Source organism: Panthera leo, chromosome D2 (assembly GCF_018350215.1).
Source record: "Panthera leo isolate Ple1 chromosome D2, P.leo_Ple1_pat1.1, whole genome shotgun sequence".
NCBI classification, from domain to species: Eukaryota; Metazoa; Chordata; class Mammalia; order Carnivora; family Felidae; genus Panthera; species Panthera leo.
In genome coordinates, this window is record NC_056689.1 from 69,973,459 (window position 1) to 70,230,032 (window position 256,574).

Consider the following 256,574-nt stretch of genomic DNA (forward strand, 5'->3'; position numbering starts at 1 on the left):
CCCTCCCCCGTTCATGCTCTGTCTCTCTCTGTCTCAAAAATAAATAAAACGTTAAAAAAAAAATTAAAAAAAAAAAAAAAGAAACCGCCTGGTAATCCAAAGCCACACTTGCTGACATTCTTCTTTCCCCCGTGTCTCTGTGATATGGCCCACGCGTGCACAGTCGCTTCTCCCCCCCATCTCTCTCCACCCCAAACTCATCCCCCAAGCCCTCCTTCTAACCCATCCTGCCTCACCCTCCCTTTCCAGAGCGACTCTCTTCTCTGGCTCTGTAAACCGAGCCAGAATTTCTGCCGTCCCTGCCTCCACGTTTCCTGTTACGGCTCATCGGCCCAAGGGATGCCTTGGTCATCAACCCAGAAAGTCCTCGTGAACGAAAACAGTGTTCTCAGGGGTGGCCTTGGGGCAGTGCCTGGGACTATACATGAATTATTATTACAAACAAATTGATTTTCAGCTCCACTCCTTAAGAGTCAAGTGACCTTGAGTAAATTCTTTTTTTTTTTTTTTAAGTTTATTTATTTATTTTTGAGAGAGAGAAAGCATTGAGTCGGGGAGGGCCGAGAGAGAGGGAGAGAGAGAGATTCCCAGGCAGGCTCCACACGGTCAGCGCGGAGCCCGAGGCAGGACTCGAACCCACGAACCGTGAGCTCATGACTCGAGCGGAAGTCGCACGCTTAACCGATTGAGCCGCACAGGAGCCCCCTTGAGCAAATTCTTTACAGCCTTTAGCCTCAATTTCCTCCCCTGTAAGATGGGGTCGATGGAACCTCACTGGCTTCCCATCGGAAGGGGATGAGGTGGAGTGTGTGGGAGAGCAGTTAGCGCACAGCGGGCAGAGAGCAAGGTTGTTCTCGCCCTTTCTGAACTTGACTCTTTTGCTCTACGGGAGGAGAATCAGGGTGGGGATCCAGCCGCAACAGCACAAAGGAGGGTAAACTGAGGCCCCAGCAATGAGCAGCACCCCGCCTTGCTGCCAGCTACTCCAGAGCTCACTCCTGAGTTTCCTGGTCAACTTTCAAGTGACCTTGAAGGAAGAACCGCTTTTCCGCATGCCTCCAGCTGCGCGTTTCCACCACAGGGGAAACATGCCCACCCTTTGTCCCCCAGGGTGGGTTGTGAAGGTTAATGAATTGCTATTTGTGAAGTGCTTTGAGATCCGTGGATGAAAGGCCCTATGAAGTCAAAAGCATTCGGATGATGATTAAATTGCCTTGCCTGAGGTCAGACAGCGCAGGACTAGGGGAGCCGGAAAGGGAAGACACATTCCCTTTCTTCCGTTCCCTTGCTAGAACAACTAAGACCGTCACCTGTTCTTGTGACGATGGGCCTGTCCCTCTGCGGGTGGATGTCCTCGGGCCTTCTCATCCTGGCTCCTTTATTCCCAGCACCCTGGTTAGGGCCAGATTCAGACTCCTCACCCACCGCGCTCATCGGAATGCTGAACAGCTCCCAGCTCTTGGGGAGAGCTGGCTTGCAGGGTTTTTAAAAGCCTGGGGAAGCTGTTGTGTGAGGGAAGAAGATTCACACTTGACCCCGAGACCCTTCTCGAGAAAGCAAGGACGGTCTTGCCTCTGCCGACTGGGCACCCAAACTAAGGAAGTCCGATGCCCTGGCTGAATTTGGGGGGGGAGGGTGTTGGACACCCCCAGAATCTCCTGCGCCCCGCTTTCTTGTCTCTTTCTTTTCCTTTTCCATTCAACCAACCTCGCCGTGGCAGAATTTGTTTTACAAACATGCCTCCACACCTTTGTCTTTTCCTGCCCCCACGTAGGCGGTTGTAGAGACACCTCATTGCAATTCAGACACCTGTCACTTTCGGATGTCAACGTGTCTGTTGCCACACTGATTAGTTAAGATGAAGAAAAAAAAAATACGGTGCCGTATAAATAAAAAATTAGAGACTGTCACGTTGTGTAAAAAGGGCCCACCTTCCAAGCCCAGATCTCGGCCAGGCAACATTCCTTCCGATTCCCGGGTATCCCAGCGAAGGGGAATGCTTATAATGTCTTGTTTTTAGTGATTAAGTGGTTAATGATTTAATGAACTAAAAAAAAAATCTCATTTGTTGCTTCCCTTGGACTTGGAAAAAACCTCAAAGAGCTGATTTTCTGTGTACCTCAGTCCAATATTGCTACCTGCTGGGATACGAACACAGTCTCTAAATAAATTGCTAGTGGCCTTAGGCGGGTGGAAGGGTTTCCCTTTGATCCTGCTAGAGCAGATGAAGTCAAATGTTCAATCAATCAATCACATTCATAACTTGCAGCTACAATCGGGCTGACAAGAGCCTATTATTTATTTTTTAAATCATATATTTCATTATTGCAAAACACACAGGCTCTCACGAGGGGGAAGAGACTAAATTATTGATAAGCCATATAGATGACGGAGTTTGTTGTTTCTGACATGCTTGTCGCTAACTATTGTCAGGAAGAATTTACTAAGATGCAGAGCCAGGAAAGTTGGCCAGAAATGTATGTCGTGCCAAAGCGGAGATGGGAAGAGGAAACTCTAATGGCCTCTCTCTCTTATTGAATTCTTGTAGGTAAAAGGCAGCTGAAGGCAGAACAGGTTTCTATTGTAAAGCAAGACTTGAAAAGCCCCCAGTTTGATTGCTACAGAGCAGGAGATTTGGTTCTCAAAATAGCCATGCGTCTGGGAAATGAATTTTTGCTGGTGTCTGTGCATTCCTGGAAATAACAATCGTAACTCTCCAGAATTCCCACATGGACCAGGGCCAGGCATATTTATTCAGTATTGTGTGTCAGGGGCTGGGGGGTGGGAGGCGATGCATGAACGCAGCCTAAAGTGGAAGGCAGTGAGGAGGCTCGCTCTGGACTCTAACAGTGGGAGAAAAGGGGGCGCTCTCCCCGTACCTCCCCCCTCCTACCCCCTGAGCTGCCAGGGTGCCCTCACTGGAGGCGGCCTCCTTACGGATGTGCAAGTGAAGTTCTCCAATGGACTTAGGAGGCAGAAGATCAGTCAGGAAAATGCTGACCTCTCATTTCTGCATGTGCCTTTCTTTTCTGTTTCCTGGGACACTAGCCGAGAAGGCCACGGCTAACCGTGAGCCCTGATGATGCTTACAGTCACCATTGACCGCCTTGTCTGAATGCTGAGGGGTAGGACAGGAAGATTGTTCAGCATCGTCACCTGGCTGTCACCTCCACATTAAAGAGGACGCTCCTGGATTTGCTGGGAAAAAGAGCACCCTGGACTGAGGGAAGGGAAGATGTTTTATTAAGGGAACGTAAATGTTCACTCATACGGATCAAATTCTATTAGAACAAATACTATTATGTTTGAACAAAAACAGCTGTGGAACTAAAGACCTTCTCATACCCACTTCCCGCCCCCGCCCCCGCCCACTTTTGATTCTCCCTGGATCCCAAGTACAATGTAAGTAAAATGCAAGCTCCTTTGGAGGTCCAGTTGAGATTTGACTCCTACTCCTGAATTATTTGCTAATTCCAAGATGATCCCCCAGGGGTTGGGATGGGGGAGAGAGTGCTATGGGTGTGCCCTAGAATCAAAGTTTTCTCAAGGCAGAAGGGCCCTTCCAGATCAATCTGCCCACTACCTCCATACCTCCTCTCTTTATTTCACAGACGAGAAAACAGGGTCAGAAGCTGGAATCAGACAGCCGGCTGGTGGCAGATGGGGAACAAGATCCTGGCCTCCAACCCCTCTTCCCTAAGGTAACCCAAGGAACTATTAACAGAACTGAAGTCAGAAAAGAGGTGTCTCAGCTGCCGGTCGAGTGTTTGACCTACTTATTACATGATGCTGCTTTCTGGTGTAACATTCCAATCTGGGTTTGCTTGGTTTTCAGACCAGAAATTCCATTTAGAACCCAAACCACCAGAAAGCTCACCTAATCGCACATGGTTTCACAATGCTGACCCCAGACAAGAAACAGACAAGGTTATATAGGAATAGGATTTGGAAGTAACTTTTGGACCCATTGGAAGATGCTGCATCAACCTTCCAGGAGCCGGGAGCCCTTCCTGCTTGGATGGCCACTTCCTTCGTGTGTCACTCTTGGCTGACATGTCCCCTCTCTGGGGCACAGGTTTTTGTCCATGATGTAAGGAGTTGTCTATGTGTGCTGCAAGTCAATGCCTGGCTCCAAAATTCCACATAAAATCCTCTCCAGTGACATTTTCCTTTTATTGTTTGAACATTTTGTAGGCTAAGTTAGCACACGTGGAAACTGAGCCAACCAAGGAAATTAACGCACCAGAAGGAGCCATACCTTCTCATCTTCGTGGCACAGGGAAAACAACTCTTCACTGGGAAAATGAGGAAACCTGCTGGTTAGTCCTGGCTTTGTTGCACTTAGGTGAGTCTTGGAACCCAGTGCATCCCCGTTTTCTCATCTGTAAAATGGGAATCTTTTATTCCTTTCCTGTCCACTCGGCTGGGACAGATTGCTATGCAGATCTGAATCCATCACATAAGTGAGAAGAGGGAAAAAAGAAGCTTCCAGTGTACCAGAGCAGTAAAGCAGTAGCATCTCTTGGTGGTGGGAATTGACTACAGACGAGAGAGCTGGCTGCAACTATGAGATTACATTTTTAATTACCTTCAGATGCTGACCTATATAAATAAGCATGTTTCACTTCTTTGGGAGGGAACAGGAGAAAGGGATAGGGCGGGACTCATTAACTTCCTGGCAATGCTTTTTTGCCGCAGTTTTCAAGGAAAATCTTCAGGAGGAGGAAAGCCAGCTGCCTTTCTACAGTGGGAAAGAGATGGCCGAAGAGACTGTCCCTTCTCTCGTTGCCATCGTTTTCTGTTTTCTGGGCTACGAGGTGCATTTGTGCGCTAACGGCACACTGGCAGCTCCCCTCTGACAACGTTCTTGAACACTCCAGTCATTTCCTCTGTGTGGCTTTTTTCCCTTTTAAAGTCCGTGTGCCGCACTCTTTGGTGAGAGTTGCTACCTCAAGAAGGCCTGGAGTACCCAAATGGGGTTGGGTTGCAGGATGCCAGACAGATGGCTTTTTTCCCTGGCAAGATAAGACTATATTAAGTATGGTTTTGTGACTAGTCTGTCTCCCAGCGCTGGTCCCCTTGGGAGCCTCCCGCCCGATTGGTCAGTTGTATGATTACAATGGGCACTAATTATACCCAGAAGCCAAGGAACATAACTTACAAAGCCCTTGGTGATAAGGGTCTGGATAAACACAATGAGATAAAAACGACTTCATCCTTGCAAAAGGACAAAGGAATTACTTCTTGAAAAAATGGGCGAGGTAGGAAAACATTTAAACAGAGAATACAAAACAGAAATGCTTCCAGCTTTTTATTTTCGTTTATTTAGGGGAGCACAGGCAAATTGGGGTTAACCCTGTGTGGACCACAGGAGAGTCAGCAAAGCACAGCCATCGACTCATCCCGCCTGGATCCTGGGAACGCTGGGATTTCACCGTGAGTCCTCCGTGAAGGGGATCCTCAAGGGTGAAAGCCAAATGTGTACACTTAAGACCCCAAAGATGTGCACGTAAGCCAAGGAACAGCCCCAAACCACACCCCGATACAAACGCCCTTTAGTCTACCTCTTTTTCTTCCAAATGACTCAGCAGCAGCCGTGCCCCAGACTATGACCTCGATTTCTGCCTGTGACTTTTCCTCTAAGATTGGTCAGCCAAGAGGGTTCAACGGAGTCAGGATGGCTGTATAATCACATGCACGAGAAGCAGCTTGTGCACACAGCGGCCACGAAGGCCACACAAACCCTGGAAGGAACTTCCTGGAAAGAGGCTGGTGGAGAACTGGAGGAAGGCACACAGATAGAGAAGAATCACTTATTTCCTCAGGCTGGCTGGCCCTGGTAGCTGGTGCATACGACTAGACTTTTCACTTATTTCCTCCCTAAGGACTGGCTTGCTTCCCCATGATTTCAGAGTGACTGGGGAACCAGGAGGAGCTGTGATAGCCAACCGGCTGCACTGTTCTTTCCCTTTAGAGCCTCTAGCCACACGGGTCAGGACACATCCAGCCCTAGTCTAGAATAATAGACACTTATCACACCCAGATCCTGGGTGGATTTCACGCCCTGGGGGCAGATGGTTTTGTGGCCGACAAACTTATTTGGTTTGATCGAGCCAGGGAGTCTGGAGCCCACGTTCCATGTTCTTAGACTTGTCCACAAGGCCCCGTGTGGTCTGACCCCTGCTACTTCCGCTGGCCTCATCTCCTACCATTCTCCCGCTTGTTCACCCTGATCCAACCACGTGGCCTTCTTGCTGTTCTTGAAACGGGCCTCACCCTTGCCCTAAGACCTTCCCACTTGGCCTTGCCTCTGCTGCGGCAGTCTCCCCCTAGATATCTTCATGGCTCCTGCTCACTTCCGTCAGGTCTGTGCTCAAAGACGCCTTCCTGGTCAGGCCATTCCTGAACCATCTGCATAAAATAACAACAACCTCCCCGCCCCGGGCCTCACTCCATTCCCCTGGGAGAGTTTTCTATGAAGTATTTACCACCATGTGACGAGTTGTATTCACCTATTTGTTTATTGCCTCTCTTCCTCACTAAATGAAGCTTCCTGAGCAATGGGACTTGGCTTCATTCATGCTGCAATCCCAGAACTTAGCACAGCTTGATAGGGCTATGGAATAGCTGGTAGAACATTATTTCTGTGTGTGTCTGTGAGGGTGTTTCTGGAAGAGATTGGCATTTGGATCAGTAGACTAAGAAGATGGCCCTCCCCAGTGTAGGTGGACACCACCCAATGCAGCCAAAAAGGCAAAGGAAGCATGAATTTGCTGTCTCTGCTTGAGCTGTGGCATCTGTCCTCTCCTGCCCTCTGACATTGGCATTCCTGGTTCTCCAGCTTTGGGACTCAGACAGTACCCACGCCATCAGCCCCCGATTCCCAGGCCTTCAGACTTGCACTGAATTATACCGCTAGCCGTTTGTTTTTCAAGCCTGCAGACGGCAGACCGTGGGACTTCGTGGTCTCCATAATCATATGAGTCAGTTCTCGTCATAAAGCTCCCCGTATACACCATATATATCTTATTGGCTCTGTTGTCCCACAGAGCCCTGACTGATACAATAAGTGTGTCACGTGTGGAACCTCACTCAAGCCTTGTATTACTCACGAGAGAACAGATGCGGTGATATTAAACTACCCAAGACCACACAGATGGTGAGTGGGGAGCTAGACTCAGACCCAGGCGGTTTGCCTCTGAGTTGGCATTCTGAACCACTGGGCTCCAGAAGCTGCTCTCTGAGTTCTTGATCAAAAGCATAATTTCCAGCTTCCAGCTCCTCACCAGCTACCAAAGCCCAGCCGAGCACGTGAAGGATGCATGGTCCCTTTATTCTTCCACATCCCCCATGCTCTGTGTCTGGATAAAGGACACATCTCGAGCATTAGAGAAACATGGGTCTTGACCCTTCGTGATTAGTTTACTGAACTGCACACGGAGGGCGTTACACGATATGGCTGTGCAACGGCCCTCCTTATCCACAGTTTTCACTCTCCGTAGTTTCAGTTACCCACAGTCAACCGAGGTCTGGAAGCGGGTGATTGCCTTGTGACGTATGGTCAGAAGGTCAGTAGTAGCTTAACGCTACGTCACATGCCTACGCCATTCACCCCACTTCATCTCATCACGTAGGCCTTTTACCGTCTCACGTCATCGTAAGAGGAAAGGTGACTCCCGTCCCATAAGGCATTTTGAGAAAGAGAGAAATCATATTCCCATGACTTTGACTAGAGTTTATTGTAACTGTCCTATTTTGTTCTTGGTTATGTGGTTAATCACTCACTGTAACTAATTTATAAATTGAACTTTATTTCAGGTATGCACCTATAGGAAAAAACACAGTATGTATAGGGTTCATTATCACATGCAGTTTCAGGCGCTCACTGAGGGTCTTGGGAGGCATCTCCCGCAGATAAGGGAGGATTACTGTGCTGCTTTGTCATTTGTTCCAGTAAAAATGTCATGAGGGGCATTGATCTTGATATAAGTGACCTGTGAGCACTCCGTGAGGATTCATGGGGGAAGATTCTCAGGTCTAGTATCTAAGCAACAAATAGGCGTTGTGTCGAGTAACTGGTGGTCTTTCCCACTCCACATCGCCTCCTAGGAACGTAGAGACAAATATCTGGTCCCACCTCTAGCAAATGGAGAGATTTTCCCGGCCCCAAATTTGTGAGTTAGCCTCCCTCACTCGGCACAAGATGACTCTTCTAGTCTTGGTTTCCTTTCCCTTTTCTTCAGCTGTTTTTAACTGGTCTTGCCCTATTCTATGTCAGCGAGTGTGGGTGTGTGTGTGTGTGTGTACACATTTGTGTAGTTTGTGTGTTTCTTCAGCTTAGGAAACAAATACGGTCACAGTGCCTGCAATTTTCCAGCTCATTGCATAAGCACCATCTGCCCTCTGTTAGCAGAATGTCTGTCGTGAAGGCTCCCCCAGCCTCCCACCCATGTTGGTCTTTAACTGAAGTCTTTAAATGAAGAAGTGAAAGTTTCAGTCCTGCCTCCAATTTCCGCATTCACAGAGAGAAATAACTGAGCCGTGTGCTGGCTTGTTGATGTAGCCACGTGGTGTCTTGGTCCTTTGCAATCCATTCCTGTGTTCGAGATCCTTGCCGTGGTCCTGGGCACTCCACCATGGAGCTCTCGTTTGCCCTTTCAATTCACCGTCGTGGAAGCCATTTATTCTTGAAACACATCAGCCAGGGTGCCAGGCGTACCTCCCATGCTGGGCCACCTGCCGACCCTCCAACAAAACTCCTGGGCTCTTGGGATGTATTTCTTGCCATTAGTCCAGGCAAAACCTCCCTTTTATGCTCTCCATGGTTCTTCTAGAGAATCCTAGAAGATTCTTACTACAGGGCTTCAGCCAGAGTCATCCTATCAGATTTCTTTAACTTTTAATCCAAGAAGCAGTGTTTAGGGTCCTAATCCCAGTAGGTCCTGAGCTTTCATTTTTTTATTATTTTTTTAAAAAAATTTTAATGTGTATTTATTTTTGAGAGAGAGAGACAGAATGTGAGCAGGGGAGGGGCAGAAAGAGAGGGAGACACAGAATCCAAAGCAGGTTCCAGGCTCCGAGCTGTCAGTATAGAGCCCGACGCAGGGCTCAAACTCACAAACGGTGAGATCATGACCTGAGCCGAAGTCAGACGCCCAACCGACTGAGCCACCCAGGCGCCCTGGGTCCTGAGCTTTTAATGCAAATGAGTCCACACCCTCCCCAGGGCTGGGCATCCCCCAGGGCCCTTGCTGCCCTCCCAGGTCAGTGTCCAGCTTACCTACTCTCTATTTTGTTTATCTCTGCTCTGCTCTACACTTTATCATTTCCTCTCTTCTGCTTGCTCTGGATTTAGTTTTCTCTTTTTCTGGTTTCTTAAGGTGAAAGGTTATATCATTGATTTGAAATCTTTCTTCTTTTTATACCCACGTATTTACAACTGTAAATTTCTCTCTGAGTACTGTTCTCGCTGCCTTTCATGAATTTCAGTATGTCATACGTTTATTTTCATTCATGTCCGAGTATTTTCCAATTCCCAAATCCTACCGGTTGTTATTTCTTCTTTGACCCATTGGTTATTTAAACGTGTATTGTTTAATTTCCACACGTTTGTGGATTTTTCAGATTTCCCTCTGGTATCAATTTCTAATTTTATTCATTGTGGCCAAGGAACGCATGACTTCAAACTTTTTAAACTTAAGGACATTTGTTCTGTGGTTGAACATAGAGCCTACCTTGGAGAATATTCCATGTGCGCTTGAGAAGCATGACTATTTCCGGTTGCAGGGGGAATGTTCTACTGATGCCTGTTTAGTCTAGTTGGTTCACAAAGTTCTATTTCCTTGCCGTTCTTCTGTCTAGTTTCTCTGTTATTCAATTCAAGTTATTAAAGTGTCCAACAATTATCGTTCAACTATTTTCACCTTCTATTGTGCCAGTTTTGGCTTCATACATCTCGGGAGATTGGCCGTTGTGTGTGTATATGTTTCTAATTGTCATATACATCATTTTCATGGTTTCCTTTGTTTTTTTTTTGTACACGGTTCCTTTGATCTCTTTGAGCATATTTAAAAGTGTGGATAGGAAGTCTTGGTCTAGTATGTCTAACATCTCGGAATTCTCAGGAATAGTTTCTACGAATCACTTCTTTTCCTGTGCGTGGACCACACTCTTTTGTCTCTGTGCATTCTCCACAGTTTTGTTGTTGTTGTTGTTGTCGTTGAAAACCGGACATTTTGGATATTATAACGTACCAATTCTAGAAATTAGATTTTATCCTTCCTGGGGTGTATCGATGCAAAATGTTATAGTTGTGGTTTCTTTAATGATTTTTCTGAGCTACCTTTGTAAAGCCTGTATTCTTTGTCATTTGTGATCACTTAAGACTCTCTTCCATTTGTCTGGGGATCAGGTAGAGATTGGATTCAGGCTTCTTTAGATGTCTGCAACAATGACATTAACAAAGACCCCCATGCCTGCAGGTGGGTTTTCTGTGTACATGGGGGCACATCCTCCAGGCTCAGCCAAGCAGCTGATGAGTCCGCTTGAGCCTTTACTTCTCTCTTGGGCAGCACCTGAATGTCAGCCAGCAGTGGGAGCGTAGGGCCTCCCCAGCTCTCCCCTGAGCGTGCAGACAGCCCTGGGCGTGCATTGCCCTTCAAGATCCCCAAGAACATGTCAGAGCATTTCAGAGCCCTTGTTTTCCAAAGCATCTCATTCCCCAGCCTTTCCTCCCCAAGTTTTTGGCTGGTCTACTGTTGTTTGTGCCGACTGTTATCCACTGCCCAGGCCGCAGGGACTGATACATTGGTCTTTAAGTGTTCTTGACAAATGCCCGGTGGACAGCCATCTCTGCACTGGGAGAGTTCTGAGTTCAGCAAGGTGAAGGCGGGCCCTTTGAAAGGTTCCAGGGGCCACCGGACGGGTCAAAACAACCAACCACAATTCTTTGAGAAAAAGATCTATTTTTCTCTCTCAAGGTGCTGGTGCCTATACTGGTGATAGGGACCATTGCCTTCAAGGACACTGCTGAGTTGGGGAGTAGGGGCTGGGGCCAGGGGAAGTTAGACACGCCACACAGCTCTCTTACTGAGGTTTCATTGTTTTTGTTGGTATTTTTGTTTGCTTTTGGTTTTTTTTTTTTGAGAGGGGGGTTCCAAATTTTTATTAAGTGTCTCCCCTGTTGCTATATGCTTTGGGTTAGTTTCCAGAATTCCAAAAGAGTTGATTCTGAGTTTTTTGCCAGGTACTTATTGCTTTTGTGGAGGGATAAGCTTTTGGAGTTTTCGGCTCTGCCATTTGCACCGATGTCTGTCTTGTACTTTGTAAGCGCCGACACTGGGCTAGGCAGTGGGGATGCCGAAATGCTTAAAACTGGCTTCTGACCTCTGGGAGTTCACAGTGCAGCAGGGGAGCAAGATTCTAGTACATGAAGTAATGAAGGTTGGTCCAAAATAACAGCTGCTCAAGGACAATATTCCTACTCCCAGGGAAGGTCATGGAGGACAGAATTCTCTAGGGAGACAATGGTGTTCGTCCCAAGTTGTTACTAATAGTTTCCCAGGCATCTCCTTGCCACCTCCCTTAGGCTTCTAAAAGCTACGCTCAGAAGTGGAAGCTGCCGCTCTATCCCTTTTGGTACTTGTTTAGAACAAGGGCAGTCCTCTCCTACCCAACTCAGAACTGACCTTTTCGAAGCTTCTCTCTTTACATTAGCTATTAATGGCAACCTGAGAACCTGGGACTTGGAGAGCATTGATTAGGCCTGGGCTGACTTGACCTCGTTTGGAAATAGATGGCCATCAGATGAATAAACACGCCGTTAGAGGCTCTGGTTAACTTGGAATGGCGATAGGCCATGACAGCATCCAAAGGACTGTCTCTCAGTGGCCAGTTGAGCTGTGCTGTCTTCCAGGCAATACTTTGTCAGCCCCAAATGCATCTATTTCATCAAAAATATTTTGTGTTATAGACCAGAGAGTTTGGTAGAGACAAAATTCAGAATAAGTCAAGGTCCTTGGTCCTAAGGAAATTACAATCCTTAGAATGAACAGAAACTCTCTTTTCTGGGACTACACAATACCAAAATGCACCATGGAGAGTGCTAGTCAACTATTTGGACACACCCTTCCCTCCCTTGGCTCCTTCCTTTTCACTTTTTTTTCTCCTGCTTTTCCCTCCCTTCTTCCCTTCCTCTCTCCCACCTTTCCTTCCTTCCTTCCTCCCTTCCTTCCTTCCTTCCTTCCTTCCTTCTTCCTTGCCTCCCACAGATATAAGGTGTGCTCACCACTGCCTACCAGTTAAGAATGAACCACTAATAAAAATAGACTTGGTTTCTGCCTTCATGGAATTCACAGTCTGGTAATTGAGTCAGAGTAAAAAGTCAACCACAAACAACTAATTACCACTGATTCCAGGAACAATAGAGGCTTGTGACCTAATCTCGGGGGTCATGAATTGTATCCCCAAAGAAAGGATATCTAATGGGAGATAAAGAGGAGAAAGGAGGAATGATCCAGGAGACGTAAGCGAATTATTCAGGAGGAATGACTAGGAGATGTGCAAAGGCCCTGAGACGGGAGGAAATCTGAGAATGGGGAATGGAAAACAGGCCAGTGTGCTGGGCATGAAGGGGGAGGAGAGGCAATGGTACCAGATGGAAAAGGGGTAGAGCAGGAGCCAGGTCATCCGGGGTCTTGAGAGACTGAATTGGACCTTATCCTAAAAGCAATGGAAGCTGTCATCATTATAAAACCACTGTGTGTTGGGGGGGGGGCGGGGGGGCGTGTCTACACTTGTACTCTAAGACTCTGAGACTCAGGTGTCTCCTCAGCCAGGATAATTTAAGTGTATATGTTTCCCTTGTAACTGATGTCAGTCTGATCCCGCACCCTCACCACAGAGAAATAAAAACCTCAGACTTGACATGGCCAATATCTCAGTTGCTTGCCGTTTAAAATGATCTAAGATGAACTCTTTGGAATATTTGGTCTTGTCTTTTCAGAATGTGATCTCAATTCATTCTGGAGTTTCCTCTTCTTCAGCCCTCCTCCCTGGGACTAAGTGTTCGCTGTTGTAATTGTCTGTGTGTGGTGGGGGGCTTCTGCCCCATCCTGGCATTGTGGGAGACGCAGACCTATGGGCATCTCCCCCTCTGCCACCCCTGGGTCCTCACCAAGCTCTCCAGAGATGTGTCCCATCCCATGGTCCCTGGTGGCTGGTACCTGTAAGTGAGGCTGGGCTTCCCATTCCTATACAGCCCACAACGGCCCCCCCACCAAAGTGGGGAGTACTCAGTAGCTAGTACCCAGTCGCCTCCTTCTCCTCCCTTTCCTTGGTTGTGTGACCATGTGGTAAGTGAACCTCTTCAGAATTCATGGCAACTGTCAGACAATTGTCCGTGCGTTCTAATCCAGTAGCTGGAACACGTTATTCTGAGACACGCCATTCTCTCCCCCGTGCTGGGGTCCCCATTTGGTCCTAGTTTGCCAAGGACTTTCCCAGTTTCCAAACTGAAAGTGCTATGCCGGGGAAACCCTTTAGTCTCAGGCAGGTGGAGTCGACTGGTCATCCTACACCTGGTCCTCCTCATGGCCGGTGGCCGGAGGTCAGGCAATCAAGGTCAAGAGCACAGAGATGAACCCACCTCGACTAGATAAGGAAGCACAGTTGCCCAACCCCAAGAGAGCCACGGGCTTTAATGTGGGGGTTCGTTCCACCTCGTGGAAATACAAAACAACCTCCTTGCTTGTATGTTTGCCAAGAAAGAAGTTATTCACTGCAGAAATGGATTTGATAAAAATAAATAAATAGAACACACGCTTTAAAGTGTAAGGATTAAGTAGCTAAGTCTTATGCTGAAGTCAGAAGGGAAACAAGAATCTTAGGTCATGTATCTAAGTTTACACAAACACCATCTAACTCTTATTTATTTGGTTAACACTTTGGAGCAGGGGAAAAAAAGTCAAATGTTATAGTTTCAGCATCAAAAACATATGTAAAGCAGCTCTTACTCTCCTGCGCAGTTGATGGAAACCGCCCCTTTGGAAGGGGCGCGGAAGAATGCCTTTGTGTTGCTGAGTTTTTATGTTCTTGACTTACCAGATCAAGGACAGATGTGAATGTATTTTTCGACTTCATAACCAACAGGGAGTATTGCAACTTAAAGCAGCTGGGGGAGAAAGCTGTGTATAATACAACGGTTCTTTCTGGAAACGGACTTATTTCAATGGAAAAACTGGGAGGCATCGGGGTGGACACTTTGACTCTCTGGGAGAAATATGGGGGTGCACGGGGAGATCCTGGTGCTTCTCTGGTGTTATGGGAAGTCCCTTTTGTTACCTCAGGGGAAAGAGCCCTCTTCCAAAGAATGCCCAGCTGTCTTTTCTGTCTGAGGCCCCAACCTGGCCACAGTGCCATTTGGGGGCGGGGCCTGGGTGGGGGTTTACTTACCAGGTGCCGAATCCTGTGCTAAGTGCTTTCCATGTGTTATCTCATTGGATTTTCAGAATCATCTTTTGTATGGTGGGTCCTCAGGCTCTTATCCCAAAATGCATGGGGCCTGATGTGTTTAACAATTAAGACTTTCTCCCCAGATTTTAGTAAAGAAAAAAATAAGGGCATAGACCGTGTAATACATAACACCCCTCTGTAGGTCTGCGTGGGCACCCCTTGATCAAACACATTTGTGTTTTCACATTTGGTGGGATAAATCAAAGTTTTAAATTGCTTCACACGAATTCTGGTCAGACGTCGCCACTAAATGAGTTTTAGTGCTAAATGTTTGGGGAAAAGGGAAAAGCTTTGTGTTTTCGGAGCTTTTTGGATTTCAGAAGGACAGAAAGGAGATTTGAACCTGTCCTACAATGCCCATGTAACAGATAAGGAAGCTGAGGTCAAACATGTTCGTTGTCTGTACCTCATTCTCTTTTAATTTAATTTAATTTTTATTTTTTTAAAGTTTATTTATTTATTCTGAGAGAGACAGAGAGAGGGCAAGTGGGGAAGGGGAAGTGAGTGAGGGGGACAGGGGATCCAAAGCAGGCTCTGTGCTGACAGCAGAGAGTCTGATGTGGCGCTTGAACCCATGAACCATGGGATCATGACCCAAGCCGAAGTCAGACGCTTCACCGAGACCCCCCATTGTCTTCTAATTTTAAACATTTGTCAATTAACTCCATGTCTTTTGGGTCAGTGCTCAGTCTTTTTAGCATTTGAGTTCAGCTGGTTCTGGCTGGGCCTCCTTCCTGAGCTCAAGGCTGACTGAGGGGACTGAGTTTCTAGGGCCCCATTGGGTTCCTCAACCGCAGGGTGACTTGGCATCCCCCCCCCCTTTATTTAAATGATTTTTACAAAAATAAGATATCCAAGGACTCCCCTACCATGGCTTGGGAGTTCTAGAACATTCCATGTGGCTCTAGAACATTCCATGTCTCTTGAGCAGGCAATGTTTCCAGGGCCGCAGGAAAAGGTCTCTGTCCATCCACACACAAGGACGTTGGCTCACTATGTAATAACCATGAGCCAGAGTTGGTTCTAGGGAGAAAGAAATCAAAGGTGCTGGCAGAGCGGGCAGGCATTTTCCTGAGGGTGAGGTGCACACAGGTACACACAACAATGAAGTGTTTGTGGGCGAGGCCCAGGCCAACTCTACCAGCAAAGAGCCGATGGCCAGACCATGCGCCGGGTCCTCTCAACTGTGTGAGTGAGTGAGTGAGGGTGGGTGTCTCTCTGAGCAGGGTCCAAGCCAGTCCCCTTCTCAAAGGCAGAAGCATCCTTGATGATTTCCCTCCCTCCCTCCTTGATGAAGGCCCTCTTCCCCCTCCCTACTTCTGGCCAAGGGAAAGCAAGGGGTCCAAGCTGGAGAGGCCAAAGCTGTGAGGAAGTATGTGATGGGCTGGGGGAGTGGCCGCCCCCATCCCTGCCGGTGACACTGTTCCACCGGCTGATGGACAACTAACGAGTTCTGCATAAATCACAATTAGGAGGGTTTGGAGACAGCAAACTGACTTCTGCCTCTCCAGGCAGATTGTGAATGTCTTTCAAGGGGGTGAAAGGGCCTTGCTCTTTATTCAGAGAGCCAGCCATCAAGAGTTGGGGATGGAACAGAACAGTGGGTCCCACTGTGGCAGATAGAAAAGTTCTGGCTGAGTGTAGAATTCTGCTGTGTGCTTGGCTCCCCTGCTGACCCAGCTAATGTTCTCACTTTCAAAGAACAGGTGGGAGTCTGACACGCTCTCTGAAAAAAGAGAGAGGGAGAAAGAAAGAAATCTTCCCTGAGGACTTTAAGAGTGACTTTTCTTCTTCTCTATTTCCGAAGGGACTTGGCCCACATTCTTGCCCTGGGAGAAATTGCTCCCAAGAGCTGAGGGAGTGGAAAGAGAAGGACTCCTTAGACCCCCGGCCTCAGTTATCTTCATCTGTGAAATGTGAATAATGGCGACACCTACTGGAAATACTGCTGTGAGGAGTTCTTGTAAGGGCAAATGCCTGGAGTGTGGCAGGCACTCGGTAAATTAGTTACTATGTTAGTAGTAGTAGTGTTGCTATGGTGGTGCCGGTGATGGTGATGATGGTGGTGATGGTGATGTTGATGATGGGGATTTGGGTCAGAGTCCCCTCTTCTGGCCTTGGGTGCAGCCCCGACGCTGCAGGTGATGCGACCCTTTGTCCCACCTAGTCCTGCCTACTCTGGGGCTCCCCTTGAAAATGAGCAGCTCTGGGATGAACTGGGCTTACACAGGCAATGACGTCCCCTCCCCAGCATCCCCTGGGGTCAGCTCCTCCTTCATCCACTTCAGGCCCGCTTGGCTCCCGGCTTCCTTGGCTAAGGGACAGTGCCAGAGGAGACAACAGTGGCAGTCTCCCCCAACGGTTCCTGGGTGCTGTTTTCTCACTGACGTTTCTCGTGCTAGGGAAAGGAGGACGCCCAACTACTCAAGTGGGCTCCCTGGGCAGGTTTGGCTGTGGCCCATGCCCAGGTGCTCCTGACATCCTGACATGCCCAGTCACTACTCCCCAATACCCAGTCATGCTAGACCCGGTCATGCTTGCCTCTGATACCTCTCCCCATAAGCCTGGGAGGAAGGGCCTCCGATGCCCATTCCACAGATGAAGAAATAGAAGCCCAGAGAGGTTGAGTATCAGGCCCGAGCTCACATAGCCAAGATGTGGACATGGCCTGGATTCAAGCTCAGGGCTGCCCTCCACGACCTGGTGTTCTCCTGGCCCTGCCTTATACCCAGAGGCTCAGATCAACTGCCAGGGAAGCTGTGGTTTGCCACAGAATCCAGGCAAGGCCTAAAACAGGAGCAAAGGAATATGGGCCATTTTGAAAAAAGAGCCCAAGGAAAAGGGACTGGAAATCCAGCTGCTAGGGGACTGACTGCAGCCTGTTTTCCAGAGATGAGATCTGAGCCCTCAGCCCACCTCCGGCCTGATGCAGGAGGGGTGGGGTAGAAGCACCATCCAAGTTCCCATCCAGCCTTGCGTGGCCCTTTGGGCTGGCTCCGGGGGAAGATCTTGCTGGAAACTTTGCTGGGAGACTCCCATGAATATGCTCAGGAAGGATATAATCACAGGAACTTTCCAGAAAACACGGGTTCCCACCATTACCCTCGAACCACAGCCTGGAGCTCCACTCTTGTGGGGGGCTATAAACCTGACCAAAAAGACAGGAGAATTTCGAGAATCTTTACCTGCAGGTAGTCATCAAATCCAGCCCCTGGCAACAGTAGAAAACTGTGCTCCCACTCCAATGACTTCTGCAGCTGCCATTCTCCTGTTTCCTTTGCCTGGGATGTCCTCTAGCCAGCCTCCTCTATCTGGTGAACTCCCAGACCTTCTCCAAGACCCAGCTCCAATGGCACCCCTTCTGAGAGGCCAGCCTGGACCCTTCCAGGAACATGGTGAGTGCTTCCTCTGAGAACACAGACTGGAGTTGTCAGTTTACTCATCCGTCATCCTCAGTAGCAGCACTGTGCTTGGGATACAGTAGGTGCTCAATAAATGCAGGCGGAGCCGATACATTCATGAATAACAGCCCATTCAACTTAGTTTACGCTGGAACTTGCGGAGAAAGGCCAGCCCGTTGTGGCACATCTCATCTGCAGGTTGATGGTAGTGGCCTTAAAAAAAGAAACAACCACTTCCAAGGCCTCCGCTTGCTTCTGAGACCTGGGTGGAGGCTGGGAGATTCGGCCCTGGTAGCCTTGTCTTTACTTCCCTCTTGTGGCCAAAAGTTACTGCTGCATCTGGAAAAGCCAGGGTTTTTTTTGAGGCTGGGGAGAGGGAGGTATTTTTGCCTCCTGGAGTTTTTTTAGGGTCCCCGAGTCACTCTGATCCAGCCCCAAATTTCCCGGATGCACCTGTGACCCTCCCTCCAGCGCCTTGAAAATGTGTTACAATCCATGACAGAGAGATAACCAGCAGGGTCTGACCGGCCTCCAAATGAGCATCTAAGAGGCTCCAAGGGTCCATCAGCTCTGGCTTAAGACTGTTGGGTGCGTGGGTGTGGAAGGGAAGGATATGACAAAGTATGTGATAGATACCTGCCCTCAGACACCTAACAGTCTATTTGCGACACCTTTGCAGGAAGTGCAGGATGACACCATATGACCATAATAGAGAATCATAACATTGTCTGCCAGCCTAACAGCCACGCTGTGGAATCGGGCAGCCTCGCATGTACATCCCGGTCCCACCACTTGCTGCCTAGGTGACCTTGAACAAGTTACTTCATCACTCTGAATGTTTCCTCACCTGCAAAATGGACCCACTAAGAGCTCCTCCTTCGCGGAGTCACGGTCACTAAGCGAGATGACATGTGTCAAGACCTCAGCATGGGGCCCGGCGTGGAGTGATTCCCCTAAGTGTTAGCCGTTTTGGTTATAAGTAAGGTTTTTAATTGTCCAGTGCAGATAGAGAACGGGGGGAGGGGGGGCGCGTAATAAAGAACGGGATAAACACGTTCCTAATCATGACCTTCCTAAAGGCAGATCCCGGTTTTCTTCTTCTTAGAGCTCACTGCAATATGATATTTATTAACATGATAGTTCATCATGGGCAAGATGACCCACAGGGCTACCTCGTTTTCAGGCTACTTGCAAGGGGTAGGCTATCAGTTGGCTCTAGCCAGAGTCAACTTGTTTCAATTTCTCCCTCCTCCACCCGCGGCAGACATCACTAATCGATCACGTCTCCCTCCCACACCCACGGGCAACATCACTAATCAATGACTTCTCCCTCGTAAACCCACGGAAGACATCCCTCCTATGACACGGCAGACATGACTAATCCATCATAGCCCTCTGCCACACAGAGCAAGCCTATAATCTCAGATTTCTCAGTATAGAGCTCTGGGCAGTTACAACAATTAAGCAGAGTGGGAAAATGGCATACAATCTAGTTAACCTTTTCGGGTCTTGACACATGGATAGTTAAAGATGTAGAGAGGAAGGGGGCGGACACCTTAGCCAGAGGGAGTGAGGTAAGCTGAAATGTGAGTGAGAAGGCGGCTCTTCCAGGAAAAGGAAGTAAGTTAGAGAGAGGCTGCTTTATGGGTCCCCTTGGCTCTGGGCTGACTTGTAGCAGCGGGCAAAGGGAATCACTGAAGGTCGTTGGGCAGGTGTTATTTGGGGGGCAAGATCCGTCTGGCTGCTAGTGCCAGATGGTCCGTAAAGGGGCCTGAGCCCCGAAGACGGGTGAGGAGGGCTGGAACTCAGCACGAGGTGCGGAGGGAGATAAAGGCCAGGCATGCTGGACGGGAAGCTGTGGTGAGCTTGGTGACTCCGGGCACATTAGGAATAGAAGGAAGTTGTGCCATCAAAGCTGCTTTCCTGGCCCTGAGCTCTACAGGCTGGGAGAATAATGGCACCTCCAGCAGGAAGGGGGGCTGGGGCCCAGAGAAGAGGATGTGCTTTGTTTCAGGCATTGGAGGTGCCTTTGGGACATCCAGCGGCGATTTCCTGTGGGCAGCTGGAAAGGGGAGGTTGGAACCAGGGCTGGAGCAGCAGATATTAGAGAGGAAGAGAGGAAAAGGTTAATGCTTTACAGGACCAGCCTCTCTTTTACTCAAAGCAGTTTGGGTAGGAAAAGAGAGTGTGCATTCAGGAAAAAGATGAACTGGGTGAAGGTCATGGCTTAATTAAGAGGCATTCGCTGCAATCCGGTTTTCCAAAAGATACTGCATATCTGGGTCAAGTGTCCTTTTCACAATATCACCTAAATTAGTAGGAAAAAAATGTTTTTTGGTAATAGGGAACAGTAAGTCTCATGCTCAGGACCCCTAATGTCCCTACTGCTAAGAAAGAAAGTGTATATTTAACTGAAATACCCAAGCAATCAGAAGAGAGGTCAGAGAGACAATTCCTTTATTAGGGAAACTCCATTTCCTAATGCGTGATAAAGTCACTTGATCTCAAAGGTCAAACAGACCTGGATTTGGACCTCAGCTCCACACTTCCTAGCTGTGTGACCTTGGACAAGATACTTAACCTCTCTGAACCTTGGTTCCCTCCTTCATAAAATGGAGCTAATAGAGTACCTAGTTCACAAAGCTGTGGTAGTAATCAAATGAAATGATGTATATAAAGGTTTAGTCCAGGACTCGACAAGTAATAAGCATTGAATGTTTGAGAGCTGTCCTTTTATCTTACCGTCTTTTTTTTAGGAACAGATTTTAAACAACCAGTGCATCTTTTCATGCCTGATAGGAATCCTGGGAAGTCCTCTGAGGGAGACAGAGAAACCCTACACTGATAATGCACCGGCCAAGCACATTTCTTTTGTGTAGGTCCGTCACATCACCCAGTAAGAGACAAAGTGGAAGAGGCTTCCGGAATTCTCCGGGAGATGAACAGCCTACTGGCCACCTTTCGTGGGCTTGTGGGCTTGTGGCCCAGGTTGGGGCTAGAGGCCTCCGCTGTCTGCAATCCTGTGTCCTTCCCCCTTTCCACCAGTGTTTCCATGACACAGGAGTTCCAAAGGTAATCACATGGACGTGTGTTAAAGCCCCCTTGACTCATCAATGAGGATGCCCTACCAACCCAAAGGAGATGACCTTGAGCCAAGGCCAGTGAGCAGAAACAGGGCCCCTACTTGATCCCCGGCCTGTCCTTGAGGGAGACTTTGGAGAGTTCCTACCACCGATGGCCAGCAACGAATTAACAATCTAGAAGGTTCTGGGAGGTTCTGGTTCATAGGTGGAAGTTTGGGCCAGAAAGACAATTTGTTGTAGGAGGATTAAACTCGGAGCATAATAGCAGTACCTAACATTTGCTGAGTAATTACTGAGGGCCAGGAACTGTTTTAAGTGTGCACCAACTCATTCCCTCTTCACCATGACCCGTGAGGGAATTTTACACATAGATCACTGAGGCCCGGGTATGTTAGCAAACGAACATCCACACTAAGTGGCAGACGAAAGGTTTGAACCCGGGAAGTCTGCCTTACAGAGCCCGTACTGTGACCACTGTGCTACCGCTGTGTCCCAGGGCTGGGGTCCACACCTGAGGGACGGGAAGGGCCACAGCATGAAGCCTGGCCTGAGGAAAGACTTTGCGGCAAAGGCTGTTTACCCGGGCCCGAGCCCACCTCAGTGGAATGTTCTGCCTGGTGCCAGGCGCCCAGATAAAGAGCCTTTTTGTCAGATGTTCCCGGGGATGAGTCACCCTCAGGAAGCTGCTGGATTCTTCTAAGGGCCCCTGTTCTTTTATCTCCTTGTTCCTTTCCTGGGGATAAATAGGACACTGCGAGAATTTCTTTAATTCCTATATTTACTCATAGGTTCTTCTCATCCCCAAACAGTGTTTAATAGGAGAGGTAAAAAGTTCCCTGCTGCACCATCCTCCCCCTCCGGGCACCGGAGGTGCTGGAGACACGGCCCCGGGACCTAACTGAGCGGCTGTCCCGGTCGGAAGCGTCACCCAGGGGCCCGACTGCTGTCCCCGCCTCTGCGTCCGCTCTAACGACGCTGCTGAAAAGGGCGAGGGCGGGAGCAGAGCAACAGAAAGCAGGAGATGCTCCCATGATCCCAGCTTCAGGGGAAGGAGCTAAGGGGTTCATTCCCGGCCGGGGGACACCCGGCGAAACGTACTCTTAGGACATCCTCCCGTGGCCACGGACACGAAGGCGTGGTGGGGGATGCTAGGACCTTAGGGCAAACCTCGGGCAGAAATGGTAGAGGACAGACGTGTGCAAATGTACCTCCGATCACAGGGCCCTCGGAGAGTAAGGCCACAGCGACTTCATGCCGTCCTATCCCTGGGGCCACACAGAGTCCAACTCAGACACAGGAAGGCCGTGGCACGGACGACTGCAGCCCGCTCAGTTCACGATCCACTCATTCGTTCGACACGGGTTCACCTCACGGAGCACTTGCTCCGTCCAGGAGTCTCGCTGCAAGGTAGGGACGCAGAGCCAAACCGACAGAGTCGCCCAGAAGCCTGCTGTCTGGGGGGGGGGGGGGGGGGGGGAGCAGACCTCAGGGTGCAGCCCCGAATATCCAGAAGTCCAGACATCCGAGAGGTCCTTCCCTGTTGGCACGACGGGGAAGACAGAGAGTGGTGAGGGGACCCCCACGTGGGCCTTGGGGGGAGGGAAGCGACAGCGGAGGTCCCTCGGCCTCCCCACGCAGCAAGCTGCCCGCCGGTTCTGAGCTCTGAGCCCCGCCAGGCACCGCCCCCCCCACCCCGCCCCCGCCCCTCCGCTCATCCTCAGGAGGTTCTGCTGCAGATGCGCCTGGTGGGACTGGCCCAGGTCGAAGGTGCAAAGCCATCCCTTCCCCCCTCCCCCGCTCCCACCCCCCCCCCCCCCCCCCAGCCCAACCGAACAGCCCCGGCCACAGGACGAGAGCGGACAGGGGGCACCTGGGCGCCTCCGCCTGGAGGGACAGCAGAACGTCGCATGTGACAAAGCCGGCAGGGCCCTCCGCGTAGCACCTGGCGCCCCGCAGCCCACAACGAATGTTAGCTATTTGTGTAATAGCATTAGGCGCGGTTTTTACCACCCTCCGATTCTCAGACATTTGGAGTGACGTTAGCGTCCAAAGATCTGGATTAGAGTCACGGCTGTCACCTCCTCACCATTCGTCATGTCCATCGGCGTCTTGCGCCTCTCTCTCCTCGTGGTGCGTGAAGGAAAATCTGCTCTACTGTGTTGTGGGGATCAAATGAGACAACAGTGGGAAAGAGTTTTGTGAGTCAAGTCCAGTGTGGGTTGAGACGACCATGAACCGAGGGCACTCCGGGCTTCTGTCCCGTGTCTGCGGTGAACCCTCCGTGCCACCCAGAACCTCCTCCCCTCCTCTGAGGCCTTCCGGCCCCTCTTGGGAATGAAGGGTTTCCACCTGATGCCACGTTTGACTTCTCCCCCATCTCCAGTGAGACTGTAAGTCTCTTGAGGACCAGACCCGTGTTCATATACAACTAAGAGCAGCCATTCACCACATTTAGGACATGCCAAGCATTTTGCAGACCTCATATCATGTTCTTCTCCCCAGATCCCTGCAAGGAAGGGACTGCTGTTATCCCCATTGTCTAGATGAGGAAACTGAGGCTTGAAGAGTTAAACACTTTGCCCAGGATCCAACAGCCAATGTCCGACTTTTTTTTTTTTTTTTTTTTTTTTTTTACTAGAACCCACGGCACAGGTCCAAACCTAGATCGGTCTGACCCCAAGCCAAGCAGTGAGCCCCATACAATGTCAGGCCCAGGTGGGCACCCGGCACACTTATTTTGCTTGGTTACTTTTGATTTTTATTTTATCCCCACCCCACACCTATAAGAAAGGACACCAGGCGAGAATTCACTAATCGTCGCTCACAGTCCTCTTTAACCTTATGTGGGCCCTGAGTAATTCACACCGATAACCAGTACGGGCACCGCCTCTGTCCCAATGTAAGCAGCAGGTTTCTGAGCACCTGTGATGGCCAGGTCCTTCTGGAGAAGCTGGGACTATGGTAAGTGACCGAGAAGACAACGTTCCTGTCCTCAAGGGGCGTGTGTTCTGGGGAGGACAATGGGCAACAGATACAGAATGGCCAACAGTGAATAGAGCCATGGGGAGACTAAGTCCCCATAGGATAAGAAGAAGGATAAGTATAAATAAGGAATAACAGAGCATGACGGAAGTTGGGTACTCTTCAAGCTGAATAGCTGGGGGGAAGGTGTCTCCACGTGACATTTGAGTGGAGACCTGAAAAGATGAGGAAAGGAGCCATGCGGAGACTCGGGCGGGAGCGGTTCGAAGGGCACCCCAGGCAGAGTGACCAGCAGGCATCCCAACCCCAACAAGGGGCATGCTGGCGGCACATAGAGAAGAGCAAGCTGCTCGAGAGGCTGGCGTGGGGCCGGCAAGGGGAAGCAAGGTCAGGTGAGGCCGAACCAGTGGACCGTGAAGGAGCCTGGGGGTGCTTGGTTGACTGCGAATGAGACCAGAAGCCACTGGGGCCTGTGGTAGGCTAACAGAGAAACGAAATCATTCTTGGTCTTCCCAGTGGTTCTCAACCGAGGACGATTTTGCCCCACCCTGGGGACATCTGGCCAAGTCCAGGGACATGTGCGGTCATCACCAATGGTGCGTGGTGGGGAGCCGTGTGCTGCTGGCATCTAGCGGGTAGAGACCGGTGATAACGTTAAACACCCCCAGGCGCACAGGACAGCCTCCCTCCCCACCGGCAAAGAAGTCTCTGACCTAAAATGTCAACGGTGCCAAGGCTGAGGAAGGTAGGTACAGACCCCAGCATGGGCAGTGTGCTCTTAGGAGGATGACAGGGGCTCACAGATGCCATAGCCAAGTCCCTGGAGCCCCGGATGCCCCCATAGCAAACATCTCAGCACTACTGTTGGTATTTCCTTCTCCGCTCCAAGAACCACTTAATTGGGACACATTCCAGGACACTTCCTGCTCCTTGGCGCCTGCTGTGTGTCTAACCTCGGGATGATGAATCTTCTGTGCTCGGGGCCATCCGTATGTGTACGCAGCCCTGACGTTTTGTGTGCGTCCTACATCCTGAAGTGTAATTTATTAGGCCTAATCCCTGTCTGGGGTAATGGTAAGTCCTCCCTGTAGAAATGCCGGGGAAGAGGATATTCCCCATTATTATTTCATTAGGACACCACTGGGTATTCCAGGAGTCCCCGAGTAGATATCGTGTGCTCCTCGGATGATTTAGACAAGACAGCCGGGGGCCTCGCTCCTCCCAGACCTCAGCACAAATATGCACAGATTTCCATTCGTGCCTCTTAGGCTCCCTTCTTAGTACCACGTTCCTTCTTTTCACGTCATGCCTGTTTTGTTCTTCTGCACCGGGAGGAAACACAAACATTTTGAAGAAAGCGTCGGGCGTTTACTGCTTTCTCCACAATGTGAGTAGTACATCCGAAAGTTGAATGTCGGCAGCCAAGATTTCTAACCTCAAAACTTGGGCCTCCAGTTTCCCTCTGCCATCAGCACTGATGGAGGCTGCTAAGGCAAGTTAGCGTTTCATAAGTTGTCTTTCCTCCCTTGGCCCAGCCTGTCTAAAGATACAGAGTGAGGGGAGAGACTCCTAGCCTCTACTTCCCTCAAGGATACTCAGCATTCTGCCCTTAACTCCCACCCTGCTTCTCATGTTCAGGGTCAGCTCTAACATACCCTGGGTGGTAGGTTTTAAGGTCGCTGGATTCTCATTCCCTAAGTCACGAAGGTAAATTGTTCTTTGCGGGTTCATTTCCACTCAGAGATACCTTCTTCGGGGTCCTTCTCATTCCCGTCCTCTTGCGTGGAGTCTCCAGTCGATTTGAGTTGGGATGGAGTCACGGGGCTCCTGAGATCTTCGGGTAAGTCCTTTCCCGGCTCTGAGCCTCGGTCTCTTCATCTGGCAAGGGGGGGATCACGGCACTTATTTCTTTGTGTTGTGGTCAGCAGAAAGTGAAACAATGCATATCAAAGCAGTTTGCAAACAGCAAGGGGGCAACTTGAATGTTATGATTCTATTCTAATACAGCAGCCCCCTTATTCACAGGGGATAAGGTTTAAGGCCCCCAGTGGATGCCTGAGCCACAGATAATACATACATACATACATACCTATGATGAAATTTATCATAAACTAGGCACAGTAAGTGATGAAAGCCATTGGTAATAAAATAGAATTATAACAGTATGCTGTAATAGACGTTATGTGAACGTGGTCTCCTCTCTTTCTCTCTCGAAATACCGTGTCGCCTGTCCTCACCCTTCTTCTCACGATGATGTGAGATGATAAAGTGCCTACAGGATGAGACTCCGTGAAGTGAATGGCCCAGGCACCGCGATGTAGCGGGAGGCTACTCTCGACCTTCTAATGATCCGTCAGGAGGAGGATCCTTCCCTGCTGGACCAGCGTTGACCACAGGTGACAAACCGCAGAAAAGTGAACCGCCAGACAAGGGGAGACTATTCATGCCATTTTGCTGTAACTGATGGAATGAGAAGCGTTGGGTGATGGGAAAGGAACAGCTTCTCCTCTCGGGGTATGGTCAGAGTGCCCAGGGTTTGGTCTGTGCCGGGGTGAGTCTGTCATACCAGTCGTTACCATTGTAGCTGAGTGGGTAAAGGGAGAAAGAAGGGGGCTGCATTGGGCAGGTTCAAGTTTCCACATTTGAACATCCTCATGGCCAGCCTTCCTGCGGGAGGAAAACAGCTGATAATATAGGACAACAAGAGGACCCTCTTCTTCCCCCTTTCACTTGACGTCCAGCAATGCGGTCACGGAGGAAAGTTCACACAGTAAGTTTTGAAGTCATTTCTGTCTGGCTCATCAATAGTTGCCTTATAAGAACTATTCCGTGCCTAAGAAGCATTGTAAGCCTTTTTAAGCTCCAAAGATTAGGGCGAAGCAGGGAGGGTGTTGGGAGGAAGACAGATAAACAACAGACTGGAGAGCATTCTCCATGCAGAGAAGTGGATTCTGTACTTTGGTTGGCTTAATCCCCAAACTGAAAGCAGCCCTGAGCATCGTTCTGAGAAAGGAGAGCCCAGATAAGAGAAAGCCCCTCCGCAAAGCCCCCGTATTGAGCTGTTTGTGGAAACGAGGATTGTGTCCTTCCCTGCAGCCAAAGGACAGAAAGACAAGCCCACGGAGGGCAAATAGAGGGTGAGAGTTTCCTTGGGACAGCCCAGGGAAGCAGGAGACGGAGGGGCCCAGGAGCAGTGGCCGCATGGATGATGCTCACGTGATCTGTCAAACCACCAACCCATCTTTCCTTCTCAGCCTGGGGATCACCAACTGCCCGTTTTCACACCACTGACAGCACGAGTGTGGGGCTCTTCAAAGACTGCGGGGCAGGACAGGCCAGCTTTGCTCCCAGTCCACTTGCAAAGGACCTTAACACGCACACGAGAAAGCTGACCCCTTTCTGGTGACAAACCTGGTTTCCAAGTCTAAGACCGCAGCCTTGTTCGGCAGAGGTAGGCGTTGGTTCCAAAGGAGGCCAAGTCTAGGCCTGAAGGCTGAAGACTGCCATCAGAGAGGCTAATGGGACATGGGATCTGAAGGTGAGTCCCAACACAATCAACATGGCCTACCTGGAGTTGGTGGGTCATCCAAGAGAGCTGAGAGCCTCCAAGAGGACTGGGCTCCTTTGGAGGTGCTGGGGACTTAAAATAAGTCATATGAGCTTGTAATCATACCTATGAAGACTGAACTACAAGATCTGTAGGTAGGACCCCGCAAGCCCCAGCCGGCAGGGGCGGGGATGTGACAAACCCAGCACAAAGCAAGACCCTGCAGAGTGGAGCTGGCAGGGAGAGGGCCTTCAAGGGCCATGGGAGTGGCTGGCCCAGTTGTGTTAAAAATCAAGAAAGAAGAGGAAGAGAGTAATAGAAGGGCGTGAGATGGCTCCTGGCTGAAAGAAAAATGGCAGTTTTCCTGTGTGCTTCTGTCGAAGGCTGTGAAGAAAGCCAGGAGATTTCAGACCAATCCAGGAGCCCAGCAGGGACACCAGGAAAGGGGGGTGAGGTCTGCAGGTCTTGGTGGGTCCGCAGGAAAGTGACAACTGGATGCGCCACTTCAAAGGCCACATGGGGAAGCTGACCCCCAAGAGGCTGCCAGCTCCCTGTCCTCATTCCTCCAGGCTCTGTGAACACAAGGAGGGACACCCCTCCAGAAAAGGATGTGGGAACCTCAGGGGCATGTCAGCCTTCAAGTGCTTACTGACTCAGTTCAGGGTCACTTGGGCTTCTAACTATCTTTCTCCACCCACAGTCCCATGGTGAGGAAGGGTGTTGGGTCTGCATGCCTTTCCAGGACCTGAGATGTTCCGGGGAGCACAGCATATGGGCAGGATGGGGAGAACCTGCTAGAAGATGCATCGGTCCATGCAGCTTGCCTGGGGAATCTGGAGAGAGGTACAATGATGGACAGTTACACAGTCTTACCTTGTTTCCCAGGTCCTATGTGGCACCCCTCACATTCCTTTTCCCTGCTGCAATTTTTCCTGTCTTCACCTTTGGGGGGAAAAATAAAATGAAGGAATATTTTAGGAAATATAAAATATTTTATTTTTAAAATTATTTTAAATGTTTTATTTATTTTTGAGACAGGGAGAAACAGAGCGTGAGCAGGGGAGGGGCAGAGAGAGAGCGAGACACAGAATCCGAAGCAGGCTCCAGGCTCTGAACTGTCAGCACAGAGCCCGACGCGGGGCTCGAACTCACAAACCGCAAGATCATGACCTGAGCTGAAGTCGGACGCTCAACCGACTGAGCCACCCAGGCGCCCCGGAAATATAAAATATTTTAAAGCATTTATCAACACCGCTGAAATGCACACTAAAATTTTTTTCAATTATATCAAAGTCATATGCACTCATGATTTTTAAAAATAATAGCATTCAGTGGTGTTTAACGAAAAACAACCCCCCTCTGTCAAGCCCAGAGGCACCTTCTTAATTTTTAAAATGCCTCTATTTTTATTTCTTCTGGTGATTTCCTCCACGTCTCCAAATATTCTGCTTCTACTACACTTCTTGCTTTGTGGCGCCTTTTGTCTCTCAACCATCTACTTGGGTAGATGAGGATTTAGGTCTCTCAAGCTCACCCACCTCTCATTCTCCCTTCTTCCTAATAGAACTAAAGCACGGACTGACTTCCTCTGTTGGTCACCTCTGTCTACATAATGTATGCATCTGTGTGACTTTACGATATATGCTATTCACATACACACACGTTTACGGATGTGTGGACTGTCGTGTCTTTCTTTCCTGCGTTACGTCATTTCTGTTACCGTGGAGTCATCTACACAATCTCAAAATAGTTGAAAAACCTTGGATGGGTGGAATCAAGCACACACAGTTTCATTGCTGTCCCGTAGATAAGCAAAAAGGAGAGAATGAAATAGATGAAGAGCTGGCGTCTCCAGCCCTGGCCCAGACAAAGCAAAGTGATCAAGGTTCACCGTGATTTTGCCCACGTGCACATCTGCCAGGGGGCAGTCAAAGGCCAAGAGAAAGACCGGAAGCAGAAAACCCTAGAAGCAAATCAGCACAGGCTGTTTCTTCTTGCCTGCAGGGCCCCCTACCCCCCACAATCTTCCCTCTCCACCGGTCAGCTCCTGGTTTTTTCTTACCCACTCCAGGAGCAGTCACCCCCAGGAATAGTCACACTCGGAAAGATTTACCCCGAGGAACAGTAACTCCCAGGAACAGTCACCCCCAGGAACAGTCACTCCCAGGAACAGTCACCCTCAGAAACATTTACCTCCAGGAACAGTCACTCCCAGGAACAGTCACCCCCAGGAACAGTCACTCCCAGGAACAGTTACCCCCAGGAACAGTCACCCTCAGAAACATTTACCTCCAGGAACAGTTACTGCAAGGAACAGTAACTCCCAGGAACAGTCACCCCCAGGAACAGTCACCCCCAGGAACAGTCACCCCCAGGAACATTTACCTCCAGGAACAGTTACCGCAAGGAACAGTCACTCCCAGGAACAGTCACCCCCAGGAACAGTCACCCCCAGGAACAGTCACCCTCAGAAACATTTACCTCCAGGAACAGTTACCACAAGGAACAGTCACCCCCGGGAACAGTCACCCCCAGGAACAGTCACTCCCAGGAACAGTCACCCCCAGGAACAGTCACCCTCAGAAACATTTACCTCCAGGAACAGTCACCCTCAGAAACATTTACCTCCAGGAACAGTTACCGCAAGGAACAGTAACTCCCAGGAACAGTCACCCCCAGGAACAGTCACCCCCAGGAACAGTCACCCCCAGGAACATTTACCTCCAGGAACAGTTACCACAAGGAACAGTCACTCCCAAGAACAGTCACCCCCAGGAACAGTCACTCCCAGGAACAGTCACCCCCAGGAACAGTCACCCTCAGAAACATTTACCTCCAGGAACAGTCACCCCCAGGAACAGTCACTCCCAGGAACAGTCACCCCCAGGGACAGTCACCCCCAGGAACAGTCACCCTCAGAAACATTTACCTCCAGGAACAGTTACCGCAAGGAACAGTAACTCCCAGGAACAGTCACCCCCAGGAACAGTCACTCCCAGGAACAGTCACCCCCAGGAACAGTCACCCTCAGAAACATTTACCTCCAGGAACAGTTACCACAAGGAACAGTCACTCCCAGGAACAGTCACTCCCAAGAACAGTCACCCCCAGGAACAGTCACCCCCAGGAACAGTCACCCTCAGAAACATTTACCTCCAGGAACAGTCACCCCCAGGAACAGTCACCCCCAGGAACAGTCACCCCCAGGAACAGTCACTCCCAGGAACAGTCACCCCCAGGGACAGTCACCCCCAGGAACAGTCACCCTCAGAAACATTTACCTCCAGGAACAGTTACCGCAAAGAACAGTAACTCCCAGGAACAGTCACCCCCAGGAACAGTCACCCCCAGGAACAGTCACCCCCAGGAACATTTACCTCCAGGAACAGTTACCACAAGGAACAGTCACTCCCAGGAACAGTCACCCCCAGGAACAGTCACTCCCAGGAACAGTCACCCCCAGGAACAGTCACCCTCAGAAACATTTACCTCCAGGAACAGTTACCACAAGGAACAGTCACTCCCAGGAACAGTCACTCCCAGGAACAGTCACCCTCAGAAACATTTACCTCCAGGAACAGTTACCGCAAGGACCAGTAACTCCCAGGAATAGTCACCCCCAGGAACAGTCACTCCCAGGAGCAGTCACCCCCAGGAACAGTCACCCCCAGGAACAGTCACCCTCAGAAACATTTACCCCCAGGAACAATGACCACTCCTCTTGCAGTGGTTCCCACCTCTGTTCCTGCTTCCTGTCCTTCTTCAGCCGCTCATGGATTCATCAGATATTCACTGAACAACAAGCCTGTGCTTAGACGCTGAGAACACACGCATGTACAGGACAGAAAAGGTCCCTGAACTCTGAGAAAGGGCTTGAGTGGCCTTTGGAAGGGACAGCCAACAAATAAATGAACTACATATTGTGGAAATTCCCTAAAGGATGTCAAGATAGAAAATAATAGACCTTCCCTTCTCGGAAAAGAAATGCCACTAGGCATTTAAACTGAGACCACAGAAGACAGAGGAGCCAGGCATGCAAAGAGAGGCCTGAAGGAAGGCTCAAAAAAAGGAAAGTGAATGTGCAAAGGCCCTGTGGCAGTGATGGGGAACAGGGTGTCTTTAAGGCACTGAGAGGAGGCTCTTCAGGTGTAGCTTGGCAGGCAAGGAGGAGAATGGTCCAAAGTGAGGTTGCCAGAAGGCAAGGGCCAGACTTCTCAGGCCTGGTTGACCAAGTAAGGAATTTGGATATTAGTCTAAGTACAGTAGAAAGGCACTCAAAGATTTTAGCAGGAAAGAGACATGATTCCATTTTTGTGCTTTAACATGTCCTTTCTGGAGAATGGGCTGGAAACATGGGGGTTCCTCTGTCCTAGGTAGAGTCACTGACACCCCATCTTTCTTGGGGAAAGGGGTCCATCTTCTTTCCGGATGGTATCATTTGTGGCCACCAAGTGGTTCAGGGATCTGGGAGAAAGGAACGTGTTTAACAGAAAAGCCGTTGAAACCAAAGTGCCTGCTTGGCCACGTTTAACATCACAAACAACAAAAGGTGCAGAGGCCGAGAGTGTCGTCACCCTGGGGAGTGGAGTCCGGCTGGGGAGAGAAACAGCAGAGTGATGGCATTCTTCTCGGGATTTCAGACCGGGAACCTGAAGACTGGAATTACAGCCACATGCATTTCAGTCCTCTATTAACATTTTTTTTTTTTTTTATCACCTGAACTCTTTCCCGGTCTCCCTGGCTCCACAGCAGGGGTCCCCATGTGATTTCTGCAGAGATCCACCCCCACTTTCAGGGACTGGGTTTGAGGCCCAGCCCTTCCACTTTCAAAGCCTTTCCCCTGGTCATCAGAGAGTGTCTGGTTGGGGCTGGGCTCTGTGAAATCCTGACTCTCTCTTCTCACCCCGCCCCCTCTCTCTTCCTCTCCCTTCCCTCCACCCCTCTACTTTTTCCTGTCCTTTATACTGAGTTATCTGTTCAGAGCAAAGCCATCTCCCGGAACTGCGTGGATGGGATCTTGCCTCCCATCAAAGCCAAAGAACCTTTCTCGGGCTAGTGGTGTCCATCAAACCTTGAACTGCTACAGCATTTTGAGGCCATGCTTCCCTCCTTGGAGCTTGTAGGGGGAAGAGTCCCTTGCGAGGGCCCAGCGTGGGCTGTATCAGCCCGAGGGGCCTGGTGGGTCAGGGGCAGCTGATTACAGCGAGGCTGGAAGGCACTTGTCTTGGTGAGCAAGGGCTCTAGGGCCTGACCGCCTTGGTTACACATTCTGGTTACATTTCTGATTAGTAGTTGGATGGATGGCAGGCTGATTAACCTCTCCCAGTCATTTCTCAGCTGCTAAAGGCCACCCACATTCTTGGCACATGGCCCTCTTCCCTTATGCTCAAAGTCTGGTCTCTCTCACACTTGGAATCTCTCCTTCTTTTTCTTCTGTCTCCTCCTTTGACCCAGCCAGGAGAAGTTCTCTGCTTTTAAGGACTCATTTCTTTAAGAAATTGGGCCCACCCAGATAACCCGAGATGATCTTTCAATTTCAAGGTCCATGCCCTTACTCACATCTGCAAAGTCCCTTTTGCCATATTAATGGGTTCCAGGTTCCAGGGAATTTGGGCTTGGGTATCTTTGGGGGCCGCTATTCTATTCTATTCTATTCTATTCTATTCTTTTCACATTCCCTTAGAAACCCAGTTCAAGTTTTACATCTTCTAAAAAGTCCTGTTTGAGGGGCGCCTGGGTGGCTCAGTCGGTTAGACGTCTGACTTTGGCTCAGGTCATGATCTCGCAATCCGTGGGTTCAAGCCCTGCATCAGGCTTTCTGCTGTCAAGCACAAAGCCCGCTCGGGATCCTCTCTTTCTCTGCCCCTCCCCCATCGCGTGCCCTCACTCTCTTTCTCTCCCTCAAAAATAAATAACCATGGAGAAATAAATAAATTAGTTAAAAGTCCTGTTCAATCACTTCTAAGCTACCGAGCTGTGCAACATTGAGCAAGTCATTCGATCTCTCTGTCTCTCTTCTCCATCGGGTACAGTTGTGTGTAGGTGAGCACTTAACAGCTAGATCTCTGGGGTGGGGAGCCCCATGCTGCAGCATTTGCCAATTTCTGTAATATAAATATTGCCACGTGGTGGATTTCAAGCTACCAAACGTAGACTAGGAGAAGAGATATTGCCATCACGAACAGTACGGGCCAGTTCCAGCACTGTGAGAGCGAAAGCAAGGAATTGTACCTCCATGTAAACCAAGGAATTGACTAGTCGATCCAAATACGTATCACTGGCGAATCCGTGATTCTTTAAAATCTTGGAAACTTCTGACGGCTCTCTGTGTGTGTCCCTCTGGGGCGGGTGCCATCTCCGGTGTAGATGCTGGAAAGATACCTCTGGGAAGAACATCTCAAAGAACCGATTTCACGAGAAAGGCTGGAAGAAAGTCTATCTAGAAAGGGATCTGAAGACCTCTGCGGTCTGCTGGCCTCAATGCGATCACAAAGTCCCAAATCCAATCACAAAATGTGCTTGGCTTTAAGAAAATACAGATTTTTTTTTTCTAGAAATGCATTCAGATGTATAACGGTTTTATTGTGATTTCCTTGGGTACACATGAGCAAGGGGAGGAGTCAAATGAAGAGTGCCAGCCTCATAAAAGAACCATTAAGATGTTACAGGGGTACCTGGATGGGTCAGTCGGTTGGGCATCTGACTTCAGCTCAGGTCATGATCTCGCGGTTCGTGAGTTCAAGCCCTGCGTCAGGCTCTGTGCTGATGGCTCAGAGCCTGGAGCCTGCTTCCGATTCTGTGTCTCCCTTTCTCTCTGCCCCTCCCCCCACTCATGCTCTGTCTCTCTCTCTCTCTCTCTCAAAAATAAATAAACATTAAAAAAAATTTTTTTTGGAAGATTGTTCTCATATCTCTCATTAGAGTTCTTTTTTTTTTAATATGAAATTTATTGTCAGACTGGTTTCCATACAATACCCCGTGCTCATCCCAACAGGTGCCATCCTCAATACCCATCACCCACCCACCCCTCCCTCCCACCCCCCACCAACCCTCAGTTTGTTCTCAGTTTTTAAGAGTCTCTTATGTTTTGGCTCCCTCCCTCTCTAACTCTTTTTTTTTTTTTTTTTTTTTTTTTTTTTTATCACCTCACACCAGTCAGAGTGGCTAAAATGAACAAATCAGGCGACTATAGATGCTGGCGAGGATGTGGAGAAACAGGAACCCTCTTGCACTGTTGGTGGGAATGCAAACTGGTGCAGCCGCTCTGGAAAACAGTGTGGAGGTTCCTCAAAAAATTAAAAATAGATCTACCCTATGACCCAGCAATAGCACCGCTACGAATTTACCCAAGGGATACAGGAGTACTGATGCATAGGGGCACTTGTACCCCAATGTTTATAGCAGCACTCTCAACAATAGCCAAATGATGGAAAGAGCCCAAATGTCCATCAACTGATGAATGGATAAAGAAGCTGTGGTTCATATACGCAATGGAATACTACGTGGCAATGAGAAAGAATGAAATACAGCCTTTTGTAGCAACGTAGATGGAACTGGAGAATGTCATGCTAAGTGAAATAAGCCATACAGAGAAAGACAGATACCATATGTTTTCACTCTTATGTGGATCCTGAGAAACTTAACAGAAGACCGTGGGGGAGGAGAAGGAAAAAAAATTTTTTTAATAAAAAAAATGTAAAAAGAACCCTTAGAGTGTTCTATAAAGTACATTAATACTCTTGCCTTACAATATGTGCATTTCTCTGATCCAAACCCTGAACGCCCTAACTCCACCATTCCTACGTGTGGACACCAACGCACAAGATAGGCTCACAGCAAAGGTCTTCATGGGAGCCCGTGGGAGGGGTCAGCTGAAGCCAGAAGTGGCAGGAACACGAGTCTTGACAGGGAAGGGCGCCTGTTTCTGAAAGAAGCAATTCCCGTGAGCCCCCTGACAAACGCTCCCTTATGTATTTGCTGCTAGGGCCGCTTCTATCTCCTTGGCTGCAAGGATAGAGGTCAAGGATAACATCTGAGTAGGCTCAGACTAGATTTGGGGACCTATGGTCTCCAGAGGGCGCCACTGCTTGTGTCTAGGCCTGCCCTCATCCCTCTTCTCCTTCCTTCCCCCCTTCTTCGATGCCTGCGATCTCCCACACTCCCAAGGTGACACATAGACATCCATTTCATTCGGCAATTAGTGAGCACCTATCGTGCGTCATGTGCTGAATGCCCAGAGGTAAGAGAATCACAGTCTCAGCCCCAAAGTGTCCCCACCAGGTGTGACACATCAAGGTATTAAGGTCGTAAATGCACACAATGCCACAGGAGTCTTCAGGGTAGATAGAAGACTCCAACTTCTAGAGGGAGAAAAAGGTCACCAAGAATTCGAGCTGAGTCTTGAAAGAGAAAAGGATGGAGTTCTCCAAAAGCCAGAGGTGGGAGAAGATGTTTCTGGCCCGGGGAACCAGAAGTGGAGGTAAATGAAGGCATCAGGCAGGCACGTGACTGGAGCTTTGGGTGAGTGTTGAGGATGGAGGTCAGGAGAGGTGGGAACAAAGCCGGGGAGGGGCACATAAAGTGTCCAGGGGCCAGAGCTTCTATGTCAAGCTAATCAATCTGGACTTTGTCCTGTAGGCAATGAGGCACCTCTGATGAGTTTTAAGCAGATCAGTGACACAACCAGATTGACATTTTAGGAGACGGCTTGTCTGGCACGGTCGAGGTGGGGTTTCAGGGTAGGGCTTAGAAGCCGGAGGTTACCGCGAAGGTCCAGGTGGCGATGCTGGGGACACGGGCCACACTGTGGTGGTGCTGCTGCCACAGAGGCTGAGAGGGCAGACAAGAAAGACATCTGGAAGGCAAACACTCAGACGGACACCTCACCTGCCTCCTTTGCACCCCCCCCCCTGCCTGGGGCTGGGGGAGGGGCTGCGGGGAGCTTGGACGCGGGAGAAGCACACGCCCCAGACCCCGGCAGGTCAGAGGAGAGAAAGTGGACTCTGGCGAAAGGAGGTTCTTCGAGACAAAAATCACCTGTCTCCAGGCCAACTGATAAGCTCGGACGGTACAGTTGCAGAAGTGGCTGTGGGGTGCAAGGCACAGTGACAGCACCCAGATCAATACTCCACAGTTCCGGGAAGAGGGGAGACGAGCGGGGGCGAGGGAAGAACCGAGTCTCATATCTGGGAGGTCATTGTGATTATGAAGCATTCCAGCCCTCCGTCACCACGTTGGCAAAATTGGCAGAATGAACTACATTCTACGGTGGAAAAAAACTGAAGCTCCGGAAAAGTTGCTGATTTGCCCGGAGGGACCACGTTGACGCCAGAGGGCGCTAGAGCTGGACCCCACTTAGCTTCTGGCCACAGGGTCCAGGCTTCCTCTTCTCAAATTCTACCGCTCCTGTCGTCTGTTCCACGCGATCTAACACTTGGCCAGTTTCTGTGTCACAGGGCAGTAGTGACGGCTTAACATCTGAGGTCTGTGCTACGCGGCAGGAGCTGTTCTAAACACTTTCTGTGCTGTGAACTGATCTAAGCCAAGCTGTCCATCCCACAGCTGTCAGGCTTTGGGGGAAACAAAAGGAATTTCTGCTAATTAGAGGGGGATGGGAGCTACATGGCTTCCCCTCCCAACCGGCTACCTGGTGGCATTATCATGAAAGCGGTTCTGCCACATGTAACAAAGAGGCATAAAATCACCCACGTGTGGGTCCTTATGAGTCGCAACTCCGCTTCTGCCGGCACTCTGACACCACTTTGCAGGGAAGAGTCACTTTGCAATTGTGGGTCAGCTGGCCTTTGGGTTGGACCAGGAATCAGAGGCAAGACCAAAAGGATATCTAGACCTAGAAGTTTTCTGTGTAGGGTTGGGCAGCCGGCTTCACCAGATTCTTTTATTTTGTGTATGCCAGGCCACGAAGCCTGCTCGGTCATTCGGTCTACCTGCTATCTTAAATGTTGCTCATTTCACCCACAAAATTTATTTTTTTTAACCTCCGTTATACTAATTTAATAGGGCCCTTGGTGCAGCTTTGGCTAGTAATATTTGAAGCCCCTACCGTAGATAGTCCCAGAGGGCGGGTCATTTAGCAAATGCTTGTAGAGCATTCACTACATCCTGAAACGATATCAAGCATTTTGAACTTTACCCAGCACAACCCCCTTAATGGTAATAGCAACCCCATGAGGTACCTGTTACTACTGCCCTCATGTCCCGAATGAGGAAACTGAGTCATAGAGAAATTAAGGGATGCTTCCCCAGGTGGGGAGCGAGGGCCTTGAAAGTAGAGACTGTGGGTGTGATCCGTCCTCCAATCTCCACCCTCGGAAAGACAAGAAATTCGTGTTGGTGGCAGATAATAATTACCAATGTGGCAACTGGTTTTCCTGAATGGGGGGAGGTTGGAGTGTGTGGGTAGGTGGAGTGGCAGCTGAGTTATCCTGCAATGACCAATGGGACCCACGTGGCACCTGTCATTCTTCTAATATGCCTTCCTCCGATGTCTATGCATCCGGTACGGCTCAGAGTTGGCCTCAGCGAGCACCTGGTTTTATAGCTACCCATTTGCCTAGTTGGCTTTCCTTTGGCAGAGATAGACGTCCCTGTGCACGTACGAATGCCATAGTAAATGCACTTAATGGGTTCTTCCAAAACAAATGAAAGAATACACGATCAGGGGAGATAAATCACACGCTTCTGTGTGTGCATGCATGTGTGTTGTTTCCATGTCTAACGCCTTCCCATATATCATCACAGATAATTTACCCCCAAATTATTTAAGATAGGCTCGGGGAGATGAAGAAATTTGCTTCATTGGGGCATCTGGGTGGCTCAGTCAGTTAATCATTTGACTTCGGCTCAGGTCATGATCTCGCGGTCCGTGAGTTTGAGCCCCGCGTCGGGCTCTGTGCTGACAGCTCGGAGCCTGGAGCCTGCTTTGGATTCTGCGTCTCCCTCTCTCTCTGTCCCTCCCCTGCTCGCTCTCTCTCTCTCTCTCAAAAAAAAAACACAAATAAACATTAAAAAAAATTTTTTTTTTAATTTGCTCAAGATCACACGGCAAACAAATAGCTTGGCCACTAGCTCTGATGCCAACCCAGGCTCTTGCCAGCACAACACAGGGCTAGCAAGCAAATGCACTTAGGAAAGATGTCAATGTCAGGCCCTGTCTAGAAGTACATTTAAGAGGGGTGGGCGCTGAGAGGTCTGCCTCCCGCAAGAGGAAAAAGGCTTTTGGAAATAGCACGCTGTACTCAGAAAGGCGACGAGTCTAGACAGAAAGGGACACCCAAATCTCCAGACCCCACCTCTCTTTCAGGTTTTCTATACGCTGGAGTGGGGGTGGAGGGCTTCCCAACATGCAAAACGTATGCAAGAATTTCATTCAAAAATGTTTAATAAATCAAAGCCGCACTTAGAACAAGAAGCATCACATCGCCCAGGTGATAGCTCTTTGTGAGGCTGAAGATCCAAGGGACAGACTTGTGTTTCTGCAGAACTGATTGATGGGATGGGAGAGATCGGGGAGGGAAAAAAAAAAAAAAAAAACCACCCCACTCTCTGCCATAGACAACCACCGAACAGAGGAAATTTAAAATATGAGAGGGAAGATTGAAGCCCCACGGAAAGATTAAAGAAAGGAAAGAACTACAAATGGGCAGATCAATTATTGTGTGAAGATCCGGAGGTGTTTAATTCATATCGGGCTGCGCGTTGCACTTCGAAGTCACACAGCTGTGCGGCACGGATGGTTCTTGTCTCTTTACAAACTTCGCGGATCACAGGAGCCACAGCCACCAACGGCCAAAGAGCAGGATTCATTTTGGCAAGAGACAGCCAGCAAGTGTGTCAGGGGAATTCTCCATCCTGTTTACCCACTGCAGCCTGTGCTCATCAGACCGCAAGGTTTTTTGGGTTTTGTTTTTCAAATCGAAATTGACCGGAATTGACCCCCCGGGGGGGGGGGGTTGGGGAAACCCTTTATTTTTCCTATAAAACTGACTTAAGTGTCATGAAAATCATGCCAAATGATCAGGGTTTTCCTTTATCTTTGGCCAGCGGGGAACTCAGCTATAAATAAGCTCGGTTTATTAACAGTGCAGGATTTATGATTTCCATAATAGCAGTCTGGTTTGCTGCTTGATATTGACTGCTCCAATTAAACATCTGTAATTGCCCCCACGGACCTGATTCAGCCTGGCCACGAATGTGGCTCCAGCCATCTTGAATTAGACCAAGGATGGACTGGGGATGCTTGTCCAAAACTTGACTGAACCATTCAGGTTTCCTGAGCCGGATTTTCCAGCTAAGCAAATTCCAGCTAATAGTCGGGGTGGGTGCTGTGGTGCACCACCAGATCCCTCTCCACAGATGGGGCCCTCTTTCCCTCAGCTGCCTGGTACTGGCTGCTGAAGGCTCTCCGCTGAGTTCGTCTCAGAGAATTTCCCTTCACCAGAGTTGCCTTGACCACACTCACACTCCTTCCATGGGGATAGCCCACATCCAGTGACGGGATGATCCCAGTACAAAGGCCTACCCCATGGCTCATGGCAGGACGACACCGAGGGCCAGCCCAGCTCTAGAACTTTCCGTGAGATGGGCCTCTGTTGTGACTGCGTTGCAACCCAGCCTCTTCCTCTACCTGTCCCGCTCCCCTCACTCCCCTAGGAGTAGTGATCCTAAAAGCACTCCCCAATAAACTTCCTGCCCACAGATCCCAACATCTCCGTATGGGTTTCCCAGGAAACCCAGCCTCAAACAATAGTGGCTGATGCTGGAGGACAGGGTTTCCTTACTACCCACTGGGCACATTGCTACCCCCAACAATATATAATAGTCAGTATGAAGACAACGTGGAAATTGACCTGGCAAAACTACATCCCAAGACCCCGGGCATCCACGCAGTAGAGTGGGAGGAGCTTCAAACCAGGCTCTGTCTCAAGCTGGGTGACCTTGGGCGATGTATTGAACCTCTCTGAGCGTGGTTTTCTTTGACGATAAAATGGGTCAAATCACCTCATGGGGCAGTAATAAAGACTATATGAGCTTAGGAGTGTAAAAGCACCCGGAACACAGAAGCTGCTCCGTAAATGTTGGTTTGCTTTCATAAACACAGCAGGGTGGTGGACGCCCTAGTATCTCCTAGGTAGGAAAAAGGGGGTGAGCAGTACCCACGAGTTTACGGTGGACGTGAACATACCGGGGAGACTTGGTGCAGCACGGGGAAAGGTACCCCGGCCCCCTGCCAAGTTAACAAGGCAGCTCCCCAGCTCCCTTTCCCCCAAAGGAGGGTTCCCCCCCCCCGGAAGTTAATGGATCAGGCAGGGGCCTCGGGGAATGACGGGAAGCAACAGGAGCACTTCCCTGCAAGATGTCTTCTCTTCTCTGGTTAGGGAAGGGTTTACGAATTAAAAAAAATTTTTTTTAAGTTTATTGATTTATTTTTAAGTTTATTGAGAGAGACAGAGACAATGCAAGCGGGGGAAGGGCAGAGAGAGAGAGAGAGAGAGAGAGAGAATCCCAAGCAGGCTCCACACTGCCAGCACAGAGCCAGACGTGGGGCTCGAACTCACTAAACCGGGAGATCATGACCTGAGCCGAAACCAAGTCAGATGCTCAACTGACTGAGCCACCCAGGCGCCCTGGGAAGCCTTTCTGAATTTAATGGAAGCCCAGCCACGTGAATCTGAGTGAGGCTCATCATGAGAATGTAACTTCATGAGGCTGGCACCTGACCCATCTTCTTTGTCCCACACAGCACAGGCATGCTGTAGGCGCCCAATAAATACCTGCGGAATGAATGAATGAGCAATCGTCCTTAGTCCCCATGCCCCACAGAGTTCTTATGATTCTGGAGCAGGGGGCACACTTTCTGAGGGCAGTGGTGTCACATCAGCCCAGGCCCCTCCGCTGGCTTCCGACGTGTCTCCATAGGGGCCCCTTCGAGTTGTGCAATGCTCTGGCTGTATCCCGTCACTTTCTCCGGGATCGGTTTTGTAAATCGTGTTTTATTGGAACACAGCCCCGCTCACTGGCATAAACATTCTCTGCGGCTGCTTCGGTGACACGGCGGCAGGACCCAGCAGTCACGACAGAAATGCACGGTCAGAAAAAAACTAACATATCCGTTATCTGGTCCTTTCGGGAAAAGGTTGCTGACCCCTGTCCGAGAAGGAACACGTGAGATAAAGGTCCCCTCCGTGAAGGGGTTCATTCCTTCCCTGGGCTGGAGACTAGACTCACTGAACACGGGGCCCTTTCATCTCAGAGGGTCTGGGGGGCTCAGCAAGTTTCATCCCACAAAAAGACGTTAGTGATATCGAAGCCAGCGTGCTCTGCAAATCTACTCTATGGGGGCCACTGAGTTAAGTAAGCACCTTCCCTCTGTGCTCTCATGTGCACCTCTCAGTAATGCCATGAAGTGGCAACTATATTTTCCCTACTTTACAGATGAGGAAACTGAGGCCCGGAGAGCGTAAATGACTGGCTCAAAGCCCCACAGCGGGGATATGTGGGCAGAGTGGGGGCTCTCCCAGGTCTGTTTTGAGTCCCAGCTGCTGTTCACAGGTACTCCTCTAGGCTGCCGCCCGCCCCCCATACTACACCCCCCCCCACCCCATGCTGAAGGCCCAGCGGGAAGAAGAAGACTGTTGTTACATAAATACAAATAAACACAGAACAGGTTGGTTCAGACCCGCTGGTTGCTGTATAAAAACAATCCCTAACCAGTACATCAAAGAGTGGGTCTCTGGCAAGGTCACCGCGAAGAAGTCTTTTCTTAGGGTGGCGGAATCAGCCCACGGAGAACCAGAGTCCCAAGGCACCCCCCCCCCCAAGGCAGGATAGGGGCTCTCTCCAGTGGGATGGAACCCAACTCTTGAGAAAACGCCACCCAGAACTCGGACAGAATAGATTGACCCGATCGCATCAGACACCCACACAGGAATGAGGGCTAAAGGCTCTGTGTTTGAATTTAAAAACAAAAAAACAAAAAACCCAGAGATCCCAGGGAGGTCCGTTCCAACTCCCCAGATACAGACATATTACACGATAAGCTAACCCTTTTGTCTTCCTCAATTCAAAGGACTACACATTTTTTTAGAGAATTCTCTCCTTTAGGGCCATGTGCCGAAATGTATTCAATTCCACACTGTTGTGATAACAGAGCCTTGGGGAAATAGACAATATGTGGGAGGCCTGCAGTGATTACACGGGGAGCAAAATTGCTCAATTTTTGCTTGAGATAAAGGGGAGACTACACGTCAGGGAAATTAATCCGTATTAAAAAGATGAACCACAAGCGTGCTGAGGTCACTTCCTGTTGACCCAGGAAGAGAAGCTTCTGGTTTTCTGAGACTCCACAAGATCAGAGGGTCACGAGTTCACACAAGGCTGTGGAGGGGAAAAGAGACACCTGCATCACTGCACTGATTCGGTGATTTGACTTGCCTAAAAATGTCTATTTCTACTTATAACCGACTGTGCAGGTGCCGTGAGGTCTGCAGTTTAAACGTGGAAAACAGCAGACCCCCCAGTGCTCTGCCTCTTTGGTTCTTGCTCTGTGGTCAGAGAACCATCAGCAGTGGCCTCAGCGCCACACGGGTGACCCACCCAGCAAACATCCCCCACCCGCAAGGATTTCTGGTCCGTCACCTTGTTTTATTCTTTTTCACACTTATCACTAACCAAAAATTGACTTAGGCAACGTGTGCCCCTTGAGAGCGAAGTTCTCTCTGCCTGTCCCGTCCCTGCTTTGCCAATGCCTGGCTCACGGCAGATCACTGGTGCATGTTCGATGGATATTAATGTAGTCTTCGTGAACAAGTTGAAGGGTGTTTGAAATTTCACAAATACTTTAGTTTCTCACATCGAGCTGGTTATGCTATTGGAGGTGTCCTGATTATAAAGTATCCAACTGTCACTTTAGGGGCCCCTAGGTGGCTCAGCCAGACAAGCGACTGACTTCAGCTCGGGTCGTGATCTCGCGGTTCGTGGGTTCGTGCCCCGTGTCGGGATGCAGCTGTGCTGACAGCTTGGAGCCTGGAGCCTACTTCGGGTTCTGTGTCTCCCTCTCTCTCTCTCTCTCTCTGCCCCTCCCCTGCTCATGCTCTGTCTGTCTCTCTGTCTTTCAAAAGTAAATAAACATTAAAAAAATATAAATAAATGAGTAAGTGAGTAAATAAATAAATAAATAAATAAATAAAGGATCCCACTGTCACTTTACTAAAGCGGTTATTCATCTAAGATATACGAACATCTACCATGGGCCAGGCAAGTGCCAGGTATCTATCTATGCCAGGAATCCAATGGCCAGCAAAAGAGAACGCCTGTCTTAGGAGCTTTCGGTCTGGTGGGAACAGTGGGCAACAAAGGTCCGTGAAATAGTAATACAGGCCCGCAGTCATGACCCTGGTTAGCGCTATAAAGGAAAAACATACGGAGGCCTTCTGAAGAAGTCATGTCTGTGCTGAGACCAGAAAGATGCATTGACTGGGTGAGTTAACCAAGCAAACTTGCTCAAGAGCGATGAGGGTTGGAGTTAAGAACAGAGTCAGGGTGGGAGTGAAGATTAGGGGAACACTGGGATGGGTTCAGAGAACTTTCCAGAAAAAGGGACTGGTGTGTACATGTGTCATAGAGGTCAGGTGGATATTGACCAGGAGCGAGTTGATGGCTGCCTGAAATGGAGAGAAAATAAGTGGAGAAAAGAAGACAAATTTGGAGTTATTTAGGAGGTAAAAACGATAGGACTCGGTTTGTCCTTCAAGGACGTCTGGTGGTTGAGGCATTGACTTTGGCCTTATCCGGGGCTGGTACCCATGGGGCCCTTCACGGCTGGCAACCTGTCTCCCAAAGGTGGAAGCAGCCACTGAGCGGTCCTGCGTGTGCCAAATAGGTTACGGCATATGGGTGAGCAGGAGCCCCGAGCGAGCGCCCGCCTCAGCTGGCGGCAAGGTTTCAGAACCCGGATGCCGGCCCCGGGCAGGAGGATTCCCAGAGCCCTCACATAGATTACTGTGGGCAGTCAGGTGATTACAAGAGCTCAAGATGATGCTTATTAAAGAAATCAATAAGCGTGTTCCTGAGAACCCATGCTTGAGAGGTAACGTTGCTTTATGGAACCTTACCTGGAACCAGGGTAGCTAAATACAGAACACAGGGAGGACTGGCCCCGGATATGAGCATCACGGTTTCTTCACCCTCTTGATCAAAGAAAGACTCCAAGGAAAAGAGGAAAAAAAAATAATTAAAAAGCAGAAAACCTGATGTAATGAGATTTAAAAGAAAACTTTTGAAGCCAACAAGCAACCATGGGCAATGCTTCAAAGGGCCCAGGATCAATGTTTGTCAATAGCAGTTTTGCATCCTTTATCTTTCATGAATAGAGAGTGTGATGTTGTTAGGAGCCCGTCCATGCCTTAATTCTGTTTAGAGATTTGATGAATCAGAACTCCGTTAACATTCTGTCTGAATCAGCGACGGCAAAGGCCTGTAGCGGAAGCCTTACCCGACCGGGGCTTTTATCCCGTGCGTGGGACGGTAGTTAACTATCAGCCCTTCCGCATCGAACACTCGGCAGCCCCCCGGGGGTGCACCCAGGGGCTGGGGCTCTTTAACCCTGCCACTTCCTTTGGATACTTTCTCCCCAGAAAAGAAACCACCCCATGACTCAGCCCAGCTCCAAAGTGGCCATTTGTTTAATCAAGATAGTTGGTTTGCAAAACATTAAACAGTATTCGATGCCTAGTTAATAATTGGCATCCTTTGTTCTTGAGTCCTTGGGGACATGTTCCCCCCGTAAAGGCATAGACAGCAAAAGAAATTGTGTGTCGAGCAAAACAAGAGGGCTTCAACTGCACATATGCTCGCCAGAATGTGTCATCTCCATATTATGCTGGTAACAGCTCTGGTGGGAAAGGCAGCCATCGGGGTAAGTGTCCTTTTCAAATGTCCGTAGTTGAGAGGCTGAGGTTATGAGGCGGACCCGGGTTCGACCCAGGTTCAAGCACCTGGGCCGGGAGTGACTAGAAACTTGGGTTGTAAAAGGCACGTGTTGTCAATCTGAATACATCCTGATTGTAAGAGTCAATGCAGGCCTGTAATGTTAGTTGCTGTCGAGAAGCCAAGTCCATGAACCCACGTAACTGACTCGAGCCCTCGGAGCAGAGTCTCCGTGAGCACCTTGCCACTAAGGGGACCGGGGCGAGCAAATCTGCCAAGACGAGGGGCTCGGAGAACCCTTTGGCATGGATCTCCGAGAACCCTTCGAGAAGCCATTAAAAGCTACAGACTCTCTTTGCACGTGTGGACAGAGGTCCAGTTTTCTGGCCATCCGAGGCAACAGTAGGGGAGGAACCCCTGTGATTCGGCTCGAGAGGGGAATCCTGTCCGTTGCGTATGATTCTGGTTTTACTTAGGTGGATGAGTTTTGGAGAGGTGCTTCGTGGGTAGCATTTTTCTCCCTTGTCCCTAGCAGATGGGACAAGGAGGGTCAGCAGGGGCCCAAGGGAGGTGGTGGCGAGCAGGGAGAGGAAATGCCATCCGCGGGTCTTACGTGGGGACTGTGGGCATTTGGAAGCAGATGGGCGGTGGAGATGTCGGCCCCTGCTGTGTGCCTTTGTAGTTCCAGAGTGCCAGCTGGATCTCTGTGGGCACAGGAGAGGGGCCATCAACACAAACAGAGCCTCCTGGGGTTCCCTACCAGATGTGGTTTGAGGCATGATCATGGGTTTTGGAGCCAGCGCTTTGACTCACAGCTTTGCCACATTCTAGCTGTGGAATATTGGGCAAAACATAATCACGCTGAGCCTCAGTTTCCCCTACTGCAAACCAAGTGACAGATAATCTGTCACAGATTTGGGGAGGGCCACGGCTGATTGGATGAAGCAATGCATTGGCTGTCAATAAATGTTAGCTCTTTCCCCTTTAAATTTCCAGAATGAATACGACATCTCTATAAGGGGAGGCTGGGTGGCTCAGTCGGTTAAGTGTCTGACTTCAGCTCCGGTCGTGATCTCACAGCCTGTGAGTTCAAGCCCCGCATTGGGCCCTGTGCTGACGGCTCAGAGCCTGGAGCCTGCTTCAGATTCTGTGTCTCTCTCTTTCTGCCCCACCCCCATTTGCTCTCGTTCTCTCCCTCTCTCTCTCTCTCCAAAATAAATAAACATAAAAAAAATTAAATCAGAGAATGCACCCCTTTGGGGGGGCAGGTAGAGAAGAATCAAGGGATGACAACAGAAAGAGCAGTCATAACCCCTTTATCTTATTAAATACCTTTGCATTTTATTTCCCATTCTATTCCATAGAGCTTTCCCTGTAGGCAGCAGATTAAATTTCAGATTTTCTCATTAGATGCTTCAAAACCAAGAGCTTCTCCTCCCCTTTCGGTAAACTTTCCTCAGACACCTTCCTTCGGCCCATATTAAGCTGTCAAGTGACTCACCTCTGAGAGAATTTTCTTTCACCAGTGATGACTGGTATATGTGTGCTGTGGCTGCAGTTACAAATTTTCAGGCCCCTACATCATTTGATTGCTTGGTGGATGTCTGGGGACAAGACCCAGCAGAAATACCATAGGTCTAGAGGAAGAGGTGGAAATTATCAGAGGCCCACAAGGGGCCCAGAGAAAGTACCAGTCGGAAAGAATTAGATCCTAAAGTTTGCAGGCAAGGAGAGAGTTGATGCAGTCTGTTTGAAGTTCACACAACGGTAATGGTCCCAAAAACTCCCTTTGGTGCAAGCCCCAGTGAATTTTTAGGGTTAGCAATGAAATTATAAGTCAATAATGGATAAAAGAGAAAATATGAGAGATAGCCTTCGGGCAATGAGCTTAGTCAGTTCCAAAGAGAGGATTCAGGGCTTTGGAATGTTTTCTTACCCCAGATGTGTGCCAGACAGGTGGTCGGGAAGGCGGCTTGCGTTCCACGGGCCAGTCCACAGACATCCAGGGGAAAGTGGCCAACTCGCTCAGATGCTTTGGAGAGTGCAGGGGCATCATCGAGGGGAGGGAGCCACACAGCCAGATGGGCTGGGCAGTCTCTTCCACCCCACGTAGCTAAAAATAATCACCAACTGTTATCATTTAATGAGAAATCCTGTGGGCCAGGTTCTTTCTTTACAGTGGATCGGTTCGTCTCTGGGAGGACCCTAAGAAGTAGGTAGTGTCATTGTTCCCATTTTACAGGTGGGAAGATGGACAGCTTGGCCTCTAGTCAAGCCGAGCTCTACCCTACAGGCTGCTGTCCACTGTCTGGATGAGGTCTTTCGCCTGGACTCTGGCTGAAGATGAGATTTCTTCCATCCACAGAGCTTCAGGGACATGGTCCTCTGTGTAGGGGCAGGAAGCTCTTAGTCCAGGGGTTTGTTTGCTGGTTGGGGTGCAGCGATCTCCATGTGCCCCTGGAACTTTAAAGAAAAGTGGTCACAGGATCTACAATCACTATCCATTGGAAGGATGTGTGGACACTCTCCCATGAATTTAGGTCATGCAGCAAACCCTATAATGAGTTCTCCATGGGCTCATCTCTAACTTAGATTTTTATTCAGATATCCGTGATCCAAAGAGGTATTGGACAAATGTTATTGTCATGGACACCAGAAATTCATTCGAAGTGCCTTCCTGGCCTGAGCTAGAGTTGGTTTTCCTGAATGAACACCTGTCTCCAGCACAGCCTTGTACTGTTGCCCCTGTGCTATGGATGAGAAACGCACCCAGAGATGTTCAACTAACTTCCCAGCCAGGACCGAGGCTCAGATCTGTCCCACTCCTTGCCTGTTACAGGAGACCCACTCAACTGTATCAAGGATGTGCACCGTGCCCAGGGCTCAAAAATCGCTTCTTGCTGTGGTTCTTGACCACTGGGCTCAGCCATAATGGAATTTGACCTTCTCCAGGGTCAGAAGCCAGAGGACAAGGCTTGGCAGGCCATTCCTAGAGAGGACAGAAGACAATGGCTTTTCTCTCCCCAGCAATGCACCTTATAATTAAAACACATGTTTGCTCCCATGTCTAGACTCCTTAAACCCTCGAATTTAAACTCAACAACTCTAGAACTCTCGTATCCTCCCAGGTAGAGCACCACAGAAAGTTTTGAAGGGACCCGAATCTGCAAACTGGCAACTTGGGGGTCCATTCTGCTCACAGACTGAGTTTTCTTTAGGGGGTAGAAGGTCAGCCGAAGAGTATTTTAATTTTCTTTCAATTGTTTGGCAACATTTGCAAATCAGAACACTTCACATAGAAGCACAAATCCCCAGCTTTTCTTGAAAACCAGACATTTTATTTTTTTTTATTTTTTATTATTATTTTTTACGTTTTTATTATTTTTATTTTTTTGAGACAGAGAGAGAGACAGAGTGTGAGCCGGAGGGGCAGAGAGAGAGGGAGACACAGAATCCGAAGCAAGATCCAGGCTCAGAGCTGTGAGCACGGAGCCTGTAAGCGGGGCTCGAACCCATGAACCATGAGATCATGACCTGAGCCGAAGTCGGACGCTGAACTGACTGAGCCACCCAGGCACTCCCAAACCAGACATTTTAGTAACATGGGGCTCACGTACCTGCTTGGCACCAACCAGATGAAGGGCTACCATTCCCAGTTTCAGAAGAAACTTGAGCGCCCCCCCCCCCCCCCCCCCTGCCGAATCCATAGGCCCTACCACTCTCTACCATTGATACTCTTTTGCTGGATGGATTTACATTATCGGCCAGGTTCTAAGTTGGAGAGAGAGACAGAGACAGCCCGGCTTGTCTGTTATTATGCAGAAACACTATGGATGTTGAAGGATTGGAGCCTGTTTTGGATGGTCAAGTAACTGGGTTCAGCGTCTGATTAATTTCAGCGTTCACATCTGCAGAGCCCCCGGGACCGAACTAGGCCTTTGATGGGAAAGTAAGAGCCACCCCTTTCTAAGCCTCAAGGTTCCAGAATATCCAAGTCTCCTTCAGGCCCAGGAAGGACATCACTCCCTCTTGCTGGAACCACAGAGTCTTAAGGAAAAGAGAGGGACTGAAGTTCACTGGGACTTCTTACAGATTTTTTTTACACAAAACTGATCCAAAGCACAATTCCAACTCATTAGCTTTGGCGGTATATGCTGGTATTTAGGGAAATCAGGTCGCGGGAAATCACATGTGTATATAGGCACAGATATATTTATATTTTAAATTCATTAAGGTTCCCTAAATGCAAAAGGAATTCTGCTGTCACAGAGAAACAGCATGGCAGAATATTCGGCAGCCGGGATTTTAAATAAAACATGCTTTTTCTTCATAATTAATATAACAAGGTTTTCTGGCTTAGGACTTGGCAAAGATCCCAGGAAAAATAAGGGGGTGGACTGGTGTGACCCGACAAACAAGTTCCATGAAGAGTTTATGCTTAGCGAGCTCTCCTTACTCTTGCCCATGATTTGCGAGGGGGGAAAAAAAAGAAAAGAAAAGCAAAGAAAAACTCAAACTCTCTGACAACAGTAGCTAATAATCATAATCATAGCACAACCATTTATTAAGTCTCTATCATATGTCAGATACTGTGTGCCTAATGTTTATTACTTCATTCCCAAGTGCCCAATGGCTTGGGCACCCATATCATTCTTATTTGACAAATAAGAAACTAAGCTACAGAAAAGCTAAGGAATCTGTCCAAGATGGCCACCCCCGAAGGCTACAGAATGGGGATTCAAACCCAGGTCTGCCCTAAAGCCCAAACCGGTTTCTTAATGTGTTTGTTAAACAGAGTTACCTTTTCTCTAGCTCAACAGATTTGTTTTTAAAGGAAATTGTCACGACTATATTGGGGAAAAAAAAAAATCAAAGAAAATGACGTCACTGAATTCTAACTGGCTACACTTGCCACCCAAATGCTCAGAGCCTGAAGCCTGCTTTCTCCTTGTTGGAAGGGGAGGCTAGCAAGAGGTAGAGAGGATAGAGACTTACCAGCAGCACCCAGTTCTCCTTTGTGATGGGTTTGGAAGGGTTTATGGTGAAATTGGGAAGGGAGTGACCGTCTTACGCTGTGCCTGATGTCAGGTCATGCCCTGGGGAGCACCAGCTGAATCGGCTTGGGGACCACCGGTTCCGCACCAAAGGAAGCACGGAAGTGAAGGCAGCTTCAGGATCATGCCCACGTGGCAGAGGCCTCAGACCCATCTCGCTCTTTTGTCTTGTTTGTTCATTTGCCTTTCCAAAGGCCTTCCACTTGCACTATAGCCAGAAAGGCGTGTGTTCCTGCACCCAGAAAGGCGTGTGTTTATCCCTCATCCTCAATCCTCCCCAATTCTTTGCAAAAGCTGCACTCCCCACGAGCAGCCATATGCCCTGGAATAAAACATGAGGGTACGGACATTTTTACTTTTACAATCGGGGAAGCTGAGGCACAGAGCGACTCAACAACTTGTGCAAAGAGGAGAGATCAGCCCAGGGTCTCCCTTGGCCAGGAGCTTCATGCCTAAGGCAGGTATAATCAAAGCGAGCCTGAGGGCAAAGTCACCTGGGTACTGGTTCAGAATTCATGTTCTGGGCCCACTCCAGGCCCATGGACGCACGATATCTGTGTATAGGGCCCAGGAACCTGAATTTGTTTATTATTTATTTATTTACTATTAGCGAGAGAGCGTGCCAGGGAGGGTCGGAGAGAGAGGGAGAGAGCAATTCCAAGCAGGTTCCGCGCTGCCAGCGTAGAGCCCTATGTGGGGCTCAATCCATGAACCGTGAGATTGGGACCTGAGCAAGTGACCAAGACTCGGACACCTAACTGACTGAGCCACCCAGGCGCCTCAGGAAACTGAATTTTTACCAAGTTCTCCAGAAATGAATGGCAAATGCCATGGACGTCGTCTACTCTGCCCCATCCCATCTCTGCTTGTCACGTGAAGCTACATTCCAGCCCTCAGTCACCTGGGCAGAGGCCTGAATGGGCTCTAAAGCTCTGAGCGTTAAAGTAGAAAAGTAGAAAGGCTACTCAGGGGATTGACAGAGCAAGGAGATCTGGCCTCGAGTCCCTCCCTTGCCCCAGTCAGTTCATGTCCTTACAGGAACACTCCATCCCCCTGGGCCTTACCCCTCTGTACATGAAGAGTCCAGACCCGCTCCTCTCCACAATGCACCCTTGCTCGTCACTATGGTCCTGCTTCACCCAGGCTCCCGAGAAGGAAGCCACCCACACAGACCGCGGGCCAATGCTTTCTTCTTTGCCTGCCATATTTGCCCCGCTGAAGCCTTCCCTCCTTGCCCTGAGGTTCAGATTAAAGCAAAGCCACAGCGAACCCTGCCCATCCTGAGACAGCCCTGTGTGGTGTACGTGCAAAAGCAAGAAAGGCAAGATTCCTTGCGACTAGAAAAGGACTGAATGGCACCACTCTATACCTGTCAGGATGGCCAGAATGTTCTTAAATGGAAAGCAACCAGTGTTGATGAGGATGTGAAAGAATTGGAACGCTCATGCACTGTTGGTGGGAATATAAAATGGTGCGGCCACTATGGAGCACAGGATGGTGCTTCCTCAGAAAGTTAAACATAGAACTACCCTAAGACCCAGAAAATTCCACTCCTAGGTATAACCCAGAAAAATGGAAAGCAGGGACTGGAACAGATATTTATACACCCATGTGCATGGCAACTTATTCACAATAGCCAAAAGATGTAAACAACCCAAGCGTCCCTCAACAGATGAATGGATAAACAAAATGGATAGACAATGGAAATCTACTCAGACTGAAAAGGAATGAAAGTTTGGTATATGCTACCACATGGATGAACCTTGAGAACGTTATGCCTAGTGAAATAAATCCAGCCACAGAAGGATAAATATTGTGATTCCACACATATGAAGTACCTAGAATAGGCAAATTCAGAGCCAGAAAATAGAACACAGGTTACTCGGGTACCGATCAGGGGAGGGCGGGGAGTGAGGAGAAAGTTATTATCTAATGGCTACACACTTTCTGTTGGGGATGATGAAAACGTTTCGGGTAAAGATAGTGTGGGATGGTTACACAACAATGTTCGTGTAACTAATGCCAGTGAATGGTACACTTGCAAATGGTTAAAATTAAAAATATTGTATTGCGTGGATTTTATCACAGTTTTTGGGGGGAAAGGACTACGTGGCTTTGCACAACTATGAATTTCATCATAGTTTGTCTGCAGCCAGAGCCGCAGTGGGGGGATGGTATGGGGCAATACTTGGGTTGGTGACGGGAACACGGACAACCTCTGTCCTCTGTCGCCACCACATCTCACCCTGACCTTGAGCTCTTTGTCCAACAGTGAGGACTGGCCTGCTGAACGCTGCACTCTTGTCTTTGGCCCACCCTTTTAGGCCAGTGACTTCAGCTTCACTTGGTCACGGGGCAGAGTTATCTCCCACCCAACTGCCCTTGGGAATAACTCGGCTTCTCCGTGTTGATCCACAACCAGCTCATGGTAGAACATCCAAGGAGGAAGGGATGGAGGGATTAGAGTCCCAATCTTTCTTTATTTTGAGAGAGACGGAGTGCGCGTGCGAGTGGGTGGGTGGGGGGGGCAGAGAAAGAGGGAGAGAGAGAGAGAAAATCTGCAGCAGCCTCCACATCGTCAGCGCGGAGCTCAACACAGGGTGGGGGCTCCATCCCACAAACCTTGAGATCATGACCTGAGCCGACATCAAGAGTTGGACACTTCACCGGCTGAGCCACCCAGGTGGCCTTAGAGTCCCAATTTTCTGTTGTTGGTTGGTTCATGCTAAGCCAAGCTTCTGGCCCCAGAGGACAGGTCTTGCACCACATCTCCCCTCTTCTGCGTCCCAATCCTCTGAGACCAGTTTCCACCAGCTAATTCCTGGGATTCGCCAACTCAGACTGTTAGCCTCTGCCTTCTTGTTTTCCACAAGATTTAGAATTCTGAAAGGCAGAGGAAGAACCTGAGCTGCAATAATCTAGATTAAAGATGAAATCTCGAGAAAGCTTAAACTCGATTAAAGAGAGGACAAAATGGATTAGACTCCCATGCTCTTCACCCCCGGGGAGATTACGCTGTAAATCAGTAAGACTCAGAGACAATAGCCTTCTCTCTGCCCTCCCTGTCTTTCCCCCTAACAAACCTTAGCCTAGAAGACACTAGAAGATACTAGAAGCTGCTATTTTATCCCTGTTGAGACAAGGAACAGAAGCGGCAAAAGAAGCAGGCAGCGGCTTGCACACCCCCCTGATCTGAGTGGAGATGTTTGTTGAGATGCGTTGGCTACCGTGGCCTGGCCGAGGCTCGAGCTGACTTTTGTACCTTCCACAGCTGTCGCTGGTGCCTAGCAGTCCTCTCTCTGTCCTACCAGGCCTGGACAGGCCTTTCATAAAGCTTTCCAAGGACAGAGGTCTGATTTCACAACCCGCCTCTTGTAGAATTCGGTAGCACTTCTGTTTCTTTCTCCTCCAGTCTTCCGTTAAAGCGTATGATTGCCACGCTCTCCTCAGCCCGCATAGCGACGGAGGTCAAGGGCAAGGGCTCCGGTGGAAGACTGGCTCCATTCTATCCTGGCTGCAGCAATTTACTAGCTGAGTTACTGTGGGCAACTTCACCTCTGGGAACCGGTTTGCTCACCTCTAAAATAGACACAGTGATAGTACCTCCGTGATCAAGCATCGTGTGCCGCCAACGAGACAGAATGCATGTAAAATATCGAGCACAGTCCTTGGCGCACTGTCAGCTCTTGATGTATGCCGACTGAGATCACGGTTGTCTCCTCCTCCCCCCCCCCCGCCCCCTTCTTATTCTTTTGCTTTCGTGGTCTTCCTCCTTGCGTTTGCAAGTCCCAGGAGTAGGATTGGATCATTTTAAGTGTCACCGTGGAAAGACTGGACGCCAGAATGGGATGAAACATTGTGCCTCCGCATTCCCCCACCCCCATCACTCAGGTTAGTTTCAGGATCCAGACCTATGGCATAAATAACTGGCTACTGGCCTGGCCTCTCCCATATGGTCCCCCAGCTACCCAGCCTGTGTTTGGGCTGCGGGTCTCCACATTTCGCTGCAGCCTATCTCTGCAGGCGGACCCAGTGGCTCACAAAATGAGTGGGCCTGCTCTGGATCCCTGACTCGCAGCCCAGGCTGCATCGCTGGGCGGCAGCTGCTTCAGATTCGCCGAGAGCCAGCGGGATCTGCAGGGCCCCCAGGCCCCAGAAAGGTCCAGCGTTGTTTTTGTTTGGTTTCTCCCGAGAGCGAGGGCTCAGCTCCTGGGAAGGGCACGTCTGCCACCTGCTGGCTGTGGGCAGCGCAGCACTTGGCTGGCCCTCCCGCTCCGGCTCAGAGCTCAGATTCGGGGTTCTGGCCCAGGTCCAGGCGTCAGAGGGCCTTGGCCACGCTGGGCCCTGAGGAACCATGTTCCTTGAAGTCCTCTCTCCTGTCCTGCCCACTTCTCGAAGGCTGAGCGTGGCCAGGCACGGTCCACACTGTTCAGTGCAAATGGGAGAATTCAGGGGCTACCTCCTCTGGGCTGGGGGAGCATGGGGAGAGGGGCAGGCCCTGCCCTCCGGACGAGCTCCGTGGAGGGAAGGTGATGCAGGGCGAAGGACCGGATCGACGCAGAGTTGCCAGGAGGGGTCACATTTGCACTCGGGGCCGTCTCACGGCCCTCCCTTGGTTACCGCCCTGGTGCTCAAGCCTGGAGGAGTCACCTTCGGATTCTACCCCGTTCAAGTCCCGAGGCCCAGGAACACCCTTAAGACCTGAACCCGCCCTTTCTCCGTCAGGCTCCCCACTATCAACCCCCTTCCCAAACAAGATACCCCGCCCCCGCCCCATGTCATTCTTTGCAGAAACCAGGCCGGATGACCCTGAGGCAATTAAGCAGGCGTGGGCCCCGTCCAGACAGCAAATGGCCACTCTTCCTCTCTGCATGCCTTCCCCTCCCCAGCGGTGTATGTCACAATTTGCCAAACCTACAGAAGAGTGGGAAGAATAAGGCGCACAATAAGATTCTCTAACATCAGTCTACACTCCAGTTTCCCGATTGCCCCAACAATGTCCTTTACGGCTTCTTTTTTCTTTTTTTAAATCCAGGACCTCTCATGGCCTTGGGTTGTCACGTCTCTTTACTCTCACTTAGTAAAGAACAGCCTTCCCACCTTCTTTGTCTTTCACGGCACTGCCATTTTTGCAGGGCCTCGGCTAGTTGTTCTGTTGAACGGCCACAACCTGCGCCTGTCGTGCTTCTCGTGAGTAGACTCGGGAGAAGCATTTTTGTCAAGAATTCCACTGTGGATACTGCGCCCTCAGTACCTCAAGTCAGGATGCATTCTTTTTTTTTAACCTGCCTCTTTTTTTTTTAAGTTTATTTATTTTGAGAGCGCACGCGCACACATGCGTGAGTCGGGGAGGGGCAGAGAGAGAGAGAGAGAGAGAGAGAATCTTCATCAGGCTCCACGCTCAGCGCAAAGCCCGATGTGGGGCTCTATCTCACAAACCATGAGACCGTGATCTCAGCCAAAATCAAGAGTCGGACGCTTCGCCGGCTGAGCCACCCAGGTGCGCCTTACCTGTCCTTTCCGATGTATCATCTGCCTAGTTCCCAAAACGGTTAAGGAGGCCTACAGTCAAACAGAAAATTAAAACCTCTGCTGAGGGGAGAGGAGGAAAATATACCACACTCCCCAGGTTGATGCGAGTGCCGGGAAAATGATCACGTTGACCAGTGCCTTCTGGTGGCCAAGACCCAAAGGGGAGAACTGTGCGGGTGACAGAGCCCTCCTTTTCTAAATCCGAGGTCGGCAAGCTTCGCCTGGAAAGGGCCAGATAGGAAATATCTGGAGCTGTATGGTCTCTATCACGACGACTTTGCGGTTGTGGCACAAAAGCAGTCGAAGACAACACTTAAAAACAGGCATGGCTGTGTTCCAACGAGACTCTCTATTTGCCGTTGAGCGTCCCACTCTTGGTTTCGGCTCAGGTCATTACCTCTCGGTTTCATGAGACCGAGCCCCGTGCCCGGAGCTTGCTTGGGATCCTCTCTCTCTCTCCCTCTCTCTCTGCCCCTCCCCCACTCACACTGTCTCCATCTCTCTCAAACAAATAAACTTAAAAAAAATTGTATTTATAAAACGACACTTCTGGGTTTGGCCCCAAGGGCCTTAGTTTGCTTACCCTCGACTTAAATAAAAGAATATATTTCCAGCTCTTAAATGAATAAAACTTTCTTTTTCCGACAAGTACTGTGCTCTAAAAGGAATTGTTCATAAGACTGTTTATTTATTCAACAAAACCTTTTTCGGGACTGTCATGTGCCTACTCTCAGTATGGGGTAATACATCAGTGATGAAACAGACGAGATCTTTGCCTTTCTGGAGGGCAGAGTCAATGTAAGAAATAGATAACATGCAAATAGACAAGAGCGACATGGCACAACAGGAACTATGGAGGAAATGAATGGATATAATGACAAAACAGTGTGTGGGGGGCGTGTCACACCCACGGCGAGCTGGGGAAGGCCTCCTGGAGAAAATGACATTTAAGCTAAGACCTAGCAATGGTCACGGGAGAGAGCCTTCCACATAGAAGTAAGAGCAGGTGCAAAGGCCCTGAGGTGGGAGGACCTTGGCCGGTGCCAGTTTGAACCCGGGTGTGGCTGGGGATTAGTACTGGGCGGTGGAAGGGAAGGGTATGGCCGGAGGATTATAGGTTGTGGCAGGTGCTTGTGTTTTCTTCCAAGAACTATGGGAAGGCACTGGAGAGTTTTAAGCATCTGTCCATCCCCCGCCCAAGGAGCTGTCACCCAAGGCTCCCCCAGACTGGAGTGTGAATCCGAATCGGATCACGGCTGTGTGACCTGTAAGCCTCAATATTCTCATCTGTACATGGGCTAATAGAAGCCTCCTCGTAGGGCCGTTATAGGAATGAAATGCAGCAACGCACAATCAGGCGGAGAGGAGAGGCTCCGTACGTGTTCATCACGGTCAGGGACATGGTTGTCAATACCTGGGCAGCCAGGCCACAGCCCGAGACCGGGTAGGCACAAGCACCGAGTCCCTACCAAGGAGAATCCTCAACGGGCACGGGAAGAAGGGGAGGAGGGGGCGTCTTCAAAGAGGTCCCGCCCCCTCCCTCTAACCCGTCCCAGCTACAGCCATCCGAAGGCACCCAGGACTCCTGATCCTGACATATGACCCTGGGAGAAGCTCCTCTCAGCTGGCAGGAGCTCGGGGAGGCACCCAGCCAGCCAGCAGACTCAACCTTGCTCAGCCCTGTGTTGGTTTTCTGTTTTCGTTTTTGCTTTTTTGCAGTTCTCCTTGATGTCTTTACTCGTAGACCCGGACCCAGGTGAGTGTGTGGATCGTCCAGGGGCTCCCCACAAGCTACAGGCTGCTCTGGGATGGAGGAGAGGGGACCCACGCGTGTAAGTGTTGGCACAACCTCGGCGTTCAAAGGGTTCCGAAGCGCCACGGACCCCTTCAAGAATCTTCCCAGAAAGATGCTCTCTTGGGTGTTTGTCCCTCCGCGCACATGCACACGCACACGCACAATGCTTTGCTAAATTTCGAGCTGCCCACGGATGCCCCCGATGCCCTGTCTCAGGCCCCCAAGGGAAAAACTGCTGATACAGTTAAGTCCCTTCATTTTACAGAAGAGGAAACTGAGGCGCAGGGAGGGATGCCAGAGGTTACACAGCCCATTAGTGGCTGAGATGAGATGAAAAGGCCAACGCAAAGTGAGGGTGGCATGGGGCAATTATTGGCTCCAGGCAGGCCAACCTGGACTCACTCACTTCACCCCGTGGGTGGGGAGCCAGGCCCCGTGTGCTGGGCCACGCAGGCAGCCCTCAGGTTGAGCCCCCCCTGTGGCGGCCTCCCACAAGCACCCCCCCCCCCCCATTGCCCCTCTGCCTGGTTTGTTTCCCCAGACCCTTTCACGACGGCTCTCTCACAGACTCTCTCTGTCACCTTGTCTCTGTCCTGTCCCCTCTGCCTGGTACCCTCAGCTGTGCCCCAGCTGAGCAGAGCTGTTCTTTCCTGCCATCATCCAACCTCGGTCTCTTGACTCTGGGCCCAAGTCTCCCTTCCAGGAACCAAGGCACAACTCCAGCAGGGCAGAGGCCTGCACTGGCAGTGGCTTGTGTTGGTCACCCACAGGGGAACGAGAGCCAGGCAGACAGCACATGGAGATGGCAAAGTTTAGTCACATCTAAACTTTGGGCCAGGGGCATATTTGGAGGCAAGTTGGAGACAACTGGGGCAAATTCCGCATTATGGTCAATACTCTCCAGCGGCAAAGCACTGGGTGGGCAGACAGACTTGTGCTGGCTCAGGGCAAGGGATGTCTGACCTTTGTCTACCCCACATGCTCACGGAAGGTTTGTGAAATTGAACACGGTGTGTGGGTTTTGAGAGGGTCCGTGCCTTTCCTCAAAGCAAAGGAGAGTGTTCTATTCAACAGGGTAGAATTCCGTTCCTTGGAGGAATCATGCGTCAGAGGGCTCCCCCAGCTGGCCACACCAGTATCTTCATGTGGAGTTCAACGGGGGGGTCCAAAGCTAAGAGGTGGGAAGAGCTGTCCCCTCCCCTGGCCTTCAGCACACAACTCTCAGGCCCCATTGGAGGGGCCATCTAGACATTTGGTCTAGATGTTGGAGCTCCAGAACGGTGGGGTCACGCAGTGGACGAACAGCTTGGAAAACTCAAGAGACCTCGCTCTCTTCAAGTAAATGAAAAGCAGACCCCCCGCTAGTCCGTGAGGTCAACTTTCTGAGAATTAAGAGACGTGTTTACCTCAAGACGCTGGGCTGCCATCTTCCAGAAAACTGCAAAAAGACACCTACAATCACCATGAGTTTGTGGCACCTTGCTACTGTGCCATGAACAACCTGAACAGCTGTAGCCAGTGGCCCCGCTAAACACAGACGCCCGAAAAGGGAAGAGGTCCGTGCTCTGTGTTCTTAAGGCTTCCAGCTTTCAGGAGATAGATCAGAAGCTGGAGGATCAGATTTGGTCTGCAAACAGGAAGAACTTCCTGTCCATCCGAGTTGTCCAAAAACATGCATGTGCTGTTGGGCTCTTGGGAGGTGGCCAGTTCTCCATCACTGGTGGCATTTCAACACGAGCTGAAAAGCCACTTTAGTAGCGAGTGGAGAGTGTTGGATTTAACCTTCTGAAATTCCTGGCCCTATAAGAACTGTGCCAGTAGCTTCTGCCAGTCTGGTGAGCCGATGACAGGACCCCGGAGCCTGCCATCCCTGGGCTCCTAAGTCCGTCTCGAGGTGTCGGGTCAACCTCTGGCCGTGCATCTGGGTGAGACGCGGTAGCTGGGCCTTTCTGCAAAGAGCAGGTTAGGTTTTAATCAAGCCCCTGTTAGTATCTGATTTAATTTCACATGGGGGTTGTGCTTTGATGGAACTTGTCAGCTCCCAGCTGGCTTTGGAAAGCAGCGTGGCCAAGGAAACACCACGCGCACGTCCACGGGCAAGCCGCTTCTGTAGTTGGTTTTGCTGGAGACGGTGCGCGGTGAGGGTTTTGCTGGAGCAGAAGGTGCCCAGGCCACAGTCCCCAATGGGTGGCCGAGGAGGTGGTCATCAAACAGCACAGACTCCGCTCATCTCCCCAAAGCAGGTGCCGTGACAGCCAGCGGGCCTGCGGAAATGCCTCTTCAAAGCTGGCTTGTTTCTGCCCAGCAACACGAGCTGAGCCCATCCATCAGCTGTCCTGCCGCCTGCCAGGGAGGGTCTCTGCTGGGCTTGCCCTGTCAGCTGGATTGGAAGCGTCGAATGCAGGCCAACAGGGCTGGGGTTTGGGGGAGGCCCTCAGAGGAGCTGTCTGTGCCACAGTGATGGATGACGCCAACAGGGACGGCATTCCAGAGATTTTTATTCCGTTCCGCACATCTGGCAAGCTCCTTAACTAGAGCAGCTGCAGAGCCCATCTCACAAACTCGGAGCTCTTTCCGAGAGACCCCGGCTACAGAGAACAGTAATCCCGGACCGGGGACTTGGAACATGGGCTAAAAGAGATTTCTCAATGTGTGTTGCTTCCTGGAAGCGAAAACCCGTGGAGTTTCATGAAACACAAACCCACAAGGGGCTCCTGGGCAGGTGGAAAAACAAACCAGACTTGGACTTGGGTTGACCTGGGCCCTGATAACACCACTTCCTTTTTTTTTTCCCCTCTTCTGTGTAATAGGAATAGTAATAACTATGCCATGGGGTTTCTCTCGGTTTAAATAAGATTATGTGCAACCACACTTATTTAGTAGAGTGTCCAGAACATAGAAAATAGGCAGTAACCAATCACTGGGATGATTTGAGTTAGCTCAGGATACTTTCATCATCCTTCCTGATAAATTCTAGAAGCAGACTCCGATAAATAGAGAAATGCACGAGGATTTCTTTTTACACCTAATACAAAATGCTTCTCACAGCTGCTCCCACCTTCGCCCAAAGCCTTCTCCTTTTCTACAGCCTAGAGAAAGCCTCCAATAATCTGTATCTGAACCTGGAGTGTTTTCCAATAATCCAGCAATGGAACCCAATTTCATGTCAGGCTGTAATCCCTCTGTATGCAGGAAAGCACTTGGACAAGTTTCTAGACTCCTACGGAGCTCATCAGGCATTTTCTTCACCAAATACGTCGGACCCAAATCTCACGTAGTTTCTCTCCCACACTTCCCGTTTACTCGGTTCCAAACAGATACCAACTTTGCTAGCCGAGCTGTGTGCCTGCCGTGTGCAGGCCAGTCAGAATGAAGGGAGGCCCAAACACAGAGGGAAGAACTCACTTGTCACATACATACATTAACTGCATAGAGGGCTCTGTGCTGGGCACTGAGGGGTAGAAAGAGGAACAGACACGGTCGTTGCTTTTAAGACACCAACACTCTAGTTAGGGGACACAATCAGATAGACAAAGTTAAATAAGGACCATAAGAGAGAGGTGCCATCTGAGATGCAGCCCGGAAACCTAAGACTCTACAGCCTTCTAGGCCACTGAGGAATGCTGTAGTACCTAAAGTTCTTATCCCACTAGCAACCCAGTTATCAATCAAGGCCCATGTGTTTATTTGTTATTACTGCATACTATGCTACCCTAAACTGAGTGGCTTCAACCGTTAATCACGTATTAATTCTTATTCTTAATAGAATAATGTCTTAATTCTTTGGGTTGGCAATTTAGACTGGGTTCAGCTGGACCGTTCTTCCGGTCTGGACCAGGCTCAGCTGATGTTGGCTGGGCCTCCTTACCTGTCTGCAGTCGGCTGGTAGATTGGCTGGGCTCTCATATGTCTGAGGCCTTTGAGGCCTTGACGGGAACTGCTGGGCCTCCTGTTGCCCCACAGGTTCTCTTATCCTCCATAGAATAGGCCCGACCCGTTCACATGGCAGTCACAAGGGTGTGAGAGACAGGCAGAGAGAGAGAGAGAGAGAGAGAGAGAGAGAGAGAGAGGGAGAGGAAGTGCAGAAGACTTCTTGAGACCCAGCTTGGAGCTAGCACGCTGTCCTTCTACCACATGCTATTGGTCAAAGCAAGTCCCAAGGCCTGTCCAGACCCAAGGGGCAGGGAAATCAAGTCCATCTTTTGGTAGGAGGAGCTGTAAAGTCACACTGCAAAAGATGTGGCTACCGGCAAGGGTGGAGACTTGGGGCCATTTTTCCCCATCCAATTGGCTCATACAATGCTAAAATGTCAATGTGGACCTTGAAGACTTGACCTAGGCCTGGCCACATCCAGCTCCCCTGACTTTCCACTACCCTTTCATTTCCTTTCTTGGCTGGATTTCTTCCCCCACCCACCCTATTCTGGAAGTTCCTGTGAGTGGAGGCCACTCTTCATTATTCCCAAAGCCTCCTCGAACCCGGCATAATAGTAGGCCCATCGTAGGGGCACAACACACTTTTCTTTAACGTTTTTTTTGGTTTTGTTTTTGTTTTTTCTGAGAGACAGAGACAGAGCGCTAGTTGGGGAGGGGCAGAGAGAGAGGGATACACAGAATCGGAAGCAAGTTCCAGACTCTGAGCTGTCAGCACAGAGCCCGACGCGGGGCTCGCACCCACGAACTGTGAGATCGTGACCTGAGCCGAAGTCAGACGCCCAACTGACTGAGCCACCCAGGCGCCCCAACACACTTTTCTTATGTAGACAGTGGGATTAAGTGCCAACAGAATAGAAAAGACAACATCAACTTTAGGTTTGGAGGTGGAGAAACCCTGCCGGGTGATGCTTCTATAAAGCATTCTGAAAGCGTGTTGCAGCCGCCCCAAATGTAAAGGATCTCGGTGCCTTTCCTTGCACAGTACTTCTATTGGATGGCTTCTGGTGACCTGGGGCCACTGGACCTCTACTGCTTCTATCCACCTCAACCAAGGGCCCCAGGCCCTGGGGAGTAGCAGGGACTTTTTGCCTCGTTTAGCAGAAGTATGACTCCAAGCCTACGTGTTTTATCCCCTCTTTAACTTCACCGAGGGATGAGCACAGCTTGTTAATAAGGCCAGATTCCAGTAAAAATTCTCAAGCAGACATTACAGCCATCCCCCACCACCTAGAAAAGTCACACGGTTCCATTTACGTAAAAAGCTTCCCCGTTTCCAAATATCTGCAAAGGGAATGAGTCTTAATGGCGTAGCTGAGATTAGCCCGTCCGACCTTCAACCTGTCGGAGGGCTGGGAGAAATCACAGGAGCGCTCTGAAGGCACTTATCTATAAACGCCTGTTTGGAAAAACAAAAACAAATTCTCTAAGGAAAAAAGAAATAAATAAATGATGTAATCATCTCATTACCCACCCATTGTCTCTCCCAAATGTCAGTTTGAAATCTTTCATGTCAAACTCAGAAAAACGGTTTTCTCCCCCTCACTTTCTCACTCTCATTCTCTGCTTTATCATGCTAGATGGAAAGAAACTTTATTTGCTCTGGGAAGACAATGGCCTTATCTTCAACCTAGATCCTCATCCCTGGAAAGGTGGCCTCCTCTGGGAGCATTTCCAGAGCGGGGAAAAGCAGCTCGGGAGAAATAATGAGCAAGCAAGGGGAGGCTTGACTTGACACTGTGATAAATGAGGTGAAACTTTGGCAAGGAACCAGAGTTGGCGTATTCAAAAAGGAAATAAAAAGATAGTTCCATTTTAATGGGAAATATAAAACAGCCATTGTGCGAAAGTCGATTTTTCAAAAGCCAAAGAGATAAAGACTATAAGGGAACGACGGAGAGAGACTGAGATAATGTGGTTGATAATCAGCCTTAGGTAAAGTGCCATGCTCCAGCCATCAGCTGGCTCTGCGGGAGTGCCTTTTCAAGTCGCCCATCTGCATTTGCTTCCGCCTCATTATCATATGCATCTCTGGGCAGCTTCCTTAGAGCTTCAACCTGCCGCCTTGCCATATTCCTGCCAGCTGGAGAGAGCAGAGTCAACCCAACTTTCTTCAAATCCCAAGCTTCTCTCCACGAGCCACAGGAGCTACCAGCATCTTCCAAGGCCCCAGACAGCAAGGAGCCTGAGTCCAGCCTTACACACGCTTGCTCTTCCCAACGGACTGGCCCGGTGTGAGGTTTACACCTGTGGACAATGTCATATACAACCCTGCCTTTCACTGGGCAAAACCCATGAATCTTCTCAAGGTTGTCCTTGGGCGAATCCTAATTAGCAGGCTGGGTATGCAATGGGGATGGTTGGATCCCTTTCCCAAGGGGAAGGGGGAATTAGCTGAGGCCGTGTAAGAGGTCAATTGAAGCAGCTAAGCCAGTGCAGTTTAGAGGTTCTATGGGGATAAACCGCCTTGGTTCACATCCTGCCATTTATCTAACTATGCGACTCGGGGCCAGTAACCACCTCTTCCAGCCTCAGGTTTCTCAACTGAAAGTAGAGATAGTAATATGCCTCCCAGGTTATTATGAGGATGAAGTGAAATGGTTCACATAAAATGCTTATTACAGGGCCTAATCCTAGTAGAGGCTCAACAAATACTAGCTGTTAGGATGATTCTATAGGTACAAGTTGGGAGTAGTTTGATGCCGTGACCGAGAGCAAAGTGACGAGTTTCTTTGACTTCATAGGCGAAGGTGACCGACTAACAAAGGCCCAGGAAGAAAGCTTATTCACAGAAGTGCACAGCAAGGCACTCAGGTGCCACTGGCTCTGACCCTGGGCACGTCTTTTACAGGACCTTGGAGACCTTCAAGATCCTAACCATCTTCCTGCTGTTTACAGATAAGCAAACGGAGGCACCAAGAATATAAGTAGCTTGTCCCAGGTCACAGTGAAAAGCAAGAACTTGACTTCTCCCCATTTCCAGTCAGGGCCTCTGGACCCTGCCAGATGCCAACACTGCCTTGCGGGGTCCTAACACACCCCAGATGAAAACTCACAATGCCTAAGCCCTCTGTCCGCCCCATCAGTAGAGGAGCCGGAAAGGCCCATGAGTCCTCCTTCAGGACTTAGAAATCTGTAGGTCTAATGATTAGGGTTTTTGGTTTTTTCTTCTGTCCTCTTCCCACTTCTGTAGACTGGACCCCTGACTACTATGAGAGTAGCTACGAGTATTACAACCATGAAGAGAACAGCAGTGATACTCTTGCCTACCAGGAGAATCCCGACTGGTACTACACAGAGGACGGTAGGTGCCAAAGCTGTTCGGGGGACCCTCCTGGGAGAAGGGCAGCGCACTTAAATTAGGGTCTGTGTGTGACTGTATATGCAAGCATCTCTCTCCTCCTCTCCGACCGGCATCATAAAATGGGTACCAGATAAATGACTCAGGCTGGCGTTTTTTTCCAGCTAGAGTCATGCACTAGGAGGACTGGGGAGGTTCCTAGAGACTATCTGTCCCACTCTCAAATGACAGATGAAGCAAGTGAAGCCAGGAGTGGAGTAACCTTAGCCAAGGTCATACAGCGAGTTAGCTCATCTTCACCAGGTCTCCCAAGACTGTGAGTCAAAGTCATGCTCAAAATCACTTCCCGGCTTTGATTACAGGTAGGTCCTAATTATGCCGAAGAGGCTGGCATCAGCATTAGGCACCAGATTGCAGCATTCACAGATTTAAGGTTGAGATTTCTGTTCCACTTGTGCCGTGTTTTTCTCTCTCTTTATACTCTTCAGAAGCTTTGTATGGTTGTTGGTGTGTGCGTGCCTGTGTGTGTGTGGACTCACACACGTGCCTCTACGTTTGTTTTTGTGTTTATGGCTTCTTAACCCAAGCAATGGGACAGAAGGGAAAACGAGAAGCTGGGCCCAAGAAAAAACCATGTGACTAAGCCAGGAGAAGAAATGGAAAGCACTCAGCAGCTGGAATAAAAACTGTGTAACTGTGCGAAGTGGCCTGGAAGGCAGGGCCAAGATACAGGGCATCAGGGGAACATCAGAAGGGACCATCAAAACAAGAGCTGGGCCCAGGGATCCTAGTTCCTGAACCAAAGAACAATGTGTGTGAACAGAAGGATAAAGAATTCCCCAAGGGAAGATCCATTCAGACAACCATGAAAAGCCAAAGGCACAGATGAAATATGACAAAATCTAACTGAACAAGTAGTTGAAGAAAGATGAAGGCCACTGGGTCATTTCCTCCTCGCCGCCAATTCTTCTGTCACCCTCTTGCCTTTGGTCTTCTTTCCTGATGTTCAGAAAGCTTGTGTTTCATTAGGGGTGGGTTTTCTTTCCCCACTCCTGACCTCCACCCCTGGGCACTGGGAGTAGGGGAGGTCTTCAGGCTTGTGAAATGCCTTCAGCATCAGAGGCAGACCCCGTGGCACTCCCAGCGAGACTGGGAGGAGAAAAACACTGATGGTGGAAAAGGGGAGTTTCTCAATGAGAAACTCAATGAGATTCCTTCTCGCCGGTCCTCTTACTAACCCGAATCCCTCTCTCTGGTCGTGTGACTGCAGTCTTCCTTGCTCTTTAAGGGCAGCCCATGTTTCCCCCTGTCCCCGGTCCCTGGCTGTGAATGTGCTCTCTCAGGCGGGGCAGGAGGCTGCAATCTGATGAGAAAGTCGGGGGCTTCTCACCTGCCGTTCGCTGCACGTTGACTTCTGCTCACGTATCCTAGATCCGTGCCTGGACAACCCCTGCAAACACAATGGGGAGTGCCTTGTCAGTGGGGACAACTTCACGTGCAGCTGTCCAGCCCCTTTCTCTGGACACAGGTGTCAGAATGGTAAGTGCAGTTTTACTGGATTCACTCTTCCTTCTGAGTTGAACAAGAGGCTGCTCCTCCTCCACGTCTAGGGGGTAGAGAAGGGCTGAATGATTTCATGGAAAGGATCATAGCTGTACATATCGGATCATCCGTAATGGACTCCTCAGCATGGTAATAAGCAGCATCGCACTGAATCCTCACCCATGCATATTGGCTAGGACTAGGATAACCACCGTACAGATGGGAACACTGAGGCTAAGAGGAGATAAGAGCTGGACCCTGACTGAGATGTATTCTAAACTCAGGACTTGTTGTTGCTTAGACTGTTCATATTAACTACAACAGAGCAATTCTGCTCTCAAATGAGACAGCAGGAAGAATCTGAAGGCATGGAAGGCTCAACCCATCTAGAGGAAGGGAGCCCAGAGATACAAGGGATTTGCTCATGGTCACACAGCTAGTTAGGAGAAAAGAAGAAATCGGAGCCCTGGTGCCTGGCTCCCATCCCCATGTTCTTTCTTCCTACCATCCTCACTTACGGAGACTCTGGTAAAAACTCTTTCTGCCTTTAGTGACCTCTTATGGGCATAACCTGAAGCTCTGTGGTAAGATATTGAGAATAGAACTCTTACGGGCTAACTGCACCCCTAGAGAGAACCTGAATTCTGTTCCATCTGGCAACCATCTAACTGGGGTGAGGGGAGCCATGAGGATCTTTTAAATTTTTTTTTTTCAACATTTTTTATTTATTTTTGGGACAGAGAGAGACAGAGCATGAACGGGGGAGGGGCAGAGAGAGAGGGAGACACAGAATCGGAAACAGGCTCCAGGCTCCGAGCCATCAGCCCAGAGCCTGACGCGGGGCTCGAACTCACGGACCGCGAGATCGTGACCTGGCTGAAGTCGGACGCTTAACCGACTGCGCCACCCAGGCGCCCCCATGAGGATCTTTATCTAGAGACATGGTTGTCCTCTTTCCTCTGTGCCCTCTTCATTCCTTCCTTCCATTTTCAATACTACAGGTTTTTTGATCAATGTTTCAGGATGGTTGGGGTATCAGGCATAAACATGGTATCTGGCTTCGTCCCTCAACTGCCCAAAAGAATGACAAAATTGTAAATGGAACACAAAATCAACTCGAAAGTGGAGAAATTAAAATTGCAGCTCTATTTGTTTGTTGAAGGTGTAAAAATTATCAACGTGTTTTTTTTTTTTTAATAAAGATAGAATAATAAAGAACATGAGCCTTGGAAGGAACTGGGGTGCAATCATCCATGATCTAAGGATTTATTTAAAAACAAACATTTTGTCCAGGATGTTTCAGGACCACAGACAAGGGCATGCTATCAGTCACCCCTCACCAGCACCCCCAAATGTTGTACTGTACAGGTACTCCAGTAAGTAAGATGTGCCCCCAAATCATGTCCCCTGCTTCTCTATGGATCTCCTACAGTGCAAAACACGTGCAAAAACAAACCGTGTGGCCGGGGCGAATGTCTCATTACCCAGAGTCCTCCCTACTACCGCTGCGCCTGCAAACACCCTTACAATGGCTCAGACTGCTCCACAGGTAAGTGCTGGAGGCCCCCTTCTAGGCGAGGTTTTCTCTATCTGGCTTGTGCCTGCGATGTCTGCAACTCATTGCATGGAAGTCCCAATACCTCTGATGTTTCAGTAGCATCCAAGATGATGCTTTTAACTAGGACATTTTTTAAAATGCACCACCCCGGACACCTGGGTGGCTCAGTCAGTTAAGCACCTGACTCTGGATTTTGGCTCAGATCATGATCTCACGGTTCGGTTCATGAGATCAAGCCCAGCATCGGGCTCCTGTGCTGACAGTGCAGAGCCTGCTTGGGATTCTCTCTCTCCCTCTCCCTCTGCCCCTCCCCTGCGCTGCCCTTCTAAACAAACAAACAAACAAACAAACTTTAAAATGCACCATCCCTGGACCACTTGCATGGCTCAGTGGGTTAAGCATCCAACTTTGACTCAGGTCATGATCTCATGGGCTGTGAGTTTGAGCCCTGAGTTGGGCTCTGTGCTGACAGCTCAGAGCCTGGAATGGAGCCTGCCTGGGATTCTCTCTCTTCCTCTCTCTCGGCCCCTGCCACGCTCGTGCTCTGTCTCTCTCTCTCTCTCTCTCTTAAAATAAATAAGCATTGAAAAATGAAATTTAAAATGCACCCTCCCTAAAGAGTCTGGTGGGAATTAACTAACCCATCCAAAAAGAATCATTTTGAAACTCACTTCCTCCAGGAAGGTGGTCTATTCCTGGAATGGGCCACATAGGGATTAAATCTGTATTTAGTCACTGCTATGAGTCAGGCATTGTCCCAAGAGATTTACATTTTTTCTTAGATTCTTCCCAAAATACCACAAGTCAGAGCTTCATAGATGAAGGGGCTGAAGTTCAGAGAAGTTAACTAACTCGCTCATAGTCACACAGCTATTAAGGGCAGAGCGAAGTTTCAACCTAGCTCAGACGGGCCCCAGATTCCCGCTCAGTCCATGCCTCCTATTCCTAACTGAGTGACCCGTCTACTTACATACTCTTTTTGGCATGGCCTCCATCGTATTGCCTCATCCATGTTTGTTTTATGTCCTTAAGGTTCGTGTCTGCCTTTACTAGAGTGTCAGTGGGTCTGTCTTTCTCCTTTGGTAACCCATATTTTGTGAAAGGATGGGCACCAGAAGAGTGCCACCGGTATCTCCTCGTCATCTCAGATGTAGCTGCAACTCCTTCTGAAGAGCCTTCCTGGCCCCACTTCCTGTATTCACAGCGGTTCCTGCGTGCCGGCCGAATCCCTGCCAAAATGGTGGCATCTGCTCCCGGCATAAGCGGAGAACCAAGTTCGTCTGTACCTGCCCCGAACAGTTCAAGGGGAAATTCTGTGAAATAGGTATGGGTCTCTACCACCACTTCGTCAGAAACTCAGGGCCACAGTGAGGGCCCTGGAATTCTCTTCCGTTTGGGTTTTGTTCCAGAATGGGAGTCATGTCAAGATGTCCAAACTCTACTACTGCCCCAGCCTTCCAACCTCAGGGCATAGAGTGTGCCTGGCTTTTAAACAAAGTCATAAACGGGGATAGAGTGCGGGTGAATTAAGCGCACCTGGGCATCCTTGAGCCTCAACCTACAGGTTGCCACCAGTACTTGTGTGAGAACTACGTTCCAACTCCCCACAACCACTATATTTCATGTTTTAAGCTGGGCTGAATGTGGAATATGCAAGCCACTTTCTTTCTGGAATTCATGGTGGACTCTCAAGGTGATCAGTATTCGGGTCCAATCCTTTCCCCACTTGATACACCTGCCAAGTCCTGGAGCACCATGTCTGTTGCTGTCCGTTCTCACGCCCCTGCCTGCTCTCTCCAAGGTCCTGACGACTGCTATGTTGGTGACGGCTACTCTTACCGAGGGAAAGTGAGTAAGACAGTCAACCAGCACTCCTGCCTTTACTGGAACTCCCACCTCCTCTTGCACGAGAATTACAACATGTTTATGGAAGATGCTGATACCCATGGGATCGGGGAGCACAACTTCTGCAGGTAAAATTCACCTTCTTCCCCATGATCGGTCTTGGGCGCTTATCAGGATAATGGTTTGTCCCTTTCCCCTGCTCTTAGTGTTCCTGGGCCAGCTTAGAAATTTGGGGATGGAACACTGAAACTCATCAGGTTTCCTTCTAGGAAGATTTCCTACTCAGGATAGGCGAGGTTGTGCTGTCGTAACAAACACCTCCCAAATCCCAGTGGCTTGAATACCTCAGAGTTTATTCTTCACTGCTGCTGCCTTTGTCATGTGGGCTGGGGAATAAGGGTGAGATTATTAGCTCCACAAAGTTACTCAGATGTCTAGGAAAGGCAAGGAGAGGCTCAAAAATGGAGCATGAGGTTTTTACTACTTCAACCTAGAAGTGACACATCATCTCCGCGACACTTAATTCGTTGGCCAGAAATAGTCACGTAATCCTACATAACTTCATGGGGGAAATGTAGAGAATAAAAGGGAATGTCCAATGGGCATTACAGTCTCTGCCACAAGGATATTCAGGTTTTTCCAAGTAAGGATAATGCCATTTCTATCCCTGGTGATGATTGGTTACCTTCTTCCCTTTCTGCTGCCCCCAGACTGCTCTGTTGGCTTCCTCCACTGCTCTAACCAAGGCCAAGGACACACATAATCTGTGTATAAGGAGCAGGAATTTTTTTTGTATGACTTTAAATTGGTTCTATTAAGCCAGAGGATTTCCCTTGTACAAAACACAAGTTACCTCCCACCACCACTCACTTTGAGCTGTTCCCCTCGTGGAGGCGTCTTCAGACAGATGTCCATGGCAGCCTTCAGACAATTCCCACATATGCAATTTGGAGGTTTGGGCAGTGGAGCCCTACACTCACCATGTTTCTGTGGCTCTCACTTTCCTGACAAAGGGCAATCTTCAACAGGGATCTCATTTCTTTTCGTACAAACAATTTGATATGTCCCATGGATCTGGCACAGGGCTTATTAACTATTTCTTGGTCATTGGGATTTTCCTCTGGAAGTTAAGGTTTTGCCCCAAAACACTTATATGCCAGCATCTGTTAACCTGTTGGAGGAATGGAATGAAATGTGGTCCCAGAGGGAGCAAGGAACCTGGTACTCGCTTACCCAAAGGACTTTTAATGAGGGTCAGTGGGTTTGCCAAGCCTTGACGGTGGGCTACTTTCTGTTCTCATTTTAGAAACCCAGATGGAGATGAAAAGCCCTGGTGTTTCATTAAAATAAACAATGCAAAGGTGAAATGGGAGTACTGTGACATCCCAGCTTGCTCAACCCTAGGTAAGACCGTGGCTGTCCAGAAGCCCCAGTCATGGTGAGATTGCCGATCCCTAGATGGATTTTCCTGGCACCCCATCTCTTCCATCCCCATCCTTCCACCACACCTGCTTTTCCCATTGCCATCCCAGTGGAAACCCAGATGCCCAATCCTTTGCTCCCCTTCCAGGATGCCTAGCAAGCCCAGATACCTCTGTAAACTGAGACCAGTGATCCAACCATAAACTCCTGTCCTAACTCCCAGTCAGTGCACTCAGCAAGTTTGTGGATCACTTGCTATGTGTCAGGCACTATGTCAGGCCTTCAGTTTACAGTGGTGAGCAAACATTGGCTGAGACTCCATAAATAACCATTCAGGACGCAACATGGACAGAGTTCCAGCCTCACAATCCTCCTGCCAGGCTTCTCTGGACTACCGCTCTACACACGTCTGGAATGTTTCACTCTCCCACCCTGATCAATGGGATTACCTCTCTGGATAGTTTCAATTCTGTGCCTTTTCTCTCATGGTCAGCTCTGTCTAGAATACCCCATCCTCCCTCTGATCTTGTCCATATCCAACATTCTTTAGAAATCAACTCAACTAACCCTGCCTCTGGGAAATCCTCCATGACCCTACCAAGTGAAGTGTTATCTCTGCCTCCTCTCAAACCCCATGGAATGGAAAGGGCACCACCCACACAACACTTACTGCTCTCTCCTTTGTATGACAGTTATTTGTGCAATTGTCTTATGTCCCTCACTCTATTTCATCTGGATATCTCCCCTTACACATCAAGAAAGCCCCCAAAATACATGCGTACATTATGAATAGCTAAGTACATACCCAGTGATGGATTTATATATTTACACACACGTTTTTGTCTCCATATCAAAATAAGAAGCAACATCTTCATTGTTAATTCTATCGACTTGCTTTATATCCATCAATGTATTCAACACATATTAATTGCGCACCTACTGTGTGCCCACTTTGTATGCGTCAGTATAGTCTTTTAGCTCTGGAACTTGCTAAGCTGCTGGACTTGGAGTCATACCTCTGACAAGTTCCTTCTGAGGCCTTGGAGAGAAAGGGAGTAGCGTGATTTGTCTTTCTTGCATTGCATTGTCTTTCAGACATTGCTGACCCAGAGGGAAGCCCCACAGAGCCTCTGACCAAGCTTCCAGGGTTTGACTCATGTGGGAAGACTGAGATGGGGAAGGTCAAGAGGATCTACGGAGGATTCAAGAGCACGGCGGGCAAGCACCCATGGCAGGCATCCCTGCAGACCTCATTGCCATTGACTGTCTCCATGCCCCAGGGCCACTTCTGTGGGGGCTCACTGATCCACCCCTGCTGGGTGCTTACTGCTGCCCACTGCACTGAGTAGGTGCCTGCTGAAAGCAGAGGCCAGGGTGACTCGAATCTCTGGGGGTGTTCTCTCCTTCCCATCTGAGCAGCATCTTGGTGATTCTGGCAGGGTCAGAGAGTCAAATCTAGCTCTAAGGGCAAAAGAGTGGCTCCGTAAAACCGGATGGAAAAGAACTACCACAGGCATTGCACGTGTTATGACAGTTAATCCTCAAAACTATCTACTGAGGGAAGATAGGGGTTTTTACTCTGATTAATTGTGGTATACCCAATGCCGAGTACAGGGCTTCATACAGAGCAAATGCTTAGTAAATATCTGTGCAGTGAAAAAGTTGATTACTATTCCCATTTCATAAACAAAACCCTGGGTCTTGGAAAAGTTTGGCTCCTTGCCGGAAGTCATGTGGGAAGTGAATAGGTAAGTGGGATATGAACCCGGATTTACCCGTTTCCTTAACCTTTCCAGCCTGGCCTTGAATAGAAAAATGCCATCTGATGCCATTCCCATGAACCTCCTGGTGTCTTCAGCCACGACTCCTGTGTGGCTTAGAGAAACCGGTACCTACTGAGGAGCCTGAATTATCACCGCTTCCCCTGAGTTCCCCAAGTTCATGGTCAGGCCTGGTCCCACATAGCCCAGGTTTTGGTGGTGACCTTGAAGGTCTTCCAATCCACCCTGGCATTAAACAGTTTCTTCTGGGATTCCAGGAGATGTTCCTCAAACATGCAAACATTAGCCTGTACAAGGAATAGTTGTTCAAGAAGTCAATTGGCTGCTCTTTAGCAACTCCTAGGGGCAATGGAAGGTCTCCCAGGAAATATGAGATATATGTTTCCGCTTACATTTGTAGACCGGTCCATTAATAAAGCAGCTTCCTCACATTTTCTTATTTGGGCCCACAGCAGAGTTCCGTGAGCAAGATGACAGTCACAGATGATGCCAAGGCTGCAGAAGGTCGGGCCATCCGTCCAGGGTCACACAGCTCACTAGGAGCAGAGTCTTGGCTTCAGTCTCTTACCATCTCACCTTCCTTTGCAGCATAAAAACCAAACATCTGAAAGTGGTGTTAGGGGACCAGGACCTGAAGAAGACAGAATTCCATGAGCAGAGATTCGGGGTGGAGAAGATTTTCAAGTACAGCCACTATAATGAAAGAGACGAGATTCCCCACAATGATATTGGCAAGTGTCTTCTATGGTGGATCTCCCATGGGTCTTGTCCTGGGCGGATTTCACTACTGATGGAAAGCTGAGGTTTGGTTCTAGAAGATGTTCTTATCTTTTTGGTCCCTCACAGACTCCATAAGGAAGAGAATTTATTCCAGAGCCTTTTAGTCCTAAAGGTCTGTGTTAGTGTTATGATAAATGAGGGGAAGAGAAACTAGCAACACTGTGTTGTGGAAAGAGCTCAGCCTTGAATCCCAACTCTCTCATTTACTAGCTGACTTCACCTCCCCAAGCCTCAGCTCTCCTTCTGTAAAATGGGTACACTTGTATACAACGCTCAGCTTCCTATGTGTTAAATGACAAGACGTGCATGTGTCCCCGTGTACATCAGGCACCTGGGAGGTACTCAGGTGTGGAGGCGATAATGTTAAGCTACTGGCTGTTCAGTGGGTACGTTCTCCATTCCTGGGACCTGTCACTCTCTCTCCTTCCTCACTATCTTTTTCTTTCCCCCTCTTGAAGCCCATTCTTTTAAAAAATGGATGAGAAATGATTTCAAACTCAACTGTTATTTTTTGATATTACTCTCATCCCAAAGTGCTACTCCTCCCCTGGTGGAAGTTAAAAGAACTCAATGACTGAGGAGGAAGTCATTAGTTTCTCGGGCATTGGGAGTGGGGCTTTGCCACGCCTCCCTTCCGATTGAGTTGAAGCTAGTGCTCCTTTGGCAGAGAGGACCCCATCGTTCATTTCCTCTTTTTCTCCTTACCTAGCTTTGCTCAAGCTAAAGCCGGTGGATGGTCACTGTGCTCTGGAATCCAAATATGTGAAGACTGTATGTTTGCCCGATGGTGCCTTCCCCTCTGGGACTGAGTGCCACATCTCTGGCTGGGGTGTGACAGAAACAGGTGAGTCTGGCCACGCATTCTCCTGAGACTCAGGTAAGTTGCATCAACCAGAGAAGCAAGGGTCAAACTCAACTGCCCTCCTGAACTTGACATCATGTTCCATTGAAAATGTATTACCAAAAAAAAAAAAGCATTACCAAAAATAAGACATTGCCTCATCACTAAAGCTTTAGTTAAATCTCATCAGTCTTTTTATCAATGCTAGCTTCTGATGGGATCCTTGATGTCCATCAAGCATTGATACTGTATCCATGGAGATCTTTCTCCTTCCTTCCCTAGGCAGATTGGAAAGAGGATAGATCGTAAAGAAGATGGGTTTGGCATCAGACAGACCTGTGTTGGGTTCTTGGCTTTGTCACTTGGACAGCTGGGTTTTAGTTTCTCCATAACCACGCTCACCTCCTAGGTTTGGAATCATGATAATAGGAGCTGATAGAATTCTATGGAGATATTCACTAAGTCAGGCCCTGGAGGGCAGGGTCCACTCTTGTTCATCGGTCTCTCCCATAGTGCCTTGCTCAGGGCTCACCACATCGTAGGCGTTCTATAAATGTTTTTAACTCAAGCTATTGATTGGCTTCTAGGATGTGGTCTTTTTTAAAAAAGTAACCACAGGATTAATTTCCTCATGTACCGACAAGATTATATTCTCTAACATATGAAATTCCGAAGTGTATTTCAAGTCTTTCTCAAATACTCAAAATAGATTTCTCTTCCCTCCAAATCTTGTCCTTAATGATGGAAAGCAAGAAACACTTTAAATAGACCTGTATTCGTGAAGAAAAGGTAGTGTAATACACAAATTTGTCAGAAGGCTTTTGGGAATGAAGGCTTCTGGTTAATCAGATCTGGGGGTAGCCAGAGACTGATCTTTGTAGGGATCTTCATTGTCCTGCACCTAAACCTTTCGATATCACTGTGATGACCAGAGAAGACCGAGCAGAACAGAGGATCCTCGGAAAAGAAATGTCTACTCTGGGAAGTGGGTCATCTAGAGGAGCAACCGGGCACTTGGTCCATCATTACGAATCTACTGTGTACCAGCCCTCTGCTAGGAAGTTTTAAAAAATGGCTTAAGCCACTATCCCTGCCCTTCTGATCTGATGGTCTAGCTGGGCAGACAGAAGAGGGAATAAATGATTCTGCTGCATTGCGATAAGCAAAGCAATGAGGGTCTATAAAACCACAGTGAAGGCTGGAGGCAAAGGTCCCCATCCTTAAAACATGAAGCTCTTCTGCCCATCTCCCGGAAAAACCTTCCTTTCTGAGTTCAGAGCTGTGGCCCTCTTTTTATCAGTGCTAGCTTCTGGTGGGGCAGGTGTCACCCGGGTCCCCACAGTGGCAATCTCTTTTCTCTGTCCCACAGGGGAAGGGTCCCGCCAGCTCCTGGATGCCAAGGTCAAGCTGATTGCCAGTACTTTGTGCAACTCCCACCGACTCTATGACCACATGATCGACAACAGCATGATTTGTGCAGGAAACCTTCAGAAGCCTGGAAAAGACTCCTGCCAGGTCAGAGACTCCAAATGGCACTTGGGGAGGGACACGTGGGCCGGGAACATACACCGGGCACAGAGGCCAGACCAAGAGCCCAGGGCTGGGAGGCAGTTTCAGAGGTCCACCCGCCATAAAGCTAAGGCACAGGCAGGCACACCTGTCCTCTGGCAAGTCGGAATCCACATCCATCCAGGATGATTGAGCATAGTAACCGGCAGGCGTGACACTGGTGAAGGAGATGTCATCGTCTTCATTTTACAGATGCGTAGAGAAACGGTCTGGGCCTACAGCACCTGGGTGGTGAGCGGGCAGAGCAGGAATTTGCTTTGCTGTGTTTAAATGTGAAAATGGTGCTTCTGGCCTCAGAACGGGGCAGCATGTCTGAAAATCCCAATACAGAACTATCCAAAAGACCAGTGGCTAGAAGGAGAAAGATGACAGGCCCAGAGAACTCATGATAATATTAACTAATTATTAGGCTTTGTGTGTGTGAGAGAGAGAGAGAGAGAAAAAGAGAGAGAGAGAGAGAGAGAGACATAGAGAAGGGGAGGGGGATTTAGGCCTAGCAAACTAAGTGGCTGAGTGGCTTCTCTGTAGCAACAGCCAACCTAGGGCCTGCCCGACACTCCCCAGGGGTCACATCTCACAGGAGACGTCCTTCCTAGACTCCGAGGCACAGCCAAATTTAGAATTTTCTGCCTTTCTCCTCCCAAAGGCCCCGCCCCCTAAGACCATCACATTGGGGAATTAGGCTTCAACATATGAATTTGGGCAGGGGCGGGGGGGACACAAACATTCAGTTCATTACACCGAAATAATTCCCCGGTCTCGGGTGCCTAGTCTATAATATGGAAATCACATCTACATAAAATCCGAAGATGTGGCTAAGATCCGAAGAGCTTTAGCCACTGAAGATCCTATCGGTTGCCGTGTGTTAAGTGGAGACATGCGTTGAGAGCTATGTTTTCTCTCCATGCTCCTCCTGCTAATTTAATTGGGGGCTCAGTATGAGCCAGGCACCGTTCCAGGTGCTTTACAAACATTTATCCGTTCAAGAGCCAGGGCAGGTGGGGGATGGTCGGTTGCTCTCCCCAAGTTTGCAATGTGAGAAACTGAGGCCCAGTTGGCTGTCCAAAGCCTGGTCTGGAACCCAGAAGATCTAACCCCGCAGACCATGTCGAACATGTGGGCCATGCTATTTCTAAGCCCTGTCCTCCCCACCCTGTGCGTGGCCCCTTCGGGTCCCTTCAAGGGCTCTGGCTAAACAGGGCACTGCTCCCTACCGAGGCCCCTGCAGGAATGAGAAGTTGAGGGCCCCTGAGAATTCACTGTGTGACTATGGGTCATGAGTAAGAGCATGGACATGGGGGTGTGACCAAGGCACGTGGCCCAGCCCTGTGGCTCATCTGCCAACCCCTCATGAACTCAGGGACACGTGTTGGCGTTCACATCTCTCCCTTCAGAACTCTGGGTCATATAAGGCATAGGAGGGTCCCTGCCAGCACTCTCCAGGGAAACCCACCGGGGTGACCGCACCCCCTGGCATCTCCTCATGGAAGGTGGGGGTGTCTCTGAAAGTGCTCTGATTCACAAAGCTGAACTCGCGTGTCTTTTCCCTTAGGGTGACTCGGGAGGCCCTCTGACCTGTGAGAAGAATGGCACCTACTATGTCTATGGGATAGTGAGCTGGGGCCTGGAATGTGGGAAGAAGCCAGGAGTCTACACCCTGGTGACCAAATTCCTAAATTGGATCAAAGCCACCATCCAAAGGGAGACTAGTTTCTAAGGTGTCTTCTTAACCTGAGAGCCCATTCTCCTTAGCACCCAGACAAGGCACACCCTCATGGGCAGCACGGACACCCTGGGCGTCCCTGGGAGGCCATACAGCCAAGAGTCTGCGCCCTACACAGAGACAACGGCCGCCCAGCCTGGCGCATCCTGGACCAAGATATGCCAGAAGCAACACAACCTGTATTTTGTTTGCTTCCCTTCAAACGATGGTACCTTCTAGAAAACCACAGACTGCCTTTACCTCGGACATTTGCAAATGTGGGATTAAAGAATGACCAGAGCCACTGGAAGTCACCTTTACGTCTTTATTCCTCATGGCAGACACCCAAAGTACACAGCAGAACGGGTCCCCCCCTTCCAGGATGACCCGGAGGACCGAAAATACGACATTCTCCGTAGCTTTCTAAGAGTCGTTAAGTGAAGCGGCTCAGGGAATGGGCTGGTGTGTCATGCTTTTTGTTTTTTGGGTTTTTTTTGGCTTGCTGGAACAGAAGCATGTCTCTGGTGGGCACGATTCCTCCCCAGCCGCTCTCCCAAGAATCCTGGGTGGATGCCGCGTGCTCACAAGGGCAGACCCCTCCTCCTTTTGACGTGCAGAATCTCCATGGCGTCTGGGTTCACGTCCCCCCTCTGATTATCCGCGGGCTCCGCAGCCTCTGGTCCCCCCTGCAGGAATCAAACATACCTCCCTGAGTCCGAACGAAGCTTCCGCCCCGCTCCCACACGCGAGCTGCCTAAGATGCCCCCGGAGCATTTAAAACGTTCTCCCTCCCCTGCCCTTCCCCTCCTCCACCCTCCCCAAGAAAAACGATCCTCGAGGCAAGAAGGAGAGCGAAGCAAAGCCAATCTCTCATTTAGACGTGGTGTCTTTCTTCTGAACAAAGCAGGGTTCAAAACCCGGACTGTTGCAGCCAGCGAGTCCCTGACCCTTTCTGCAAATGTAACGAGCAAGCAGTCAGCACAGCCTGGGCTTCCGTGGCCCGGGATTGATGTAGCCCCGGTAGGTTTGTCTCCGCAGAACTAATGGCTGTGACTTCAGAGAAAACCCTGCAGGAAGTTTAACCCGGGTGTCATCCGCCTGGTCATCTCAGACCCATGAAATTAGGCGCCTTGCTCGAGCTGCATTTCACACTTCTTTAGAGCCGGCTGACCTTTGGCCAAAAATAAAGTTTGAAAAGAAACAACGAGTTTGCCTTTCCCCACGGCCGTGCCAGCCAGGGTGGGTCTGGAGCTTGCTACTCACGTCAGCCCCCCGGAGACCCAGGCCCCTCGCCTTGGCCAGTTCTGCCGCGCGCCGGGCCATCTCCACTTTGTAGGAGCCGGGAGGGGTCCAGCCGATACCTCTGGTCAGGTTCAAGTCTGATTTGTACTTGACCTTTCGGGGGAAGGAGGGAAGCAAGAGGAATAGGTCAGCAGGGTTTGGGGGTGATCTGGCCACAGAGTGGAGAATTCCACATGTGGAATGAGAGGCCGAGGCACAGGAGGAAGGGTCTCGGCCGGGCGGCGGGGGGGGGGGGGGTGGGGGGGGGTGGGGGTGGGGTGGGTTGCATCTCACATCGCTTTGCAGCTGGTGGGCCTTCTGTGCGTGCTTCAGGCCCAGCTGCTCGGGGTCGCAGGTGGGCTGGGGCAGGGGCTGCCTGTAGCACACGTCGCTGGCCAGCTGCTGGCTCCTCCTGGCCTGGAGGAGGCCGGGCTGGTCTGGGCGGCTGTGGAACTGAGACCGACTCTTGGCGAAGTCCTTCTTGTACTCGTTGTCACTCTGGAGTTTGCCGACGTTGAGGAAATGCCTCATCCTTGGGTCGTCCTGGACGCTGCGGTACCCAATCTGCTGGCCCCGGTCTCTCAGGAAGGCCTCTTTATACCGGAACTGCAGGTCAGAGGAGCAGAGGGGGGTCGTGGGTGCTGCCTCCCCTCCCCCGCCAGCCCACCAGGGTCTCAGCAGGAAGTTCAAGGATGGGGGAAGGGCGCAGCTTCGGATTCAGGTACACCTGGGATCTATCTCCCCCGCTGCTACCTTCTAGCTCTGTGGCCTCGGGCCAGTGACTGAGTCCCTCTGAGCCTCAGTTTCCCCACCTGATAAAATGGGAGAATGAACCTCCGCCCCACGGGACACTGACGGGATTCAATGAGCTGGGGGCTAAGCTTCGCGTCTGGCACAGGTTCACGCCCACCGAGTGGCGGCTCTGGGTGTTATTGCCGCCGTAATGAACCCAACAGGAAGAGAAACGCGCCCACTCTGTCAGCAGCCACTCTTCCCTTGATTCTTTCCAGTTTGCAGGGACCCGGGCCTCTCAAACCATCTATAGTGAAGGGTCAGTTTCATTTCGTCTTGCTTTTTATTTATTTCTTTTTAATTTTTTTTTAACGTTTATTTATTTTTGAGATAGAGAGAGACAGAGCATGAACAGGGGAGGGTCAGAGAGAGAGGGAGACACAGAATCCGAAACAGGCTCCAGGCTCTGAGCCGTCAGCACAGAGCCCGACGCGGGGCTCGAACTCACAGACCGTGAGATCATGACCTGAGCCGAAGTCGGACGCTTAACCGACTGAGCCACCCAGGCGCCCCTCGTCTTGCTTTTTAAATTGCCAATCCGTCAAGGTCCCAGATGTGGTTCTACCGCACCTGCAGTGGGGTGCCTTGTGCGTGTGACGACACCCAATGCGGCCCCTGCCCTGCTCAAGATAAGTCCACCGGGCACATGCTTGGCTGTCACCATAGCTAGTTGCTGCAAATGTTTCTAAATGCTTGCCCTTGGTTTCTGTACTTATTGTGGGCAGAGACAAGCTGTTCATGATCAATGATGCCTTCCTCTTCCATAACAATGGCTGCCATGTTTTGAACACCTGTTATTTGCATGACACTCTAAACTATTTTGTTTTCACTCCTACAACAGTCCTAGGAGAGAAAAATTATACCCCTTGCTCATAGATGTAGAAATCTGCCTCCACAGAATGTGAGCAACTTGCCCAACACCACGCAGCTGAGTCCTAAATGACTGAGCCCGGACTTTAACTCGGACAAGTCGAGGTGGAAAGCTCCATCTCTTTCTACCCTGTCACGCTGCACTTCAGCTAAAAGTGCTTTTATGTGGATCAACACATCAATCACATGTTGATTGACCTCTCGGTACACACACAAATTTTAAGAGTGCCTCTCCTGAGAGTGTCTGGGTGGCTCAGTCTGCTAAGTGTCCGACTTTAGCTCAGGTCATGATCTCGTGGTTTGTGGGTTCGAGCCCTGCGTCGGGCTCTGTGCTGACAGCTAGAGCCTGCTTCAGATTCTATGTCTCCCCCTCTCTCTGTACCTCCCTCTTTTGCACGCTGTCTCTCTCTCTCTCTCTCTCTCAAAAACAAACATTAAAAAAATAGTGTCTCTCTTGGGGCGCCTGGGTGCTCAGTCAGTTAAGCGACTGACTCTTGACATCTGCTCTGTGACAGTGCACAGCCTGCTTGGGATTCTCTCTCTCCCTTTCTCTCTGCCCCTCCCATGTGCCTCTCTCTCTCTCAAAATAAATAAACTTAAAAAGTTAAAAAATAATAAGAGTGTCGCTCTTAAGAGAGAGAAAGTGGGGAAACGACCCTCCCCAACTTAAAACTTCTAGCTAAGATTCTGGGAGATAAGACCTATTTTTAATTTCATTGGAAATATTTGTTCAGTTTTGGTTCCTGGTGGTTTTCGTTTTAACAGAACTGGGAAAACCAGTCAAAACTCTCAGTGACAGAGGGAGACAGAGCCTGAGGTCTTACGTCACTGGCGATCTCTCTGGATGCCCGGGCAGTCTGGAATGGAATGGCGTCCAGCCTGAAGTCATAGCCGACAGCCCGCGTCTGTTCCCAAGAGTTTCTGTAGGCTTTCTAGATGGCGAGAACAAAGAAGCGAACGAGCAGGGAGTGAGAACTCCGTATCTGGCATGTTGTCAGTTCTGAGCAGGAACAGTTCCTAAACACACACCCTCGCCCTTGCAGGGGCCCAAGGACAGAGCCACAGCCCCGCATCCACCCCAAGGACCTCCCCAGCTCTGAGCCTGGTGGGACTGGCCACGAAGGGCCGCAGCTCTAAGCCCCTGGCTTGCTCATCAGGCCCTGCCCTGGCGGGTGTGGGCTCAGCGAGTCCGGCTCATTCGCTACATCCCGTTGGTACGAGGGGCCCCTGCCCCACTCCTTCCTGTGTTTGCATTCGCTTTCAGTGCCTCAGGTTTGCAGCTTCCAAACAACAGAACTCAAAGTTCGAGAACTCTGTGTCTTCAGATACGCGGAAAGTACTATTCCTTAGGTCCCGGCACCCATGGGTTTGTTAGCTCCAAAGACTTCCCGGGGGCCCCTCGGCAGCTCCCAAAGCCACGTCACCCCATCGCGATGAAGCGGGCTGTGTCCCACATGCACCCCATGAGGACGCACCGAGGGAAGAGCCTTCACCTGCGTTAAATTGATTGCCAAGAACCTGACCGAGTTCCTGACCCATGTTATTTCACATCTTCCTCTTTCATTTTTCCCCTTTTGAAGCTGTTCTCACACACCCTCCAGGAGTCTGTAATCACACCCTCTTAGTCCTCAGGTAGACCCACATAACCGATAGAGCATCAAAATCTCCCATGCCTTCATGTAGCTAATAATTTTTTTTTTTCAAGATAAGGGAATGGCTCAATGAAAGGAACCATCTGGAGATCCCAGTGGAGGGCTGTCCTTTATTCAGCCACAGAGAAGGGAGACAGCAGGCGAGGCACATCAGCAGCAGACGACAAAGTGACAGCCCCAGACCGTGTCTGTGGCTCACTCTTTCCAAGAGCCCCAGCGGGTCAGAAGGCCCTTTAAGAACCTTACTTTTGTCACTTGGAAATAGAGGTCAAGCCTGAGGCTCTGTTCTACAGGGGATTGAGGAGATTAAGCAAAGCGGGGATGGCAGATAAAAAGCAAAGTGCCTCACACGGCCGCACAGCTGGGCCCGGAACCAGAGGGGCCCATGGAGGCTGAGCCAGGCATGGCCGGGCTCCGCGCTTTTAGGTACCGCCATCCATCACCTTCACCTTCATCACGGCCTCCACCTCCAACACCCAACGCTGCCAACCACGAGCCAAATACCTACTGCGTTCAAGGGCCTAGAAATACAGAGCCCATAACCATTGGGGCAATCACCTAATCGATGGGTCACAGACAGGGCCCAAAGGATTCCATTTCCCGGGTCGCCACTGAGTTTAGCAGGCGTGAGTGAGGGATACGTACAAGGGGGGGAGCGTTCAGATAACGACAGACCCACCGTCGCCTTTAGCATTATGCTCCCTAATATGGCGGCCCAGCACACAGAGTCCCAACTCTTAGCGTCGTCCCCTGGGAAGGTGATGGTTGGCGCCTTCCTAAAAGAGGGCCTCCACACCAGATCTGGGCTGGGTAGGGACACCGAGCTTTACTCCGCCTCAAACTCCCACGTCACCCCACGGTGGTGTCGGATGCGCCCCCGCTTCCGGGTCTCTGCAGCCGAGGGCCAACGAGCCAGTGTGGCCCAAATTGGGGTTCTCCCCAAGACGCCTGCTCCCTTTCTCCTGCCCCCCTTCTCCCTGTATACTATTTGCTTGATTGTCATCACTTCCTCCCTGAGTTTTTTTATTCTGTTGAGGTTTCTGCCTTGCCACTGGGAGCCTTTACATTCCGTAGGCGCTTTGATTTGGAACCCTGGGCGTTTCTCTTCTTTATCACAGTGGGCACAGTTTTGTCCTCATCCTCACACATTAGAGTCATTTGATTTTTAGTTATTTCGGCTGCCTTACACATCTCAATGGCTTTCTTTGCCCAGGAAGGTCACTTTCCCTCCACATCTTCCTCACAGAGCACTTGATCCAATTGTGTGCATTCTACACGCCCCCGAAGAAGTGCTCTTTCAAAAGAGGTTCATGAGTTCTCCATATCCGCATGCCCCGGCGGCTAATTTCAGCTCTGGGACTCTACAGACTGGCGTCCCTTGTGAGCCAGAAGATGCGCCGTCACCGGCCCGGGGCGGCCGTCCTCCTTAAGCTGGCCCCCAAACGGACCGGCAGTCTTATCCCAGTTTTTCGGGGCAATGGGCCTCCAATAGCTCGTCAAATGGAGGCCTGGCCTTCTCCCATCCTTGAAGCATTAATGCGATGGCTGTTCTGTCCGAGCTCTGCTGAGGGGGAGGTCCCGCTTCCCCAGATGGAGGTCAGCCCACCAGAGCTGCCGTTCTAAAATTATCGCTCGCACATCCCTCAAAAGCATCAAATGGTCATAATAACTCATATTTACAAAGCCCCGTCGCATTCACCGCGTGGGATCCCACAGGGCTTTACAAACGCAACAAACTAATACACACGCTAACTAGAAGGCGCCTCTCGCCAACCCCTGCGAGGCGGCCACCTCTGGGGTGCACGGTAGCAGCTGTTGATCTGCGCGGAGCCCCAGGACACAATGGCCGGGCCAGGGAGGGAAGAATGGCCGGACTCTGGGAGGCCCCGCGCTGCCCCAGGCCGACACACTCAGCCTGTGTTATTCTGATCTGACGGCGTCTTTTGATTCTGCCGCCTGGCTACCTGTTATCCCAGGATCACAGCTCTGCTGGCCGAGCGGCTGCCTATTCTATTACAACCGGGGGCCTCCGACCCCTGCTAACAACAAGCCTGGGTTTAGGAAACAGCATCTTGGTTATGCACGCAAAGGGCACACATCTAAGGGACGCGGAAGTGTTGAAGGCCACCGCCTCACGCACAAAGGAGACTGTGTTTGTGCCCGATGGGCGGCAACCGCAGCGTCTTTCCAAACTGTGCGGTGAGAAAGTGCCACGGCGTCTCCAAAGTCACCCTGCTCCGAAGGGCCGAGGACACGTGTCCGGGAAAGAGACAGAGCAAGCGTCTGCCCCTGCCAGGGCCAGGAGAGCGCACGACTGAGGTCTTTGCGGTCGTGCCCGGAACCAGAATTTCCGAGCTGGGAGGAACCACAGGCATCGGTTCGCCCGGCTCCAACCCATTTTCCAGTTGAGGAAACTGAGGCCCGGCGAGGAAGGTGGCTCTGAGTCGCACACGTGGTCTGTCTCACTCTCGGTCCCGTGTTCTTCCCGTCCCAGGTCCTCCCTCCTGGGACTTTTTCTTCCCCAACAAGTAACGTCCAGCTCGGGTATGGACACATTTACAAACACACTTACACACCACATGAACGGCTGCTTCACTTACGTCACTCAGGCACTGCGCGTTGAGGCGGGCCCTGGTGAAATCGGGGTGGTCGGGGATCGGGGTGTATCTGTGCAGGGACTCTGCGTCGCCCGCCCTGTACAGGCGCTGTGGGCAAGACAGGCTCACGGTAAGTGCAGAACTGCACCGGCCGAAGTGACAGGCGGAGAACAGGCGGACCCCCTTCCTGCCCCTCCCACCGAGTGCCCACCATCGTGGGGGCAGAACCCAGCCCAGCACGTGGAGGGCCTCCCGCCAGAACCCAGAACCCACCGGCTGACCATAGGGGCCTGTGTGTCCAGAGTCAGGTGGGACCGGCTGGTTTTAAATAGACCCTGTTTAAAATACTCATCAAGATCTGCTCCAAATGGGCCCCAAACAAATACCCTGGTTGGCTACGCCCGTGTGTTTTACAACAGTATAAGGTGTGTGGGTATTTTGAGAATCTTTGCAACTGAGCATTGTTCAAGGTTTCTACTTGTAACGAGATGCCTTAATGCCCTTGCTGTTTGACGTGAATAATAATAAAAAGACACAAAGGCTAACAAGTCTTTTTTTTTTTTTTTTTTTTTTTTTACCATGAAATGCCTTAAGATGTTTCCAGAAAATTAAAGTTTTCATAGTCTACCTGGGTCCCAGGAAGACACAATTTTAAAACTCGAGCTCTCTCTTAGTTCCTATTTTTAGAGCACTGATCTAAGAGTTGCAAATAATTTTAGGAAGGGATTGAGCCTCATCTACTTTTAGAGAGGAAAATACAGTATTCTGATCCTTTTCCAAATTCAGCTTGGACTTCGCAAACACGAATGTTTCGGTACAACATTTAGACTCTGTGTGATGAGGGGTCAGCTTTCTCTGTGCAAAATCAAATCCCTTGACAATTTCAGACAGAAAATATTTAACTTCCTATACTCCGAAATAAATACAGGGGAGAAGAAATGAGGTTAAATCATACGGAGTAAAAGCAGAAAGAAGCTTTTAACATGGCTGTTCTTTTTTTCTAACTGGGTTACGTTCAGCCTTTAATTCCATTACCATCTATCAATAATTGAGACGAATCTCTCTAATGTTGACGAAAAGATCACCAATAATACTTAGTATTGTTATGATTGCGAACACGCCATAATAGGGGACACTTATTGAGGACTCACTATGTTCCAGACACTTGCTAAAAGTGTCACATACATTTATTTATTTAACCCTCAGTTAGTTCATTTCATCTTATGAAACGGTGCTCTCAGTGCCGTCCTTTCCAATAAGGGAGCGGAGGTTAGAAGAGAGAAGTAACTGGCCCTCGACCACCCAGGCAGTAGACAGAAGGTCTGCGCTCACAGCTGTCCCAAGCCCATCCTCTGAAGCACTGAGTACCGGGCGGCACACTACCCACTAGGGGGCACCTAGGACGAGTGGTGGAAGATGCCCACCTCGTTGCAATGCAGGTAGCTGTTCTTGGCGTGAACCAGGTCTGGGGAGTCAACCACCGTGGTGAACTTGATACTGTCTGGTTTCTTACGGTATTTAGTCTGTAAGAAAAAGGCACAGGTTCCCATAAAACCGGTGAACAGCATGCATTTTTCAGCATGCAGCTTCACTGCACCACCTGCTCAGTACCAAATGGGCCAATGACACGACTGGAAAACAAGTCTCTCTTCTTGGCGGGTAGCTCACAGGGGTATACAAGAGGTCCAAGCGGCCCCTGTGATAAGGAACATTTTACCACTATTTACTCTCTCTCTCTCTCTCTCTCTCTCTTTCTCTCTCGAAAGCTGCACAATAGCCTGGCTCATCACAATAAAGGAATTCAGTAGAGGGGAGAATTCAGCATCAGCAGGGTCCCAGTAAGGTCTGTTACTAAGAAATGGAAGAAGGCAGTGCCACCCTCAAGGGGACGCCAGGGCAAGAATCTCCAGGCCACCAGTACGGTGGGGAGTTGGGTTAAGGTAACCATTCCCCACGCAATGTGTAACACCTTCTGAAATCAGATAAGCCCCAGACACTGGGCACTCTGAGTAAACTCAGGAGGTGGATGGCAAGTTCTGTGCCCCCATGAAAACAACGGGCCAGCTTAGCTCATGACTACCGAAAATGCCTACTGAGAACCTTCTAGCACATCATCTGTCTCTCACTGCCCATTGGGAACATGCCTTTAACTCCCCAGCAAGTGAATTCATGTGGAGGGAGATCTTGTTCAGTCTTGCCACTGGGTTGCAAAAGGCCAAGAAAAACACTGGGCATCCAGTGGCCACGGGGCCCTCTTGGGATCTCCACCCTGTAAGCAGGTTCCCTCTGCAGCAGAAAGTGAATGCTATAGGTTGCACGTACGATAGGGTCGGGTTAGTGGTACCTCGCTGATGAGTTCTCCAGCCTTCTTTGCACTCTCTAGCTGTGGGGAACTCAGCGTCAACCATCCCGTCCCCTTCATGCCCATCAGGTCGGACTTGTAGCGAAACTGCGGGAAGAAAATCATTGGCTTTTACCAAGAGAGTGTCTAAGACTGTCGGGGCATTCCCAGATCCTTGATTTGTAATAATGCTTCATCATGACGTGTCAACATCTTCATTCGGAGTGTGTCTGCACATCGTTAAGTCCAACCACGTGAGTTCGTGCACTCTGCCAGGAATTAAATAATGGATCGTGCCTAAGATACAAGAAGACCCCACCTGTGAACTGGCAGGGTTAGAAGCCAAGGTAATGGATGCAAATGATCGCTTGAAGGAAGAGTGGAGATCTACACCCAAGCCCAGGCATCTGCCTGGGTTATTTTGTTTCCTTCTGGCAGTGAGGTGACTGCCTGCCTGCCTGCCTACATACAACAGTTTTGCCCACCTCCAGGTGATGAAAGGGCTTTGAGCTCTGGGTCAAACCTGCCGTGACGCAGAGCAAATCACTTTACCAAATGTGACTCAGTTTCTCTCTGTGACAGCTGAAGGTGGTAACGACCCTTCTGTGCTCATGAGAACGCCTGAGGGTCCTCAGGAGCAAAAGCTGCTCTAGGTGTTGGATCTGTTTTTGTCTCGTGGTGGTTTGGGGGGCCGGGGGGGGGGGCAGGAGGGCGCGGGGACAATTACAGCAGGACCCTAAGAAGGGCACAAGCTTAGATACAACCGGCCTACAGTATGGGAGCCAATTTAATCTTTTTGTGCCTACGTTTCCCTCCCCCTGCCACCGTTCCCCAGGATTTGCTCATAAGGTCAAAACGGGCTGGGCTTTATCACCCTTTTTTTCATTTTAAGGACTCAGAAGATTAGAACTACAGCAGCATCCCTGGGACAAAATTGTAAGTGCTGCTGTAGGACAATGAGTCTGATCAGGAGTCTCCTAAAACATTAGGTCTTAGTACCATCCCTCCACCTGCCCACCATTATCTAGGATGAGACAGTCACATGAACGCTTTTCTTCTTCTCTTTATGGAAATTAGGCATTTTTTAAAGGTGGAAAAAGACCCTCTAAGGAAATCTAAAATTTGGATCTAAACGAAGTTGATAGCGTTTCTCTAATTTAGATACAAGCTCTGCTGTAACGCAAAATATCACTCCAGAAACCAGCCTCTCGGCCTTTTTAGTTCCTTTTCATTTCAGGATTCACAGCGTCCCTCACAGCTGGTCTCAAAGAGGGTCCGTTTCTGATCTACTGTCTGCTGGTTAATGCCCCCGTGCAAATTCCACTCTGCTTTCTAACTGGTGAAGGGAGGCATCACTCAGGTTCAGGAGCAGGCTTCAAAACCCCATGTCAGTAAGATTGCTTTTTATACCACGATCTTTCGGTCTACACCGGCAAAGCTTTTGCCTTCCACTCTGATAAAGAACAGAGAAAATTGGATAAATTTCTAAGTTAGAGAGAATAATCCGACAGGACCTCTTCACAGCCGGGTCTCGCTCCTTTCATACGCAAGATGAAGTGGGGAACACTCTTTCAACTTGCCTTTTGTTGAGCTGAACAGTACAATCGCAGGTAAGTCAGAAAGCAAGATGCAGGTTCCCCAAAGATCTGACTGCGCCTCAGACTCTCTTATAAATGGATCGTCTATTGATATCTCAGCTCCCAGCCCAGGTTGGACTATTCACGCAGACCCTAAAAACAACACGCCTGCCCCAGACTTCACGATGAAAGAGGGGGAGAGAGAGGGGAGTTGAGAAGAATCAGCTACCTACCCAAAGATGGTTTTAAAGAAGGATTCTAAGATAATAAGAGAGCCTCGCACGCTGCCCAACTGCATCTGGCTTCCCCAAATGGCAGTCTTGCTGTTTTCCCTTGCCTGGAAGCCACCTTCGGGTTCGTACGTGGGGTTTCCCGGCACCCCCATTTTGCAGCACCGGCTGCAACTGGGTCCCGAATTTCCAACGATGTAAACAACTGCACCCAGGAGGCGGCCAGTGGGAAGGTGTATTTGTCATATTAATGGGACCCTTCATAATCACTCTCTTGCACAGGGTGTGGTTTGCTTTAGACTCATTATTTCATGCATTGTTCATGGCATCCTTCAAAGGAGGGATTCTTATGCCCATGCGCAGAACAATTTCGGTGTTCGACTGACTGCTCAGATTCTCAGAAGAGCCACCGGCGGCTGTCCACTCGGTGTACCACGCAGGCGGTCATTAAAGGAACCCTTAGGAGTCAGAGCACCTGGGGTCCTAATCCAGCCACGCGGGGGAGCCAAAGAGCACTGAACTAGGAGTCTGGACACAAGAGCCCTGCTCTGCTTCTTGCTGTAGGGTCTGGAGCAAGCCATTCCCCTGCCAGCCTGTGACCCAGGGCAAGTTATTTAAGATTACAGGTGCCTTAGCTGCCACATCTGTAAAAACAAGAGGAATAGCAGTATGCACCTAGATACTAAATGAGATAGTTGGTGCAAACCATGTAAACAAATGCCTGGTCCGGAATAAACGTTCCAAACATTGTAGCTAATGTTATTGTTGTTTCTGATGGAGAAACTGAGGCTCACGGAGCTTACAGAGTCTACCTGAGGTCATGCAGCCGTAAAGGGTGGGGTCAGGGCTGTCCCCTTGACAGTCCCTGAAGGTGCTCTCCAGGACTCCCTGCAGCCCCCGCACAAGATCATGGCCATTCACTGTAGAGCACTGCCTGGGCACAGCATGTATCTCATACACGTCCCGAGGCAAGCATGGCTTGAGCAACTGTGGCCTGAGACCTTCGACCTGGGGGAGAGCACCTCTTGGCTCCCTCTGGCCCGACCCACAGCTTTCTTTCTGGCCAGGGTAGGAGAGGGCAGGAGAAGCAGCCGGAGGCTGGGGGCTACTGTTCCTCCCCCAGACCGAGCCGAACTGAGTCAACACACACGGAGCCTTTGTTTCTTTTTCTATACAACATAACTACATGAAACTAGATTTTCAATAACGACCACAAGAAAACTGAAGCCTCAGAACCAGCTCAACATTACGAGGTGCCCTCTGTCCTCTTGCACTCTACCCGCCCCCCACCAAATGAACAAACTTGAAGTTTAAAAAGCAATGCATGAAACATCATTCGGTGATTTAAAAAAATTAAGCCATAGCTTCTCAGCATTCCAAATTTTAATACATATCCTATTTCATAAAGTGTGTAAGAATGCCAGCTATCATCTCTTGGAAAGTCCTTTGCTTTTTAGATTGTTTTTCCTACATTTTTTAGCATTAAAATATCCTTTCTTTTCAGAAAAAAAAACTGTGATATAAATGGTAGCTTGAAATAATGTTTAGGGTTTTTTTTCTTACTTAGTAAAGTAAAAATCTGAGGGCAATCTGGGTGGCTTAGTCGGTTAAGCATCCAACTCTTGATTTCAGCTCAGGTCATGATCTCAGGGTTTGTGAGATAGAGTCCCAGATTGGGCTCTGTGCTGACAGCACGGAGACTGCTTGAAATTCACTCACTCTCTCTCTTTCTCTGCCCCTCCCCCTCTTAAAATAAGTAAATAAACGTGAAATAAAAATCTGACATTATACTGATGCCACCCTCTTAAAAACATCTATCCGTGAACCCTGAGATCTGAGGTCACTGGTCAAACCTCTTCGCTTCTCTGTTGGAGGGACAGACGCCTAGAAAGCAAAGTGAAAGTTCCAGGACACAGAGTCAGTGGGTGACAAAGTGGGGCTTCCCACGAGTGTCTTGGGGCTCCCGGCTCGGCTCCCCTCACCTCTCCCGGGTGGTCTCTGTATCTGCCCTGGAGATTCCCCCCCAGGAATAGACCATTGACAAGATGGTCATGCCATGCACCATTCTTGGAGATGGCAGGACGGCCATCTAGCAGGTGGAAGGCCTTCCTAATGGAACTTGGGCTGGCCCCTTAGTAACTACATCCCCTGTGTGGAGCCCGATGACCTCCCCCTGCCCCACACTCGACCTGACTGGGATAACTACCATTCCAGTGAACTGCGATGAATAATTAGGTGGCCAGTGTATCATGACATCACGGAGTCCGAATTCATCACCAATTATGTGTTTATAATATTCTGTCTGTGCCGTGTAACTAAACTCAAGAGTGGTCGTTGCCCTAAAGGTAACCAGAATCGAGACCTTGGTGTAGAGAACAATCAAAACAGCTAACACTTCCTGGCACGTTTCTATGCACCGGGCACCATGCGAGGTTTCATATAGGCCAGTCCTAAACTGAGAACTGGGTTCTCAACTGGGGGCAGTTTTGCCCCCCACGTACACCTGGCGATATTTCAAGACATTCTGACTGTCACACCGGGGGGAGGGCAGTGCCATGGCATCTAGTGGGTAGAGGCCACCATGCACCAGACGGGCCCCACCATGGAGAATCACCCAGCCCAGAACATCTGAGGTGCTGGAGTTGAGAAAGCCTGGTACGAGAGCTCCTTCCTCCGAGGGCTGAGGGAGACAACACGTACAAGTTCACGTGGTTCAGTGCCTGCCACACAGCACGTGCACCCCAGTGCTGACCACGCCCACATTATCATCGTTACCTTGTCCCAGCGGGAGACACTGAGTCCTGGAAGGAGGAGGGAACTGATGTCAGCATGTATGGGAGGGGCTGGTGCCCTGGCCTGGGTGAGGACCTCTCTTTTCTGGGTCTCAGTGTCCACACCTGGGTTGTAGGAAGCCTGACTCCCCTGCAAGGAGCTCCCTCCTCGAGAGCAAGATGGGTGAGATGGTGGGTTCTGGGGTCAGTCCTGCCCGGGCATCTCCCAGTGACCTCATCTGGGTAAGAGGAGTCATGACTGTCCCCACCTCGCAGCATGTGGCAACAGGGACACTCAGGCAGGCAGGCAGACAGCGTCAGCTGTGGCTGGATCACTGTTTGCCAGGCATGAGCTTCCCCCCCACTGCATACCGTCCAGCCCCTACTCTCTCTCGGACCCCCGCTCCAGACCACATCCTCCTCACTCGCCCACTTCCTTTGTGCTGGCCTCAAATAGGCTGGGGCTCCTCCCGCTCAGGGCCTTGGCCTTTGGACTTGCTATTCTGTTGGCTGGAGTGGTATCTCCTTCCCTCAACTTTGGTCTTTGCTCAAATGTTGCCTTTTCAGTGCCCTGGCCCCGCCCTCCGTTTTAATTTGCACACACACAGGTCCACCCACCTACCCCCCCTTCCCTGCTCTGTGTGTCTCCACCACGTGTGTCCACCCGACGTACCACGTGTCCTACTTATCACAGTCCTTCTCCCTCCCAGATCATGGAAGCCCCGGGAAAGTAGCAGTTTTTGACTTTTCTATTGACCGTGGTAATTCCCAGGGCCTGGAATGGTGTAGTAAGTACTCAAGAAACAGTTATCAAACAGCCGAATGATTCCAACCTAGATGGCCCGACACAGACCCAGCAAGTTTTAGCTTTGGCGGGGGGAGTGGGGGGGACCAAAAGGCAAAGGAAGAAGCAGAGATTTACATCCAGCCTCAGCGGGGGGAGGAAGGTCAGGGGCTGGCGTGCAGCCCGAAGGTCCCCTACCTCACTCTGCAGGGCGTGAGCTCTCTTGGCCCAGGACATCTTCAGGTCCTCAGGCAGCGCCGTGAACTCGTGGCACCATGTCCTGTAGTCGCGATCGCTGGCTAGGGCCTGGGCCTTCCTGGCGTGGACCAGGTGCACCATGTCCATGGGCAGGTGACACTGGGCTCGGCTGCCCGCCGCCCCCCGCCTGTACTGAAGCTCGCTCTGCAGCTGGCCCACCCGCCAGCAGTGCCGGAGCCGGGGGTCCTCGCTCACGCTCCGGGTCCCGATCAGCCTACCTCGCTCCTTCACAAAGTCATGTCGGTAGAGAAACTGGAAGGGGAGACTGCAGTCAGGGGCCGGCCTTCGGCCTGCTTAAATCCCACCTGCATGGTTTCACTGCCGACCCTAGAAAACTCACCCACTCTTCCACTAGGAGGTGATGATTATAAGAAAAACCTCAGTGAGGGTGGCATGAGAGCATGCTTCCTCCCTGGGGGATGAACAATTAAAACAGCGCTCCATTCTTCCTACCTAATTAAAACCATATCCTCAGGACCAAAGGAAGGGCCCCACTCCCCTTATGTGTGTCCTGTGGCCAAAAGGAATTTATCAAAAAAGGTAAAAGAAAAACTTGTGCTTTAACCGTTTGTACTTTGGCAAAACATTAAACCCAAAAGACAGGATCCATTTATTTGAAGTCCACGCTTTCTGTGATTTGTTTGTGGGAAAGAGAAAGTCACCTTCATGTCCCAAAGCTATGGACGCTATCAACAGAGTGGCTGAAACACAGCTGGCAAATCCTAACGCCAACGTGTGAAACTACAGAGAGCCAAGAGGGAGATGCGTTACGGTCGTATTACAATTTCTCTTACGAGTTCTCTGTCGAATTCTGGGCGCAGTTAGAAAGCAGGCAGCTCACGCGTTACAGGGGGGACCGCTGGCGAGACCCCGCCATTAGAAACAAATCCTAATCGCTTTCCTGCTGGAGACCTTTGCCTGAGTTTAGCTTCGGATTAACAGAGCCTTTCTTTCCCTCCCTCCGTCAAAGAGTCTCATTCCTAACTAATATATTCTGCAGGTGACATCCTGTCTCACACGGTGATAGATTTGCTTTAATTCAGGAAAATCAGCTGTAGACATTGTTTTACAAGAAGTTAACAGAAATTAGGCAAAATGGAAGGTCATATCATTCAACTCACATCACTGGCTATATCTCCAGAGACGCGAGCAGCCTGGAAGGGAAGAGCGTCTATCGTCAGCTTGTAGCCTTGAGCACGGAGATTACGCCAAGACTCCTTGTATTTGGCCTACAGTAGGAACACATGTAGATCTTCTTTAAAAAAAAAAAAAGAAAATTACACGAACCAACGAACAAAGGCTACCCCTTTCATTTGTAGTATGGCGTTCGAGAATCGATTTCTGACCAGCAAAAGCTCTCTCTTTTGCAAAGACAATCTCATTAGCATTCACACTGGCGTGCTCTCTGACGCATATGTACGTGCCACACTTGAGGAAAAATGCATTTACCATGAGCATCTAAAAGACGTTTTTTAAGTTTCTGGGAGAACCAGAAGGGCCACTGTTAGAGCCCATCACGGCCACAGACAGACGTGGCTTTGGAGCACGTCTGCACCTCAGCTTACGTCAAGAAAGGCTTACGTCACTCAGATTGGCCGCGTTTGCTTTCGCTCGGGCGAACTCAGGCAGACCCAGGGTCATTGTGTACCGGTGCCTCTCCTCGTCCCCGGCTGCTTTATAGAGGCGCTGGGTAGAAAAAGAACGAAGAAAAAGCAAGGAGATAACGCTCAGTGCTTCTGCAACGCTGCAGGTCCCTCGCTGGCAAGCGGGAAATAGGTTTGCAGAAATAGGTTTGCGGAAGGCCACTCGCTGTGTCACAGATACACCTTCAGCCCTGGGGAAGATCTTTCTTTCAATAAAGTCAGTTCTTTCATGAGTCAAATTGAGTGACATAAAAGGAGTATGTAAGACATTACAAGTTGCTTCTGACGGGGTTCGGGACAGGTCACCCCAAAATACGGCACCTTGGCGTACTGAATGCTTTAAGCTGAAGGAATCTGGGAAACAGCAGGTGCCAGAAGAACTCTTTCTTCTCCCCTCTCCTGAAGCAGGTCAGAAGACCCTCCTGTGAGAGATGCCCTCCCCACACCCAGAGGCGATGAGCGTCCTTATCTCTGAAGACGGAGGGCTGCAGAGAGGAATCTGAGCGAACAGACCGAGCTAAGTGTGCCCCTGTTCTTAGCTCATCACGTTTTGCCGTGACTCTCCACTCTTCATCGAACCTCGTACTGAAACGCTCAGGTCTAACCCGTTTCTTCTGTCTTCATTTCCTTATGAAGGCTCCCCGTACCATGTAAAACTTGAGTTAAATAAACTAGTATGCTTTTCTTTTGTTAATCTGCCTTTTGTTACAGAAGCCGCACTGAGACCCTATGTTGGGTAAAAGAAAAGGTAATTTTTCCTCCTTACGCTTTGCCCAATAATAGGCCGAGGAAAGAAAACCGCATTTAGGAACACTATCAAAGCTCTTCTCATTGTAAACTTTTCCCTTGAGGATATAGTGTACAGACGATAAATACCAAGATCCAGGGGGATTTGGGAGAAGCCCTGGTTGGCGGAAGGGGGGCTCCCAAACTCTGGTCTGCATCCTTTCCTAAAGCCCCAGCTCCTTCCGTGAGCAAACTCCCACCAAGGCCGCCCTGCATGGCCTCCGCCAGTTATGAAAACACCTATTCTTGTGATCAGAAATGGCTCTGTGACTGGTGAGTTCTCTGAGGCCAGAGGTCATCACAAGAGGCAGTGTTACCCCATAGCATCCAGCTCACGCAGCAGGCAGGAAAGCCTGGACAGGAATTTAAAATTGAGAACGGTCGCTACCCAAGCTCTTGGGGACATTCTTATCCTACGCTGCTGTCTCTTACTTTTTGACTTGGGGGAGAGTGGACCCTAATTGTATAAATAGCCAAATCTCAACTGGCTTCTAAAAGAGTCAGGAAGAAAATCTGAAAAACTCAGGACGATGCCAAATTTAATTCTCTGCCAAGCTCAATTTCTGTTTCAAACTTGCAAGACAGCCACCAAGAAGTAGAACCAAAGGGGCTGGAACACTGATTTTATGTAATAAGATTCCTTCCCCTGAGTGCCGCTCTGGTAGAGATATTTAAATAAAGTGAGCAAACAGCAAGTAAGGGAGGAGGCAGAAATTCCAGAGGTCCGACCAACAGCATTCTACGTAACCGGCCTTGCATCAGCACCCCTGAATAACCACACATCCTTCCGAGAATAATCATCAGAATGACCACGGACGTGCGGTTAGCCATTATGTTCCTAGACAGAACAGATGAACGACGGACCAGTACTCTCAAACTTTAATGTGCCAAGGAAACACGTGAGGACCCCGTTAAAGGACCATGTGCATTCAGTGGGTCAGGGGTGGGGCCCAAGGTTCAGCACTTCTAACAAGCCCCCCAGGATATCCTGCTGGTCCGTGATTGCCCTTGAGGGGCAAGACTAGAGTCTGAACCAGATTTCCAACTAGGCCTTCCTTCCCTCTGGAAAATGTTTACATTCCATATGTGACGTTCTTTTCTTTCCAAACCCCCATGCAAACACGCATGCTTTTTCCCGGCCCCGACCCCACAAATACACGTTATTTTTAACAAGCTAGCAGTTTTTAAAAAGGCCATTCCAAAGCCATCCGATTTTACCTCATTGGTAATCTGGTTGCTGAGTTTTGCATGAAGGAGGCTGGGGGTGTCTGTCACAGCTGTGTACTTGAATGACTGGGGATGCTGACGGTATTTACTCTGAGGGAAGAAGACGACTTGTTAGGCATCAAACCAAAAGCAGACGAAGCTCTCTAAGCACTGGTTATAAAATCTCACTTTGCAAAGGCTGCTAGTCTGTTCCCCGGAATCCAGTCCGACACCTGCTCTCGTGACCTCGGAGCTCAGAGGGAGGAAGACGCAGAGGAGGACAGGACGGACTGAATCAGATGCTTACCCACAGGAAGAGGAGAGGACATCTAGCCCTTTGCCATGAATGGGAACGTGACTATTGAAATTTGCAGTTTGCTCCCGACCTTTGTTCACTGGAGACCCAGAGCCCCTCGGCTCTGGGAATGTCCCAGAAAGAACTGTGCAGCTTTAAAAAAAAAAAAAAAATACCGATTGCCTGCACCCCACCCCGGGAGACCAGGATTCATTAAACTGTCAGTGGGCCCAGGCATCTGTATTTTTTTTTCAAGCTCCAAAGACAATTCTGATGCCCCACCAGGTTCAGAAACCACTCTCTTTTGAGATTTCACTGGAAAAGTAAAGCGCAAAGTTCAATCTGAACTCCCACGGTGAGGCCAGCTCCGTTTTCTCAGAGCTCCTAATCAATGTGTGAGCCCACCTGATACTTCCAGTGCCCTCCGTTATGCCCTCCTGTCCTTGCATCTACAGTGAGTGGACGTCCCAGAGCCCTTGCAGGTGTAAGTAAGATTCCTCAGAAGCTCAAAGGGCTTAGAATTCTAGACTTCTGTATTTTTACCATGAAATTATCACCAAGCTTCTAACAACCATTTCCCAGCCACCAGAGAAGCATAGTTGCTTGGACTATTAGCGCTAATCCTCATAAAAACTAAACGAGAGGGGTAGGAGTACCCCCATTTAACCGATTACAAAGGTGAGACTCAGAGAGGGCAGGTGACAGGCTGGAGGTCACACAGCAAATGAGCACTGGCCTAGGATTTCAGTCTCCATCTGTTGGTCTCCAAAGCCGGCCTTTTTGTCATTGTACCACAGGGCCACTCTTCAAAGGGACCCTAGGGAAGCAGATCTTACGAGTCAGTGAATAATTCTTATGTGTTCATAAGGGACTGGCTTGATATGTGCAAAGCTGTCTTAAATGACATCCAGTCTAAATGGAGGATCTCATAACAGAACAGAGGCCCCAGAAGAGGTTATGTGGGGAACGGCCACGGTTAACAGTTAACCTCTAACTGGCTTCAGCAGGAAGAAGTAAGCTGAATGCTTATTTGTCCCGTGGAAATAAGACGGATACCCCTCAGCCCTCCAGGGTCCCCGGTCACCTCACTGATGAGTTCAGATGCCTTCTTTCTCCCTTCGATCTCTAACGTGCCTGGAATGACACAGGGAACGCCTCGCATGAAGTTCAGGTCTGACCGGTACAAATTCTAGAAGAGACAACACAAGGAATCAGAAAAGCCAAACTCACAGAACAAGGAAGCAAGGAGAAGCCGGAGGACCCACGAGAGGATAACGTCGTAATTAGAACTCACGGCCAAGCCAGTGTCTCCAGACAGAGCATCCTCAACAAACACACGGTGCCTCCCAGTAAGTGTTTGTGGGGGAAACAAAAATGTAGGTCAAAAGAAAAACGATTCTGCTGTCACCTGTCTCCGTAGCTTTGGAGGGAGGTGAGGCAGGTTTTTATCTTCATGGGGGCTATCAAGACATAAACGCTGGAGTGGATTGTGCTTGGAAAGTCAGTTGTCTTGGGGCAAATGTGGAAATGACGGTTTAATAGGCCTTCTAAAACAAAACCCAGCAGCAGAGGGTGGCGTTAATTAATCATGGGTTAAGAAAGAACTAATAAATGAATCCAGAATCATCTGGCACAGGCCTGTCTGTGTGGGTAGGGGCGAGTGTGTGTACCTGAGTGATCCGGGCTGACAGTTTAAAGGGTCCCCAAATTCGCTCCCCTGCAGCCACCCAGGTGCCCCCCCTCCCCCGCCCCCGGCCGTTGCTGCCTTCCAAGTGCTGTCACAGCGAGAGGCAAGGGCAGGCGAGGGCTCCGCTCAAGTGACACACAGGCCCTGAGCTGAGCGTGGCAGCTCCATGGTTGCAGCTGCTCTGGGGTTCCTGACAGTTTCTGGCAGCCGGTAAACACCGTACACGGGCGGAAAACCCGAACAGACGACAGATACCCAGATCTGAGTGTCCCTTTGCTTCCAGGCACTGTCGAACCAGGATGCAGGTTTTGTGCGGTGTTTTGCTTTCCAACCCCAGCCCGTTACTTGCAAAGCCCATAGCACAGAAACCTAGAAAGGTAGGCAAGAAGGGGAGTGCCAAACAGGACGCTGCCGCCTGTGGAGGGGAGACATCCGGGATCTCTTTGGGGGTGAGGAAATCCTCGGTGCTCCCCAATACTCCCAGGCCACCTGCTTCCGGAAACAGGTGGCTCGAGCTTGACACGCACGTGGGAGGCCCGTGAAGGTCTCCACCACTCGTCGCGGGGACCCAGGAAGGACTGCTGGGGCCCGGATGCCCTGCCCTCCCCCACACACTCGCCTCTGCCTGAAGTGGGTCCGCTCTGACCCCAGCCTCTCCTAACGGAGCATGGCCTCCCTCAGAAAACGGGCAGCCTGGGAATTTACGAAGCACGAAGAAGAGCCCCCCCCCCCCCCCCCGCCCCGGTCAGACCTGAGGCCAAAGGCAGTGCCGGTAGCAAATCTTCAACATGCAAAACATGTGAGCGGAGGGCATCCTGGTCAGACGCCATCTAAGTTCACGTGTCAGCCCCCCTTTCTCACTGACAGTTGTGGGGTCTCGGGCAAGCTCTCTCTTTAACTTCTTCGAGCCTCCCTGTCATTTCTAAAATGGGGTAAAGACTACCGATACGGGGTTATTTCGAGGGTCAAATGAGATCATGTGTGAAAACGTCATGTTTGGAACCAGTGGATGTTTCCCGTTGCCATTAGATCTGTGCAACTGTGCTGGGCAGGAGCACGGGGCAGCGTTTCCCAAGAAGACCCCGGTTTGGGATTTCTCACCTCCGGAAACCCCCGCGGCACCAACGGGAGCTTGGAGTCACTGCCTCCTGGTCAAATCTGAGAGGACAGAGCCCTGAGAGAGAGGCCAGGCCCCCTTACCTCGCTCTGCAACTTGTGGGCTCTCTTGGCACAGCTGAGCCTCAGGTCTTCGGCCAAGGAAGTGTACTGGGGGAGCGGGTGTCTGTAGTCCTGGTCGCTGGCCAGGCTCTGAGCCTTCCTGGCATGCACCAGGGTCACCATGTCCAATGGCAGATGGAAGTGTGCCTTGAAGAGTTCAAAGCCTTTCTTGTAATTCACCTAGAGGGGCAGACAGATCAACAGCCGCTATTTCAAAGCCACCATTTGCACAGGGACCACCAGGGACAGCGAGTGCAGTGAGGGTCTCCCAGGAGAGCCCCGGAGACGTTCTGGCGGGACCGCTGCTCCTTTCTTGTAGGGACTGGCTTAATTAGCAGGATTCATGACACTCACCACCCTCAGCTCCTGGAGGTCACTGACTTAGATGATGAAGGCCCACGGCTCCCCCAGTTGGGGCAATACAGAAGTGCAGGAGACCTACATCACATCACGTCAGCGATTCCCTTGCTGGGTCTTTAGATCTTCCCATTTGCCAGAGGCAAGAAGGTACGTGGCTAACCTGTGAGGGCACGGGGCCCGCCAGAGTTTCTCCCCCTCCCCCTGTCAGGTTCAGACTTTAGACACCGGGGACTCCCTTCTCGGGCTTAGCCGATGAGCAGCTTCTTCAAAGCATCAGACGACATCCTAAGAAGTCTGGGGGCAGGGGCGCCTGGGTGCTGAGCGGGTTGAGCATCTTACTCTTGATTTCGGCTCGGGTCATGATCTCACTGATCGTGAGTTCAGGCCCCGTGCTGGGCTCTCCGCTGACTGTGCAGAGCCTGCTTGGAACTCTCTCTCTCTCTCTCTCTCTCTCCCTTTCTCTCTGCTCCTCCTCTTCTCGCTCTCTCAAAATAAATAAACTTGAAAAATGTAATTAAAAAAAAAAGAAATCTGGGGGCCAACAGCAGTGGGTAGACGCTTGGAAAGCCAGTTCTGAGGGATGGGTATTCCCAAGAGGCACGCTGAGGGAGGAGAGGACAGACCACAAGCTCCACGGCAGTCCTCAGAGAAGCTGCCGGAAGGTCTGCGAAGCTCACTCTGGGCTTTCTCAGGAGTCAGATGCGTAACTTCCACCTCCGCCATCTTTCCCAGAGCCCCGGCCACCCCTCCCTTACCTCCTGCTCCCATCTAGCACCCTCCCCTGACCCCTAGCATAAAGGCCAGGACAATTCATGTGCAACCCCACATTCTTCGGTCAGCACTCCAGCCCAGAAAGGGGTGGGGGTTGGGGGGGAAGAATGTTAGAAATGGGGAAACTGAGGCGGAGAACATGTGAAGCTGTGGACAGAGCCTGAGATGGAGGGCTGGCACCATATTCACTTTCTAGCTGATCTTAGACAAGGGACTGAGGCGCTCAGAGTCTAGGTCTTATCAGTAAACCGGGATGGATAAGACGATAATGTTCCTCAAGAGAGTTCGTCCAATGGTTAAGGGAGACCCGGGGTGTAAAGGTGCTTCGTCCTTCGTAACACAGGGGATATACGTCAGCGTCTAGCCCCACCGTTTGCCAGCGCACATATGTACAAGGGGACACTGCGTACACACTCGTGCCAGCATCCAGAGGGTCGAAACCACGGGCTGCAAACTCAGACGTTTCCAGGCACCCAGACGATAGCACCAGTGAGTAAGGCGGGCAGTGAGGGAAAAGGAGGCGGCCGCCTGACCAGGAGAGCATAGGTCCCTTCTAAACGGAGCTCTCGGTCGTCAACGTCAACTGTGGCCTTGAGGAATCCAGGGCCAGCTTCTGGCTGGAAGTCTACGACCTTTATGCAAAATGTTCCACTTTTAAAGGTTTGCGACTAATTCACTCTGCAGACCAAACAAAACAGCTCTGTCGTCCAAACCTAGCCCACAGGCCCCCGTTCGTGGCCACTGATCACATCACAGAATGGCCCAAGGGAGCTCAGGGGTCGTCTGGCTCAAACTGTCACTTGACGCAGGAAGAAGCTCAAGCCCAGAGGAGCCAAGGGACCCAACAAAGGCACACAGCTAGTTAGGACAGAGCCAACAGCCACAACCGGAAGGACAAACGACACACGCTGGCCGTGCACCATTAGGTGAGGGCCCCCCAGTCCCGCTGCATTTTTTTCTCCTACTTACTTCGCTCTGCAGCGAGTTCGCATACACTGAATGTGCAAGGCTGATATCGTCTTCCAAGCTCCGGGAGCCAAGCATCTGCCCTTTCATTTTCTCAAATGCCTCTTTGTATTTGTACTAAAGGGAAAGAGAGCGGGAGAGAGTAACAGCTCGGGGACAAGGGACACGGAATGGGAGAGGTGGGTATTGGGCGAAAATGTTTTGTTCTTTTGACAGTGACTGGGTGAGTTAAAAGAAAACGCGCGGGAGTCGTCAAAAGGCCTATTCTTTCATATGCAAGACTCCCAATGACTAAAGGGCTGGATATGAACTGGCAGGACATGTTAGCACTTGGGCGGCCCGCGCTGGAAGAAGGTGGGTGCATTGTTAACAGTCTCTGCACGCGGACTTGCTTTAGGAAAGCGCCTGGTGGAGGGTGCATTTCATCTGCCCGGGGTCCAGAGTTACAGTCCGGCATTTGGCTTTGTACCCCGGCTAGGGGATTTTTTTTTGTTGTATGGTATGTTCTCTCTCACTGGTCGTTACCAGATTGCCCTAACACAGTCAGTTGGGAAAGCAGAGGACAGTATCCACAGGCAAAAGAAGGCAGGGGCTGGGGGCAAAAGGAGTAAAAATCGGTTAGGATTAAACATTGACACGGTAATGGAGGTGGATGCTCACGTCACTTATGATTTCGCCGGAAGCCTTTGCTGCCTGAAATGGAATGGCATCCAGTCTCAATTTATATCCACCGTCTCGAAGTTTGCTCCAGGATTCCTTGTAACGTGTCTGTTGGGAACATGTGGACAAATAAAGACCTTCGTGTGATCTGGTGGTTCTGAGATGCTCATTACCAAGATGGGCATCGGCTTTGTTATGGGTTTTCTCCGCCAGCGCCCGGTTGGAGTTAGAAATCACTGCGTCTTAGCAAAAACCGAGAAAGAGTTGGAGCCTGCCTCACGCCCACCCACGGGAGGGAGAGTCTTTTGGGGGCGACTCGTTAGAGTCAGACAGACCCAGATTTCTCTGAGCAGCAAGCCGAGTGGAAGAAGGAGGCATAAGGCTGAGCGTGCACAGATCTTGACGTAAGATAAGGAGAACACAACTGTCTCTGTCGAAGAACAGGAAAGGGGGGGGTTGCTGATCAAGGTCACGGGAGGGAAGGGTCTCTCCTCGCCATAGCCGTTGGCTGCCCTCACCTATATTCTGACGCTCCCGCATTTCACCCCCTCAGTACCAACGCCTTTTGTAGTAAGGCGGTTTTCCTAGTCTCATTCTTGCAAATGAGCTTGACTCCTCTGTAGGACGGCCTACCTAGCCCGCAGAACTCAGCAGCGCAAATGAAAGCATGGGGCCCCTTGGTCACAAATATTACAAATTTCAAGATGGTGACAGCACAGCATTCAAGTAAGCTCCAGGCCCTTCTGAGTACGGGATGCTTCTGAGCACAGGCTGCCGGGCACTGCCCAGGTCCCCGGATCCCCCGGAATGAAAGCCAGTGCCCCATCCGCCAGCCTCACCTCACTGATATTCATGGCATTCAGCTTGGCCAGGAGGACTTCAGGGAGGTCGGCTGTCTGAGTGTAATGGTGCTTTATGTTTTCTCCTTGTTCCTTATATAACCTCTGTGGAGGAAGAGAGGTTTTGCATTAAACCCAGGAGGTTCTTCCACACAGCCATCAGCCAAGTTACACTCCGGGAGACAAGGGACAGCTGCCACCTCCCCACAGGGACAGGATCTTGGGTGCCCTGCCTCCACCTGGATCCCACAGCCAGCACGGTGACACGGGCTTCGTGCCCTCCTGAGTCCTACGTCCCAGCTCAGAACACGACAGGCTGAAACCTGCCTCTGCGTTAACACTCTACTTGTAGCATAAACCCGACACGGTGTCAGATGGGAAAATGAGGTCTAGTTAACACCTAATAATTTTGTTATTAACCATAAAGCGTGGGAGGGCATTAAAATTCAGAAGCATGAAAGAGGGCTCTTCCACAGGGGACGTCTGGACCTACTTCGATCCCCACTCCCTTCCTCCGTCTCGAGGATTCTTGTGCTAATAAATGTCTACCAGGTGGGTCTGGGGTGTCTTTCATGCGGAACTCTGATTTGGGCTTATGACATCCTCATAAGGATGCCTTATAAGGCTCATGCCATCCTTCGTGATGACACACGAAGTTGGCATCGGCCACCAGAGAAAGTTTCTAAGCCGGGCTTTTCCATCCCAAATCTTAGTAGCTGTGTCCAAAGTTTCTACGTATCACAGCACTGCCCCCTAGAGTTGGTTAGGGTAAGGAAGAAGCCCGGGTTGTTTTTCTTCATACAGAAGTTCTTGTTTGACCATCTGTGTTTTTCAGAATTTAATTTGTTTCTGATGGGCTGCTTGTCAAGAAATTATAAATTCCTAAACCCGTAAGTTTGTAAATCATCCCAAAACTTATTCTGATAGGCACTCAGGACATTTCCAAATGCCTGTTAAATAAGGCACAATCAGAATAAAATATTCAATTGGGAAGCATGAGAGATAATTTTGAAACTCCTCTTCACCAAGGGTTGCACATTTTCCTCACGGCAAGTCGAATGGTTTGAAGATATTTATAAGGCGTGTCTGCCCCACTTTACAAAGATCTGCGGGCCTCTCTCAGCAGAATCAGCCAAATGGGGTTAACCCATGTCCTAAAGTGAGTTTTTATGGGACCTCATCATTCAATTTGGTCTCCAACGAACGCCATGCAGTGAGGACAAAAGGCCAGGTCTCAGTTTCACGTTAAAAAGGGAAGACGGGAAGTGAGTTCACCGTTAGTCTCGTGCCCGCAAGACCCAAATCATTTCCAAAGTCTTTGGGGGAATTCAGAGAGCAAGAATTCCTGTCCTCGGGTCCCAAGGAGGACTAGGGGGGGCTGAGTCTTCCAGATGCCAAGAATTTTCACTCCCAAAGTTCCAGTTCTGGAAACAACACCTTAAAACAAAAAGGAGAGGGGAAAAGCACCCCCCCCACACACACACACACAAATCTTGAAGATATGCAAATGGGAAGACAGGAGAGCATGAGGGCAGTGGGGTGACAGAGCCCCACTTGGCATCAGAAGAGCGGTAACACCCCATTTGCATCCTAATGAGGAAGCACCCCCGCTAAGGTGCTCCTTGGCAAAGGACAAGGAGTTCCTTCATCCTTCGAACAACAGAAAGAGCAAGGCAAGGAACCCTCAGCTTCAATCGCAGTGTTGAAAGAAGAGCCCACTCTTAGAGTTCATAATGTATATATATTATCACTTACATCCACGGCTTGGGTATAACTAATTCTGGCCTGGACCATCTCCGGAGTGTCTTTAATACTGGTAAACTTCAAAGCATCTGGAGGCTGACGGTACTTCTTCTGTTGAGCAGAAAAAGATCAAAGCTGTGAATTTTGTGCCGCTCTTTCATGCCATTTGAAAGGGAAAATCATAGGTTGCTTGAGATTAGAGTGAATTTGTGAACATAATTATTATTCGGCTTCCTCCGTCTTTATATCCTAGGTGCCTTCAGGTTAATATTTGTTTCAATTTAAGAATAACCTCATGTCAATTAACATTAAAGTATTTCTAGCTGGTGCAAAGAAAACATCGCGAAATTGGGTTATACCGGTAAAATACCGGGGGATGTACGCCTAGGAAAGGGTTCTTTTTGTGGGTTTCAAATGCTGCGTTGTTTACATCTCTTAGTTTGGGTCTCCCAAGCAAGAAGGTGGTTACATTTATCAATTGAAGCTTCCCGCTTTCCTTCCACGAAAGGACTTGGCGGAGATTATCACAGTCAAAACCCTCACATTTAACAGTCAGGGATCACAACTATTCAATCACTTTAGAACTTGGTTCAGTTAACACGAGCAAGGATTCTTTAGAATGTTACGATAACAAGAAGAAGGGTGCTATGGTTGAAAGGAAGGAGCTCACATTTTGAAAGACACTGGAAACAAACAAACAAACAAACACAGAATCACAAAGAATTCCAATGCTGGCAAAGACCTAGATACCCAATTCTGATTCTAAAAGTCATGCTTAAATTAATTCCGGGTTTGTTTGTTTGTTTGTTTTTAATCCAAATACATTTCCAGGAGACTAGGACAGTCGCACTCTTAACGGACTTATGAAGTGTATCGTTCCTCAAATCAAAGACCTATTTTATGAACACTTCCTCATTTATCAGGGTCAGTTTTTGTAGCCTGGGTTGATTAAGGAAGACAGGGTTCGGTATCCAGCCATCTCTGTTGGGTCACTCTGCTAAAGTTTTATCAGAACACAGCCATGCTCGTTCACGTACACGGTGGTCTATGGTTGTGTTCACACAGAGGTGGCAGGGCCGAGGAGCCACAACGGGAACTGTGTGGCCCACAAAGCTGAAGACACTCCCTATCTGGTCCTTTCCAAGAAAAGGTCTGCCGACTCCTGCTTTAAGAGACAGGCGTGTATGCATCTGTGGTTTTCTCGGCAGTGTGTGGCATTCGGGCTGAAAATTAAGAGGTCAGCCAATTTGACACTGAACTGGAAGTGTGGGAAACAGAAGTGAGGTGATTAGGGAGAACGGCTGAAAGATTTTCTTGCCTTACTGAAGTTTGAGGACTGGCATGCAGCATAGAAGATAAGCCAATTTGTTGAGTAAGTCTGCAAAATGAGGTGGAAAATTAAGCCCACTGTGGGATAAACAGTTCCAGAAAGCTCCCTTGGATGCCAGACTTAGATGCATGAAAGAATCATCTTGAAGTCTAAATTGTGTGTATGATTTATTTTTCACATCCTTTTATGAGTGGGCCCAACGAGAGCTTAGGAGCATGAGTCTTCCAACCTAGATGTTTGCTGCGGCAAGTTTCTCAAAATCATCCTTTGAGGAAGGTCTTTCCTCAGTCAGGATGAACTACTTAGGCAGTGAAGTGTCCACTGAGCCTTGAACGTTGACTAAGATTTCCTAAAAAATTAGGCCCATCAGAGTGAACCCGCTTTTGGAACCAGCTCTGTGACATGTCAGGCTAACCAGAACATTCTCCCATGGGAAAGATATCAACGCTGGGCAGGTGTGTTTGAAAAACCAACTTAGGTGTCTTTCTGTCCTACCTACACATTCAGTAAGAAAGTGTTCTCAAAACAAAGTCCCAGGAGGCTCATTACAAAGACTACCATCCTCTGTGGCTGCAGCCGTGGTGATCCCCTCCCCACCCAGGAAAATCCAGAAAGACTGGGTTACTCTGGAGGCAACTAGAAAAATTCTCAGTTGCCTTCTGAGCAAGTTCCTCCCCAAACAGACATGAACAGAGGTGGGATTTGGGTTGTTCGAGGACGGGCAGCCTCCGTGTGAGCACGAGGCAATGACAACTCCCTGGTGTGTCTAGTCCAGTGGCTCTCCACCTTCCGGCAGCATCTGGAGACACTGAGGGTCATCATACCTGGGCAGAGGGTGCTACTGGCATCTAGTGGGTGGAGGCCAGGGGTGCAGCCAGACACCCCACGTGACTCAGGACAGCCCCCACAACAGAGAGCTTTCGGAATGCCAATAGTTCTGAGAGGGAGAAACCCTGATCAGATCTTTAAAAGACCTGTTTAATGAAACTCTCCCCAAAATGTGAGCAGACAGATCTTTTTAGCACGCTGTAATGCCTTAGGGTCCAGCTAGGGTGGCTGCAGGTGGACCAGCGTGAGATTTAAGTAGAAGTGAGACCCCTCAACAGGAGAGACCCGGGTCACGTGCTCCACACCACGTGAATATTCAAAAACTGTTTACACTGTGGCGGGAAGAGAGAGAGAGAGAGAGAGAGAGAGAGAGAGAAAACGGGCATCAAGTCCCGAAAGAGCTTTCTGGGTGCAATAAATGTTATCTTTTCATCATCTCTCCCTTGTTGCTTCATTAAAAAGGTAAGCTGGTGGGTAGCAATTGAGCTCTTTTTGATTGTCATTATTATTCATAATATCATTTGTCACCCACTTTGTTTTTGCCGGGGCTCTACGGGCCCCTACTGGTGTGTGTTTGGTATGTAGTTTCCCTCTAATTACCAGCCCTAGTCTGGGCTTCCGGGCCTTTCATGTAGCTTTGCCTTTTTCTTCGCCTTTTGAGTGGAAATTATTTTAATTTTATACAGCAATGCCACACGCCTAGTGCAGCCGGCCCTGTTGCACGCTGTCAGGAAATCTCACCTCGCTAATGAGTTCTCCTGCCTTCTTCGCCTGCTCCACATTTAATGACCCGGTGGCGACCCAGCCCGTGCCTTTCATCCACTTCACATCTGCCCTGTATTGGTTCTGATAAAGGAGAAAGAAGAAAAAGGCAGGCCATTGTTGGCGCGCAGACATTTAAAGGGCTGTTAACGGCTCCCAGATGTCGCCTTGGTGCTGGCTGAGTCAAATTAGATGCCACTTTTGTCTTATCCATTTCTGCACAGTCACAGGCAGGGCTCCAGAATGTCAATTAATTTCCCCTCTAATTGGAGCCTCCCGCTGCCGGTGGCGTTAGGCCCCACCCACGGGCGCCCGGGGGTTCAGCGGGAGGGGTCGGATCAACCTTGTCCCTCATTAGGGACGCGTGTCTACCTCGGGAAGAGGAGTGTCCTCATTGTCTGCTTTCCCCGTTTCCTTGTTGGAAATGACAAGCAGGGGAGAAGAAAATGAGAACTCACAACAGAACCCGGGTGGGGAGCTATTTGAGGGAATTTCACAAGACAGCCCAGGCCTCCCACGGTGCCGATTCCTTCCTATGCGCCTCGGTGCGGGGCAGGGGGCACATCTCATTTCTTTGCTCGCCCGTGCATGGAAGGAGTCGTTTTAATGGAAAGCCATTTAAATGGACGCTTCTCTAAAACTCGCGCATCACCTGTATCCCCCGAAACCGCTCTGCCGGGAAGGGTGTGTCTGTACCGCCCTCCCCACCGCCCGGCCCCCAGCGTGCAGGCAGCTGACCTGCCTTCTCAGCGCACAAGAGCCACCTGAAGGAGGAGGGGAGCCAGGTGGGGCACCCAGGAGAAAGGGGAGGGAGCGCTCAGGTTAGCGTGTGCCACTCTTCCCGCAAAGGGCACTGCCAGGGTTGGAAGGAGGGTGGGAGACCTCTCCCAGAACAGGCCGCGGTTGTGGAGGTCACCAACATGTCTCCCCCCCCGCCCCCCGCAGTAAAACGAAAGAGGGAAAACAGACATAGAGCAAATGCCCCGGAGGAAAAAAGTCGCTGGGTGGTGGTATAGTATCTGAAGCGGGCAGAGCTCAAATAAAGGTTAAACCACTAGGAAAGCTGAGCTGTGTCCGCCCTGGGATCCAGAAGCAGGTATGTCAGGGGATACACTACCATCTCGGGGGCGGTGGCGGGGGGGGGGGTGCTGGGGAAAACCATCGCGGCAACGCTAGCACACGCACGCGTGCACACGGAGCTTACGTCGCTCTGTAACCCGTACGCCTTCTTGGCCCATTCCACCCTCATGTCTGTGGGCAAAGCGGTAAAGTGATGAGATGCTGTCTTGTAGCCTATGTCTGTGGCTAGATGCTGAGCCTTGCGGGCGTGCACGAGGTGGACCATGTCCAGGGAGACGTGGCACTGGGACCTGGTGTCCTCGAACCCCTTCTTGTACTCCAGGTCGCTCTGCAGCTTGGACATTTGCAGCGAGTGACTCATTTGTGAATCCCCCTGGGCATCCTTCGCCCCGATCAGCTTCCCTCTGGACCTTTCATAACCTTCCTTGTACTTCACCTAAACAGGAAGGAGAGAGAGGGGCATGTTAGCATCTCCTAAAGGCATTGTTAACTTTCAAACTGAGGGTTTGAAAGTCCAAACAAAGCCAAACAACAGAATCTTACTAGAATTAGAATCTTCCTATCATTGAACAGTGAAATAAAAGATTACTCATTATTTCCCTTTTCACCTCAGCTGCCAGGAAGCTCAGAGCTAAACTGAATGCTCAGCTATGCAACAGTCTATTCCCAGGTTCCTGGTGACATTCCATCTCTTGTCTGTATTCCTCCACCTCAATTTTTCTGGATTTATTTTTAAGTGGCCCGTTGTTTCCTTTCTGGGAATAGTGAAAACGTTATAAACAAAAAGTAGTCATGGAATGAAAATGACACAGAATAGCCCAAACACAGCTGCTGTTTGAGAAAGGGGCTCATATTCGCTTGGAAAAAGACCGACAGTAATGCGGATCAGAAGGAAAAAACAGATACAGAACTGCCTTAAAAACTGTAACAGGATAATATTATCAGGAGACCTGGGCTCTCCTCTCACCTGCACCAACAACAACCGTATTAATACCTGCCACCATTTATTGAACACTCACTGTGAGCCAGGCCTGGTACAAACCCAAGCCCCTCAAAGTGCATCTGTAGACCAGTGCTGGTTCATGAACTCTCACCAGGAACAAGATAAGGACCTTATGCCAGAATGACATCACCAAGTTACTGTTTAGCTCAGCTGATATCTACATATATTTATATAGGAGAATATATTTATGTGCACGCATTTCTTCTGGAAGCAAGACTGTCTTGATGACATTAGCAGACTTTGTCTTCCACTCTGGCCTCGGCTTCTGATCTCACATCAGACTCCCGACAGATGGCAGTGGACTATGAACCGCTCGATACACGTCAGTTTGTTTCATTTCCTCGTAAACATTTTGCAACTGCCGATTTACCAATGAGTTAACTGAGATTTTGCAAGGTCAAACCACCTTCCCAGAATCACAATGCTCGGTCACTGGCAGGCCACGACATCCTTAGATAGTCCTGGAATGTCTCTGAGCCTCAGTTTATCTGTCACATAAGCCATTTAGCTTACTACTCGTGCTGCTGCCACTGATAATGCCTCCGCCTACTGAAAGCCAACGTGTGGCAAGCAGTGTGCTCTCGGCTCGTACAGGATTATCTCATTGTGAAGCAGTCGTATTTATCCCCACTTCGCCGATGGGACCCTGAGGCTCAGACCCTTTCTGACTCTCCTAGATGGAAAACGGCAGGATTCGTGGCGCCCTGTACAAGCTGAGCACCTACTCACCTCGCTGGCCAGGTCCCTGTTGGCTTTGGCTGCCAGGAAGGCCAAGGAGTCAAGACGTAGCTCAAACCCTTTCGCCTTCTGGTTTTCCCAGCTGCTCTTATACAGTTTCTGAGGAGGTAGGGGAGAAAAGAGATCATCCTCCTGCGGGAAGCCTTCCCTAGAGTCTGTAATGCTCTCTCCAGGAGGCAAACACGACTGCGTCCTTCCACAGAAACCTGGTAACCTGAACACCACCAGACCTCCTTGTTCCTGCCTCAAGGCCTCCTAACACACAGGGCTTCAGTCAAAAGAAGCTGAATTTGAACTCCAGAGGCCTTGAAAACTACTAGGAGTCTTCACGGGGGTCTCAAAGACATGCCCGAGGTGGAATAACATTGCAAAACGCCCGGCAACATTTCTGGAAGGTTCCCCACCCCTGCGCACGCAGCCCGCTCAGCCCAGCAGGTGCCACAGCTGCGTATCTTTGTCTCCCTGCCTCCAGCCTCTAGTCCACCTGGGGCTTGTCCTTGCTCCTCCCATGTCCCTTCCTGCCCCCACCTGTGGGTTTCAAGGTCTCTCTTCTGAAGGCTCCCTCTCTGTGTGTGTGAATCAATTTAGCCCCTGTTGCTCCTTCTAGTTTTCCCCTCTACCTAGGACTCAGATCAGGACTCCAAAGACCTGGGAGCTGAGGGGGAGAGCTGAGGAAGGCCCCTGCTGAAAGACAGGGAGGAGAAGGATGGGGCCACGCATGCTTTGTGTCTGAGAGCCATCTGGGTAATGGCTACCTTCGGCACACTCCTCCTCCTCCCAGGGCTTTCCGTATATTAGCTCACTGAAGCCTCGTGACAACCCGATGAGACGGGAACTAGTATTACCCTTCTTTTGCCAATGGGACAACTGAGTGCAAAGAATTAGCCCAGGGTCTCACACCTAGTAAGTGATAGACCCAAGGACCGAACAAACCCAAGCAGTTTGGAGCTAACGCCTTCAAGTGCTGCTTCCTTCCTTCTAGCAATGCTCTAATGCTGTTCGAGCCGCGACCCTGGAAGAACCACTACCTCCTACCCTGTTATATAGTCAGTGGGTCAAATCTCCCGCCAACTCGTTCCTAGGGAAAGTGGTCCTTCCCTCCCCCTACAACTGGCCAGGAACGAGGTCTGCTGGATGAGCTGTTTACAACGACCGGATGTGTGGAACCCCAGGTGACAGAGCACAGTGGCCAAGTGCCTACGCGGGAAAGCAGAGTTTACAGCCGCCCCCGCCCCCTCTGGCCATACCTCACTGAGATTGGCAGCGTTGGCTCGGGCCTGTAAGAAGAGAGGCTCGTCTTTGCTGATGCTGTACTGATGGACGGACTGCTCGTTTCCTGCCTTGTAGGCCACCTGTCAGGAGAGAGCACTGGGTCAGGAGCAGGTGGCAGGGTGGGGTGGGTGGCACGGCATCGCGGGTGCGCCTTCAGATCTGCTTGGCATTTCTGCGACCTGCACGGGGGGGTCCGTTACAAAACCCGCCAGACCAGACGCTGGCCAGCAGACGACAGCAAATGGGGCTTAAGGCAGGAGGGGTGAAGGCAGAGGGTGAGGCAGTGAGGAGCTTCAAGAAGAGTGTGGTCAGGGGACCAACCCGACCACACTGCCAAGGTCCCTGTCTTCACATGTCACCCTTGAGAAGGCACTGAGCTTCCCAAGCTGTTCCCATCTATGCTGTCCACGGCCACAGAAAATAACCCGCTGCAGGGCTCAGGTGGGCCCAGGCTCCCCGAATGAGAAAAATAAGAAGCATTCTCTGCTCCCCTGCACGTCCCCCTGCCCCCATCGCCAGTCCCAATGCATTCCCAGGCAGTGACACCTGGAAAGCGAGCAGTGACCAAAAAGACAGCACAAGTGAACACCTGCTCCATGAAAAACGTACCCCTCTGTTCTTTCTCTCTCCCCTTCCCTCCCACCCCCCCACTTGAGCTTCCAAAAGGCGGCTTTCTGATGCCCCTGAGCTCTGTCGGTAGCGTCCTTTCCGGCACGTGTCCCTGGACCTTTATGAAGGACGACTAGGACGGTCCTGGCCACCCTGCCGCAGCTCCAACACGTGCTTGGTGTACGTGCACAGGAAGTGCTCAACACTGACGTGCGAACAACATACACGGTGTTTTACTCCGATGCCGCCCGTCTTGGGGCGCATGTTCCCCGCCCCCCCAAAGAGAATTCTCTCCCGGCTGCAGAATGACAGAGCCTGTGATGAGAGGTAGGAGGCGGGGGAAGAAAGAAGAAGAAAGCGAGACGGGGCAATACTGAGAGCTGAAATGAGTAGCATCAGTCGGCATCTGTCCTCACAACCAGCAGAGAAGGGAAGTGGGGTAAGGCAGAGAGAGCTGGGGTCCGGTGCCCGGAGACAGCCTGCAGGCTCCGGGAGAGCCAGGCCCCGCCTGTCTAAAGGAGAGGCTCGCTGGTGCCCGGATCGTGTCCGGGCAGCACCTGCTGTGGTCTCAGAGACGCCCGGCCCGTGACACGGCAGCATGGCGGAGAAAGGGCAGCTTGGGACTCACTCCGCTCTGCAGCTCCTGGCTCTTCCTGGCGTGTGCCATCTGGGAGCTGTCGGTCACACTGGTGAACTTGAGCTCGTCCGCCCTCTGCCTGTAGTTTTTCTGTTTCCAAAGAAAAGGGACAGCGTAGCATTAGGGGTTGGCTGTCCCCACCACCACACTCGTGCTTACGTCCACACGCACACTTTCAGTGACCCGTGCATCTTCTTGGGGGGAGGGGGACCGTCACGGCTGGGCCGGCAGCTTAATCGGGACCACACAGGCCTGAGGCAGCCCGCTCTGGTGAGCCTCTTTTAGTTCCCACCCTTGAGTGAGAGCTTGAGCCTCTCCCTCAGGAAACCCTATGTTTCACCTTATGCCCTGGGATGCACCCATTTTATAAATCGAGATCTGACACAGGAAAAGTGACGTGGAGGGAACTTGGCTTTACAACCAGGAAGATGGAGGCCAGGTCTCGCCTCTGCCCCTTTCCAGCTTCATGACCTTGGGCACCTGTCTTGGTCACCCGAGCTGCTCTTGCTACGGCGGCACAAAAAATAGAAGCTGTCTCACTCTGGGGTGGGGCAGAGGCTTCAATGCCATGCTTTCCGCGAGCGGAGTCCGTGGACACAGCAACGGTTCACATCAGCCGTCACCGTTAGGCATGGTGCCATCATGGCTATCCAAGGATCCCCTATGCCATAGGGAACGGGGATGCCGGGAGCCACAGGCGGGAGGCTGGCGGTCGGGTGGGATCCGGCCTCCCAGTTCCTTCATGTCCCAGATCGCCGAGGTCTCGTCCTCACTGTGTCCCCGCCTCACACCCACAAAGTAACTGGCAAGATTTCAAATGTGCTAATTCTGTCTCCCCACAGGGACTTCTTGTCCCTCCCGGAGGTTAGTTCCTCTGGCTTTTCCACCGGAGGAGGTGCCAAAGCGGACGGGAAGGGCGGCCGCTGGGGGTGGCTTCACTGAAGCAAAAGCCTCGTGTGGCGGGGAGCGCAGAGGTGAGCACCACACCAGTTCTGTCAGCAAGAGGGTCACGGGCACCACCTGAACCCAGAGTCGGGTCTGGAATATTGGAGACTCCAAATCTCCTGCCTTTAGGAAAAAAAAATTCTCCAAAGAGACTTGTAATTTTCCTCTCTAGTTCCAGTGTGTTGAATGGGAAAACTCCTTCACCACATAATTGAAGGAAGTCGCATTTCCCTCCCATGGTTGGAAATTCCTGATTATTCCAGGCTCTGCATGGGTCAGATCATAAGAAATTACTGAGGAGCCAAGAATCCACCCTGGACAGGGCACAACAGAAACATGAAACAGGCGAAGAGAATAGTGTTTTCCCGGCCCTTGAGGAGCTTAATAATTCGTAGGCCGAGGAAGTGAGACAGAGATGGAAATTCCTAGGGCTGGAGGTCAGCTGGTTGGGTCTCCTCACTACGCCTTTATCCAAGGCAAATGGGGCTTGGGTTTTCTCCACTGGGGAGTTCAGCACGCCTGAACTGAGTCATAGGAACCCTGAAGCGTTATTCCCATTTGTCTACCTTCTTTATTTCTATATCCTAACCTTAAGCGTGTCTGTGTCTGAGAGAAGGATGAGCAGTGGAAAAATAAGAGTCATTTACAAAACGTGCTTCGGGGATGCAATACCACCTAATGGTCAGGAGCTGGGGCATCGGGCCGAACACACTGGGACAGAGCCCAGCTCTGCTCCTCCCTCGAAACTCTCAGTCCCTCTTCCCTCACTAAAATGATCTTCACCGGGGAGTAATAGTGTCTCCTCACACAGGGCCGCCGTGAGCAACGAATGAGCAGTCTGCATGCAACGTCCTCAAAGTGGTCAATCAATGACAGCAACGGCTGCGGGACTGTGCAGCTGTTATCACTATTATTACCATTTGCAAAAGATATGCCGACTCAGCCTTCCTGGTCCTGACACAAGAATTCCCTTTGAGGATCCCAAACAGAGCTCCTGAAATAGTCACACTTCCAAATGAGATGCCCTTCAAAAGTCTTCCTCTGCCGGCTGCCAAAGCCCACTTTGCCTGGTGGAGAGAGAGCCGCAGGGACTCTCAAACACTCCCTGTTCTACACGACAGAAAGGGTCGGAAGGCTCGCGTGACTTGACCGGAGTCTGCAGTGAGTCGAAGGCACAGCACCGGGAAGAGTGCTGACCTCCAAACAGCAGACCCTCTGATTCAGGAGGCAGCACGCACGCCTCATGTGACAAACACATTTTCCCACGTGCTAATCGACTGCGTATTACAACCCTTCTGGATTATTCTTTGGCTGCCACTGCTCCTCTACGTAAACCGCTAAGGCTTCTCACGAACACCTCCCAGGATGGGGGAGGGTGTGCGGAACATTCATCAGGGTGCCCTGCAGGTGCGAAACGGAGAGGTCCTCCTCTGAGTCCCCCTCAAAACAAGCCGGGGGGCTGCGGAGGGGGCATCAGGGGAAAAGACGGTGTTCGGCGAGTCGCGGGCTGAGAACCACTAGGAGCCCGGGGGCCCGAGCTCAGGTTACCTCGCTGATCAGCTGTCCCGCTTTCTTGGCCTGCTCCAAATTGAGGCTCCCCTCCGTCAGCCACCCGACTCCTTTCATCCACGCCAGGTCGGCCTTGTACTGCAGCTGCAAGAGAAAACCCAAGCTGTAATCAGACGCGTGGGTGCAAAGAAGATGGGAGAGTTCGGAAAACCCTTGCTCTTGCATTTGTAGAACTGCCCTCGGCTCTTTCATAGTCGGGCTGGACTCTCCTTGCGGGTGAGGCCACTGGCTCACTTTGTAACCAGCAGAGCATCTCCCGCCTTAGTGCTCAAACACCACAACCGCACCAAAAAGAGGGCTTTTCACACAGTTTTGACCGAACATCGTGTCTCCCAACCTGCTAAATTTCCAAGATTTACTTGCCATTTTCAACGCTCGCCTCCTCCTTGCTCAGCGCCGTGATCAACACATCTGGCCTTCTACACCAGCTCTGAGCCCCAGTCCTCCGCCCTCTTCCCTCTGCTGTCTCGACTGTATCTAGGGCTCAACCTCCCCACCCGCCTTCCCTGCGGCCGACGCATCTCAGAAGTTCTTCCTAGTCCTCGGGGTCACAGAACAGACTCACGCACAGGTTCCAAATCGCTCTCAAGACGTGCCTGTGCCCAACCGCGAGAGGGGCAGGAAGAGAACCGGCATTGAGTGAGGGCTCACCTCGCTCTGGAGCCCGTAGGCTTTCTTGGCCCACTGAGTCTTCATGTCCTCAGGCAGCACAGTGTATTCATGCAGTTTTTTCCTGTAGTCTAGGTCACTGGCCAGAGCTTGGGCCTTCTTAGCATGCTTGATGTGTACCATGTCCATGGGTAGGTGGAAGCGGGTCTTACTCTCTTCAAAGCCTTTCTTGTATTCGACCTTGAATGTACCGACAAGACCCATTACTTGAGGTCGGCCTTTGCAGAAGTGGTTCAAAACACAGAAAAGCAGCCCGGGCTTTCATGAGGAAACGACAATGTCACCCATCTGTCAGAAAGGTGGGACCCAATTTCTGGCTCGGGAAGGCGGTGCTGCTAAGGAGCTGAGGCCCCGTGCTGCTCTGGCTCTGGCAGGAATGCCTCTCACCAATATGAAATCTTTCTCCCTGGCTTCTCCAGGAGGAGAATGCTCGATGTACGGTTTCTGCGGAACCTTTACGAGGCAGAGTAACAGAGCTTGGGCTGCAGAGCCAGACAAGTCTTAGGTCAGACCTGGTCCACCCTTTGCCAAGTGGATGACCTCTGGGGCTCATGTTCCTCAGGGAACTATCGCGATAAGCAAGCAAGACAGCAGCTGAAACCTGCTAAGTGCAGGGACTGGCAGAGAGCAACCACTTGACAAACGTTCCCAATGAGGATGGCAATGACAGTGGTGATGTCGGTGATGACAGTGGTGACAGGGGTGATGGTGGTGTGGTGGTGAGGAAAGGCGGCATGCCACAGCAGAGTCAGTATGGTTCCAGTAAGTCAGACTTCTAGGATCCGATCTCTACCTTTACCACTGACCACTACACAAGTTTGGGCGAGACACCATCCTTTTGGCCCCAACTCCTCCCGCTGAAAATAAGAAGTATAATTCTGTTCTCTGTCTAACCTGCAGCCAAATTCTCAGTGTCTCTGTATATTTCACGATAACGCACTTCACAGGACGTGTTCTGTAGGCACATCCAAAATGGCGACCCAGATGCCAACGCTCTCATTCTGTTTAAGCCATGGCTCCTTAATGACTCACCAGGGAATTATATCTGGCTGTGCCATGCAGCCTGCACCAACTTGGAGCAGCCGCTGTAAAGCAGAAACTCAGTGCTCGTGTGTCCTTTTGGCCTCCTCGGCTTTGGCAGGGAAGGCCTGATCTGAAACCGAGTAGGTCCCTCGTAGCAGAACCCCCCCTCCCCAAAGGATTTCGGCAAGTGACGTTTACCAAGGTTCATCTCCAGCCACCAAAGTCATTTACCAGCAGGGTCATTTCGATTGGTTGGAGTTTAGGCGACTCAGTTATCTGCTAAACATTCTGAGTATCAAGTGTGTCGTAGCCACAGGATTCATCCAGGACATGGTCACAACAGACAGGGCGCTTGGTGTCTAACTCTCCCCGTAAGAATTAAGCTCCGCTGGGGAGGAACCTGTTATGTGTTGTCCATTCTGATAGCCCAGGTGTCTTACACGGGATCTTGCCCACAGTAGCTGCTTGGTAAACATCTGTGGGATGAATAACTGTGGCCGGACACCTTTGTACCTTGAGCAGTAGAAAGAGATCACTGTTGGGGGCCCCACCTCTCATCTATTTTATTTTAATTTTTTTAATGGAGAGAGAGAGACACAGACCATGAGCAGGGGAAGGGGAAGGGGCAGAGAGAGAGGGAGACACAGAATCTGAACCAGGCTCCAGGCTCTGAGCTCTCAGCACAGAGCCCAACGTGGGGTTGGAACCCATGAGCCATGAGATCATGACCTGAGCTGAAGTCGGACGCTTAACTGACTGTGCCACCCAGGTGCCCCTATTTTAAAAGAACAGTATGCTTTGGCTAAATAAAGAAAGCAAACAAACTTCTCACACCAACAGGGAAAGAAATTGTAGATGGAAGTCAATAAAAAGGTAGCAGTGAAGTAGGTCCTGGAAGGACTCTTAAAGCAGCACAAGCCCGAGAAAGTGTGGAGGACCGAAAAGAGTTTACCTCACTGCTCATCTTGGCAACCTGCAGAGAGTGCAGAAGCCTGGAGTCCGTAGTGCCCATGACTTTGCCTTTTGATTTTTCATATTCTTCCTTATATTTAATCTTGAGAGAAAGAAAAAGGTTTACTGTGAGGGGAAAGGAAACTCTGCCATCGAAGGGGCTCTGGTATTCACAGGGCAAGGGAAAGAGTTCTGAAAACAACCTCCCCATCTTTCGCGAACCCAGAAGATGATTAAAGAGGCGTGATGTTTACAACGTTAGCGGTCATTATTTTTTTTTCTGCAGGACCACTGACATTTTATCGGAACCATTTCTTATGCATTTCTGAGTTAATGAGAGAAAAACCTACATTGCTCGCAAGCTCTCCGGAGGCTTTGGCGGCCAGCAGAGACATAGCATCCAGTTTTAGCTCAAATCCTTTCCCCTTGGCCTTGTCCCAGCCTTCTCTGTACTTAACCTGACGAACAGAAACACAGGTGAATAGGAGTCCCGATCCATCTTCCTGCCAAAGGTTACAAAGACGTTTAAAACAACGACGACAACCACAAAGATGGTTTCTCCATCTGTTTGCAGACCAGAATCTTGCCTATGATGGTCAAAACGGTAACAGAAATTATTAACACGGTTTGTTGATTCCTGAGCTGTGGGGCCGTGCAGGGCAGCGGGGATGGGACGGGACAAACAGAAGAGCCATGTGTCCATCCTTGCTCTGTTGTTTCCTGATCGTGAGACCTTGGGAAAGGCACATTAGCTCTTTCAGCCTTACTCTGCCATTTGAAAAAAAAAAAAAAAAAATCTCCTATTATCTGTCTCAGGGCTGTTGTGGGGATAAACTGGATATAGAACATGAAAACAGATCCCAAGCTGGTAAAGATGGAAGGTATTGATATTACCATGGTAACAACACCTTCAGTTTATTGGTCCTTCCTAAGTGCCTTCTACTCATCAACTGTACATACTTTGCATTAGGCCTATGAGGCTCGGAGACATCTATGACCTCGCACAGGTCACACAGCTTAAAAATCGCAGTGCCAGCATCTGACCTGGGGGATTCTCATGCCAAAGCCCATGCCACTGTGTCCCTGCAATAAATGCGTCCTTGGGGGGTGATGATAATTGAATAATTCCATTTTTGGTTGCCTGTCTCAGTGTGCTGCACAGAGCAGGCATTCAATAAACGTTAGTTCCTTTTTTTCTTCTCCTGCCCCCATCTAGAACGAGAAGCCTAATCACAGCCCCCTTGTGACTCCAGGAAAAATCTAGCGACTGAGATTGATCTCAAAACTCGAATTTCCGCCACACAGCGAAGCACCGGTGGGAAGTCACCAGGACGAGGATGACGATGATGGTGATGGCGTGTGTGTGTGTGTGTGTCTGAGAACATGCTGTGCACATGCTCAGATCATGAGAATTACATTTCTACGATCAGTTTATCCCCCGTGAACTGCCACAGTCCATGAGACAGCAAAATTCAAAACAATAATGTGATGGGCGTCTCTGATGAACGTCTCTCCCCAAACACAACAGCCCCTGCTTGTAGGGACTGGTGCCCTCACCTTCACATAGGTTACGCACCCCCTACCACGTTCTCACCTCCACTGCTTGCTCACCTCACTAAATAGTTCAGCATTGGTTCTGGCCTTCACCAGCTGAGGTATGTCCTGTGGCAGTGTGTAATTCAACTTGTTTTTCTCATAGTCAGCGCGGTAATTCACCTGTTGGATTTAAAATCAACCCACAGGGTAAATGCAAGGTTTTTATACAGACAGGAGGTGAATTTCGGAGGCAAGCCTCTCTTTTTCACTTTCCCCTTAGACCCAATAGCCGACAAGGAGTTTTTGGAAAATTTGACAAGGAAGCCTGTGAGTTTATGAGTGTTTGAAATCAGCTGATTAAAGAGGTCAAGTGACAAGTAAAACAACTCAAGGGCACACTCTGAGTTGTGAGTGTATAAAATATCTCCCTGTGGTTATTTCACCAACTCTCCTTTGAAGCACTATGGATACAGAACTTTTTTTTTTCTTTTTTTTAATGTGCTACACTGCTGAACATCTCACTATAGGCAGAGTAGATACTCAGGGAGTAAGTCTCAACGGCTGCGCACATTGAAAAAAAAGGCCATCTTAAGTCACACACAAAAAAGGGCCGACCAGACATTAGGTGATTGCCAGTGGAAAAATAGAGCATCATCTGAAAAGCATCCTTGGCCCCAAATTGAGCCTGAGCCTGATCCAACCTATAAATCTAGCTACTATTTTATGGGACATTTGGAGGCCAGAGGAACACATGAAGTCCACATAGGGATCCAGTAAGCAAAGTGCAGACTGTGGGAAACGTAACAGGAAAAACAGTCCAGTTTCTTCAATAAACAACTTGCAAGAAAGAAAAGAGAAAAACAGGAAAACTTAAAGATGAAAAGAATCTTAAAGAGCTATCAGCCATTCACAAGCACGGACCTCATTTGGATCCCGTTCCAAACGAACCGTAAGACAAAATGATAACTTTATGAGATCATTGGAACATTGAATGCTAATAGGACACTGGTGGTATTAAGAATTACTATTAGTTTTTTTGGGATGATATACTAAAATTGTATAAATATGTCTACAAATGTTTTATCATTTAGAGATTTACTCTAAAGTATTGATAGGTTAAATTATCCAATCTTTGGTCTTTTTCTTTAAAATAACACAAAATGGGGAAGTGGATGGGCATATAGATGAAGCATGACTGGCCACGAGTTGGTAGTGGTTGAAGCCGAGTGATGGATACACGGGGAGTCATTACATTACCCTTTCTACACTTAAATATATTTGGAATTTTCCATAATAAAAAGTTTACATTGAGGGGAGGTCATTTCATGTTTGTCACAAGACATATGTCACCATGAATGAAAGCCAAATCCTTGGGAGCCAGATATCCAGGGGCCACAAAGCAATTGTGAGTCCCCCCACTAGGCAAGGACAGGTTACTTACATGACTCAGTTGCTGGGCATTGATTTTGGCTTGGACAATTTGAGGGGTGTTGGTCACAGAGCTGTATTTCAATTTGTCGATGCTTTGCCTATAGTTGACCTGGTTAAAACAAACAAACAAAAAACACTTTTCTCTAAGATTTGCTTATTAGTTCCCTGCCCCTAAGCTCAGCAGAGCTGTGATCCTCTGATTACTACAAAAAGGATCAAAGATTCCAATTGGAAACCAACAGACTCTCCAACCCCACTGACAAGAAAACCCCAACACATGGTAGAATTGAGTGACTTTAACAGGAGCACAGTGAGCCAGGGAGCACAGGAAAAGGTGCTCATCTACGTTATTACTGTTATGAATCAGAGAAATGCATATGAAAACTGCAATTAGACACCCCTCCGCTTTTGCCTGAAGAGTGAACATTTAAGCCACTGACTCTACCAAGGGCTGGCAAGGATGTAGAGCTGCAGAAACGCTCACAACACAGCTGGTGGAAGTGCGGGTTGGCAAAGCTACTTTGGGACCAGTATGGCGCCTTGGCATACACACCCATACCTTAGGTCTCAACAGTTCTATTCTTACATGCATTCCCAATGGAAACACACGCACAAGGTCACTTTGTAATAATTCAAGCTGCCTATCTATGCTTAATGTACTTTTCTATATATGCTTTATGCTTCAAAAGAAAAGGGGTCTTTTTAAAAAGGGAACGAAAAATGCAAGAGGGACAAAAAGTCCAACTGATGCCATAGGCACGTCGAGGTGGGAGGCGAGGGCGCATCAGTAGCTCTGGGCGAGGATGGTCTTCGCGTGGCTTCACCCTGTACGCCAGCCCCTGCCTGGCCCTCACTTCCGTCCCGTCGGTGTCCCTGAGAAAATGGCCGAAAGCTTCGCACGTTCGTGAAAGAAGAAGGGTGGGCCAGTTCAGAAGAGAAGGAGGTAAGATAAACCTCCAGCACGGCCTAGTGCACTGACTTCCAGGTTTCCCATCATTTCAAGACACGGGGGGCTCGTGGGTTTTCTCTTTGGAAAGTACAATTTGCCCTTCAGAGACTCAAGGATTATTAGCCATTTTCCCATGAGAAGACATTCATTCAATTGTCTTCTTTTCCTCCAAACATCCACTAAGAGATGGATGATCTTCCTCCTAAGATCCACTGTAGACAGAATGCGAATTGAGCAGAGAGGTATAGGAACATGTCTGAGGCCTGGCGGCAGGTGACGAGGGAGGGGGTGGCGGTGAGCTGCGCGAGGGCCCAGAGCCCCGCACAGGCGGAAGGGGAGCCGGGATGCAGGCTAGCGAAGACGAAGAGGCTGAAGGTGGGGGATGGCCTGTTCCACGGTCTAACCAAGGCCAGCCCTCAATCCAGGGAAAGGAGGGAAAACTTAACGCACCCCTAACCTATTCCTGACCTTCTTCCCTGCGGCCTGCGTGGTCCCCTGACGCTCATTCATTTGCTCATTCATGCATTCCTTCAGCAAACAGCCACAGAAGGCTACTCTGCACGGAGCGAGCAGACTTGCACAGTCCGCGCAGATATCTCAGCTGGGCCCTTGCTCCTGGGACCCCACACTGACCCGGTGGCTTGTGACACCCGAGCCCCTCTGCCTATAGGCTCCTGGCTAGGCCCTCCCGTCAGCGACACCCCGGTTTTGCTCATAGCAACCAGATCACTGAATACCCCACGCCCAGTCTTCATGCCTCTGTCGTATCGCCTGAAGCCCAGGACCCCGCCCGGTCTCCCACACAGTGCGGCCGCATCCTTCGGCCTAGGTCACGCCTAAGAACGTCACACCCCTTTGCTGGGTCCCCACTGTCTACTGGCACCTCTGCCCAGACCTCCACCTACCGCCTCTGGCCATACTCCTCTGGCCGCTGGCCCTGCCCTCCACAAGGGGCACCACTGCCCTGTCCTCCCACCAGCGGTCTGTCTAGAGTCTGACACCTCTCATTCTATCTGCCGGCTGCTACTTCCTGTTGCTGCCTGCATAGGTGACAGCTCACCTCAGGGAGACTTTGTAGCCCAGAGGTCACAAAGTCTGTGACAGCCAGACAGACCACTAGCTGGGTACAGGTGAAGGGCTAGTAGGGGCTAAGGGTTTGGCCTCATTGTTGGGGAAGCATTCAGGAGTGGGGGGGACTGTGGCAAAGGCCCGCAGCTGCTGCTCAGCTCTGGGAACATTACGGTGCAACAGTGCGGGGCCCAGAATGATCAGATCTTCCAGTTATTCCAAAGAAACCCGAAATCTATTTTATTGTGTCAAGCCTTGCCATTTTTAAATGCTGACGAATAGTTCAACATTTTTATAGCCCAGTGACTCAAGTGAAATAGACCTAAGGGCCATTGTCTCCCGTGTCTCCTCCTTGTACTCACTCCATTCTTGCCTGTCCCACCACGGGCTAACGACAATCGTGGCTTAAGAATGGTACTTCCTGGGGCGCCTGGGTGGCTCAGTCGGTTAAGCCGCCGACTTCGGCTCAGGTCATGATCTCGCGGTCCGTGAGTTCGAGCCCCGTGTCGGGCTCTGTGCTGACAGCTCAGAGCCTGGAGCCTGTTTCAGATTCTGTGTCTCCCTCTCTCTCTGCCCCTCCCCTGTTCATGCTCTGTCTCTCTCTGTCTCAAAAATAAATAAACGTTAAAAAAAAAAAATTAAAAAAAAAAAAAAAAAGAATGGTACTTCCTGTGCCTAGCACCACTTCCGGTGCTTCACACACAAGAATGCATTTAATCCAACCACCCTGCGGGCAGAAGCTCTTATTATCCCCACCTTACAATGCAAAAACTGAGTGCCAGAGAACTAATTTGCCCAAGGTCACCCAGCTAATGTCAGCCAAAGTGGCTCCCACTGTAAACCTGGCTTGCCAAAGCGAGGGTGCTTGGAGCGATTACTTTTTTTTTTTTCTTTACAGATGAATCAGGGATCCCCCATAGCCAGAGCTACCATTGTTTAGACAGGCAAATATGTTCTGGGTATGAACAAATGACTTACAAATTAACTCCTAGAACAGGATCTAGGAAAAACTGAGCTTTCCCGACACTGAGCCACGGGGTATTTTGTTGGATTTGGAGATAAAGCACGGCATCGCTTTGTGCTTTTTGGTTAGTGGTCCAGGGAGAGAAGTTTTTGCACACTGTGAGTTGCGGATATGGGGTATATAGGAAAAGTAGGAAATATAAAGTCATTTCAATGTCAACCATTAATGAGATTAGAGTGCAGTTGCTTCCTGGTGCATTAACTCAGAGGGGAAATTATCATCTCATAATAAAGAGTCTATTAGAGTTCAGAATTATGCATGATAAAATGTCACGAAAACTGTATTTTTTTTAAAAGGCATATTCCTTCCCAATAATTCTGCATTAGTATGTTGCAGAGCACAACTACTCTCCTCTGCGGGACATAATTAACAGTCTCCAAGATTAATCACATCTCTGCAACATCACAGATGCTTGGCCATTGCTTCAATCTACTTTCTGAAGGAGCTCTTTGCTGAGGATGGAATCTCATTTTAATGCTATTAGTGTTGATAAAATCCATCTGAAGGGAATGCTCTCTAATTAAAGACGCACGCTTGTTTATTTCATTTCATAGCTATTTGACCACGTTTAGAGCCACCAGACAGAGGGACCATAAATGCTCTTGTAATGGATTCCCCCCAACTTCCTTCCCCAAACTTCCTTCTCCCAACACTTCCTGTATGTAAATCCCTACATTCTGGGGTGGTAAATTCAAATTCACATGGGAGCCAGGAAGGGAAGCTAAAGGAGAATAAGATAACCCAGAGCAGCTGCCCCTCAGTCCCAGCCAGTTGCTATCATGCAGGAGCTAGGGTGGCCATTCCCAGCATTTTTAGATTTTTCCAGAAGAGATGAAAATATGAATTTTTACATGAACTCCCCAAATCTCTATATGTTGGTCCAATTACTTTTTCAACTCTGTGTGGTCAAACTAAACGTTTCTGTAACCTGGATCTGGCTCTTGGGCTTCTAGTTCAGAATCTCCCTCTGCTTCTAAATAGTATTTCGAATCCAGTCTGGTTTGATTCTCCTATCAGACTCGTGCAGCTGACCAGGCTGTATTTCAGGTGCGTGGTTTGATTCCACAGCCTTCCACAGACAAATGTAATAGCAAGTCCTGTTATAATGGGAGTACAAAGTTGTAGGAATCTCTCTCCACTTGACTGTGCTCTTAGGCATGACTGATGGAGTTCTACGGGCTGAGCCGACACTCGCATTTTAATGAGGTGCTCTTGGTCCTCAAGTTTCCCAGGTAATGCATGCAGGCAAAATAGAAAGGAAGTAGCTTAGGTAGTCAAGTGTAACCTTGGGTTTCATGAAGGTGATGTGAGAAAGTCAACCCAACCAAACTTCCTGGGAAAAGAAGGAGCAAAGCTTAGGCCCTTTATATTCCTTGACTTCCCATTCTTTGCTTTACTACACATTTGAAAAGCTTATTTCATTCACTAAACTATCCTTTGCCGGTGATTGTCCTTTGCTGTCCCGTAAGCCGTGCGTTCAACACTGGAGATGCCCAGCTGAACCCGACAAGGCTCCCACTCCGAGCAAAAGGGAGAGCGACCCGAAGACCTATTTACTGAGAGCAACACCCAAGTCAGCTACTGAGGTCATGCTGATCCCAAGGGAATGTAAAGGAAAGTAGCACTGGGCATTGAGTAAATATATGTTGAATTATTTATTAAATTATTGACTGGTTGGAGATAACCATCACTGGCCAATAACTATGATATGAACTCAGTTCTAAACCACCTTAACTACTTTTTAAGATAGCAGATGACTTTAATCTTTTTCTTTGTACTTTTCTGTATTTCCTAAATTTCCTGTAATAAGCATATGCAGTAAAATTCTTACACTTAGAAAACAATAAATTTAATGAATTATACTTATTTCATTGGGACAAGTCAAACTGTACCTAAATAAAATCACCACTATAGTAATTAAAAAATATATATACTTTCCCAAGTGCTCCTGAGAGAAAATTGAGTCAACATTACCACTTCCTCTCAACTTTTAGCTATTTTATTTTACTTCCTGCAGTCCTTCAACGTACCATACTCCAAAACTTTAAATCAGGAAAAAAAGAAGCTCCTCATGTCTAAAGAATGATTGCTTTCAATGTGCCCAACAGCAGACATATTCCACCAAATTCTACAAGGAGATACTGAAGAGCAGGTTATTTTCAAGATGGAACCAGAGTTGTCCCCACCTTACATAGAAAATCTAAGAGTTTCCAAACATGCATACGTGGGCTTCCTAGTGGGAAAGTTCCCCTTCTTTTTTTTTTAAATTTTTTTTTTCAACGTTTATTTTATTTTTGGGACAGAGAGAGACAGAGCATGAACGGGGGAGGGACAGAGAGAGAGGGAGACACAGAATCGGAAACAGGCTCCAGGCTCCGAGCCATCAGCCCAGAGCCCGACGCGGGGCTCGAACTCACGGACCGTGAGATCGTGACCTGGCTGAAGTCGGACGCTTAACCGACTGCGCCACCCAGGCGCCCCGAAAGTTCCCCTTCTTAATCCCTTCCATCTGTTACGAACTGTTATATCTTCTCTCTTTCCATCTCGCTACCTAAGAATCACTCCACAGGAGGAAGGGACAAGCAATAAAGCAGAAGGTGCTACCAGAGGAGAACTTACATCTTTCAAGGGAACCAGTCTCACTGTGGTTTGATAGGAAGGAGTAAGAGTGGCTGGGTAGTTGTAGTCCACAACATCGTGTTTATAATCAGCCTTGTAGGCAATCTGAAACACAAAGAAAAAGAAAGAAAGAAAGAAATTAGTCCCCACTTTCTTTTGACCTTGTTTGAATGACACAGGAAACTTCTAAAAAGTAACAAGAAATAAAATTAATTCAGTTTCACCACCTCCAAGGAAAATTCAATTATGTTCGCACTTTGCCTTTAATTCATTTGAATTCTTAATTAATCCAAAATTAGTGAACTTCCATCTGTAGCACATTTTTATTTTATCTTTCTTATTAATTATGGAACCCCTTACAAAGGGAAGCAGTGGCACATGGGTATATGATGAAAGAGCTTCTTGGCTAAACCCCCAGAAAATAAATGAAAAGTCAAGATTTAAAAATTTTTTTTTTCTATAGGTCAAATTTGACATTCTCAAGCAGAGGAAATTTGACCTTTGTATTTTTTAATAATGAAATCAGTTTCTTTTAAGTGCCCTGTACCTCCAAGATTTACAACCTGACATTTGCAACCCTGTCAACCCAATTGACAAAGCCAAGGAGAGATTAACAGATTACACGCAATGGGATCCCATCTATTTCGTTATCCCACCACCTTGACCGGCACTTGCCCACAGGAGGTCTTCAATGAACACTACCATTGAATAAATGAATGAACCAACCAACCCACTAACCAACTCCAAACAAGCCACAAACACTATGGAAATTTGAGGCATTTCAAATAAGAATTATGCTCAGCCATTTTTCTCTCTCTCTCAGAAACGGAATGTTTTTCTCACACTAGATCCATGATAACACATTTGAGAACTCTTTAAGCCAGAGAAAGCTGAGACCAATAAATTGAAGCTTTTGCAAATTGTCAACCTAGCTTTGGTTGTATCGGTTAATGTTTACACAATAGAACACTGACTTTTACAAAGGGAAGTCGAAAAAGAATTGGCTGAAATCTTCACGTTTCACCTCCCTCCACCCCAACAGGTCCCCAGACCTACAGGCCCTTCAAACTAGGACTCACATTGCTTGCCAGGCTTCCAACCTTCATAGCATGGAGGGTCCGTCTGTCCATACCAACTCCTTCATAGTGGCCCCTCATGTGGTTCTGGTAGTTTTCTTTATATTTATTCTACACGGAAACACAAAACTTTCAAGAAAAGCATTCTCCTCCCAACCTGTTGAAGATAAACTACTACTCATCTTAATGCACTAAATTGTTAATATAAATGATTACATAGAACCTACCGAAGTAGTCAGTGCCTTGCTGAGTAAAAAAGACAAACCTTTTTGTAACAAAGCAACTTACACTTCAAGCAAGCACAAGAGGCTGGAGTGAGGCCAGAACACGGGCACACAACCAAACATAGGATCTGGGTGAGCACAGGCAGTACACAACAGACCCAGTTTTCTTGGAACATTTCTAATTGTAAATATACCAGATTCTTCCCCCTGTGAAAACCTACCCTGAGCGTGTGGCGCTCCCCAACGGACAGGCGCTGATTATGCAGGCGCTCGGGGCTCATATAAATCACTGCAGGCTATTACCTCCGTTTCTAATTATATGAAGAATATAACCTGAGCTTTGCCAAATTCTGTGATTTTTACACCATAAATGGGTTACGACTAAAACCATGGGAAGTAATGACGTCATGTCCCAAATGCAGCTTACCAAATGAAGAGAAAACCAAAACGGGATACCAAGAAGTCATAGACAGGACCACTTTGGGTGGCTTCTAACGAAGCTACGTTAAAATAATCTACCCTGGGAGGCCATAGAGTTTCTAGGCAGTGATCCTTTTTTTTTTTAATGTTTACTTATTTTTGAGAGACAGAGAGAGGCAGAGCGTGAGTGAGGGAGGAGCGGAGAGAGAGGGAGACACAGAATCCGAAGCAGGCTCCGGGCTCTGAGCTGTCAGCACACAGCCCGACGCGGGGCTCGAACTCACAGACCGCGAGATCATGACCTGAGCCGAAGTTGGACTCAACTGACTGAGCCACCCAGGCGCCCTATAGGCAGTGAAATTCTTTAGACAAATCTATTACTATGTCTGAGACACGATCCTACTCGGCTCATCTTCACAAACACTCCGTGACGAGGAGGGACTTAGTATCATCCCCATTTTATAGGTGGACAAAGTGGCTCAGAGAGCTTAAACAAGTGGCCCAAAGTCGAACACTTGGCTAATCATGGAGCCAGGACTGTCAGCTCCGAATCTGGTGCTCTTAACCCCTACATTTAGGCAATAAATTCCTCCCTGAACCTTACAAATTCCCTCAGGATTTTAAATTCTACTATTATGTGCAGCTAAGCAGAAATAAAATCACATCTAGTATGGGTCCTTGATGTGCTCAACGAAACGTCCCCAGAACTTTGGGAATTTCCAGATTTGCAAATGCCACTCTAGCATGTCTCTGCTCATCTGTAAAATGAGGAAAGAACATCTGGGTCCCCGGGTTAAAGGAGATTGGGTACTAAGAAGCACGAGGTCACATTGAGAGGCGATGTTACATGCTCAGCCAGCCTCCCTCCCCAGCATTCACCACCAGGAGCCAGATACCGCTACACAAGAAGAACACAAGAGGATGGGTGCTACCATGAGGACTCAAGGTCATGTGTGCGGCGGGGGGCGTGACAGAATTTAACACTACATGGACTACTGCCTGCAGGCAACCTTCATCAAAACTCTTAGGTATTCGTGCCTAAGAGGCCATGCTTCCGGGACAAACAGATATGTTCACACAGACTGTCTCTTAAGAGACCTAGAAACTAGCTCATCAACAAAGCCCCAAACCAACGCTGAGGTGTTAAAAACTCACATCACTGGTGAATTTTGAGATCTTGCTCACGTTCCTGAATTGAGGCGTCTCACAGTAGTTGATACTGTGACCTTTACTACTTTCCAGGTCCTTCTTATATTCCACCTTGGAAACCAAAACACCAGATGCACAGTAAAACCAAGCCCGAAGTCACTCTTGAAAAATGTCACCAGGACTTTACCAGGATATTTTTAGAAAACTTTCAACCCAGCATTTAAAAAGACCAGGCATAGGATACTGTAAGTTAGCAGTACATGTTTTCCTTTCAAATAATAAATAGGTAAATCAACAATTTGGTTCTGAAAATTAAAGATATACACATACAGTCCCTTTCAAGAGAAACTACGGTAAGATTTCATAGAGCCCAAGAAGTGGCGAAACAGGTTTGAGAAATCAGGACAGTGGTCACTCTTGGGGGAAAGTGTCTGTGGGATTGGGAGGGATATGTCTGAGTCATGTCCTGTTTCTTGATCTGGATGCTAGGCGCACAGATGTGTCCACTTGTGGAAATCCTTTCCCTTATGTACTCATGACCTATACACTTCTCCGTATGTACACTTCAATAAAACGTAGGCCCAAGAGTTGCTTTACAAAGCAGTATAATAACTGAGACCACTAACAGACGCATCGAGTGCCTTCTAATTTTAAGTGGGTTGGCTAGTTGAGCTCCCCTGGGTAGCTGGATGCAAGATGTGAGGCTACAGTCATGAAACAGACTCCAAGTCATCCTAGGTAATCGGAGGAGGCGGCTGCAGACTGATTACCACGAATAGAGCACGACTGGTTTGTCTTACGGGATAAACATAACAGCGAAAAGAAACCGAAGGTTCTCTTGTGACACCTCACCAAGCAAATATATATAATTTGTTATCCTATCTTATAAAACATATGGTGGAAACATGCTTGTTAAAGTATGCAAGATGCGGGGCGCCTGGGTGGCGCAGTCGGTTAAGCGTCCGACTTCGGCTCAGGTCATGAGCTCGCGGTCCGTGAGTTCGAGCCCCGCGTCGGGCTCTGTGCTGACCGCTCAGAGCCTGGAGCCTGTTTCGGATTCTGTGTCTCCCTCTCTCTCTGACCCTCCCGCATTCATGCTCTGTCTCTCTCTGTCTCTCTCTGTCTCAAAAATAAACGTTAGAAAAAAATTAAAAAAAAAATTTTTTAAATAAAGTATGCAAGATGCATTATAATGCTCACAATCTGATATAAAGTGAAAAAAGTACACCAGACTGTAAATATAGTTGAATTCTAATCTATAAATGTCTTCATATTCATAAACTAGGTTATAGTATCTTCACCCAGACAAAGGCCAAAATGTTAACAGTGTTTTTCCTGGGTGGTAAAATGGTACTTTCAGAGGTCTGGTTCCAATTCTGTTCCTGAAAGTCTCTCTAAACCAGAATAAGACACTCTACTTTTCCAGACCTACGACAAAGTGAGGACCTAACAATTTCAAAGGTTCCATCTAGATCCACTGTTCCGTGAATCGAGAGCAAGTTCCGGCAACTACTGGATTCTGTTCTTGTGGTGTGAAAGCAGTCATCGACAACGTGTAACCAAACATGAGGTGGTGGTGTTCCAATAAAACTTTATCTACAAAACCGGGCGATGGGTCAGATCTGGCACTCGGGTTGTAGTTCGCTGACCTCTGGCCTGGAGCATCAAAACCATCGCGAACATTTGTTTAAAGAGCAGATTCCAAGACCTAGGCACCCATCTATGACTCCAAAATACGTGAGTGTCCTGCTAAGATGAGGAAAATGTCACTCTCGGGGATTCTGAGCAGCCCAAGGTTAGAGGACCGCAGAGTAAGTAACAGTTCGGGGTTAAGGACGGACCTTTTGAGGTTAGAGAAGAAAAATATTTTAGGATATTTGAATATCTATTTCTCGGTTGCGGATAACTGATTAAGGGATTACTTTTAACAGCTCTCATTCTTCCCTGTCGCAAGAGATTGCTAACTCAAATGCCTTTAGGATCCAGAGAGGAAATGCCAGTGAGAGGCTGCTGTGAAAGAAAGGACTGGAGGGCGTGATGAGGATTTGGGAGCTCCAGGGGTTATTTCCTTGCCAGAGTCCCAGCAATTCAAAAACTCTGAAATACCAGGCAGCCCAAACAACACACGGCGCCTGGCAGCCAGTCCAGCCTCCAAGGTAACGGGAATTCATACGACACACACAGCTTCTGGGAAAGCTGGCTACAATTATAAGAGGATAAGAGACATGCAAAGCTGCAAACACTTTCTCATGTTCGATGTCCACTCTTCGACAATGACATATCGTGATAAAGGTTGGCTAGGGCAGTATCCTGCACCTAAAAATCTACTGCCTGAAATGTCTGACAGTCTACAGCCCTATGGGAATCCGAGAAGAAACTTTTGAACCCTTGGAGACACTTAATTTTAAGTTCAGGTTGTTTGATTCTGGGCTCTCTTGTGAGTTGCTTTTTACGGCGCATTCGTTCCATGGGAACTGGTAACGACGTATAGCGCATAAGCCACAGTCCGTGGCATTTTTCACTCTGGGGTCGCCCCAGTGTCCACTGTCCCCCATACGCACCTCGCTCACAAGCTTGTTCACGCTCTGTGCCCGCTTGAGAACCAAGTTGTCTTGAGCTGGGAGGGAGTGATAATGTGCAGGCCCTTTCATCTTGTTGAAGTCCTGCCTGTATTTTATCTGAAAGAAACACGCAAGGAAGGAATTGTTGTTTTCATGCTTCAGGAGAGAAGTGACTCCAAAATGACCTCACATTTAACGTCAACATTTACTTAATAGAACTTTCTGAAGGGAAAATTAAAAAATCACAGGGACTTTTTTCTCCATGAAATCCATAAACTACTCGGTTCCTTTTGTATTAAAATTTTTACTGGCCCCTTTCACACTTGGTGCCCTTTATGCTTAATTCTGCATGAAGAGACACCTTGAAACAATTGTACCAAAAGGTATCATTCCAAACCCAGCCTGCCCATGGTTTCAACATATTTTCTCACTTAACCTGCTAATGAGGGGCGAAATGAGTAATGTGTTTTACTTATCCTCTTGAGGCAAGAGTGCACCTTCCTTGGCAAATGGGTATTTATCCTCTTGAGGCAAGAGTGCACCTTCCTGGGCAAATGGGTATAATAACGGAACAGGACAGAGTAAAGGAGTAGGGCAAGCGGGGTGTGAAAATCATGGCTGGCTTCTAACTATATATAGACCAAGCTCAAGTTGTTGTGTTAGATCTATGTGTGCACGTCCCTCTACCGAGTTTAATTATAGCCTATCTTTCAAGGACCGCCAGCTGGCCAACGTTCTGCAAATAAAAATCATTTTATCAACTGGGTTATACCCAGTTTGATAATCATATGGCTTATTTTAATCAGCTCTTCCCCTAAAGCGCTAGGTTTCTAGATGGGCCATTCAGCGAAGGCTCTTCTAGCCCCGCTGATCTGGCTAGCCCAGCATCTGCACCTGCTTCGGCTGACCTAAAGGGAGTTCCACAGTTTGTGTCAGTCTCCTTTGAAGCAGATAACTGTGACCGAAGAGTCTGAACAAAAGAAGCAGATGTCAGAAATTTGGAGAGAAACTGAGGGCTAACATTTTACTCTGGCTCAGCTCTAAGAAATTGACCTGTGGGTCTTCCCGATGAGGTACTTACATCACTAGCGAGTTCGTTGGCTTTCTTGGCGTTCTGATAAGCTGGGGTGATCATGGCGGGGAAGCTGCCTTTTCCTCTGTGCTCCTCATATTCCTCCAAGTAACCCTGCTGGGCCAATCGAAAACTTCCATCAGCGATGCTCCCCTCCCTGGATGGCGGTGGGGGGGACTAGCAATGATACCTCCTAGAGCCTGTTGCCGTAGAGGTCCACCCACACTGGTCCCTCCAGGGCCCAGCAATACCATGTGGTGGCTAAGGTGGTGGACTTGGTGGTCAGGTCTACTTACTGGTCCCTGGCACACAGCACGAAATACATGGTAACTATTATCATTATCACCTTCATCACTTCCACCAGATAAACGCGGACATTCTACAAATCTCCATGAGTACATGGAGTACTCGTGTCCTATCTGACACCTGGGAGGTCCCTCTGTCTTCCAGTAATCTCAGATGCTGCCTTTCTTGGGCCCGTTAACAGATCTCTGCAGAGAAACTCATTAACATGCAAGATCCCATTTCCCCAGCAATGTATGTTAATTTGCCAAGAAGAGCATTATATCACTATTTGAATTTTTGTATTTGGGGTGAAAGGCTCTAAATGGGACTAAAGGTATATTCCAGACTATTATAATCTGGGCCTGTTTCTTCCTTCCTCTTCCCTACACCATGCGCCGACTCCTACGAAAGCAAACCTCCCCCATGGAACCATCATGACGTTCACTGGCATAAACCTTTCCTGGCAGTGGGATATACTTCAAGACCCTGTCAGACGCCACCCTCTCTCTCGGGAGCTCCTCCCTCATTCCCAGTCCTGCCCCAGGCAGAATCAGCTGCTTCTTCATCTGTGTTCCCGCAAATGTGAAACTACCTCACGTGCCCCCTGGGGCTCCTGACTCCCTTGTACCAGGGTCAGAGTCTGGCACGCACACTTTCCTAAAATTTTTTAATGTTTATTTTTGAGAGAGAGAGACAGAGACAGAGCATGAGTGGGGGAGGGGCAGAGAGAGAGGGGGACACAGAATCCGAAGCAGGCTCCAGGCTCCGAGCTGTCCGCACAGAGCCCGACGTGGGGCTCGAACCCACGAACGGTGAGATCATGACCTGAGCCCAAGTCGGACGCTCAACCGACGGAACCACCCAGGCGCCCCATGGCACACACATTTTCTTAAATAAGAAAGCTGGGTCAAATGAGAAAATCCAGGCTTCCTTTTTATCCAATAGTGACAACTGTTCGGTCCGAGTGCTCTTTTATGTTTGGATGCCAGAATGTTTGGGGCCAAATGCAATAAGTAAAAAAAGTTAAGCTTAAAAAAAAAAGAAGAAGAAAGGCTCTCGAATTCTTTGGTAATCCCCTCTTCCCCATTCTGCTCTATGGTGTAGGTTTGGTTTGCAGCTTTAGTTTAACTTCTCTGCTTATGTGTATCTATGTCGGGGGTGTAAATCTTTTAGTGAGGTACTCAATCCTACTGGGGAATTGACTGGTTACAAACAATACGTTGATGATATGATACAGTCCATTAACCTAAAAAAACAGTTACTCGTTGAAAAGAAGAATGAATTGTATGGCATTTTAGGCACTACGGATATTTATAGTTTATCTGACTGTCCGCTTCTCTCTCACTCCCTCCTACTCATGCCTGGCGGGTCCCGCTATATCACACAAGGAAATGCCACCCAAGACTGATCCTCTCAACAGTTGCTGGCGGTGCTATTAAACGACACCCACTTTGATTCTTAGATTTGTTATGACCGTGACCAGAAACTTCAGCCAAGAAAATAACTATGACACTATGAGGTTACATCTCATCGATGTGCATAGATACGTCTAGACACGCTCATGTACTGGCAGATAGCTCTGTCCAAATTTAGAGCAAAATATTTTTTGCCAAATATAGGAACCAAATATTTCTTAAAAGTGATTTTTTAAAGTTGTCTTGAGCCTTCTATAAAATATACTTAAAACATGAAACCAAGAAAGACATAATTTCATTGGGTTTAAAGCACGGAGACCATTTAATTAACTTATGGAATTTAATAAAAGGGACTTTTTAATTCAAAACTAAACATTTGCAAAGGGGTCACAGTCTATTTTCACACACATCCCAAGTCTTCCGTGAGTGTCTCCCCAATATGAAGAGATGTTTTATTTTTCTAAAGAGAAATAAGTTGTTTCCTTTCATAAATGATGTATGTCGAATAAATCACGTATGTTGTAGAGTCTAGCCACTGACCAAAAATTCAAACAACATTCCAATTAATTTTTAAAAAATCAACTAAGCCCACTGAATGGCATCTTCCAGAACATACATGGCCGTCCAATACCCTTTACTTACAATGGTGAAAAAATAATGTTCCCTTTCTCTCCTACACCTGTTTAGCACCAGAAAATACAGAGGGACATACAAATAAAAATAAGCTTCTAATTATCATCTCAACCTACCCCTATACCCCATCAATAAGTAGTTCATGTGAGAAGTGAAACTAGGGAAAAGATACACATCCTCTGGCATATTGCTTTATCCAGTAACCTCAATAAGACATGTACTTTCTAAGAAATGAGTCCTGCTATTCAGTGAAGTGCCCAATAGTTTTTGAGACGTGTATTTGGATCCCTTTCACACTTCTACAGGGATGAGTTAAAATTAGCCAGTCTTAGGCCTTGGGACCATTCTTCAATAAATAGGTGAGAATGCTTTACTCTTGCCAAATCAACCATATTGGTATAGGTTCTTTATTTTAAAAAAGAAAAGGAAAAGCATTGAGAAACTGTTTTTCCTTCGTGGATCAGGTTGAGCCCTGTGTCATTATTTGTGGTTGCTGTCTGGCTGGGAAAATCCACCTCTCATAAATAGGGCAACATAAACCACAGCCCAACCCCGGATTAAACGGTCATCGGTGTGTCGCAGGCTAGTGGGCTGCTGACCGGAGAACTGACCGTCAGAAAGCAAGTGATGTATCACATACCTGGCCATACTGGTCCATACATTCCCTTGACGATGCACCTGCAGCTCCGGCAGCTGGACTAGCCACTCCCTTCATTTCTCTTTGATATTGTTGATGGTATCTCACCTAAACGAAGGCAAAGGACAAACCTGGTGAATTTAACCTTCTGTGCACAGAAGCCAGGGGAGTAAAACCAAGTGTTTTGTGGAATGTTTTTTTTTTTTTTCCTGCTTGGGTCCAGGGAGTGTGTCTTAGACATAAAAGTGCCAGATCATCGTCTTGGTAAAACGGCTTCAGAGTTCTGAAGGAGAGCTACTTCCTGGACCACGGTGCACGCAAAAGCAGACAGGAAGTTGTACTCGCCAGGTCCAGGTAACTTCCCGCTTCCTCCCCTAACATGAAAACACTGCCACGGACACTCACATCACTCGCCAGCTCATTGGCTCTCTTGGCTATCTGATAAGCAGGGGTGATCATAGCAGGAAAACTGCCTTTCCCTCTCTGCTGTTCATAGTCTTCTGTGTATCTCACCTGGCAAATGAAAAAAAAAAAAAGAAAATGAATCTCATGCCACAGTCCCAGTATCTAGCATGCAATCTGATGAGGGGTTGCATAACTCCCTCCATGTCTCCCTATGGCATCATCACTGGCTTACAGCTTGATGGACCACACGCGTCTTATTTGCCTTCTTTTTTCCCCAAACCCAGCACAATGCCTGGTGCGCGGAGACATTCAATACAGAATTCAACACCTACTTATGAAGCACCTACTGTGGGCCAGGTGGTGGGGGTGGGCGGAGCAGTAAGGCTTCTGCCCTCAAGGAGCCACCAGTCGAGTTTGGGAGACAAAAGAGGCTTCTCCACCAAAGGCAAGTGGGAACCACTCATTAAGCTGAACATGGATTTGTGCTTAAACTTCCCACTCAGAAGAAGACTAAGTTCTTGGTCTTGTTATGCTAAGGAGCAACTGGGCTGTGAAAAGGCAATCGGTAGAAATTCTTTAGAAGTTTACGTTCTATAATTTGCAGGGACAAGGGCAGAATTTTTTCAGATTAATCACATACACCTGATTTGTTACTGATACTATCTAAGTTTTCTCTCTGAGAAAGAGTTTTCACAAGGTCTGTGCTAGCTGACCTATCTGACTTGACCATCCTTGACCTCAGAAAGTTCTTCCTGGCTCCCACATGGGACTGAGAGGCCTCCTACATACTTCCTCCCTCCACCTCCAAGGAAGGAAGGAATAGAGACTCTTAAAGGAGAATCACAGGGTCTTGGCCTCCATCATTTCTTACATCGCTTTGAAGCTGTCCCCCTGCCTTGGCCCGTAGCAACTCAGGGGTATCCGCCACCGTGGAGAATGTGGAGATACGTTCATCATGCCCTCTCTTGTATTCCACCTGATGAAGAGACAGCAGAGAGTCAAGGTCATACCCACCAGTCTTTGTGAGGACCTTTCCTTGCAGCTGTCCTGAAGCTATTCCATCGGGCTACACTCGACACAAGCCCAGGGCAAGTTTTTAGGGCTTGCTTTATAAGCTCCTCTTTAAAAAGCACCAATGCTCACGTGTCAAGTCCAAGAGAGTGCCAGGAACTAAACATTAACAAATACTAACTCACTTCCTCTCCATAACAATCACATGAGGCAGGGCTACTATTTTCCCCATTTTACAAATGAGCAGCCGAGGAACAGAGAGGCTTAGTAATTTTCTCATGGTCACACAGCTAGTAAGTGAGACAGCCAGGATTCAAATCCTAGCATTCTGGCTCCAAAAATCTGACCTCTTAGCCAACAAGCTTTGCTCTTCTTCAGGCGGATCTGCCATCCACTTCATAAAAATCAGTATCTGAAACGCTAAAGCGACCTCGAGAAATTGTTCGGTCCAGTCTTTGGGTAGGCAACCTGGTGTATTCTCCATTTGGCCAATGTGGCCCAATCCAGGCACAGAAGACAACGGGCAAGGAAAAGATGAGGACACAGCTGTCTCCATAATACCACACTAATGACACCTACTGTCCATAAGCACTCTCTTGGTGGTTTTTACCCGAATCCCAGAGGCTCACTGGTGACAAAGATTAGCATAACCTATGGTGAACCAGCACTAGGGCACTCACTTGGCTGGCCAGCTGGTTGGCTTTCTTGGCTCTTTGATAGGCAGGTGTGATCATGGCTGGGAAACTCCCCTTGCCCCTCTGTTGCTCATAGTCTTCTGTATATTCCTGCTGGTCAGAACCAATGTCAGCACGAGATTCAGAATGATACGAGGTGAGAACAAGTAAAACTGCCACGGAAAGCACCATCAGAACCAATGCTGCTGGATTTATGAGGTAGTTGAAAAACACTTCGATCACCTGCGGTAAACCTGATGATGTCATTCCGTTGGCGATTTGAGTAACAGTCAACACCGAAGAAATCATGTTTCCCAGGTCAAGGGGCTTCCGCTTCAATGCTTACATCGAATTCTATGGAACCTGGTACAACCCAAGGGGACCCAAAGAGAACACAACCCCTTTGACCCAATGGCTGGTATGCTAATGCAGCGGTTAATGTGCGGGAGACTCTTCCGTAACTTGTCCACGAGAATTAGTTCCATGGCATCGAGAACAAAACGTTAGTTTTCCCTTCTAACTTTTTGAGTACTTCCGATGATTAGCCTTCCTAATGACACCGGGCACCACAGCATTTGTGTTTCTGTTTTCTTTCTATCTGCTGAAGGCTGAGTCACCAAAGACTAATGATAGTGTCCAAAGTGGTTTCTTCAAAGGTAAGTGCCCTGGGTGTGTGGAGGGGCTAGAAGTGTGCAAATCATTAAGGACTTGCATAATCTGGGCCAACGTTGCCTTTTCTACATGAAAATCTACTGAAATCTCTCTTACAGTGTTGGGGGGCGGGGCAGAAGTCCAAAACGGGTGATCAGGGCTGGTCCGTCCTGAAGGCTTTAGAGGAGACTCCATTTCTTTACCTTTTCCAGCTTCTAGAGGCCACTGGCACCCTTCATGTGTGGCGCCACATGGCTTTGACCTCTGCTTCTGTTATCACCTCACCTTGTCTCTGATTCTGACCCTTTTGCCTCCCTCCTTATAGGGACCCTTGTGGTTACACTGGGTCCACCCCTAATCATCTAGGGTAATCTTCCTATCTCAAGATCTTTAGCTTAGTCACATCTGCAAAGTCCCCTTGGCCATATAAGGTTAACAGATACACAGTTCCAGGGATTGGCACATGGTAACCTCTGGGGGAGGGGTCGGTAGTCTGTCTACCACAATCTTAAGATAAAGAAATGATCAAACTAATTGCAAGAGTAATGTCTAGGGCCCTTACCTCACCAAGAGACTTTCGGGCCTCAACCATTCTTACGATTTCAGGATCTGGCAGAGCTCCTGGGCACCAACCACTCCCTTCCCCATATCCGGTCCAGTAGCCTCTCTATAAAGGAAACACACAAATGCATAAGCACACACCCTACACATTGGTTGGTGAGAGCTACCCCATCCTCCCAGCATGCTCACATACGCTGTTAACATAAGAGAAATTCTCTAAAGGCTATAAATTCCTATTGGCATATGGTGGGTCTCAGCTAACAAAAATGTTCACTTTTTTCACCTAGAAAATAACCTAATATCCTAAAAAGTTGAACTTTCTGAGATTCATTTATATCATAGAAGGGTTCTAAATATAACTTAATATTTCTTTGCTCATCTTTGTACCCGGATTGAGCAGTGGGGAGTCGCTATGGAGGGGCAACGTGAGATTAACTAGCATTATTCAGACACACTGCAAAAACCTACTACCTGTCATGTGCCTGATCTCGGGATAAGCAGTTAACATTGGGAACAGAAAAGCAAAAAAAAAAGAAAAAAGGGAAGACAGTTCTTTATGTAAGACATCTGTGGCCTATCTAGGGAGATAAAACCAACATACAAAATAGGTAGTGATTAGAAAATGTTTGTGTGCTTAAATGTACCGTATTGGTGATAAACACAAGGTTTTAAGAAGCGGCCTACATGAGATGGGCCCCACTCTTGGCAGGAAGATGGAATCTGAGCTGAACCTTCAAGGCTGAGGCCAGTTAACAGGGGCAAAGAGAGGAAGACGGACAACCATTCTAGAAGGTTGGGATTTTCATCAGTTTTGTTCACTGATGAACAGCCTGGAACTGTTCTAACAGCCTAGAACAGTGCCTGGCACATAATTGACTCAGTAAGTGTTTGTTGAATACATTCCCAGGGTGGAGACTACCAGGAACAAAAGCATGAAGGCAATGACAGGCTTCGTATGAAAGACCATGAGGAGGTGAATCTGATTGGAATTGTGGGGAAGAAATGGGGAACCAAGTGGGCTGGACATGGGGCAAACCGGAGATCTGGAGAGACAGAAGTTCAATTTATAAAGGAGAAAGCCAAAAAATGGTTAAATAATTCATTAAAGATCCCTCAATAAGTGGCAGTAGTCATATCCAAATGGAAGTACTAAGAAATGAATTACATGTTTGTAAATGAGTAAAGTCTGAAAGAATACCCACAAGACTGCAAACAACAGGTACGTCTACGGAGGGACTGACTGGCGATGGTGAACAAGGGGTTAACTTTGTACGTTGGATTTTTTTTTTTTTTGCAACAAGGAAAATGCAAGTATCACATGTATAATTAAAAGTAAATGGCTGAGGGGCACCTGGGTGGCTGAGTCGTTCGAGCGTTCCACCTCAGCTCAGGTCATGATCTTGCAGTTCGTGAGTTCGAGCCCTGAGTTGGGTTCTGCGCTGACCATTCAGAGCCTGGAGCCTGCTTCGGATTCTGTGTCTCCCTCTCTCTCTCTGCCCCTCCCATGCTCATGCTCATGCTCATGCTCTGTCTCTCTCTCTCTCTCTCTCTCAAAAATAAATAAACATTAAAAATTGTTTTTAAAAGTAAATTGATGAGGAATTTTGAAAGAAGACTCTCCATAGAGAGTGAGCATAAACTCTCAGGTGGTAGGAAGGGTAAGTTAGGGCTACCCAAGAAGCGATGTGTGACCAATGTCACTCGACAGGAGATGATGTGGATCAGAGCAGGGAGAGTGAAATGCAGGGAAAGGGTGGAGCTGAGTGGCGTATCAGAGGGAGAAAGGGCAGCCGTGGTTTCCAGCCTGGGTGGTTGTTCCCAGGGACAGAAACACGGTGGTTGGAAGCAACAAACTGACTAGTGAGTTTGGACTGGGAGCAGATGTGGTAGACATGACCCCATGGCCTGTTGATGGATGTCCTCTGTAGACAGCTGCGATCACAAACTGGGTGAACGAAAGCCTAATCAATTCCTCTAGAAGTAAAAATAAAGGTGCATCTCAGGGCGCCTGGGTGGCCCCGTGAGTTAAGTGTCCGACTCTTGATTTCCACTCAGAACATGATCTCCCAGTTCGTGGGATCAGGCCCCACGTTGGGCTCCATGCTGACCGTGCGGAGCCTGCCTGGGATTCTCTCTCTCCCTCTCTCTCTGCCCCTCCCCAGCGCGTGCACACACGTACATGCTCTCTCTCAAAATTAAATAAACATTCAAAAAAAATAATAATGCATCTCATTCGCAGAGCGTGCCATTCTTTTCCCTTCTTCCAGACCCCTTCATACCTCTTCTCTCACCTCGTTCACCAGGGGTTGCCTGTTAGCTGCATCTGCCCCATCCCTGGATTTCATGTCCCAGTGAAAAACCGATTTAAACCGTTCGCTATCATCCTGGTCGTCCACCTGCACAATGAAGACGTTGTCAGTAACGCGGTGATGTTTTCATCAGAGAAGAGAAGGAAAATAAGAAATCTGGAGTTAAGTCGGAGGGATTTCTCTAAATCTCGCCCACAAAGCATCGTAAGTGGATGGCAACATGCACTGTATCACTGTGACTTCACCTGTGCCACCAGCCAGGTGGCTTGTGCACAGCACCTGTCGTGTGCAAAGCCCTATTTAGCAGTGCAATTAAAAAGACCGAAAGTCCCTATGAACGTCTCACACAACACCAAGTATGCAGGTTAGAGTAACGTCAGAAACGCTAGACACGAGACTAGTGGCTCTTAACTTCAGTCTGTGCAACAGTCACCCGGGGAGCTTGTTAAAACGTTGGCTCCCCAGATTCGTGTACACGTTCTCCTACGCTTTATCGTTTTACCTTTGTTATCTTGATCTTGACCTATAATACACCTGAAGTTAATTTTTGTGTATGGGTATGAAGTAGGGACCCAGGTTCATTTTTTTTCCACACAAATATCCAAATAATCCCATGGCCTTTTATTAAAAGATCGTCCTCGGGGCACCTGCGTGGCTCAGTCGGTTAGGCGTCAGGCTCTTGATCTCGGCTCCGGTCATGATCTCATAGTTCGTGAGGTCAAGCCCCAAATTGGGCCCTGCAGCTGACAGTGCGGAGCCTTCTTGGGATCCTCTCTGTGCCCCTCCCTGGCTCTCGCGTGTGTGCCCTCCGTCTCTCAAAATAAACTTTAAAAAAGAAAAAAAAGGTTGTCCTTGCTACACCGACTTCCAATGGTAGGTTCGTTATAAATTCAAGTGACCACATATGTGCAGCCCTATTTCTGGACCTTGGATTGTATTCCGCTAGTCTGTCTCTTCTTATGCCAATACTACACCAAGTTGATTACAACTACTTTTGTAGTAAGTCTTGAAATCTCGTGGCTGAAGTTCTTCGATTTTGTTCTTCAGGATTTCTTGGCTATTCTAGAACCTTTGTGCGTTCAGGTCAATTTTAGAATCCTTTCGTCAAAAAAAATCCTTTTTTTCTACAAAAACCACCAGGATTTCGACTGGGATTGCACCGAACGTGTAGATCACCTTGGGCAGAACCGACGTCTCAACAGTATCTTCACAGCCTCGGGAGGGGCAAAGATTTCTTACAGAGAACCTAAACGGGACTAACCATAAAAGGAAAACTCGAAAGGTCTTAGGTCCAAACCCAGATATCGTAATTTATGACGTCTAAAGGGGGCCCAGAGATCTGCAATTTTAACAAGCTGAAGTGTAAATCGTTAATTTTGCAGATGAAGAAAGAAACGGAAAAGAAAGAAATGACCTTACTAAAATCATCCAATGGGTAATCAGAGCCAGGTTTAGAAGGTGGGAATTCTATTTCCATATTAAGAGCACTTTCTTTCATGGACTTTCTAGGCTTGCTACTGCCTAGTGCAGCTCCAATACGTGTATCTGTAAATATATAAATTGAGAGCATTTTCCCTGTTTCTTCCCTGGATTTTGAGAAACTACCACAAACATCCCGTGAATGTAAGGCAGGGGTTCCACACGGCAGCGCTACCGGTATCTGGGGCCAGGTATCTCTTTTTTGTGGGGACTGCCTTGTGCATTGCAGGATGGTTAGTGGCATACCTGCTCCTTACCCATCGGATGCCAACAGTGCCCTTCTCTGACAGTTTTGACACTCTAAACGGTCCACAGACATCACAAATGTCCCCCGAGGGGTAAAACTGCCCTCCTTGAGAGCCACTGACATAAGGAATCAGAATCATGTGACCAAGATAGACAGAAAGCCTTATCTGCCGTCCTCCACCCACAGGACAAATCCATCACCGGGGAGTGCCTGCTTCTCTGGAGACTTTTCATGAGATTCCAGATCATTCTAAGGAAGTAGGAAGAGGAAAAAGGCCATAGGTGTCACCAGTGAGGTAAGGAAGCATTAAGAGCTAAAGTCTACTCTCTGAATAAAAGAGAATCTAGATGTTTTATTCTCCTAAAAATCCCATTCACGCCTGCCAAACAGGAAATGGTGTCTCAAACGTTTATTTATTTATTTTTAAAAGGGAGGCATTTAGGAAGCACAAAAATGTCAACCTGCTCCAAATGCCTACTCAAAATCTTTACTTTCCTCCTTCATCACCATCACCCCAGCACCCCTTTTGTTCTTTTTTTTCTTTTAGCACATGTACAACGAATTTGGTTTTTATTCAGCGGGCAAAGTCTCTCGGAGATGCAAGAGGGTAAGAAAGTAATCCATCCCACTTCCCAAGGTGGCTATTAGATCCGGGGCCCAGAAGGGACACTGCTGTCCCTCTGAAATTTTCGCTGGTGGGGAAGCCGGAGAAAGTGACCTCAACAGGCAATTACTGGGCATAACACACATACACACACACATGCACACGCGCATGTGCACATATGCACGCACACACACACACACCACGCACACGCAGATATACAGAGACGTACACATGCACACACACACACCGCTCACACATACACATAGGCACACACATACACGCACACGCACATACGTGTACACACGCATCACATACACACGTGTGTATGCCCGTGCACGATTCACACATACATACACACGTACATACACTCCCCACACGCACACATACATCTTTATACACAGACACACATATTCGCACAGATGTAAACGAACGCGCACACACAGGCATCCTGGGAAGTTCACAGACGTCCTGCCTGTGCCTGGAAACCGAACCAGCGATAATCTCCCTTCAGATCCGTCCTGTCACACACAGTTAAAACAAAATGAATCCACCTCCGCCTCAAAGAAAGGTAATACCGTGTGACCTGTGGTAGGATTGTAAGGCAGGGACGTGCCAGTTAAGAGCCAGCGCCGTGTGGAAAAATAAAGATATCACGGTTCTTTCTGTAGACAGTGCAATACGTACAAAGAGCACTCTGATGTGCAACCACTTCTCCTTGCATTTAGTCTGCCGCACTCTGGCTATACCACTTCAGAAACGTCTGGACGTTTGTAAACATAAACAAGTCCCTTCTTCCTTCCGGACAGTTTGCTCCCCTCTAGGTACGCAACGCTAGGCCAATGGAGCTGTTTAAGATACGGGTTCTAAAGTCAGACAGACCTGGATTTGTACCCACTCAACTAGCTGGGTAAAACCGCCCAAGTCACTCAACCTCTCTGAGCCTCAGCCTCCCCGGCTGCAAGATGATAATATTACAGGGGATTCTTGTGAAAAAAACAAAACAAACAAAAAAGGTAAGACGGATAAAGAGCCTAGAAGAATGTGTGGCACTGTTTCAGCAGGAGCAACACTCCGTATTTACTGTAGTTTTGTGGAGCTGCCCTTAGCCATGAAGAGATGAAAACAAGATCCTCCGAGAATTAACCCTCTCGGCCACCTAGGATTGCTTGCGAATTCTTCGAGATCAGGCATGTGTGAGCCACTCTGCACCTCAGGTTCCTCAGCAGAAGGGGATGATGATCGTACTTACTTTGTCAGATTGTGGCGTGTACTAAATGAATTAAATGACTGTGGAGTAAATGTTATCTAAGCCTGCTAAGAAATAAGCTCACAATCAGTGCAAAGCATTTAGTGAAATAAGCCACGTGGCAGTGGGCATCGGGGAGGTTCCATCTAACACAGGTCTTCCTGCGGAGAAGGGGAGCCTGCCCAGGCAGGAGAGGCAGTATGAGGTGAGGGGACATGCGGAGGGCAGATCACAGACAGTCTTCCCCGTCATGTGCAAGTTTCTAATTTTAGAAAGTTGCCAGCTCCATCCCGCAGAGCAACTTCTGTGGGGCAGGGGGAAAGAAGTTAAATGAGTCATCGTCTTAATAAACGCGAGGGTCCGGTCAATAGCCGGCTCTCTGACAAAACCCCATTGTTGGTTTCTCAAAAGAGGTTGGCTTATCAACACGGCTTGTCTATGCATGTCTATGCAAACATGGCTTCCAAATCAAAGCCTCTTTGACCTGCTGCTGTCCCAAGGGGAAAGAGAGGCTGCTAGTAATTGTTAAGAACTACTGAATCTAGAAAGATTTAAGAGTGTGGAGTTAGAAGTTTACTGTTTTCTTTTTTTTCTTTAAATTTTTTTCTTTTTATTAATTTATGTATCCACTTATTTTGAGAAAGAGAGAGCGAGAGAGCATGAGTGGGGGAAGGGCAGAGAGAGAGAGAGAGAGAGAGAGAGAGAGAGAGAGGATCCCAAGAAAGCTCCGCAATGTCAGTGCAGATCCCAACACTGGGCTCGATATGACGAATGGTGAGATCATGACCTGAGCCAAAATCAAGAGTCTGATGCTCAACTGACTGAGTCACCCAGGCGCCCCTAATTTTCTATACCAAAATAATCAGGGGAAAAAATAAGGAAAGGCTCTTATAATATTTTCCAACTCTATAAACTTCATTTTACATATTAGGCACCTAGTGCGTACAGGGCCTATCAGGTAAACCACCATCAGAGTGAACAGACTGGCAGACAGAGAAAGATTACAAATACCTTGGATATTCAAGCTAGATTATCTTGGGTATTGGCCCCTATAGTGTGTAAGGCAAATAGCAACACTCGTTACTTAAATGCGCTTTGCACACGTAAGTGAAGAAAATGAGCAGGTTCAATGTCGACACAGACACTTAAAAACCTGAGTTAATTAAAAAAGTTTCTTTAAAGGCTATTTTGAAATTCAAAATTAAGTAACTTACCCCATGGATGGCTTCTGGAGTCTTCCTCATATTTAGATTTAATGGAGTATGATAGACACTTGTGAAAGTGTTGTTCTTGGGGTTATGGCTAGAAAAAAATATATATAAACCAGAATCAGAAATGTATTTTATCCAAGATGATTGAGTGACTATTCTTAAAGGTAGTCGTTTTTTACATTCATAAATATACAACTTAATAATGAAGTTCACGATTTTCCAAGCAAGGCCTTAAAGAAAGAAAAATTAAATCAAATAAATTCAATATATAGAACGTACAAAAATTTCAACTAGAAAATGACCACTTAAAAATTTTCTGAAAAAAAACCAGAAATGGATTCTGGAATTATTTCAAAGAAAAAAATTAAAGCTTTATAGGTATATCTGTGGTAATTACACTGTTCTGCACAGTATTTAATAATTCGATATGTGGTTACAGTGGATAGATTTACCATTTTACTGTAAGAAATTTGAAATTTTCAACTTTCTGTCCTTTGCATAAAATCCTGCCTTAGGGCTCGTCAATGATTCTATGTAAATGAAAACCTTGGGGAAGATGATTTTTGGATTTAACTCTGGACTGTGTGATTTGAAGCTCTGGTTGGCTCCTCGTTAAAAAATAAACAAAACCCAAGAGGTGGTGGGGCAGGGCATCAAACACTTACGCGTGACAGTACGGCTTTTTCTGGTGACTCACAAAGTTATTAACCGATAGCATCATCTTGCAAACCTCACAGTGAAAACACGCTTTATGCCATATCTAGAAATTGTACAGAAAAGATTTAGCAGAAATACCTTTTTTTTCCCCAGACTCAGGATTCTTGTACATTTCCAGGTAAAAACTCATCTTTAGAGATAATATGGTGATAAGCACACATGTACACATACACACAAATACAACGTTACATAAATGAATAACCTTTTCAAGGCAACACAGAAGACAGATAGAAATGGGTAGAACTGAAGAAAGGTGAGAAATACATTTTTTGGATGGTTCAAAAACAACCACACATCCATACGTGAGAAGATAAATTTCCCGTATTGGTAAATTTATCTCCGCAGGCCAAAACATGTCTACTGACCTGATCTAGACAACTGATCTTCTCAGCAGGATAAACTCCATACCCACACCTAGAACAAGCTTGCACATTCATCGTGATGTCCGAAGAGAGCAGACAAAAAGAGGCAACAGGCAAGAAATCCAAGGAACAGTCCCAGGCTAGCTGTTCAAGTCTCCCAAAATCCCGACCACCGTCAAAACCTTGTGGACACCTTGCTCATTCAAAATCCCACTTCCACTTTCCTTTGCTGACCTTCTAATTTGAAGTCAGCAGCTGGATGGTTTTTAAAGCTGCCACTTACTCAAGGGGCTATTTTGGCGACTGGCTTAGCACGCATGCGTCTGGGAAATGAGCTGGAGGTATTTCTAGCTGACGTGCTTCTCTAAATAGAAAAATGAACTCACAACAGCATCATGTTTATGTGGGTGACCAAATCCTCGTGTGTGATTAGGCAGCATGTAGTAGTTTAACACTAACTGTGATCATAACCCAAGAAAAGAATACAAAGAGATAGGCCACACACTCATCCAATGATCAAATTAGAAAAGCTTGCTCTATGAGGCCTGTGACTAAAGCAGAGAGGCCAGTTCCCAAAAATATAAGAAACAAAACAGGATTGATTCACTCCATGGGAGGGGTAAACACCGTATCTGAATTTTAGCTTTATCTATTAAAAATGTTTATAATAGGGCGCCTGGCTGGCTCAGTCAGTGAGGTCCGACTTTGGCTCAAGTCACGATTTCACGATTCTTGGGTTCTAGCCCCGCGTTGGGCCCTCTGCTGACAGCTCAGAGCCTGAAGCCTGCTTCGGATTCTGTGTCTCCTTCTCTCTGCCCCTCCCTCACTTGTGCGCGCTCTCTCAACCTCTCTCTCTCTCTCTAAAATAAACTTTTAAAAAAAAAATTTTTTTTTTTTTAACGTTTATTTATTTTTGAGACAGAGAGAGACAGAGCATGAGCAGGGGAGGGTCAGAGAGAGAGGGAGACACAGACTGTGAAGCAGGCTCCAGGCTCTGAGCTGTCAGCACAGAGCCCGACGCGGGGCTCGAACTCACGGACCATGAGATCATGACCTGAGCCAAAGTTGGCCGCTCAACCGACTGAGCCACCCAGGCGCCCCCAAAAATAAACTTTTTTTAAAAATCTAAAAAAATAAAAATAAAAAAGATGTTCACAACTGTGAGGCTGAAACCTGATTAGGATAAGAACACACTAGACCTCTCAGTGTTTTGGTCTCTGTACGTTATCCTAGATCGTTCCAAGAAGGTCTGTTTATTCTCTTCCTTCCCAGGCCTGAAGTGGGGCAGCTTAAAGACGAACCCTCTCTTCCTGGCTTCATGAAGCCCCTCTGTCACCTTCAGTGTCTACCTCCATGTCACCTTAAAACAGACCTTCTAGAAACAGCTTCCAAAAGATGGCACCTCACCTGTTTCCACCCCTCACCTGACCACTTTCTATGGCCCTTACCCTGCTTTATGTGCTTCATTGAAGTTAACCACCACTGGACATCTTGAATATCAGAATCTCTGCATTTTAAAATTTTCTGTCTCCGGGGCACCCGAGTGGCTCAGTGGGTTGAGCATCCGACTTCGGCTCAGGTCATGATCTCACGGTTCCTGAGTTCTAGCCCCACATCGGGCTCGCAGCTGTCAGCACAGAGCCCGCTTCGGATCCTCTGCCCGCCCCCCTCCCCCGGCCCCTCCCCCGCTCACACTCTCTCTTTCAAAAATAAAGAAAACGTTTTGAAAATAAATAAATAATAAAACAGAATAAAATAAAAGTATCTGTGTCCTCCATCAAAATACAAGTTCCTTCAAAACAGGATCCCTGGTTCTTGTCATTTCTTTCCCTAGTGCCTGGAACAAGGCCTGACACAGAAAAGATGTTCAGTTAAGTACTGAGCTGGGAAGGGGGAGTAGGTTGCAAAGCAAGTGGGGAAAAAGCAGAAAGCAGCATTCACACGACACGAAGGAGGGGCTGCAGTCCGGGGTTCCCACAGATAGATAGCGGGGCCCAAGGCTGCTCTCTCAGCAGGAAGGGGACCCCGAGCAGGGACCCCAGGCTCCGGAAGGCTCCCACGCTGAAAGTTGGTGCAGGACTTGAAGTGTTCCCAGAACGTTCTGCTCTTTAACAGGCTTCTCAAGCTTTTCCTGGGCAGCTGGGTGCGAGCCCCAGTAATCACTGAGAAAGGACTCTGCCGCAACCCAGAGGGATGAGGAATTACAGTCAGATTCCACGTAAGTTAAAAGCCACTTACCACTTCTCTAAGGGGTGACCTAGCCGCTGCGGTTTGAGGTCGCCCTTGTGAAAACAACAATTAACAGAATGAAGACGTTGAATTGGATTTGTACCTTCACCTCTGCTTCTAAAAGGCACTTATTAGGGATCGGAAGTCACGAGGAGAAACAAGCCCAGTGAACTAGAATTGGACACCTTAAGGAACTCGGGTGACCGCTCACTGCTGGAGGGAGATCCACAGGCTCCCATCTGCTTGACAGGCACTGTGGGCGGTCGCTCCTTTGTCCATCCCACCCTGCTCACTTCCGGTAGAGCCCTCCCCCCACCTTGCCACAGTGACTACCTAAGCCACCCATCCAAGCCGTAGCCAAGGAGCACACGACACTCGTGTGGCCTTCGGGATTCGTTCAGACGTGTCTCAGCCCGGGTTCCCCGCAAAACAGAACATGAGGCAAAGGCTTATGTCCAAGGACTTTATTTAGAAATGTAGTGCCAGGGAGAAGAAAAGAGGCGGGAAATGGTGGTGCAGTTGGGGAGGGGGTCAATATGAAGGTTCACTCTCAAAGGAGCCACTGCCTGATATGAGGTGCACCGGACAGCTCGATCGCCCTCTTCCAAGAGGCTACATAAACAACTTCTAATCAGGAACATCTGCTACAGGAAGGAAGGGGGAAGAATATACCTCTTGGTCCTTGTCTCCCATTGGTGGGAGTCCCACTGGGTGTTAACGTCCCTACGCGTCCCTGCTGTGTATATGCCCGTGGCGTCCCCAGCATCTTATGCTTCAACGGCGACAGGGGAAAAGAGCAAAGACAACAGAAGGCCAAAGACACTGTTGGTCATGCCCCCACGAAGATGGCCAGAGCCCACACAGAGCTACTTGCCAGTGCTGAGGCTGGACCGACCCAAGCAGGCAGAGGTCCTGAGACAGGTGAGGCTGCGTGGATCTAAAGCGGCTCCTGGGGCGCCTGGGCGGCTCAGCTGGTTGAACGTCTGACTTCAGCTCAGGCCATGATTTCACCGTTCATGAGTTCGAGCCCTGAATCCAGCTCTCTGCTGTTGGTACCAACCAGCTTTGGATCCTCTGTCTCCCTCTCTCTCTCTCTGCCTTTCCCCTCCTCTCAAAAATAAACACTAAATAAATAAGTAAATAAATAAATAAAGTGGCTCCTGAGAGGTGTCCGATACGCCGTCCAATCAGCAAAGAGTCCGAGACTTGGGCTTGGTTGTGGTGAGCCAGGGCCAGGCCATGGAGAATCTTCTGGGTCCTCGATTTGGATGCTTTTGCCAACACTGCCCCACGTTTCTTTGGCTTTTTTTTTTTTTTTGAAGTCCTGACTCATAGGGACATTGTGATCAGTGAAAAACTCCACATTTCGTTCCAAACGAATCGCTATCATGTTCAGTCTGTGGATAACTGACTTTCTTTATGAACTTAAACAGAGCACTTGTTTATCTCTTCAATTTCGTCCTGTTGATGGAAGCCCCGTTGCTTCAGCAGGTCAAGATCTTTTTGTACCTTGGTTCTGTCATCCAGAAGATGAGGTCATTCTTCCTAGCTCGGAGTCATTTCCAGTGCCCCCCCCAGGGCCACGGACGTGAGACGGTTTTGAAGTCACAGGGAGATGACAAATTCAGAGGGAGGAGAAAGCTCCCGACCCTTCGTTCTGTCCCTGTCACTTTGCTTAGACTGGAATTGTCCCTCCCTCGCTGGGGGGTGCATGTCTACCTTAGTTTACGTTCTCCCAAAAGCAGATCTTGAGGGGAGGACTTGGTAGTTCATTTGGGGAGTGGTTCCACGAGGCAGGAGTGAGGGTGGGAGTGAGCCACAGAAAGAAGAGCCAATGAAGTCAAATACGTGATTCTGAGCTAATTACCACAGCGCACGGCCTATAGCCTGTAAAGTAACGTGACGTAACATAACAACGTAACAAGCCGCTACCCCTGCTCTGAGCTGAGACAGACAGTCCCCCACCTTCTCCTCACCCCGGGGGGCTGAGATCCAAATCTTGTTGAAGAGAGTGTGGCCGTGACTCACTAGATGACAGAGAAGTCACTGTCAATGCCGTGCCGGTAGAACTTGCTAGACATCTGGCCCCTAGAACTTCCTGGAAATCGACTCTCTAGGTTCATAGGGAGGTATCTCAAAACCATGTGAGGGAGTACCAGGGTTGTAGGATGCTGCCGGCTGGTAGGCAGAGCAGTAGCTGGGCACCAGGGAAGTTGGGTGCGCCACAGAAACCCGAGAAGCCTCTGTAAGAGCCTGATTTTCCAGGAGCACACCAGAGACACTGGTTTTCCTCTTGTAATCTCTGTCCAGCACCCCCTACAGGCAAAGCATAACATGGCAGGGGGAGGGAAGCAAGGAAAACTACATAAAGGGCCCAGGTCAATTTTTACGGAACAGACAAAAAGGATGGATGCGGAGCTCAGAGACAATTAACTGATAATAGGTTCGACACGAATTCCCCCTTTCAGGGAATTCTGCCTAAGCCCAGAGTTTCCCACTCTTCCCCTCCACCACCCCCCGTTGAAGGAGGCTGCCGGTGCCTCAACCAGAGTTTGGGTTTGGGCTTGTGCCTCTTAAGACATTTCTGGGCATTTCTGTTAAACAAGGGATATCCTTCAATGGAGTCCTGTACAAAGTCATAGCCTGGCCTGAGCTGTGCTGTGAAGAATTGGAGAAACATCGCTGGTGGCATCCTTTGGGGGTCCTGTGCTCGGCAGGATGAGGGGGGGATTAAGGAGCTCGCCGGGGCAAGAGGAGAGGGCCAGAGGGAAGGGCCGAAGGGACCAGTCCAGGAGCACCCAGGAGTCTAGCCCTGGGGAAACCATTTGAGTAATGGAGTTTGGGGACTTTTCTGGAAGGAGGAGGAAGACTTCCATGCCAATCATATGAGTATGGAAAGGAAGCAGAAGACAATGGCATGGGCCAAGGCTGGAGAGACACAAGAAATACAGTTAGAACGTCACTTGGATCTAAAGTCTCAGTAAAACTATTGTAGAGGGAAAAGTTCAAAATTATTTCTTCTCTTCCATATCTCCATCATTTTACTTGTTAATACTGGGAAAATCCAGCCTCAGAGCAATATCTTTGGGGTTCCCCATGCCAGCCCACACTAAAGAACTGAAAAAAGAAAGTTTTCCTTCAAACCATCTTTCTTAGCCAGCAATGAATTCCTACGTGCAATACAAATATACATTTGCATGATATAACTTACGGTAGAGACTTCTTGAGGATGGAAAATTCATTATTTTTCTAGGCAACCTGATCCTGGTTCTGCCGCTAGGAAGGGTGTGCAAAACTCCTCTGAGCCTCAGATTCTTTATCTATAAAATGAGCAGAGGGAGGAGTAGTTAAGGTCCCTTCCAAATCTAACATTGTGTTTCACTCTATCTCCTGAATAACCTGCAAAAAACTTAAATTTATAAATTAAATTAGAAAGCAACCAATTTTCCTTACTGGTAGTTTTCATTTCTCAAAGGATTCACAACCGAATTCCTTTAAAAAAGCAAATTATCTTAGTGCCTATAAGGACTTAGTTTATCCCCAACATTTTAGAAACATGGCTGTTATATAAACTGCCTTAGCCTGTTCGGGCTGCTGTAACAACATACTACAGACTGAATAGCTTATAAACAGCAGAACTTATTTCACCCGGTCCTGGAGGCTAGAAGTCCAAGATCACGGTGCCGGCATGATGGGGTTCTCCCGAGACCCCCTCTTTGGGGATGCAGTCTGCAACTTCCGTCTGTGTCCTCACCGGGTGGAAGGGACTAGAAAGCTCTGTCAGGCCTTTTTTTTTATAAGGGCACTAATCCCACTCACCAGGGTTCCACCCTCAAGACTTATGCACTTCCCAAAATCATACCCAACTTCTAATACCATCACGCTGAGCATCGAGCTCCAACATTCGACCATGGGGGCCGTGGGCACAAATTTCCAGCCTATATAACACAGCCATATTGGAAACAGTGTGACTGTTTAAAACATTCGGGAATTCGGGATTTTTGCAGCAGTTAGTAAATTACAGCCATGCCCTGACACTTACCTGGAGCCAGTCCTTCCTAGACCAAGAAAGCGTCCTTACCTGGTGAGATTCTAGAGACGGTTACTTGAGTCTCGGGCCCAGGGTAAAGCCAGCAAACAAAACGACAAGATGTGGTTCTTGCCTGATCTCACGCCACGACGGTTTCCTTTCACTCAAGGTGGTTGAAAGTTCTTCAAAAGCAATTATTTCTGGCACAGGTAGAAGTGTAACTTCTCATACATGCACACCTCAGTGTGACCCGTTAATTAGTCGCTTCCCTGAGCGGGCTTGGAGACAGAGGCACAGGAGGCGCCGGCTGGAGGCCCAAGGGTGAAGAGGCCAGCGTGTGTGTTGCGCGTGTGCATCCGCGCACGTGTGCGGGGCGCAGGGGCAGGAGTGAGGTGGGATCCGGGAGAGCGCACGGTCCCTCCCACGTTCGACTAAGTCACGGCCACATCCCCGGTGGCTGACACTTGGGGGCGCTCAGTAAATCGAGCAGGACAGATTCTGGCACTAACTTCAGACCAGTTCTCCGAGTTAGGAGACGGAGCTCATCCACGACGACGGAGCGGAGTTCGGGTCCTACCGCCCCCCGCGCGAACCGAGACGCCCCAGCGAGTGGAAGCCCATCGGCGACCCCAGGGCTGGTCCCAGGAGCCCCGCCCCGGAGAAGGTAGCTCCAGCTGCTGCGGGCGCCCGGCACCCAATCCCCGGGGTGGGCACGCCACCAGCACGGACTGGGGTCGGGGGGGCCCGGCTGGGGAAGAGCCCTCTGGCTGTGGGAACCGGGTCCCCTAACCGGTGCGGAGACCCGAAGGGAGGTGCAGACGGGGGACAGCAGCGGCAGGAGGGGAGAACCCCTGGCGAGCGCCCGACCCTCGAGCGCCGCTAAGTCCGCCGGGCGCGCTCTTCAGGGTGTGCGGCTGCCGTTCCGCGCGCGCCCCGTTGGCCGAGCGCGCTCCCGGGTCCCTTGGAGCGCTCCCGGGGACTGTGAGCGCGGCGTCGGGATCGCAGAGCTGCCTGCGAACTTTATCCGGCAAGTTCTAGGGGTGCGCGGGCAACTTTGCACGGGCGCCTTTCCCCCGGGCGGTGAACGCGGACAGCGTGCGGACCCGGCCACCAGTTTTGCAGAGGGCGCCCTCCAGGGGCGGTGCGCGCCTGCTGCGCGGGCAGCAGGCGTCGCCCGCTGTCCGGCCTGCCCGGGGCTGCCCCGCGCGACTCCGCCCCCTGCCACGCCGGGGCTTTTACTTTCGCTTTCGTTTGGGCGGCCTCAGACCCTCAGCGCCGAGGGACCGCGACGGACGCCGCGCAGGGGCCTGGTAACTTCCGCCCCCGCCCCCGCTTGCGCCCCTCCCGCCCGCGTGCGCTCCTTCCCCCCCTCCACAACCGCCCTCCCACCTGGCCCTGCTCCCCCTCTCATCCCCCCAGCCGGCCCGCAACGAAACTTTGGGGAAAGAAAGGGCCCTCGCGCCCCCCGCCCCCCTCCGGCATCGCCGGCTCGGCTCAGCGCGCCCTCCCTTCCCCGCTAACCAGCTGGGACTGCCGGGCAGTTCGGGCTGTTCGGGATTTGGAAAAAGGGGGCGTGGATTGAGACGCGAAGGAGGGGATCGATCTCTCGCAAGGCAGGCAGTGAGCGCTCGGGTGTCTGACCGCCCTGGGCGCCAGTCCCCGCGTCCCTGTTTGTCAGCTGTGGGCCTCGGTCCTCCCTGTGCCTGTCTGTTAAATGGGATCGGTGGTGACCGCGGGCTGACGGTTGCTGCCAGGCTGTAAGGAGGTGACAGGCGCACAGCCCCTCCGTCGGAGCTCAGTGCGTTGGAGCTATCGTCGTCCTGGCTGGGGCCCCTGGTACTGAGCTCTTGAAGGTCTCTTGAGGAAGTGAAAAAAAGGCAGGCTGCAGGTCACCTTGCTACCGTTCACCGTTGTAGTCAAGTTTAGCGTTTATGGGGCAGTAAAATCGCTTGTGGGTTATTCTGTGTGGGTCATTTCTAGGCCATTTCGCCTGAACTCTTGCTCTGGCAGGCTACGTGGCCCTGTCCTTTGTTTACTTACAGGTTATTTCCTCCTTTCGGGGGCTACAGCCTGAGCCCTTACAAAGGGGATGAACACAAGAAAATAACAGTAGGCCTGCCCTCTCCAGGCACAGCAGAGGTGAGATAGGCCTGGATTTTCTTGGGTAGGCTGTGGAAATCCAAGCCTTGGCCTGACTGAAATGATGTGGCCAGGATTAGGCACCTCACTTGGTCAGCACCCTTATTCTGGGTGAACTTGAGTTCACCCAGAAATCAAGCCTAGCCTCATAGGAGTAAGACAGTCGTTGAATGTTTCCTGTCCCTCTGCGCAGCGTTCAGCATCAACCCAGCAAGATGCTGTAGGTTTCAGGCTGAAGACCCTTCTGGCCTAATGTTTGGAGGGAAAACTCTGGGAGGCCTCCCACGGCTGATCCGTGGACATAAGCCTGAATTTTATGCCTCTGTAGTCAAGTCCAAAGTCCCCTCCACGTGGCTGGGAAGGACAAGCAGTTTAAGCCGCACCCCTGCTTTGACGGAATAGGTCAAGGGTTTACTGAGTGTGCAGTTCCCCTCTGCCTGCAGCACCCCCCGGCCTTGTACCCTCTGGGCTTCCCCTTCTCAGACCTCAGGTCAGATATCTCCTCCCCTGAGAACCTTCCCGAATTCCTCTGAAGCCCAGTCGGGTCCCCCGGGATGGCCACAGATTGTTGGTCCGCATGGCACTCACGACAATCGCAGCTTGACATTTGTGCCCTCCTTTTATCAAAGTTTGTCCCCCATCAAGGCAGCACCAGGTCAGTTTGCTCCCAGCAGTGTCCCCAGCTCCTAGCACACGGCCTGGTGCGTTAGGCTCCCAGTAAGTATTCGAGGAGGAGCTGCCCCAACTCTTCCCAGCACCCCCAACACCATCAGAGCAAAAGTCTGGCTTTCTTAGGAGCTGTTTTGCTTAGGTTTGTCCTTTTTTAAAAAAAAAATTGGTCATGTTGTTTTATCATGATACATCCTAGATTCAGCCTTGAAGACTAGCATTAGCAAAAGGCTCAAGGCTTAATTACCACATGTTGAAGGTAGTGTCTTCTTCTGACGGCTCTTGGATAACTTTAACTTGCTAACTTTACAAAGTATTTCTGTGCTTTGCTGACAACAATCCACACTGAAAAGTAACTAAGTGTATGTAAAGGAGATGAGATAAAATTATCGAGCGTTTCTGCGTGCCTGGATTCATGCTTATCTCCTTTGGGAATGGGGTCATCTCTGTTTTCAAGAAACATTTTGCACCCTAATCTGAACGCTCTAACCGCCCCCCGCTGAACACACAATGCACGTTGCTGGCGATGGTGGAGGGTTGATGAGGTGTTGAGAAACAAGATGGCCTCCTGACTTCCCACAGTCATGGTAGAGAGCTCGTGTGGGACCCTCCCTCCCTCTCCATTCTCTCCTTACTGCCCAGCTCACCCCTCAGGTAAGCTGCAAGGGGACGTGATAATACTACTCAGAACTCCTCACAGCCACTGGGTCAGCACTCTGCCATCTTGGATGCCTCCCTTCCCTCAAGCTCGGTTCCTTCTCCCCACCTCCAGAAGCCGTTACTTGTGCTCTGGGGCACAGTGTGTTGTGTCCAGTGGATGCCTTCTTGTTTTCTGACTGAGTGAAAACATCCCTGGGCGGGCCTAACAGAAATGCAGGCCTGCATCTGCGCACCCACTCTGTGCAATTGCTCGGAGACTGAGACCAGCAGAAATTAGACTCTGGAGAGGGTTTCCTTTGTTACTGAAAGCCGAGCCCTTCACGGGGAAGGAAACAGGACTGGATGTAGGAAAAACGGCTTTAGTACAGGCTCTACTAAAACTCTCTTCTAACCGGCCATATCACTTTTAGCGGATTCTCTTCCCTTGGGACATTTGTTTCTTCCAGCTTTCCGTTCAGTTAATATTTCTGTCGTAGGCACCTTTTGTGTGTTGGGCGCTTCTGCCGTGATGAACTTAGAATTGTGTTTGAGCTACAAATAAGCAGAGTGAAAATGAAAAAAAAAAAGACAAAGAGAACAGGGGTGGGGGGAACTGATGAGATAGGTGTAATCAAGGAGGACCTCCCTGTGGAGGTGCCATTTAAGCTGAATTCTGAAGATTGATTATTAGCCCGCTGGACAAAGGTGTCATGTCCAGCAGATGTATGAGTGGTGACTTCCAGAAAGAGAGAACTATGAGCCCTGACAGAACCTGAAATGAGCATAATATGTTTAAGGATGCTGGGAGGCTGCATGGTATGATGGTAACGGGGGGTGTGCTCTGGGTGGGGTGCATGCTGCTGCCTTCAGATCCAAGTCCTGCTCTTTACTCGTAATATAACCTGGGACAAGCTATCTACCTGTTTCTAACCTCACCTTTCTCATCTGTCAAAAAGCAGTGATCATAGGAATGGTCCGACAGCATTGTTGAAAGTATTAAATAAGATAATGCTTACAAAGCAATTAGTACAAGCAAATAATAAGTCAGTTTCTATTCTTATTGTTGTTTTCACGTCTTAAAGTAGAGGGAGCGGTAGGTTAGTAAGAGATCCCACTTTTTTAAAATAAAGAACCAGGTAGGAAATATTTTAGGCTTTTCAGGCCGTATGGTCTCTGTCGCAATTGCTCAACTCTGGTTGTGGCAGGAAAGCAGCCATAGGCAATATGTTAACAAATGGGTATGCCTGTATTAACAATAAAACTTTATTTACAAAAACAAGTGGTAGGCCGGAGTTTGCCAACTCCAATACTAGATCATAAAGGGTCTTAAAACCCAAGGAGGTGGGTTTAGATTTGAACTGTTGGATCATAGGGATCTCTTGAAGATTCTGGAAGAGGAAAATAATAGGATGGAAATCTATCTATTTTGGTAGACCCGCCGAAAACCGTCTGACACAGAGAGCTTTTGCTTTTTGCAGGTTGCTAATGTTTTCGAACGGGGTTCAAGCGATGCCAGGCAAAGCTTGAGCACCTTGTCACCTGTCAGGAATGTAGAGGGAGTTTCCTGTTACAGACCTTCCACAGCTTCTCTTACTGGGGGATCCTTTAACAAAATCAGGGACGCCAGATCAGAAGCTCCCTGAGGGCACAGCTTTTGTTCTCTTTGCTGCTGCCTCCTCCCTCTCTGGAACAATGCCTCAAATAGAGTTGGCACTCGAGCATTTAACTGCATGGTTGGTGCAGGAGCCTTGGAGCCTAAACGTGCAAGACTGCTCATCTCCAGGCTTAGTCAAAAACCGCAAACCTAGGGGCGCCTGGGTGGCTCATTTGGTTAAGCCTCTGACTCTTGATCTTGGCTCAGGTCATGATCCCACAGTTTTGTGAGTTCGAGCCCTGCCTTGGGCTCTGCGCCGACAGTGGAGAGCCTGCTTGGGATTTCCTCTCTCTCTCTCTCTCCCTGCCCCTCCCTGGCTCCCACTGTCTCTGTCTTTCTCAAAATAAATAAATTAAAGAAAAATCTTAGAAAAAAACCCTGTATCATCTAATGAGTGCTACTTAAAAAGATCATGAGGCCAGTGATGCGCTAGATACCAAGGTTCTGGTTTTTTTTCTTCCTTCCAGATGGCAGACGATCAGGGCTGTGGCGTGGAGCAAGCAGCTGGGGACTCAGCAAGCAGAGATGCAGTTGATGCTAAGCCAGACCGGTCTTCCTTTGTGCCATCACTCTTCAGGTACGTTTCCTGGGCTAAAGGGGGGCCCCGGGCCCCTCCAGCCTGCCATGCCTCAGCCATCTCCACACACGCCTGGGGAGAGGGACATTCAGGGCAGGAGGTCCGTGCTGCGCGTGGAAGATTTGCACAGAACCCTGACAGCTGTGTGTGACAACATTCGGGTTCCGGCGTGCACTTCCTGTCTCTGGGGGCAAGCCCAGAGGTGGGGGAAACCAAACTGGCGGGGAGGGGGGAGGTCTCCGGCTCCGCAGCTGTGCATCTGGGTGGCACCTGCCCAGGAGGGAGGGGCTGTCCGCATCAGAGGTGATTTGCAGGCAGCCTCCTTTGGGGCAGAGCCTGGGTTGCTGCTGCCCTTTGGGACCAGGTTTGGCTGCCAGGCAGAATCCGGGGGCATGGGACAGGAGGTTCTAGGGTAGCCCTCCATTGAAGGAAGCATGCCGTCTGCTGATTCTCACCTTGTCGTTTCTTGAGTCCACTTCTAAATTTCCAGATCTTGGCATTTAATAATAATAATAACAACAACTTAATTTATTACGTTCTCGTGTGCTAGCTCAGTATGGCACGCCGTCCTCCTAATCCCCGGAGATAGTTCTATCGTTATCACCATTTAATAGGCAGGGAAACTGAGGCACACAGACGTTTACCAGCTTGCCTCTTTGATGACAGTTAATAAATGTCGGAGGGGCGCCTGGGTGGCTCCGTTGGTTAAGCATCCGACTCTGGATTCCGGCTCAGGTTGTAACCTCACGGTTTGTGAGTTCAAGCCCCGCGTTGGGGTTCTGTGCTGACAGTGCAGAGCCCGCATGGGATTCTTTCTCTCTCTCTTTCTCTCTCGCTGTCTCTCAAAAATAAATAAACATTTTTTTAAATTAAAAAAAAGTAAATGGTGGAGCTGAGATGAGAACGTACATGGTACCACCACCACCCAATAGCTCTCCTGTGCTCTCCATTTAAAAGTAGGAATGCAGGGACCCAGAGGGGCCCCTCACCTCCCCTCACCCTTGGCCATGGGGCGGCAGGCAACAGGGCTTCCTCGCAAGAAGCCGGAGGGCACTGTGGGTCAGAAGCATCAGACTTTTCGGCGTCTCCTAAGTCGAGCCCCACCTGGGAGGGACGGTGACAGAGATCAAAGTTGAGGTTAGGGAGTGCTCCCAAGCAGTGCTCAGGAGGGGAAGAGCCGGTGATGAGGGGCAGCCTGGCTCCCTCCAAACAATCCCAGAGAAACCCTTGGGTCACGCCATCCCGGACAGGACTCGGAAAAGTGAGAAGACCTCCACATCCTGGACCTGAGTTCCTTTGGCCTTGGTGGCCATTTAGGGTCAAGGATACCTCATGAAATGAGCAGAACATGCAGCTGCAACTCCTGAGAACTTTCGAAAGCCATAAGGTCAGTTGATCCAGTACGAGCCCTTTAGAACAGTGGCCAGCAAATGTTTCGTTCACAGAGCTGCAAAATAACGTTCTAAAATGACACATGCACACACATACTTTTGTTGTTGTTGTTTGTTTTTTACATTTATTTTTGAGAAACAGAGTGAGACAAAGAGTGAGCAGGGGAGGGGCAGAGAGAGAAGGAGACACAGAATCCGAAGCACGCTCCAGTCTCTGAGCTGGCAGCACAGAGCCTGACGTGGGGCTCGAACCCGCGAACTGTGAGATCATGACCTGAGCTGAAGTCGGACCCTCAGCCGACTGAGCCACCCAGGCGCCCCTATCTGCACACACATATTTTAAGGTGACCTATAAATTTCTTGGCAAATAGGTGCAAAGGACGTGAGAATACTTCAGTTTTTCCAAGTCTCTGAGTCTTTAGGTTAAGCAGGTTGCCTGTCGGTGACAGAGAAACAGAAACTGTAATGTTCATTTCAGAAGTCTTAGTAAAGCCTTGTGGTATACTTCCCAGAAATTATGAAACCCAGCGGTATGTTGTAAATACTGACATTTGAAAATCACTTCTTTAAATGTATTCAGTGGATTCTGAATCCACAGTACTTTTATAACCACGTTTCTCCCTTAAAAATGTACACGAGCAAGCTGTCTTCAACAGCTGGAATTTTTGTTGTTTCTTTTTCCCCGGAACTCTTGTTTTTTCGCTTTATTTCCCCCCACAGTATTTTATTTTGCTGTCATAGATTTAGTTGCTTGAATGATCTCCCCATCATGCATCTCTGTAACCTAAAGGTGTGCATCTATGCGTATGCATAAAGTTTTTCAAAATTTAAAAAAAGTTTTTTTTTTTTGAGAGAGAGAGAGACAGAGTGCAAGTGGGGGAGGGGCAGAGCGAGAGGGGGACCCAGAATCCGAAGCAGGCTCCAGGCTCTGAGCTGTCAGCGCAGAGCCCAACCTGGGGCTCGAACTCACAAACCGTGAGAACATGACCCAAGTCAAAGTTGGACACTTAACCGACCGAGCCACCCAGGCGCCCCTATGTATGCATAAATTTTAAGACATTTTTCCAGGTATCATGAGTATTACAAGAAATTTCTGCTATGTTAAGTTACTGATAATTTCTCCGAGACTAAGTTACTGTCTTGACTCTTAATTAATTCACAGTTGATCCAAACAAATGTTGGTAAGTCATTAGCACTATTAAATCATTTTTCATCAAGATAATTGTTAAATAGAAATTGCATTTAAATTGCAACTTACAATGGGAAAGCGGGCTTTTCAAAAGCTAGCTTATGCATACGTGGATAAATGAGAGCCATTGCCAGAATAAGGAAGCATTCAGTATCACCTCTTTTGCCTGTTTGTCATTTTTAGAGGTAGAAGCGCTAAGAAACCATGAATAAGTACGTGGGATGGCAACAGTTTTGTGATAATAATTGTCACTTAATTCTTTGAATTCCTTCTAAGTTCTGTGCCAAAAAATGACAAATCAATTAGGTCCTTCAATTGTATCGAAAATAATTACAAATTACTTGACTTACAAAAGGGTTTGTTATTCTGCCCTTAGAAACATTGATTTTTTTCCGTTAATGGGAAGTATGCTCAAAAGGCTTTACCAAAACTTCTCAAAAAACTGTTAATTAAGCCTGTTCCTCTTTAGTTGGAGGCAAATTGTTTAACCCAAAATATTCCCAACAGAGATAAGATAATTAAAGTAGCGATGATGAACATTTGTCAGTATCCTTTTTTTTTTTGGTAAAAAGCTTTTAAACTGTCTGCTTTTTAAGATATTTCATGGTTAAGACCTTAGAGCTGCGAATGTAGCTCATTCACTTACGTCAAATGTCTGCTGTATATTCTAGTTGACAAAACCAGTCCTTCTTGCCAAACTAATCTGCCACACCAGATTTACTTTCAACCAATAAAGGTCTGATACCATTTCCAGTTCAGCAAATGTGTTATAAGGCATCCCTGTGACAACCATCTTGTTTCTAGTTCTTAGAGGATGGATGCACGGATGGATGGATGGATGGATGGATGGATGGATAGATGAATGGAAGAAAGGAAGGTTGGATGGATGGATGTAGGGTGGGGAGGGAGGGAAGGAAAGAGGAAGGAAAGGGCACAAAGAAAGCCGGATGCTGTGTTCACTTCTCTCAGTGTTTATTTGCTTTGCTGTCACAGAACTCTAGCTCAAAAGTGATAGTGTCTTTGGAAATAATCAGGAAGTGAAAAAGGCAAAGTCATTATTTAAGAGCCACAACGTTCCCTTTCCATTCTATGTTTATTTTTATTCAGTGTATTTTGTAAACATATCATCGAATTTGGAACAGCCCAGGGTGGCCCCAAACAGCCCCATTTCTAACGCCATCCTTCACCCTTATTAGACTCTTGTGTAAATAGGAAGCCCATTACCATGCCTGATTCAAAGAGACCCACAGATACTTATATTTGAATTGTCTATTAGATGATGTGGAGGTTTTGACACCATCTAAGAATCAGGGTGGATGAGAATTCTGCTCTTCTTTTACTTGGTGGGAGATGGGAAACAGGGGAGGCAGTATCTCAGGCAAACCAGTTTTCGGAAAAATACACATGCAAGTTGAGGATCTGATCATGAACTTCCTTAAAATATCCTATGTCTGCACCCCTTGGAAGGTCTTTGAGTGCCCTGTTTGAACACCTCTGCCTTAAGATGCATCATTTTACGGAAGAGACATGGTCTGTGATATTGGGGTTTTTTTACCCCCTTAAGTCCTTTGGAAAGGTCAGTAAGCTCAGGTAATTTTCTGTATTATAGTTCGCTACCTTTTTATAGCATGGCTGGTGTTGACATCAAGCTTCATTTATCAAAATAAACAATTATCCTTGCAAAATATTTGAATTCAATTCCATTTTCCAATCAAATATTTGAATTAAAGTAAATGGGCAGGGGCCAGACTTTAGAAGGGTTTGTCTGTCAGTCATATTAAGGATTTGGAATCCTAAAGAACAAGGAAGTCATGGAAAAGTTTAAGTAGAGTGACTTGATCAACCATACCTACCAAAAAAAAAAAAGTGCCAGAGCAGCAGAGCTGCAGTGCGGGGCAGGGCCTGAAGGGGGTGCTGTTGCAAATTCTCTGGGCGAGAATGGGAGCGAAACACCAGCCCAATACGACAGGTGGAGCCTTCGCCTTTGGCCCCAGATGTGCCAGGGGTGCAGAGAGGTAGAAGCAGCGAGACTTTGTGACCAAGAGGGCTGAAGAGCTGAAGAGGGGAGAGGCGAGGAGGAAAGTGGCACCTGGACCCCAGGGAATAGCTGAAGTCATATAGTGACCCCTGAGCTGTCTGGCTAGGAAAGGGGTGACGAAATCCATTATTTCTAACAGAAAAACCGGTGTTTGCCACCTTCCATTGCTTCCCTGAACATTTCTGCTGCCTTGGCCCTGCTGCCCGAGAGCGCAGGATGGATTTGGGTGGTGCCAGGGACTTGGCATGTGATGGGACCAGACCCTAAGTGCAACTCCAGACAGTGGGATTTGCCGCAAAGAGCAGGTGTCCACTGTCACACCTGACTGGTCAGCACCCTATACTTTCACTTCTGTTACTTAAGATTCTAAAGGGGAGTTGTTTATTCTGCTGAATTTAATTCATTGGGGTGACCTGAAAATGGCAGAGCAAAGGGTCCACCTCCACGGAGTGAGGGACGCTATGCCACAGGTCCGACGTGTGAGCGCATCAACCACTGCGCTGGAGTGCTCCCCGCAGCTGATGGTGGGCACCCTACCCAGACTGTCCTGTCCCCAGCTCCCTTCTCGGGGCGTCAGAATTGCTATCAGGTGGCACCTCTTGCCCCTCTCTAATTGAGGACACGTGCCCTCCCCTGGAGACCTCAAGGATTCTGGGAAACAGGTCTCCTTTTTCCCCCCAAAGCTTGGGAGGATTCCGTGGCCCCAGGTAGTGCTAAGCTCTCAGACTTGTCTTGGCTTTTTCGCCTCACTGTCACTAGATGGCGCCACAGCCTCGTTTTATTTCCATTCCATTGGACCCTGAGTAAACCCAACTGCTCTTTAACTTAATTTTTTTTTTTAAAACAAGAATGCATTTAAATGTTTTCTTATTTCCCAATTATTGAAGAACGGTTGGAAAACATAGGAAACCTCAAAGGAAAGACATGCAAGATATTAACTTAAAATTAGTAAAAGTGTTTTAATTAGTTAAAATTAGTAGAAGTAAAAACAAAAAAGGAGAAATCGGTATGTGCACAGCCTGCATTCATTTTGAGCCATTGTTTAAGGAACAAGGCCTAAAGTCATCTGCGAACTTACAGAGGGATTCTTCTTGAAGTAAAGGTAACCCAAGCACCTGGCACAGGTTACCAGCCATCCGTGTTAGCAGTGTGGTCCCTGCCCTGAATGTAAACTCAGGTTCTTTTAGAATGTCTAGGCATGGCTACAGAAAATGGCTAATGGCTGAGAATAGCTAATTGCTGAATTGTAGTATGTTAGGAACTATGGGAGGAGGAGGGAGAGCCAGAGGAGTTGGAAGTTGAGTTATCAGGGCCCAGGAAGAGCCCCAGCGACAGTGATGGTCAGGCCAAGCTACAAAGCACACAGATTCTTAGAAAGTGAGTGGAGGCCCACATCTGGTGGCACCACACCGGGAGCCATCGAGGGTACGAGGCCAGGCCCCACCCAGCAGCCTCACACATGTCCTCTTGCAGGCATACCTCAGCTCTGAAATCAGAGGCTTAGTTCTGCTCAAGGTCAGCATTAAGGGAAATAAAAGACAAAGGAGCAAACAGATTTCATGCACTGAGATTTCCCCCGGGCCCTGGTGGAGCCTTTGTGTCCCTGCAAAGAGGTTTGCTTATCCTTCCGTTTACCAGGTGAAGGGGGCAGGAGAAAAGCCTCATTCTTGAAACTTGATAAATCCCCTGTTTTTGAGACGCTGGTTCAGATCCCATGGACTTTGTCTTCCATATCATCTTCGTGCTCTGCCCTGTGTGCTCTTCGAGTGTATTTAATGGATGCCACAGGGTTATCATTCTTTTTCCTGCATTGCAACTTGGGTTTCTCCACCAGTTAAGTGTTATACGTAAACAGATCCCTGTAAAAAAATGTGTGTTATTTGTATAATTATAAGAAAGATCCTGGTGGCCTGTCTTTTCATTTGGAGGGGAGGGTGTTTCAGAAGAAGCAATGCTTTGGAATTAACAGAGCAAAGATAGCAGACCTTAACTCATTCCGAAGAATATGTTAAGCAAAAGCCATTCGATCATACCCACTGATTAAGAGAGGCCAGGTCTGGGCCCCCTAAAAGAAAGAGAATGGTAAAATATACCCAGGGAGTTCACCTTTCAATAAAGGAAGTCTTCGAATTCATACTACAGAATACTGGATGCCTGTCTCCGAAATTTGTACATAGACCATACTAACGATTTAATGCTGTAATAAATCTAGAAGCAGTGATGATTCTTAAAATGGCAACAATGGAGGCGTGAAGGTGGACATCCCAGGTTCTGGTTCTGGCCTTGCCTCCCAATCACTAGTTGAGGTACCAGCAAGTCCTTTGACCTCTTTGAACCTCAGTTTCTGTGTCTGCGTAATAGGTATATGAATACCTGTCCACTGGATTGCTTATGAGAATTGAATACAGTAACTGTCAGCTTACTGAACTGCCTGATGAGGAAGAAACTGTACATGATTCCTGACAGGGAAGAAATCATAGAACCGTAACGTTAAAACTGGAAGACGCCTTAAAAATGTGATTTATCCAGCTCCCTCCCATAACAGTCAAGGACGGTTAAGACCAGAGAGGTAAAGTACTTTACCCATAGTCACCCAGCAAGACCAGCACCAAGACCTGGGTCTAACTTGGGGTCCAGCGATCCACCCCATACATCAAGTGCCAGTCACAACTGCAGTGGCGTTGAGCTGGCCAGCCACGTTAATCTACCAGCAGAGCAGGTTTTTTCTTCTACCCAAGTGGGTCAGCAAATTTAATTCTTCGTTGAAATTGCTCCCTTTCTGCCCTGCTTCAGCTGAGGGCTTGGACAGAGTTCCAGCAGGGCTAGCGATGGGCGTTCTGATAGAGGGTCAAGTGCCCATTTCAGGAGCAGAGATCCACACCTCTAAAGCATGGTGACAGGATCTAGAGACTTTGAAGCTTCCCCCACATGCAGAATATCTCCAGTTATTATAGGTTATTGCTCTTCTAGAAGGGAAATCATGAGCTAGCTGTATGGTTAAAAGAAAAAAGTGAAGAAGGGAAGTAAATGATCAGGTTTTCATAGTAATAAAAATGTTAAGACACTATTTGTACAGAATTAAGCCTAGGTGCAGAAAAGTACTATGAAACTTAAGACCTGTTGTTTCTCGGGGGAACACGCGGTCACAAGTAAGAGTTAGTTGTGCAGTGTGGCCTTGCCTGTTCAAACCCTGAGCTTGCTGGGGCTCAGGGTGTTCTGTCTGGCACGCATGTGTAACAGTGGGTTTGTCTGCTGTTCCACAGATGAGGAAGAATGAGGGCTGGGGCACCTGGGTGGCTCAGCGGGTTAAGCATCCCACTCTTGATTTCTGCTTAGGTCATGATCTCACGGTTTGTGAGATCGAGCCCCACCTTGGGTTCTGCACTGACAGCACGGAACCTGCATGGGATTCTCTCTCTCCCTCTCTCTCTCTGTCTCTCTTTTTCTTTCTCAACATAAATAAGCATTAAGAAAAAAGAGAGAGAGGACTGAGTCCTGTTAGCTGTTCTAAATTCTAGAGCCCCCCGCCATCATACAGACAGCAGTTTGAGGCTGTTTCAAGAGAATTCTGTCCTTTATCTCCCTCCTGAATTTTTAAATTCTTTTATCAATTTTTATTGTCAGAGGTCTCTCTGCTTTGTTTTTCAGGGGAGGAGGCAAGTGATGTGGAGAAGTTTGGGGAAGGAATCTTTCCCTCCATAGCCTATTTTAAATAGACTTTGTTTCCCAAAGTAAGCGTATGTTTGCAAATCTGGGTTCCAGAACAGAATGTACGGAGCCAGATTTCTCTCTGCTCACAGACCTGAGCGTGGCCGAGGGTTCGGTTTGCCCAGGATATCAGGTGTTACAGCTCCGCTCTGTCAGTGGCACACCTTTCCCTGGCCGCGACCTTGAACCAGGAAATTGAGAAAAGCATCACTGTGAGCAGTTTGCTTAATAAGGGTGTTGTTTTTACGTGTTCACACTTTCCTCCTTGCATTTGGAGGGGTGAGATGGGGAAGGGTAGTAACTCCTGGATCATTCAATTTGTTCAAGACGATTGAAAAATGATTTATATGCCTCATTTCATTTGACAATTAAGGGCTTTGGCTTGCCTCTGTAGTCTTTTATTATTTGTACGAATGCCTTGCGTGCTTTTATAAGGCGAAAAATAACCTCGAGCATTTGGACTCTGATTCACCACAAACTCCCCTCCGATTTTTGTTCATTTACTTACATGTAATTTTGCCACCTCCTGTAGCTTGGCACTTTGTTGGGTTGCCCACATCTGCACGCTCATCACTTTAAATAGCCGTGTGGTATTTTATTCGACTGAATCTCTGTCTCTTGCTTAGCCATTCCCGTTTCCATGTTTTCACTCTTAAAAATGGTGCCGCTGGCTGCATCTTTGTGGAAGTCTGGGGTATTTTTTTCCCCCACTTCAGATCCCATGCTCCTAGAAAGTCACTTTTTCTCTAGGGAGCTGTCCCGGGGTGGGGAGAATGCAGCCGTGTGGAGCCTGGGCATTTCTGCCGGTCAGCAGAGAAGGGGGAGGCCAGTGTGACTTTCCCAGCCCCAGCGTGAATGGTCCTATGGAAAACTCCAGTGTGCGGTTCACTGCTGATTCAGTCACGGGCCTTCAGGGCCAGGCGGGCTGTGCCAGTCTGCTGTCCCCTGCTGAGCCCCGAGCATGTTGAGTTTTTATTATTACAGAGAAGAAGGAAACCCGCTGCCCAGAGTTGCCGGGCGAAGCCTAGTTCTGATGCACAGGGGGGTCCTTTCGGATGGAGACACGAGGTACCGCCTTCAGTCTTTCCTTTCCTCTCTGCCTTGCTCTGTGCCTTGGTATGTCAGGACTGTCGGGGATACCCGCTGTTAAAATGTTGAAACCATGAATGAATCATCCCAAAAATATTTAGACAAAGCAGCTACGAAAACCAGAGCCCTAGTTCCGAATGGAAGAGCCCTGGGGAAATGTGTGCCTGGTGGTGTGTTTACTTTCCTGCTGATGAATGTCTGCAAACAGATAGAGCTTCTGGGGATCCTATTCATGGAGACGCTTTAGAAAATAAACAGTAGCAGGTTTGCGTGCTTCTATTCCCTTCCAAATATAGAAAGGTATAATTCACATCTCGAGCAGCCGAGGGGATCTGGACGAGGATAAAACCTGTATTTATCCACTCCGGTGATGGGGAAAATTATACTCACGCCCAGAGTAGATTGTAAAAGTTCATTGTGCCTTTTCCGAGGTTTTTTTACTTCTTCGCAAAGTAGGCAGAGTATTTTTGTCCTACAATGGTTTCTGGTACAGGTTGCTATAGGCTCTTCAAGGACATCTTTTTTGTATAAATGACCATCAGGGCTTGGTTGTGATTTTGTGCCTCTTGACTTTGTTGAAATGACTGAGTTGCCCTCGCACTGCAGAATTTGAGGTTCCAAAAAACAGGTCCCTAACCGAAGAAGTTAGGGTAATCTAGTTTCTTCCTGATAATCAATGCTGGCATTGTCTGTGTTCTTAGCAGAGATTTGAGCCTCTCTGAATGTGTCTGGGAAGAGAAGATAATGGTACGTGCTCATACTGGTGAGGAAATGCAATACCAAGAAAAAATAAAAGACGGTTAGGATTAGGAAGCATCGGTATTCGATTGACTGCCCGTTGCATTTTAGTGCACACTTTTGAACAGTTGCTAAGTTCTGCCAGGTTATGGTAGTTATTGCAATCTTGTTTGGCCCTAAGAGCAGTGATTTCATGGCCAGATTTATTTATTTTTTTAATCTGTGGCCAGTTGTGAAACCCAGGAGCTTTTAAAAGGATTTAGAACTTTTAATTCACTGTTCTGGTTTGTCATGAGCCTTGCACTTGTGAGCAAGAATCCTGTGTTTCTTCTCAGCATAGTAATCTTGGCCAAAGTCTTCAGAAAGTGAAAAAGGTCAGGATAAAAGCTAGGTTTATCAGCAGAGAATTAGCGAAGGCAGAGGAGAAGGGGTGTGGTGGGGGGGGAGCGCAGGTAGTTTGGAAAGTGGTAGCATCTGACTTAAATACTGTGGCCAGTTTTTATTTACTATGTCTTTCCCTGCCTCTCATCTATACTTTGCAGAATAAATGGGATAATGATGATGAACAGGCTTTGTAAAGCATAAAACACTATTCAGTGATATTAGTGATGCTTGTTCCTGGTGACTTAGGGAATGTCTGGAGTGGTTCCTCCTCCCCCGTTGGCGAGGTTTGTCAGATTCAGGACAAAGACTGGTTTTCCATTGATCTGGTCCTGGGGTCTCTGTGCCACAGCAATTCCATGCTCTAGGCTCTTCTGCAGAAGTCCTATCAACCCAGGAAAACAAGAATATCCACTTTCAGAAGGTCTTATCTCTGGGGGAGGATCACCAGCTGAAGACGTTTCCAATCTGATAAATGTTAAAAAAAAAAAAAAAAAAAGAAAGAAAGAAAAAGAAAAGTTTCTAATCTGGGTCTTTGAAAGCTTCTTAGCAGCCACCCCCGGGGAGAACCTGGCCCCGCTGAGCTGTGGACTGTTACCATCTCTCTGCGGTGGCTAATTAATTAGCACAGTCTCTTCGGAGCCCTTGAAGCGGCTGCTCCTGTCCGATAGCAGTTGTTTATCTGACGGTCTGCCTGGCTCTAGCAATTGATTTCCAAACAGACAGTAACTCTTTAAGAGCTATTGGCACCGGGATGGCAAAGCTTCCCTCCCCTGACCCTGAGTTACTGCGCCACCAAGGCCACGCAGGGGACCCGCCGAACACTGTGCCAACGAGGGAGAGCAAGGGTGGCGTTGCACACACAGTGGCATTTCCTGGAAGCGTCTCAGTTGCGTTGTCCAAGTAACAGCAGTGTAACATTTCACTTGACTGTCACCCCTAGGAGACCTCGCAGTTTTCACGGAAAGCTGTGGATCACACACACGTGACCCTAAATACGGTCTCGCTGCTGCCGATTGGCACCTTCCCCAGGCCGTGCTTCCCGAGGTGTATCTGGTCCGAGCTTCTGGCCAAGAACCGAGGGTCCCAAAGGCCGTGCCCACACGGAGAGTGATGTCTGAGAGCGGAGGGTGAGCTGGCCCTGGGGACCGCAGTGAGAGCTGAGGGTCCGGGGAGCCCAGGCAGCAGGCAGACAGGCTAGTGCTGAGGCCCTCACATGTCAGAGGCGAGTGGCTCCATGAAGACACCCAGGTCCGGCTCTGATCCTCTAGGTCTAAGCTTGAGGCCCCGGGAATCTGGGTGTTAACAGAGACAAGAAATGTGGGAATAGGAAACTTCGTGTTGGACCTGTGAGTGAATCTGGGCTCTACCCCTGTGTGGCTTTGTGTTCTCAGGCAAGCTAATGTCACGGGGCCAGCGCCTGACAGAGTGGTCGTCAAGAGCACATGAGGTAACGTACACAAGGCAGTGAGCGTTCCAGAATGGTCCTTCTTAGAACTGTGTTTATTACCAGCACGGTTATTGACACGGAGAGGAGGAAAAAGCTCAAAAGGCTAGGGAAGAAAATCACGTGTAAGACCACAGTGAAAAACAGAAACACGGTGTCTCTTTAACAAGTAGCACAAAAAAAGTCCGAATCCAGTAATCTTCAACATAAGCCAAGTAACGGAATCTGTTTGCAGCAGGTGATTTTTAACTACTAAATCATTTTTTTTAATTTTCTTTTTTTATATTTATTTATTTTTGAGAGACAGAGAGAGACAGAGCACAAGTTGGGGGAGGGGCAGAGAGAGAAGGAGACACAGAATCCGAAGCAGACTCCAGGCTCTGAGCCATCCGCACAGAGCCCGACGCGGGGCTCAAACTCACAAACCGTTGAGATCAGGACCTGAGCCGAAGTCGGACGCTTAACCGACTGAGCCACCCGGGCGCCCCGCTACTAAATCATTTTTATTGTAACCTTTTGAATAATTAATTCAGTCACATGTACTAAAAAAGATATATCGTCAAATCCTTCCTCCTTCATGCTGCCCTTGCCCCAGGGCCCCTATTTACACAGGTAACCACTCTTCAGTGATATACAACTACCGTTAGTAATGATAACATTTAGGTACTATTTTCTGCAGGCCAGAAGCTGTTCTGAGTGCTTTTTGAATATCCGCTTGTTTATAAGCCGGGAGGCAGATGTAATTTTGTTCTTTTTACAAACGAGGAATCACAGAGGGGTTAAGCAACTTGCTGATCACTCGGCTCTGTAGTAGAGCCGGGTTTCAGAGCCAGGCAGCCCAGCCCTGGAATTAATGAGTTTACCCATTATGTCACCCTTCAAGAGTCTTTATGCAGGTACAATCGAATGTAAACGTAGATTTTCCCCTCATCTTCCCCTAAAGGGTGGTATACTATTGCCATCGTTTTGTCCCTCTGTTTTCTTTCATACTTAACCTCCACCTTGGAAATGATCCCACGTAGGGACACAGAGAACTTCCTCATTCTTCCCTGCGGTACCGTGTTATTTTGATTAAACACCCTGCCCTTCGCGGTTCGTCCAGGAAGTAGAGGCTGAACTGGATCTTTGTACCTGTCTGCAGGTCGTTATGGGAGGGGCCGACGGGACACATTTGTGTCTTCCAGCCGGGCCTTTCCACAGTTGGAAATAAGAGCCTCGGGGGTGGGGTGGGGTGGGGGAAAGGGAAGAAAACCCACCAGGCCACGAGTGTCTCCAAATAGCCTTAGGGGTCACGCACAAGAGAAGTTCTGCAGTGAAATAACTGTCCTGTGTGGGTAAACATGCAGCAGCTAGGGACTATCCTAAAAGAGTCGCCTCTCAGAAGTCATTTCTCTTCCCAAATGTGAGGCTGTACTTAATAATCTCTGCAGCAACCTTGCAGGCAGAATGGGCAAAATGGAAGTGAAGGCCTTGCTCTCACTGGAGTCTTTGAAGGGAGAATGGGACAGAAAGGGTGCTAATCCCCAGGAGAGGGTGCTGGGAAGCCTCGAGGCTAGTCAGTGAGGGATTCTGATCTCTTGGACTCTGATTCTAGCAGAATGTATCTATTATGCCGTGGGCTTCGGTCCACATTTTTTTTTTTTTTTTTTTTTTTTTTGTCCTGGTGCTCTCTCCATCTTGACAGCCCTTTCGTCCTGTTGTCTGTCCAGTGACATGCTTTAACCCGGTCACAGGGGTTGCTTCCCCACAAGTTAAGCTGCAGATGGAATTTTCCCAAGGCCGGTGCCTCTCTTAAGAAGATGAAGTCAATGGAGTAGAATTGATTGCTCTCTAATACACATTTGGGATCTGGAAAGACCTGGGTTTAACAAAAAGCTATTTGGGGTTAGAAGGAAAAATAAACGACGGACTCAAATCCAGAAAGAGGAAGGAGATACTCCTTTCATTTTGAAAAATGAGAGTTCAAGTTAGGGGCCGGTAAGGTAAGGGAATCCCCTCCCCTTTGAAATATTTACCAGGGATAAGAATCACATTTCATATTCAATTTTAAGGTACTTTTCATAACCATGGAAATTTCTTTAAAGTGTATCTATCATTATTCCCCTTTTGTGTTCCTTTTTTTAAAAATTGATTTTCCAAATCCTATTCTGATAAAAGCCGAGTCCTTTTTTTTTTTTTTTTCATGTAACTTACAACCAAGCCTGTTTTTCTTATAAAAGATGCTCACTGGCATCTTTTGTTTTGCTCATCATTGGGGATGGGCTAATGACAGCTTTAAAAAAAAAAAACCACAGCACATTTATTACTTGGATGTTCTTGTACAGTTTGTTTTAGGATAACTCATATAGCAGAAGATAGAAGTAGAGTCTTATCTCTTAGAGATCCTCCAGCCTGCTAGACTTTATGCTGGTCTTATTTCGGGTCTTTGAGTGGCCTTAAATTAGCTAAAGACCTGTCAGGAGGAAATGAGAAAATGCAGGGAGAATTTTAACAAGGTCCTGGCCCATAGTAAGCCCTGACAAATGTTAGTTATTATCAGTACCTATGGAATGGCCATAATTAAGCCACCTGCCCCAACTTCAGAGGCATCAATTGAAGACCAAAGACTTTGTGTGCATATGAAGGACTATGTGCAGATAATCTGCCTCATGCACAGAGGACACTGTCAGTGTGGGTCGTTGACAGGGAATTCAGAAGTAAATCCTACGCTCCCATACATGGCATGCCCTTGAACACCACAGAAGCTCACTTTGCTGGTATTCGTCTCCTCTGAGCTTTTATGGAGGCCCGGGAGGGGAAGAAGACTCCACAAGAGTATTTGCTGCCCATCAAGTCGGCCATCTGATTCTGTGACGGTCACAGAAGGCTGTTTTCCAGGAAGGGGGCTCGGTGCTCTGTGAAGGGTTCCCTTGGGCAGATTCTGAGTCTCAGTCCAGTGCTGGTTTGGGCTGCCTCCCTGGGGAAAGAAATGTGGAGAAGAACGGACATCACCCCCCTAGACTAGACAGAAAAAGTAGGGAAGAAGAATCGAGAGATGGTAGAACAGATCGAGGATGTTTTTCTCTGAAAAATCAGACGATATCACGGAAGAAAGTTGGCCTTATTAAAAGTGGAGGATAAAGTGGTGTAGCGGTTGAAAAACAGCAATCGGCGTCTGGAGATTCGACATAGAGAGCTACTCTGTAATCTGGACCCAGGTAGGAGGGGCGACGGCAAAGGCCATGTCCTTCCAGAGACTCTGAGAAACTACAACAGTGAGATTCAATGAAGTCTGGGGGGGGAAATACCCTTGGGCCTGCATTTGTCAGGTACCAAGCTGAGTTTTTATTTTCACTCTACTCCTAACAACTTTTGATGACAGTTTTGCGACAGTGGTGGATGAGTCTTCTAACAGATAGGCCAGGGTGTGGGACTCTGAAACACCAACATGGGATGCTGACCGTCACCTGAGGCCGACGTGTTGGTCTCACTGTGCTCATCACTGCCTGGCTGACCTTGAACAACCCCTGCCTCTCTGTGGACCTGTTTCCTTATCTGTAAAATGAGGGGATAGGACTTGATTCATTCATTCACAGAAGACTTTTTTTCAACCTAATTGCCCTGACTAGAACCTCTCCTGCAGTATTTAACAGAAGTGGCCAGAATGGACATATCTGACCTGTTTTTGACCTTAGGGGGAAAGCGTTCAGTCTCTCATCATTAAGTATGGTATTAGCTGGGAGTTTTTCATAGATGTCCTTTTCCAGTTGGATTAGTGCTATTGTAATCCTAGTTTATGTAGCATTTTTACCATAATAGGGTACTGTATTTTGTCAATTTCTTTTTCTGCATCAATGGAGTTGATTATATGGTTTTGTCCTTTATTGATATTATGGATTACATTCATCGATTTTTGGATATTAAACTAACCTTGAATTCCTGGGATCGATCACACTCGGGGATGGTCAATAATCCTACAGATTTGACTTGCTAATATTTTTTGAGAGTTTTTGCATCTATAATTATAAGGGATATTGGTGTGTAGTTTTTAAAAAAATATATTTATTTTTTATTTTTTTTTAACATTTACTATTTTTGAGAGTGAGAGAGACAGAGCATGAGCAGGGGAGGGACAGAGAAAGAAGGAGACACAGAATCGGAAGCAGGCTCCAGGCTCTGAGCTGTCAGCACAGAGACCGACGTGGGGCTCAAACCCACAAGCCGTGAGATCATGAACTGAGCCGAAGTCAGATGCTTAACCGACTGAGCCACCCAGGTGCCCCTCCAAAAAATATTTATTAACGGATAACTTATATGCCAGGCATTGTTCCCGGGACTGGGGACGCAGCAATTTTTCAGAACAGATTAAAAAAAAAAAAGATCTCTTCTATTGCGGAGCCTATATTCCTGTGGATGACTGGCACGGCTGCTTTCCACCCACATTTGACCTTTTTTTCTGTGTTCTCTCAATGATGCTTCATGTTCAGCCTCAGTGCCCATGTGCCAGACTTCTGGAAAGCTGGATGGTCAGTGTTTGGAGATTGGAAGGGGACTACTTTCTTTTTTTCTTTTTTCTTCTTTAAAGTTTATTTATTTATTTTTGAGAGAGAGAGAGAGAGAGAGCATGAGCAGGAGAGGGGAAGAGAGAGAGAGGGAGAGAGAAAGAGAGAGAGAGAGAGAGAGAGAGAGAGAATCCCAATCAGGCTCCGTACTGTCAGTGCAGAGCCCAGCGTGGGGCTTGAACTCACAAACTGTGAGCCTGAGCCAAAATCAAGGGTCAACATTTAACCGACTGAGCCACCCAGGGGCCCCAACTTGCTTTTTTTTTTTTTTTTTTAAATTTTTTTTTTTCAACGTTTTTTATTTATTTTTGGGACAGAGAGAGAGACAGAGCATGAACGGGGGAGGGGCAGAGAGAGAGGGAGACACAGAATCGGAAACAGGCTCCAGGCTCCGAGCCATCAGCCCAGAGCCTGACGCGGGGCTCGAACTCACGGACCGCGAGATCGTGACCTGGCTGAAGTCGGACGCTTAACCGACTGCGCCACCCAGGCGCCCCCCCAACTTGCTTTTTTAAGTTGCTGCTCCTTTTGTCCACCTTTTCACGTAACTGCTTCTACTATTAGGTATTAGCGTTTTCTGTATGTGGATTCTTCCATCCAGTATTATATTTGCGAGATTTGTTTATGTGGCTTCTTGTTGTCACGGTTGGTTCATTCTCGTTCTGTAGGATTTCATTATATGCATATTCAGTTTATTCACTGCACTGTAAATGCACATATGGATAATTTCCTGCTTGGGGCTATTGCTAGACAGTACCCCTGTGCACGTGTGTAGATCTTTCCTTTTTTGCAAACATATTTACTCTACTTTGGGCGATAGCCCCAGGAGTGGAATTGCTCTGTCATAGGATGTGTTTTAAGTTCAGTTTTGGTAGATTCTACGAGTTTTCCACCACGCAAGTCCAAAGTAGGTTCCCACAGCAATGTATGACAACGCCAGGTGTGAAACACGGTCACCAGCACGTGGTGGCCATCCTGGTGAGAGTGTCCCGGTATCACACTGTGGTTTTAATTTGCATCTCTCTGGCATGTAGCGAAACAAGGCAGGAGATCCCGTTCGTTTTAAATATGACAATTAAACAAAACCATCTGCCCCCCTCGGGCCTTTTTTCTTCACAGATACCGCAGCTTTCTTGGGCACCCCTTCCCTGCTAATAATAGAATCCAGAGGCCATTTCCATCCAAATGTCTTCCATAGCCTCTGACTGCCTTTATATTTCCCCAGTAAGAAGAAGAAAAATGGCTCGGGAAGATCAGTCACGACCACCCAGGACAAAGTGCCTGCATATCAGTATAACATGAATTTTGAGAAGGTGGGCAAATGCATCATAATAAACAACAAGAACTTTGACAAAAAGACAGGTAAGTGTTGTGGGTGTAGGCTAACCTCTCCTGTTCCTTTCCATTGTCTTCAACTTGTATCAGACTTTGATTGGAGAAAGGCAGTGCCCATCTGCTATGGCAGACAGCCCCCCATCCAATGCTATTTACGTGTCTGGGGGGAAGGGATGTGAGGACGCCAGAAGCTTTGGAATCGAAGGTCCCACCATGTGCATTATCTGATGCAAGACTGGGACCAAAGGGCTAAGAGTCAAGGGGAGCCTTTTGGCCCCAACTGGAGTTGCCATGATGAGGCTCACCTTCTGTGGGTGAGCTGAGTAACCCTCTCCTTTAAGTTTGCTTCATATATCAATTCCACATTAAAAAAAAATTAATGTTTATTTCTGAAAGAGAGAAAGAGTGCAAGTTGGGGGAGGGACAGAGAGAGAGAGAGGGAGACATAGAATCTGAAACAGTCTCCAGGCTCCGAGCTGTCAGCACAGAGCCCGACGCAGGGGCTCAAACCTGTGAACTGCGAGTTCGCGACCTGAGCCGAAGTCGGACGCCCAACAGACTGAGCCACCCACGCGCCCCGAGTTGCTCCCTTAAATTGTGACCTTGGGAGCATTTACACAAGAGCCAGCAAAGCTGCACTTAGTCCTGACAAGGCGATGCTGGCAGGCAGTTCTCAGCCCGGGATTGCTCATCGTGGGCTTGATTCCCACAGGCATGGGCGTCCGAAACGGAACAGACAAAGATGCCGAGGCTCTTTTCAAGTGCTTCAGAAACCTGGGTTTTGACGTGGTCGTCTACAATGACTGCTCTTGTGCCAAAATGCAAGATCTGCTGAAACAAGGTGCGTGCCTACCCCCTCCCTCTGACTCCTTCCTGTTCCCAGGAGGGGCAGCACGCCAGTGGGCTCAGAGATGGGGGGCCGCCTTTGCAGGACAGAGGGATTTCAGCCTGGGCAGCCTTTCCTTCGTCTGGACTACTCCATCCCTGTCTGCAGGCTAGGCGGGGTCTTTCAGGAAACTTAGATCTCTCCCTAAAAAGATGAAATGTGCTCATAGGACAGCAAATGATAGGTTTGGGATCTACAGAACAGTTCCAATTTCAAAGAGTTAATTCGTAGGGAAGGAACAAGTCTGTATCATTCTGTCCAGAATGGAGTTGAAATGTAAACTCTTCTCTAGTCCCCATGTATTTCAGAAGTGTTATTTTTTTGAAGCTTCTGTATTTCTTTTGAGAGCAAGAGAGAGAGCAAGCAAATGTGCACATGAGCAGGGGAGGGGCAGAGAGGGAGAGAGAGAGAGAGAGAGAGAGAGAGAGAGAGAGAATCCCAAGCAGGCTCACCCTGTCAGCCCAAAGCCCAGCACAAGGCTGGATCTCACAAACTGTGAGACCATGACCTAAGCCGAAATCAAAAGTCAGACGCTCAACCAACTGAGCCACCCAAGCACCCCAGGAAGTACCTTCTTTTTAAAACAGATTTTACAGATGAAACCAAGGCACAAAATGGTTAAGTAACTTGCCTGGTGTCACAGACCTAACAAGCAGTAGGGCCATGCCCTTCAGCACCCCAGTGTGCTGCCTTCCGGCAGCTGCCTGAACCCCCTCCCACACTTGGGGCGCACATCCTCAGGAGGCAGTGCCATCTTGGTTTCAGACTGAGTGAGAATTCTAGAGTTCTCCGTGCCTCTCGCTTCTCTCCACTGGTCTTCCTTCTCTCTGGAGGGGTGCTCCTGCCCCTGAATACCTGTCCCGACAGCAGTCGCTGCCAGGCTGGGAAGGAGGACCCTTTTGAGGTCCCGCAGGACTTACGTCTTAACCTTTCAATCTTCCAATGGCTTGCTTGCAGCCTCTGAAGAGGACCACAGAAATTCGGCTTGTTTCGCCTGCATCTTACTAAGCCATGGAGAAGAAAATTTAATTTATGGAACAGACGGCGTGACAGCGATAAAGGACTTGACAGCCCATTTTAGGGGGGACAGATGCAAAACTCTTCTAGAGAAACCCAAACTCTTCTTCATTCAGGTAACCCCCATACTGTCGAAAACAGGAAAGGATTACAGAGTGACTTGGGTCGGATCACTTTTACAAACGTACGTGCTGTTTCGGTCGGGGTTTGCAGACTGGGGTTTTGGTTTTCTACCTCTAAATGCTTCGCATCTGTATTTGCATCAGACCACGGATTGTGAGGGCTTCTTTAAGACACTGCAAGATTTTCATTGGCTCTGGCTTACTAATTCGACACAGGCTTTGTTCATTTATTTATTGATCAAATTCTTGCCGAACCCGCCACGCATAGCCCTCGGCACCGGGACGCAGCAGCGAAAAGCACACGCGTGCCTGTTCCCGACTCCATGGAGTGATCTCTGCTTTGTTACTTAGGCTTGCCGGGGGACCGAGCTCGATGACGGGGTCCAGGCTGACTCGGGGCCTATCAATGACACAGATGCCAATCCCCGATACAAGATCCCCGTTGAAGCCGACTTTCTCTTCGCCTATTCTACAGTCCCAGGTATCAAGACCATGCCACTCCATCAACACGCAGGCCTGGGGCTGTATCCCTTTCCTCTTGCTGCAGTGCTAAATTCCCTAAAACGCAGTAGCTTCCGATATACAAGTGGATTGTCTTCCGCTTCTGGAGGTCAGAATTCCGAAATGGGATGGCAGGGCCACATTCCTTCTGGAGGCTCCAGGGGGAAAATCCGTGTCCTTGCTTTTTCCAGCATGTTTGGGTTCCCTGCCTTGTGCTCCTCTTCCTCCAGCTTCAAAGCCAGCGATCTCACATCTCTGTGACTCTTCTGTGAACCTGTCCCTCTCTCTGACCACAGCTGGGACAGGTTCTCCTCTTCTCAGGACTCCTGGGATTAGGTCGGGCCCACCTGAGTAACCCAGGATACACTCCCCCCTTACTTCCGTAACTGTGATCACATCTGCAGAGTCCCTTCTGCCAAGTCAGGTACCCTGTCCATGGGTTCCAGGGCTAGGGCGTGGACGTCTCCGGGGGCCATTGTTCTGCCTGCCACAGAGATGTGTTCGAGTTTCTCTCCAAGGAAGCTGAGCCCTTCCATTTAAGTATCACTACTATTATTGGTAATAGTAAAAGCAAACATTTCTGTAGCACTTACACCTTACAGAATGTCTTACAGAGTGTCTCTTACCTCTTATCATCCTCCTAATAATTGGGTAGGTGGTTAGGAAAGGTGTTACTGTCTTAATTTTACAGACTAAAAAAAAATTGAGCTGGGGTGAGCTTAAATGATATGCTCAAGATCCCAGAGAGATTTTGGTATAAAACTATAGCAGTAGCTCAGACCGGGATTCTTGACATTGTGACCCAGAAACAGGCACCAGAAAATGCCAGGAGTGAGCAAGCCTACCCATTTCCCAAGCTCCTTGTTTGCCTCAGTTCAGTAGAATTCCTTCCTGTGCTTTAGTAAAACCTATCACTTAGAAATGCCCTGTGGGGTAGTAGTTTGGTCAAGTGCTTGCTACAGAGGTATTGGTTGGTTACAGTAAATAGGTGTGTTTGGAAAAACAGCTCTGGCAGGATCTACAGATGAGGTTTCATGAGAATGACAGCTTCACACGTTTTAAGGATCACGTGAAAAAAAAAAAATAGTTTGGTCTTCCTGCTTTTGAGAGGGAGGCAGTGGCACGGGGTCATCGGTCTGGGTGAACAAACCCAAGGTAGAGCTGTTGGTGTTCTGAGCAAGGTCTGGCAGAAGTAGGGGAAGAAGGGTGAACTCCAGGGAGGCTGGTGAGAGAAGCGTTCATAAAACGCCACCGTAACCGAGTCATGAAAAATCAGACAGCAGGGGAAGGGAAAGGTGGCTTGCCAGACTGAGTGCCAAGGGGTCAGAGGCAAAACTCAAAAGGCTGGACCACAGGGTGTGTTAGCCTGTGGGCTGCTGCAACAAAATGCCACAGACTCAAGGCAGAAATATATCTCTCGCCGTTCTTGAGGCTAGGAAATCCAAGACCCAGGTGCCCGCCATTTTGGTTTCTAGTGAGGGCCTGCTTCTTGGCTGGTAACCGTCTATTTCTAGCTCTGTCCCCACCCACATGGCAGAGAGATGGTGGAGGGAGAAGGTCTCTTCTGATCAGGACACTAATTCTTTGGGATTGTGGCTCCACCCTCATGGCCTCACTTAACATTAATTACCTTCAGAAAGGCCCTATCTCCACATCTAGTCCCATTAGGGGCTGGGTTCAACACTTGAGTTTTGGGGGACGCCGTCTATAGCACAGGATGTGACAAGGCACAGCACGGATTAAACCTGGATAGGTAAACAGGGAGGCCCCACCGTGGGGAGTCCTGTGTGCTATCCTAAGCGGCCTGAACTTCACCCTGATAATGAAGTGCAATGGAACTATTTCAGGTAGGAGAGTCACAGGGTGAGACTGGCTCTCTGGAAGACCATGTAGGTCAGGGGTTAAAGGACATGAGTGCAGGGGCAGTACTGAAATGGAGGTGACTGTCCGTGACCAGCCTCACTAGTTCATTGTATTGAACGAGATGCGTTCCGTGAGCCCTTCTGAAAGTGAATTGTGTTCTGGTACTACTAACACCATTGGGCTTAAATCCTTGCACCGGTGGTTACCAGTGCGCCGCGGGAAGAATTCTAAGTGCCTCGATCATGTCACAGAAAAAGGTTATTTCTGCTTATTGTACAATTATTCAATAAGCGATTGCCATAAATTATAATGGTCTCATTCAACTGGTGAGACCGCTTAGGACTAGGGGCACAAATCACAGCTTGTCATGGAAGCCAAGGGCGACTTTATTTTGTTGCATGCTGTCCTTTTAAACCGGAGGGAATGGGGGTAAGTGAGGGGAAGATTCCCTTGCCCTTGTATGGAGGCATCAGCAGGTCCCTGGCTTTACAGCTCATGTTAAGATATGAGACAGTATTGTCACTTTTCAAGTCACAGGCAGTCACAGCACCGTAACCCGAACGTCCAGCCCAAAATAACAATTAAAACCCTGAACCTAATTTGGCTTTCCATTTCTTCTGATCCCAGATCAGCCCCGCTATAGGTCTAAGGTGCTAAAGGGGCCTTGATCCTTCCCCTTACTCACCTCCTCCCCCATTTGCCAGATCCTTTTTAGGTTCTCCCAGAGCCAAAGATGGGAGGGAGGTGAGTTAAGGTAAACTCCGGGTCCCATAGTCACCTGGCTTCTTGCGCTCTGAACCTGTGAAATGCTAAAGGCTGGGTGCTTTCTCCTTGGGCACTTTCCTGAACTGCTGGGTTTCCTGGACCCTATACCTCCTTGGCTTTGGATTTGCGTCTCCATTCCTCCCTGTGCGTCGTGATTCCTTCCTCCTCTTCTGGGCATCCTCCAGGGCACTTGTCCAGCCTCTTCCTGCTGAGGTCTCCTTGTCCCTCCAAAAAATCGTGTTGGACAGGACCCAGGGAAGACTGAGAGCCAGACTCTCTCGGCCACAGACCATATCGGTCCATGAGAAGCACACCCCTTGCCCTTGTGATGGTGGCCTTCCCAGAGCTGCAGGCTCTCTGGGCTCTACCCATAAGGCAGTTGGTCATTCAGCCAAGTCTTACTTTCAGATTTCTCCATGAGGAGCTTGGCTCCAGTTCTGGGTCCCCCAACAGCAGGAACACATCTCAAAATTCTCTGAAATCTCCTGCAAATTCCTCTCTTGTGAGGCTTGGATTGGAAAGTAGCTCTGCCCCCAGAGGACAGCGAGGAGTCCCAGAGTTAACAAAATGCTTCTCCGGCATTTCCTTTGAGCACTTGGGTATTTGATATGCATCCACGCAGGAACACCAGGCCTTGCGTTGAGCATCTTTACGCAGCCTTCTAAACCTACGATGCGTGCTCTCTGAGCACACGAGCATAATTCTCACCGGGGACTTGCACGCAGAGAAGAGTAAGATAATTTCAGAAAAGCAGGTGTGGAGGCCCCGTACACCAGGAGCTCATTCTTGGTGGTGCGGCCAGGCCAGCCAATCTGATCATCTCCTTTCTGTCTCGTTGAAGGCTATTACTCATGGAGGAACCCGGGCAGCGGGTCCTGGTTTGTGCAGGCCCTGTGCTCCATCCTGAACGAGCATGGCAAGAGCCTGGAGATCCTACATATCCTCACCAGGGTGAACAACAGGGTGGCCAGGAACTTTGAGTCCCAGTCTGATGACCCCTACTTCCACGAGAAGAAGCAGATCCCATGTGTGGTCTCTATGCTCACCAAGGAACTCTACTTCTGAAAATAACCATCCCAGGGATGCATTCTAGCCGAAAAGCTACGGATCATTCGTTCATGAGTCTTTTTTTTTTTTTTTTTTTTTTTTTTTTTTTTAATGCTCTTGAAATACCAAGAAATTCTAAAGGATTTTAATTTTAGGAACACTTGTTGATTCAACAGGAAGAAACTTTTCTGGTGCTGTCTTATGTACCTATGTTTTGGGAGAGTTTTGTTTTTGTTTTTGTTTTTTTTACAATGTTATCCATTTGATGACTTCGTAATTTCTTCTTAAGACTAATTTTCTGTTTGTATTTTTCTCCTTGTTGTCTCATTTAGTACATACAACAAAAACGACCTCTGCAGATGACTCTTGGCTATGCCCACCATGATCAGTGGTGACACGGCAGACAGAGTCCTATTTGCACCTGGCAAAGAGCGTTCCAGTGCTTGAGAAAAAGCAGTGTATGTTCACCTGTATTGCAGAAAGTGGGTATTGAGTGTGATTTGAGTGATTTTTCATTGGCTTAGGGCAGATTCTCACGCAAAAATTCCCAGAGAAGTTAAAGGAGAGGGAAAAAAAATCAATGAATCTAATACATATCAGACAGAAAACAGAAGCCATACTAGGTGTTTCAATAGAGGGGTTTTAATAGAGGAGATTGACTTACAAAGATAATCAAAAAGAAGCCAAATAAAAGGAATCTGGTACCACTGAGGGCTATGAAAAGGTGTGGTTCCCTTAATCCAGAAGCCGGGGTAGCCCACAGGAACTGGCCACATGGGCATGGTGGGAGCTGCCTGGTGAGAGCTGGGATCACCCAGGGATAGTGGGGGTTGGAGCCATGGCACAGACAAAGCCCCTGCCTGAGATGGGGCAATACCAGCCGAGTCAGATGTGGAAAAATACCCCAGCTTCATCTCTCCCGCCCTGAGTCTCCCCCTGGCACCCTACCCTACCAGCATTACCTGGAAGCCAGCTGGCAAGGGCCCTTGGAAATGTGATTTCATGCGGTACAGAGCACAGCAAAGCCTAGTGAGGCAGGGCAGGAACAAGAAATGGATATCAGAATGGCCCATAATGTGAATATAAGTCATCATATTCCCTGATGTTCAGCAATTCCTCCATTCAATCATTTATTCATTGCGTTGTCAGGTAATCTACGTATTGCCCACTCTGTGCAAAATAATCTTTTTTTAGCTTTAACATATACCTGGAACTTGTTAGATTATTCCAAGCCTCATTCTGAGTAAATTTCTTGTTACCTCTAATTCTATTATGTGGGCAACGTTTATGGCAAAGATTCTCGCACTTTGTTTACAAGGTTACTTTTTGAATTCTTGATAAGTTACTATTCTGCCTAATAACTGGTTAACACACAGATGTTCATATTTATTGATTAAAATGTGGTTGCTTAATTCCTAACCTGCTCAGTTTGCTTTCCTTCTAAAGTTTTTTATGGCAGTGGAAAAATGGGAAAACAGGATACGAATTGACCTCACTGACTTGACCTCAACACATAATATAATTCATGTTTCTTTTGACGCTGGAACACCAATAGAACAGTAAGTAAGTCATCACTTAGGAAGCTCAGAATCTTCATGTAAAAGGTTAGTTAGCTTAGAAAGCTGGTTGCAGTGGGCTACCATTTATTAATTTGGCAACAAAATCAGATGGAGTAGAAGTATTTTCTATATCAATAAGAACATTAGGGCCAGTGTATTAGATTTGTCTCTGGTTTCCTGCCATCTAAAGTATACCAAATGTACGAAATTTAAGTGTAGATCATGAATCAAGAATCAACAAGCATTATTCCTCTCTTTCTCAGAATTCACCAGCTGTGTGTTCTTTGGAAAATAGACCGTCCTATTTAAGGAGCCTCTCATAGAAATAAATGTGCCTAAGTGCATTGTGATTGGAAGTAAAAATTACAGCACTCTAGTTACTTATCTTGTAAGCTCGCTTAAAGATCCCAAATGTCAGGGTTTGGGGCTTTTTACAAAATTCTCTGAGCGATCATAGGTATTAAGGTCACAAATAATGAACATTCCTTCATGTCCTTTAGACACGCGGCGCGGTGTAAATGGCTGTTAAGAAAGAGCCTTCATCCTTGAATACTTCATTGGGCAGACACTGCTTATCAACATCCGAAATCCTGTTCCAAGTTGGTTATGTGCTCAGTCACACCTCCATTCTTAAACTTTTCTGATCCTTTTACAAACCAAAGTTCTGATAAGCACTCAAACCTGGTGATTACACATTCCTAGTTGTCATTGTTATTTAGAATGCAGGCTGCCCCTTGCAGGAGGAACAGGCAAAAAGCACCCTGCAGGAGGAACAGGCAAAAAGCACCCTCTTGGCTCATGAGGTAGACAGTGCACGTGTGTGGTGTCCTTGCTGGGACAATGGGCTCAAATCAGGGTTTCTCTTTAGTTTCTCTCAAGGTGCCATCAGCCTGTTTTAAGTGTTAGCTATTAATAACACTCGCAGTCCGCTTTAGGCTCTGCCCTGAGCGTTTTCTCTGAGCAAATTTCCATAAACCATCTAAGCCTATTGTGTTTATGAATTGCCCAAAATAGGTCTCAGAGTGCTGGAGTTCAGTGTATTCGCATGGTTTAAAGCCTCGAGGAAAGAAAGGCTTTTCTGTGAGAAAGAAGATGATGTCTTCCGGAAGGGCACAGAGCCTAGGCGACAAATTATTTTGTCCAGTCTCGCAGCCCATCACCTGAAATCTTGTCACCAGCGACTCTGGTAACCGGAGATTGCCTTTGGACTCCGTAGGAGCACACACCTGCTTCTAGGCCCTTTTCCAGCAAACATCTGGCCAAGTGAGAAGGAGGTGGTCACTGGGTTAAAGCAGCAATTCATCTGTGTCATGAGGCAGGGAGACAAATTAACAGCAGCCTAGATATCACTACTTTCTGAAGGCATGTGACCCTTAAGAGTTCTCCAAAGATACGCAGATCGAAACACCAAAGCCCTACTAAATGCTGGGTGTTGGATTAGGGGTGGGGCTGAAAAAGATGACCAGGAAATGATGCTTTCCCCAGAGGAGGTTAACAAATCACGCCAGTAAAACAGTGGCTATAAAGGAGTTGTGCTCACATGACTCTGGAATGCAGATAAGGGGGTGTCCCACTGCTTGAGGATTCCGAGAGGGGTTCCTGGAGGAAATATCAAATCCTCTTTCATTTTAGGCACCCCAGAAAGGGTGAGAGGAGGCAGTACAGAAGGGGAATTTTTTTTTTTTTAATGTGACTTTTTCACTTTAGAGGTTCTCAAGCTCTGGATGCCTGAGAATCCTAGGGGTCTGTGTATGAAGCAGATTCCTGCACCCCCATCAACCCCCGATTGTAATTCTGTATTCCTGGAATGGAGACCAGGAATCTGCTCATTTAACAAACCTACCTGGATATTCTTATGTAGGGGTTTTATACTAATCTCAAAAGTCTCCCTTGCAGATCAGCAAGGCCTAAATGAAACAGCGGGAAAAGATCACCAAAGGGCCAGCAACGTATTGGCTGTTCACGAGAGCCGGTGTCTTAGCTCAGGCTGCTGTAACATCACCGTGGAGTGGGCAGCTTAACCAACAAACATATGTTTCTCACAGTTCTGGAGGCTGGCTGGGAAGTCTAAGATCAAGGTGCTGGCAGATTCCGTGTCTGGTGAGAGTCCACTTCCTGGGTCATAGATTTCACCTTTCTGCTGTATCCTCACATGACAGGAGGGATAAGGACCTTTCAGGGGTCTCTTATGAGGGCACTAATCCATTCATGAGGAGCCTACCCTCACAATCTAATCACCTCCCAAAGGACCCACCTTCCCATGTCACCATATTGGGGGCCAGGACTTCAACATACGAATTTTAGGGAGACAAACATTCAGTCCATATCACCTGGCTAGGCATCTTACGCCAAGATTGAAGAGCAAAGGATCCAAGGCACGCATGTGCTCGGGAGTACAGACCACTTGCCCAGGAACTTCAGAGGCTGTACAGGAGCCTCAAGGCCATGGCAACTTTTAGAGGAAGCCCATGACATGTCAGGAAGGAGCAGATGGCAGACGGCTTGCAGTGGATGGGTCCAGGTGCACTGCTTCTCCAGCTGCTTTCAGCAGGCACACTTCTTTCTTCTTCCTCTCCAATCACTTAGGCAATCATTTCTAAAGAAGATAGGCCACCCATGTTTTCCCTCCTCTGGTACTTCATGGGTACCACAATGCAAAACACTCCCTTTGACAACATTACTAACATGTTTAAAGGAACTTCCCTCTACAACACCTTTCATTATGAATACATTAGAATACAGTATTCTAATAAATTAGTGTTAAGTAGGGAAGGGAAAAAAAAACAATTTTCAAGTGAATGTTTTTTTCATACCAGGGTAAAGGGCTAACTCTTAAAAGCTTAGGAAAATCAGCTTTTGCAAATTATCTTTTCTGAAGCTTCCAGCTGTATTGAATGCTGACAGGTTTTTAAGCACTGAGATGAAAGAGACAAATTCTTTTTCTTTTGCATTGCTAATTGCAATTCTGCTGAGCACTATGAAGCCTGCTTTCCTCTTGAGACATTTGCCAGCATACGTTAATCGCACAAATATTTACAGACTGCTAAAGCACAGGGGCAGCTTATACCAAAAAAGATACAGAACACTTGAAAAAAAAAAAAAAAAAAAAAAAAAGCCTTTCTGACACATCACATTTGTGGCCAGCTACCCAGAATCAGTATAAACTATTTGCCCCTTAGCCTCAGCCAATGTGTTTAAAGAACATTGTCCCTGGGTTGATTTAGTGTTTACTTGGCTGCTAAAGTCTTTCTTCAAAAGCCTTGACACTTCTTTCCCTCAGGGTTAAAAATAAGGTTTCCAAAAATGTATATTCATCTTATGGATTGCTGTATTGTCAACCATTAATCTCTCAGGCCACCCAGATGGCACAGAAGAGGTCTATCCAGTGGTTTCCGAACCCCAAGGAGCTTCAGGAAGCTAAACAGAGCAAGCTAGACGACTTGACTAGCAAAGCCACAAACTCTTAGTACCACCTTGTTTTCCTAGCATGCTAGTTAAGAACAAAGGCTCTGGACTCCCGACAGCCCTGTTCAAATCCTTGCTTTGTCACTTCCAAGTCGAATGACCTTGAAAAATCTCTCAACCTCCATAAACCTTGTTTCTCCATCTTAAAATGGAAATAGTCCTATGTAGGTAGAGCCTGTAAGGAGTAAATGAAATAATGAATACAAAACACTTAGCACAATGCCTGGCACACAGAAACTCCTGAATAAATGTTTGATGGTGTTTTTTAAACCAGTGTGAACTTATAAATAATTTAGGCCACAGAAAGAAGAGAGGGAAAGGTGGGAAAAAAGGAAGCACAAGTGGATCCTAATATCCAAAAGAGCCTCTTTTGAGAATAATGGCTACCCATGCAGAAGAGAGGAGGGACATGGGCAGGAGCTCAAGCTGGCAAGTTGCTAAAAGATCACAGGAAGGCAAGAGAGTGTTATAGCCTCAAGCCAAAGCTTCAGGGTATACAGATGCCCAGGAAAATACAGGGTGCCCAGTTAAGTTAGAATTTCAAACATTTTTGGGGTTTAAGTATATCCCAAATATTGCATGGAACATACTTACGTTAACAAAAAATTATTGCTGGGGCACCTGGGTCTCTGGGTTGGTTGAGCGTCCAACTTCGGCTCAGGTCATGATCTCACATTCGTGGGTTCAAGGCCTGCATCAGGCTCTGTGCTGACAGCTCAGAGCCTGGAGCCTGCATCGGGTTCTGTCTCCCTCTCTCTCTGCCCCTCCCCTGCTCACGCTCTGTGTCTGTCTCTCAAAACTTAAATTAAAACATTAAAAAGTTAAAAAAAAAAAAAACTTAAAAAAATTATTGCTTAATTGAAATTCCAATGTAACTGGGAATCCTGTTTCTGAGAGGGTTTTTTTTTTTTTTTTTTTTTATTGTTTTTGTTCTGTTTCATTTTGTTGTTACTGTTTTGGTTTTTTGTTGTTGTTTGTTTGTTTGTTTTGCTCCATGTGGCCGCCCTGGCCCTAACTTCGCAGGCAGCTGCTCTGGCTGTCCTCACCTCATCTTGGCCCTGAATTCCCACCTCACGTTGAGAGGAGTCAGAGAAATAATGTGTGGGAAATGGCTTTGCAAACTCCAAAGAACTATAACATCAAGTAAGGAGACATTTCTTTCAGTGGGCGTTGTTATGAAAACACTGAGTCATCAAGCAAGAGCTGGGTCTTTGTGAATTTAAGGAGATGTATGGAAAATTCCGAGGAGTTTGGGGAGTGTATTCAGAAGGGGAGCCTCAAAGGACCCCAACGAGAGGGACTAGACGTGACGCTGGTCAACTGTGGCTGCACTGAGACTTACCTGGAGTGCTTTTCCGGTCCCCAGGGAGCACCTAGACCAAGTGAGTCAGGACCTCTGAGAGTGGGGCCAGGACCAGTGTCGTTAAACCTCTCCATGTGATTCCATTTTGTAGCTGAGCTTGCAGACCAGTGGTAGAATACACCTGTAAAAGGGACGTTGAACAGGTGAGACACCTTGGGCCCTGGGGTCCCAGGGAGGGATAGTTAACACCCCTTAGTGAGGTTGGATGTAAGAAGGGGAGGGGAAAAAAGGAAAAAGAAGAAGAACAAGGGAGGAGGGAATTTGTAACGATAAGATTTATTCCATCTGCTTTTTAAAATTCTTTTTTTAATGTTTTAAAATAATATAAATACCCAGGGCAAATTTTTGAAGCCAGGAGGTTTGAATGTGAGTGAAATTAGTGAGTGGGTTAAATAAGAAAAGCAGGCGGGAATTTTCTATATTTAATCAAGCAGCACCTAACAGCCACACACCCAGTGGGGACAGTGGTCCCTCTCATTTGGGAGGGCCAAAGGATCCGTTTGTGATTGAAAAGAACTGTGTTGGAGGGTTGTACTTTCCGTGAAGTCACAGATGGCTCACAATTTTTCTTCTAACTTATGACAGGACTTGTGGTAGCTGAGGACCAATTTCTCTTTCAGGCACAAAGATTTAGAAGGTGTGGGTGGTTATGTAAAAATGTAGGAATTCATGTGCTGAGTAAGTGACACCTACATGAGAAGCCACCACTTGTCTTTGATTAGCCATGACAGTCACCTAACGGGAAGTGTGTATTTTCAATCAACAAATATTTATTGAACTATGTGCTGAGCACTGTTCTTGGCATTGGTATAGAACAGGTAATAAAACCGTCTTGGTCCTCGTGGAATTTATATTTCAGTAGAAAAGACAGTTCATATAATTTCAGGAAGTGAGAAGAGGGTATACGGAAAGATATAAGAGGATAAGGAGCTCAGGAATGGTGGAGTGGGCAGAGGGCAAGTTAAGTTAGGTGGAAGGCTGAGAAAGCCCTTTCTAATGCCTACATCTGAGCAGAAGCTTGAATTAGAGTGAGGGGTGCACCATGTGGATATGTGAAAAAGGGTTTTAAGCAGAACAAGCAGCAAGTGCAAAGGCCCTGAGGCAGCTACCACCTGGCCCTGTTTAAGAAACATCAAGAAAGCCAGTGCTGCAGAGCAGGGTGCTGGGAAATAAGGATGAAAGGCAGACAGGGCCAGATCATGTAGGGGCTTTCGATCAAGGTGAGCACCTTGGATCTCGTGCTAATGCAGTGGGATGGAAGCCATTGGAGAAATTTGAGCAGGGAAGTGGTAGGATCTGATGAACCATTGTGAAAGACACAACAGAGGGAAAGAGTGGAAGAAGGGAGCCCAGGTGGGAAGCTGTTGCTGTCATTGCCTAGGTTAGGTGGGATGATGGCGGGTTGGAGCGGCCATGGAGGTTATGAAAGTGGTCGGATGTGGACTTCATTTTGGAGGTAGAGCCAGCAGGAGTTGCCGACAGATTTGAAGTGAGATTGTGAGAGAAAGCTAGGAACTGAGGATGCCTCCCAGGTTTATGGCACAAGTAGGTACATAAATGGTGCCAATTCCCAAGATGGGTAACACATTTGGTAGGAAGGGTGCAAGCAGTGAAATCAACATTGGTGTTTTGCACAAGCTGCGTGAGCTACCTATCAGACAGCTGAGGTGGACCCTTCCACGAACCCCCCCAATCCCCATTCTCCCTCGATTAGTTCTCAATGGCTGCAGGAACAAATGAGTGCACATTCAGTCACTTGAAACAGCACCAGTTGGTTCTCTTAGAGTTACAGAGGTCAGAAATCTAAAATCCAGGTGTTGGTAGAACTGTGATCCTTCTGAGGATTTCAGGGGAGAATCTATTTCCTTGCTTTTTCCAGCATCTAGAGGCTGCCCACATTCCTTCTCCCTTGGTCCCTTTCACTATGTTCAACCCAGGAATGTAGAATTTTCTCTCTCCTGTAACCAAATGCCTCCCTCCTCTAAGGACCCTTGTGATCACATCAGGCCCCTCTGGCTAAACCGGGATAATCTTTCCATTTCAAGATCCTTAACTTACACCTGCATGCAAGGTAACGTAAGGTAACGTATTCATAGACTCCCGGGAGTAGGATGCAGACATCTTGGGGGGATCATTATTTAGCCTTATCACTACTTCCTTATCCTCAAAAAACCCTGATGGAGGTCAAAAGAGCAAGGTGCCTAACTGAAACACCACCTTTCCCAGGCCTGCTTGCACAGAAAGGTGCCCAGAGCATCTTGGAAAGGAAACCAGGGCATGTTGACGGTGGTCACCCCTATCCCTCATTTTCATCACTTCAGGGCAGTGGCCTGCTCTCAAGTGCCAACAGCCACAGGCCTTTGCCTGAGGAGTCCCTCTGGTCTCCTGAGCCCACTTTGCTACATGTACGACAGGCCAGAAGTGCCCGAAATTAATGTCCCCCCTGTGATTGACAGGAGTCGGTGTATAAATACCCCAATTCCCTCCCCCCGGATGAGATAACAGGCAGGGGGTATGCTGGCTCCCCGAGTTTCTCAGTGGGCTTCAGCTCCAGTGACCCTTAGTGGTAACTTATCTGATATCAAGCCTTTTATCAACCAGCTTCCCTTCTTGGTTGTGAAACAGGAAAAATAATATAATATCTGCCTGGCGTCCCTCAACAGGTTTTTGTGTGTCCAGAAGGAGACACTGAAAATGCTTTGTAAATGGTAAACTACAGAATGATTTAAGGTGGTATTATGAGACCCACAGACTATTAGGGCTGTTGAGTACCTGAAGGTCATCTTGTTACCCCAGAAAGAGAAAGAGGACAACTCCAAGGGCTCCTAATGAATGGAAGCAGACCAGAAGGATAAATGTGGTGTCCTAATTCTGGATCTGGTGGGGTTTGGCTCTATCATGATGTTTATTACTAAGTTCTCTCTTAGATGATTTCTGAGCCTCCTGGGGCCTCTACTTATTCATATGAAACATAGAAAGAATGGCCTGCAGTGACCCTGTCACTATGTAGAGTACTTTGGGAGAGTCTTCAAAATCAGGGAGCCCAGCCCCTCTCATTAGAGGTGGGGATTATGCATAATCTCAGTTGCAAATTGCAGACACAATGCCATTAATTTATTTGACAAAGATTTGTAAAGAACTTACTACCTTCTGAGCACTATTGTAAATTCTTGACAACCATCTGCTCATTTAATTCCTATAACCACTCTATCAACTAAGTACTATTATTATTCTCACTTTAGAGACGAGGAGACTGAGGCATAGAGAGGTTAAATGACTTCTCCAAGGTCACAGAGCATAGCAATGAACCCGGGAAGTCTGACTCCATGCTCAAAAATGCTATGCAGTGCTGGGGCACTTGAGGGGCTCAGTTGATTAAGCATCCGACTCTTGGTTTTGGCTCAGGTCACTATTTCAGGCCCCATGTCAGGCTCCATGCTGACAGTGCAGAGCCTGCTTGGGATTCCCTCCCCTTCTCTTCTGCCCCTCCCCTGCTCACTCTCTATTCCCCCCCCTCAAAATAAATACATAAACATCTTAAAAAGAACACAAAAAAACTATGTTGAGAATACTGTACTATGCTGAGTTGCCTTCTTTGTTATCATTTTCTCCTTCCAAATTCCCTCCCACATCTATCCCTGGGCCAGTTCCTAGTGTTCAAATCATAGCATCTCTCAATCAAAATGATTTCCATTTGCACAAGACAATGTAATGTAAATTGACTTAAATAGTCAAGGGAATATCAGTTCCTCCTAATCAGTGAGTCCAGAGGAAGGATGGAATTCAAGCATGGTTTGACCCTAAGTTTGCCAGTCATCCAGACAGAAGCTCTGCATCTCTGTAATTCTTTCAGCTCTGCCCTTTCCTTATCCTGTCTTTTCATTTATTTATTTATTTTTGGTTTGCGTCCCTCAAGGAAGCAAAACGCTCTTCCATCCACACATTGCACTATCCAGAGAAAGAAAGGGAGACTTTGACCCAGCATCCCACTCATGAGGCAGGTTACTTCCGCCTCTGAACCAGTGGCTGAGGCCAAGGCTGGGATCCAGAGAGTGTCTGCTATCTAAGAATCATGTGCACCCCAGGGATAATTAGGAGGCAGTGGGAGGGTAGGAAGGCTTCAAGGCCCAGATGAGGTGCCACCTTCTCCACAAGATCTCCCTTTTGGTCTCATCATCTTCCATCTTTGGAAGAACAGCTCCTTTCTCTGAATTCCCGTGACTCTTGATCTCCGTTGCTCGGACACCATTCACCACTTCATATTCATCATTTTGGATTCCTCCTGGATCATCTCCACTTGACTCTCCACTATTTTCCACTCTTTTCTGCTCTGTTCACCCCAGCAGATGGGCCATTTCTCTTTTGTAACCCACTCCCATCAGATTTTCTATTCTACACCGCGGCACGAAAATAGCTCTTGCCAAGATCGTGCCCTCCATCTTGCCAAATCCAGTGACCAGTTCTCAGTTCTCCCCTTGCTCACCCTCTTGGCAGCAAGTGACGTAGGGGACCCCTCTCTCCGCTCAAAGCATTTGCTTCCACTCCCAGATACCACATGGTTTTGTGTTGTCATGTACTTCTCTGACTGTTCTTTTCTACTCTCTTTTGCTGGCATCTCCCCCATCCTACCCCATCCCCACCCACCTCTGCTCTCTCCATGAGGGCCGTGGTTTTGACAGTGGCCACGTTCCCCTTCCTACAACCACTGCTCCCATGTCATGGCACCTCACCCACAGCTACTACTCTCATCAGAATCTGGAAACACTGCCCCCTCTCTTCTTATCCCCACAGACCTGGAGGTGGTAAAGTTTTCCCACTATTGCTAGACACTGAATGCTTCATCATGCCTTTCTGGGTCTCTTAATGCAGCCAACACCTCTGTAGACCGTCCCTTCAATAACTCTCTTCCATAAATCCTTGGAGTGTGCTCTTCCCTGGTAGGACTGACTAGCACTCTGCTTGTTTCCTTATGTCACTTATCTCCCATATTAGCTTATAAGGTCACTAAGAACAAAGTCTGTGTTTAATTCTTCTTTTATCCCCAGGAGTGCTTGCTATCCAATTGGTACCAATAAATGCTGAAATAAAGCGTTCTTTCTTATTAACTGCTTTCAGCTTAAACAGGAAGTGAAAGCAATAAAAGCATTTGAACACACACACACACACACACACACACACACACACCTCCCAGGACAAAAGGCAGAAGAATGAAATCATGCTAAATTCTGATGTTATGAGTTTTTGCATGATTTTTCAAATTCATGATGTATTCGAAATCCATATGGATCATGCTTTTTCCTCTCCAGGCCCAGAAATTAAAGAGAGTTACTTCTATTACAATAGAAATTGAAGTACAGGGGCACCTGGGTGGCTCAGCTGGTTAAGTGTCCAGCTTTGGCTCAGGTCATGGTGTTATGGTTCATGAGTTTGAGCCCCACTCAGAGCCTGGAACCTGCTTCAGATTCTGTGTCTCCCTCTCTCTCTGCCCCTCCCCTGCTCTCACTCTGCCTCTCTCTCTCGAAAATGAGTACACATAGAAACTTTTTTAAGAAATGAAATTGAAGTACCAATAAACTGAGAAGCAGGGAAGCCCCATTGCTGACCAGCGGGGGGATCTAGGAAACACTGGGTGCTGGGATTTGCATCACACCCTATGCTGAGATGGGCTTTGGGAAAGAAGCTCTATGGGGGGTGCCCACCTTTGGGGGTCTCCTTCCTACTTTGCTTGTCTCTCTCTCTCCCTATTATGAACTACATTGCCGCTCTTTCCCTACCAACCCTGATCCCATTGCTCCAGTGCCAACCAGGTGGATACTATAAGGATTCAGGGCAATAAGGGGAAAGGAAAGGAAGGAAAAAGAAACCCCCATCTTCCCTCCTCTGGCCCTAGTGGTGGTCTTATTAGCTGTCTCCCTCACCTATAATCTTTGGGCCATTCTCTATCACCTATTGTAGATCCCCTAGTCCCCAGAAACTGGACCTAAATATTCTTTTGACATAAAGAGGATTCTGACTACAATCTTCTTTGGATTCCAGGGTCCTCCTTTGACATCTGTGTCTGCTATTGCTTTTACAAACGAATCCAAGTATAAAAATCGACACTGTTGTGTATATATGTTGGGAGAGATGAGTGGAAATGATTACGTTTATTCTGTTTCTCATATTTCAAAAATCTTTAGAGAGTTTCCAAAAGGATAAACTGAATGTCCATGGGGATGACCAAACACCCTTGCCTCTCAGTTCCTTGCCTTCCTTATTACCAATGACCTTTTGTCTACACTATCACAAAGCCACCCACTCTCTGCAACTGCTCTATTTTTAAGATAATCAGTCAATCATTCTGTCTCCAAGCAGCACCTCCTACCTTTCCAGCCAACTGGTTTCATCTTTCTTCAAGTTCATCAATGCTTCCTCCCTAGGAGTCCCCTTCTAGTCTCTTTCCTCCGTATGTCCCTCTGATACCATGGTTCATCATTTGGGGCAGTCTTTCACAAATATCTTAACTTCCTTTGCTCCTTCATCTATCTGTGATATCTCCCTGGCATAAAAAAAAAAAAAAAAAAAAAGCATTAACTTGAAACAAAGCTTACTCCCCAACTCCCCCATTCTTCTCCTGAATAGCCAAATGCCACTAGAGAAAACCATACATCCGTCAGACAGGTCTCTTGGCAAATTCAAGATCACCCATCTCAAGAGGCTCTCAACTCTCCCAGCATCAAGAAATACTTGTAGAGTGAGGAAATATCCACGGAAGGTGCTCTGGGAATTCTGAAATGAATGGACTGCATGCAGGTAGAGAAACAAACAAAGAGACAAAGCTAATAGATGAGGGCAGAAGGGAACCAAATGGGAAGAGTAATTTGGAAGCAAAAGGAAGAGAGGATTTCAACAAGGCTTGACTGCCATTCCCTCTTGTGAGTAAAACTCTTATTTTTAAGACTTATTGGGTGGCTGTACAAGACAGCCTGTCTAGTTCCACCCTGTTGATGACAACTCTCTTATAGATGAAGAAGCAGATCATCCTGGAGATTGTTGGTGTGTGCAACTGTGCTGGAGAAGGCAGGCTTTCGTTTCCTCATCTGGCACAAAGGAATCCTTCCTACTTTCCCCAGGAGGACGTTGGGAGGAAATGGATTGGTGGGAAGCAAAAGGATTATTTCAGTAGTAATGACTGCAGGAGGTCAAGGCAAGGCTGAGGTTGTTCTCAATGAGAATCATTGTGACTAAAGACAACGGCTAGTGGGAATTTTTTTTCTTTGTTTGCTTTTATTTTTTGATGCTAGACAGCTGGAATGCCAAGAGCAGTTCTGTGCCAAGCCACAAAAAGACTGAAAGCCCAGGACTTCCCCTCGGACAATAGCTTCCCTTTTAGCTTCGGGCAAGAGTAAAATCTGTCCTAAGATAGTTTAGGAACTTCCTGTTGGTTCACATTTCAAGCAGCTTGTATTTAATTTTCACCTTGCCACTCAGAGCTCAGAGTGAACAGGAGACCCAGGGACAGGGTACTTTGCTGAGAACTGACCAGCGACCGGCTGTAAGTACTGTTTGGTTTGAATGTTTTAGGTTCTCAAGGCTTCTGGTAGTCTGAAATATTAACTGAGCAAAACTGCTGTTATGGGCTCTTGGTTCATAACTTTCTTGGATTGGATAGTCAGAAGGAAATAGGACCTCTTGATATCACATTCATCAAATCCCAGGTGACATTAAAATGAACAGGTTATAGACAATGATAGTGGGTGTAGATTCTCTTGAATGGGATCAAAGAGATAAATCTGGAAGGCTTTTTTGTTCTGGGATAATGACAAGAAATGCAACCAGAACTACAAAAAGGTTTAATTTAATTTAATTTTATTTAATTTAATTTTATTTTATTTTACTTGAGAGAGAGAGAGAGAGAGAGCACAAGCAGGAGGAAGGGGCAGAGGGGGAGAGAGAGAGAGAATCTCAAGCAGGCTCCGTGCCCGACACAGAGCTTGATCTCACCACCCTGGGATCATGGCCTGAGCTGAAATCAAGAGTTGGACACTCAGCCAACTGAGCCACCCAGGTGCCCCAATTCTCCTTTTTTAAATAGAAAAAGAAGCAAAGTGGTTCAGACAGCAACTCTCAAGTTAGAATTCTGGGTCTGTTTCTTTTTAATTATGACATCAAAGGCAAATTGCTTAGTCTCTCTGATAACAGTTTCTCTATCTGTAAAATGGGTATTGTACCATTATAAAACTAGTATAAGCTTTATAGTATTATATATAAAAATATATGTGAAATCTATATGTTTTATATATAAAACACGTATGAAATTGAATGCAATTTCATATTTAGTGTATAATTTTGTTTACATAACATAAGCTTAGGCTTATTTTGCTTATGTGAGCAAAATTTATATAATAGGTTTCATATATATAATGGGTTTCACATATGTATACATATACTGGTTTTAATATATATAATATGAAAAATATTATGTATGAAATCCAGTATTTATATACATACACACTTGAATCTTGAACAACATGGGGGTTAGAGGTGATGACCCCCCATGCAGTTAAAAATCCACATATAACTTTTGACTCCCCCAAAACTTAACCACAAATAGCCTACTATTAACCAAAAGCCTTACTGATAACATAAAAAGTCAGTTAACACATATTTGAGTGTTATATGTTATTATATATAATACGCAAAGTATGTATCAAGGGCCCTTTGCCTCCCTCCCATTTTACCGGCACTGCCCGGGCACTGAAGTGCTCAATGCTTTCTTCTGTTTTGAAAGTCTTACTAATTCAAGGTAAGAATTGATCACCGACACATTCCTGGTTTCAAAGATCTCACCTGCCCTGAGGCCCTTTACCCTGTAGGATCCCCCTTCTCTCACGGCCCCACGTTGGTCAAGGGATCACCAGCATAGCTGCCCAGGACAGGGCTCCACCTCTCAGAGTCAGTTTCACCACGTGGACCTCAGTCCCCAGAGTCAGGCAGACACCTGTGGCAGTTGAAGAACAGGGTCCCTGCTCTTTGGTTTTCCCCTGGAGAAAGCAAGTTCCTGGCATGGAGAAGCACTTATCTTATGCTTCCTCTTGGCTAGAAATGCTTTCTCAGCTGCATTTGGTCCATAGCATTCTGCCTTCTGCCCTGTTCTTGTCTCTTCTCCTCCGTGCTGCTTCCCCCATGGACTTTGTTGTCAGAGTCACTTATGGAGCAGGAGCAGAGAAGGCCCAGGGAACATGGTCCCTTCAGTCATGCTAACAACCCCTCCACAGACCTGTCCACTTGGTGAGCACAAGCAGCTTGGATATATCCTTGTAACTGTGGCTACTATCAGCCTTGGGAACAGAATGGAAAGTGGGGGCTGATAACCCATCTCAGCAGCATTCCTGGGCACCATCCTGACACTGGATGTTTGAGTGGTTAATCAGTGAAGCACGCTGTTGTTTGAGGACTAACCGACATTTATTTAACTCTTCCTTTTGACAGAGGAGAACAGACAGCCATAATGGAACCCAAACCTCAGAAGAGTCCAGGTACCCAAGGAATATACTCTCTTAAGGAAAAACTTTATTGAAAATGACAAACAATTCTCATCAAGCTACCCAGGATACAGGAGATAGTTTTAGTGAGGATAATGGGTGGCATTCTGGGACAATGATTCATGGTATGGATAGTGTAGTAGAAGCTGCTGTGTTCAGCTAATTATTGTGTAAGTGCTCACCTATCTAGAAATTTGACATTTTTTGACTTTCATTAACCAGATGTTCCATCTGTTGCTTGGAGATGGTGCCGAAACAAACTATAGCCCAGAAGAGACTGAAGAATATTTCATAATTTAATAGGAAATTCTCCCTTGGAGAAACTGCCTAAATTGTTATTATAGGGGTAGCTCGAGGTGTATTATTCAAAGGTCCTTGTTCATGTTTACACAGTTCATTGCAGGTGGCTAGTTAGAAAAGCTGATTTAGGATGAAATAATTTAGAAATCAAATGATCAAAGCACCTATCATTAGTAAGTCACTGTGCTTCATATTATAGAGGATATACAGAGTAAGTAATAGAGTCATTGCTCTCAATGAGTTTATAAATGTTGTTGGGAAGTTAAGATAAACACATGTGAGTAACCTGTGCTGAGAAGCTAAGATAAGCACAAACAATCGGGATATGATAGGAATCATGAAAGTGAGTGTGAAACATGGGAATCTGAAAAAGAAAGGGCATACAAGTAGTTTTGGGAATCTGGAGAGGTTTTATGAGAAGGCATTTGGACCCTAAAAGTTGTATAGGGTTTAAAGAGAGATTGGTAAAGAGCACATCTCGGCACAGAGGGATGGCATGAACAAAGCAATGAGTGGATTAGAGGCAGGATGTATCAGAGGGCAATGTGGATATAAAGTTGGACAGTGGAGAGAGAGTAAAGGATGAGGCTGTGGAACTATGGCACTATATTGTACCAGACCTTGACCTCATTAGACCACCAATCCTTGAACAAGAGAATGGCATCATTAGATTTGCATTTTAGACTGGTCCTATTTTTTGAAATAGCCTTTTTCCTTTAATGTCTATTATTTATTTGTTTGTTTATTTATTTATTTATTTATTTATTTATTTATTTATTTTGAGAGAGAGAGAGAGAGGAGGGTGGGGAGGGGCAGAGGGAGAGGGAGAGAGATGATCCCAAGCAGGCTTCACACTGTCAGTACAGAGCCCAACTTGGGGCTCGACCTCACAAACCATGAGATCATGACTTAAGCCAAAATCAGGAGTCGGATGCTTAATTGACAGAGCCATTCAGACACCCCTGAAATAGCTGTTTACAGTAAAAATGACATACAATAAATTGCACATATTTAAAATGTACAATTTGTTAAGTTTTGATATGTGTATATGCCTTGGAAACCATTACGACAATCAAGATAATCTTCATCACTCCCAAAAGTTTTCTGTTACTGATTTTCAGTTTGATTCCATTATGTCCTGAACATATACTTTGTAAACCTTGGATCCTTTCAGATTTATTGAGACTGGTTTTATGGCCCAGAACATGATCTGTCTTGGAAAATGTTGCATGTGCCCTTGAGAAAGGTGTGCATTGTGCTGTTGTTGGGTGTTCTATAAATATCAATCAGGTCAAGTTTTTTATTGATAGTGTTGTTCAAGTCCACTAAATCTTTATGATTTTCTGCTTATTTTTTCTATCAGTTATGGAGAGAGGGGTACTGAAATCTCTGACTATAATTGTGGATTTCTCTATTTCTCTGTGCAGTTCTAGCAGTTTTTGCCTCAAGTATGTTGAAAGTCTTTTATTAGGCACATAATTGTGTAGGATTATTATGTCCTTTTGGTTAATTGACCCCTTTATCATTATAAAAAGACATTTATCCCTGGTAATACTATTTTGCTATGCAATCTGATCTTACTATAGCCAGTCCAGCTTTGTTTTGACTGCTGTTGGCATGGTATATCCTTTTCCTGACCTTTTACTTACAACCTATTTGTGTCTTTGTATTTGTTTTTTTAATGTTTATTTATTTATTTATTTTGAGAGAAGAGAGAGAAAGTGCACAAGCAGGGAGGGGCACAGAGAGAGAGATAGAGAGAATCCCAAGCAGTGTCTGTACTGTCAACACACAGCTCAGATGTGGGGCTCGAGTCCACTCCCATGAAGCATGAGATCTCGACCTGAGCCAAAATCAAGATTCAGACATTTAACCAACTGAGCCACCCAGGCACCCCATGTGTCTTTATATTTAAAATGTGTTTCTTGTGAGTACCATGCAGTTGGGTCTTGCTTTCTTACCCAATCTGACAGTCTCACCCTTTTAATTGAATTTTTTAGACCATTTACACTTAATGTGAATATTGATGTGATTGGGTTTGAGTCTATCATAGCATTGTTTTCTATTTGTCTCATTTTTTCTTTGTTCACCTTTTCCCTCTTTTTCATTGTTTTTTAAATTAATTGAGTATTTTTATGATACTATTTATCTCCTTTCTTGGCTTATTAATTGTAACTGTTTTGTTATTTTAGTGGTCCCACTAGGGCATATAGTATATATCTTTAATGTATCACAGTCTATCTTACTACAAATGATATTATACCAAATCACATATAATATAAGAATTTTATAAAAGTATACTTCCATTTTCCCCTCCTGGGCTTAATGCCTTTTACTTAATGAAATTGCATTTTACTTACACATTATGTTATAATCTTCACAGTATGTTGTTAGTATTTTGTTTGAACAGTCGGTTGAATTTTTAAATGTTTTAATTAATACAAAAACAAAATTCGTATATTTACCTTTGCAGTTATCATTCAGCATTGTTCATTCATTCATATAAATTCAGATTTGCATCTGGTATCATTTCTTTCCACCCAGAGGGCTTCCTTTAAGCTTTCTTATAGTATAGGCCTCCTGTTTATGGATCTCTTTAGCTTTTGTATTATCTGAAAAATGTCTTGAAATTGCCTTTATTTTTTTTTAATTTTTTAAACATTTTATTTTATTTTTTGAGAGACAAAGAGAGACAGCGTGAGCAGGGGAGGAGCAGAGAGAGAGGGAGACACAGAATCTGAAGCAGGCTTCAGGCTCTGAGCTGTCAGCACAGAGCCCAATGCAGGGCTCAAACCCACAAACGTGAGATCATGACCTGAGCTGAAGTAGGACACTCAATTGACTGAGCCACCCAGGTGCCCTGAAGTTGCTTTTATTTTTCAAAGATATTTTTGCTGCATATAGAATTCTAGAATGATAGTGTTTTTCTTTCAGTACTTTAAATATCTGCTCCACTGTTTTTTTGCTCACATTATTTCTGATGAGAAATCTAATGTCTTTCGCATGTTTTTTTTTTCCTTCTGCATACATATTTTCCTTCCTTCTGGCTGATTTTAAGGTTATTTTCTTTATCACTAGTTTTGAACAATTTGATCACAACATGCCTTAGTAGAGTTTTTTTCATGTACCTTGTGTTTAGGGTTCCTGACCTGCTTGGATCTCTGGGTTTATAGTTTTCTTTAAATTTACACACTTTTCAGCATTATTTCTTTAAATATGTTTTCTGTATCCCTACCCGCTTAGGGATTTCATTACTTGTATAGTAGGTCACTTGAAATTGTCCCACAGTGAGGCACCTGTGTGGCCTAGTGGGTTAAGCATTTGACTCTTGATTTCGGTTCAGGTCGTGATCTCACAGATGGTGGGATCGAGCCCCGCATCAGGTTGTGCATTGACAGCATGGAACCTGCTTGGGATTTTCTCTCTCTCTCTCTCTGTCTCTCTCTCTCCGCCTCTCTCTCTTCCTCTCTCCCTCTGCCCCCCCCCCCCCCCCCCGCTCACTCATAAGAATGCAGTCTCTCTCTCTCAAAATAAATAAAGTTAAAAAGATAAAGAAATTGTCCCACTGTGCATTGGTGCTCTTTTAACATTTTTTTTTATTCTTTTTTCTCTCTGCATCTGTGTTGATAGTTCTCTTACTTTGTCTTCATGTGCACTAATCTGCTGTTACTCCTATTCAGTGTGTTTGTTTGTTTGTTTCTGAGACATTGTGGTTTTCATCTTTTGAAGTTCACTTTAGATCTTTCTTATATCATCTGTATCTCTACCTAACTCCTGGAATATATTAAATACAGTAATAATAACTGTTTTTACAACTTTCTCTGCCAATTCGAACGTCTGTGTCAGTTCTAGGCCCATTTCGGTAATGTTCCTAATTATGGGTCATGGTTTCCTGCCTCTTTGCATATTTGGTAGTCTTCGACTGGTTGCCAGACATCGAAATTTTTACCTTGCTGGGTGCTGCCTATTTTTGTATATCTACAAATCTTGAGCTTTATTCTGGGATGCAGTTAAGTTTTTTGGAAACAATTTGATCCTTTTAAGACCTGCTTTTAGGGCACCTGGGTGGCTCAGTCGGTTAAGCATCTGACTCTTAATTTCAGCTCAGGTCATAATCTCACGGTTCATGAGTCCGAGCCCCATGTCCAGCTCTGCGCTGGCAGCTTAAAGCCTGCTTGGGATTCTCTGTCTCCCTCTCTCTCTCTCTGCCCCTCCCCTTCTCGTGCATGCACACTCTCTCTCCCTCCCTCTCTCTCTCAAAAATAAATAAATAAACTTTTTTTTTTTTAAAGGCTAGCTTTTATGATTTGTCAGGTGGATCTGGAACAGTCCTCAGCCCAAAGATAATTACTCCATACTCTTGAATTCTTAATAACCTTATGCATGTTTCTGTGATTCTTTCCGTGTGCAGCTCTTTCCTCTTTGGCACTCTGTCCCTGTGAACTCTAGTGCCTTAATTTCCCCCGAAGCCTTAGCTCTGTCTCCTCAACTCAGGAATTCACCCAATTCCACCTCAGTTCCCCTTTCCTGTGCTATAGCCTGGAAACTCTCTCAAGGGAGTGGTAGGGCCCACCTTGTTTGTTTCCCATCTCATAGGGATCAGTGACTTTATTGCCCATGCCAAGGGTCTTGAAAACCACTATTGTATATATTTTGTCTGGTAAACCCAGTCCCTGTTATTCCATCCTTGCCCAAAGTACTGAATCAGTCAGATTTGGTGTTTACTCTCAGGGATATGTCAAGGATGGATTTGAAAATGTCAAGACAGGAATTAGGGCGTCAAACTGGACACTACAATGTACAGTGAAAAACCTATGAAGGTCTTGAATGCATATGAATTTGAATACATCGAAACATATGAAGGTCTTGAAGGCAGCAGTGGTGGGAACAGAACGATCAGGATAGATCCCAGAGGTGTTTGGGAAGTGAAAGTGAGCATGACTTAATCAGTGAGTGGCCATAAGACTGATGGAAGGGTGATGGTTAAGGGGATTCAGAGGGTTCTAGGTGGGGAGGCTGGACAGGTGTTGGTAACACCACTTCATAAAAGGCACCTGGGGATAGAGTGATGTGAGAAAGAAGTTTATGGGAAATCCAGGGGAAGATGTTTAGGGGCAAAAATTGCATATACAGGGGTAAAAATACTGAAAATCTGTCCCATCAGTTTCCCACAGACTAGATTTTGCTGAAGACATCTCTGGCATGGTGTTTACCATATTTCTGTTTTCTGTATTTCCTACAAACTGGACCTAGAGGATGGGTGAGATTGTCCCACTGGTTTTTTGTTGTTGTTGTTGTTGTTGTTTGGCAAAGCTAATTAGTGGGTGGTCCTGTCCATTGGTTTTAAAATCAAACCCACTATATTGGCCTACGGCCTTCCAGGCCCAACTGAACTTGTCTCTAGCCTCATCTTAGACCACTCTTAGAGTCCTCACTGGCTCATTATATTCCAGCCACTCAGTGCTCCTGTTCTCTTCCTGGAACACCTGTCCCCTTTCCTGTCCCTGGGCCTTTGACTATGCTACTTCCTCTGCCTACGCGGCTCTTTGCACGCTTGGTTCCTTCTCATCCTCATAAAGGTTTCCCCTGACTCCTCTTCCTCAAGGGGCCTCCCTGCCTGGCTATTCCGTCTCATCACCCTGGTCATGCTCTCCAATGCACGTATCACAACCGGCACTTACCTTGCTTGTTTTCGTTTCTTGTTTATCACCCACCTTCCACACGTGATAGGAAGCTCCATGAAGGCAGGGAATACAAGCAGAAGCCAGGTGGCATGAAAAGACCTCATCATTAAGTGTCTCTAGTAGCTCACTTTTAAGCCCAGAATCCTACTATAGACAAAAACCCCAGTACCCTTATTGACAATCAATGTCATCATGGCCAGAGTTTTTCTGTCACCATACCCTCTGAGTTTGCTTGAATGGGGCAGTGAGGCAGACGCATAATATTTCTGGACTTCACATACCTTAACCAGTAAATTGGCTGAATACTGATGGCTTCAGTACCGATGGCTTCGTAAACTCAGATTAAGGTAGCCAAATTGTTTACTGGGTTATTTTCCTCAGCTTCAGTTCTGGAGAATACAGCACCATTGCCATGGTCAACAAACACCATCAGAGTTTTTGTGTCCTGGTAGTCGATGTGAATACTGGGGACAGACACCCTGGGAGTGACAAACTGGGCTACGTACCCATAGATACTTACTTTACTTTAAGGTTCTGCTAATTGTATTCGATGTTATTAGGGACTCCTAGGCCCAAATTTTTATAAAATACTGTATCTGTTGAACCTTTTAAATTTAATACAACCAAAGAGCACCTGTATTAGAGGCAGATGAGAGACTGGTTTATTCTGCAAACAATAAAGGCTAAAGTTTCCTCTGTTGTTGATAACAGCCCTACTGTGTGCCAGGCCCAGTACTGAGAGGTTTCCATGCATTAACTCCTTCAGTCCTCCCCACATATCTGTGTGGTCAGTACTATTGTCTCCATTTTACAGATAAGGAAGCAGGGAAAGTTAGGGATTCTAGGTGCTCTATCAATATTTGTTTAGTAAATAAATATGTGATTTTTGTCCATGGCCATACAATGTTAAAAAGGAGCCAGCCAAAACTTGTTTTTGCAATATTGCTTCATTCTGTTTTTCGTTTCCTTTTCCGTGTGTGTACGTGTGCATGTAAAGGGATGGAGGGTGGGGTGGGGAGCAGCCAGAGTTGCTACAGAGGAGGGGAAGGAAGCAAAGTGAGGACAGCTGCCTAGGAATTACTACATTCATGTAGTAATTTTGGCACAATTGGAACAGCATCTGACTCTTAATCCTGGGGTCATGAGTTTGAGTCCTACGTTGGGTGTAGAGATTACTTAAATAAATAAGCCTTTTCTTTTAAGTTTACTTATTTTGAGAGAGACAGAGACAGTGCAAATCACGGAGGGGCAGAGAGAGAGAGTCCCAAGCAGGCTCCACACTGTCAGTGTAGAGCCTGACGCAGGGCTTGAACCCGCGAAGCTGTGAGATCATGGGCTCAAACCCACGAAGCTGTGAGATCATGACCTGAACTGAAACCAAGAGTCAGACGCTTAACCGACTGAGCCACCCAGGCACCCCGTTAAATAAATAAACTTTTAAAAGAAAATGTTAAAAAAAAAAAAAAAGAAATACTAAATTCTAGCATAATGTCCCCATCAGTTGTGCTACCTAATCCTGATTCTGTTTTCACTTAATTAAAAAGCTCTAACTCTTTAGTAAAGACGGTTTTTTATAAAACCATGGGCAAACTAGAACTACAGCCTGGAGGTGAAAGCAAAAAAACTTTAATAACATGACATTTTTCTAAATAATGAAAGTAGTACATATTTCTTGAAGACATTTTTGAAAATACAGGGGACAAAAACCCTCTAAATTTCAATCCTTACGGAGAAGCAGTTAACATTTTGGAAACCTTTTGATGTAACCACCCTGCCACCTCATTTTCAAGAGCAGGTGTTTTTGGGGCGCCTGGGTGGCTCAGTCGGTTAAGCATCCAACTTCAGCTCAGGTCACGATCTCGCGGTCCGTGAGTTCGAGACCCGCGTCGGGCTCTGGGCTGATGGCTCAGAGCCTGGAGCCTGCTTCGGATTCTGTGTCTCCCTCTCTCTCTGCCCCTCCCCCGTTCATGCTCTGTTTCTCTCTGTCTCAAAAATAAATAAACGTTAAAAAAAAAATTAAAAAAAAAAAAAGAGCAGGTGTTTTTGCTTCTGTTTACTAAGCCAAGGAGCAAGGCAGAATTATTCTGCTCCTGTGGCTGGTGCTCTGACAAGAATAGAGAAAAACCTTTGCTCACATCTGGAGAGCCAGTGGTGCGCCCCAGAAATGAGAACCCGACGTTAAGGAGCTTCTAAACGTCATCTGAAGGGAAGTCCTGGCTCTGGTCGAACAAGGATAATGCCCTCGGTCCTTTGGGCTCTTTGTTTTCCTGCTCTAGGATCGAAGTTCTTTTCCATAACTGAATAATTGGAAGACCTTTCCAGAGGGAAATAGCTTTTTCCAGCTGAACCAGTTCCTTCCCCAAATCTACAGGGAACAAACTGAGTCTGTTCACTTTCTTTTATTAGGCAAACAATTTACATTTTATTATGAAAATGAAGTCTGCAAACAAGATTACTTTATTAAATCACCACCTCCTCAGCTTTTCTTCTCTGCTGTAAGTATGCACCATGATCTAACGGGCCTCCCACTAGCTTCCTGAACATTTTTCAAATCCCTTCTCTTCCTTGGAGATCCAACTAAGATGCAAAATGTTTTCATTTTTCAGTCTTCTTGGAAAAAGCGGTTTTTCATTCTGTCAAAGAGTGGGGGAAGGAGACTTCACGTCTCCTATTACAAAGACGAACATCGCCGAGGTTCCATTGAAATTGACCGGTGCGCATCCAGTCCGGAAAACGTGTATAACAACGAATACTAACACAGGGCATGCAAATTGAAATTTAAATCATTGACTGAAAGCACCAAAGCCTTCATGCTTACAATACTGGTTGCTGAAAAGAAGCTGAAATGAAGAACATCCTGAGTAAAACACAGCCACATACTTATTTCAAGTTGTATATACCAGTTCATAAATTATTCATTAATAAGCATTTAGTTACAAAAGACTTTGATTTGCTTAATTTACGGATGAGGGAGAGCAGATCAAATCACCATTTCATAAACCCAAGATGGATTTTTAAAAAAGTATTGAGATTTGCTTTTTTTTTTTGGCCTTCTCTTTAAGAAATTCGGTACAAAATGAAAATTAGGAAACATGATCGTTTGTAGGACAAAGAATTCAACAGAAATAAGAATTTTTGAATTAAATGTGAGGCTGAACTAAGTATTTGCAATCAGTAATGAGCCAGATCTAAACTTATTTTGAAACATTATTGGACAATTTCCAAGCCATTGATCAAGCAGACCTAAATTTTATTCAGTTAGCATCTTAATATAAAACAGTAGTCATTGTGTTTGAATCTGTGTAATACTTTGTGTCTATATCTAACAGAAACTCCAGTGTAGAAGTTGGCATAAGTAGCCATGAAAAAATGCAATCTGTATGTAAGATGTTCAAATGCCACCCTGATGAGGTGATGTCCATCAGAACCACTAACAGGGAATATTTCCTCATTGGCCATGACAGGTAAGTAGTAAGATAACACAGTGTTTCCTGTGTGCGCAGTAAAAAGCAGACAAGCAGACAAACTATCTCAAACCAATAACCAATAAACAGACTTTGAACAGAAATCCATGGCCACCCCCTGCAACACCATCATTAGTTCATTACTGGGTAGTGTTCATTATTTGTTAAAACATCTCAGAAAGTAACAGTATTCATTCCCTAGGGCTTCTATAACAAAGTACCACAAACTGAATGTCTTAGAACAACAGATACGTATTGTCTCACGTATGTTCTGGAGGCCCGGCATCTGAAATCAGGGTGTCACAGGGCCACGTTCCTTCTGAAGGCTCTAGGGAAGGTCTGTTCTAGGCCTTTCTCCTGGCTTCTGGTAGTTCCTTGGCTTCTGTCAGCAGAACTACAATGTTCACACAGCATTCTCCCTGTGAGCGTGTCTCTGCATCCAAACTTTTTTTAAGGACGCTTGTCATAATGAATTAGGAGGCCAGTATAACCTCATCTTCACCAATGACATCTACAATAACCCAACCCAATTTCCAGATAAGGTCACATTCTGAGGTACTGGGGATTGACACTTCAACAGATGAATTTTGAGGGGACGCCAGTCAACCCACACCCCCATCCTCATCACCCCAGTTGCTTTTCACATAAAAGAACCCAATACACAAACATCTGTACAAGCTACATATGTTAGGGAGGGGCCATGTTCATCCCTGAAGAAGTCTTCGGTTTTTAAGGGGGGCTCCCGTTAGCAAAGGTGCCTAACGGATCCTTTGTAGATGATTGGCTGCTTGACAGAGAGGCCAAGGCCAGGGGAGGAAGCTGGGCAGAGGAGGCACAGAACGCTCACGCCGAAGTATGAAGGGCCTTGATCTGCTGCAGATTAAGCTCAAGGCGAACAGCCTTCTTTTTCACATTGTCATGAAAGTCAATAGAAAAGTTGTGATTTATATAAATTCATTCAAACACAGGCTTCATAAACACACGCATCCCCCAAAGGGAGGCACACCTGGGTAGCTATTCAAAAAATGGTGCTGACGGGTTAAGGGGCTCGCTTATGAACACAAAAGAAATCAGTGTCAAAGCCAAAAGGTCCCAACCCTATGATCACTACTGTTATTTTCGACTGTTCTTCCCATTTCTCTGAGCTTTCCTCGCAGAGGCGGCAGGAAGATTAATTCTAGTGTGCAAGTGTGGAGGTGGTGAGGAGCCAGTGGGTCATTGAAGCTACTTCGGGAAAAATCTTTATTTCCCTGGTACCTGCTCCCACTGCCTGTTCCAACCTTAATAAAAGAATCTTTTTCTGGTTCAAAAGGAGCACAGGTGCTATTGTTGCCACACGCCAACTGAAAAGTTTATTCCTATCAACAGGGAGAAGATTAAAGACTGGGTCTCCTTCATGTTATCATTTTGCTGGGACGTCAAAGCAGCACGCCAGAACACAGAGGTGACTCTACATTGCCGATAAAATAACAGGGCACCCGAACACAGCCTCTGTCACAAGGAAACAATGGTAGCTTTTGCTTTTCCTCCTGAGCAACTGGCACTAATACAAGGAAAAAATAAGTGAGAAAATGTACATCCTTGTTATTTTTGTGATGAACAATAGGGAAAAATACTTCCGTGTTTTGCAAGAGACCTAAAATGCAGACCCTTCAAATTTTCATTATGGGGTCGGAGGAGTGAAATGCACTTTTTTAAGCGTAGCTAAGACTACAGCAGTTCCCATCATTGTTATTCAAGGTGCATAACAGCTACCTTTTTCAGTGAGTAAGTCTAGGCTGGTGTCTGTACAAAGGCTCTTCATATCTCTTGCGTTTTCAGTGGAATCTCTCTTTAATGTAAGGGCTAGTAGCTTTAGGTTTTTAATTTACTTCCCGAGAACCTTCGCTGATTTACACAAGTCCTTTATGAGGGTAGACCTTTATAAATGAAACTCAGTGTATAGGTATCATTTTGACATGTTTTCTCCAAGTTGTTCTGTGCCCACAGCAAGGGCAGAGGCCGTGGAGGAAGGAAAGCGAGGTGTGTCTATGGTAGACCCAAATGACCAGAAAATAGTGGCACAGGGTCAAAAAGACAGGTGGAGGGAAATTCAGGACATCGGAAGCCCAGGCTGAGAGTCCTCAAGGGCTTGGAAACAGGAGAGAGCTATGATCACCTTGTATCTTGGTGAGAGAAGGCTGGCTGGGGGGATAAATGTTAGCGGAAAAGAGTGAAGGCGGGAAGCCCAGCGACGAGGCTGTTGCTTCGGTCCAGGTAAGACATGGATTGTGCCCTGATTGCAATATTCCTCTTCCATAAGCAGGAGAAATTCTCCCTGGGTGGTAAAAGGCCTTCTTCAGACCCCAGTCCTCTCCTTGGTCCTTCCAGCGCGTCAGAGGCTGTCAACCCCACCCCACCAAGAAATAGTCTTCCAGACATGGTAATCGGATTTCCATCTCTCTCTCTCTCTCTCTCTCTCTCTCTCTCTCTCTCGACGCCTTGCCTGGGAGTCTGCTGATGCTTCCAAAGTATTACCCATGTATTTGACACCTTCCTCTAAGCCTAACCCACCGTCATGATCTTAGCCTTAGTATTTATCCTATATTTAGTCTGTTTCTTATACCACAAATGAGCCTTCCTGCTTGCCCTGCCTACCTGGAAATGTATTCATTCATTTTGGGTGCGCCTCACCATGCATCTGGGTATGTTGGCCGGAGAACCCTCCAGCTAAACAGAAGCCTGGCTGGCAACCTTTTCCTTCCTTTCACACAAAGGGTGCAGATTACCTCTGTAAAAAAGATTCCCAACACACCACTCGGTCTCCTGCCATACCGTCTATATTTCTGGGGTAAAACCAAGGTTCTTATTCATCTTTTTCATTTACCCAGATCGATCTTGCTTCCTCTTAAGTGTGTGTGTGTGTGCGCACGTGCGCGTGTGTGTGTGTGACTTCATTTCTAATGAAACCCATTTGAAGAAAAAAATACATCTGGCTCTTGAAAGTGATTTGTGATTGTGCTCTCAGCTCTCTTGGATTCAGTCTTCCCAACTTTGGATTAACGGACCTAGTGGTTGGGTAGTTTTTTTTTATCTCCTGCCGTGGATACCATTTCGTCCGTTAGAGATGTAACCATTGACTTTTCCTTCTCCCTGGGTGCCAAGCACATCTTAATATGGCATAACCTGCTGTTTTATCTAGTTGGGAGCTCTCCAACTATGTTAAAAGCTTTCCTACCCCCTGCTTTTCGAAAGATAACGTTACTGGTCGTCTTGCCTTTTCACACTTTGCATTCGAATTCGGAGATTTTTCAGTCAGCTCCAGTTAAGAGTACCATCTACCTTGTTGGGTTTTGTGGTGGTGATGGTGGTTGTCATTGTCGTTGTTGTGGGAACCGTTCTTCACCCCCAGCTCACCACGGTCTGGCTTCATGATCTTGGCACTAGAAAAATAGACACCATTGAAAACATTTTGTTTTTAAAATCACTTCCCTTCAAGGACTTCCTAGAAAACATTCAAGTTCTTTTCAAAACCCTTGCTCACAGGCATTGTTCTTGGAAGAATTAAGTTGTACTTGTAACAATTTTCCTGCCATGCAAAGCAGCTGCTTTAGTAGAGGATCTTGTATCCACTGGGGAGGGAAGGTGGTAGTTGCTTAAACCTACATTACCTTGTAGACTGTAATTCATATGATCACATGACCAACATTAGCAAATTGCATTGCTATGGAAACAATAGAAGTGTGTAAGCAGAACACAAAAGAGGAATATTGAGCAGGAAGAGGAAAGGTGTGGTGCCCTGACCGTGGGCTGATTATCTTCCCAGGTGGCCCCGGGTGAAAACTAGTATATGGGAGTGGGGGGACTCAGTGGCAGACCTTAGCGCCTTGGAATATACCCTCCCCCACCACCCGCCCCTGAGAGAACTGCTTGTTCTAAGTTACAGGTCCCAATGGTAGAGAACAGCCTGAAATACGGGCTTGAATTTTTACCTCATCAAGGTGACCCAGACTCAAGAGGCGAGTTCAAGTTGTGTGGACTTCTGCATGTAACCTTGGGAAATTTTCCGATCTTCTCAACTTAATTAATCTAATATGGCTTCCCAGAAAGCATGTGGTTTAATTCTGTCTCTTGCAAAAAAAAAAAAAAAAAAAAAAGAGAGAGAGAGAGAGAGAGAGAGAGAGAGGGAGAGAATAGAATTAATTGTCTTCCTCTCTTTATTCAGCATTTCATGGAAAACAATTCTCCAGGACTCGGACAAGCTCATCTGCCACATGATTTCTTGTCAGAGACTACTGAAGATACAGAAGAAGAGAGTCATTATATTAGTCCTCAAAGTATTCTTTCACAGGTAACCCCTTCCATCCACTAATCCTTCCTTCCTTGTACGGATATTTGCCGGGTCCCTGCTGCGTGCTGTTCCTGAGGCAGGAGGCTGGGCTCGGTGGTGAATCAGGCACAGGTGATGTGCTCGCGGTGCTGACCCTTGAAAAGAAGGAGGCCGTGATACAAGACAGAAAGGGCTCTGTGCCGAAGAGAGACGCCGATAAATGCCTGGAGTGCATGAGGGAAGGGAAGCGGGGAGGGGATTTCCAGACAGAAAGAAAAGGCCATTAAAAAATACTCCCCCCGCCAAAAGTAAGTACAAAACTATGCAGTGACAGTTCAGAGAAGGATGAGACTGGCGTTGGCTGAGGGGGTCAGAGGGGGCTGCGGGACCTCATAAGGCCCGAACACAGCTTCATCAGGCCAGAGAGGAAAGGGGGGGCTCCAGGTGACACAAGTGGCCTGAAAGCTGGCTCTGGAAGAGCACCGTTTGTAGGTGAGCAGCGGGAAGACCGGCTTGGCTGGAAGGAATGTTTCCAAATATGGGTTAATGATTCAACTGCCAGGCAGGCGATTAAAAGCCCTGAGGGTTTTTGAGCAACCAGTCCCCCAAATGCCTTAGTAGTGAGGGGCTAGCCGAGAGCCTCCCAAGGGCAAGGTCTTTTCTAGGACTTCCGCAGCCCCTTGACGCAAGTTGGCTAGCCTGTGAGCACGGTGGCCTGAGGCCAGCTTTGACCCAGCCTGGTGACACGTCTCTACAGCAGCACCAGTCGGGAGAAAGAGTGCATATCATTAAGTTGCCTAGTGACGAAACAGAAAAATAAATAGCAATTTAGTCCAATAAAACACCGTATCGGAAACACGGGGAATCCAGGAGGAGAAAACAGACTTTGAGTCAGTCAGAAGCTTTCCCAGTTCAGCCTCCCAGCATGAGCACCACTGCTCATCCGGCGGTGGATGTACTGACCCTTTGAGGGCCCAGAGCCATCACGTAAGGGATAAAAAGCTACCCGGTTATTGGTAGCCTTGCATCCTTACACTTATCCCTCTTGTCTGTAGTTGGATAGTCTTATTGCTTCCAATGATTCTGGTCAACCTGCTGAACCTGGTAGTCCAGAACAGTTCTCGGAGACAAATGAACATCATTACATGCCAATGAAATCCTGGTACGTAAAACTGTCATGTTCTTAAAATTGATTCCGGCTAATGTACTCTTATAGAACAACCACTGTTGATACAGTTATTCAAAAACATCACCATAGACCAAATTCAACACATTATTCCGCAATCTCAAAAAAAGAAGTGAGAATGCTTTTCTCAACCCACCGAAATGCTTTCACTACCCATGTAGTGACCCCCTCGGGTCATTTTCTGTCTCCTGGGGAACTTATTTTCTATTCTGAATTGATGTCTCATCCTCACTTCTGTCCTTCAAGCCCTTCCAATGGAAAGGGTTATTTTGACTCCATATCCATTTTCAGAAGGGAAGTTTGTTGGATTTGATTCTAACTGTGGCTGTGATTATGAGGGCTGGGCATACTTGAAGACCTTGTTAGTTTTCACATGGCTCCTAGCTACTGAAATCCGATTCACCCACCAAAGAAAGTTGTAAATAAACATGGTGACAAAGGGTATTGTATTAACTTCTGATTTTCTAGTTTTTTCAGAGAGACATCCCACAAGTCTGCTGATAGCAAAGAGGGATCCCAGGCCCTTCCAGAGATCCAGAACGGGGGGCTTCACTTGCAAGAACAAGGCTCACAAAGTGACTCTTGTCTTCCACCTGCCAATATGGAAGCACAGACCATGAATGACAAAAAGGGGTTGGCCTCACTTACTGTTGTGCGATTATCTATACTAATCAAGTAAAGTTTTATTTTCTAAAACTATGCGCCCTTAGAGCAACACAGCCTTCCTTTTTAACTCAGAATTCAAGTTTAAATGGTTCCTAAAAATCTTCAAGTTGGCCAACAGTCCGACTAGCTTCCTCTTCTTACCGAGTGGTGGCCAAGGACAATGAGTAACAGAGCTGGAAGCAAAGCAGTCCCCTGGGCTGTGGGTAGCATTTCCAAATATTTCTAAAAATTATCCCTTGGCTAGTCTTTCGGGCCCTGGAACTCTGGATCACGCTGACCTGGGTAGCATGTCACCCAACGTCTATGGTTAAAATTATGGGCGAGTTGCATGAGGTTTGGTTATAGAATAAGAGGGGAAGATTTAGGTTTTAAGTGATGTCAAGGGCATTTGATGAAATTGTTCTCAGTTTTAAGTCTTTCCAGTATATTCTTCTATGGAATCATTTCCAGTGGAGAAATAAGCAGACTGGTGTGATATATAATCAGTTTAGTCCATTTTTTGTTCTTTTCCCATTGTCTGCCATCCATTAGCACATCCCAAGAGGGGTGCGGGAGGGCATTAATGAGTAACTTAAATTCATATTCTCCCAATGTCTTGGACAATTTTTAACTGGGAAATACCATCCTAGAGGTAGGAAGTAAAGTCTAGTCGGAATGTCCAGCTCAGAGCTGCCTGAGGTGACTTTTATAAACATCTTATCTCGTAGTAACATCCCTGATGAAAGCCAGGTGGAGAAACTGAATGTGTTCCTTTCTCCTTCTGACGTCATAAATTATCTTAGTCTCACGGAAGCTGCAGGACGGATATGGTAGGTTGGAGATTTGAGGGCTCTTGATTATAAATGGGGTTGGGAGATAGGCAGACAACGATTATATCCTGAAACTGTATGTGGCAAAACCGATCAGACAGCTTGGACTGTTGAGTTGTTCTCACAAAAGATCTTTGGTTGAGGCAGAAATGAAGGTATTGCTGTGTAAGAGGATCAGCTGGGAAGTGGGTTGGTAGTGGAGTACCCAAAAGTCCAGTACCCATTTCTGATTTTTGGAAGGTAAAGAAGAGCCGGAAGGAATAGGTATGGTCCAAGGAAATCATTCCCAATCAATGAGCAATGACCGTTTGATAAACGAAAAGTTAGTGAAGTCAACAAGAATCTAAGGTCTAAAACAAATGGTCACACCAAGGTCTGAGGCTTTGAGACACCTGTTGGTCTGGGACAGACACAAAAGAGAGAATCTTCTTAAAATCAGCACCGTTTAATTTGATTCTAAATTCTTTTAAAAACTTCATAGTTTATTCTGAAGGAAGATTACATTTTCACAAGGGGAGAAAGTCCTTTAACGTAAAAGGCTTATTCATTCTATAAGAGGGCAGTAAACAACTCTTCCACTTTTCCAAATTTCCCACCATCTAAGAGGCTCACTAGAGAGTCACTAGATAGTCATTGTGTAATCATCATGTGCTCACTTGCAATAAGCACTTATTAAACGCCTTCTGTTTCCTTGGAGTTATATGGGTCTAAAATTTTTTTTTTGAAGGTAGCACTCTACTTCTGGGGTCTCATAGCCTGGTGAAAAAAAAAAAAAAAACAGCCACATAAACAAGCAAACATAAAATGCACTGTACTTAAATACACAATAAATGGGTGCTCGCCTAGTGCAATAGAAGTCAGGGATGGGGGGTTAATTAAAGGAAGAGGAATGTAGGAGGGCCATTAGAGGTGGTATGATTAGAGTTGGCTTTGGAGGGCAGGTCCAACAGAGGTGACAGACGAAAGAATATTCAAGCAGAAAATGCAGTTTGTCTACTTCAGATGGGGTGTAACATAGCTGAAGAAGCTGGTAATGAGGGAACCCCAGTCTGTGTCCTGCGAGCACAGTCTCACACTTGTGTTGAACGCTGTGTTCCATTGCAGTGTGGCTCAGTGGCAAGGCCCCCGGCACCTGGGATGTTTATTTTTTCACGGAGATCACATCTTGGCTGTGAATGACCTGATGCCCCAGGGCCTGGAGGAGGCTTCCTTGTTTCTCAGTCGGTCTGTCCAGAAGGAGGTGAGTCCTGCTGACCAGTTCTGGCCAAGAATAAGATCAAGGTCTTGGGTGGAGCCTGAACGGTTCATGTAAATGCATGCAAATAACAGACTGTGACTGTAGAACCCTTTCAAAATTCTTTCATATAAAGTGATATTTGGAGAGGGCTCCGGATTAAGAGACTGAGCATCGGGGTCCAGGACCTCGGATACACAGCATGATGTGGTGGAAAGAGTTTACAATGGAATCGCATTGGCTCAGGATTTGCATTGCATCACCTTAAGTCAGTTTGTGCCTCATCTCTCTCTTCTGCAAAATTGGGGGTAAGGATAATACAAGTTGTTGGAGAATTAAATGTGATAATATGTGTAGCATGCTTACACACGTGACTGGCACCTAGTAGGTACTCATAGAGTTATCTGTGCTTTTACTTCTCTGATTGGCTGGGGAACATTGGCCAGGTTCAGCTTTACACACTTCAGTCCCCTCATCTCCGAAATTGACCTAGCTGTACCTTCCTCACTGAGTTATTGTAAGAAGGAAACAAAACATGCGAGCGTGTACAAACTATGTATGTTTTTAAAGGGCTAGCCATGGTTCTGCCTGTGCGTATAGTCTCCCTGTGGTAAATTCCCTCCCTGGCCTGTGTTTATTTTTTACATGACCTTGGGAAAATCACGTTCTTCTCTTGGCTTCAGCTTTTTCTCTCTACAGGAAGATAGTTGGTTTTCAAACTGTGCTTCTTGGGTCCCTAAGCGACAGGAACTTGAGGAAGAGGTAAAGAAGGGGACAATATGTAAGACTTCGATGAGAGCAATCTACGTTTATCATTTATGTTTTTTGGATGTTGGCTCTGTTAGCTCTCTTTGAAGAAACATTTCCTTGTCTTGAAATCCTAAAAACTGAGGTACCTGGGTGGCTCAGTTGGTTGGGCACCCGCCTCTTGATTTTGGCTCAGGTCATGATCCCAGGGTCGTGGGATCGAGCCCCATGTTGGGCTCTGCACTGGGCATGGAGCCTGTTTGAGATTCTATCTCTCTCTTCCTCTGCCCCTCTTCCCAGTCGCGCTCACATTCTCTCTCTCTCTGCTCTAAAACAATCATAATAATAAGTAAAATTAAATTTTTAAAAACTCCTGAAAACTGCTGTGCTAAGTGATCTCTCAAATTTCTTCCAGCTCTGAAGGTTTCTGATTACATAGGTCTTATCTCTCCTGCCTGACACAATTACCCCATGCTATTCCTATTACCTCTATGGGAAAAGCAGCCAAGGATGAGTGAATTGCCAAAGATACATAAATAGTTGTGGAGCAAGGACTCATTCTCATTCATTCACTCACTCGCCATTTATGCACATCTCCTTTAGTACTGAGCTAAGTCCTAGAGCTACAAAAATGGCCTCAGCCTAGGCTTGAGGAGCTCACATAGTATGGATCAAACAGGCATGTTGTGTGCTGGTTACAATAAGGTATATGCCCTAGGATGTGGACAGAGGGCCAGTGAAGCAGAAAGAAAGGAGTAAATCTATCTGAGGAAGTCTAGGAAGGTGTCTCAGAGAAGGTAGTGTCTCGCTCGGGTTTTGAAGACCAGGTAGGAGTTTGTGTGGTGGAAGAGAAGTAGATTTCAGGGGCTCAGTCCAACAATCAGGTAATTCTAATATATTTCCGTTGCCAAAAAGCCACCCTGAGGCCACGTGCCCTATACAATCTTCCGGATCCTTCCAAAAGTTACCAAAAGATACTCTGACCTCAAAGATCCAGGCATCAGCTCCAAAACCAAAAAAGGATTTTTACCTGGATCCAGGAATTTCACCTGGGCAACGTTGGCTGCAGTATATCAAGACTGCCTTTCTGGACAGTGGAATCGTGTATGTGGGAGGGGACAATAGCATTTCTCCTGGGCTGGGTCGGCCTGCCCCTTCCTATTGGAGAACAATTAGATGCTATGGAGAAACACGAGGTGCTCACCCAAATGGTTATCTGGAAGAAAAACCTTCTACTTTCCCACCCCACCATTCCTGACTATTGTTTATATTAAAATGAATGGCCAATTCTTTAAAAAAATTCAAATAGCTGGTCCCCGGAAGGGAAGAGAATGTTGGAAGAGGGGAGATGTGGAACCACAGGAAGGGCAGGCCATTTGTCGTAGAGCATTCAGACCAATCAGATTTACTTTCCCTCCTGTTGGGCTACAGTTGAGAGACAAGGAGGTCGGCTTGGGGACAGGGTAGGGACAATGTGAGAGTTTGAAAGGAGGGGAGAAGAGGTGTGTGTAAAAAAAAAAAAGAAGAAGAAGAAGGAGATGCTAGATTACAGGGCAAACCCATCAAACTTCAATTTCCCCCTGATCTTGTCAGGGGCTGGTTTTGTCTGGTTTCATCTGGATCCTCTAGTTTCAAGAGGCTTTTACTTCCTGGTACAACTGGGCCCATCTGGGATCATCGGTGTTCTCTGGAATCTTCCCTAAAGGCTCAGGCCAGGGGCTGCCAGGGAATAAAAATCCATCTTCCACCTAAGTATACAGGTCACCCTGGCTTCCTCTGGCCCAGATGTTATGGTTCATTGTAGGATTTTCTCCCAAACCAGTTTCCAACGGTGCTAATGAGGACAGACCAAGAGCAAACAACGAAGGAAAATCTTTCCTCGCTTCATTTCCTTCTTACTTGTGTTTTAGAAAATAAAACTCACCATCGGCCGGATCCCAAATTCAGAGAAATTCCATGCTGTCGGCTGTACGTGCCCCTTAAAATACAAAGGTGTTGTACCTTGTCGACTGGGTGAGTCTGGACTGGAGAAGACCCTGAAGAGGAGTCCAGCCATTAAAAAGCGTCAACACCAACGAACTGGAGAGTCACACGACAGGACCCACTGCTGAGGAGCAAGGGTGGGCCCTAGACTCTGCTGGGGCCCTGCCTCTCCCTCTCACCGCCGCGTGAGATAACGCACATCAGCACTCCTCTCTGATTTTCCGTACCTACCCCTTAACGGCGGGGAAAACTATCACCTCTCTGGCTACTCATCAGGGATGCTGAGAGGGCCCAGGGGGATGATGACTGTGGAACGCAGAGAAAATGTAAGGCCTTGTTAGCTCAGACGTTGTCCCACACACCACAGAGATTGTTAAGTCCCTCATCTGAAATGCACTGTGTGTTCTCTGAGGTCATGGTCCGCACAATCCCTTCTTTGTTAGGGAACATACAGTTGGAAACGCTCTTTCCAGGAAGGCAAGATTCCCGAGAGACGTGATACCATATCAGCCTTCCCAAACACCTCCCCCTATTCATCACACCCACCCATGGTCCAAAATGCTGAGGCAGGGTGGCCCCTTGGCTTCAATAATCATCTGGTTTTCTTAAAGACCCAGAAACTATTCTAGAATTTGAAGCGGTTTTAGGTCGCATACAGCAAAGGTCTGTTTTCTCTACAAGTAATAAGGCAACAACTTAGCACTTCTACGTTTGAAAGGTCGTAACTGATTGGCGCATTAACCAATTGATCCTACAAGGCCAAAAACGTCAAATCTTTTTTCATAAGTAGGAAGACAAAGGCAGCGAAAGGACTAATCGAATCCGGGAACGTTGGAGCAAAGGGAGGCTTCAGAAAATATATCTTACTATGCTGTCATTTTTGTGCAGGAAGACGTCAAGGCCCCAAACGTTTAATACAAACAAACAAAACAGAAGCAGACTCATACATACAGCGAACAAAATGGTGGCTGCAGAGTGGAGGTGATGGGGGGGGACAGGCAAAGTAGGTGAAGGAGATTAAGAGGTACAACCCTCCAGTTATAAAATAGGGAATGTGGGGCGCCTGGGTGGCTCAGTCGGTTAAGCGTCCGACTTCAACTCAGGTCACAATCTCGCGGTCCGTCAGTTCGAGCCCCGTGTCGGGCTCTGGGCTGATGGCTCAGAGCCTGGAGCCTGCTTCCAATTCTGTGTCTCCCTCTCTCTCTGCCCCTCCCCCGTTCATGCTGTCTCTCTCTGTCTCAAAAATAAATAAACGTTAAAAAAAATTAAAAAAATAAAATAGGGAATGAAAAATCCAGCGTGGGGAATATAGTCAATAACATTGCAATAACGTTGCATGATGTCAGGTGGTGACTCCATTTATGTGGTATGCACGGCATAATGTATAGAACTGTTGGATCACTAGGTTGGACACCTGAAACTCATATAACATGCTATGTTTTAAAAAATAATAATAGTAACAATATACTTCCTTTGTAGTTCCCAGTTTCATAGCTGTTTAGTGACAGACCAAGAATCTAAAACCAGCTCTGAGAAACAGATGTCCTGCTCCTCACTTTGTATTTGGATTTAGGTTTGAAAAGACCTTGTGCAGATAGAAGAAACATTCAAATACAGTTCATTTTCTGTTTTCCAGATTGTACAGAACATATACAAATTTTTAGTTTACTGTTCCTTTTTTTAAAAAAGTGTTTTAATGCTTATTATTTTTGAGGGAGAGACAGAGACAGAGAGCAAGCAGGGGAGGGGCAGAGAGAGAGGGAGACCCACCATTGAAAGCAGGCTCCAGGCTCTGAGCTGTCAGCACAGAACCCAACATGGGGCTCGAACTCACAAGCTGTGAGATCGCGACCTGAGTAGAAGCCGGACGCTTAACCAACGGAGCCACCCAGGTGCCCCTTACTGTTTCTTTTTTAAAGCTGGATTGAAGTTAAGACTTTGCCTTTTTTCCAGCTTTATTAAAATGTAATTGACATATAGCACTGTATCAGTTTAAGGTGTGCAACGTAATGTACAACCTTATGCAACCTCCTGTTTCTATTTCCCAGAAATTTGTGCTACAGAACTACTCACACAAATATACAAAAATTATTTTTTAATGCTCACTGTAGCATTGTCTGTAATAATACAAAAATTCTTCAGGGATTGCTTCATTGGGATGACCTCATGTAATTCAAAACTCTGCAGGTGTTAACTGTTCGGCATGTGCAGTCATGGAAAGATGTTCACAATATAGTAAGAACGAAAGAAGCAAGTTGCAGAACAGTAGGCATAACATTGTCCCATTTTCGCAAAACTAAAGTATTGGTATTCATGTATATGTATGTGTGTGTACACAACTTTCCCAGCTCTAATGAAAAATACCTACCTTGAAGGCTTGTTATGAGGTTTAAATGGGTGACATTCGTACAGCACCTAGCTCACTGCCTGATAGGTCGTGAGCACTCAGTCAATGTTAGGTCTGCTGCTGCTTTGACAATGCCTTTTTGTTCAGTCTCGATGAACTTAGATCTAGTTCTTAATAAGAACCATCTCTGAGAAGTAGGACCAAGATTGGCCATGTGGGAGAAGCATTTCTGTAACGTTTGAAATTTTTTTTTTTTTTTTTTTTGCAGTGAGCATGTCACTTTTATTAAAAACAAAATAGAAGTGTGGAAAATAAATAAATTTTATATATTTACATAAATTTATGTTTACTAGATAAATGTATACTTATAAGAGCATACTTTTTTGCAATGAGCCTGTCACTTTTATTAAAAACAATAGAAGTGTGGAAAATAAATAAATTTTATATATTTACATAAATTTGTGTTTATTAGATACATATATACTTATATAAGCATATATTTGCTATTTGAATATACTTTATATATTTACTATAGATATTTATATTTTTATAATAAACATAAATTTAAATAATATATTTAAAATTTTTTTTTTAACGTTTATTTATTTTTGAGACAGAGAGAGAGAGACAGAGCATGAACGGGGGAGGGGCAGAGAGAGAGGGAGACACAGAATCGGAAGCAGGCTCCAGGCTCCGAGCCATCAGCCCAGAGCCCGACACGGGGCTCGAACTCACGGACCGCGAGATCGTGACCTGAGCCGAAGTCGGACGCTTAACCGACTGAGCCACCCAGGCGCCCCTTAAATAATATATTTTAAATAAATATATGATAAGTATATAATATCTTTAATAATATATAATAAATATATAATGGTGCATTTTAAATACATGTTTATATAAATTATATATATAAGCTATATAAAATATATTTTATAATTATTATAAATAAATTATTATATATTATAATTATTATAAATAATTATAAATATTATAAATTATAATTATTATAAATTATTATATATACACTATATAAAATATATTTTATAATTATTATAAATTATGTATACACTACATACATATATATATAAATTTTAAATCTTTATAGGTAAGAAACCAAGACACCTCAGTAAAAGAAATACAAAACCATCCATGTCAAACTGTCAGGCAACCAACAATGTGGGTGGACACATGGCTTTGAAACCCATTTTTGGTTGGAAAGTCTACACCAAGAGACACCTGGGTGGCTCAGTTGGTTAAGCATCCAACCTTGATTTTGGCTCAGATCGTGATCTCAAGGTCGTGAGATCGAGCCCCAACTTGGGCTCCGAGTGGAGCCTGCTTGGGATTCTCTCTCTTCCTCTCTCTCTGCCCTTCCCCCAATCTCCCTCTCTCAAAAAAAAAAAAAGTCTACACTGCAATGCTAATAAAAACTAACATTAGATAGATGGACAGACCTGGGCCACCAGGCCCTAAGCCCCTGATGGGATGAGCTAAATCCTAACCCACCTCATAGAACTCCTTGCTTCCACTTCTTTCTCAGGGGTGAGCCAGCAGCCGGCCCTCTCTCCCTCCCCAGTGTTCTGCCTGCAACTGAATCAGTTGGGATGGTGGGGCTTGTTAGGAAGATTCTGCCTTGGGGCCCCTCCCGCACAAGGGCTTTCTTCCCAAAAGGAAGCCTCGGGGCGATTCCAAAGTTTCCCCACCCATGACTCAACTGATTTTGATTCAGTAGGTCCAGGGTGTGGCCCTGGAATCTGCATTCTAATGGCCACTCCCAGATGATTCCACTACATGGGTGAGGGACACTTAAGGGGCATCACCCCCCGGGTTACAGGGGGAGGCACGTGTGTCTCCTGAGACGCCGCAGAACACGCAACCTGGGTAGCTTAGTCGGTTGAGAGTCCGGCTCTTGACTTCAGCTCAGGTCATGATCTCAGAGTTCATGGGTTCAAGCCCCATGTCAGGCTCCGTGCTGGTAGTGCAGAGCCTGCTTGGGATTTTCTCTCCCTCTGTCTCTGACCTTTCCCCGCCCGAGCGCTCTCTGTCTCTGTCTCTCTCTCTCAAAATACATAAATAAACTTTAAAAAAAAAGGCTACTCTATGACCCAGCAATTGCACTACTAGGCATTGATCCAAGGGATACAGGAGTGCTGTTTCGAAGGGACACATGCACCCCCATGTTTATAGCAGCACTATCAACAGCCAAAGTATGGAAAGAGCCCAAATGTCCATCGATGGATGAATGGATACAGAAGATGTGGTTTATATATAAAATGGAATATTACTCGGCAATCAAAAAGAATAAAATCTTGCCATTTGCAACTACATGGACAGAACTAGAGGGTATTATGCTAAGTGAAACTAGTCAGAGAAAGACAAATATCATATGACTTCACTCATATGTGGAATTTAAGATACAAAACAGATGGACAGAAGGGAGGCAAAACTGATATGAAAACAAGGATGGGGACAAACCATAAGAGACTCAAATACAGAGAACAAGCTGAGGATTGTTGGAGGGGTTGTGGATGGGGAGATGGGCTTAATGGACAAGAGGCATTAAGGAAGACCCTTGCTGGGATAAGCACTGGGTGTTATTCATAGGGGTTGAATCATTGGAATCTACTTCTGAAATCATTATTGCACTAAATGCTAACTAACTTGGATGTAAATTTAGGAATAAATAAATAAATAAAATTTACAATAAAATAAAAAAGGCGTGTGCCTTACATAATCTCCCCAGAGCAAAGTGCGTGGGACAGACCCTCCTCACTGCCCACCCCCAGCCACACCTACACCCATCCTCAGTGCCTAATGCCACTTGTGACCTCTTTCCTTCCAGAGCTGCCCTGGATGTTCATTCCAATCCATTTCTAGGTGGATGAATGTGAGCAAAGGTGGGGCTGGAGGCCACAGAGTGACCCAGCTGTCCCTATGGGGTGGCCCTGTGCTGAGCCATTTTAAAGCCAAGCTGTGGGCCTTTTCAATGTAATCTTGTCTTCTCGACAGTTAACAGGTTTCTCTGAGTAATCAATGTCCACTTAGGAGCTGTTGTGGACACACACACATACACACACGCACAAATACAGGATCTAAAACCCTTTCACAAGAGCTTATGACGTGGCTAAAGGAAGGAAAACTGACATACTGCTCTTGTTTACCTGATGTCATTTGAGAAGGTACTGTTCTGTAGGTTTAATTTTAAAATGATGTTAATCATCATCTTCCCAAAGCTTGCTAACACGTTCTCGCCTTCTTAAACTCTTCTTACTCGGGTCATGGCTCTGGGCATTCTTTCGCCACTCTGTGTATTTCCTAAAGAGTACTGAAACCCAGAAAACCCCTTCCTCCTACACAAAATGCTCCCGGACTGCTTGCGTTTATTCTGTGGGCCGGGAAAGCAGATGACGCAGCTTGTTCTAAACATACTTAAACTAGGGGCACCTGGGGGCTCAGTCGGTTAAGCGTCCGACTTCGGCTCAGGTCATGATCTCACGGTTCGTGGGTTCGAGCCCCACATCGGGCTCTGTGCTGACAGCTCAGAGCCTGGAGCCTGCTTCGGATTCTGTGTCTCCCTCTCTCTCTGTGCCCTCCCCCCCCCCCCCCCCCCCCCACTCACACTCTGTCTCCTTCTCCCTCAAAAATAAACATTAAAAAAAAATTTTTTTTAACCTACATAAACTAAGAGTTAATAGGCTACAGGTGTGAGAGATTTTGTGACCGAAGCCCATTAGTTTCCAGCCCAGGGTTCCATGACATTGATGTGGGATGCCCAGTTATCTTGATGGTGATGTGTGTGATATTGTCACCTGCTTGCCTGTTGGCTTCCAAATGTGTTCTGGGATAGGTGACACGGCCAGGAAAGTGACTGGAGGCCAAGTGCAATGACTCCATCAGAAAAATTAGAGAACAATTAACTACCAAACTGCCCAGTGTGGGCACGCCCCAGAGTCTTACCACAGCTTTGTAAGACCAGGGCCACCGCTCTCCCTGTGTTTTGGATCTGGAAAGTACAGCACAGAGAAATTAAATAATTTATTCGTGGCTAGCACGTGACAGAGCCAGAATTTAAACCAGACAGATTGCCTCTGGAGGCCGCAAGCCGAACTCTACACCACGCCAAAAGCCTCCTGGAGGAGGAGGTGGCTTGAGATCAGAAAGAGGATAATCCCTGGGGCGCAGTGATGTAGACAGGGGCGAGCCTGGAGCGCGCTTTCCCAGCGAAAACAGGGAATGTGTGGAATGACTCAAGTTTTCTCATCCGGCACTGATTTCAATCATATCCATTCATCTTCTGGGCCTCTCGCCCAGGAGAACCTTAAAAGTCCACACCGTATGTTCCAGGAACCAGGAGGATTCTCTGGAGGCTCCCGTCATGACTGGTTAGCATTTTTTACACCTCTCCTTTTAGATGGCCATCTGGCTCCGTATAACATTCTAGTTAACAAGCAATTAATGCACAGCTCCAATGACACAGGCTGTTAGGCTGGTCCCTGGGATGGAAGATGAGTAATAAAGAATCCTTGACTTTGCAAGCCTTGTCATCAAGTGGGGGTAATACACACATAGAGAGAGAGAACTACAAGGCAAGTCCAATGAGCCTAAATCCTTGGTTAAAGTACAAATTCAGTGTCAAATGAGTAAACAAATTTAAAGACTAATCCTATAGAATAGCTTTGGGAAAAGCTTCATATGAAGGGTGGCTTTTCTTTTTTTGCAGGTGCAGGGGGTGAAACTTTATATCCGGCCAAACCCCCAGTGGACAGCCATCACAATATAATTGGCAGGACCAAAAGAGTTCTCAAGGTCCTGTAGAAACCCTGAATCGTTAGGCATTTTGAATTATCCCCTTTGAATTATCACCATCAGCACTTTCTGAGTACTTCTTGGATTCAGGGGACAGAGCCAAACACCGGTGATATTAACAAGAATAAAATATGTTACCTCGGGGAGGTGATAACCTAATTAAGGATATGGGTGTAAAAATTGCTTAGGGGTAAAAACTTCCCAAATAGGATTGAGATATATATTCACACAAAAACTTGTCCATGAATATTCATAGCACCATTATTCATAGTAGTCCAAAAGTGGAAAGGTCCATCAACTGATGTAGGAATAAGATATGATATATACGTATAATGGAGTATGATTTAGCTATAAAAAGGAATGAAGTATGGATGTGCACTACAACACGAATGAACCTTCAAACGTTATTCTAAGCGAAAGAAACCAGTCACAAAAGGGCCTATATTATATGATTCTGTATATAGGAAATTCCCGGAATAGACACGGTGACACAGAAAGTCGACGAAGGGAGGAGGGAAGATGGGGGATGGTGCTTACGGATACCGATGGCGTTTCTTTTCGGGGCGGTGAACATTTTTTTGTTGTACAGCTCTGTGGATATACTAAAAACCACCGGATTGTACACTTTAAAAAAAGGTAAATTTTGTGATATGTAAATTACATCTCTATAAAAATATATAAAAATAAATTTCACTCATAGATTCTAAGTGGGGTGGGGAAGTCGGATGCCAAGGCATCCACCCCCCAACCTCGAAGATAGGCTTCATTTATAGTTAATGAAGAATAAAGGCAGGAGCAGTCTTCCCCATGGACTGATTTAGCAGCCTTTTCTAACACATTACTTCATGTGAAGATGGTAAGGGCACCCCTAGTGTAAGAAACAGTGGATTACCAGAGTAATAATACTCTTTAAATTCCTTATAGGTGATAATTCTTATTATCATCCAATCTTAAAATGAAAGTACCTCAAGGACCAGAGAACCTGCTTGTACTGCAAAGACCAGAGAACCTGCTTAAAGACTCATTCGGACTAAGGTGTAAATAGCTATACGAGTCTTAGAGCAGAAAAATGGCGGAAGAGGACAGGAGGGCACCCAGTTACCTAGAAGGGTCAGATATGCAGTGCCAGACCACAGAAAAAGAGGAAAGATACCGATAAATCATCCAAGACAAACTATTTCTCAATTTATCAATAGCCGAGTAGTTCTCGATACTGTCTAAAGGAGCTAAAAGTTATATGCCCTCCTCTAAAGACTTCCAGGAATTGTTTTGAAAACATAACTGCCTTTTCGCTCAGAGTCATATGTAGGACTGAAAGGATTTCTCAGGCTCGAAAGAGAGGTAACTCCTTGATCAAATGTGATTTGCCTTATATACTAATCTGATCCGGTTTTCTCACAAACTGTCTTGCAATCCCCTTATTTTACCACCACCCAAAAAAAAAAAAAAAAAAATACACAAAATGTAACACTATAGGAGAAAGGTCTTCACAGAGCCTGAACAATGACCCAGTCGTGAGGGCCAACTAGCAGGTGAGAAGCTCAAGCAACGAGCTAAGCAGAGGAGGAGTAGGGCTTGAAGTCATGGGGGAGATTTAGGAAGGACTTGGTCTTAACCAATTGCAGACGGCTAGCAAGCTGCTGCCGGCTCAAATCAGCCTGCATGCTGTAATCCCACTTTTCTTTAATTAATATCTCACACTTCCAAACAAAGTGGGTGAAATCGTGGAGAAGTCTGCCAGGAACCCTCTCGGCTTACATAAGCCAAACTTGAGCTGGGCTGCGGATTTATTAGGCAGCGCTGTGAACATTTTTAATGCGGCATTTATTTTCTGAGCTGTATAAATAGATTCGATACTAGCGTCACCATCAGTTTAGGAAAGATGCCTCCCTTCGCACGGTCTTGCGGTGGCTGTGAGGCGTTTGTACGTTATTCGGGGCTTCGGAGCATTTTCGTGGCCACCCCCGCCTCCCGCCATCCTTCTCCCATTTTGCTGACTTTGAGAACGGAGACAACAGCCCCGATCGTTGAGACTGTACCACAGCTGCCTGATTAACTCTCTATGGTCCAGGAATTAAAGGAAAAGTAAGAGTAGAGCAAACCCCAGCGCTGGGAGCACTTTTCATGGAGCATTTACTCACTCGGCAAACGCTCGGCCCACAAGGTCCAGCCTCCAACCAAATGCCAGCTCTCTCCGTCTCTCAGGTGCTGATTGCCCATCCGTGTCTCTGCCTCACGTGGTACCTAATTCCTCTGTGGCCGGTCCGTCTATTAAGGGTAGTTGTCAATCTATATGTTATTCCCCGTAAGTCTTGATTCTTTGCAAGCAAGCTGTATCTTGATCACTTGTATGTTGTTAGGGTCCTTAAGAGTGCTCAGAATAATAATAAATGCATTTTGATTTTTTTTTTTAACATTTATTCATTTTTGAAAGGCAGAGAGAGACAGAGCGCGAATGGGGGAGGGGCAGAGAGAGAGGGAGACACAGAAACAGAAGCAGGCTCCAGGCTCCGAGCCGTCAGCACAGAGCCCGACGCGGGGCTCGAACTCACAGACCATGAGATCATGACCTGAGTCGAAGTCGGCTGCTTAACCGACTGAGCCACCCAGGCGCCCCAATAAATGCATTTTGAATTGCGGTGAAATACAAGGTTACCGTCTCACGGTGTGAACTCCCCCAAAGTGCAGCTACAGGGCCCACGGGACACAACGTCTCCACTTGGTTTTGGTTACAAAGATGAGTTTTTAGGCCACGTAGGTCACAGACTCTTGGGATAAGAGAGTTCTGACGTCCGCGGTTAGCAAATGCCCTCTGCTGGGCCCTAAGTCAGCAAACAAGTGTTTATTCTGTGCTGCTTGATATAGGCTGGGAGCTTAGAAGCTGTAGAAGGTTCCTTCTTTATTCTTACAGTCATAGAAAGGAACGGAAAGAGGCTGGTTTTCATTTTTTGTTTTTGTGTTGGAGCACCTGTTCAACAAAGCAAGGCGCTGCACGGGGCTTTATGTATATTATTCCATTTAACCTTCCGAACAACCTTTGGGCTAAGTGCTGTGACTTTACGCATGAAAAACCTCGTTTTACAGGTGAGAACGATGAGGCCCACAGAGGTTAAGTAATTGTCGCAAGGTCACAGATTCAAACCCAGGTTGGCCTGACTCCCAGACCCATGTGGCACAATAGGAGGCATGGTGTTTGCAGGAGTCCCACTGACCTGTCACTTAGCTGCTGTTTGACCTTGGGCCTAGACGTGTACTTCACCTCTTGGGCCTCGACTACAGCATCTGTAAAATGGAAATAATGCTACCTTTTTGGACAAATGACAACTAATCTTTTAAGGAACGCTGGTAACCCTTAAGCCTGTCATTCTAGATCCACTCAAGGGGATGTGACTAATCACCACGAGACAAGTGCGTAACATAAGAATGTATTTAAGTGCTGAAATCTACCACACAAACAGCAGGCAAGGCAGGATTTCAGAGGAAAAAGAGGTGCATACAAGCTAACATCCAAGGCCAGTTGGAACAGACCAGGCTTAAACTGGAATGAAAGGGATGAATAGCATTTAGAAAGACGAGGGAGAAAGTAGGTTGAGCTCAGGGAGAAAGGTGAGTTTGAAATGAGCATGATAGTGAGAATGTCACTGCACATAATAATAATCAAAAATATCATTTATTGTGTGTTTGCTGTTACAGCAGGAATTGTGCCAAGCACTTTGTTGGCATAATTTCGTTTAATCTTCCCACTAATCTTGCAGATTACCTCTTTGGTTACCTCTGTTATACTCACGAGAAAACGGAGGAGCAGAGGAGTGAGGTGATTTGCTCAAGGTCACATAGTTAAGTTGCAGAAACGAGCCCGGAAAGAGGGCACACCTTGGAGAGAGGTTACGAGAAGTGTACAGAAAGCCAGGGTGATAGGCCTACGTGAGCTGATTTTCCGCACAGAATGTTGAGAAATGCAATACCTTAGAGATACCTCCTCCAAATTCCTAAAACTCGTCCTACCTTTTGATGGAACAGCAAATCCTTCTCAACTGATTTGACCTTTTCTGGGTATTGACTGTATCATTTTTGCCAATGTCAGTAGATTTCATGTTTTGTTTTTATATCCTGATGTGACCACGAAATCAAGGTGGTTTCCAATAGCCACTTTCCCTTTTGAGAAATTATCGTTTCTTCCCCTTTTTCAAGTTAATATCTAAAAAAATGTTTTTACTGATTAATTTGTCTATTATTCCACGTTGAAAGACAACAAGGAGAGGTTGGCTGGTCAATGAATGAGCAGATTTATTTCCTTAATCCAATCTGGCAAACAGCAGTCACATGAATCATTTTATAGAGAATATTTTACATGTCCTAAGGATTCTTTAGAGGAAGATAGCTCAAAGATAGAGATCTTTGTTTTATAGTCTAAATTTCTTTGAATTTCATTGTGTTTAACAAAGAGTCCTAAGTTTTATTATTACTGTAATATTTATAGATGCATTTCTTATGTGCCTATTGGCATTTTTTCCCTCTTTCTCTTTCTCCCACGCTTTTAACTTTCTTCTCTGCTCCTTGAGCTCTTTAACTAACAACCAGCTCTCTATGTGTTACTGTATCAGAAAATTTCTAGGCGGGAGGCTTTGGCTCTATCATATATTTGGTCCTGTGCTCCAAGCAATTCAAGAATTTAAAGCTAGACCTCTAATACAGAAATGACGTCATAGAAGTCACTTTCTCATATCCCTACGCAAAACAGAATCATCAAAAGCTGTGACTATGTGGTTTGGTGGGGGGGGGGGGTCAAGAAGTGATCTGGCTTCAAATTAATCTACCTTCGATCATGGGCCCTTTTTGGTTCAGAAAAACCCACTCTTTAGGGGGGCACCTGGGTGGCTTAGTCAGTTAAGCCTCTGACTCTTAATTTTGACTCAGGTCATGATCTCATGGTTCGTGGGACTGAGCCCTGTGTCGGGCTCTGTGCTGACAGTGTGACAGCACAGAGACCCGCTGTCTCTCTCTCTCTATATATATATGCCTGGCTCTCAAAATAAATACTTATTAAAAAAGAAAAACCCACTCTTTAGATGACCATTAGTTTGAAGCATCCATTCCTACTTTTATTCATCCATAGTGGCAAAGATTCAGTTGACCTGTCACCCAACTTCACGGCGTGTCTGTTGTGCCTTCGAGGTTGGGCATCCCAACCATTGGCAGGAGTTTGTGCCCAGAGCGCCTGGCAGGAAGAAATCACTCGAAGACTCAGTAGTCACCAGGTGAGGTTGCCACTATCACACGCTACGTTGACTTTCTCGAGACACCGGTAATAAGAAGCCAAACTGAATACCCTGCACAACCAGAAGTCTTTTCAGATGGGAAAATTGTGGATCCTGTGGCCCTCGGTGTGAAGATTACTGCCTGGACAGGAAGTAAAATGTGTTGAAGGTCAGCATTTAGGGGCGTCCGGGTGGCTCAGTTTGTTGGCTCTTGGTTTCGCTCGGGTTACAATCCCAGGGGCGTGGGATCAAGACTCTCTCTCCCTCTGCCCCTCCCCGGCTTGCGTGTGCACTCTCTTTCTCTCTCTCTCAAAAAAGAAAGAAAGAAAGTCAGCATTTAACAATAATCACTGCCCTCACTCTGAGGAATACGTATGGACAGAGGAAGGTGAGGCAAGGCAGTGAGAAGCACCCTCCCTGTATCCTCTCCTTGGGTGCCCAACGCCCCCTGCTGGCCTCGTGTGGAAATTCAGCCACACAGTCTCCAGCTTCGCTACTTGAGTCCCGGTTGGGTGGGGGCTGCCTAGAGCAAGCTTAGCCAATTGCTGTCAACTCACCTGGCACTTGAGGGGGCCCCATATTAAAATACTTAACCGAAGCATCTTAATAGAATATAAATCTATTACAAAACCGCATGGAAAATTACGCAGGTAGCACTTAATTTTGAAAATGACCGGCAAGTGCAAAGGAATCGTGCAGCCTTTCTCCATACGTTAACCGCTTTGCCTTTCAGGTCTGGAAATGAAACCAAACTTAATCATTATGGCAGGACTGAATGGCAACATGTCTATGTGTTCAGTCCTTATGTCGATTCGTTTCCAGATTAGCATTTGCCAAGAAACATAGAAAGCTTCACTTAAGATGGAAGTCACAGTCCAGTGCAACTCGACCAATGTGTATTGAATACCTACTGTGTACAAGACACCCTGAAGCTATAAAAGTGGATGAAATACAACCCTTCTTTCTATTGCCATCTCTGGCGTTGCAAATTGTCAAGGTGAGCACCCACCTAGAAACACATGGACTGAAGATGGGGGAAACAGAAATCGACGTCAAAGCTGAAATCCCTTCCTTAGTCCCAAATTGATGATCAACTTCAACCTGAAAGTGGGGGTTAAGATCCAAGGTTTTGGGTGTTTTGTTTTTTTAATTTTTTTTTTAATTAAAAAAAAATTTTTTTTTTAACGTTTATTTATTTTTGAGACAGAGAGAGACAGAGCATGAATGGGGGAGGGGCAGAGAGAGAGGGAGACACGAATCGGAAGCAGGCTCCAGGCTCTGAGCCATCAGCCCAGAGCCCCACGCGGGGCTCGAACTCACGGACCGCGAGATCGTGACCTGAGCTGAAGTTGGAGGCTTAACCGACTGAGCCACTCAGGCGCCCCATTTTTTTTTTTTTAATTTTTTTAATGTTTTATTTATTTTCGAGAGACAGAGCACGAGTGGGGGAGGGGCAGAGAGAGAGAGAGAGAGGGGGAGACACAGAATCTGAAGCAGGCTCCAGGTTCCAAGCTGTCAGCGCAGAGCCGGATGTGGGGCTCGAACCCATGAACCGCAAGATCGTGACCTGAGCCGAAGTTAGATGCTTAACCGACGGAGCCACCCACGTGCCCTAAGATCCAAGTTTTAAATGCTCTCTAACCTTGGTAAATCCTCTAAGTTTCCAATCCTGGGTACTTGTTGGCCAATTTGTACCTGTTGAAGAAAAGCCATTGGTTCAACAAATATTTCCAGCACCAATTATGTTCCAAGTACTATTCAAGGCACCAGAGCTACAACAATAAACAAAAGAAGCAAAAATCGCTGTTCTCATGGAGCTTACATTTTGGTAAAATCATCTACTCCAGCATAGAAATTATAATAATAGATGTGTTTTCCATACAAAGTTGACAGAGACTATATATTTTCTACCAATTTTTCTTTTTTAGGACTGACATCTGAATTGAAAATAAACTAAAGAATCTGGATACTGGTTATTAATAATACCCGTATTTTAAAAATTAATAATGTATGTATTTTTAGTTAAGTATAACCATCCTATTGATGAAATAGATCTACTTTTTAATTGTTTAAAATATTAAATCTACTTAACACGCTAGCAATATCAAAACACTTTCATAAATTTTCCATTACTCCTAAAGTCTTGGGTCTTGCTGGATGTGGTTTCTGCAGCCAGTGTAATCTTGGCTTTCCCTTCCTGACAAATGTAATCTCTTGAATAACATGTTTTTGTCCTGAGAAGTAGTAATCCCACATGTGTAGCCTTGTAAAGACCTAAGATATTTTTCACTTCATAATTTTGCCGCATTTCTGCAAGGTAGCTGGAATGGATCAGACATTTCCTAGCAACATCTTTCGGATATAAAGAGCTCTGAATTTCACATTCAAAGGATACAGTGCACCGTTTGAAGGGAAAAAAGGGTTTGCATCTATCAAAAGAACTAAAAAGCGGGTAATGTTGCCAGTGAATTCAACAGTAGGGTTCCCAAGGCAGCGGAGTATTGGTGAACCGTAAAACATCTGGATTGAGTTGGAACTCTGCCCCTGACTCACTGTGCAACCTGACATGGGTGGCAGGGTCTCTGGTTCCCCACCCCCTCCATTTCAAACCTATGTCTGGCCTCCAAATAATAGGCCTTCCCTCCTGAACAAATTGATATTTGAGTCAAGTAGATTGGATCTCTGTGAGTAATCTCGTTTGGTTTAAAATAGAACCAGGTGGAACAATTCATCTTAGCAGATAGCATTTTGGTTGATAAATCAACACTGATCTCAGGAATTTAGAGCTGGCTATCTACTTTTCAGGACCAAAGGGCACTGAAATTATTTCCTCCCGTGTACAAAATGATTTTAGCAGATGTTTGCAAAGTCACATGACCTACCTCCCCAAGGTCTGTTCTGGGTGATCAGAATTGGAATCTTGCCTAATCCAAAAGTATAATATTCAGAAATTCACAGGGCTATAATCTAATCCTGTAAATAAGACAAGGATGAGACTGGGCTGGTGGATTGTTTTTAGATTATTTCAAGATCACATCTCCCTAGTTTTGCAACTTATTTCTTCAGCCATGAGAACAAATCATTGCACAATATTTTCAGAACTTCAGTAAGGTTGAAATCAGGCAATAAGACTAAAACCAACTGAATTTGCTCTGCCTCCCTCTCACATTTCCTTATTTTTTTTTGTAAAAGCTCTATTTTTTAGCCACATTTTAAGTTCAGGGGAAATTTCAGATTCATTTTATTGAGGAATAGGTTATAGTACATAATTTTTTTGTCCCGCAGTAAATATTGCCATTGAGGCTAACAGTGACAATTCTCCCCCATCAGACTGGGAAAATATTCCTTAACAAGAGTGTGAATTTTTTGTGTGTTCTTAAAATCTTTAAAGCTAAGAAAAGGCCTAAGGGCTGAAAGATACCAGCTGGGTTTTCTGATTTTTGGTTTGGGTTTAGGTTTTGGGTTTGTTTTTTTTTTTTTTTTTTTTTTCCTAGAAAGTTCACACAGTACAGGAGAAGATACCCCAGCTACAGTATCCTTGATAGGAGGGACTCCAGCAGGTCAAAGGCTAAAGGCCTTGTAGGTACAGGTGATGGTAAAAGATTCTGGCATTCTGTCCTGACAAGATACGAGGTATCCCAACACTAATGAGGATGTATAGAATAAGTCTGCCATGGTTTCCTTTGGGTTTGAGATTGGGTTGGCTATGGGGACACTTCCTAACCTGCAGGCATATGGAATATCTCCTGGGAACAGAGGATAAATATTTTCTTATTCTAACAGATGTTCTGTGGATCATTTGTTCACTTCACTTCCAAGAACATCAAACCTTTATTCCCATTCCCTTGCAGTTTATGAACATACGCAGGATCTGTACATGAGGTGACAGTGGTATGTGAGTGCTAAGTATTTGTATGTTTAAATCATTATTTTCCCCTTCTGCAAATTTCGGTTTCCTTCATGAGCGAGCACAAAGTCAGTCTCAGGTAAATTGTCTTTTTAATCTTCCCGCTTACAACAGTAAGAAAGCCTCTGATTTCTTTTTTTGTTTGTTTGTTTATTTATTTTGAGAGAGAGCGAGAGCACATGGGTGCAGGCAGCGGAGGGGCAGAGAGAAAGGGGTAGAGACAGAGAATCCCAAGCAGGTTCCGCGCTATCAGTACAGAGCCCGACGTGGGGCTCAAACCCACACACTGTGAGATCATGACCTGAGCCGAAATCAAGAGTCGGTGGCTTAACCGACTGACCCACCCAGGCATCCCAAAAGCCTGTCATTTCTTAATCTCACATGGACTCATGTGGTAAAGGAAGGTTAACTTTATAGGAACACTAATTTGAAATGCCAGGCTACCTCTCTGAATTATGCATTTTTCATAATTCATTTTTTTTTTTAGTATTTGTTTATATCATAGGTGATAAATATGTGTGAGAAATAATAGCGCTGACTCATTTTGGGCCGGATTCCTGTTTAGTCATGAGGAAAATCCTAAAAGTTTGCAGAGAAAAAGAATTGATTTCATTTCTTCTTAACTCATAAAAGTCACATAAAGTAGAAATGAATTGTATTAAAGGTATGAAATAAATTGGAAAACTGGTCTAGATATGGCAAAATGGCATATTTTTCAGGGTTACATTAACCTTCCTAATTATTTCTGTACTAGTGAGATTTGACCGATAAGGTCAGTGGTTCCCGATCCTGGCTACATAGAATTCTCTGGTGAGCTTTTCAAAAAATACCAATGCATGAACCGCCTCCCAGACCAAATTGAAACAGAATCCCTAGTGGTGGGGCTTGGGCATCAGTATTTTTGGAAACATTCCATATGTTTCTAATATGCGACCAGAGTTGAGAATCACTGATTTAGGCCTTGAGGAGAATCTGACTCTAGAAACATGAATCATCACAGGGTCTATGTTCTGGAAGGTGCCACTGCAGACCTTCCACCAGCAGGTAGCAGCAGAGGAAAATAAAAAACCAGGCTGGATGCCAACTCTGGTTAAGAAAGCATTTGCCAGTGCACGTTGGGCACCAAAAGGAAACTTTAAAGACTGAAGGACTTCTTAAAAATTATCCTCAAGGTTGTGTTACTTGGCTTTTTCTGAAACTTATACTTGGGTATGATATTTCGAAAATCCAACACATGCAACCAAGGCAAGGGATATGAAAGTTTGGGAGATGGGGGAGGGGATGTGGAGGAAAAAAAAAAAAATCACCAAACAAAAAACTTTTCCTTCTCAAGGACTTCCTTGCCTCCAAAATATGTCAAGTTGTTGGGAGACATATCTCTAGCCCTATTTATGTCTCTACTTACCTATGTTCTAAGCCATCAGGACTTTGGAAAGAACTATGGCATTTACAATTGAAGGTGGAGAAATCTTGGTGTCCTGGCAATGTGATCTTGGGCAAGTTCATCTCTGTAAGCTTCAGTTTCCTCATTTGTCAAATGGGGTTTAGATGGAAAAATAATGGAAATCCCAACCACTTATAAAATTTTCACGTGTACAAGTGCTATTTTCTTCAATTAAAATTGGCTTTCGGGTGTATTGGAATTTCAAGGTCATTCTATCAACAATCATTTTTTGAGGGCCTCCGATGTACACAGCTTTATACTAAGGGCTGTGGTCTAATGCAGATCCTGACTCATTGTCAAGTATGGCTGAGAATACACAAAATGTAGCCATTGTTCTAAATGCCTGTACATGCCTTGACTTTTTCTCAGTGTTTCAAGAACTAGCTAAAAAGGAGTTAATAGTTCAATTAAAGTTGCTTAAATGTGACTAAAATAGGACATTCTCTTCTCAGCAACTGGAAAGAACATTGCTGCATTTTAGACTGCTGGCTTCTGGAGAGCAGCCGAGTTTTAAAATGTTTATATCCCCATGTCCTCCTGCCCCAAAAGGCTTAATAAAGATTCTGGTTGGAATTAAATTTATAATATGGTGACTGGACATTTCATTTTTACTGAAATGTAGTCTAATCCCCTTAGAGTATTGTATTTCATCTATGTAAATATCTACAATTTGCAGATGTCTGTCCCTATGCCAACAAATTGCAAAAGACTGTTGATGATATTTGGCCTCCCAAGAGCTCACAGATTTGTTTACAAACTATAATCAGTATTATTTTCAAGATTTGCAATCAAAATTGTGAGCCTCAGAAGTCAGCTGCTTGGGCATTTCATAACACAAAGCCCAAGACTGATAAACTTGACTCGTGTTTGCATGCCTGATCTCCCCAACCGCACCATAGTTACTGAGGGGCAGGCTCCAGGACTTCTGTTATATGTCTCATTCAGAGCAGACACTCGAAGATTCTTCATAAGGCATGGAGTACCAGAGCTAAAGGGAGTGTGGAACACCATCGGATCTAACATTCTCATCTCCGGACTGAGATCGAAAGACCCCAGGAAGTCCAACGACCTGCCCAAGGTAACTCAGTTAGCAGCAAGATGAGAATTTGCACCTAGGACTCCGAACTCCCAGATTCATCGGATGGATTCATAAGAAACATCAAAAAGCTCAGAGAAGACTCAATAGTTTGAAAGGCTGCCACTGAGAAAGAATCAGAGGTATGGAGTCACCCTATTCCCCCAGTGTCCTGCTGGTCCCCTATGATGGAGGGACACTAGGTGGCAAGTGTGAGTAGCACACAAAAGCAGAATTTGTGGCATTCAGGGGCATATAAGGATACAGAAAAAAGTAGGTGGATTGTTCTATCCCAGCCTGCCTCCAGGAACTTTCCGAACTTGTCCAGACCTGGTTCTTGAAAGAGAACTAACTGGTTTACCAAAGCTCTGAGTCAGGGCTCTCAGGACATCTGCCCATATCAATCTGGATCTGGGAAGCAGGAGAGTGGGAAACAGATTTGTAAATAACAGTGCACCCAACATGCAAGAGGGCGATTGCTGTCCATCATGCATTTCAACGCAAGAGAGGCTCGGCTTTCATTTATATTGTTGGAATTTGGAGTCAGAACAAAACAGTGTCAAGGATGCTACAGGATTCACTCTTGGCTTTTAAAGTGCAGAGTGGCCACACTTGTCCCCGTCACCCCCGTCATGGCGGGAAAGGCCCAACGGCTAGCAGTGAAGTTTCCTCAGTGTTTCCTTACTCTAATGTAAGTAGGAAGCACACATCTTTTATTGGATTGAAATCCACCCGTGGCTAGTATTTCAAAGGCTGACAAAACACAAGAACAGAGGGATGCCTTTGCGAATAATCCTCGTGTCATAGAGTGATTTCAGGCATTCCAGCGCTTGAAGTTTACAAAGTTAAATATCAATTTCAGCTATGTTACTTAATCCATGACAAGAAATCGCTGGGGTACAAAAACAGAAAGACAATTAGAATTGCAATGTGTGTCCCCTCGTGAAGACCGAGCGCGTGTGTTGGCACAACGCCCAGCAGAGGAGAGTTAGCAGAATAGCTAATACGGCTCTGCACTTGGGGTCGGAGAAGACTCGGTGTCTCCGGTCTGAGGACTCCATAAATGTTCGATAATGGGTCTCAGGCTAAAAGCTAATTGTGCGTTGGGGCGCCTGGGTGGCTCAGTCGGTTGAGCTTCCGACTTCGGCTCAGGTCATGATCTCGAGGTCCGTGAGTTCGAGCCCCGCGTCGGGCTCTGTGCTGACAGCTAGGAGCCTGGAGCCTGCTTCGGATCCTGTGCCTCCCTCTCTCTCTGCCCCAACCCACTCGCATTCTGTCTCTGTCTCTCTCAAAAATAAACATTAAAAAAAACTTTTTTTTAAATAAATAAAAGCTAATTGTGTGAAAAGTCACATCTCAGGTAGAGATCTAAAGCGAACATGTAAATTCGCATAGGCCCACGGATTTAGTCCTCAGATAAAATAAACCCAGACCAGGAGAACTGGGAACTCAATCAAACATTAGGAATAGATGGATGATTCTTCTCCGAATAGAAGACTACAACTATTAATGAGTTGTCAGGAATGTGTGCTAGAATTAGTCCTAGGTTTTTATACATGATCCAGAATTGGAAACTCTGAGTCTGTGCATCATGCTAAGTTTTTCCAGAAGCTGAATGCCAAGTTAATAAGGACAAGTCGTAGAAGAGCTTGCCGAGTTCTGAGAGCCACCAGAAGGGAAATAGTTTCAACGTCGGCAGCCATACTTGAAGACTTGGGGGACCCAGCTACCACCGAGACCACAGGAAAGTTGTCAGGCAGGCTGAACGTGCTGCCGCTGAAAACAAATGCCCACAAAACATCATGTCCTCAGGAAGGGAAGTGCAAGCCAGCTCTTCACAAACTTCAAGGCGCTCAGACACTGTCAGGCAGTCTCAATGCCACGTTCCAAGGCGCGCTGCAGAGGGTTCAGAGCTGCATGAGAAGGGCCTGGGGGTGGGAGGCAGGTGGCTGTCCGTATCTGGATTCCTACAGATGAAAGCCGTGGCAATGACCCACTACAAAGAGCCGGCTGGAAAAAAAAAAAAGGACATTGGGAATGTCTGAGGGACATCTCTAATCCTTCGGAGAGCTACAGCATTGAAATCACATCCCCTGTCACAGGGGAGTTTTCCTCTCATTTTTACTCCCAAAGGTCATTTTTGGGCGCCTGGGTGGCTCAGTCCGTTAAGCGTCCGACTTCGGCTCAGGTCGTGATCTCGCGGTTTGTGAGTTTGAGCCCCACGTCGGGCTCTGCGCTGACAGCTGGGAGCCTGGAGCCCGCTTCGGATTCCACATCTCCTCCTCTCTGTGCCCCTCCCATGCTCATGCTCTGTCTCTCTCTGTCTCTCAATAATAAATAAACATTAAAAAAATTTTTTTAAAGGTCACTTTTACACTGAATGAATTAGGGTCACAGCTACCTGGACATTTTTTACTTAAGTTTCTTTAGGTTTCTGAGCGTCAACAATTGTATCGGGAGAGTATGGGGGGAGAAATTTTGGAGTTGGGCTTCTGAGAAATTGATGAATGGACTGATTTCCAAAGCAACGAGAAATTCAGAAATGACAAGAGGCGGGAGGAAAGTGATATTTGGAAACCTAGTGGATTTTTCTTCCAAGATACATAAGGTATGAATGATCAGTAATCTTCGTAGAGCCTGATGACACAGAAAAAAATTTAAAGTAAATGGATAAAAATCTTACGTAGTAAGGAATATTACAAATCATAAGCAGGTAGCTAACAACTACGTCCTCATTTTGTATCCCTTTTGGTAATGTTTTCTGGACATCGCTGATTTATCTTCCTTATCTGTGTATTTCTTTCCCAGGGAGAAGTAGAGTGAACAGCAGTAAGGAATCGTCAAGCATCTATCATGCCTTGTGGGTCCCATGCTGCTTGCCGACTACGTGTTTAGTTGTCCCCGAAGTGTGGTCATTGTTTTAAATACATGTTGCCCCTGCCAGCCGAAAGTAGAGTGCTCCTTTGAAACCCTTCGTAAGCCAATATTGTAAAGCAAAGAGTCAACTACCATTCTTTAATATGGAAAACTTTTAAGCATTCCCAGACTCAAAAGATAGCCTCTCTGCCACTTTTCTGATACCTTAGGACACATCTTGCTAATGGATGCACCAAATAAATGCAGGTGGAGCGCAGGTGCTCACAGACGGTTTGGAGCTCTGGAGGTTTCACAGTGAGATGCTGAGAGTGGTTCCCGGGGAAGGTGGTTGGCGGGGCCTCACTCGCTGCTCAGGCGTGTGCTGCCTCTGTAAGGGCTTGCCTCTGTAATAGCTTGACTGCTGTTTTCTCTTTTCATCTTTTTCCCTAAAAGCAAAAATCCTTTCCGGATTTCTTTTGGTTAGTGAAAGCAGGTACTCATGTAGGTCTTTCGAAAAAGCAAAGTGGTGGAATGAGAATTTTCAACAAGTGGGGAATACCTGCCTTTATTTCGTTTCAAAATAATACAAAGTCTAATCAATTCACTGCCCAACCAAAAAAAAAAAAATCAGGGTAACAACAAAATATGGACTATTATATTTTTCCTCTTATTCTGCCTTTGTTTTATTGCAAATTTGGGGAAACAAATTCATATCTTTGAACATGTGGAGCCCTCTGATAGCATTCCATCCCTCTGATAGCATCCCAGAGCCCTCTGATAGCTTCCCATCGCCCACAGCATGAAATCCTGTTTCTTTGTGACTGTCGCCCAGGCCCCTTGTGCTGGTCACTGTCTTGAGCTCTCCACACTCCAATCGCTGATTTGCAGTTAGCACCCAAAAGCCTCTAAGTTCTTTCTTCCGTGAGGTGTTTGCACAGGCTGTTCCCTCTTCCTAGCCAGCCTTTTCTTCCTCTGCCTTTGCCGGCTGTGTTTTTCTCATCGTTAACCTCTTTAGAGAAAAGCAAAAAAAAAAAAAAAAAAAAAAAAAAAAGTAGGGTCAATAGATAAACAGTGTTGTCAAAATCTGTCAGGATTGAGTAAAACCGGAGAACTAACTTATCAACATAAACCATTATAAATAAAAAACGGAACTGTTTTCTACTCATCACTTCACAAACTCTTCCCTTAATGCACTCAAGGTGAATTATTGACTGCCAAAAAACTTCATTCTGGATACCAAAAGTAAACTATCATTGACTGCTATCTTCTCAGAATGTTCGATTCTTCAATATCATTGTTTATTTAATGATCCTTTTTTTGATAGACTTAGTTTGGTTTAAGTTTAAATGCATCCGAGAATCCTCATTCAACTCCTCTCCATGAAAAATGGAGTTTAACAAATAGGTCATTATGGGACATAACATGGAAAGCGTATGGGGCTTTTTGTTGTTGTTGTTTATGTGTTCGTTGCCTTGAGTATTCTCAGATACCCGGTCTTCAGATGTTTTGTTTTTCACCACACCGTCAGCAATCTGGACCTCTCTGTCTGATCCTTACTTCCCTCCCCTTTGTGGGTCACTCACGACTGTCTCCTGGAAGCTTCTGTATGTTGAGCCCACCAGAGAAAACCTGGTGGCGTGCGTTTGTATGATGGGGATAAGCCAGTCACCTGGTTAGGCACGAGATCCTGATGTTTTTCTGCCTTAGATTAGTGTTAAGCATCAACTGGCCATACAGCCTGAAAAACGGTGGGTCCTGAGCCATGTGCCCTCCCAGAGGCAGTGAACGGTGCATCCATGTGGAGAGAAGGCAGCTTTTGCTAGAAATTCACTGCAGTACAGGCTGTGAAGGGATCCTTAACAAAGACACTTCTTTACTGGACCTTTGTTTTCAGGAGCATCCTCTTTCTCGAGATACATACTTCCAGGCATAAGCTCCCAGCACATGAATTCCCAAGTTCTTCCGGTTTTAAGTGACCTATCATGCTGGTGTCTTTTAGGCTGATACTCTGTCATAGCGATGAGGCCACTGTTTTCTCGTTCAGTATTTGTACACGTATATTTCTTTAACGTTTCCGGATGCCATAGAGCTAAGCAACGCCCACATATCTTGGCTGATGGTTCAAATGCTAAAAAAACGTTAAATTCTATCTTTTACAGAGAGAAAAACAGAGCTTGAGTCCTATGGATTAGAGCAGTGGTTCACAAATTTTTATCGGCATTAAGAAGCGTCTGGGGCCCTTCCTCCTTAAATAGAAAAGCCAAAACCTAGGCCGACTGCAAATTCCCAGAATCCGCCCCTGAAGATACTGATTTAGGTCCAGGAATTCGTCCTGTTTGTTGTTGTTGTTGTTGCTGTTGTTGATTGTTTGTTTGTTTTAAACTAGGGCCCTGGGTGATTCTGAGAAAGGCCCATGGACCATGCTCTGAGAAACCCTGGAATGAGGGAGAGCTGGTTGGGCTCTTCCCACCCACTTACTAAGCTGCCATCTGGAGTAATTTCTGTCTAAGTGCAGAGAGAAATCCATGAGGAGTTAAAAAGCCCTTTTGTGAGTGAACTAAGCATTACACAGTGGAAGTTTCTGGATGCCTCTGGAAGACATAAAGGCAAATGTTTTGTTTCAAAAACTGGTCTCATTTCATCATCTGGTTACCTTCTCCTTTCTCTCCTTTTTCCCCTTCCTGTTCTCCCCACTTCCCCCACTTCCTCCTTCTCTTCCCCCCTTTCCTCCTCCTGCCCCCTCCTTTCTCCTCTTCCTCTTCCCTTTCCTCATCTCTCCTCCTCCTCCTCCTCCTCCTCCTCCTCCTCCTCCTCCTCCTCCTCCTCTTTTTTTGGTTAATTTAGGGACTATATTCCTTTCTCCTCTCACCCAACCTTTTTTTCCGGAAGCTGTTGCACACTCTGTCAGGTGACTATTTTGAGAAGACACAATAGGTCAGTCTCAACTCCTGGCGGACCGTGGAGGGGAGATTCAGAATTTCCAAAAAGCCCAGAGGCCAGTATCTCGGCATTGGCTGGGAATAAGCCCCCTTAAACTTAGGTTTAAGATAGTTATGATAGGTGTGATGCAAAGTGGTGGAGAAATGCAGTAAAGGGCACACCCACCACCTGTAACTCCACATGAACATCCCCCCCCCCCCACCACCACCATTACCAGGCACAAGCACACCTACCACAGTCCACAGTCACCTGTCCCACCACATTCAAAACTGTCACACACAGGTGCTAAGACACTGCCTCCATGGAAACTTCCAGGACCTGATTATCAAGATTAGTCACCAGGGTAACACAGCCTAGGAATGGAGCAGAGCTTTTGAAGTAGTTGGGGAATGTGAGGGTGGCAAGACAATTTAAGAGGTTGCTAACACAGACAAAGCTATTTACAAGCAAGGGCTTTCATTCTTTTATCGGTGAAGCAAACCAGCTGCCCTTTGGTCTTGACATTGTAATCTCACCAGTAAAAATGGCAGTTGGTTAACAACATCCTCTCTCACCGAGCCAGGAAATGATGAAAAAGTGTTTCCATGGACCCCTGTAGGGATAAACAGAGGGAAATGCTTATTATCTTTTGAACATTTAGCTGTTTGGGAAGAAAGGAGTGGCAAGAATGAGTGAACATTAACAATGGGGCTCGACTCCTTGGCAGTGTTTGTAGCCATGCTTTTTGTGGTTGAAAGCTGCTTCCAGAGAATAATCGGGAGAGGGAGAAAGAGAGAGGGGGAGAGAGAGAGAGAGAGAGAAAAAAGCTACTCTTCTTTTCAAAAGCAGAATATCTCTGTCTCCTCCACTGAGGGCCATTGCCCAGTCTTGCCTCTCCTGATAAGGAATAGACCCATCTTCCACCTGGAAACCTGGCTATCTTAAGCCTGTAGAGGGAGTCCTGGATGCATGGAAAGGAATGGGGTCTGAAAGTTCTCTCCTTTGGGTAGAAACAAGTAGTTCTTACTCAAGGCCACTCAACTTGTGTATGTTTCAATTTCCAATTCTCCCCACAGCTACCTCAAAACCTCCAACACATCTTGCCCTTTGATGCCTCTTGGACCATCACTTTCTTCTATGTGCAGGGGAGGAGCAGGTACTGCAACACACTATCCGCCCATGGAATCGCCAAAGCTGTTCCATAGTTCTGCCAAAGCCTATTAAGGCAATGTATCGCTCGGTTAAATCTGGAAACTGCAGTTCTGAACCATGAGTCATTATTTGGCAATTGATGTAATATATAGGTCCTACCCATGATCTGTATCGACACCTTGTTTATTGCAATGAATAATCGTCGTCTGTTCTGCTCCTGTGTGTTCACTATTAAAGAATTAACGTACTCTGCTCTCTCTTTCCATCCTTTACTGACAGGCTGTTTTGTTGCTATGGGCACCTGCCTCTATTTTGGAGTTAATACCATTATAAGGGACTGATTTCCCATCGCTTCACCTCCATGGTCCCATACCCAGGCTGGGGAAGTTCTGCTGTTCACATATAAGAAAAAAAATAGATAAATATTACGTAATAAATGCACAAAATAAATTGGCCCAAAACATTTTCTCACTTGATATATGTTACCATTACACAACAGATCCATTGTAATAATTGGCTTGACAAATATCATCGTGTCTAAGCTCTAGAAAAGCATGAAACACTCTGGAGAAAAACAAATAGAAAAAAAAAAAGCAACTGAGCTAAAAGACTCACAGAATTATAGAGGCATGATCTAGAGATCAACCAGCTCTCTCACTGTCGTGGAGGAAACTGAGACCAGGTTTCATTCATTCAAAGAAATGAATTAATGTGCTTCAAGTCACAAAATTAGTGGCAGAACCAGGTCTGAATTATAGTTTCTGGACACTAAGCCAAAACTTTTCATCACTACACCTGCTATGTGAGCAATATTTCTTCTCAAAGAGCCCTACATTAATTGTAGGTTGTATGATGGTGATTTCTGCAGAGCTAACCCCTGGCTCCTCAGATCAGCATGAAGAGTGTTAGTGTTCCCAGCTCACATGGGTAATTTTGTTAGGTGCTTAACTGGAACTGGAAAAACTCCCCTCTTCCTGGGGTTCGTGGCCATTCCAATCAAAAGATTTTCATCATTGAGGAACCATGGTGGAGTGTGGGTTCTTCATCCACTCATGTTCATTGCTAAGAGGTGCCGAAGACCTGCCATTTATTACTTTAGCTGCTCTTATCTGGGCTGCTCTAACAGAGACCACCACGCCCCTGTGGAATGCTGCTGTGGCTTTATTTCCAGAATTTTCAAGTGTGAAGACTAATCTCAGCTCATCCTGTTCCTCAGACCTCCTGTCAGTGACTGCCTGAGGTTTCTCATTTATTCACAGATTTATTACACAAGTTGCTGGGGCCTGTATTTGCTATTGGTATTGATAGCACATATGTGGTACCCACCACCCAGAAGGTGCTCGGTGAAGTGTTGTTTGAATGAACGTTTTGATGATAAAACAGGTGGCATACAATTAGAAGCATTTTGTTGGAACACAGTACATTCTACCACAAAACTATCTTGCCCTTAATATTCCTATGTCATTTTCCAAATCACTTATTGCTTCTAAGAGTTATTACAAAGAGAAAAGCATGAAAGGCAAGATGGGAAAGATGACAGATTTCATGTGTTCAAGGAGAGGCAAGAAACAGGACAGGGTATTTATAAAGGAAAAGTAATAATATTATGGAGCTGTGTTAGAGAAAGGATGGCCTGAGAGAGGAAAGAAGGGCGAAAGAGCTGAGAATATCCTTAGCCAAGAAAATTCGGGAAAATACACAATGCAAATGTCAATCAATAATCAAGAATATGAATGGCAGCTGGGGCACCTGGGTGGCTCAGTCGGTTAAGGTCTGACTTCCGCTCAGGTCGTGATCTCACGGATTGTGAGTTCGAGCCCCACATAGGGCTCACAGCTGTCAGTACAGAGTCTGCTTTAGATTCTGTGTCTCCCTCTCTCTCTGCCCCTCCCCTGCTCACATTCTCTCTCTCTCTCTTTCTCTCTCAAAAATAAACATTAAAACAAAATTGAAAAAAGAACACGAGTAGCAGCGTAATTTTTATTTTTGTATGTTTTAAAAAATTTTTTAATGTTCATTTAGTTTTGAGAGAGAGAGAGACAGAATGCGAGCAGGCGAGAGGCAGAGAGAGAGGGAGACACAGAATCTGAAGCAGGCTCCAGGCTCTGAGCTGTCGGCACAGAGCCCGACGCGGGGCTCGAACCCACGAACTGTGAGATCATGACCCGAGCCAGTCGGACGCTTAACCAACTGGGCCACCCAGGGGCCGGCAGCATAATTTTTAATGTTACGAAGTCTATTATTCTTTTCTGGATTTGCGTACGTGTGTGTCTTTACTGTAGGGGAGATGGAAACGACACACAGGAACTACGGATGTAGCCATGCAGCAGGGAAAGCCAAGTACTGGGAGGACTGGTTGTGGCAGCCACAGTCTGAACCACCACAAACAAGTCCCTGTCAGCGTCCCGAGAGTGCACTGATTACCAGGGTGACCGAGTGGAAAAAGCTCCCTGCTGCCAGACGAGTGGCTGGAACGTTGATAAGAAGGTGACAAGGCAGCGGTCGGTACAAGTTCAGAGACCTATTGAAATCAAAGGGGGAAAAACTGAAAAGGAGGAAAAGGTAGTAGATCACTCTGTTAGTCTCCTTGGCCAGGTGAAATGGTTCCCATCTCCAGTTCCCCTGTGTATCCTAAACCCCACTGGATGTGGCTAACAACCTCTCCGTCCTAAACGCAAAAGGTTGTCTTTCAGGACTGACCTTGATGCTTCATGGGCAGCGTTCCTCGCCGCCACAGACGCCAGATTTCCCCTCCCCTTTCTCAGCGGACTCCTTCTGATCCTCCTCCGTGGGCCCCCCTGTCCTTTCATTGGGGGGCCGCTGGGAGGGCCCGTCCTGTCTTCTCGTCTTACCCAATATACTCTCCTAATGAAGTATTATTCCCTTTTCTGGCTCGAGGCACCATCTTTATGCTGGTGATTCTCAAACCCATCTCGAGCCAAGATCCCACGGCCCTGGACATGCAGCTGTTCTCTGGCTGCCTTCGCACGAACGGGCACCAGGAATCAATAACGCTACAAGTCCAAGCTCCTCTCTGGTCTCCCTCTACCCACACTGGCCCTCCCGTTACTGCTCGGTGACCAGCCCATCTCTCACCCAAACGACCTCATCAGACTTCTGAGCCTCCTCTTTGAATTTTCTGTCTTCTTTAGATCATGCTTACTGATGTCAATATGTACCAGAAACTGTGCTCGGTGGGCCCTGGGATGGAGTAGTAAACGAGGTCAAAATAGTCCTTGCTTTCCAGGAGCTTACGGCATCCACACTTCTCAGTCTTACCACCCTTCCGGCTAACGACATCCTATTGTTCTTGAGACAGCCCCTTTCTCTCTATGGGACTGCTACTGTCCTGTGTTAGGTATCCACCATTTCCGGCCTTGATTACCCCAATTGCTTCCTGACTCATTTCTGTGATTCAAGGTTTGCCTTTCCTAACCACTTCCACTGAGAGAAATCTGCCTAAAACCAGCTTTATCACACCGTGTCTGCTTAACACACTTCAGTGTGGCGCCTCACTGCTCCTAGAATAGAGGTAAAACTCATGAAATGGCTAAACGGAAGGGCTTGGCCAACGCCAGTAGGAACCCTGGGAAGGAAGACAACACAGTATCCCTTCAAACCTAAAGTCTTTAAATATCCATTCAACACTGTTAATCAGGAACAACGGATTCTATTAATAAAACTGAATATCCACTTACATCTAAAGTTAGGAGTTTGCCATATGCATTGACTATAACAGCGTTTTTTATGCATATGCGCTCCATACATATGCAAAAATGGATCCTGCTGTGCATATTGACATGTTATGTAACCTACTCTTTTTGTTTTCATATTGTGGATGTCTTTCCGTGTCATCAAACATCCTTCTACCACATCATTTGATGACTGCACAGTGTTTTATCGAGTTGTTTCTTTATTTTTTTAATTTGACCTTTTCCAAAGCGATGTATGCACAAGTTAAAAACAATCAAATAGCGGGGCGCCTGGGTGGCTCAGTCGGCTGAGCGTCCTACTTTGGCTCAGGTCATGATCTTGTGGTCCGCGAGTTCAAGCCCCGCGTTGGGCTCTGTGCAGACAGCTCAGAGTGTGGAGCCTGCTCTGGATTGTGTGTCCCCCCCCCCCCCCTGCTCTGTCCCTCTCCCGCTCATGCATTTTCTCTCTCTCTCTCAAAATAAATAAACATTAAAAATTTCTTGTAAGAAAAATAAAAACAATCAAATAGTACGAAAGCATTCATAATGAAAAGCAACAGCATCCTGTGCCACCTGTCCCCATGTCAGCACTGGTTTCTAGAAGCAGCCATTTAAGAATATTTTAGTGGTTTCTCCAAATTTGCCTCGATATTTCCAAGTAATCTGGGTATCACACTTTTTTAATGGATTCATCTATTTTATCAACTTGCAGTGTGAGGTAGTCAATCGTTCAACAAATGCATATTATTCACAGAGAGAGGCACTGTTTCAGGCAGTGAGCAAAACAGACGAGATCTTTGCATTCATGAAACTTACATTCTAGGAGAAAGGCAATTATAAAGCAAATAACCAAATAAAGCAATTTAACATACTGCTTTGTGTTATAAAGAAAATAAAACATGTAGGGGCACCTGGGTGGCTCAGTTGGTTAAGCTGCCCCCAACTCTTGATTTCGGCTCTAGATCATGATTTCACGGTTTGTGAGTTCAAGCCCCACATCAGGCTCTGCACTGTCAGGGCAGAGCCCGCTTGGGATTCTCTCTCTCTCTCCCTCTCTCCCTGCCCCTCCCCTGCTTGTGCTTTTTCTCGCTGTTTCTTGTGCGTGTGCACAAAATAAATGAATACACTCCCCCCCCAAAAAAAAAGAAATGAAAACGTGTAATAGGGATTAAAAAGACTGACTTGAGGTAGGGTGGACGAGAAACGTTCTTCTGAGGCGACAAGCTGAGTTGTACTGTAATGATCTAGGGCCAGCCCTAGTAATTAGGTGTATGTAACAGACCCTGTAACAGGGGTTTAAGCATGTGAAGTCTATTTTTTGCCTCATACAACACCCTGAGGGTAGGCCTTCCAGGGGACCAGGCTCCTTCTATTTTCTTGCTCCTCATTTGCATGGTCTGAAATGGTTTCGCCGCATCTGTGTTCCAAACAGCAAGAATGAGAAGGAGAAGGGCACGTCCTCTCTCTATAAGGGCACAAGTCAGCGATTTCCCATCTCTTCTGCCTACATCCTTTTGGCTAGAACATAGTCACATAGGCATACCTAGCTGCAAGAGAAACTTGAAATGTGGTTTCTATTCTGGGCAGCCATGAACTGAGCGGAAGTTCTATTTCTGTGGGAGAAGAGGAGATCGGGTATCAGGAACCAACTTATTCTCTGCCAAAAGAACACTTTCCACAGAGAAAAGACCAAGGGCGAAGGCCCTGAAGAGGAAAGACCCTGACTCGGAAGAGAAAAAAGTCTGGTGGGATATAATGGTTGCAGGAGGGAGAGTTGGAGGACATGAGATCAGGGAGGCAGACGGGGACTGGACGGTGTGGGGATTTCAGAACCACAGCAAGGAACTTCGCTTTTATTCTATCAGAAGCAATGGGAGAGTTTTCGGCAGGGAACTGGTTTCACCATTCTCGCTCACGCCTTCTTCCTCTTTCTCCATTCCTTAATAGCATCCTATCACTGATTTTGATTAAATCATTGATCGCTATTTACATCATCACGAGTACGTAAACATTGTTCATCGCAGAACCACGCGGTGTACTAAGGTTTCCTTCCCTTTCTTGTACGGCTTTTCGTTTGCCTCAAGTTAACCGTATCATGAGTTTTTCACTTACGTCATTATACACACACAGGCGCACACACGCAAATATAGCTTCAGTTCATTCCAGATTCTCCACCATACTATCTATCTATTCCATCCAGTTTACTTTTTTCTGTCTTCCAGAAATTTCCCATTGAAATCGCTCACCCAATGGTGAGATTATTCTCACGAATCGATTCCTTTTTAATATCTTTACTGCCCCGTTAATGAATCTTGGGATGAAGAGGAGAAAAAATAGGCATGATCTATCCACCAATTTAATTGAAATTCCATCAACATTTTAGCTGAAGGATTCTCTCCTTTTGCGATAACTTTTAACTTGGTGAATACGTTGAAAATGAGACCCCCCCCCTTCTGACATTTTTGTGAGACAAAGAAAAGATTCAAAAGCCTTCCAATATGTCTTCGTCAAGTTGCTCTCTTGAATGTGACTGAATGCCAGGAGGGTATGATGAGCGGGCTTGGTTTTTAATCACTAGATTCCTCTTTCAACCCCCAGCCTGGACACTGCGTCTGCCCACACCATCCCATTTCCTCTTTAATAATGTATCATGATTTCTCAGTTGCTTTGCATATTCCTCTAGCCCTGTAAAGGCAGGCCTCTGTGTCTTGCTGGTTGGTTTTTGAACGGCTCAGCTTTTGAAGCGCTGAATGAGCCTTGTGGACATTGGCTATTTCTTTTATGTATGGACGCTACCCACCTCAACCCGGAGAGGAAGACTTTACTCAGAACTGTGTCTGATTTTTTTTGACGATGTAAATGCCATTCTTAGCTTTATCTTCCCTCTGAGAATCCCAATTTTACTCATGTTTAAAAGTCCACTTTGAATGCTACCTTGGTCCCTGAAGACCTTCCTAAGGCATCCAAGCCCCTTTCTCTGCCCCATGCAGTGTCTCATACTTAATTAGCATCCAGTAAATGTCTCCGGCATAACTAAATGAAGTCACCCAATGAGGATTCAAATAAACTTTTTAATGCTGTGTATTTTTACAATTTTGAGCTTCTATCGTTAAATATTTAGCAGCTGACAAGCTAGCATGGTTAACATCAAGCACCATTCCTAGCCTAGATGCAGACCCACAGCAAAAGGAGATTTAACGTTGTCTTTGTCTGTTTATTTGGCACAGCAAGGATAATGTAACCAAACCCATCTGTTTCCTCTTGTCCAAGGATTTCAAATGGTGACAAAAGGAACTTTATGCTGAACTTCCAATGACTCCCGACTCATCTCACCTGTTCTTTGTCAGAAACTTGTTAAAAATTTTAATACAGACGAATAAATTACTAGGACACAACCTGGAAGAAGTATAGCGTTCTTACATAAAAATCAACAGCTTTGAAGCAAAAAGATAAGTTTCTTGGCTGATTATTCTCATGACATGTGAATAGCTGGGTTGTTTAAAACAGTATGCTTTTATTATGTACTTAAAGGAAAGCTTGATGTTAACCAGGAATTCTATGATTATGGGATTTAGGGCTAACCAGGCCCCAAATAAGTTACTTCATTATCCAGCTTTCAGACAAGATCTTAAATAGCATGCTGCAATTTTAAAATGTAAAAACTAAAGATTTATGTGTATATATCACATCAACGTTATACGCCCTTTTTATAGATGGTGTTGCTTATTCAAGGTCAGCTGGTGTTATCCACCCTGATATGTATGTATGTACATATGTTTATTGTTTAATGTTTATTTTTGAGAGAGAGAGAGAGCAAACGGGGGAGGGGCAGAGAGAGGGGGAGACACAGAATCTGAAGCAGGCTCCAGGCTCTGAGCTGTCAGCACAGAGCCTGGCGTGGGGCTCCAACTTACAAACCGTGAGATCATGGCCTGAACCAAAGTCGGATGCTTAACCGACTAAGCCACCCCGGTGCCCCTCCACCCTGATATTTAAAACCCTCCTATATTACATCCTTCTAACTTCTAATTATGATCGTTTTGCTTCCTTTCTGCAAGCTGAGGCAGTAGGTCTCTCTTACTTGCACTGCATATAACCACTTCATGAGACCTGGAATGCTGCTATGCATTTTAAACGTATCCTGTCACTAATTCAAGTAATTCTCATTGAACCAAAATGGTAATTATTAAGCAGCATCACTTTCTAGCAAATCAAAGCCAAAGGCTATAAAACTGACTGTTTTGCTTAGGCTTAATAATACATTTTAGAACTTTCTGAGTTTCTCAGTTTAGAACTGAGCTTTCTGGATGGTGTCTTCTTTCGAAACGGTGACAGGATGCTCACTGTAATTCGTCACTAAGGAAATGCAAATAAAAACCACAATGAGATACCACCTCACGCTTGCCAAGACGGCTGTAATGAAAAAGGTAGACGACAACAAGTGCCGATGAGAACGTGGAGAGCTTGGAACCCTCCTGCGTTGTTAATGGGAATGTAAAGTGACACAGCACTTTGGAAGACAGTTTAAACACAGTTACCATAAGACTCAGCAACTCCACCTCTAGGCATATACCCAGGAGAAATGGAAGGATAGGGCCACGCAGACACTTGTACAAAATGTCAACGGCAGCATTGTTCACAATGGCCGAAAAATGGGAACAACCCACATACGCACCAACAGAAGAATGGATGAACGAGTGTGGCGTTTTCAAACAACGGGATATTTTTGGTCGTGGAAAGGAATAAAGTATCGATACGTGCCACAACATGGATGAAGCTTGAAAACATGATATTAAGTCAAAAAAGCCAATCACAAAGACCACATATGATATTCATTTTGTGTGAAATGTCCAGAATAGGTAAATCTAGAGAGCCGGAAAGATTAGCTGCTGCCTAGGATGGGAGGAGGGGTGTAGGGCTGTTGGGGGGAGGGCGGAAGACCTGGGGAGTAACTGCTGATCGATATGGGGTTTCTTTTAGGGTGATACAAATAATCTAAAACTGGTTGTGGTGATGGTTGCACAACTCTGTAAATACACTAAAAACCATTGGATTGCACACTTTAAATGAGCGGATTATATGGTATGTGAGTATATCTCAATAAAGGTATTGAAAACAAAACATAAGAGTTCAGCACTCTTTGCATGGATGAAAGACACTCATAAAAAGAAACGGACTGATTGAGCAAAACAAGAATTTTGGCTTTCACTCCCCTTCCAGACACTGTTGCTTTTGGTTCATTTACAATTTTATCTACTTATCCCATTTGATATGTAATCGGAGCTCAGAGGCTCAACAGGAAGCTCGTAACAGTTCTTGTAAACAAACTTAAAAAACAGTTTAATAACATTATCGAATAATGTATTAAAACACTGCTCTGGAGCCACTTTATGATATTAAGCAATTGCTTTCCATTTTGAAATAACAGAAGGGCTTACACACATAATGTAATCTGACTTTACGAAAGTTTTTCTCATTGGAAAAAACGTCTGTCATATTTAGGACAAAGCAAACAGTGTTCTTAGGTGTTTTTAAATCCCTATGGAATCTACAATAGCTCTATATGGATTTAAGCCATAAAATGCAACCCATACATCAGAGCGGCACTTACATAAACCAAGTTTCATTTAAATTAAATGAGCTTTTTAAAGACCAGTTCAACTGATCACTCATGAATTATTTGCAAACTGCGTTTTGTGTTGCTAGATTAGTTTCTCTCGTATCCTACTTCACCAAGTAGCTCATACAACTCCAACCTACTCCAGTCTGTCCTTTCTCAAGATATAAAACCACACACATCTATCTCTGAAGTATTTTACATATATTGGCTTTACCCAGTCGCCTGAGGAAAGTCTAAGCTCCTCTAAGGCAAGGACCTGGTCTTAAACATCAACACCTCACAGATATCCCATAATTATAATGTGTTTGTCAAAGGTTCAAGGCTTGGCCAGTTCTCTTGTTAAGCTCTAATTCATAGACTTATATACCATTCAATACGTGTGCGTGTGTGTGTGTGTGTGTGTGTGTATTTGTGTGTATCAATAACTACCTCACTTTTTCTTCATTTCCAACACATATACTTATGTTGACTGCCCCCAGATTCTCAAAAACCCTTGGTTTTCTTCAGAATAACCCCCGGACATACTTAGTATGGCTATAGCTCTTTGCCATCTCCCCCCACCTACGCTTCCTAGCCTGTTTCACACACCAATACACCAACCCTGAAACTTCCTCTCCCACACTCTGTCCCGTCACACCTCTGGGACTTCTCGGTCTCTGGGATCACTCTCCAATCTATGAGAGGTCTGTCGATCTTTTCAGGGCCATTTCAGAGTCATCTTCTTGGGGTACCTGGGTAGCTCAGTTGGTTAAGCGTCCGACTCTTG

General features: G+C 47.2%; 4 protein-coding genes and 1 long non-coding RNA gene across 25 annotated transcripts; 4 read left to right on the plus strand and 1 right to left on the minus strand.

The window, feature by feature from the left end:
• The first annotated feature begins 26,016 nt into the window (after positions 1–26,016).
• On the plus strand, positions 26,017–28,591 carry LOC122202257. The gene is made up of 6 exons (XR_006194549.1): positions 26,017–26,373; positions 26,640–26,747; positions 27,074–27,114; positions 27,232–27,515; positions 28,225–28,367; positions 28,563–28,591. It is a non-coding gene; the product is annotated as an uncharacterized LOC122202257 (long non-coding RNA).
• Positions 28,592–45,365: 16,774 nt separating this feature from the next.
• Positions 45,366–78,148, plus strand: HABP2 (hyaluronan binding protein 2). The gene is made up of 13 exons (XM_042908933.1): positions 45,366–45,459; positions 57,776–57,812; positions 64,978–65,088; positions 66,517–66,624; positions 68,060–68,176; positions 69,390–69,509; positions 69,987–70,158; positions 71,337–71,434; positions 72,548–72,797; positions 73,822–73,964; positions 74,723–74,857; positions 76,224–76,369; positions 77,976–78,148. The coding sequence occupies exons 1-13, from the start codon at positions 45,391–45,393 to the stop codon at positions 78,138–78,140; spliced, it is 1,671 nt and encodes a 556-aa protein (XP_042764867.1). The 5' UTR covers positions 45,366–45,390; the 3' UTR covers positions 78,141–78,148.
• Positions 78,149–78,150: 2 nt separating this feature from the next.
• On the minus strand, positions 78,151–155,124 carry LOC122202521 (nebulin related anchoring protein). 9 transcript variants are annotated; one of them, XM_042908931.1, is made up of 42 exons: positions 148,448–148,895; positions 148,031–148,125; positions 147,369–147,456; positions 142,561–142,665; positions 140,271–140,375; positions 139,064–139,168; positions 138,244–138,348; positions 137,373–137,480; positions 136,971–137,075; positions 134,007–134,111; positions 132,926–133,042; positions 130,371–130,475; positions 128,575–128,682; positions 127,496–127,600; positions 121,846–121,944; positions 120,480–120,584; positions 119,219–119,326; positions 118,870–118,971; positions 116,877–117,074; positions 116,205–116,309; positions 113,703–113,801; positions 112,441–112,545; positions 111,185–111,292; positions 109,577–109,888; positions 108,352–108,456; positions 105,465–105,563; positions 103,710–103,814; positions 102,871–102,978; positions 102,214–102,327; positions 100,096–100,293; positions 98,293–98,397; positions 96,926–97,024; positions 94,860–94,964; positions 94,400–94,507; positions 93,219–93,530; positions 87,662–87,766; positions 86,742–86,840; positions 85,321–85,425; positions 81,893–82,000; positions 79,701–80,012; positions 79,389–79,520; positions 78,151–78,811 (listed from the first exon to the last, which is right to left on the minus strand). In XM_042908931.1, exons 1-42 carry the CDS (start codon positions 148,517–148,519, stop codon positions 78,707–78,709), a joined length of 5,193 nt encoding a protein of 1,730 aa, XP_042764865.1. In that variant the 5' UTR covers positions 148,520–148,895; the 3' UTR covers positions 78,151–78,706. The 9 variants fall into 9 exon arrangements, with proteins under 9 accessions (XP_042764865.1, XP_042764861.1, XP_042764859.1 ...); XM_042908927.1 differs by lacking the exons at positions 130,371–130,475; positions 148,448–148,895 and adding exons at positions 153,885–153,993; positions 154,755–155,124 and having other exon boundaries at positions 78,152–78,811; positions 134,007–134,114; positions 139,064–139,171; XM_042908925.1 differs by lacking the exons at positions 130,371–130,475; positions 148,448–148,895 and adding exons at positions 153,885–153,993; positions 154,755–155,124 and having other exon boundaries at positions 78,152–78,811; positions 134,007–134,114; positions 142,549–142,665.
• Positions 155,125–155,271: 147 nt separating this feature from the next.
• On the plus strand, positions 155,272–185,147 carry CASP7 (caspase 7). Of its 3 annotated transcripts, none has more exons than XM_042908946.1 (7): positions 155,272–155,367; positions 160,272–160,381; positions 178,129–178,265; positions 178,951–179,079; positions 180,082–180,257; positions 180,615–180,744; positions 184,234–185,147. In XM_042908946.1, exons 2-7 carry the CDS (start codon positions 160,272–160,274, stop codon positions 184,455–184,457), a joined length of 906 nt encoding a protein of 301 aa, XP_042764880.1. In that variant the 5' UTR covers positions 155,272–155,367; the 3' UTR covers positions 184,458–185,147. The 3 variants fall into 3 exon arrangements, with proteins under 3 accessions (XP_042764880.1, XP_042764879.1, XP_042764881.1); XM_042908945.1 differs by lacking the exon at positions 155,272–155,367 and adding an exon at positions 155,926–156,013; XM_042908947.1 differs by lacking the exon at positions 155,272–155,367 and adding an exon at positions 156,874–158,165.
• A 1,616-nt stretch (positions 185,148–186,763) lies between these two features.
• PLEKHS1 (pleckstrin homology domain containing S1) lies at positions 186,764–221,785 on the plus strand. 11 transcript variants are annotated; one of them, XM_042908935.1, is made up of 15 exons: positions 186,764–187,261; positions 187,895–188,098; positions 190,487–190,606; positions 200,298–200,344; positions 208,741–208,829; positions 208,941–209,047; positions 209,664–209,798; positions 211,167–211,242; positions 212,101–212,220; positions 214,003–214,128; positions 215,163–215,269; positions 215,762–215,968; positions 216,667–216,768; positions 217,873–218,008; positions 220,660–221,785. In XM_042908935.1, the coding sequence occupies exons 3-15, from the start codon at positions 190,572–190,574 to the stop codon at positions 220,858–220,860; spliced, it is 1,488 nt and encodes a 495-aa protein (XP_042764869.1). In that variant the 5' UTR covers positions 186,764–187,261; positions 187,895–188,098; positions 190,487–190,571; the 3' UTR covers positions 220,861–221,785. The 11 variants fall into 11 exon arrangements, with proteins under 11 accessions (XP_042764869.1, XP_042764868.1, XP_042764872.1 ...); XM_042908934.1 differs by having other exon boundaries at positions 186,764–188,098; XM_042908938.1 differs by having other exon boundaries at positions 186,764–188,098; positions 215,762–215,926.
• The last annotated feature ends 34,789 nt before the right edge of the window (positions 221,786–256,574 follow it).

What these genes read in the sequence shown, in the direction of transcription:
- CASP7 (XM_042908946.1), top strand. Translation starts at nt 160,272, where the DNA reads ATGGCAGACGATCAGGGCTGTGGCGTGGAGCAAGCAGCTGGGGACTCA. An exon ending in GAACTTTGACAAAAAGACAG is followed by an intron (nt 178,266 to 178,950) that starts GTAAGTGTTGTG and finishes TGATTCCCACAG; the next exon opens with GCATGGGCGTCCGAAACGGA. An exon ending in CCAAACTCTTCTTCATTCAG is followed by an intron (nt 180,258 to 180,614) that starts GTAACCCCCATA and finishes TTTGTTACTTAG; the next exon opens with GCTTGCCGGGGGACCGAGCT.
- HABP2 (XM_042908933.1), top strand. Translation starts at nt 45,391, where the DNA reads ATGCTCGCCAGAATGTGTCATCTCCATATTATGCTGGTAACAGCTCTG. An exon ending in GGGGAAATTCTGTGAAATAG is followed by an intron (nt 69,510 to 69,986) that starts GTATGGGTCTCT and finishes GCTCTCTCCAAG; the next exon opens with GTCCTGACGACTGCTATGTT. An exon ending in CTGGGGTGTGACAGAAACAG is followed by an intron (nt 74,858 to 76,223) that starts GTGAGTCTGGCC and finishes TCTGTCCCACAG; the next exon opens with GGGAAGGGTCCCGCCAGCTC.
- PLEKHS1 (XM_042908934.1), top strand. Translation starts at nt 190,572, where the DNA reads ATGGCTTTGCAAACTCCAAAGAACTATAACATCAA. An exon ending in GGTTCCATTGAAATTGACCG is followed by an intron (nt 209,048 to 209,663) that starts GTGCGCATCCAG and finishes TATATCTAACAG; the next exon opens with AAACTCCAGTGTAGAAGTTG. An exon ending in TTCCTCATTGGCCATGACAG is followed by an intron (nt 209,799 to 211,166) that starts GTAAGTAGTAAG and finishes TCCTATCAACAG; the next exon opens with GGAGAAGATTAAAGACTGGG.
- LOC122202521 (XM_042908931.1), bottom strand. Translation starts at nt 148,519, where the DNA reads ATGAATGTGCAAGCTTGTTCTAGGTGTGGGTATGGAGTTTATCCTGCT. An exon ending in ATGCTGAACTATTTAGTGAG is followed by an intron (nt 119,327 to 120,479) that starts GTGAGCAAGCAG and finishes TCTGTTCGTCAG; the next exon opens with GTTAAGTACAGAGAAGGCTG. An exon ending in CTCACGCCCTGCAGAGTGAG is followed by an intron (nt 87,767 to 93,218) that starts GTAGGGGACCTT and finishes TTCTTCCCGCAG; the next exon opens with TTTCGCTACAAGTCCGACCT.